Here is a 234,128-nt window from a genome sequence, read left to right on the forward strand (position 1 = left end):
ACTCAGCAAAGATACTATAGATGATGTGCTGGAGAAAGGAACAGCTAGTTCTGGGCACAGTGTTACACAGAAGAGACGTAATCTGTACTTGAAAAGGCTGCATAAAACATTGACCTGTCACATTTATGCAGCTACTTAATTTTCCAATCTAGGGCAGCATGACTGCAAATTACATTTGCCTGCTGGTTAGTTTGGGCAGCTGCGACTGTTCTGCTTCCTTGTGCAGAGAAGAGGGTTGTACTTTACAAGGAGAACTTGGAAGCTCTCAAGCTGAGACAAACCTGGCAGTTTGACTAGGAGCAAACAGAACACTTTATGTATCTTGGCATAAACAAATACTGCCCTCAGATGTTCCCTTTCAAAACCAGACATGGAGAAGTATGGAGGGGGTTGTTGCAGTCTCTTTGAAACTCTCTAAAGCTCAGTACATGGCACTGTGGCTCTTAAAAAATTTACTTTGGGTTTCATAGTGGCAGTATTATAAAATAAATATATAATCTGCGTATTTTAAAAAATAGCCATAAATTTTAAGAACTCACGAAAATGTTTTCTGTGTTTGTACTGTGGACCATGTTTTGGCTCTGGTTTTCTTCACTGAAGACTCAAGTTAGCAGCTGCTTCTGCTGTTCAGAGGTAATTTACCAGTGACTGTGCAGCCAGCCACAAAACCTGGGGTGGGTGCACTGTGCTGCAGCCCTGCTGCGCAGGAGATGTGCCAGATCTTCCTCTGACACACCTGAGGGATCACCACCCCGGGATGGCTGCTGAGAGACAATCCCTGCTGCCCTTCCACCAGCACTTGTCTGGGAAGGACAGCTCGAACTTCATGTTGGCGATTCATGGAAGTGGCCTGTAAAAGCTGCCTTGGAGTGCAGAGAAGTGTAAGTTTCTTGAGAAGGCAGCAGGCAGCCAGGTTTATTTGCACCTCCCTCTCTAAATTAAACCAAACTCTGAGGAATAGATAAGTGCATTTGGAAAAAGTAACGTCTTAGTTAAGGGTATCTGCTTGGGAAATTTTGCATCTCCAGAGGAAAGATTTAGTAAAGCTTTCAATATAGACTTTTTAGAGGGCTATGCTGATAGAAGCTGTAATACAAGTTTTTTATAAATACTGTGGCACATATTTAATTATTTTCTTGGTTTATAGCTATAGGAGTTCAGATAATGTAAATATTTAGAAATAATTAATTCTGATTTCAACACAACCTTATTAATGGATTTCCCTTACTTTAATAATTGATATAACACATCTAATTTTTAGTTAAGAACAATTTGTGAGACAATCCTGGTCATATTAATCAAATGCTGTCTCCAAGATAATGAAATTCTTACAGCCTCCAGTAGGTTATCATGGACTATAAAATGTGCTAAATTGGATACACGGAAAGCTTGAATTAGCTTTTATGAGGTAGCTTAAGGAAAAACTTAAAATCGTTTGTATGAAATAGCTTGTATCTACCATTTGACATTCTTTTTTTGCTAAAGCTGTAGATTACATTTCCCTTTGTTAAGAGTAGAGAAATAAACACAGATTAATTTATGCAGCTAAGAGATTAATGTGAGCATAAATCTTTCCTTTGAATAGAAATTTCTCCCATTTTCATTATTGGTAACAGCTCAACTTGCTCAAAAGGGGAAAAATTTAGCATTTTTAATTTATTCTGCTTCTTTTACTCTGCACGTTTTCATGGCTAAGGAAAAAGGGGTAAGGAAAAAGGGCTACTCCTGTTTTTCTCTATACCCTTTCCAATTCTCCTGCCCAAAGGCATAGACGGCATTGTTTTCTGAGGGAAAACATACCACGAGAAGGAGGCTAAAACATTGCATCTGCTGATTTCTGTTCCCTGCTAACAGTCCGGACTGAATCGCCCACCAGGTTCCCATCTCCACCGACCCGAGGGCGCGGCCGGCGCGGGCAGCAGCTCCCGCAGGAGCGATGCTCTGTCCCTGCCCACTGACACCCAACACTCCGGGCCCACCGGAGCTCAGCCCGGCTCTCCCAAGGGGCGCGGAGCCCGGTGCGGCGGGAATTCCCCCCGGGACAGCCCGGACAGGCGAGGCTGAGGCGGGACAGGTATGTCGGGGCAGCGCGGGGCTGCCGACCCCGTCCGGGCTGAGCCGTGAGGGGTCCGTGCCGCGGACACACACACGGTACTTTCATTTCGGGCGCGCACATGACGCAGCGACGCCCCGAAAATAACTTGGCGTCACCACTTCGCAGCGTTTTATCGCCTCTGCTAGAAACAGCCGCGGCCTGCGCGGCCCTCCGCTCTCTGGCGGGCTCAGAGCTCCCCCTCCCGAGGCACCGCGGCCTCGCCGCTCCCCCGCACCGCTACCGCTGCCCTCGCCGGGTCCCTCTCGGGGGGACACCGGGAAGGAAGCGGCGGGGCGCTGCCTCCTGTCCCGGCAGGGGCGCTGGGCTGCCGCCGGGCTCGCAGGCAGGTACCGGCCGCGGGAGGGACGGGCCGCCCGGCTGGCTCCAGGCGGGGCCTGGCGGGGGTGAGGGAACCGAGACCCGGTGCAGCCCCCCCGCCCCGCGGGTGCTCGGCGCTGCGGGCGGGCGGAGGGAGGGCGGCGGGCGGCGCTGGGCGGCCGCACCGCATGCGCAGGAGGGCAGGTGTCGCCGGCAGCCCAGGAGGCGCCGGGAGCATCGCGGCAGCCCCGCGTCCTCATGGTGCTGGGTCAGGGTGGAGAGGCTGCTGCGGCAGCGGGCGGCACGGAGCCGGAGGTGCCGCCGGGCCGGGAGGACGGGGCGGGTGCGGTGCAGCCGTGCCTGTGTCCGGCGCCCGGCGTCGAGGCTGCGGGCGCCGAGGAGCGCCGCGCTTGTGGCTGCTGCTCGGGCATGTCCTGGCCGTGCTGCTGCGAGGCACCTGGTGAGGAGGGGGAGTCTGGCAGGCGGGGCACGGGGGCGGTGTCCTCCCGGCTGGGCTGCCCGCTCTCGGGGTGACATTGCCGGGCCGGGGGGGAAGAACGAGCGGCCCGAGGGCACCGGGCTGTCCGCACGTGGCCGAGCGGGCTCGGGCGGCCGCAGAGGGCGCCCGGCACCGGCGCCCGCCCCGCCGCCGGCAGCAGCCGCCCCGCCGCTTCCGAGCCGTGCCCGGCGGCGGCTGCTCGCACCTGGAGCCCGCGGGTCACCTGCGAGCGGCTCGGCCTCGCCCTGTTCCTCCTGTTGCTGTTGCCGTGGGGAGGCAGCGGGCGGCAGGCAGGCTGCTCGGTGCCCCTGCACCCGCTCGGGCCGGTGCCCGCTGCCCCTCACGGCCCGGGAGCGGCACAGCGCCGGGCCGCTCATCCCCAGCGCCGGGCGGCTCTGGCGCCTCTGGGAAAGCGATTATTCCTCGGGGAAACAGTACTTCCTGTTACTAAAGTTTTAAAGTAAGACTTGACAGGTTTGGGGAAATAAAGGTGCCTTCTGCCTGTGTGAACTGCTGGCACTATGAATGCGTTTCAGAGTGCAGTTCAGTAAGTCCACGTACTTGGGACTGTGACTTCCTGGGCAATTCTAATATTGCATTAATCTGAATGTAATCGTTGTTCTGTCCTAACTCGAGTCCGTGCTTCACTTCTTGATCCTTTTCGATTGATAAAGCCACAAACCTATTGTGAAATATGTAACACAGATTTAAACCACAGTAGGTTTAAAGTGGAGCGCTCTTAAAACATAAATGCCATCTTAAAATAACTTCTGAAGTTTTCTGGAGTACTTTTTTTTTAAAACAACTTCACTGAAAATGTGTTTGACTGTAATTGACTTTCCAGCAGAAAATACATTTGTTGGTGAGCTGTGGAGAGGCCAGACTCCTTCACCAGTGAAATTTACATTAGTGTCACTTCTGAGGCAAAGCTTGCGGGGGAAAAAAACCTAGTGTTTGAAATCCTGAGAAACTTGGATTAATTAACCAGAAAGAGTACTTTGGTTTTGAGTTGTCTGTGTCAAAAAGTTGTTGACTGAGTCTATGACAGAAGACTGAATCATGCCTAGTTTTGTCTGCATGACCATGATTAGTTCCAATGCAGGCTGTTGTGCTCCCAGCACTTTACAGAAGTCAAAGAGAGCTGTTCTGCTTTTTATAATGTGGAAACTCTTTTGTCTTTCCTGAAGGTCTGGGAGAATCTTCTTCTTGCTGACCACCTTTCCCATAGCCAGTACTCCTCTGCCTCTGCTACTATTCTTGAGATACTCATATGTGAGAAGTGTGATTTTCTTCATTGCATGCATTTTGCAAGTATAAAAACTGTTTGGAACAAAGCACAGCATTGCACAATCAGAATTTACACCTTAAACAGTGTGCAGTGGGAGGCATTTACCTATGACTTAAAACAGGAGTGGAAAATTCTTTGAAAGCATTACATGTGGAGATGTCCAAGGAGTAAAATTGGGAAACCAGACCTGTAGCCACTCAAAAAAGAGGACTTGGGTACTGCTTGAAACCTTTTGATTTTCAGGCCGCTACATTCTTTCAAAAAAGCATGAGTGCTTGGCTGTTTTGATGGTGTTAGGCTAGTCTTCTGAGGCTTAATATTTTGTGGGGTGGGAATGTTATCTTAACCTAACTTCTCCCTAAAACTTACTTTGAAATAAGTACTGTTCAGAACTGCAGTTCTTGTTTTTGGTGGAAGAACTCGTACCATTTTATTTTTAAAAGGAAATAAAATACTTTTTCCTTGCACTGAGTACATGCTTTGGCAATGCAAGATGTTGATGGTTTAAATTCTAGTATTACAAGATTCTGAAGATTCTGTTTCTCATAGGCTTGATACATGGGGTAGCTTACAGAAATCAGTTCATTCTGGTTTTATTTTGTTCCTTAAAGTCCAAAGCTTAATTCTGGGTATAAGATCATTTCAGTGTATTTTGCTTTAATTTGATTGGTTTTCCATTTCAACACTTCCTTTATTTAGGTTGGCTTCATTCTGTCATAACTAGACAAGCTATCATGCCTGAAATAAAAGTTAATAGTTCTGTTTGTGCTGTGTTCATCCATAAACCAGCCTGGGTTTAGATTTCCCATTTCGGTTACAGGCCAGTCTGATTGCTCTTGCTTTAATATTAGAGACTTTGTTGATTTTGTAGTTCTGTTATGTGACTGTGGATTAGGGCGTTACATAATTCTTGAACGTTTTTTAAATCCACTTTGTTTCATAGTTGGTAGATGTCCTGGTCCAGTGTTGGTTGGTGGTAGTTTTTGTAGTCGCTTTTATGTAAGTGGCTGTTGCTAAACAGAAATATTTCAAGTAGAAGCTGTAACTGGCTTTCAGCTGCAGTGTGGCAAGATTCCTTGAGAAGCAAACCTTTTGCCTACTTCAGGTTCTGGTTGCTGTTGTAAAGCCTGGGTGCCTAAGACTGTCTGCCTTCAGTCTCCCCTCCTAGGCAGTAAGATGCAGTTTCTCAGCCTTGAGTGCTGATCTCAAGGAGGATCAAAATGGTTTGTGACAAGTTTTGTTAATTTAAAAAAAAAAAACCTCTCAAAACCATACTTAGTTGCTAAGCAACTTGCAGCAGTACCCTGCTGATTATGTTTTAGAGGATCCATAAGGCTCACAGGCTGCCACGCTAATGTGAGATGAGGCACCCTTTTATCAAAACACTGCCTCTGGGACATGGAGTTCTTGCTCCTATCTTTAGAGGGTGTCACAGGAGAAAAGGTGACTCCCAGCATTTTATGTAGACAGAGAAAAGATAGCGAGGTAACGTCCCACTCAGATTTTTAGATGGGCTTTATTTTCCCTGGTGTTCACTTCTAGGTTCAGTGGAAAGACTGTTCCTTTTATGCAACAAAGCAATAACAAAAAAGGCTGATTTCCTTTGAGATTGCTGCTGCTGACCTCAACACAGTTCTCCCTCTCTTTGCATTTTTTTTTTTTTTAATAGTTCAGGGTGGAGAAAATGAGTGGAACGAGGAAGAGTATGTTGCTGAAAAGAGCCTGAGGCAAGGAGGAAACTTGGAATAAAAACATTAGACTTGAGAAACTTTCAGGAAGGGGAAGTCTGATAAATAAGCAAAAACTAAGGTCTTCATGGAATTATGATAGATGTTAGGCCTTTGATGTTTTAACATTAGTCGCTTAAATTTATTCTGCTTAGAAGTGTGTATTTGATGCCTATTTGAAGAAAATATTTAGATTCTTACAGCAGGATAAAAATGTTATATGAAACGTCGGTAGGTCTACATCAAATTTAGGGTGATTTAGCTGCAAAATAAACAGGAAGTATAACAAAAATTATGTTCTGCACACAGATTTTACATGTATGTATTTGTGAGAAAGGAAATTAATTTTTTGCTTAGGAGCCTTAGTTAACTAAGCAGCTGATAATAGTTTCCAAGATAATAGTTTCAGAATCTGACCATGGCCTATTTTGTAGTCAGTTGTAGTTATTTGTCCATGGGCAGAATTGTGACTAGTCCCTATAGTAAATCACCCATACTAGTCTGATACCTACAAGAAGTAAAGCCTACTAACGTGTAGAAGTGTGATGTTTTGTATCCCAGGTATTACAGTTCATCTCTTATATGCTGTTTAAAAAAAAAAGAAAAAAAAAAAAGAGACCCATGGCGGTCAGTGAAAAGTATTTTCAAGGTAGGTCTGGAAAATACATACAGTATTTGCATTTGTTTCTTTGGTTCCCCTGTTCTCCACCACAAAAATCGCTACAGATGAGTGGAGCACTGCAGTGTGCAGAGCTGCCTGATCAGAGAAGTCTTCTAATTGGTCCTTATTAACTGTAGTTTATCTGTTGCAGGAACAAAGAAGAAAGCTGCTTGCCCAGGACTTGGTCTGTTTTATACCATACTGTCTGCCTTCCTTTTCTCAGTGGCCTCTTTATTTCTTAAAAAAATAGAAGATGTACATTCAGTGGAAGTGAGTGCATTTCGATGTGTTTTCCAAATGGCATTTATTCTTCCTGGTTTAATATACTACAAGTAAGTGTATAAAATGTTTACATTAGAAGTTATTTCTTAAAAGTAAATCTAGAATTATCACTCAAATAAGATTGCAGTGTTATTTTAGTTTGGACTTCGTTTGCGTAACTGCATTATTTTAGATTAGTTGATATTTTCTTAATACAATTCAGAAAACTGAAAATCTTTGACTCCCTGAATGGTAGAGGTTTCTGCTAGGATTATTGTATCAAATGCTTTCATTTCTATGAAGGGGAGATCTTTAAAAAATAGAAGGTAATTTGTAGGTACTCTTGGGTTATTTTGCGAGCAGAAAATTAATCACTAGAAGAACAGGTTCTGGACTCTGAATGTGATTGGGGGTCATGATGGAAATAAATTGGTCTGGGATCAGACAGTTAAAAATATCTGGGTATTAAAGTCCCTCATCTAGAAAGGTGTGTACATATTTAGATGTGTTTGGATGTTAGTCATGAAATAAGCAAGACAGTGACATTAATGTGACATTTCTGTTTTTCAGAACAGGGTTTTTGGGACCAAAAGGTAAAAGAATTTTTCTTTTCTTCCGAGGATTCCTTGGCTCTACTGCAATGGTTCTTCTCTACTATGCTTACCAAGTCATGCCACTAGCTGATGCCACTGTTATAACTTTTACCAGTCCTGTTTTTACATCGTTGCTGGCATGGATCTTTCTCAAAGAGAAATACAGCCTTTGGGATCTTCTGTTTACTCTCTTTGCAGTCACTGGAGTGATTCTTATTGCTAGACCACCATTTCTGTTTGGGTCACATGTTGCAGGGATTGAAGGAAGTTACACAAATCACCTTAAAGGAACTATCGCAGCTATTATAAGCACGTTATCTGCAGCTTCGACTTTTGTTATACTAAGGAAGGTGGGAAAATCTGTGCATTATCTTTTGTCAATTTGGTATTATGCAGTCATTGGTTTAATTGGATGTGTTATAGCGTTGTTTGTTTTGAATGAATGGCGTTTGCCACATTGTGGTAGAGATAGGGTTTTTCTAATATTAATAGGCTTGTTGGGGTTGGGGGGTCAGATATTTCTCACAAAAGCATTACAGATAGAGAAAGCTGGACCTGTATCAATAATGAAAACAATGGATGTGGTGTTTGCTTTTGTTTTACAAGTTCTTTTTCTCAATCATCTACCAACTTGGTGGACTGTGGGTGGTGCCCTTTGTGTAGTAGCCAGCAGTTCCGGAACTGCCATTCGTAAATGGCGACACAGTGTGAAAAAAGCTAAGCAGAGGGAAATCTAACAATATGGACGCTAACTCATTACAGAAACAAGCAATCTTGAAATATATATAAACACAATATTTATTTTTATTTATTTTAAGTATCCCATTTACCAAATTGTAGTACCAAATTATATCCCATAAAGTAAGTTGACTTGTTTTTTTAACCAAAATTGAAGATGTTTTAGCAATTGATGAGATATATACTTTCCTTTCTTACATTTAGGCATGCTAATATGAGGAGTAGAAAGATACTTAAAAGTTATTGCTTCCTTTCAAAAGTGGACAGTATTTATTTTCCTAAAGTTCCTGACTCTCCACTTGTTTGACTTTCTTTATTTTCCAGAGCAGTGGAATTAAGTCTCCAAGACGTAATACTATTCTGTGCTTGATTACCACAGGGATTGCAGTACAAAAGTTGGAAAGGAATGAAGAGTTAATAATCCTTAAACAACCAGCTTTTATAGAACAGATAAAACTTGTACTTCTACAAGCTTTCTAATTAGTATTTTGCACAAAAGAGATGCCAAATGTAGATTTAATTTTAATTTGGATTCTAAAAGAACAAAAGCAATTTCATTTTTCCAAGTAATATCAAGAGAAAATTAACTTGTGAAAATTCTCTATCAGCTTTGCTTTTTTTAAAAAAAGAATTTTAAGTATTTGCACTTACTTTACAGACATAGTGAAACAACCTAATCACCTTTTTTGTTTTTCAAATGTGATTTTCCCAATAAACATGTCTTTAGTTGCTGCAGTCTCAGTGATGAGAGACAACAGTTAATTCTATACCACTCATAAATCAGCCCTTTCTCATGGTATGGAATGCTGCGCTGTAGCTGCACTTTTCTTTATTCTATGCAAAAGGTTATATATTTTAGGTATTTAATATAGGTTATATTTAATGCTGCTTATGACCTTTTTTAGATTCTTCTATACAAGAGTTCTTTATGAGACCAAGTTTATGAGGCCTTCATAAAGTTAGGAGGATTTGCAGTAAATCATTTGCCTGTTTCCTAGGAATGTGCAAGAGTTCAATGTCATAGCAATTTCACAGAAAATGCAGCTTGGCCAAGGTCATACAGAGATTCTATAGAATAGGTTTGAGGAGAGCTTGGTGGAAGGATGAAGCTATGCATACACATCACATTCAGGCATCCACACTACATCAGACAGTGCTAGCGGGCAACTTCAATCCCACTTCTCCAGCTGGAGGCTCTTTTAAGTATGCATTTATCACTTCTCTTACACATCTTCTCACTTTTGTAGGCTTTATCTTGAATGTAACAAATACTAAGAAAAAATATTTGTGTTACTGATCTTGGCATCCTTCACATTTCAGGAGGACTAAATGTTTAGCATCAGGAAGCGGGATTTTCCCAAGTTCAGCCTTGCATACTTTTGGGTCTTGTCTCATTAGGGTTTAAAGAAGATTTTGACTTGAATCTTTATTTGGTCCTTTGTATCATGAGGGGGTTCTTCAGTTATTTACTCTACTGTTTTTCCAAAAGAGTATGCTGTGTTCTCAAAATCACTAAAGATAGTGGATGTTTTCTTATTTTGATTTATAGATGTGTGGTCACATGTCTTTTGTTTTGCCAAGTAGCATTGCATCCTGTCAGGGCAGATCTAGGAACTTCAGTCCCAAAGGACTAGAATGCATATAGTAATTTAGGGTCAGAGTATCATATATTGAGTTGGAAAAAATAAGGTCCTGTCAGGATCATGGAGTCCAACTCCTGGCCCTGCACAGGACACCCCAAGAGTCACACCATGTGCCTGAGAGCATTGTCCAAACACTTCTTGGACTCAGACAGGCTTGGTGCTGTGACCTGTTCCCTGGGGAGCCTGTTCCTGTCCCCAGGCATCCTTGGTGAGGAACCTTTTCCTGATATCCAGGCTAAGCCTCCCCTGATGCAGCTTCATGCCATTTACTCGAGTCCTGTCACTAAGCATGGGGAGATCAGCACCTGCCCCTCCACGTCTGCTATGAGGATGTTGAAGACCTCAGTGAGGACTCCTCTCAGTCTCTTCTTCTCCAGGGTGAACAAGCCAAGTGACCTCAGCAACTCCTCATAAGTCTTCCCCTGCAGACCTTTCACCATGTTCGTGGCTTTTCATAAAGCTCTCTAACAGCTTAATGCCTTTCTTACATTATGGCACCCAAAGCTGCCCCCAGCACTTGAGGTGTGACTGCCCCAGAGCAGAGCAGAGCAGGACAATCCCCTCTCTTGCCTGGCTGGTGATGTTGTGCCTGATGCACAACCCCCAGGACAGGGTTGGCCCTCCTGGCAGCCAGGGCACTGCTGACTCATGTTTAACTTGCCATGGACCAGGACCTGCAGGTCCCTTTCCGTGGTGCTGCTCTCCAGCATCTCATTCCCCAGTCTGTCTGTTGCCCTGCTCCAGGTGCAGAATCTGTCACTTGTCCTTGTTAAACTGTTTAGTGATTGCCCAACCTGCTGATTTATTGTGGTATCTGCAGGGCCTTCCTGCCTTTGAGGGAGTCAGCAGCTCCTCCCAATTTAGTGTCATCAGCAAACTGGGTATTCCTTTGCATATGCTTCAAATTAATGATGTTGAAGAGAACTGGGCTGAGGATAGAGCCCATTAATGACTGGATGCCAGCCTGATTCACCCCATTCACTGGAACTCTTTGTGCTTGACCCATGAGCCAGTTGCTCACCCATCATGTAACACAGTTATCCAGCTGTGTGCTGGACATTTTGTCCAGAAGGATGCTGTGACAGTATCAAAAGCTTTGTGGAAGTCCAAAACAATTACGTGTGCTGACTTTCCTAGATTGACTAGGTGGGCTACCCTGTAATAGAAGGAAATCATGTTTGACAGTCAAGACTTGCCATTTGTGAAGCCGTGTTGGCTGGGACCAATGACTGAGTTGTCCTCCAGGTGTTTTTCAGTACCTCCCAGAAAAATCTTTTCCATGTATCTGGATGCAAGGAGCTGTCTTAGCGCAAGTTTCTGTAGGTAAAAGCAGCACCCTGAATCTGAACATGTTTACGGATATGAGCAGATTCCACTTGAGTGATAGAATCAGTTCCTGCTTACAGCTGTCTGTTCTCTGCTTTTCCTGAAGGCTGAAGCTCAGCTACTGCTGACAAGGTCAGGAGTAGTATGAAATTGCTTTACTATCTGTTTAAAACCTCACGTAATAATAAAATTCCAGTTTGCCACCCTTTTTGCTTAATACTTGAAACTGTGAACTGGGATTGTTTTTCTGCTGCTTAACCGTCACTGCCATTGAGCAACAGCTCTCAGGGGAGGGAAGGAAAACAGACTGCATTTTTTACTGCTTCACTTCATGTTTAATATGCACGGGTTTGAATTGCCACTTACAAAGGTGTGGTTCCAAAGCAGTTCAGATTGATGTAAACTTGGATTGTCAGCTAGCCCCACTCTCTCCTCTTGGCTCAGTGATTATGTGGTTATATGATGAACTACCCCTGGGAGCTGATCCAGTGCTTTTTAGTAAGGTTGTTGGAGAGGGCAAAACCAGTAGCCTAAACCTGATGACAGTGTAAAAACATTAAGAACTAGAATTAGAGAATAGTTTAAATTACAGTGTATGACTGCTGTTTTTTCAGTACAGAATAAAAATGTGGAAGCTTACATTAAAAAAACTCCTTAGCCCATATTATTTCAATGAATCTTGTTTACACTTGCTAGAGAAGAACAGGCTACTGAAGAAAGGATTGTTTTCTTGCCCTTAACACATAAGTAAATGTAGAAAATACACTACATGACCAGAAATCAACATCTAGATATAGTGATTTGTAATTTTTGTCTCAAGTTCTTGCAGAAACTCTTTCAATGTATTTCCATACCTCTAGTGCCAAAACCCCCAGATGACTGGGTTTTTTTCTTTGTTCAAGCATACAGGATTTCCTTATGGCTTCTTCTGCTTATTTCCTCTTGCTGTTCTTAAACCTTCCTAAATATTTAAGTTGTTAAAATAATAATCTAAGCCAGATCCTATGTTGGAAGATGTATGTTTTGGAACATTGTTTTGATTTTGGTCCATCTTTTAGAGAACTGTTTAACTGGAATGAGAATGAAGGACTTGACTAGGGATTCTCTATCCATAAAGCATGACAAGCTAGTTTCTGTAATTGGCTTTACTAGATGATGTGGGTAATGAAAGACACTTAAGCTTTAATTCTTCAACCACCTCAATTTAAAAACTTTTCTTCCTCTCAAATGTAGTTTGAAAACCTAAATATTAATTGCAAGCCATAAAGATAATGAAACTAGGAAAGTGGGTACCATGATGGGTTTTCTTTTTTGAAAATATTTCTTAAAATTTCTGTTAAGATGGTAAAACTTTTCATCAAAGCTTAACAGGTTTAGAATCTAAAATGAAACTGGCTGAGCCTTGATTCTTTTAGATTCTGATCTTTTTTAGCGTTCTAATACAGCAAGTTTCTCAGGGTCAAAAGTTATTTTTCTGAGCTTTGAGTGAGAAATATATTGGTATTCATTGTCTGTAGTGTCCTGTTATGTCTTTGCTTTAAAGTTTGATAAATATACTTTTCTAATAGAAACTCCTTCCTTTGTAATATGATGGAATATTGTTGCTTTGCAATTGCTTTGTTATAAAGTTAAGTTTCTCTTGAATTTCAACATATTCATTCAATGTACTGATTTCAGTGGATTCTGAATAGAAAGAGTAATAATTAGTTATTGGTTATTTTGCACAGAAACATAACGTAAAAAGATTTAGTTATTACTGATGCATCATAAGTTTGGTTCATGTGTTCTTTACTATGCAAGACACTGTAATTCCCTGTGGTCTTCAGTGGGACTTAGTAGCCTTAAAGCCTTATGTACCCAACTCTTCTGTAGAAAGCTGATGGCTTTGTACTGTCACTGTTCAGCAGCCAATTTCTTTCAGGTTAAGTTGGTTGTTCAATGTATGCTCTAAAAGCCCTTTAAATAAATCTACACCAAGAATTTGACTAGCTCATTGTGTAGGCAAGGGTGGTCTACATAATCAAAATGGATTTCTAGCATTTGCCTAACACCAGGCATGAAGTAACCTCACCATAACAGCGCTGGTGATGTCACTAGTTAAATGTGTCATTTTTAGTCTGAAACCAGACTCCTAATTCCAAAATGTGTTCCATGATGGTCCTTCCAGAATTGGTAATGACAAAATGGATCGTACTTGCCTTGATCATAGTTTAAAATAAACAACTACCACCATGGTATTTTTTCTTCCTTGAGCTTTTGTTTAAGAGCTGTCTGTTGGAAGAAGGTATATTTCCAGGGAGGCAGCCTTTTTAGAGGTATTTCCTTGCTAACTAGTAGTAGTTACCCAGGAAGAGTCTGTTTTTTAGTTCCCTAACCATGCTAGGCTCATCTGTGGCATCAGCCCGACAGGTAGTAAAAACATGATCTCCATCCCTGCATGGATTCAGCGTTGGCTGTGCTGACAGCAGATGCATGACACTGACTTCAGCAGGACTTTGCAGCTACCAGCAGAATGTTTTTGGGGTCATAACTGCCTACCCATCCAAAGAAAAATTGTGGCTTTATGTTCCTGCAGATGCAGGTGACTTCAGGGTGGAACATACATAGAGTTCTATGGTGATAACACTTCTGTATATCAGAATGAGTAATTTCCTATGTTATGTGAATTGTTGTATGACAAAAAGGGGGTAAAAATACCCTCAGCAGTAATTAAAGGATTTTTACTATGTCCTATATCTTGTTAAATATATGTTGAATTATATGTTTTGTAGAAGTTACTGGCTTTGTTATGTAGTAGTATATTTTTATAGACGATTCTTATATATTGAATGTTAAAAATATTTTCATAAGAGATTTATATTGCTTGTTGCTAATAAAATGATCCTGATGAATTAATCTCTGGTTTTGCATTGATCGGTGGAATATAACTGAATGTAGTGATTGTAAAACTTTATGAAAGGACTGTTAATCAAACAGTCCCTGGTAAACATTGACCATATGCCTCAAATTCTGCTAATATTAGCATGCCGCATTACTCTTTATGCATTGCGACCAGCTAGCGATAAAAGGAAGCCTCATCAGCTTCCATACATTAATTTCTTAACTGGAGACACTGTAGCATTGAAAGATCAGTAAAGTTAAATTTGCCACTGTATCCAAGTGGCAGTTTATTTCTGTGGATTTTTTTGTTCTATTACTGTACATCCCAATTAGAATTCAGCTCCTGTCCCACTTGTCACAAGGTGATACTTAAATCATCCTTGTGCTTCCCATTATCTAGTGTGTCAATAATTAATTTTTCACCAAAGAGGAAAAAAAATTCATTTTTGGTAAGTATTACAAAAAGATGGCTAATTTTTATTATCCTTACAACAGTGCTACTTCCTACAGTGTTGTCAGTTTTTTTAAGGGGAGAAGATAACAGAAGTGGATTTCTCAAGATTGCGCTTGACAGCTTCGAGAGGAGGTGACAAATCTATTTTTCTGGGTGTAACTTAGGGAAAAATAGATGAGGGGCTATGAGTTACATCATGGGGAATTACTTGCAGCCTATCCAGCATCCTCTTCACTTTGTATGCTCAAAAATTAATTAATTGTAGGACAACTCAATGCTTTGAAATAAAAGGAAAAGCAAGGAATTTCCAAGAGATCTTACTGAGCCAGGCATAGGCAAGGGAAGACTATTTGTGATAGAAACTTTGCCACTTTGTCTTGGCAGTTCTGTGTGTTCTTTGTAACAGCTAAAAATATATAGTAGATAGTAATTAAGCTTCAAGGGAAGGGGGGAAGAGAGCTTTTTTGGATAGACAGTATTAAAATTTAAGTTATTAGTGACATAGCATAAGAGACAAGGGCTATTACTCTATAATGAAACTCGAAACAAAATTATAGAATTATGCTATTCACTCAAAAAAATAAAGGAAAAGAGATCAAAGGATTTCAAATTAAAAAACATTCCCATTATTACTTGGAAAACAAACTTCACTGAAGTTACAAAATACTTATGAGCACTGCAAGTTATCCTCTAATCTGATGAAGAATTCTTATAGTCCTGATCTCAGGAAGTAGTACATAAGATAAAATATGCAGATGAACTCTTCAAATAGGTTCAGTCCATTATTCTTCAATTAGCTTTTATTGAACTGTATTTTCTGACACTACTGAATGGATTTCATACATTACCCTGTCAAGGAGCAGTGAATTCTAGAAAGGATAACAAGAAACTAATTTGTCATCTGAGTTTACATACTGAACAAAGGGAAGAAGAGATTTGAGTTCTTTCTCTGCTGGAATGAAGTGGTTTTGGGGTCTTTGTCAAAGAGGTGGAAAGAAAACCTGTGTTTTTTGGCCAGAGAGTAGGAAGTTCATTTTCCTTCTGTACTGTGACTGTTCTGTCGGCAGGTGGGGCTGTCTTTCTTAATTCATTCCTTAGGGTGTAAGATTAAATCCTCTTAAAAATCCAAATCCACAGATCTAGACATTAAAAGCTTCAGTACAATGTGATGTACGCTGTATAGATATTAAATTTAACTAGGATTCCAAATGCTATTGAAGCCTTTTATTGGCCACACAAAATGCTGCTCAGCAGACCCTTGAATAATCTCTTAAATTCTTTTTTCTGATGTTTTAAACTGCATCCTGCACCCCCCGCAGAGTAAAAGATTCTAGATGGTGCTGAAGGACTTTGGGAATGCTCTCTAAGATTCTAGGGAGCAAGGAGAGAGGGTCTGCCCCCTTCACGTGAACATCCGTGAGTTGGCAGGGATCTTGTGCTGAAATTGGACATCTTATCAGTAATGATCGTACTGGGTATGGTGCAGTCTGGGCAAGTAGCATATATCCTAAACATTATTTTAAAAAAAATTAGGGAGGAATACTAAGTACAGTCTAGCTGTTTAAATTCGTTGTGGAAATTTGTGGTGAGCTAGGATGAATTTAGGCTACTGGTTCTAATGTTGCACTGAAACAGATCACATATGCTGTCTGAGCAGTTGACCAGCAGGTTGTTATTGTTGCCTGCTGTTTTTTTCCTGTTCAGCTGGGGCATTTAAAAAATGTTCCACTCATAATTTTTATTTTGGGGGGGGTGAGACCCCTACATAGTTTCTGAGCAGGTTCTTGGTGCAGGTGCTGAGGCAGGGAGGCCTTATACATCATCTAGTACCTCATCCCCAGGCCCTACTGACAAATATTTCCAGTGCCAGGGTTTCCCAGTCAGCACAGGGCTATGGACAGGAGCAGGTGTGCTGGTAGAGCCTCTTCAGGCAGAGCAGCTGATTAAATGAGGAAGTTGTGCGAGCTTTCGAGCATAGATGTGCCATACTGTGCCTAAATTTTGGTAGAGTTGGGAAAGGTTGTACCAGCTTAAGGGAGAGAAATATTAGAAAGGGAGGAGGTGACATGGCTAAGGACTACACTGAGCTAGAAAAGATACTTGTCAACATGTTTTCCATTGGAAGGTTGGCTGGAGTATTTTTTGCTGGTGTTAACTGGCACTGTTAGATGTTGTTCTACTTCCTAAGAAGTACTGGACAGTTTTTGGGAAGCTGAGTAATGTCAGAGGAGAGAAAAACCTTTTTAATATTATTTGGAAAGGCTACGTGGCAAATCCATTTTATTTTATAAAAATACACACAGTGCACTGTGAGTCAGATATCAATGTTTACTTTCTTGTTTTCCCTTTAATACTTTATTTCTTAAAGCAAATATTCCTTTATATTATCATAAAAACTGTTCAGTCTCTACTGAGTTTCGATCAGGAAGTGAAGGAAAAAGCTGTTTGCTTTTAAAAAGTAAGCCTGATTGAGTTGGGGTTTTTTTAACTTTGCCAGAAATATGTCAATCAATGCCTTGTAATAGATATTTGTTGAATTTCTTCATTAAACATCATCTTTATGTAATATGAATAAGACCCTATGTTCTGCTATTTGCAGCAACATATGTAGGGAGCCCATATGAAAACACTCAGCTGATGTTCTTTATTCTTGCCATGTGACAAAACATTTTTTCGTTATTAAAAAGGCAGAGTAGTAACAAAATACTGTGGTCTGAAATCTCCCATGGGAGGACTGCAAGTAGTGATAGCCCTGTCTTTCCCAGAAGCCTCGTTTGCTTGTGTGATTCATCTCCCTTTTCTGCTTTACCTGCCAGAACTATGTAGCTGTATAACCTTTGCAGTTTGTTAGTTCTTAATTTGCAAAAAAGGTGGCTATTTTCAATTTATGATGTTATCAGCACAGTTAAGTTGTTTTTTCAAGGAAGGAAGGAAGGTGTGAAACATGCATATATAATTAAGACAAGCTATAAACTTTACAGACTAGCCATATTTTCTGCATCAACAGGACTTGTAAATTTTAATGTCAGTGTCTTATCATAAATCATCTTGACACAGCTTTACAGAACAGCCTCTTGTATCTCCTCTTCTCTTAGGAGGGGGAGGGAATAGGGAGAAAAGGGAAAGGAAAAGTCTTGGGGAAAATCTTTGTTCTCTCACTGGCAAGTACTCTGTAGCAAAGCTGTCCCAGTGAAGTCTGTCTGTGTGATTGGGTACAGATTTAAGGAAGAGAAGGAACAGTTTGTTCTCTGCTGATTATATAAGAATACCCTTAACAGCATGCTGCTTGCTTCAGATTACAGCCTGTATCCCATGATTAACATGGAAAAAAATGGGAAAACTAGAGTTATACCCACATTTCTATTTCTTTATGATGCCTTTTTTTAAACCTGGAAACCTTCGGCTTAAGGTAGTGGATGCTACTTTATTTTAGCCTGTAGCTCTCTGGAGGTCAGTTTTGATCCAGAAACTTAAATACTGCTTTCTTCAAGAGAAATATATTTGCCAGTTTGATTCTGCTCTTTAAAATTTTCTAGAGGATTCCAGTTTTTCCAAGTTCTCTGATGCCCACAGATGTTTTTGTAGCATGTTTTTCTAATTTGCCTTTTGTCTCCTTGGATATTTAGAAATTAATTTCAGTATTAAAAACACTTTTGCAGTCTTTACTGATCTTTTTTGTGACAAGACAGATTTCCTCTTTCATATGCACACTTAGAAATATGATCCAGGTAGGTGATTAATGAACAAGCATTATTCACGTTTCATTTGTCCCATTTCAATGTTTTTAGTGCATTAGGTACTTCTAGACAGAAGCGTGAAGGGTTACACTGCACTTTCTAAAACTGCAGTCTAGATCTCTTTCTCTGAAGCTTAATGGATATGTTTAGGCCCCCAAATTCTTACATAGCTCATCCCATGCTTACAGACTATTTGCTGTAAAGAGCAACAGCTGCTTTCAGTACGCCAGTAGTGCTTAGACTCATCTCTCAGAGGTGAAATCAATGGGGGGTACTATGGTTGTGCTCTCAAGGGGACAGGAATAGTGGGTGTGTAGTGAGGGTGCACAGAAAAGGGAATACAGCACCACAGATCAGTCAAGACTCTGCAAAACTCCTAATCCTTCATGTAGTGAAGATTAATGTGGTTCGAGTTCATCTTATGCTCTCTGTCCCCTCAACTGCTGCCACCGATGGACAGTTCACTGGAAAGCCAATCACATTTACAATACACTGGCAAGTGAGAAACTTGGCCACAGGAGATATCAACACTGTACTGTCTTCAGAAATGTTTGATATTAGGTTTGGACAAACATTTTATGAAGTTCTTTCCATACCAGCCCCATTCACAAACCATTTGGTTCTTGAGCAGCAGTTTTGCAGTTACAATCTGGAAGGTAACTTTTCTGCACATGATCTTATGTCATTAGTTTAGAACCTGGTGGTGCTTATGTACTTTATGGTGCTTTATTATTCACTTTTTTACATTAACTCTCAATTTTGTTTTTATGACTTTTGTGATCATTTCAGGTGTACTTTTATTGGTATGTTATCACACTTTGAAGAACTTTTGACTAGGTTGTCCAGGATTTTCAGTATTAAATGCTTCATAACCACATGTATTTATTTTGTTAGCCTTAGCATATATATGACTCCAAGTTGTAATTAGTGACTCAGTGTTAAACTGTACCAACATGTCTATAAAACACAGCATATGGATATCTTGATGAAAGGAAATTAGGAGATGCTGCTTTTATAAATCTGAAAGCTGCAGAGCAGATGTGGAAGGAATTACTGCAAAGAATCTCAACTGGCATATAAAACAGAAGCTGAACTTTATTTTGGATTTATTATAAAAGAAAAAACATTTTGCTAAAGTTCTGTTGTATTTAAAGTTACATACAATTGTGTTGTTCAGGACTAGCTGTGAAAGTATGTGCACTGATGTGACAATGGAACAAGGCAATTTTTTTTTGCTTTAAATATTTAGTACTAGAACTTTACAAGTGGATTGTAAAATATGTATTTTTAGAATTTTCAGTAAACTTAATAATGTTCCATTTTGGGGGAGAAGGCTGTAATAGAGTTAATATCCTTTTTTTAATTTAATGAGCAAAGAGCAAAGTAGTGATTACCCATTTTGCAGTCTGATTGTCTGGCTTCTTCCATGGAAAGTCCTGGTCATAAATGCTCCTTTTTGAAGAACTATTAACCACAAGCATTCCTGTGCTCTCATTTTCAACACCTAATCAGTCAGCCTGACTTTGTAGAAAACACTAGATTATTATTTACTTACCTCTTATAGATTTCAGCAAAGCACTGAAGAGCTTACCAGGCTAAAACATGGTGCTGTTACAGTGCTGTAAGATTTTACTAATTTTATTTTCCTTTTAAATTAATCTCTTAGTGTAATGCCGCATTAAAATTTCAGAGACTTACAATACACAGTGAAAACACTACAAGATTTTGAGTTACACTTTTTACATAGAGGGTACTTGGAATCACCCAAAATGAAATACATTAAGAAGAGGGAAATTAAGAAGAGGGAATTAAGAAGAGGGAAACACTAACATTAAGAAGAGGGAAATACTAACATACTGGGTAATTACATGTTTCCTAATATGATTGCCCGTTGTGTTGACACCCAAATTTTTCAACTATTAAAAGAAAAACAAGCAGTTAAAATATGTTATGGGTTTAAATGTTCTGGTTGGTTACCTAAACAAATTCTTGTGTTGGTTCTTGAATTTGGTCAAATGGCAGGTTGCCAGTAAAGGAACTGAATGGCATTAAATTCATGAGCATTAAAGACAATAGAGATTTTATAATTTACTACATGAATAACTCATTGTCTTGGCTGCTCTTTTAAATGGATAACAGAGCACAGGCAAGCCAGACAATTTGTTGCTTTGCAGATGAATGCAACCCATGAGTACAATAATGGGTATTCAAACTAAAGACACAATCATGAGGCACTAGAAGAACTACCTTTTGGTGAAGCTCCCTTGAAAATGTCAGTCAGGATAAACAAAACTAGAAATACTCTTCAACAGGATTAATCAGGTGAACTTGAACAGTTAATGACATTAAACAAATACATGTAATAGTTTAGATCAATCAGGCTTCATTGTTTTAGATGCTCAGGACAATACTCCATTCTGGTTGGACCATGTAATTTTATGCAAGAAACCACACGTTTTATCATTATAAATGTATTAAGGATTTTACTGTGTATTTGAGGAACTTGAAATCTAAGACTATACGAGGAAAGTAATAAAGCAGGCTTCTCAATACATTTTCATAATGACTGTATAATTTGACCTTAAATGAAAGTGCTAGTTACTTACCACTTTAATATTGCTAATATTTATGTACTCTTATTGACCCCCAAGTTCTCATAGATGAATCAATTAATAGCTATGTATCTTTCAGCTTCTGGGGTTTTTTTAGGGAGACTCAACCAAAAATTATGGTATAGTATTCAATTTTATTAAATTTATTAACTTTATTCAATTACTAGTATTAGTACTTTGATTTTCATTGTCCCTGAAGTGTAATATGAAATAAACAAGAGTTATTGCTCCAATGTTTTGAGGACCTGCATTCTAATATATTCTCTAACTTAAAAGGTGTCGTAAAATAATGGCATACTAAAAACATAGCTAAGTTATAAAATGGGAATACAGTTAAGGCATAAAAGGCTTTCTTTAATTTGATCTATATCAGGAGCTACTTCATTGAAATGTAAAATTCCTCAAACTAAAGCTTGTGTAGGCAAAAAAAGATAATGCAATTATTCCATATTTATAATTAATTATCCCTATCAGAAATGTTCTGTCCTAGAGGTATTTTTTAAAAGTGTGTTACCTGTTTTCAAGTTTACTACAAAACCTTTTGTATCTCTTCCAAAGACTAATTGGGGGATGACTTTGTTAATGATTTGAAAGTCAAACAGCTGATGTAAATCCAAAGCTCATTGTTTCAGCTTATTTGTAACTTTTTTTAAATCTAGTAATATTTTTTTTCCTGATTGAAATGTCAGAATTGTCTTTGAGCAAGTACATTAGACTTTCAGAATTGCCTCCATGACTGCTGATAGTTATAATAGTCAGATGAGCAAAACTGACCTCACATCACATAAAGTTAACATTAAGTTTGAATATACTTGTAAAGCTCCTGGAACATTCGTAGAATGGCAAACTTCATAAGAAACCTCCAGTCCAGAGTTAATAATTTTTAAAAAACATTCTGAAATTCAAGTGGTTTGTCCTATGTATGTATTTAATTTTTTATTTATATATGATTTTGAGTCAGTATAGAAGTTATTAGGATTATTTATCTAGCAACCAGAAGCAGCCTCAAAATCTGGCTCCTAGTAAAATAATAGTCTTAACTGAAAGTGCCTTTCTGTTAGAACTGTTTTCATGGGGCAGAATCCCTTTATGACTAAAGGAGGGTTGTGCTTTATAGAGAGAGCTGAGGTGCCCTGACAGAGCAGTTGCCACACTGCCTCCATGGGCTGTACTTCTGTAGAATGATAATTGGTTTATTGAATGCGAGAATTAATTGCAGACAAGGCCTGCGTGTTCCTTCACAAGAAAATTGTCTATCCATTAGTAAATCAATGAAATTTTTGCTGTACTGAAACCAGAGTGCAGTTAAGAAAACATTCTCAGTCCTTACTTTCATGTGTTTCTAATTTTCTTTTAGAATTTCTGTTTGCATTTGTGCAAGCGTGTGTGCTTTTCTTTAGTCCTAGCTGAAGGGTGAATTTTGGAGCAAAGCCCAAGGAAAAATCTTCTGGCTATTTTTTTTTAAATTAAAATAATATTTTAAGTGTTTTATGTAATTTGTTAAATAAATTGTTTGAAAATATTGCTATATAATATCATGATTTAAAACAAAATATTCATTTTTACATTACACTGCAGGTTTTAGGCAAGTGATACATAATTCAGACTGAGTGCAGAAAAAAAAGCCAGATATTCTTGAGTACTGATGCTACCACTGTAGTTACTTTTTTCCTGATGGGAAAATTGCCCAAGCAAACTCACATTGCTTTAGTTTCCCCATCTGTATAATGTGAATAATACCATCTCACAGGAATGTGTGGAATTTAATATTTATGCATCACTTTGAAGTTCATCTCTAACTCAATTCTGTAACCCAAACTCCAAAATGCATGGTTGGTAGAAGACCGTGAGACACATCAATATTTTCTGGAAGTCCTGCATTTTTCTCTACCTATAAATGCTGTATTTGAGCTGGATGTGTTGTCTTTCTGTATCGCCAAGCCTGATGGAGCAGTAGGGTACAATGTGATGACTAACAGGGAGTTCTCATGAGAACAGGGTAGACACTGATGTACAATTAGAGAGAAAACTGAAGCATTCTCAAGGCATTCTCTGCTTGGCTGAGAATGTTAAAAAGAAACCATGACCCATGAGTTAAGTCCAGCAAAAAAAGATGTTCTTCATCTGTATAACACTGAGGTTGCCAGGCAGCTCAAAATTCACTTCTGCAAAGCTCAGGTGTGGCAGTCCTCCAGAGAAGGTGGAGTTCTGGCTCCCTGCACTGTTTTCCCACCTTGGGAACAAATTTGAAGAAAGGTCAGTGACTTTTGTTGAGGGGAGTCACTTCCATTGCATGTACAATCAGGGAGAGATGTCCTGGGTAGCAATCCTAACTGCAGCTTTCCAACTTGTCACCAAGGAAATGAGCTTCCTCCCAAGCAGGTCTGCTTGCAGCAACTTTATGAGATATATCTAACCACTATAATTTCTTCATATTCAAATTTTTCTCATCCTGCAATGCTTGGTAGCAGGGATGCAATTTCTGAAGTGTTAATTGTATAAATATATTTTAGGAAAAGAGCAGTCCTGCAGCTTTGTGATATTCGTAATTTCTTCTTTCCTACAGTATTCAGAGAAGTAAATGTCATCCCAGAGAAAATGAGCATCTAATTATTTTGTAGAGAGCACCTCTCACTTTTGTATCTGATGTGTAACTTTCACACTGTTCAAAAATCTTACTAAATAATCCTCTAGTATCCTGGTGAAACAAGAAGTCTTCAATTTACAGGTGAGGAGTTGGATCTCAAGAATAAGATCCTTAATGCAACAAATTGCTTGAGCTTGTTACTGTTCCCTGGTAGGCTAAGATGGCACTTCAATGTGTGCCTGAAGACAGATGACTTTTTGGTGAGTCAAGGATATGGTGATTTCTCCAAATTTTCCATTCAGTAAAATAAAACATTTTCTTTTCAGTATAGGATGTCTTTTATTGTTGGAGTTTTGGAAGTTGAAAAAAAGTGCAAACACATTGTAAAGGAAAAATTATATATATTTTTCCCTGGAATAATGTGATAACAACTTTCCTGCACTCTTTAAAACAAATGGAAAAGCAGAGAGAAACTGGAAAAAGCTGCCATGGAAAGGTGGGTGTTGCCTGTGTGTTTGGAGGATAATTCATTGTCACTATTGTAGAGCTGAAAAGCCATTTTATCACTTCTTACGAAGCAACTAACATGAGTTGTAGGGTACACTAGAATATTATTAATTGAATGTGTTTTGAGCCAATATTCAGTATCTAAATATATGAAAATACTAAAAAATACATGGATCACACAAAACTTGACTTGGAAAAGATTCACTACTCAAATTTCAATTTTTGCAAAATATTGTATTATGGCATTTTTGGGATACTATATGCAGTGAATGAAATCCAGACCACGCTGGAGGCAAAGGGAATATTGAATGTTCTGCAGGACCTGGATTTTATCCAATATGTACTGTATTTCAGTATACAATGATCAATATTGTGGGTTGATTACCTAAATTAGTTCAGACTAACAATGTCTCATCTCCTAAACAGTAAACTACCTAGATAGTATTGTGCTAAAAAGATCAAGATGCTTTGCTATAGTAGATGTATCTTCTTCTCTGTTCTAATAATCAGAATCTGTAAGCCACGGGAAGACTCAGAATAGATAATAAATGTAAAGCCAGGAAGTACAAAGTGAATAAATATATAACACCCTATACCTGACATAATTTATTTTAAAAATCCAAATAACAACATAAAACCTGTTTGAAAATACGTAACTTACCAGTGGGTAACTTCACTGGCTTTTTTGATGTATTTGTTGAATAGACTATTTGCTATCAGACTTTCTCCACTATGATAACTATCTACAGGACATTGATACTCTTGTATGATGCTCATAATAAGATAATTATTGCACTGAGGTGATGAGTGTTTGCTCAGGTAACAAAGTAGAACACGTAGGACTAGATGTGATTTTCAAGTGGTAGTATAATGTAAAGAGTACAATTTAAATGGCAGTGTGAGTTCCCTGCTTTGAAAGAGAATGAAATCAATGAACGGTGAGTTTCACAGCCGCGCACCGGGACGCGATCCCCGCGTACCTTTGTCATGAGAATCGATGCCCTTCACACCAAACCGTCCTAAACAAACCCGCCTTAGCTATAGCCAACTTTCGCCAGTTTAAAAAATGAGCGTGATTCCTTTAAACTGGAAATTTACGAGACTCCTTTCCTTCTTGTACTTCTCGTGGAAAAAAATCGCAGGCAGAGATGCACTGCTGCCTTCCCCAGAGCGCGTTGTCCCTCAGCGCCGCTGGAAACCGCGCCGCGCTCCCTGCCCTGCGCCAGGCTGCTGTGCCCGGGGATGCTGCCGGGGCGCGGCACGGGCCGGGGCTGCGCTCCCCTCCCCGCTCTGCTCCGCTCCGGAGCCCGGCCGCTCTTCCCGCGCTGCGGCGCCGGGCGCTGCGGGGCCGAGCCGTGGCGGGGCGGGGGGCGCGGGCCCACATTCCGATGCGCTGAGGCAGCCCGGCCCGGCCCGCCCCCGCCCCGGCCCCCGCTCGCAGGGCGGGCACGGCGATGGCGCTGGACCGAGTCCAGCCGCGCGGGACGGCGGTGCGGAGGCGCGGGGCTGGGGCGCTCGGCCGAAGGCGCTCGTGTGCGGGAGGTAGGAGGGAGCTCTTCCGCGGGCGGCTGCAGCCGGCGGCGGGACGGGACCCGGGGCGCGCTCTGTGGCTCCGGGGCGCTGCCCGGTGCTTCGCTAGCAGCCGCGCGCACGCGGAGCCGGGACAGCGGATCGCGCTGCCGCACTTGTGGGACGTGGAGCGCTCCACGCGCCGCCCGCAGCGCGCCGTGCCTGTGGGAGCGCGGGGCTGCCCGGGGCACGGCGCGGAGGAGCTGCCGCATCCCGTCTGCCCGCAGCGCGGGGGATGTTCCCGGCGACCCGTGCCGAGGGCAGCCATCCGGCGGGAGAAACCCGCTCTCCACCACCGGGGAGGGGCGGTCCCGGGACAACCGTCCCGGGCGGCCCCGCGCCCTCTGCCCGCGGCTGACTCAGCCGGCGGCGCTGCCCCGCGGCCCCTCCCCAGCTCTCCCGTCCCTCCCGGGCCCGGCGGGGCGGTGCGGCCCGCAGCCCCCGCCCCCGGCCCGCCGGGCTAGGCGCCTCGCTCGCTCCGCCGCCCCGGGCAGCGGCGGCCGTGGAGCCCTGGCGAGGCGGGGGCGGCCCCGTCCCGCAGAGCCTCCGCCGCCGCGGCCCCGCCGCAGGACTCACCGCCGAGCCGAGGAGGAGGAGGACAAGATGCCGGGGGGACGCTGAAAGGTGCGTCCCCTGCTCACCCCCGCCCGCTTTCCCGGGCTCTTTCCCTGCCTCCCGAGCGTGGCTGGCTCTCCTCCGGGGCTCTCTGGGTTGGGTCCCTGCCGGCCCGGCTCCCCTGGCCCGGGGGTTCGGAGGGCTGCTCGCTGCGGCCGTGCCCGGGCCGGGCGGGGGCTTTGCTCTCGGCCATGTTCCGCAGCCCCGCTGCCCTCCCGCCTGACCTTCGGCTGCTCAGGGGCTCTCCCCTTCCTCCGGGAGAGTTCGAGAAAATCCCAAATGCAAAACAAACCTGGGGTGGGCTGCCCTTACCCCACATGCTAGAAATTGTTATAAATTCGTCCCTCACTTTCTCTCTTCCACTGCGATTGTACAAACAGTTGAATTTTTTACGTTAAAGTCTGGCAAACTTTAGTCCAGGAGTGGTGCAGCTCATGGGAGATGTGGCGCTGGAAGGAGCCTGCGGCTGTGAGAGTCAGTGTGCTGTCTCTCTCCCCTCTCTGCGGGTGCTGCAGCCCTGACACCCAGGTGAAGGGGCAGTGCATTCCTTACAGCTCCAGACTTCTCTCTGCCCCACTCGGTGAAGTGCTGTTGAGTTACAAAGACTCAAAGTCTGCAAGCACTCACAGAAGTAGTTCCGCTGAAGTGTTTGTAGGATCAGGACCAAAGTGTCTAGGTGTGATGCTTATCTGTTCTGCTGCACCCTCTTGGGATGCCACCAGCACAGGTGATAAAGGGAAGAGCCTATGCAGGTGACTGTGAACTGGGCTTCTGATAAAGGAAATGAAAGAGCTGCACTAAGAGTGGTGGAGAAATGCCTGAAGGATCAGCTGTACGTCAAGGGACAGTAAAATGTTTCCTTCCGTAGTGAGACGTTTGTGTAAGGAGGAGAATTTGCATTCTTGTTGTATTTATTATGTTAAAAGTTTGATAAAAAGTTTTCCAAATGTTTCAGTCCTCTACATTTGTATGACAAAAGTTTGCTAAATATTTCCATCCTTTATGTTTGTATATTTGAAAGAGGATCAGAGAACCGGCCAATTATGAAGCAGCCACTTAGTAATCATTGCAGAGCAGTGACCATTATGTAGTTGAGGTCATGTCTTTCCAGCTACAAATAATCATCTTTGATCTGTGGTATCCCATCCCTTGAAAAGTCAATGGCAAGCAACCAATGTTTATGATTATTACAAAAACACCTAAACAAATCTGTGAGCAGTGAAACATACAAGGTGAAACTAGAAACAAACACAATGTTTTGTTTATTAGGAAGTGCTTGAGAGAAATTCCCAAGACATAAAAGACCATGTCCGGTCTGCATAAATTTGCAGAGGATTACTAAAATCTTGTTTTCTTAGTCATCTAAATAGAATTCATTCTTTTTCTGCCATACTGAGGTAGTAATCTCAGATTCTGTAATGAGTTCATTCGTATTTTCGTACATGGTAAAAGGTTTGTTTGTTAAGACTTTGTGACTGTGGACCAGGCAGTGCAGTTCCTGTCCTGCCATTAACATTGATTTCATGTGATACGTCTTTTCGGATAAAAGTGTGGTGTTCAAACTAGAGTTCCAAAACGTTAAGAAGGAAAAAAAATCCTACAAGGTAAAACTTTTAGATCAAGAAACGTGAAAGCCCTACTGCAGAATAAAAAAATTCTCAAAACTGTGTTTACTGGACATCACAGAGCAAGTTCATGAAAGAGATGATAAGATAATTTGAGGTTTGGGAGGTTTGTAATGTGTGAAAAAGAAATTCTCTGTATTTAGGTTATCCAAAAGAATGTCATGAAACAGTTTGAACACTTTTTGTAAGTACCCATAGAAGCGAGTATTTCTTTTATCAAAGGGCTGTTTTTTTAAGAAAAATATGGATGTTAAGATCCACCAGTGGCTAAACCTGCACTGAAATCCAATATAGAAGCAAGACACGTATTGAAAAGTGACAGTTGTGACTGTTCATGAAGGATTGTAGATTTATAACCACTGGAAACATTTTGCTTAAGTTAACAGCTCTTCTTTATTTTTTTGAGATGAGCAGCTATAGTTATCAATAGTTTGTGGATTTGAAATGAGAATTACTTAAAGGAAAACTTCAATTATAAAGGAGGCAAAAAGTAATTAATCTATTATTTCATTAGAGGTCCATAATTTGCATAGGAATTTTTTAAATTAAGCATTAAAACGAAGGGGATTTTTAGTGATCATCTTAATTTATCTGCATGTTTACGAAAGCATTTCTTTAAGAGTGTTTTCATTTAAAACACTGATGACCACACTTCAGAACACGGGTTGTCATTTTGTTTCCTGTTTCTACAGCACTTACTGCAAAATGAATTTTGGGTCATGACTGTGACTCTTAAATTTTATGCATGACCATGCTAAGTGTTCCTAGCAATAATTCACATTTTTTTTAATCTTACGTATTTCTTGAAAATACCAGTAACTGAAACATTGGAACAAATCATGCAGCTCCAGCGTGGACAGGCTTATTCTCATGCCTGTTCACAATGCAGCCATTGATGGTTTCATTGAGCAGTGGCTATCATTTGATTGTGCAGACAGCAGGTTAACAGCTGTCTGTACCTATAATATGCTGTCTGATTCATTTGTAAATAACACTTTTCATCACGTCTCTCTTTTAGAAGGCTGTTAGCATGGTAACATGATATCCATGTGTTTCCTTAGATTAATTTTGTCCCTTCTTGAGCCTTCCTAATCATTTAGAAGAGAGGTATTGCACATGTACTTGAGGACCTACATGACTGAGTACATATTATGTGAGAGCAGTCCAGCTTACTCTGCATACTGCTTTATTTGTCTTGGCAAACCTATACATATATCAGCTTTTGGGTGGAGTTTGCCATAGTCATGATTCTGCCAGATATTGGTCATATTTCACTCTGATTTTTTTTGAGCAAAACATCTATCTGCTGGAACAAGACTTGTGTTTTAGAGCTGAGGATAAAGTGCTGACAGTCTTTCTATTAATTTCTTGTATTGGGAGGTCTCTAATCTTTTTCTTCTGTTTCAATGCACAGAATTTTGGTTTTATTTGAAACAAAGAAGTTAATTTGTAAATATGTCGATGCGGGATCAAAATCTGGTCCTCTGGTTTTGCATACTCTGTCATATTGATATCTTTGTGCAAGACATAATTAATGTCACTGGTTTTAAACTAGGCCATCCACAATACTTCTTAACTGCCCAGTCATTCATAAATAACCCAACAGGTTCCAGCAAGAGCTTGGTGTGGCAGCACTTAATGAAAACTGGTAAACTACAAGAGCTAAGGACAAGCTCAACTCCCCACCAGAATTACCCTTCTTCCAGAGCCTGCTACATTGCTCCAATTTATCAAGTGTCAGTGATGGTGCCACAGGTAATAGCAGCTCTTTCAGTAATGATTTAAAGCAGCAGGGACACAAACCTTGTGGAGTGTGTGATGTGCCCCACAGAATTGCCTCCTGCATTCTTTACATCCCAAACTCGTGTGTACTTGGCTTAGCATTTGGGTATAGAGACAGTAAAGGATTGGATCTTGTACAAGGACGTGTATTCTGTGGGCCAGTACTTATTCTGTGACATTTTACTCACATAGTCCAAGCCATATCATAACAGTTTAAATAGGTTGTCAAGTGTGGGATACTTTTTATTCTACATTGCTATCAGTTAGTAATATTTAATAACTTGTTACATTTTCAGTGGTGCCTCCTCATGAAAAGAAAATTTAATATACTATTGTATTTCTCAGTCGTAAGATTTCATAAGTAATTAAAAATTAAATTCCCAGATATTTTCAGTATTTTTATGTTACTAACTTCAATACTTTAAATGACACACAAAAAGCAGAAACACTGAGAGCAAAGTTGAAGCTACCATTTGAAAACATTTATTTTTGGGGTAATGGTTTTATTCTATTAGTATGCACAAGTGCTGCATAACTTGCATCTAATAATAGTGTGTTTTCTTAAACAGATGACTCTCCAGTTGCATTGACCTTGCCTTGTGCAGTAGGACCTTGCTGTCTGCTCTTGCAGACAATGCTCTGATGTGAGACCTCTCCTCCCACAGTATTTTTCTGTCTGTGCTACAGCATACAGCAAGAATGCTGCTGCAGTGATCTTTGGTATTTGAGGTTTTTGTTATACTGCATCTTCTTTCAAACATTTTCTTAATGCATTCCTTTACTCCAAGTACAAAACTCTGTTGCTTGGATTAGGTTAATTTCTTTCTGTAGTGGTACAAATACCTTTCAGCAGTGTTTTGGGGAAAACCAACTTGGTTTCTCTTTGGAATTTACCAAGATAAAAATGGGTCATACCAGACCAGCTACTGCTTTGTTCACTACCAACAGTTCACATCAAAGAACAACCTGTAGATTTCTTCTTGAGGAACATTCTTGATGTGAATGCCTCCTTTTTAATTCCTTTAGGGTTTTAGATTTTTAGCTATGTGCCAAATTACAAAGGAAAAATAAAACCCACTGGTTTAATATCCAGGCTGATTTGCATTTTGAAGATGGTATTCTGCTTCTGTTCTAATTTTAGGTAATTTTCATACTCTGACATTTTTCAAAGATGTGTTTTCAACCAGTTAGTTATTGTTCAGATTGGACAAGTATGTTAAAATGCATGTATAATCAGATTGTTGCATTGAGGGGCAGAGATTTCTAATAATTGGTTAGTATTTTTCTAAATTTTTCTAGAAAAAGTCACACTTTTGGTGACTTTCAAGTTCTGTGAATACGTGCATTGTTTCTACTGAAAGCTGTGGGAAAATAACCTCATTGCAAGTATTTCTTGTGAAAGCTTTAAATTTCTGATCGCTCAGTGTACCCATTGTAGTTCAGCAGACTTATGGGAAGCAGTAAATGTAGAGGAGTATGTCTGCAAGGCAGGAACCCTCTGGATTTCTGGCTGCAGGAGGGGCTGGCAAACAGCCTGAGTCCCTGCTTGGTTCTGCAGATCATGCTCACTCCTTAGCTGTGCCACGGTTTGGTGACATACTGAGTGGCAAAGGTGTCAGAGAGGACCAGGCAGAGAATGCTTCTTGAAGCCTTTGGTGTTAGGGTACTTCTGTATTTTTTTAGGTGAAGAATGTTTCTTAATATGGTTTCTTTAGAGTCCTTGAATATTTTCGGTGTAGCATGAATAGTCTGTTGTTTGCATTTTTACCCCCAAACAACATACAAAAAGGGGAGAATCTTGCTTAATTACCTTTGTTTTGTTATGGTTGCATCTTTTTTTGTTTGTTTTTCTTAATAATCAATTTATGGAATAGACAACCCAAAAATAGAAACAATAAAATCTGAAACTGAAATAGTTGCTGTCATTATTGATTTGAATATACATCTGTTCTCATTCTGTGCTTTAATTCAGAAAAGTAGAAGCAAGAGCTTCCACTTCAGTGGTGGTGTTCATTCAGTAGACTTAGAAATGAAAGAGGTAGAAACAACATAGAAATGGTTGGTTTCATATGTGTGTCATTTACTAAAACCTCCATGACAATCCCATTTAGAGGCATTCCTAATATTATTAGCCTGGATAATTTAAATATTTAAGCACAATTATAGGTTTTAATTTTTTTGTTGTTGGATGGATTCAGAAAGTAGCTATCAGTATTTCATCATCTCATGAAATTGTATTAGTTTAGGCCAAGTCCATGGAGCATTGGGTACTGTTGTTTTCATGGTAATATTTGTTATGCCTTTGGCCCCCTAATTGAAACAGGTTTCAGAGATTGTATGACAAAATTCCAACACATGGTTAAACTAACTTTCAGTATGAAACAGAATTGTTTATTTATTCTTTATGTTTTTTTAAAGATGTGTCAAGTTGAAGAAGAAAGTGGCTTTTTTTCACCTAAGCCAAACTAGCCTTCTTGGTGCTTAAGCAGAAAACACCTGTAGGTAAAGTCTAAAATTGAAACTTGTTTGGAAATACAGTTGAACCCCAAAATGCACTGTTCAGTTGTTTCCATTCTCTTCTAGCTTTTCTGAAAGAAAATAAAATATACGTAGTACCTTGGAATAGGAATGTTGTGGTCATTAAAAATCTAGCTTTAGCAGATCGTCTCCCAGTTTCACTGTGGAGAAAGAGTATAAAATTAATACTGTTTGTTCTTGTTTATGTTAAGCAGTTATTGTCAACTCCCAATCTATTTGTACAATTAGATCTGTTTCTATATAGAGTTATGGAAACATTTTGTATTTGCTATAAAGAAAGAATATTCTTGTAAAATGTTAATTTAGACCCATGACTAAGAAGGCATTTATGAGTCTCTTAAATTATTCAATGCCTTTTTTTTTGTTCTTTGTGGTCAGCTGAATTTTTTTCTTGTTCCAACAAATTCTGAGCTATGGCAAATGTTCTTAGCTTGATCCCTGTGTCACTCAATTATGAACACTTTTTGGAAGAAAGTTTTGCTTGCTGTGATTATGTTCATGCAGCAAATTCTGGAACTTTGTCTTAAAACTTCTTATTTCTGTGTAATAGGAGATATAAGGACTTGAGGGATCAAAGAAAATAGTCTTGTTTAAAATTCTGTCGTTTCATTTGTATAAAGGAATACGAATACCTTGGAAGTCAGCAACATTTTGGGTTGTAAATGGTCCATCTGTTTTACCAAGATGAGGAAATACTAACATTTTAGATTAATGTTGGGATAATTAGAAAAATAATTGGGTAATTCGTGATTTTAATAAATGGATAATACCTAGAATTGAGATGTTTTCTTGCTGTTTTGTTTAGTCATTCCAGTCCATTCTGGGGACATGCCAAAAAACTGATTTTATTATGAGAAATGTGTTGTCAGCACCAACTGTTTAGAGCATCAAATTCCAAATCCTCATTATCCTTCCCCTTCTATGATTGGTATGGCTTAAACTTAATAAGCATGGCAGCTTCCTTTTTGTCCTAAAATTCTTAAACCATTATTGTTCCCATTTTCATCTTGTTTTTATAAATAAAGGTTCTGTTTTTAAGGTTGAGATTATGAATAATTAAATTACTAGTATAACTAATAATTATATAATAGTACATGTAGGGCTTCTAGAAAAACAGTGCCTTTCTGAGTGCTGTAAGAATTGGCAATACTGGAAGCTTCTTTACAAATTAATTCTTTATACTTTGTGAGCTGTGATTCTGGATTTGCAAGCCAGGTTCAGTAGTGGTGTGTAGAAATAAACAGTTCCCTAGACATCAGGCTATAAAACAGGTCAGTGTTAAAATATGCAGTAACATCTTTCAAATGTCTGTATAGTATTAGGCTACTCTGCCTGCCTGAATTCTCTTTCAGGATTCAGTTCATAACATCTGTTTGGAGTTTTGTTACCTGATAGACGTAGGAATGGTAGAGATACACAGACAGTAATGGGTTTTCAGGAGGTCTTTACTTCCACCCTTCCAGAAGAAGCAATTTTGTGTATTCTCTTAACATTTGCAAATGCCATTCTACTTTGCCCAGAGATTATCTCTGTGTTTGTGTCATACCCTCCTTTGGTTCCACATACTCTTTACTCTGTTGTGCAAGTTGATAATGAAAATGTTTATCCTTAACAGTCAGTTGTCCTGTTCACTAGGGACAGAAAGCTCGTTTTGAGGCTAAAATTTCTGAGGACAAAAGATACTGTACCACAGTTACAACAGTGCAGCACAGCATTATCCTGTGTAACAGCTTCAGTGCACCCCTGAACTTCATTTCACCTGTGGGGCTTTATAGAAAGCTGCATGGAATTGACTTATGAGTTAGTGGGAGAGCTGTAAAAATATTTGAGGAAGGTGTGTGCACAGATTGAAAGCAAGGAAAATTGTTTGGTATGACAGCATTGGAGTTCTGAGGTTGAGAAGAGTGGAAAGCCCTGAACAAAAGAAAAGAACCAACCTTTACTTCCTTGTTCTTGCTTGAATTTACACTTAGCAAAACTCTCCCATACATTTTCTGCGCATTTGAGTTAAAGATGTCCATGGAAAATTTGAAAAGAAAAAATAGCCTTTGTGTCCTGGTTTTCCCGCGTTACCCATTTTGCTTACAATAAAGCTCTATTCTGTGAGCAATCATATGCATCCCAATAAAGGTTTTCAAGTTTGAATTGAGACAGAGACTGTCTCAGCTTTTGGCCAGCAAATGCAAAGAAAGTTGGCCATGTTCCCTCTACTTGCCAGAAAAGCATGAAAGCTGGGGCCCCTCCTCTGTCAGAGAAAAAGGGAAGCTCTGGTCTTTCTGCATACAGATTTTTGCAAGTATTGAGTCCCTGACATATTCTTGCTATGACTTGTCTGTCTCCTGCTTGCTAGATGTGGCCCAAAGCCCCCAGGAAAAGACCTCTCATTGACAGTGAACTTGTGTAGATTAACCTGGGCTTTTTCCTCTGATTATCAGTTTGGTGGTACTTTTTTCACCTCTAGTTGCAGTCCTAAATATCAACAATTAATAATATCAAGAATCCTAATATATAACAATTAAATCTATATCTACAGAGTTGCAGTTTTTATGCATGTGGCTTGCCTTTCATTCCACTAAATCTAAAGACCTACTTGCCTTTTTTTTAATATTTGATGTGAGTGTGTTATTAAAAAAGCATAGATATCGTTATAGTACTGTTCATTGTATGTTTGTGTATAGGCACTTCTAGTACTTGGTTTTTTCCTATACAGGGTTTTAAAACTTCCGGTGTTCAGATAATCTGACAATCCATTGAATGGTGTGTGACTATATAAAATAAGAATATAAAGCTATGAAGGAGATTATCCATAAAGTTTAGGCTTATTTTGAATGTGTTCTGGTGTGGTTCAAAAATCTTTAATTAATTATTGTCAAATATATAAGATTGAAGTATTAAAAGTCAGAACATGGAGTTTAGAATTAGCACATAATAATATCTCTTGCACATTCTTTTTACCATAACTGTACCCAAGATTATGTAGAGGTTTCTGTGCAACTTTTTGCTGGTGAGTGTATAATGAAAGCTAAGCAAGTGCTTTGGTTATTAAGGTTATTATAGGCAATAACTATGCACACCCGGATTATGTACAACTATTATAAAGTACTTAAACAATGTACACCCGACTGCTGGCTTTTTGTCTATAGTTACGACGTATTTTTATTTTTCAGAGAGGTCACATGTAAAATCAGAAGTGCTGAAATGCACACACTGTATTCAAAAATATGTTGAAATGTTGAAATGTTGAAAAGCACTACTAGTCTTATTACTTCCATAGCTGTTTCTGCTTTTATAAAAGCATTTAAGTGCTTAAATAAAACCCACCAGCATTAATGAACAAGTAATAAGCCAGAAAACTATACATAATCCATTAATACTTCAGTGTGAGGAGCATGGTGTCTGTTTCTAATTTAATTTGTTCTCAGATTACTCTCATGAGCTGTTCTAAGTTCATCAAATACTTTGTGAGGTCTAAGGTAGATTTTGGTTTTGAAGGTGGAGCTTGCCTTTCCTAAACTAAATTTCATTCTACTGATTTTAGTTTTCCTAAAGGTAGGCAAAAAGGGAGAGCAGATAGTTTTGGAAATCAATAAAAAGATGTCTTGAATACAGTGGGTCTTGAATGTGACATAGTGCCTGCTAAATTAACAGGAACAGGTCTAAGGGGGAACTTATAAGATTGCAAGATAAGCTCATAATAAAGTAAGACTACTGATAAAAAAAATTTTGCAAAAGCCCTTAGAACTCTAGAATTTAAAGGAAAAGATTGAAATTAGAACAATCTACAGGAGCAGCTAACTGTTTTGAGGTGGGGCAATAGCATGCCTAAGTAGACAGATGAACAATATTTAATTTGAAATCTCAAAGGACAGGTTTGTCTGCATTCATTTACGTACGCTGGTTTTATATGTTCTTTCTTCAGAGGTCAGCTACTGTTATCCATGAACTTTATTCTAGATGTACAGGTACTATATCATTATATCTCATCACCACATTTCTCATACAACCTCGTGAGAAATTGGTTTTCCCTTGTGGGCTTTCTATCAACCAGAAAGTACCAGAGAGGAAAGCAATACAATCCACATGAGAAACTGTTCCTGTTTATGCAAAGATCTCCGTGTGGTATGCAAGATATTGACTGGGAAAAGGGAGGGCTTCAGTCTGCCTGTTGCACCTAGTGAGTGCTGGTAGAGATGGTAGCCTCGCTGAGCTATCATTTGTAAACACTTTATATCATCAACAAACTTCACCAGTTGTGGCAAGTCACTGACTAGTTTTGGCAAGTCACTTGTAGGCATCACCTTGCAAGCCGTCCTGAAGCAGTTTTTTGGTTTTTCACTGTTTTGAAACATTACACAGATTTTTGTTGCAAGCTGAGCACTGCCGCCAGCATCAGTCGTTGTTTTGTTCAGAGCTGTGTAGACTGCACAGACCATTAGTTTTCATTCTGCTTTGCCTCCCTTCAGGGATCTTTTCTCGTGCCAGTTATTACTTCATAATGCACTCAGCCGCCTGCTGGGGTCATCACTGGTTTGAACGGTCTGTCCTGCAGGTGAGCCTCCTCCTGCACTGGTCTGCAGGGTTTTCCCCTCAGCGGGATGAAGTCATTGTTGTCATCTTGCCCAAGAGAAGTCCGATTATGAGGCCTTGGGCTGCTCCTTATCTTTCCATTTGCTGCCTCAGTACTGGCCTGATAGTGTTTGATTCAGCATTTCGGAGTAACCTCCTCGTCCCTGCTCTTGGTGATACAGAAAAGCCCATATTCATTGTGCTGTTCGAGTGTTACTTGATAATTAATTTCCCTCAACTTCTTTTTGTCATTTGCGGTGAGCACATGGTTGTGCCTGATGGTGAGACCAATGACCTCTCGTGCTGGGGAGTTGCAGGAGGGTCAGTGGGAGGATGAGCCAAGGGCTGAGACTGCTGCAGTCCACCTGGACCAAGAAAGGCACCAGTGGGTGAGTTGGGTCCTGGTTCTGATCTGACAAGTCTGATCAAATGGTCAGGAGCAGCAGAGAGCAGGGCCTGAACCCACAGATGTCAACAAGGTAGCTCAGCCCAGAACTGGGCGCAGTCCTGCACTGAAGTGTCTCCTGGACCAGCTGTGGGGTTTGCAGGTGGGGCTGGCTATGGCATTTAAGGACTTGGTGTTCTCACAGCCTTGACAGTGCCTCTGATAAATACCCACATTGATCCCTGCAGTGCTGTGCTGGCTGGCTGCAGCATTGGTTTATCGTTATCATGCCCAAGTACGTTACAGAAAACAGAGTGGTTTGATCTTCTTAAGCTGTTACAGCAGAAGTAGCCTTGAGCATTTCAACATGCATTTGCTGGCTCGTTATCTTTTACAGTCCTTTTGTGGTTGTGTTCTTTGGCTTGTTTAATTGGGGCACCAACTGCTTCCTCTGTGGTGCTTTCCCTTCTCTGGTCAAGTTTAGAGCCTGCATCAGGCATATGTGCACACTTCCTCCCTTCTAGGACCTTTTTGACCTAAATACAAGGAGTTGAGTTGTATTGAGTTAATGTTTTAGCAGCAGGGGATTCACAGTCAAATGGATGCAAACCAATCTTTCTGCTTGACTGAGAAAGTATATATGTAACACCTATTTTTACGTAATATGTGATTACAGAGGTATATGAATATAAGAATGTATGCTAGGATAAAAGAACCAAGAAGGTTTCCTAGCAGCATTTTCAGATTTTAATGAAACAATTTTGTTTGGATACTAGCAGACTCTGTGGCACGAACTGCCAGTTAAGTCAAAATAAAAAAAAAGGTGTTCTGGAGAAGGAAGTGTCATTTTCCAAATTATGACTGCAGTTTTTAGCCTAGTTTCTTGTGAAAATGACTTTGCAAAGGCACTGTGTCTGTGTCTGTACGTATTTTCTTCCAACTTTTAACTTGGCCTGTAGCAATTGGGTTTATTACAAAGTGCAGATCTTGAAAATGCTGAAGACTCAATAAATTTCATGCAGATGTTACTCAGGTGTAGAAGAGAAGTTCTGTAAAAAATTTTGGCTGTGAAGAAATTGCACATTAGTTGAGGGTGCATATAGGAGAAAGTCCTTAGTAGTACTCCAGCTCTAAGAAAAGCTTTAGTTGCAAGTGGTGTCTCCTTATTAATCACAATTATTTCAAATTCATTACTTCTAGAAGCAACTAGCGTATATAATGCTTGGTTATCATGCATTCTCTTGTTTTAGATTGTACCTTTAGCTACTCTACATGAGCATTAAATATCCTCTGAAATACTTGTTTGTTAATTTTACCAACAACTTCATTGGGTTAAAATTCCATCTGTTCAGCCGAAAGTACAAAAACTTTTCAGAAATGTAAGAAACTTTGAACAAGTGATTGTGTTAGATAACATAGAATTAGCTTTTGCTGCATATTCTTATCCCAATTAACAATATTGTGAAGACTGAAGTAGACTAAAAATCTGGCATAAAGTCCCATCTCGTCAAGGGAGCAGATTTTCATGTTTGGAATTCCATATTCTTACTATTCTTCAAGCAAGGAGCTCGACTGTACCACCCAAGAGTGAGCTGTTTTATGATGACTGAACTTGAATACTTGGTGAAGGCTATCTTTTTATGCTGAAATAATGGGTGAAGTACAAATGCATATTTATAAGCCACAGATTGTAAATATAAGTAGACAGAAATACTTAATGGACTACTTTTGTAGATTGTCTGAAAGATAACCAGGAAAAGCAAATAAATCTCTCCTCAGCAAGGATGTAGGTGTTCATTACAATGATTTTAAAGGTTCTCAAATGAAGGATCATCTAAATATGTCACAATCGTGAATGAAGACACGCTATGTTAATCTTCAGGCATGTTTCTCCTTCAATAAGTTGTTGAAGAAATGCAACTGGAGCTTAAGGAGCATGGAATTTGCTGTGGATTTTCTCTGTGTTTGGCTCCATTTATCTTGGAAGACATGACAGTATATTGTAAAAGAAACCTCCTAATTCTGATCATGGGCATATTTCTGTCCTATTTATTTATTGAGTAGGATTGAATAAATAGTATTTATAATTTGAATTACAATGAGGCCTACAGGGGTTTTAAAATATTAAAACATTTAATTTAAAATGATCACTTGGTCATTCCCAATGTAATCAATTTTATTTTAACATAATAAACATCTTGCAACGTCCTGAAAAAATAATTTGCAGTTGTGTGGTGGCTTGCTGCTTGCACATTTAATTTTGGCAAGAGCCAACATCTTAGAGATTGCTTCATGGCTTGAATTAGATGTCAAGGTGGGCTTTCTCCTAGAGAATGATGTGATTGATAAAGCCATCATAGGAAAAAAAGTGAAAGTAGTGTTGATTTGCTGAGCAAGTATTGTTTTCTATATTTGAGTAGTGCTGTTTTCAGTGTCACAGTGCTTAATATCTAGAAATGTTCGAACAGTAATAGTAGTGTAGAAATTGTTTCATGTATTTTCAGGAGTGCTGAATCAATAGTCTTCTGAAAATTCCATATTTTTAAAGCAGATAATTAATTACAATCTAAGCAAACAGGTTGTTTGCTCTTGCCTTGTTTTGTTCTTACCTTGTTTTGCTCTTACCCTGTTTTTTACTCTTATATTCTCTCTTAGGTATAATAATATGCACATGACATAGCAGATGTTCAAGAGAGAAAGAACAAGAGGTTAAATATTAAGATTCCTGAATGAATGGCAGGAATAGGTCAGGAATTGTATACAAAGAAAATGTATTTTGAGAAAGGGGAATAGTAGTGGAGTAATTTAATAATGTCAATTTTCAGCATTTGAAATATTTTTCTTTGCTTTTCTAGAACTAAAGTGTAAATGCAAAAATTGACAAATGACTGAACTTTTGTCCTCATACAGATTAGCATTTAATTTTTATTTGAAACATACACTGGGGTTTCAAACTCACTTTTGTTGCAGTTATGACAGCTGAACAATAACGTAAGTTATTCCTCAAGTGATGTTTTAAATAGGACTACTGTGGCTTAGCATGCTGTGAGTAAAAGTGTTAACTTGGGTTTACAGTAGATAAACTGTAGTGATATATGCGCCTTTAACATACCCTCAGACATTTTAGTACTCAGGAATATTTTTATTACAGGTTTGTTTTGTTCTCACCAGTGTGGCTTGAATTACAGCTAATATGGGACAGCAAAAGAGAGGGAAATGAGAGAAGACTTGGGTGTTCACGTGAGGAAAATGCTGTAAAGAAGAACAAAGGAGAAAAGGAGACTGAAGTGTTCTTGTTACTTCTTGTGTCACACCTGGATTGGAGTAATTCTAAAACTTCCGCGGGGTGACAGTTTCTTAACAAAAAGTGCAATTGCTATTTATTGAAATATATGTCAATGTGCCCCATTAAGTCCCTTGAAGGCGTGTTTTCCCATTGGGTAGAAATGCCAGGGAGCTTAGATGGGAAGACTACTATTGGTAGCATTTTGCTGTGAATCAGAACTGGATAAGAAAGAGGATTGCCAGGGCTGGAGATTCCTGCTGGACATGGGGTTTTGCTTTGTGACATGAACCTCCCTGGTATCGCTTTAGGAAAAAGAAGAATGGGAGATAATGGTGTTTGGATATTTGGTAAACGGTTCTTTACCTCAAGGCTGACCTGTCACTGTGTTACCAGTGTACAGGCAAATAAACCTGCTGCTGTAGAAACTGATGTGCTGGTTTCTATCACGGCTGAAATGTGATAGATCCCACTTCAGGGGCAAAACTTTGCTGGGAGGCATAGGTGGTGCTCCAGGCAGGGTGTGGAGTGTGGTTGGCATGCTATGATATCTAAACCCTGTCCACTGCTCCTAAAGGGTCAGCCTGCTGGAGAGCTTGGCCAATGGCTGGCTGACCAAGGCATTAACCTCTGAAGCCTCAGAGCAGCTGACTCAGACAAATGCTGTTCTCTGGTCAAGGCAGCATCTCCGAAATCACCTTTCAGAGGTCTAGTAGGAAGAGAATGAGATTAGAGCATGAAATGCCCAATTCTGTCAGTGGTGTGCCATTGTGAATCTGTGGTTGAATATTTTTTACAAGTGAAGGCCTGCAAACAGTTTCCTGCTTACTTTCCCTTTGCATTTAAGAAGTCATCTGGCTTTCAAATAATGTAATTTTTGCTTCTCATGTACTTTGAGTGTGCTAATGGCTTTTTGAAGAGAGAGTTTGATAAAAACTAAGATGGATGGGGTGTTTACAAATTACTACTACATTAGTATGTTGTCCCAGGTTACTGCTGACTTTGGAGTCATGAGCAGTTCCATGTTTCCAAGTAGCAGATTTTGAATGTGATAACCAAGTTCTCAGAACAACAGTGTTTATCTGTAGGCCTTCCATTTTGTATTAATGTTTTAAGGCCACAGAAATGATTGGCAGATAAGTACATACAAATATTTCCCCCATATTTATTAATTGTTTTCTGATGACAACAATTAGTTTCATTCATATTTTAACAGAAACACAATTTGCAATATTTTAAAGTAATTTGGTATCAAGATGCGTTGTGCACACTTTCAATTCTTCTTCGCTTCTGTTTGATGGACTTAGAGCCTTGATCAGTAGAAAATTCTCCTGTTATTTTCCAACATATTTAGTACTGGGTGGCCTTAATGAAGGGACTTACTGTGCTATATCAACTGAGGAGAAACGGCATAATTTGACTAAAGAGAAACCACGCTAATGAAGGGGGATGTGCGTGTAGAACTTGGGAATTTTTTAAAGGGTAAAATGAAGATATGGATGATGGCATTGAGTTCAGGGGAACCATAAAGTTTTCAAAGGTGGACAAATCCTTGAAATGGGATGATGGCTGAATTATTTTCAAGTCTGAAGCTCTAGGTGTTTCGAAGAATCTAAATGACTGAATATTGGTACTCAAATACACACTCAATGTGTGGGCAGTGCTGTGAATGTGTTTCTTGCTGTTCACTACAGATTATGTGATGAATTCCAGTGAAGCAGAGGATAACATCTGAATTCCAGAAAACAGTTGATCATTTCAGCTAATACTAATCTTGCTGTTTCTTACTACATTTAAATAGTGGAACTTGGCTTAAGGTCTTTGATTTGATTTGGTTTTTCTTGTTTGTTAGCTGTAGCTTGTGTTGCTTGAACCTCTCAGATTTTTATACTTACGTGTCTGTATTCCTATAGAATAATTTTTAGAATGTGTTTAGATGACTTATTTAAGCTGTCTCATTGTGAGATGCTGCAGATGCATTTCTCCTCTGGCCTTGGATTCTCACTTAGTCTCCACCGTGTTTTATTATTATGCTGTCTCTGTCAATTTACATGACTGAATGGCCAGTAACATCAGGTAATTCTGCCTGAAGACTCTTTTCCCTTCTTTCTGGGTTAGTTTTCCTCTGGATTAGTTGATTCTTCTCCATGCAGGAGTTCCTATTCAGGAGATACCTCAGTGACAGTGACAGGGAATGGGGGATCAGCTGTTTTGGCTGGACCCTGCCAGTAGGTTGGCTTAAACCTCAAACTTAATTTTTAATCATGTTTATTTTTTTTGCATGGTTTGTGTGATTACTTTTAAAATGTTCAGATCTTAAAATAAATCTTGATGGTCCATTTGTCTTTTATGTGCTTTTTAATGTTAATTTTTATTTTACTTCTCATTGTATTTCCTATTTTTCTTCTGTATAAGCATTATTTATCCTTGTCTTTCATAGAATATGTTTTATTAATTGTCAGTTATTTTGTTTTGCTTTATCTTTTGTTTAATCTTTCTAAGAGATCTACTAACCAGTGACAAGCCTGTTGAATTCTGTGCTTTGAAGATTTTTGTTTTAAATTCTGCTGCACTTCGTTTTTCCAATGAGTGTGACTCAGTGCTTGAAAGTCTCTTTTATTCATTTAAGACTCTTTTCACATACCTCAAAAAATTAAGAAAAGTTATTCCAGAAGTGCTTGTTCAAAGATGGAGAAAAATTATCGTGCCTTTAACAGCTAGAGTTGTCATGCATCTCAGGTAGAAGGAGTTGTTCATCCAAGTGTCGATGATGGAATTACAGCTTTCAGATAAGGTCACTTAGCATGAAATTCAAGTAACCACTAAACAGAAAGTTTATTTAAACAGCTTGTTGCAGAGCAGATCTAGAAAGAAATAGAGAACTGACCCTGACAGTAAGATAAATTAAGTTCTGGCTTCTCTCAGTGCATCTCCTGTGCAGAAAAGGCATTTCTGTGAAGGAATGAAGAGTGGAGCTGGTATCTGGCAGAAGTTTCACATTCTGCCTGATGCAGTGATGAATGATGAGGCAATTGAGAGGTTTCACCATCTGGCAGACATTTGCATAGTTTGAGACATCTAATACACAATCGTGTTTAGATAACTATTCTAGAAATTAGAAAAAAGACCCTAACTTGACAGGACATATAAATACTGTAATTCTTTGAGATTTTTTTTGTTGTTGAAACACAGATGCTGGTGGTAAATCTGAGATTCTGCGTGATGCTCTATGCCAAATCAAATGTTGTTATAACTTGCTTCCAACTGTTCAAATAGGATTTGTGCACATCTTGAGTGGCTCTTAAGAGTCTAGCTATTTCCTCCTTACTGTTTGCCCATGGTTCCCTAGGGAGAGGTGAGGTTTAGAAAATGGTGATGACATGTTGGTGCCCTGTTCTTGTACAAGTATCTCCTGCTTGTTTCTGACATAGAGCACTGTAATGAAAAACAAATAGTGTGCATGATACAGCATAAATTAGAGAGGAGTTAATAAATCTGGTTTCTTATTCTGTTCAAGGAATTGGTCTGGAGCAAATAATAGCTTATCTACTAAAAAATAAAGACCTTTATTCTTTTTTAATTGTAAATGGATAGGTGTAATATACAAACAATTTTCCTCATGAATCAGTTTCTTCCTTAAGAGCTTGAACTGCGATTATAGCTGTCAAGCATAGTTGTTGGAGTGATGTGATGGAGGTAATCAATAGTTTAGTATTCACTATGCCAAGTTATTTCTGGAGTTTGCTGTTTCCCAAGAATCTCTCACTGATTGCTTGTGCCTTAGATACTATGTAAACACTTAGTAATTTGAAATAATTAATAAAATTATTTGATTGTTGGGTTTTTTTTTGTGTGCTGAAATGTCTTTTGCCGAAGATAGCTAGTTAATGTGTATATGTAGCATGTGGGATGAAGGTTGAAGAAATAGCTATAAATGTCCCAGTGTGGCCAGGGTAGAGGGAGGATTGTCAGGTTGCCTGCATTTGCCCTTTGGCTGTCCTAAATTACTGTCTGTCCCAGTCCAATAGCAGTCAGCCCATGGAAACCACAGTATGTGTTTAGTAATGTCATGTGTATGTTTGTCAGTCCCCCTTACTCTCTGCACCCACAATCCTGGCCCCTACCAGGCATTCGCTGAGTTTCCTGTGCAGCTCCCACAGCATCCTATGTCCAGAATTGCTTTTGGCATCACTGACAGCACACAGCTTCACTAAACAGTCCCCATCTTCACCTTGGCACCCATCCCTTACTTGCCCTTCATGCAGTTGCTACTTGTTCCCACTGTCCAACCAGCACCCTTAAATATTTACATGATCATCTTTTCCTTTGACAGTCTAGAATTGAAAGGCCTCCTAACCTACCACGTTTTGTGATGGTTCTGATCTGTCATATGCCTTTCCTAAGACTAAATAATACTGGAAGTTCAACATACTCTGTTTTGTTTTTGTTGAAGCAGAATTTCTGCTGACTTCAGAAGGAAATTAGGTTGAGTAATGAATTATAGGTTAAACTGATAGTAAGTTAATACAGTTTTGTAGTCTTTGATTATGTTGGACTTTTGATATGGACTGTTGTAGACTTTAATTCCAGATATCTGGGGAATAAAATCATTAAAAGTTAATAGTTGTTATTAATACTAACTAGAACCAGCTTGTACTGGAATTCTTAGAGTGTAGGCAGTCAGTGTAAATAAAAAAACAGAAGACAAATTAGTTTTGTGTCACATGTTTTCAGACTTAATACATTCTGTGAATGCATGTGCTGAATGGTTGCCAGATTGTTTATTTTCATTACTCATCTGTCTTTGTTGGCTGACCTCTGCATCCACAGTGATTCACTAACGCTGGATCTAGTTTCTTATATTTTTACTTTCCTTTACTGATAGAAGGAGCACATTACATTTCTGACATAACTTAGGCCTTGTAAAACGAACCAGTGAAGTTATTAATGGATTTCATCAGCTAATCCAATGGCTTTAGAAAATGCCAGCATGTGTTGAATACAGTGCAGGCTTTGCTGTCTACTTCATGTGCTTTTATATTCAGATTTAACTGAAGTCTAAATCAGTGTGAATGTACAATGAGAAGAATATGTTTTTAAATAATTTCAGCATTTTATATGCTAGTGCATGTTATGTTTGCATGAGGATTTTATATGAAGATCTAGGCTTTGGCCACCCATGTGCAGGCAGGCAAGTAAAGGAAGCCACAGGGAGTGATAATTCTGCTATTCTACAGTAAGATACAAAATACCATTTTATTGGTTGAGCTTGTGAGTTTCACATTTGATAGCATTTTTAACACTGTGTTAACACACGTTATAGCGTGTGTAATGAATTCCATCAGTTTCAGGAATTTGCTGGGCACGGTGAATTGAAATCTGTTGATCGTGGTGGAAAGCAGACACTGAGGAGAATGTAACGTGGGACACATGAAACCCGTGTCATCTGTTCAGCAGAGCCACAGCTCCAGATATTTTTGCAGTTGTCCATAGATCAGAGGCTCTGCCATGGTTTTTACTTGCTATCTCATGAGGTTTTGCATATTCATACACTAGACATTCCAGACTAAGAGAAATTTCAGGATGCATTTATACATCCTAGCAAACATGGTCTAAGCTGAAGCTTCTACTGAGGTGTGTGGTCCCTACCATGCATTCCTAATGTTTACTTTTCATGGAATAAAGTAATCATGTGGCCACAAGGTGAGTCAGTTTGTTTGGATGAAAAGAATAGTTTTGTGACCTATCAGCCAGGTGAATCAATTTAACTCTGTGGCCTCATGATCTCCAGATGAGTGAGGTGCAGAGACCAGGGACAAAAAGAGGAGAGTGAGGGCAGGAGTAAGTCTACCAGCTTTGGTGGCAGCTATATGCTAGATTGACATCTGAAACATCAAATTGTGTTTGCAAATTGCAGAAAGGTGTCAATCACCTTAGGAAGCATATTTTTCCCCTTCCCTATACTACTAATTTTGTCCCTTGTGCTGTTGTAGCACGTTAACACAACCATCCTATGAACTGGATTGGGAAAATGTTTTAGCTGTAAAGTAACTTGAGTAAAAGATTCTTGAGATGGACCACATTTGCATTGCAGTCACATTGCAGTGGTCACAAGAGGATAGGAACAGCTGGACATGCAGTGGGAGCTTCTTAAGCAGACATTATCCTTGATGAGTTGGGTTTCAAACAGGCACAGATAGAGAAGAGTGATCCTGGTAGAGGGAAATGGGCAGCTGAATGGGCTCAGCAGCTGAGGAGAGAGGTGACCAACAGAACCAGTGTTGGGGGAGATTTGAGATAATTTCTAGAGAAAAGACAAAGGTTTGAGAGGCAGTTTGGGGAGGATGTGTGGAAACACTTTAGTATAAGAGAGAGAAGGGAAAATTAGGTTGTAGGAAGGAGGACTGTGAAAGACCAGTCCTAGTCTCTGAATGAGCTTTGGGGATAGTCTGGGATATAAATGGGCTTCTGTTTTTAGCAAATTCCTGCTTACAGAAGGAAATCAATTATGTGATTATTTTTATTTTTTAAAGTTTCTTCATAAAAAAGCAATGTAAGTTAAAGTACATGGTCAATTTTGTCGTCTTAAAATCATTGTGTGAGGTTAAAGTTGCATAATAATGCTGTGGTTTTGCTTATTAAAGTGATGCTTTGTAAGAGTTTCATTTGGCAACAGGTGTAGTAAGAGGTGTAATATTTGCAGTGACAATCCAATCCATTAATTTTTATTCTTAGCAATATTACAGGGAGTTCATTTATGAATATATATTGTATTTTAATTGTCTGGAAATTTTTGTTCCAATGCAAACAGGAAAGATAAATCAGTAAATTAAGACATTTTGATAGATCACAGAATTCCTTGAAAAATCTGTGCTGAAGACAATACATACATGTTTTATACCTTTTGCAAAGAATTTTTGTTACTTGATAGAGCAAGAAAGAAACTTAGGAGATCAAGAAAAAATCAGCTGCTTCTCCTTCCTAAATATTTCTCATTTGATCAGCATCATTATATGTAGCTTTGGAATGAAAAGCATGGAATGGTTGCCAGGAGAAATAAGATAGGATCTGTCAAGTATATAGTGGCAAAAAGCTATGTAAGCTGTCATCTGTGGATTTGAAGAGAAAGGACAGGGAAGAGGGATAGGAAATGGTAGAATAAGAAAATTGCTTAGCTGTTTTCCTTTTTGTGTGTGTTGGGTTGTTGGTGGTATGGGATTTTTGTTCTTTTATAATGAAATAGGTGAGGTTGGAGAAAGTGGATTAAGATTAATTTCAGGGTACAGTTTAAAGGTGTAGGGACTATCAGGGAATGTAGACTTAAAAAATTGCTTGAGTGTTGCCTTTTCATTTTAAGTGCTCTACAGCTGTGCTGTTGCAGTATTCCATAGGGTGCTCTGTGGACTGTGTTGGTAACATAACTCTGTTTTAAGACCTGAGCTCTCCACTCCATTGAACTATTAGCTCTTTCTACACAACTTTTCTATGAACTGGAGCTGTTATTTTCCTTTCTGGTGCTAAATCTCTCTAATACAGGATCTGAGTTTACCACCTGGACTCTGCTCCAGTTGATCTGGCATAAACATGCATTTTGTAATGGGTGGAGAATGTAAAACTTGTGGCTCTTTGTTCTCTCTGTCACTTTCCTTTGTGACCCTCCCTGTTGTTAAACCATGAAAATTGAAATCTTTATTGAAGTATTAAATTCCATTTTTTTCCATGCACCTGTGGTAGCTATTGTAGGAAGAAAGATAGCTGTTCGTGGCCTAGCAAGCTTTTAAGCCACAGATTTGTAACAAAATGTAACTGCTTGTAAATTTATTTCCTTTATTTGTGACACTCCCCAACCCTCGAAAAATGATACATTTAGTTACACTTATGAATTTAATTGTGTGCAAAAATAGCATCTCAAATGTCCTGTGAACTGGGGAGTGCGTTTTACCTCTTGATTTGTGCCAGACTGCTTTTGAAAATTAGTAATCAATAAAAATGAAAGCTGACACTCTAAAATGGATTAAAATAAAATTGTTAATCATAGTTACTTGAGAAGAGTATCAAAATAGATTTTACACTTCAAATTAATTATTGAACTTTCCTGCTTTTCATCCCTCCCAGCATTCTTAATTCTATCAACTATAGACTATTTAACTGTTGTGTTTAGCTGAACCATCATTTCCCTAAGTTTTCTGCTGTTTTTTGCTGTTGAAGCTTCAAAGCTATATTTTTTGCTTGTTTCTATTGAATTTAGACTGCCCTAGTAAATGTAGGCCTTAATATAACTGTCTACATTTTCCATATTTTTAATAATACACTTTATGTTTTTCAGTGGTAAATATGATAAATTGAAGTATAAGTGCACATTTGTTTGAGTCACTATGATTTATCTCATTATTTATCTAGGTGTGTCTCTTTTGGTCTTTGGTTTCCTTTGTTGAGCTGTCTGTAACCTCATATTTTCTGATTCCAAGATTTACTTCTACCATGCTGCTTGCAGGAAAGAAGCTGAGAATTAATGACAGTGTTGAAAGGCAGGTTAACTTTTTAGCTTAAGGCATACAAGTAAAGGAGTCAAAAGGTTATTTATAATATTTCAGTCTTTTAACCTGTCTTTATGCTTTTTCAGTTGTAAATTTGTGGCAAAAATACTGTGTTCATGATTTCATGGTAACAGCATGCAGTTTAATGGAAGCAACAACCATGTAACACTGAAACAATTGTAGTTGTAGTTTTGAATAGGAAAAGAATTATTTAAAAAGACAGTGTAGGTTTAAAATTGATTGTGCTCTCAAAATGTTTTAATTTATCCTGGCTATGAGTCAGAAAAAATATGGAAAATATGTTTTCTTTCTTCTCTTTGGATTTATATGTTCAATTTCAGTGTTACAGCTTCAGGCTAATTAGTTTTCAGCAGTCATGTGGCTTTCCACAGTGAGGTGAAGAAAGCTACTTAAATGTGTAAAACATGACTGTGATTTTCAAAAATTCCTATGTGAAATGTTAAGGCAGATTTAAATGTGTATTTTGAAATTCTCTAGGTCTCAGTACAGTTCACTTTGCTGTGTTTGTGATGGTGGATTTTGTGCCATGGATGCTGTTCAATAAGTCTACATGTGTCTTTTCTTTACAGAAAACCAACTTTTTGGATGCCCTGTGGGGAGATGCATCTGTGACATGGAGTACGTGCTTGGTCATCTACAGTTTGAGGCAACAGTATATATGCTATACATGACAGAAGAACTAATTGTGGGGAGAGTCCAGCTGAATGGCTACATCACAATAAGAAACTGGTTTTAAAATGTTAGTGTGTCATGCCCGTAATCCAAGGTTGGGAAAGCCTAGCAGCCCAGCAGTAAAATAAATTACTTTTTTGTGAAAGCTGGTTCAAAAATAACAAGCAATCAATACCTATTTTACCATGTGTTCCCTAATTCTTTAGCACTGAATCTTTTATTACACTGAAATCATGGTGTGAGGATTGGTGGAGAAGGTCCTCCCCCCATCCCCAGCACACATCTAGCAACTGAAGACTGTGTCAAAATGACCTCTGAGGAGATGACAGCATCTGTTCTTCTCTCCGTGGTACAGGGTAAAGTGATACCTGCCCAGTCAGCTGGAGATGAAAATACTGAGAATGCTTTGGACACCAGTGTTATAAAAAGACATACTGCCAGCTCGGGAAGGCAAACCACACACACTGTGTCTTACTTACACAGACTCGAAGAAGAAAGTCTTCAGGGCTCAGTGCCCAAATTATTCCCTCTGGCCAAAGAACAACTGACTAATGACAAGAGTAATGAAAACTTCTGGGAGAGGAAAAGCTCCATCTCTGATTCAGTGGAATTTCTTAACATTAACTGTAACATTGTACAGAAAAACTACAAGAGCAATATCCCGTGCAGCCAGTTGTATCAATCTTGTGATCCTTTAGCAGGGGAAGAGGCTTGCCTGGAAACTGGAATTCCTGTTTCTCTGGAAAGAGCCATGCTTGCTGAAATTCAGTTGAAAATGAATGGACCTTCATTAAGAAGCCAGACAGCAGTAAATAAGAATGACAGCAGTGATCCTGATAAAGTGGCCTTTTTTCACTTACGTTGTACTAGTGAAAGGAATATATCAAAGGCTTTGTGCAGTTTACACAACAGCTTCATTTTGGATGACTGCTTGCGGCCCGTGAGCGACAGTGATGGTAACACCACTGCTTCCCCAGCCTGCACTTGCAGCATAATGGAGTTGACAAATAATTGTGAGAATGGGAATGGGCAGCAGTTGTATGAAGATGCTTTAAGGGATAAGTATTTATGTCTGGAAAGAGCACCACGAAAGGTTAAAGTGGCATGCTCAGGTCACAACTTCTGTGGAAATAACTTTACTGGAAGAATGCCCTCAAAGCCCTTTCTGAGCCATTTTGAGGACTGTAATGATAACTGTGAAGAAGAGTTGGAAGAGGATTTTTTTAGAAACAAAAAGGAACGTTCTACTCTATTAATAAGACGCTTCTGTAAAAATGATAAAGAGGTTAAAAAATCAGTTTATACTGGAACAAGAGCAATTTTTAGGACTTTACCTTCAGGGCACATAGGAACTGTTGCTTGGAATTATGTTGAGCAAAGGAGAAACAGCAGTGGTGTGAAGTTTTCTAGGATTACAACAGAACAGCTAACTATAATTCAGTCTCTAATAAAATGGAAATTTAATTCCTGTCTTGAGAAGTCTTTATGGTGTGAGGTAAGCTTTTCATAGTGTTTTTTGGGGTTTTTTTTGTTTCCTTGTGTGTTTTGATACCCTGATGACCTTTCCATTAAAAAAGTGCCTTCAACTAGTAAACAGTAACACTGAATGAGATATTTCACTTACCCGCATTGAACAACCGTATGCTGAGCACTGCTTTTTAGAAAAATGTATTGTCATCCTTTAAAATTCTTTTGGTTTAAAATGGATATGCCATAAATTTGTCTATATGTGTAAAAATTTATACAAATATATATATATATATATATATATATAAACGTATATGTATAAAATGTGTATAGGTAAATATTTATACTTAGATTTATGTATAAATTTGTTTATTGATAAATATTCTTTTCTCAAAAAATATAACACACCTATATAGAAATTAAAAATATATATGCATTTTATAGATATTTCTGTTTTAAATGAAAAGGTGTATAATATGCATGTATATTTTTCATATATATAAGATAGGTGTATAAATATATATTGTAGCTCTACACATTTTAGTATATATATAGCATGTATTTGTGTATAAATATTTGATGGATATATTAATGATATAATTGCTCCATAAGTATAGTAGTATTATATGTGAGAGTATTAGATTACAGTGAAAAATTTTTTGCTCAAGAAAAGAAAGCATAGTATTTTCCCAAGCTGCAGGTATTTCTATTTCTTTTAAACTTGCAAATAATAAAATAAGTAATACTTGAATAATATACATTAATGTGCTGATACTGCTCTGATTTGTGTTCTCTTTAGTTACATAATGCCAGGAATTCTAAGTTTAAAATGAAATGATGAATGCATGTATTACTATTATTATTATTATTATTATTATTATTGTAGAAATTACATAGCACATTCTTAATACATTATTTTAAGTAGTAAAAGATTTTCTGTGCTGGTAGAAATTAAATGGTTTTCTATGTAATCTGTAAAAGATTTTGACCACTGATTACTGATCTTACCAAAAAAAGGAGCTGTGGTTTTTCTCTGTTAAAATGTATGAATAAGCTCTAGGGGGGAGAAAATAATCAAGGCAAAGGAGTGCATTGTCGTATAAGCTATGCTTATAAATTGGTCATGAATAGATGTGGATCTCTTCTGCTCAGAGAAATTTCTAGCACTTAGTGCTCAGAGTCTTCAACAACTTTCAGTAGGACTGAAATGGAGGAAAACTTACTTGTGTGGAATCAGAGAATCATCTATAATTTACATTCATTTAAGATCACGGAGTCCTACGGTAAAATTGATCAAGCTAAAATGAAGTTTTGTCAGTGACAAGGGAAGAGAGGACTCTGTGACTCCAGGACAGTTGTGCCTTCATGTAATATCCTCATGTCTTTCTAGAAACTAGTATTTTTCCATTTAAAGAGTTGATCAAAGAGTTCTATAAACATGTGTATGTCAGGCTTTTTACCAGGTTGAAGAGCTTTGTGGTACTGTTCATTATTGTGAAATTCACTGCATTGGTCAGTGGAAGGACAGACTTGCTGGGACAGCAGATGCACTGCAGGGAGCTTGGTCATGCTCCCACAGAGGGGGGAATGTAATGCTGTGGATTTACTTAACATGGTGAATGCTCAGTATATTTATATCATTATAAATTGTATATGGTTGTATCATTGTCATTATAATTGTATCATTATAATTATCATTTGCAGTTTTATGGGGAAGAGATGGGAAAATGTTTTTTAGCTGAGGTAGCTGAAGGATGTGTTTATGTTTCTTCATTGGACATTTCCAATTTGACATGAGTTCCTTACTTTTCCATGAGTTGCTCACTTTTATCGTGCTTGCCTGTTTAACCACTTTCTAACACTGTTGTATAATACTGAACCTACAGCATTTTGGGAAGGGAGAGCTTTAATTTGAAGATTTTTTTGTAGTCTGTAAATGAACTCACAAACAAAAGTAATGAATACTCACTGAATAATTATTTAAATAGAAGAAATTCTGTCTACCAGTGAGCAAAAGATAAACATGCACTGTAAAGCACTTTGCATAACTACAGTGCATAGGATGTTGTCTCATGGTCAGAAAAAGGTTAAAAGCATGTTTGTAAGCCTGTCCTCATCCAAATGGACACTAAGACTGTTTTTCTTCTTATCAACCTCTGTATATAATCTCTTTATGTATAACATGCATCAAGTTCTTTTAGCATTGTTTTCCTATTATTTTATTGTCAAATATTTTTCTGCAATAATATTTCTATGCATTTGTGGCTTATATTATTAGCATTATAGATGGATTTACACAAACATAGAAATTAACATAATGGATGTGACAAATATATGGACCTGTTGAACATATGCACTGGGTTAAAATAATTCAACAAATTATGGGCATTTGTAGGAATCTTTCATGCTAATAATCAAAGGAAGAAGGAAAAAGTAGTAAATGAATGTGGTAATTTGTTCTTCCTTTCCCCTTATCTCACCCTTTGAGCATGCATTCTGTTTGGAACAGCTAAGGGAACAGTAGTTCTGTTCTTCAAGAGGAAAAAAAAGTTGGAGAAATTAAGTTTTCATGGCAGTACTAGTGTAACACAGAACAATAGAGACCTTTATGTTTTAAGTAGGAAAATGTGGGTCTCATTTGTGCATATCCCTTACATAAAAATTCTAGCGCTAATAAAGGAAAGGCGCTGAACTGTCGTCTTGTTGAGTGATTTTTTCTTTTTCTTCCTCTACATAGGGAGGTGGGACTGAGGATTTTCACTATATAGAAAATAGATTAAGTTATATTTTTCTTCATGTAGCATATTATTACTGTTTATAGGTATTTTTATATGCAGATTTAGACCTCTCTGGATTAAATGTATGTGTTGTATGAAGAGAGAAATTTTTATGTTGAATATTTTTTCCTAATTTTGCACTTAATTTTGGTAGCTAAATACAGTGCAGCATTTGCCCTTATCAGATGGGTGTGTGTAACATGTATCTGTTCAGGAGACATTTGCTTGTCCATGTTGGAACAGTGCAAGCCCCTCGCATTAGTACATACTAAAGAAGTCAAAAGTGCAAAAAATTTGCCGTAGAAACAAATCATGAGTGCAGGCTCTGGTGTTGGCTTTGTTTGGGCAGGTATGCACTGCTTGGGTTCAGCTCAGCTGCACCTTGTTAGCAATCTGACTAATTACCAAAGCCAGAGTTTCTGGGATGTGTGAGATGTTAGGTTCATAGAGCTGAAATACACTTTGGTTTTGCCGTGGTGGCAAAAGTAACCATATCCACCATTGACTAAGATTAAATCTGGGCAGCTCACTAGACTTTCACAGAGTGATTCTCTCAAGCCATGTAAGTGACCTCAAGATCTGCAGATGGCAGCTGCAACAACATAGTTGCAGTGCATAATAACTGAATTCCTTAGTTAAGCTTATTTTGTAGGCGTCAGTACTATCTTTGCTGTGTCATTACATTCCTGGTGCCAGTAGTTTGAGCTTTAAGAAGCAAGAACTCTGCTGGCTTGCTCAACTCTGCTCAGATAGAAGTTAGCACTCTAATGTATCTGACATTCTTCATAGTTGCTAAGGCACTACAGAAATGCTAAATACTAATTAAGCAACAATTAAAAAAATTAATTGCCACATCTGTTTCCAGGTAGAACAAAGATTCTATTATAGATTTGTCCTGTAGGAGTGTTTCATAGTTAATGTAATGATTTGGTATAGTAGTTCAGCATTTGTTAGCATCAGATTTTTGAGATTTTTCCCCTGTATCCATGGTGTTTTTATGACTCCTGTGTAAAATGAATGTAATGCAAGGATTTGTGATATGCATGGCTTATGTAAGGAGTCCTGTATTAAGATTTCTTTATTTCCATAAAGCTGAGCTATAGTCAGTTGATGGTATCTGTTAACAAAAAGTTAAGGAGAGAAAAAGATTTGGAGGTAAAAAATTTTTGTATTCTCTTTTGTTAATGTGATACCTAAAATAGTCATCTTGGATAATATTTTTTTAAAAATAGAGCTAGGTACAACTTGCTTTCTGTTTAATAGACAATATTTGAATTTTTTTGTTGTTTATGCTTGATTATTAATTCTGAGTATATTCATAATTAAAATAAATATTTTGTAATTAGAAACAATATTTATATTAATTTTGAACCTGTAGAGAGCTCAGTTCCCTCCCTCTGCTGTCCCACTCCCTTCCAGAGCTGTATCAGCAATTCCAGTCAGTGCATGCTTTTCTGGCGTTTCTGAAAATATGGATAGATTATTTCACTATCAGTCATGGAAATAATGTCTGCTTTGCAACAACAGTAGGCTATTGCAACAACAGTTGCCTTGCAATCAAGGCCCATGTAGACACAAAGCTTGTGGAGTGTCCAAATGAAATCACCTGGACATAAGAGTCTTGTTACTAAAGTTATTCTGCCAAATTCTGTGAGATTCACAACCCAGAAAGTAGCCTGAAGAATTAAATTATTTCTGGCTTTTAGTCTGGGTTGTTTTTAGCTGTTTCTGTAGAAATATCAGGTCTGGGTTTGCTGTCATACCATCTTTCTGTTAGAATTATGTTCTTTTCCCACTGCTTTTTACTTCTTGCTACATATTTAAATTCTTTAAATGGACTTTTACTCTCTTTCTGCACAGTTTTGTATTCACACCTCAACTGTAACACTGCTCTTTATGCTAAAGGTTATGCTGTACTTGTACTTCTGCTTAACAAAAAAAAAGGCTACTTTGTGATTCTATGGTGTGGACTACAGGCAGATTTGAGATTTTTCAGCCTCCCATTTTGAAATAAAATTTCTAGTTCAGTGTGCTGTAAGGAATTTAAAGGAAATAATGACATATAAAGCAAATAATCTGCAAGTGGTTGGAGTGTTCCTCCACTCTAACAATATTTTTTTTATCTGACTGTGCATGAGTATTTTGCCTGTTAATAAAACCATTGTGGTTTTTAGACACAAAGTTTTATTTACTTATGTAAAAGTAGTTGGGAGGTAATGACAAGCTGGTTTTTATTCTACCTGGACCCTGTATGTCTTGTTTCTTTGTTTGAAGAAAAAAGTTAATGAGTAGAATTGACTATTTGGAAAAAAATCAGGGAAGCAGGAGAGAAGCCAAATAGGCATGAAATTATGTTTTCCCTTCAGTAAGTGCTGTAAAAATAAATTGAACTTTTTAAAATGAAGCTCTATACTTATATTTGCTTTGGGTTGAGTTACTCCAGTTTCAAAGGCTAGCTTTAAAATAGAAAATTTATTCCCTGTCTGTAGAAGAAGTCATTTTACTACCATAATGTGTGATAGATTTTAAATGAAATCACTTAATACTTTGTATTATATTATAGTTGCCTTATACCTTTAACAACATTGGGCCAAATTATGAACAATAAGCTTTAGCTGTGAGCACACTTAGGTATTTAGAGCCAATAGTGTGGGAGTCTTGGCAAGAGCATTATATTATGCCTTCAGTTTTTCCACATTTTCTGACTTTCCTTCTAGTGACTGTTCATTAACTGTAAAGAAGCATGAAGGTCTGGTTTAGAAAATCTCCCTGCAGCACATTAAAGGGTTCATTTTAGGGTGTTAGAGTTGGACACTTTTCTAAATTCTTTCTCAGTTGAAACTAAGTTATCTCCATTACCTGTATGAACTGTTGAAAAGTTGGGTTGTTTACTCTGGTGTAAGTGAATAAAAATGGTGCCATATAAAGATCACTCTGTTGGTGGGTGAATAACTAAAATCTGAATTTATGAGATTTCATATGCATTTAAATTTATCTTGCTTTTCTACAATCTTTCAGAACCTTTTAAAAAGAAATTTTTCTAAAATGAAATAAGCTTGAGTTGACAGTAATTGCTAGGCATATACCTTACCAGTATGAAATTTCAAGAACAACTTAGGGGAAAAATCTCTACTGGAAAATTTTACTTGCCACGATATCTAAGCATCCCCCATGAGATACAAGGCTATTTGGTTCCTCTGTGTGTGAAAAGTGATTGGATAATGTATGGTTATGAGCCCTCTGGTTGTGAAATTTTCTTGAAAATACAGACTGGTAGCAGCCTAAAAATCAGAATAACAGTTGAACATAATAGAGCCATTAATTATGGTCCAAGTATGTATGAGATGGAGTATCAAGTGACGTGGGGCTCCAAGGGTGCTCCCACAGCAAACAAAGCTAATAACACCAGTGCAGCACTGGAACCAGAGTGACTCAGGGTGGTGTGACAGCACACAGCTTTCATCAGCAATGTCGGAAGTGGGGCAGTGCTGGAGACAAACATTTAGCCCTGGCATTTGTAGCCACTTTTTTTCTTTTTTTAATTTTTGTTCTAATAATTTCACTAGAAAATTATATAGTTAGATGCTATTATTTACCTGCAAAACATGTGTCCGACAGTGCTTCTATTGTCCTGCAAATTGTGTGAAAGTAACAGTTTGTTTAATATTTTCAACTGTAACCAGATACCTTAATTTTTGAACTGAGATTGAAGACTTGCTTTTAGTATGGAAAATACTCAAAGATGGACACCTACAGAGGAGGTTGCTGTGATATCGTGGAAGCATGCAACAGTAGTGAAAAAGTTTGTATTTGTCGTGAAATCAGCACCTGCACTTGTTGCAGTAATCTGAATACTCTTAATGAGCTCCTGTGAAAGTAGTTTTTTTTTTCCCCTTAGCTTTTCACATAACTGTAATGCCTGTTGAATGTTGCTACCAATTGGACTTTGAATCCACAGTAAAATAATGTGAGCTTCTTTTAAGGTGATTAAAAGTGATTGTTATGTACTGGTTATTTTCATGCTAGTCTCCCGACACTGTAAAAATTGTTTTCAAGCAATCGCAACAGATACCGACCTTCATTAGTAAATTGTGGGCAAAACAAAGGATGTATTATTAGCTGCTCTAGTTTCAGGTTACAGCAGTCTTAGTTCTTAGAGTGTTTAGGAATTCCCTTCAAGTATTAGAGAATGGGTGAAATCCTGGTCATACTGTAATCTGTTTAAAATCTCCTATTGGGATAATGTTACTTACTTGGAGGGAGAAAAAGAAGCATGTGCAGAATGAAGCTGTTGGGTTCATAGGAACCATGGTTTTATGTCAAACATTTTAAGAGACAGACATGTACCAGACTTAGATTAAGCAGTTTTAAAACTATAGTTTTAAACTAAAAATATTCTCTATATAAGTATGTGTAATGCATTGTAATATAACTCAGGTGGGATCATTAACTTAATAAATAAAACTTCCCTCAGTACTTTGACTTGCATATGCTGCTTTTGACTGTTCATGTTATCATACTGCTTGGAAGCCCTGCTTCTAGGCTTGAATCTGTTCCCTAGCTGTTTTACAAACAAGTGATGATCTCATCTGTTCTCTAGACTTAGAGGCAGTTAGTTGTTAGTGAGCTCACTCAGAGTTTGGAGAAGATAAACTTCTCCCAAACACCTCCCATGTGCTGTGGCTATATTTCCTTTTATCTCAGCGAGCTCAGTAGCTGTGTGCTGCACTGTAGTCTGCAGAAGAAACCTATCCATTGAGTTTCCAGTGCAGGGGAGGGGGTGGCAACCCACCTTCAAATTTGCATACCAGTTCCAGATATTAATATTAGGGAATTTTAGAGTTATGAGTGTAAGAGCAAAGGAAAAACAAATTTTTAAGAAAAATGTATATAGCCAATCAACATTGAAATATTTCTAAACTGAATAATGGTCTGAATGATAATTCTGAATGGACTGTCTTTCAGCAAAAACATAAGAATATATCTGAGGCCTGGAGAGTTGTTCTAAATGTGATTTTGTGTTGGATCAAGAAAAAGACTCCTGAGAGCAAACTGTCCTCAGTCTTCTGTTTTAAATTAGGAATTAATCTTGAGTAACTTTGCAGACTTAGAGCATCCTGCAGCATGCTTGAGGCCATTATAGTTCTGACCCTGTGCATATGTGAGATTTTTTACTTTATATAAGCACATTACTGTTGTCATGGGAGCTGTAACATTGGACTTCCTGTCTGTTGTTGGCAATCTTGGGGTTGCACTGGTGGCTTGTCTATGTCAATGTATATATTTTCAAGGGAAAAAATGTTATTTCACGAGCATTCAGAATATTTCCCTTTTAGGAAATAAACTTGTATTCTGGTTTACCTATGTGTACTTTTGAAACTTACCTTACTTAAAATACAGTCAGGGAGAACTAAGAGTGTGAAACCTTTTGTTATGTGAACATTTCATTGAGATGTAGTGATTTGCTATCACCATAAAGGAGGCTTCGGTCTATTCACACCAAATCACTCAACGAGGTTGGGGCTGGAGAAAAGATAGAAGTTATCTATAAGCATGAGGTATAACATGAATCATATTTAACAGCAGTGTATTCCTTTTCTTTTTTTCTGTTAGTCCAGAAATAGAGGGGGTTTGTTTCCTTTTTTAATTTTTTTCCTTTACCAGCAGATTGTGGATGGACTTTTATTGTAATTTGAATGCTTTTGAGCAACAAAGTTCTTTCATCTTCAGCAGGCGTTTGTGGATCACTGCATATATAATTTAGCTTGCACAGTGTTTCTTTGCCATTGGTTTGTAAAAACTACAAATCCAGCCTTTGTAAATGATGGTCACTTTTGAGTCATATTTTTTTTAGTTTTGAATAAGTTTCTCATCACACTTTAGTTTTGACCAGCTGTTTCCTGTTTTTCCTCCCAGTGGTTTAGCTGCTGAGGAGATAAATGTATCAGTGGTTTGTTTCAGAATTAAATTACCTTTATAAAATGATGGAAGAGTAAAACAAATATGTTGGACATCATTACAAGTATAAAGTTATGCTGAAATCCAAAAGATGAAGTACTGTTTGTTGTACCTAGATATTTGATATGCTACAGAGCTTTTGCTACACCAGGAACTTACTCCATGTAGAAGAATTAATCCAGCATCGGAAACACCAGGGTGAAGCTTTGTGTGGTGAATTTGGGTGTGTGTGATGGAATTTTTCAAGCAGGTCCAAGTTTTTGTGTTTGCATGAGAATATTTTAATTTATCAGATATATGATCTACATAATTACCTGACCCTTACATGATATTTGTCCTGTTCTGCCACCCCCAGGTTTTGGACTGCTTTGGGTAGATGATATGTTCACTTTTGTAATCATACAAATCACTTTGGAACTTTGGAACTGAGTTTGAGTGTGTATATTTTCAAAATAAAGCAGGGCAGGCGTATCAGGGAAGACAGGAAATAGCTGGTATATTACCTGTCTATTAGGACTGGCTTGTACAGTACACTTTATTTCTGTCTTGTTTATGGTGAACTTACTCCATATCCACATAGAGAGCAGCTGTGTTTTATCCTTGCTTCAGACATCTTTCTTCAGGACCTTTAAATGACTTAGTTACTAACCCAAGAGGTGTTTGTATAGATAGTAATGAAAATATTGTCCCCTATCTTCAGATTTGAGGTCATTACTGTGTAGGGTTGTGGAAGGATCACCTGTTGCTCCTTCTCTTTTTTGTTCCAGTGTAGCAGGCTGTTCTGTGGCATCCAGCCACACCTGTCCCTTGCATTTTTCATCCTCTCTGGGGCCTGAGTGGTCAGATTTTATTTAATCTGCACTCCCTGGCATGATAGAAAAGCATACAATCAGAGACAGTTGATAGTATGTCTACTCCCATGGCCAATCCCCTGGACTGAGGCTTTAAGTATTCCAGTGACCTGTTAGGTCACTGAGTTTCTTATCAGTGCGTAGCAGAGGAAGAGCTGGCTCTGTAGGGAAGGTCTCAGCTCCAGAAGCTCAGAGCATGCATGCATTTGCTTCCCTGAACAAGGTACCTCAACTATTTTTTACAATAACCCATTTGTAGGCCTTATCACATACCATTTTAAGGGCTCCGCAGTCTTCTACACTTGCTTACCTCAGGATATGGTCCAGCTATTACCATTTGGAAAAGATTCGCCCCTGCAGCTTGCACTCCCTTAATTTCCCTATGGCTTTTCCAGACTCCTCCTCACCAGGTTCCTTTTGGTGGATACCTCCAAGATCTGCTCTCTCTTCCAGGGCTTGCTGACCTTGGAAGTCTCCATGGGAATTCTCATTAAATTCAGTGATGGGAAGGGGGAAGCGTTTTCCTCTCTCCCTTGAAAATTCTAGTTATTTATAACTCCTAACTAGCTTTGCTGTTTTTACTTCAAGCCTGTGAAGCAGCTGTCTGATCTTGTCTCCTAGCGCCATTCTTGAATTTACACTCAATGCGCTTACTGTTCCCTGCACTGGTGGTCTTTATGGAGTCTCCTTTTACCTTCAATCTTTTATAAAGAGAAAAAACTTTCCAATATATTTCCCTTCAGTTCTCTACTATTAGATAGTATTTTTTTCATAGTATTCACAATCTACATTCAGCCGAGTCTAATAGTTAAGGCTGGAATTCCTTCTTCATGCAATTGTGTGGTACTAATGGCCATTCCTACTTCTGTTAGCTTTGTGGAGTTCCTATAACTTCCCATGTGGCATCTGTCCCATTTGTAGCTATTATATTTCAGTTTAGACTTTTCTTTTGTCCTCTTTCTTTCTGTGTTCTTTTTGGAGACTTTTTTTTTCATGTGAAGGTTAGTAAACAGCATTCAAACTTTACATTGGGTGATTGATATGGAAATGGTTGTGCTATTACACTTTTAGACTGCAGTTGGCTTTCCAAAAGAGCTGGTATTTTTGGCAAAAGTGCAATCTAACTGTCATAGAGCATAGTACATTTGTAAGGGTTTTTGTTTCTACTGTACTCATCTGGAGTAAAGAAGTATTTGCTAATTAGTATTTATATTAGGCATTAATGACCAGATTCATCTGATCCTTGCTGAATTTAAATTTCTCCGGTCTGCAAAAAACCACAAGGAAAACAACAGCCAAGATGAAAGCAGATTCACAGGACATACCCATGTGGTTGTGACTCAGTGGATCTGAGAGAACAAAAACTTTAAAGCCCCTTTTTTTCATGAAGTAAAAGATGTGGAAATTGATTTAACAGTAGTGGGCGAATTTGCTAATGAGATATGAAAGGTAGTTAAATGAAAGAACTAAAGAAAAGGAACCAGTGTTCTATGAAAATCTTGGAAGGAAAATAAAAGACATAGTTGACAAAGCATCCTTTGAGTTTTGGGAGTTGAAAAATGTAGAGAGCAAAAGCCGACAAAATCTTGTTTTCAAACCTAACCAGAACTAAGAGTTTTGCTGGTTTTCTGTGGAACTAAGGCATATGTAAACCAGTGCTAATGCTATCATGATAGTTATGTACAGAGTTTGCACTTTCAAGTAGAAATAGAAAGAAAATTAATAGAATTTGGAGAGATTTCTAGTCATTGTCCAATTTTTAAATCACTGTGAATTGAGACACTTTGGCAAGGCTTGATGTGACAAGGCCAAGCATGTGTGTCAGGGCACAGTAGTTGGGCAATTTTGCTACCTTCTTGGGTTTTTAATTAGATAATATTTTACGGGGGCTTTTTTTTCTCAACAATATTTCTGCTATGGAAAGTATTTGATAAAAATAACATGCATTTTTAAAAATGGGTGTTAGTTGAAAAAGAACCAGATCTGCAAGAAGAGTTACTGAGTCTCAAATTTGATAAAAATTGCTTTCAAATTCTTACTTGGTCAACAAATGAAGTTTAATAATGGGATAGAATGAAACTTAATTTTGGCAAGCTTAGAATAACAAAGTTTCTTAGAAGACTAGGCATATCAGAAAATTTAACACTGCTGCTGATACTTTGAATCTCTGTGCTTCCCAGAGAGTTGCAGACTTTCACCTTTCTCCCAGTGACAGGGAGCAGAGCAACTTTACCTTGATCATATATTACTATTAGCACAGTAGCAGCAGTGCTTGTGCACATTCAGGAAGAGGTTTTTGATTGCTTAGGTGACGTTTGTGTATCATTTATAGTATGTGCACCACAGCTTGGAAACCCATGACTGAGTCCATGATTTGGTTGGATCAAACTTTGTAGTTTTTGACTGAGATGAGATTACATGCTTCATGTGCTGTTGATACTTGCTTTTTGCTAATTGTTGCAAGTTGCTCCTGTCCAGCTAGGTGTTGTCACGTTGTCCAACATAGTGCCTTTAACTTAGCCTAATACCATGGACAGATGCAATTGGTCTGACTGACATCAGCCAAAGAAAGCATGAAGGTTTGAACTATTTTTTGTCAGAGTTGATCCCCCAAAACAGGAGGGAGATGATATGAGAAAGCTTTGTTTATACAGTAATTCTCATTGTACTTTTCTGAAGGCAGAATTCACACTTTAGTACTATTCAGAAAAATTGCAGCCAAAATTGTGTGTTTAAATTAGGCACAAAAATTCTACTGGATTAGTCTACTGGATAAAACTATGATGATTTTCAAGATGCTGAATGCCCTGTATTCCGCATAATCAGACCAGCAACAGTTAGAAGTCTTAGGGATTTACAAGTTTGATTTTTAGGAGTCCAATTTGAAAATCTGGGTTTAAGTTCCACTGAAATGCCCTCTGAAAGTATTGATAGGGCTGCTGCATAGCTGTCATCACTGATTTCCACTTAGACCTGGTTTGGATGCATATATTCATGCACATACATATATAATCAAGAGTAACAGTGAATATGTGATATGATACCCATGGTGATAAAAGCTTTGTCTTTCTGCAGTCCTTTTGACAATTAGACTTCATTAGAGAAGAATCCTTACACTATATTTATGCTGACCCAGATCTCTGCAAGGATAGTTTTACGGGTATAACTTTCCTAACAGAACTGTATTAGCATCTCCTTGCTAGGGGAGCAAGGGCTAAGGTTTCAAAACAGCTCGTAGACGTGCTGTGTGCATTTTAACTGTGGCAATTAACTCATTCTTCCATACCCTTGCTACAGCACAAATGTTTTCATTTGTTGAAACAGTATAAATATTAAAATATTATTGAAATTTTTACATTAGAAGACAAAGAAACAGGAAAAATCTGATCTTTGCACCTGCCATTGAAGTTTTACTATATTTGAAGTAAAATGTGAGGCATATGCCATCTGGTGGATAGAATAATTCATACAGTTTTATTGCTAATCTTTATATGTTTGCTGCATTGTCACTTTTAATTGGCACTGGTGAATATTTCTTTCGTCAGACATAAAGGGAAAAAAATCTGAAAGCTGAATTTGAGGCAAAATGGAATTCTAAACTTGGCACTGGTGTTTGATTAGACAGCTGGATGCTTGGCAGAAAAACCCCAAAACCCAAATGGTAATGAAACTATTTCCCCCCACTTCACATATTAATTTTAAGGATCTTAAATTGTGTACCAGCTAGTCAAAGATCTTATCTGATAGACCTTTCTCCAGCCTCTGGCTCACTGCAGATTATAAGGTGTTTGCCATGAGCTTTGCAGACATATTGGATATTGCTTTGTGTCTGCACTGACATGACGGTGAGACTGGGGCAGCCTTTCAGAGCCCCTAGACCCACATCCTGCAGCAGCAGTCAGGTGCCTGTGCCTGCAGGTCAGAATCCCATTTTGCCACCCATTTGGAGCACAGTTTCATTAAACACTATTTTGTACAGAAAGCTGTGCTTCTAAAAATGTTGTATTGCTAGTAGAGGTGAATGCAGATGTCACTTGACTATTTTAAAAGCCTAGATTAGGCAGATGCAGTAAAGAGCATGGGCACTGTTAAATATTTCTCTTTTCACACAGTGGTAAGTGGGGACATGACTTCATGATACACATTTCAGGACAGTTTATGGAGTAGGCATAGTCTGGGGTAAGTGAAGCAGTCAATATATATTGATAGAATATTTCTATTATGATGATGAATAGTTTTTATTCTCTGCTCTTGTATGGACATGAAGGAATCTAACATCCTCTTATCTGCTGGAAGACTGATAGTACAGATGCCTCATTTTTTCTCCAGACTGATCAAACCAAATATCTAAAATTAATTTTTTCTAAACTTACTCTTGACATATTAGAAAATAATGGAAGAAGTACTTCATAGTGTCTTTCATACTGTGATTTACTACAGATTGGATATAATAAAAGTGAGTTTGAGCTTATAGTCTGAAAAGGAACAAATTATACAAATACACTGTGATCAATGCATGTGTGAAATGGAATTGTCATCACCATGTTATGTCATTGTTCCACTAGTTAATGAAAAGGCAAGGAAAGAGCTGAAATACAATACAGTGGAAAAAACAGGTAATGCTATTGCTTCCACATGCTCCTGATTTCACTGTGCTGGTTCAGGTGTCTGCACTGTGCTGCACCACATTCCCAGTTCTAGAGATTTATTAGTTCAGTCATGGTGCACGAACAAGAGGGAGATTTAATTGCACATGGAAGCATTCATGGTTTGTTTTATTACTGGAAGTAACCAACTGCTTTAGAAATATTTTAAAATATTTTTCTTGACAGTAAATTTGCTTACAGTAGATTCCACAGACTTACTATATGTGACTCCAAACTGCATGTCTCTGTTATTCTTCTCGTAACTAATTTCTTTCTCAACATTCAAAGATAAATAATGTTTAAAAATACAAGAGAACAAGTGTTCACATTATTTGCAAAAATTGGAATTGAAATGTTATTTGCACTGTGGCATGACAGCTTCTCTCTGAACTAAGCTGCTTTGGGACTTTTTTATGTTGAATATTTCATGAAGAAAGAGTATTTACAAGCTCACCTCCCTTTTAACTGTTTCACTGGTTGGGAAACAAATTCAGTAGAACACTGCTAAAATGTTTACAGGTTTCTACTTCACATGGTCTGCAGAAAACATGCATAAAACATTCTTGCAGAAACATATGTATGCTATATTGGGAGTAAATTCTCTGGTTTGTGCTATGAATCTTACTGTGTCTAAAATGTTTTGTATGATTATTTACCCCCTTCAAAGGCACTTCAAAAGATTCAACAAACACTGGTGTCTAAAGTTGCTTTGAAAAGATCCTTTCTCATAAATTTTTAAGCACTTTCCACATGCTGCTGTTTTCTCCACATGAAATTCTGAATGACTTCTATCATACTATATTTAAAAAAATGTATTCTTCCCAATCTGGTTGAATGATTCTCAGCCAAAGGAGAAGCCCAAAAGGGGTAATTAAAAAAAAAAAAAAAAGGGCTGTATGTATGTTTTCCTACTGATTGTTAGGTAGAGCGTTTTTATGATATTTGTAGGATATTCAAGGGTTCCTTCAGGCAATTTGTGGTGAAGCCCTCCTCCACTCTAATAGTAGAACTTTTCCAACTTAAGAGCACATTTAGAGAGGCAGGTCTTTTTCCATCCTGTGGGACAAAGTAAAAGAGTTAGGTCTTTCCACAAGCTTTGTGATGTCATGTAGGTCAATTGGCCTAGATCCCACATTTTATTTAGGAGAATATGTATATGTCAAACCTTAGTTTTCTGAGATCCATCCCTTTACCAGCTTGGGAATCCTCACAAAATGGTTTAAAGTTGAGTTTTGGTGTTTTGCTGACTTTCTTCTACAAACCAGACAAAATAATCTTCCTGAGGTGAATTAGCCAATCATGGAGCCAACCTTCATGGCTTTTTGTGCTTATATGGCTTGAACAGAGATGATATTGTCTCTTGGATAGTCTTATGTCATGACGCTTATGTTTATATGAATATAAACAAAAAGACGTTTTATTTTGAGAAAATTATCTTAATATAAAAGATTTATTCAGATTGCTTTGTGTTGTTGATTAAAATGTCCTTTGTGTTCACATATATATTTGAAAACATTTAAAAATCTGTATCTAGTAGAATGTTGCTCTTGGCAAAATAGTGAAAAGAAAGCTTTTGTTCATCTGAAAAACAACACAAACACTAAATAGAGTAGATTGCACAAAAGAACAATTTAAAATGAAATAAATTTTTTCAATCTTCACTGCTATGTATTTTAAGCAAGTTTAGGCTTTAAAGTTAGTCAAGCCTCAATACAGCTGGTGGATTTTAAAAAAATAGAATGTCACTCCTTTAGCTCTTTACTAGCACCATTAAAAGTCAGATTCCTTGTTGAAAAAACCAGTTGTCCATTTTACTCTCTACCACTTGAATAAAATTGTGGGCAAAGCTTTTTTGCTTGCTTATACCACTGTCAAGGCTATAGAAAACAATTTTCCTACCAGTAGGTGGAATCAGATGAAAATCTTAATTATTAAACACAGTATGTAGCTGTGTTTTCTGATCCAGCCTAAAGAAATCATCTGAGTAGCCCCAGTTTCAAAGTCCACAAATAACAGCAGCTTTCTAAAAAATATTCTGGTCATAAGAATATAAATTAGATTGATAGAAAGTTATTATTTATATTTAAGAATAGTATGACTTTGACATTGCTTCCTTACATGCACTTTTGGAAAGTACTCCTGGGTAGGTTAAAAATCTTGCATGAGAGAAAAGTATGTTATTTGTTAATATCTGTAGCTGTTCAGTAGGCAGTTACTCTTCTGAGTAACTTTTTCATAAAAATTTAGAATTAAAATCTTCAAATTACAAATAATGATCTATATGATACAAAGAGAATATAGTGCCAGAAATGTATGGATATCTGAGTTTTGTAGACACTATTTTAGTATATAATTCTGATCATTTTTCTAATTTTTCAGTATTAGATTTATTCTCAGTACTCTTATAAGGAAAGATGGCAGTATAATTTCTTTTATATATGTTAGAAACATTCATAAGAAAAAAAGTAATAAAGATTTCCTGGTTGTATAGCATGTTTTAAGTTTTGGCAGTGTTAACTCTGTGTTAATTTTTTATATAATTAAGGTAACAGGGTTGTCACATATTCATATCTCCTCTGAAAAATCTGAGTTTGTGCACAAAATTCAGTTTAAGAGTGACTGATTCATACAGCAGTTTATCTTTACCCAGCTGATTGAAAAAGGTATGGAATCCTTTGTAAAGCTTAAGCAGTAGAAGAAGGTTTGCCCAGCCTTGTTGTAATTGTGGCAGTTGAAGGATGGTTGTTCAGCAAAGAGCAAGACACTGAAGTTAGGAGTTTCAGATTTTCCTTCAGATTCTTCCTCTGAGTAGTTTCCATTTTGGAAATGTTATTTACATGCTTATTTTTTCCATGTCTTCTGTACTTGTAAAGCTATAGTAGTATTATGTACTGATTTTGGAGTATAGTTTGTTCTCCTCTGGGTATTTTAGAAAGTGAAAATATTCACCCACCCAGTACTTGTAAAACTTTTCAATAAACTTTAGAAATTAGGGATTATACAGGAAAGAAAATTTTAAGGTCTTTAGTGATGGACAATGCAGACTTTCCAGTCGGTCTTTGGCGGCTATAAAAAGTGTAAGTTAGTCTTTGGTCTGTTTTTTTTTTAAATTCTGCTAAAATGGTCTCCTGAATTCTTGCCTTCTGTCCTTCTTTACTGGTGTAATTTTATGTGCTGGAGAGTTCCCATGTATGTTCTTGGAGGAAATAATTTTTCATGGGAATGTTTTTCCCCTTTCACCGAGGAGAAGCTTTCCAGGGATGGTTTGGATCAAATCATACAGAATATTTGTGATGAAAAGCATAATTTACTGGAGCTCAAAACGCAGCTCCCAGTTTCTCAGTGAAAGGAGTGTTTAATGTATTGCAAATGCATGTCTTGGTATGGACACAGGTTCCAAAATGTCTAAGAAACTGAAGCCCTTCAGGACAAACCTGCACAGGCAAATTCATGAAAGGTATGTGGGAGAACTTGTAACACCAGAGCTCTGCATCTGGATTTTCTGCTTTGGGACAGAGTTGGCAAGCAGACCAAAGGGAATATGTTGGCTGTTGTAGTCTTTTTTTTTTTTCCCAGGCCGTATACTGTGATACAATTCCTTGCAGATATGTGCTCTTTGCAGTTCTATTCAGACAGAGAAGTAGAAAGTTAATGAGATATGTATTTAAAGATTGGTAGGAAATACAGTGTTTGTTTCTGTTGTGTACAAAGTTTCTGCTCTTTCCAATATCAAAGAAGGTCACTGGGACATTAAAGCTATTTTAGAATTGACAGTCTCTTAATTGAGAGGTCATACAGTCAGTCTTCTGCAGAGATGGATTGTTCTCCTTGGAAGGGAAACAAAGCTGAGTAATAGTGCACCTTCACCTTTTTGTCCAGAAAATCCTGCAGCTGGGGACAATGTCACCTTCTCTAAAAGCAGGTCGCACCATTTATGACTTGTACTGGCACAATAAACTCTCAACTCTCATCCCTAAGGCATTTTGTAGTGGTTTGTTTACCTAAAATTCCTTGACATTATTGAGAAAACATTGCTTTTCTTCCTTGGCCTGAAAGAGCAACAAACACCAAAAAAGCTGTTGATGTGGGTTGGAGGGGAACAGTGTTGTTCATCTGTTGGATTCCACAGATGAATGGAATCTCTTGTGAATGCTATTAGGTCCATATGTTATGACCCTGAAAAAGACATGAGAAGTGTATTTGACAGGGAATGCATTTGGTTTTCTTGCTGATGCTGTGCTACAGTGAAGGGAGCAAGGATGTCTTACTGGTGCCTGACTCCTGACTGTTGTAGTCATGTCAATACTTACCTCATATCCTGCATGTGATGCTGGAGTTCCTGATGACATCTTAGGAACGACTCGGAACTGACAACTTAGATGAACACAGACCTACAGACCTCAGCTGCCTGCTCTCAGTCTGCTTTTTTTTTTTTTTTTTTTGGTGTGTGTCTTTGTGTATGTGTAGGGAGACACTTCAGAGTGGTGTCTGTTTAGTTAGTTTGACAAGCCTGCTTGTGTAGAAAAGAATGTGTTCAGGACCATAGGGACATGATGATCTTGAATTTAACTGATAGAGAGCATTACCAAACTACACATGGAATTTAGATAGTGTTACATTCTTCTACACAAACCCTAAGTCCCCAAAGAGGAAAGAAAATTTCGTTGTTTATCTGCCAGAAGTGCACTTAAGTTGTATTTGAATAAATCTGTTAGATTGTTGTTTTGCTGGGACTGCCAAGGACAGATTGGCTGTCCTGAAGTATTTCTTTGCATAGTGGATCATGCTGCACATTAGAGAAGCTTAAAAGAGGAAAGCAGTTTTTGTACTAGATGGTATCAGGGTTCACACTGTTTGGAGAATGATGTGGTAATAGGCACTTAGAATGAAGATTTTATTAAGGACACCAGGAGTTAATAATTTTCAGTTCAAATTATATCTTTTGTTCAGGTGATTTGTTCTAAATTCTCAAAGAACATTTCTGCAGAATTTGTGGAGTAGTAGCTATAAAGACTGTGAACCTTAGCAGCACACAGTGTATATATAGGTAAAGCTACAGATTCTAGAGCTGCTTGGCTAAATCCATTGCCTACTTTTAAAGTTTTTTTTTTCAGTTACCTTGTTTCAAAACCATTTTGCTGAGAAAGCATTAATGCCTCCTTTAGAATGTCCATACAATTGAAAATATCAATACATTATGAATGAACTGCCCATAGACGCTTTCCAGGAGATTTCAGGTTTATCTTGGAATAAATGTCTTTGTAATTAAGAAAAACAATTACAACTATTTGCCTGAACTTTATTGAATTCGTTCATTATATTAAGTTTTCTTAATTCAGAAAAATAATTGTTCCCCTACTTTATAGTTGAAGTAGAAGCTGCCACTGAGACTGGAATGAATATAGTAAAGATGAGCATCTTTCATGATAATCTCCCAGTAAAAGTAGGGCCACCTGTTATGCAGAAAATGGTTTTGCTGAAATGAAGGAACAGGCTTGTCATCTAATATGTCCATTTAAAAAAATATTAGCAGGTAGAAGATCTCTTGATGTTTCTCTCTGTTTCCAGTAAAACATTTGGCAGGCCAGCTAAGGGAGAGTAGCTGGGTTTTGTAACTCATAGTTTCAAAACATGTGTAATAGTGGTAGGGGATTTCCTTGAGGAGCTCATCTGTGTGGCAAACCTCAGCGTGGTTAGACGTGAATCTAACATGTTTTCTGTAGGAGAGGTAGCTTTAAATATTTATGTGATATGTCTCTGTCAAAGAGTCTAGATTTTGACAGATGCATTTCAACAAGAGTTAATCAGTGGCAAGAAAGCAGAAAGCTGAGTGTGTGTACCTACTATGTTGTCATTCTGTGCAGAAACACACTCATTATTGGGCTTAAAATAGGCAAGAAGAGACTGCACCTGTTCCTCTCCCTCATTTACCCATGTGGACTCTCCTTCTAGTTTTACTGTTGCCCTTCTGCTCAAAAGTAATTGATTCATCTTTATCTCCAAAAGATGTAATGAAATTGGTGTATATGGAAGAGGTGTTTACCCTGTTCTTTTCATGCTTGGGAATTCCAAGGAGTTGTATTCTAGACACAAATCTGTATGGGAAAAATGAACCAAAGTCATCATGCCTTGTCAATCAAAAGTATATTTTCCCTGAATATAACTACTAAAATATTTCTTCTGGCTTCCAGCACTTGAGAAAACAAACCACAAATTGGTATTAGGGAATCTGGGTACTAAAACACATGTTAAAATATCAAGGCAATACCAGAAAATCAGTTATTAAACAAATTATTTTTTCTAAAGAGAAGTTCTTCACATGTAATTGTTGTATATTTCATTATTTTTAGTGAAAGGAAAGATTCTGTAGAAAAGTATGTTATATGTATTCCAGGAAGTCTTACTCAATGAAAGCATGCATGTGAAATTGTTCTTGCTTCAGTTTTGGAAGAGTGAGGAAACTATTGTAATGCCAGAGCTTATAATAGTTAAAATGGTTCCAATGTACAGATCTTTGGGGTGTTTAATGACAAGGTGTTGTCAAGTTTTGTAAAATTCTTTGTATAGGCCTTAGCTACTTCCTACTATTTTTGCATTACTGGTCTAGATGATGTTACATTTAATATTGATAGTCCTGATAAATACAATAATATTAAAATGCTTGTTATAGTTTTTTTTTCAGAAATCATTAAATCTGTTTTCTTTGAATGTAATGCTCTCTGCCATGTGCCCTTTTTATGTACTTGTGGCTGTCTGTTAATTATTGTAAGAGAATACTGAATGAAGCGATCATGTTTTACTAATAGTTGGATGTTTTGTATCCTTTTTACTTTCCCAACACCTTAGTATGCAACTGTAGCATGTCTTTTAAGAATTTTTCCTCTGTATTTCCATAATTGTAAAGTAAGGTACCTTAAATACAGTAAGTGGTGTGTCATGTTATTTAAAAAAATTCAGAAGATGTGCAACTCTCGTATTTACTTCACACCTTCTGCTAGTCACTGTCTTTCCTGCTTTTACCTTTGTCGTCATTACCTTTATCATATTCTTATTTTTTCTTCCCTTCCATCACTTGTTATTCTCACCTATAGTCTTTTTTCAATCAGTATTTGTCCACAGATCAAGTTACTGAGGAGAGGTATTTGAGGGTTAGCTAAATAGAACAAGGCCCACTTCTGAGATAAAGTTACCCAGGTTACCAGATACGGAATTATTCATGTTTATTTGAAGTGTGACCCATTTTAAGGACCTTTTCTGAGGAAAGCCACAAAATGCCCAGTACACTGCAGTACTTTCATGTTGGGTCCTTCATATATCTTTAATCACCAAGAAAATAGATTTGTAAAGCTGCTTATTTCAGTTCCTGCCCTTAGCAAAAACTCTTTCATCCACTTTGTGTTCCTGTGTGACATTATTAAAGTACCGTACAGTGGTCCTGGGAACTTCTTAGGCTTGGAAAAATGACTTGTGAACCAGGTCTTTCCTTTCTAAATTGTGCCCCCTTGTGAAGAAATACGGTGGGTCAGTAGGAAGGGACACTGCAGCATGAGAGCAGAGCAGTGTGTGGCAGCCTCAGCAGTGTGCTTGGGAACTGGTTCAAGATGACTGTAATTAGAAATAATCCTCTTCTGTTTATATAGTTTGTCTCAAAGTTTCTTTCCTATTAATCTGTATATTTTCTGCAGTAATATCATTGTATTAGTAGCTTAGAAACAAGAAATCTAATGTGGGAAGAATTATTTTACTTTTACTTACAGTGAGTTTACACCAAGCCCATGACCTTCTTTTCTGTATTTATATACATTTTCAGGATTGCTTAATTGCTGGCATTGTAAATTAATTCTTTTCTATAAATTCACACAATACCAAGAGTCTAAGGCAGTGCTTTCAGATAAATTTAGCATTGCATCATTTCATTTGCAGTAATGTAAACAAAAACTCCAGTAGGTCTACAAAATTAAATATGAAATGTTTCAGATTTTATTATCTGTGTGTCTGTGATCACACTGAAATGCTTATGGAGTTTTTACAAGGAACAGATATCCACTGACTGTTGGGATGTAGACTGTATGAGCTGCAGAGGTGAAGGCAGCACCATGTGAAATGCAGCAATGGGATTAAGATTTGGCAATGCACTTCTTTTCTCCTCAGACTCTTAGGCAGTCTCTGTAGACGGGAACAGACTGTGATCTTGTGTTGCTGAAAGCCAACCTGCAGTTTCTGTTTGTGTTGGCTTGTTTCAATTTCTATACAGTTTTGTCATTTTTCCTGCCAGTTGATATTATATGGATATGGTGAAACACAAGGGAAAAAGGTATGGTTCATGTAATATAAAATGTAAAAATCTTTTCTTACTGCAGCAATAATAGGAAAGCTTTCCTTCGTCAGAAAGAAGAACGTGGTGCTGGAGAAAAATATATTCTTGCTTTTTTAAGCAAGATATTTCTTTCTGGACAAAGTTTCTTTTCAGTCTGTACTTAACCTGTAGATGTTAACAATCAGTAATTTTGAAAAGCCTGTGTTGTTTCCTTTTTATTTAAAATAGGCATACTGCATGTGAATGTTTACTAGCTTATTGTGTTTAATTGCTTGCAAAGCCACTTCCAGGATTTTACTACATAAAGTTATAAAAATCTATTTGTTTGCTTAGTATAGAGTTCTAACTATAAAGTAGAGTCAGAACCCAATAATTACTCTATAATTACTAATTACAGGCTTTTCTTTTTCTTACTTTATTGTTTTGATAAAATACTTAGATGCAGTTAATGAAGTTGACATTAACCCCCCCCAATGAATATCTGACTCTTACTGTGACTTGATGAAGAAATATTGCATGTACAGCAAGGATTTATAGAAAACACTTGATATTTTTAGTAAAATATGTTGAAATCATAAATGAAATATGTAAACCTTGATTTTTTGACTATGCAATAGAATATAAATGAAAAAAAATTCTGAACCTATCACTTCATCCAGTGCAATCAATAGGAAAATGTTCAACAGAAATGCAGTCAGGATGAAATTTGATTGTTATGTATATTTTTATAAATGCTAAAAATACTGTTTTGTCTTATTTTCCCATCATGTGCATGTGAAGCTAAAATTACACTACACACTAGTGATGATAGAGAATTGTTTCCTTTTCTCAAACATATGTTGTACTTTCAAATAGTCTAAAAAACTTGGAAATTGTCTAATGTTTAAATGTACTGGACTAGTCTTCCAGTAAAGCAATATGGTTCAGGAATTTAAACTATGAACAGTGCTTTTGACTTGGCGCAAGCAATTTACTGTGTAGGTTGGTTAATGAGGGATCCAAGTACCTACTTGTAAAAATGACACAATAATGTTCTTTTTTGTACATGAGCTCTGTTGATTATTAAGAATAAGTTGTGATGGTTACACTTAATGAACACAAACCCTATATCTCTGTGACAACTTGTCTTATTTTCACTTAAATAGCAGGAGGAGTTTTCCTCTCTGATTCCTTTGTTGTTTGGTTAGCTTTATTATGTTAAAAGCAAATGACCTGGGAACATTATGAAAAAGCTTTGAGGCCTTCAGTAAAGAGTCCAAATATCAATTTTTCCTTTGTGCTGCTGTGAAATCATAACATGAAGGGGAACCAAAGGTCAATAAGTTACAAATAATGTTAAGTCATATTTACCTCAATAAAGTCTGGCAGCATTTGGTTGTGGGACTTATTCTCCAAGAAGGAGAACAAATGCATAGGAAGATAAAAGTTCCTGTTTTAAAGTGTGTACACAATGATAAAAAAGGGTGAGCTGTGGTATATACAGACGTGATGTTTTACTAAATGACTGTATTGTTAAGTAGCATGTGGATATGGACTTTTGTTGATATATTAGTAAGTCCAGGGGATTAATGTACCGTAAATGAATAAAATATATAGTTAGCCAGTCAGAAGATTAAAAAAAAAAAAAAGACTAGACAAAATGCTGAATTACAGTCACACATTTGTCAAACACATATTGAGGGTGCAGTTAGCAAATCCATTCTTAGTTAATGGAATTGTATTTGTTGCCATTTTTGCTTGTTACCTCTCTATTAATTTAGAAAGGGGTCATGACTCTCAGCCAGTGTCTTTTTTTTATCAGTCATTTTAATAAAACTAAATTAGTGCCCAGGCTTTATATCTTACAATTTCATAAGCAGCTAGACCTCCATCATTGCTTCATTGTTTTCATGTGGTCTTTGATACATACATGTTCATAAGCAGATTGCATTGTAGAAGAATGTATTAGTACAGTTAGTAGAGCAACTTTTGGAATATAAAGATTCAGTTTTAAAATAGGTTTTAGAAGTACATGTCTCAGGTGGAAACTGCTTTTTTTCACCGCAGGATTTCCCTTTTCTGTACCAGCATTAAAATAGGTTTATATATTTAATGTAAATTTTGCAGTTGATGAGATTTCTGTTATAAAAAACATATGTAAACTTTACCCTCAACAGAGTAGATTGTCCTTGATGTGACTCTGAGAAAAAGGGGCCTGGGAATTATCTCTGCTTGTTTATTCTGTACAACAGTAAAGATCCATTAGACCTATATAATCTGTATAAAGTTCTGTTTTTCTGGATTTTCTTGTCCCTGATGTCGCCTCAAGTTCTTATCGTAGCACTGTTTGAACAAGTCTTCCTGCTTATTCTCAGAATGATTATGCTGTGACAAAACCACCCTTTAAAGATCTTAATGTACTTGACAAATTGAAAGTATTTGGGACTTCAGGAAAATGTTAAGCTACTTACTAGAGTTTCATGGAAACGTGCAATGCTTTCAACATTTTTTCGTCTTTCTGTGATAATCATTAAAAACAAGAACAAACAACCATTTTTGCTTAATAGTTAACTGAAACACCCATTACAAATTTTCCTGCCTCAAGTACGTGAATAGTTTATTATGTACATGAAAACTTGCTGCAGTTAATTCAAAACAAATCTGTACTCATCTCTCCCAAAGCTGTTGAAGAGCACTATTTCTCACTAAGGTGAAGCTTTTGAAGTTTAAAGAATCCTAAATTTGGCACATTTACTTATAGATAAATGAGTCAAAGTTTTTTCAGAACTGGTGTGATAGTATGAAAGAGAAGCTGGTAATAGGAATCTTAAGTTTTATGCTTCATTTTGAGAGGCTAAGCATACACACAGGTCACTTACGCATGTAATTCAGTGTAATATAATTGCAATTTATAAAAATGATTACACTGAGCAGAATGGCTATGAATTTTGGTAAGGAAGCTGTTGTATATACAGAGTTTACTTGAAGCTAATGCTAAAGCAAAATAAATCTCATGGATGACTAAACTCTAGTCCCTGGGTCTGTAAAAATCCCCAGAGAATTAGGAAAGTTAATTTAAAATGTTTTTGTTCTTCTGGTCTTAAGCCAGATGCCTTAAATTCTGAAAATCAAGCCTCCAGTGACATTCCACTGCAGTGGGAAAAGAAAGAACATATACTCTGGTTCTGCAGAAACTTGTTTCGTGAACAATTAAAAAGTGTAATTTAAATACTGAACTAATATGCTCTCATTCCTTCTCCCTTGTACAGTCACTCTCCTTTCTCACTCATACTCCTTCTCTTAAAACAAGCATATTTGCTTTAAAAAGCATGTTTTAAATGTGGTGAAGGAATTAGAACTTTTGAAAATTGCTAAACATTAGATCATCTATTTTGTGATTTTGAGTTAAACTGAACTGGAAATACAATTAATGAATCAATGCCCCATGTTTAGATCTTGGAATTGGCTTCCAAAGCTTCTTTTGGAGACAGCATCAATTTTAACTTAATCGAAGTGTTACCATCCTTTCATCATTTTAGCAGATTTGGATGATAATCAAAAACTCTTTCAGTGACAATTACTTCGGTAGGTTCAATTTTATTCCCATATACAGTTGTCTCAATGTAAGTATAGGTATTAGTGTATGTCTGGAATCGTCATCAAAGTTGTGTCATAAAATGAAAATATGATGTGAAAATTGAATGTACAGAGTTCTGCAGGACAGTTATTTAAAGGCGGCAGCTGAACACACCAGCTGGAAACAAGGAAAACAACAAAGTTATTTATTTAGGTTACTGCATTGTGTATTAGTTGTTCACACTGTCTTCATATAAAAATATGCTTTTCTACACTTTAGATACTTCTATAGATACAGAGCAGTCTTCCTTAGCAGCTCATGACCAAGCAAGATGAATAGTGTTGAAGGTACTGTGTTCTTGATTCAAGAAACCAACATAAGCAAAATTGCTTCTTTGCACCATGATGGATTATTGTGATTGATTAGTTTTAGCCAAAATTTTTATTCTAAAACTTTACAAGAGAGCCCGTTTTTATTTTTATCTTTTTTTTAGGATTGTCTTTAAATGTTCATTATGATCAGTGATGAATGAAGACTCACTTTTAATCAGTAAATTAAGATTAAATATGTAATTTAAAAGTTAAGTTCAAAGTATCAATATTCTGTTGTGACTTTGGGCAAGGAATTGTGCCTTTTCTATTTCTGGGTAATTTAAAAAAAAAAACCTTAAAGTGGAAAATGCCTCTTTATAGAACAAAGTTATTTTGTTTCATGAAATCATGTTCTGTATCCTGACCTAAAAGTCTATCAAACAATTCAGTCATGAAAACTCTGAGAATTTCCTGGCCCCTAAGTACTATCCAAAATAATCTTATAATTATTCATGTGACCCTATGAACCCAACAGCTGAAGTACAAGCAAACAAATAGGCATGGATTCAGTGTCTATAAAATTAGAAAATGAGAACTTGATTTCCTGTGCTAAGGGAAACTAGCTCTTTTATTAGCTGTATGCCATGGGTAGGATGCATAAATTTTACAGCTGTAGTAATCTGCCTACCAATCTTTTGCAGTAATATCAGTTACAATTGGTTATAAATGAAAATAGGGATACATCAAGGTTCTTTTGCACTTTACATTTCTTTAATCCTTAGGTTTCTGACTACAGAGCTGAACTACAGACTGTTTCTGATAGATTTGAAAAGATCTGAAAATTCCACCTTTCTATATAAGTCCAGAATGTATAGTACAATAAAATCCCATTATGAGCCTTTTTTTATACAAATAATAATAGTGATTGCATAATTACAAAGACAGTTTTATTACATGTACTTTGTGGTTGAGGTTAGGCACATTTACTCTGAGCTTGAGACCTTCATAAGCAATTCTGAGCAGTTTCTCTGCTCTCAGGGATGCTGCATCACACTGTGTAAAAACTGAATTAGCCAGTGCTATGACCTGTAACCCTCCATTGGCTATCTTATGAATTTTAACATGAGAGATGGGGGAATGGAACAGACTGTGTGCTTTCTGAATCAGTTATGTATGTATACATATAAAAATAACGTTTTTAGAGAACACCTAAGGCCAGAGTTTTGTAAAAGTGGCTATAGTGAATTTTGACAAATCAATGAGATTGTAGAAAGAGGATGAGAGACCAAACATGTAAGGGCTGGTGAGATAAGGTCTTCAACAGCCATAATTTTTAGGATTTCTATTTGGTTCTAAAACACTCATGTTGACAGGAGATCTCTTAAGTGGTTTTTTTCTGTACTGTATGTTACCCCTCAACCTTATTGTCAGTTTGTAGTTCAGGAATATGCAACTCAGCTCATCTTTCAAAGTTGTTTAAATAATCACTTCACATGAGTGGAAATGCAGCTATTTTTAAACATGTGAGTTCTGTGGAAGCCTTTCCTCAAATGGGAAGAATACAGTTGTTACTAAGGTACAAACCCATACAGATTTCTGCCTGTATCTGATGCATGTGTGGGATTTTTGTTTATTTCTTGGAGAAAATCTAGACTTGCTATTCCTCCACGTGTAGAATAATAGATAAAAAAAAGGCATGGGAAGGGGGCTGTTGGGTTCCTCTGCTCTGAGTGCTCAGTCTTCACCTGTTACGAATGCACCCATCACGTGTCAGTATTTTGGAAATGAAAAATATGAACGTGATACCTATTTGAAACCTTCAATTAACTAATTGAATTAAATTTTTTTCTACCTTTGAAGAAAGGAAGCTTTCAAGGATGTATTAAACAGTGTTTTCAGTGGATTCTGTTAGAATTTCTTACCATTTCTGACTTGCATTTGGAAGGCTCAGCAATCCATTGTAACAGTAGCATCCCATTACAGTTCCGTGTAACAAAGATATTTCTCCTAGGATGAAAGGCAGACTTGAAAATGTTCATCTCTCTTGAATTGAAATTACTGAATCATGACACGTTTAGTATTTTAACATCTAAAAATTTTGAGTGAATAATTTCAGTCTTTCTGACATAGTTTTAAGCCTAATTAGCTGATTTTAGATGACGTATTGAGCTATATTAAACTTCTATGCTAAATCAAAAATGCGACCTGCTAGCTGTCTTCTTAACTGCTTTTCATAACCCACCTGTGAAGTTCTATATTAATGATTTTTTGCATCAGTAAGTTGTATCAGAAGTCATTATTAAAATATATTTTGGAAAAGTGGTTATGTGGGGTGTATATACTTTTATGTTAAAAACACAGTAGGTAATTTTGAAAGCTGATAACCCACGAAATTCCAGTCCATGTGATCAGATGTTCAAAGACGTGACCCACTTCAGAGTAGTAAAACTAGCAGCTTTTCAGTAAGAAAACCCCCAAGGTGTACATTAGTTAGGTGGAAATAGCACAGATGTTTGAAAAGAGTAGTTTAATTTATTTAGTTACTAAGCATATTGTTTATAAAAGTTTGGAGGAAGTAAATAAGCACTCAGGAAATATAAAGAATACTGGCAGCATTCAGAATTGACCAGGGTAGAACAGTAAATGGAACTAAAAGTTATAAGTTGCAGAGTACTAGAAAAAGATAATGTTGTTTAAAATGAAGAAGTTAGCAAGTGAACTTAGTAATAAAATAATTAATAATGATATATTTTTTCGCATACACTTTTGTTTCAACAGAAGTGTAAATAACTGACCCAGCTGACCAGAAAGTGATATTTTTTGCCTTTTTTGACTGAGATTACAGAGGTGTCTCTCACTGGCAAGGGCATTGTTTCACATTGCTGAAAAGTGATGTGAAGAACGCTTATGTTGTGTTTGGCATCATCCTTTCATTTTCTCCTTAATCAACTTGAAATTTCAGATATTTATGAAAAAACTTTCAAATGACAATTAATACCTTTTATCGGCCTCTCTTTTATATCTTTAGTTGATTCTTCTTAGTAGTTATTTGAATCTAAGGTATATTACATGCCATGAAAAATAGGACTTTTCTAGGGGTGGAGAGGCTGTGTTAAATCTGTATCCCAATTACATCACTCTGTGTTCTCTTTCTTCTAAATCTGTGAAGTCAATCTTTCCTTTGGTAAGGGATATTAAAATCAGTACTGTTACCTTACAGAAATCGAAAAGTAGTAAAACCAACCACGTTTTATCAAAAGTGAAAATGATGACTTGTTGGAAGTTTGGACCTGCTGTTACAATTTCTGGTCATAAATCCAAGTCTCAAATTATTATTTTTTTTTTAAACTGCATCATCATTTGCTGATGATAACAAGTGAAAAAAATCCTTTGCTAAAGACACTTGTCAGATACCAGAACTAAATAGGGGTGGCTCTTAATATTTCTGAAGAATGTTGAGCTGTATTTAAGGCTTGCCTGTGCAATATGGTTTGATCCTCATTAAATTCAGTTTCTGTTCCTTGAAATTATCTCATCCTTAACAGGATGCAATTCATAAGAAATATTGTCTGGTGAGGTAATGCACATTCTGTAATTGCAGTCGAAGCTGTAGAAAGTTCACAGAACATCACTTAATGAATACTAGTGTTTGGGCACATCTGTGCTTGATCGCTCTTTTGGCAGCCTTCCAGCTGCCATTGACACTGCTCTCCATGTTCCCAGGGTCAACTCATCTGTTAGCTCTGTGTCCTCTGCTGCTCTGTGCCACGTTGCCCAGTTACAACTCACTGTGTAGAACTGAATACTCAACAAAACTTGCTGCTGAATAAGTGAGCATTATTGCTCTGTAGCATGGGACTGTTGTGTTGTGCTCTGTTCTGACATTGTAAATACCTACATCTTCGACATCCTTGAAGAGAGCACAAAAGTTGGAAAGGTTTTTGAGAGCAGACATTGCAAAAAGGGTATTGGCAAGACAGCTGCTGGAAGGGTATCCACAATGGACAGATGACTACAGTGTTTCTTGTAAATTGCTAGAACATGAAGATCATTTGTAGAAAAGGAGAATATCTGGGTCTTCTCACAGTGGCTGTATCACTAGATGTTAGAAAAGCTGGAACAATCATTGACTCCTGTGATGAAGAGGTGCCTGAAGACCTTTATTTCTTTCCTGTGGTCTGTTCTTTCCTTCAGATGTGTAAGGGGACTGGACAGACTCCAATGCATTCACCTGCTCTGCCAGTCGTGTGCACCCTGCTCCAGAGAGGGCAATTCTGTTGGAATTGGGGGATTTATTCCTCCTGTAAGGAGAAAGCAATAGTATATGCTAGGCTGTCTCTTGGTATCAAGTCCATTCCTCCCACCTCTCACCCATTCCTGGGCAGTGAGGGTATAAAATATGGTGTTTCCTTTTACTCACTGCCCACAATTGCAAATGATGTAGTGTGCTGCTGTAGCAAACAAACCTTTCTGGGTTTGCATTCTCAAAGCAGTTCCTGGTTTCCTTCTTCATAGTGTCCCAGACAAAAATGAACAGCACCTGTGAACAACAGCACTCTGAACATACCTTGTAGTAAATAGCACATTTGTCAAGTACTGGGCGAAATTGTAGTGGTACTGATTGCTGTATGTGTGTATTTTGAGGAAGGCTTTCTGCCTGTTTCTGCCCCCCACTCCCCAAGACAACACAGTATTCCTCATATCTTATTAAGTGCACTTTGGATTATACCATGGCACTGTATCTTATTTTCTAGGCAGTTTTTAAAAATACAGAGCAGTGTTTCAGCACTCTAGGGATATTTTAAGGATTTTTTCCATTACAAAAAGTAGCATCTCAGCAAGCAAGTTATTATGTTTAAGCACCATGTGAAAATACATGAGAGCAAGATATGAGCAAGTTAAGATATAGAGAACACTGGTAAGCCCTGACATTCTTCCAGTTTTTGCTAAATTGCATATATTTAATGGTAAATGTGTGTTTATAGCTCCAGCTTCCTTGCTGAGAAGTTGTCAAAGCAGCCCCTTACTGCTATTTCTTGAGCACAAATGCAAACCTGCACCAAATGGCTGTGTTTCAGCAAAATCTTCAGGTGGTGGTAGTTCTTTTTCTGCTGTTGGTAAAGCTGCAGGCAGGCCAGATTGCAAGTGCCACTGCTGAATCTGCTGTCAGTTCTGCTGGGTGGGGCAGTTGTTGGCTTGCAAAGCCACAGGGGGACATTTAAATACATCTCCAAAAGCTGTTGAGTATGAAGAAAGGCATCACGATATGTAACCCTTTATTTGGTTGTGTTTTATTTTGTGTTAATCTGAGATGACTGTTCATACTTTGAGAATGTTGCCCGTTAGACAAAAATGTTGGATCACGAGGTGTTGGGAGAGGATCTGTGGGAATTTGTGAGTTTGATGCCAGCTTGCAAACTGCCAGGTAGTTGTTCTCATGTTTGCCACAGGGAGAAACTGCAACAGAGTGTCATGACAAAAAACAGGTCACAGAAGCTTGGGAGAGGTAGTTGTCCTGGTTTCAGGGGGAGTAGAGTTTTCTTCTCAGGAGCTATTACAGTGCTCTGTTTTGGATTTGGAATGAGAATGGTGTTTCATCTCCTGCTGGGCTGGACAGTTGTCAATCTCTCACAAATTTCAGTGGTGCTACAATTTGGTAAAGCTTGAAGTTGACTGTTTGTATTCGTCCACTTCATCTGGAATAATAAGTTGGGAATGGAATTTAATTGACCTCAGGTTTTATCATAAACTTTGCCCTCCTTGTTCTTGTAAAATACCGGAACTCAGTAAGACATATAGCCAAAAATTTCATCAGCTCTCCTGGTGTGTGCTTATTTGCTTACAGGCTGCTGAGTACCACCAAGAAGATAATGTTCTAACAATCTAAATGTCTGGCTTTTGTACTGCAAACACTGAAAAACACGTACCAAAATGTCCAGTTTCTTGAAAGGATTTCTGAAGACCTCACGTCTTCAGTTGCTAAAGTGAACAAGACTTTCCAGTGAACAGAGCTAAGAAATAGTGCTGACAGAGCAGACCTTTCAGCTGTTTACAGCATCTTCTTTGTCAAACACAGTAATGTCCTTTGGCTTTGAAGAGCCTGCACAACTGTTTGATATATGGGCTCTGGCATGTTCTCTTGAAAGTGTCACATACAGAACAGGAAGAAAGACAAACATATACACTATTGTAGGGATAACAAAAAATGCATTCAGTATTTAATGTGTTTCAGTTCTTATAATTGATACATAATCAGAAAATGTAACAGGAGATTAATATTTTAGAAAGACTTTGAATTAAAGATTTGTACTTTTACAATGATCTTGAAATGTCATGAACTAATCAGTGGGGGTATGGTCATAACCTGAATGAGATAAAGTGGAGAAAATCCAGTGTACTTCAGAAAATTAACTGTCAGCATCACATCTTTTTTACATTTTTACTAATAAATGCTCCAAAGTATTATGCTGGAGTACCATTTTGGAAGACATAAAACTGAAGTATTGACCAACTGTCTATTTATGCCTCATTCACCCAAGTTCTCCTTGCATACTACTTTCTTTGTGACAAAAGTAGGGTTTTTTCATAGCAGACTGCTATAAAAAAGGCTTGTATTCCATGCTATAGATATCTGAATTAAATGGTACAATAAATACATGTAAAAGCAATTGGAATGGTCTTTGCTCATGACTTCCAAGAGATCACTCTTAGCTTTGTTTGATCAATATTAGTAAGGGTTTTCGTCTGAAAAACCTGCAGGACCAAAATGAAAAATCACCACCAGAATTTCCTCATTTTAATGTAATTTTTCTTGGAACAGAACAAATTTGAAAACAGCAGCATTTCCTGTGATGTTAATTGTGTTTAGGCTTGTATGTTCTGTAAAACTTCTGTGTTTTCAAAGGAGATATTTAAATTATCTTAACACATACTGTCCTGAGAGTTATTACTTGTTAATATGCCATTCTGGCTTACAGGCATTTAAAATTTCTTTAAAGAGTGCAACAAATGAAGGCAGGCTGCTGTCAGCAGCCCTCCATCATTGAAATAGTATGTAGGTGAACAGCCAGGAAATCAGACTGAAATGTGTTGTACTAACTGAGCACACTCACACACCCCCGACAGTTCAGTATTTCATCTTGATCATTCAGGATGTCTTGATAGATGTGTTTAGAGAGAGTTTGGACAGATGCAATGAAGTATTGAAACCCCATTACATCCTATTTTCTCATGTTTTTACAGTGTAGTAGCAATAAGTGTAATTTTTTCATGACTATTCTTTCCAATGAAACTCTTGGCTACACATATTCTTCATTATTTTAATAAAGTTAGAGAAATTAAACCTGCTTCCTAATAATAGGACATCTGTGGTCTGTTCATAATTCCAATTTCTGAGCTTCATAAGTACAGCAGCTGCTAAATGTTTGGCAATATGATAACATCCCTCCAAGTTCTAAGATAAATACCTGAGGCAGAAAAACATATGAAAAGAGAAACAATAAAAAACTACACTAAGAGATAAATGTAAGTTTAAGTAAGAAATCACAATTAGTTTTTATGAACTGCTAAATCTGATATTTCCATGGCGGCATCCATGAACTCCAGCTTTATTCTGGGGCAATATCTGGCATGAATTTGGCAATAAATGACTACAGTGTTTAGGTTTCCACCATTTCTACAAAGTTGTGGAGAAAAGGACATATTGCAATTTGCACTTGTATGATGATTAAACAGAAAAAAAAGATTGTAAGAGAAAAATAAGGAATAGCTTCAAGGCCAGCATAAGTTGCTTTTTCTTACAGTTATTTTTAAGGATATTTTTAATATCTTGGCAAAATATGTCTGTTGTCACTGTAAGAAAGTTTTATTGCCTGAAGGTTATCAATAAGTTAACTTGCAGATACCGTTTTAAGTTACTAGAAGCAAAACTGAGGGAATTTTGAAAGTAAAGTTTTGATGATTTATTGCATACATTATTAAGAGCTGAATAATCTATTTTGTATCCATGTATTTTCCAAATATGGACTTGGTTGTAAAGCTAGAAGGATGGAATTCTGCCTGAATTTAATCTTTATTTTAATGCGAATTTTCGTTTTTGAGTTGGAGGACATTCTTCTGCAGAAATCAGAAATATTGTATGTTGCAAGTATTTTTTTTTTCCTTTTACTTACCATTGAAATATCTTTGAAAGATAGAAGAAAGTAAAAATCTGTTGAAGCCATAGTATACTTTTGTGTGCTCATTACCGAATGTTTAATATCGCAACACTTTTAGATGCAGATACTGTCCTGAGTTTCTTGTGATTTTCTCCTTTATATGTAGTAGGTGAGACATGGCAGCATCAGACTGCAGATGGTTTTGAAATCTTTAATTTGAGATGTAAGGCAAAAGTGTGACCTTGTTTTTTGATAGGCAGCTGACAGTTTAGTGCTGTATTTTAATCTTTTTGGTTCACATTCATTTTTAATTATGTTAATAATTCTTTGATAGTGATATGGATCAATCTAACTCCTGCCAGGATGAACTGTAAACCCCGGCTTGGAATAAACTTCTTTGTCTCCCAGGCAAGATTAAGTTTCCCCAATTGTCTGGTGCCATCTCTCTGAAAGGTGGTTTCCCCTATCAGTTACCTGAGGGATTTGTTGCTATTCTTATTGTTTCAGTTCTTTTCAGTGGCTGATGAGTATACACTTTGTAAGTCTGGATTTTTTCATAACCTCATCTGTGTGCAGAAGAGGTGTAGCGCACTCAGAACTTTAACATATCAAAACAAACAGAATTTGAAAATGTTATGTGATGTGCAGAGTCTTTGGAGACAGCTAGTGCCCTGAAGTCTACTTTACACAGAAGAGATTAACACCATTATTCTATGTATAATCTCTGCAGCAAAACACTGTCGCCTATTTCTGTCAACAAATGGTTTCTTTGCTTTAGCAGCTGAAAGAAATTTTAGTTGTGTAGGCAACAGAACATGCCTTTATGAGTTGCAGAACCCAATTTTAAAAATATTTTGGATGGTAACTGTAGTTTTGAGAAGTTAAATTATATTCATTAACTAAATATTTTTTTAAACAAGCTAAAAAGACTAATTATGTCTGCTGTGCATGACACCCTCATAATCCAAAGGTTTACTATTTCACAGTACACCTTTTGAAAAGGTGCTTGCAGACAGTTAGCTAAATAAACAGTCTACACACATCCCATCCAGGTAAGGCACACTTTAAGAGCATGTTTTCTTTCTGAATTAAGGGGGAGATGTCTGTACTGACAATCTAAAAGTCCATAAAACTGCCAGATAGGGAAGAAGAGAAGATAACGATGCAGGGGTAACATTTCTAGAAACCTGAGACCAAACAAATTTTGGAAAATTTGCAGGGAGAGGGGAAAAAAGATAAGTGCCACAGGATTTCATGGTGTAGTGCTTCACAGAAGCTATATTTTAGTGTAATTGAGTTATATATAGCCATAGTCAATATGTGAAAGTTTCTTTTTTTTGTGTTAATAAATATGTCCGTGTGCTTTCTCAAATCACTGAATTACATTACTGATTAATGAATTATTAAATTTTTAATGTAAAATTTTACTGTTTTCTCCCAAACACGGTTAATACAAAAATTAAAGCTAAAATAACAAATATGTACTTAATATCTCAGATTGTATTTAATTTTCTGCAATTTGTTTACCCAGTTGAAAGAACTACATCATTGTTCACCTCTTCTGTGAGTGGAGAGTCAGATCTCTCATGGGAGCAGGGAGTTTGATCCCTCCTCACTTACATGGCAGGGTAAATGCCAGCCTCAGGGCAGAAGTGGATGCTTGTGAGATCCCTGTACCAGGAGCCAGTTCCCTCCTGGATCCATGGCTAAGCACTTGTGTGTGCTGTGGGGAAGGAAGGTGCTGGTGCCTCTGACATGTGGTGTGCACAGACTGTGCAAACAGCTCCTTATCGCTGCACTGAGCACATGTGTGCTTGCTTTGTAGGGCTGCCTGCAGTTTTCTGCTCCATTGCTGGATAGCTGTATTTTGTTTGTATGTGGGGAAGGATGGCAACAAGAAACAAGGCATTAATTGAAAAACACTGCCATGGAGCCATCAGCGTATTTCTTCTGCACATCTAAGACTGGTGGGGAACAACCTCATGCAAATTGTCTCAGCACCTGTCCTGGTGACAGTTATACTGACCTTTCCCTGTGTTAGTTTTTAGTTTGGTAGTTTACACTTTGTAATTATGAAGCACAGATCATTGAAACAAATTATTAATCAGTAAGTCAGCATGCAAGAATGCAAAGAATCAAGTCTCCCCTTGTATACGAAATGAAGAGATTTCTTCCAGATTCTTGCTTTGATCATTAGACACTTTTAAATAAGCAAACATTACTTAGTTGCTAAGCCACAGGCTGAAGTTCATTAGTGTGTTATCGCAAATATTGGAAAGAGAGTACTAAACCAATATTAGATAGAGAACCTGTGCGTAGGCTGGAAGTAATGCAATAAACGTGACACTGGAACATTTTGAAAGAGGGTTCACAGTGATTAAAACCATTTCTGCTTCAAAACCCCACCCCACTCAGCAAGAAAAAGTGCCAGCCCTGAGTTAGTCTGCTTCTCATGCTGCTGATATGTCTAAGATTTTCTGGAAGCACAGTAGATTTAATAGTAGTATAAACAATTTTGTGCCTATTCTGTATTTTAAATGTTGATGAGGTATCTTGATGTGGCCTTTTTTTAATCTAATGATTATCCTTAAAACTGGTTTTCCTTAGAATGCTTTAACCATAGATTGAAAGCCAGAATGACATCTTACTTAAATATCCTGTTTAGAACCCTAAATCAAAATCCTAACAAACCAGTTTTGGATAAGTAGATATTGCAGGTCGTTGAACTTCACAAGAAGTTGTGGTCATTTGGATATGTTTTATATTCAGTGTGTTATCCTAAGCAAATGAACTAACAGTCCATGCTTTTGCATTCTTCACAGATCTTCAGTACAGTGAGAGAAGAAGAGGAAGGAGCAGAAGATATTTTTGAATATATTCCTCATCTTCTGAGAAAGCTCCCAACATTTGTTACAGACTGCATATACAAAGGAGATGGTTTTTGTGTAAAACCATGTGTAACAGGTGCTTACTGTCAATATCGTGCCACTTCACAGAGGACTGCACTATCTAACTTTATAACTGGTGCTTTACTAGAAGCAACTACATCATTAGGAGCAAGAAGTGGTCTTTTAAATATCTTCGGAGGATCAACTGGAAGAACAATACTTAAAGGTAATGAAGATATATTTTGCTTACCTCTGTCCACTTTTAGTATGGGATAAATTGCAAAATTATTAATACTAAATAATGTTCTGTAGTTTATATGCTCATGTTAACTCAAGTTAGCAGATAAAAAGGGTTTTCTTGTTTTCAAATATTTTCCTTTGCAATCATTATGTGTCATAATGACTGGCTATGTTAGTTTAATAAAGTAAAAATGCAGCTAAACTGAAAAGAATCTTATTACAAAACAAACAGCTTTTCAGTTTTCTTTTTCTTTTTGGAATCTTTTCTGCCTGCATCCAAATTTAATGCCTAAGCCACTGTTTTTAGGGTGCTCCTCTGTGTAGTATTTCTCATGTAGTGCTCCTGCTCATGGGCTGACTTGGTTCAGGACTTGAGAAAGGAGTGTATACTCCACTTAGTTATTACTATTGTAATTTATACTTGTCATTATGCAAGTAGCTCTCAGCATAACACTTTGTTGTTAAATTTGTACAATTCATTGCTGATTTATTGTTGGTCATCTCCTGGCTCCATCATCTTTCTAGTATTGGATCATTTCAAATAATGTGGGTATTGTCTGTATGGAAAATGCACGTTGCGTACTAAACTTCCATGCTGATCATCTTCATATGTAATAAGAATATCCTTTTGTGATTTAGTTTAGTCAGTTTTGGAAGTTAAACAAAGTGTTCTTGGTACAAATTCAGTGCTTTAAAAGATGGTTTTGTACAGAATAGTTCCTACATTATCAAATAGTTTTTAATTATTGCCTGGAATATTTCATAAATTACTCAGGCATTTGGAGATTTATCATTGTCTGATTACCCCTCAAAAGGATGTAGTACCTCAGTCATACCATGGTAGAAGTGATGCATGTGGACATTATACTTGCCCAAAATTTTACAGGAATATGATAAAATCAGTGCAAAATCAGTGTGGTTCCTTAACTAATGCGGATACTGACTTCATTTTTACAGACAAATAAAAGTATAGTTTTTGGTCAGATATGGCTGTCTTATTTCTACCCCAAAGAGGACACTTCCTTGTTTTACTTAGTTTCTCTCTAGGTGAATCAAAGGGCAGATAGAGACACTAAAATATGCTAAGAATAACAGGTACAGGTAGCAAACTTGTAGCCTCTGAATGAATTTCAGTAGTACCTTGAGCTAACATTACTAAGCTTCACATACCCTCATTGTCTGTGAGAGACAGATATGTGCAGTACAGTGTCCTATTTTGGTAGGATTTTCCTTTTTATTTTGATTAGGTTTTATTTGTGCTGGGAAGATGAGTGCTTTAGAAAAATAACCATGGACATTCCTGCAACAGCTCAGAAAGCAGGGTTAAAAGAACCGAGTTGTGAGCTTCAGAAGACAACTTTCAGAGTTCTGAAAGTGGAAGCAGCAGCAGTAGTTAGCTCAGGCTCGCTGAGCTGCTGATATGGCTGCATCTTTTTATGGAGCCTGAGCTAGTGACTGCACATGTGTGCTCTGTGTACTCTATGTACCAGCACATTTTGCACTAGTTTGGGGATATCTGTGGTGACAGTGTTATGTGTGTTGTTGTATTCTGAGCCAAAGGATGTAGTAGTTTAAGAAAAAGACAGGATTTCGAAGTCAGTTTGTGATTCCACTGATAGCCTGTGTAGATAGTAGAGACTGGATTTACTGTACTGGTCTCTGGTGAGGAAGAGATGTGCTGCAGCTTTAGGATATTGAAGTTTGCTGGATGTGGAAGCTTTCTGTTCAGTTATATTGTGGTGATGTATTATATCTGAGAAATGACAAAGTCCTCTCTAAAAACACCTAGTAACGGAGTGTTACCTGGTGATGTGACTGAGTCATTCGCCTTAGCAAGGAACCCAACTGTATTCTGAATTCAGAGCTGTGGTTATCATTCATGGGTGTGTACCTTTTGGGAAATTGTTCTGTCCATACAGATTGATAAGGTTATTTGCATCTGTCCAGATCCTGTCTATGGCTGGATTTAACCTCAATAAGCTAACCTCATCTAAACCTGAGAACTTTTAATTCACATCAATAACAAGTCTGTTATCAAATGCAATGGAGGATTTATCACAGGATCCAGAGTGTCATGGGAGCACTTCATTCAGTAGTTTGGAGGCATTGAAAAGGGAATATATTGATCCTGTTGTGTTTTAATAATGGCTGTGGTTTAACCCTGGTAGGCTGCCACTTACTCCCTTACAGTGGGATGGGAAGAGAATCAGAAGGGTAACAGTACAAAAATTAATTGAAAAATTCAGCTGAAGAGAGATCATTAGATAAAGTAAAAGCTGTGTGTGCAAGCAAAGCAAAATAAAGAATTAATTCACCACCTGCAGTCAGCAGGCAGGTGTTTAGCCCTTTCTGTGAAAGCAGGGCTCTGTCACGTATAATGACTTCTTGGGAAGACTGGCACTATAACTCCAAATCAGTTGTCAAATAAAGAGTAAATATTACTGCACTTCAAAGAATTTTCAAGACAGTTCTTAAAAAGCTTCCAAAGCAGAAATAAATTTGTTTCATAGAACCAGTCTGTATCATCGAGTCTTGAAAAGATCTCAAGGGCTGTTGGATTTGTATTGGGAGGACCTTTTTTGGACTAGACAGCATTCCACTGCTTTTCTTTCAAAATATTTGCAATTTTTGGAGCCAAAGTTCAGCACTCTCTTGTACAGTCTGTTTAAAAAGGAGTCCATTATTTTAATGGAGGGTGCCTTCATGATTCAAAAGGAAGACTTCTCAAAAATTTTATACTCGCCTTAGTTAGGGCTTTTATGCAACATCTGTCCTGGAAATAGGGATCCTGCAAACAGCAAGCCCCTAATATTGGGATAGCCTCCTGGGTTTATGTCTCCCCAGGAGCATGCCCATTGTGAGTTCTTTGTGTTCTGTCCTTCAGGGGTTACTTAGTGCCCTGAGCAATGAACCTTGCAGTCACAAGCAGTCCAACTCCAGGGAATACTGTTCTAAGGTTTTGCTTGGTAGCTAAGGACCTTAAATGCTCTGAGTCCCCAGGGCTAGGATGGTTTAGTGGGCAGATCAGCCAGTGTTGTTAGTTCCACAGAAGGCTTCCAAACATACCAGACCTCCTAAGCCTGAATTCCCAGTCACGTGGATCTGAGACGGAGAGTTTTCCAAACCTCATGTAGGGCCTGCTGTGTAGGAGAGTCTTGTCTTGGGCGTGGAGCAGGGACCCTGCAAGCCCTGCTCTCAGATGGCTCACTGAGCTGCCAGGCTCCCAGCTGAGGGGCTGTGACTCTGCTCCTGCTAGCACAGGGACAGTCTCAGAGTGGACTCCCGGGAACCAGAGATGCCTGGAGTTCCCACAGCTGCTCAGTGACATTCACATCCTTGTCAGCATCTTTGTTGCTACAGAGAACATAATTTTCACATATGAACACTGAAGACATTTAGGCTGCGCTGTTTTAATACCTCTGAATGTAACTCAGAGTTTTTGGTTAGCAAAAAGTTTTGAGAGTTTCTTTCAATGGGATTTGGATTGAAGCCAGTTTTTTTCCTGTAGGAAGGAAATCCTGCTTCTCAGCCTGTTCTGTTTCTTACAAACTGATTGTTACAGAAGTTTGCTCATAGTTGTGAATGGGCCAGAACTTTCACTGGAGTCATATTTGAAGGGCCAGTCATTGTCACAGTTCATATGGTGTTGACATTTTAATGCAGAAAGTGAAAAAAGGTTTTATTTCTTTCTTAAAGAAGGAACTAGAGTATGTGAAAATGTTTGTACTTTACATTTGATAGAGTTACCATTTGAAGGAAACTCTCACTCTTCCCCCCACCCCAACTTGATTCTGTTTCTAATCTAAGACAAAGGGAAGGAAAGTAGAAAGAGGTGTCTGAAGATGGAGCAGACTGCAAACATTTTGTATCAGTATTCTTTTCACTTTAGCATCTTCTAAAACTGATGAGTCTGATGCCACTCTCTGTGATATAAATCAGACTACATCTGCCAGAGAAAGCTTGACAGGACTTGTTAAACAGACAATAGCAGGTTTTCACCAGGAACATAAGGAAACTAACTTGTCATGAATGCAGAGGGAGACTGCACTGATCTTAAGAAAACCTACTTTATTCATCCCCCAGAATTTAGAGATTGCCCTCTTTCCATAATCAGACTTTGCCATCCGCAAGACTGCCCAGCAGACAGTTGCCCAAGTCACTGTGGCTTTTCCCACTGCTGTTTCTTGTACCCTTTACACAAAGTGTATTGTTACCATATTGGGAAAATTCCACGATCCTGAAGTTGGGGCAGTTGTCTGATAGCTATGTGTTGGAATCGTGGGTGATAACAAGCTTGATGTTCATAGATTTAGAAAGGCCAGCATGATTTAGCTGGGTGGGTGGTGTGTCGGTGTGTTTGGGCCCAAAGGTTAACACCATCTAGAATGAGAGATAAAGCCCAATGAGCTGAAATTAAGACCTGAAAAGACAAAATGTCTTAGGCTGAGAATCGATGGTAAGAAGATGAGTCAGGCAATGCACTGTAGGGAAGGAAATCGAATACTAGAGATAGGTCAGACTATATGTGGATTTAATGTGGCCTGAGGCAAGGGTGTGAGTCAGGAAACAAGGATTTCATGCCTGCTGTGTAGGTCAGGAAGAGCAGGAACAAGTGCAGTCATCTGGTTAGGAAGAGAAAGAAGAGTGAGAAGGCAGGAAGCACAGATCGAGGCTGAGGTGTCAGGAAGGAGGAGGAAGATTTTGGAGGACAGCTGTAAATCTGGGGACACATGGGGCTGTCTGGAGCTGGCTATAGTGATTGTCCCTGCAAACTGGCAGAAGGGAAAGATCACTGAGGTCAGTCTCCTGGACCTGTCGCCCTCTGGCCAGGCCTGGTTGCAGCCAGCTTGGTCACACCAAGGGTAGTGGGAGAAAGACTTAAGGAGGATCCTTGACAACATTAATTTAACAAAAACTTCCTTTAATCCAACATATTTATTATATTATAGGCACAAAGATTTAAGTTCTGCCAGCATAGCTTGTCTTGTCCTTACAGTCCTCTTTCTGGGTTCAGTAAGGTGTACTACTGCAAGATAGACACATAATTGAACAGGCAGTAGATTGAAGATAACAAGTGTAAATAATCTAAATAAAAGAATTTAAAATATTTTCATCTGTGAAATTATGCCTTTGGATGTAGTAAGTATCATTCTCAAGGTTCATGTCTGTATGCATCTGGATATCCTAACCTGTGTACAGGGCTAAGATGTTAGTTAACAGAACTGAGTTTCAGATGATTTTACATAGATTTTGGTCCTGGTAATACTGTGTGACAGTTTTGGTACACTGGTGATCCTTTAACCTGTGTATCTGAGTCTCAGCTTACAGCAATATTTTTGTTGAGAGTCTACAACTGTTATTTCCACCATGGGAAAAAAAAAGGGTTCAAATACATAGAACAAGTCTGTGTTGTTAGAGGTTTGTTGTGAGGAAGGTAATAAAGGACATGTTAATGTCTGTGGATGAAGGCTGAGAGAGCAGAATTTTGTGTAAAGTGATGTAAGTTTTAAAATAAAATTTATTATTTTTTTATGACAACTACTCTTCAGAAAAAAATGAAATGTGATTCTGCATGCAGATAGTTAATCCCTGAACTGCTTATTATTGTTTATTATTTCAAAGGTCTGAGCATTTGTTTGAATGGGCCTTGTAAAAGTAGTGTCCATGGGAACTTTTACAGTGTAGAATGGAACTTTTTTGGTATGTTTATGTTAGCATGTCAATCATGAGCAAAAAAACCCCAAGGACTCAAGCATCAAGATGAGTCAAAAGTCATCTCCAAAGTTTCCCTTGAAGTTTTGGTTTTAGGAAACAAACTAGAAGAGAAAATCAAGTTTTGTAGGATAATGCTGTTTCTCTCCAGACACATTGTTTTGTTACATTCTAAGAAAGACTGTACAGTTTACTTTCCAGAATCAAAGACATTCAGATTTTTTTCTTTGGGTTATCAGATATTTGCTTTTATAACTAGTGCAAAATAGTTTAGTATTGACCCTATAATGCTGAGAGATGTTTAATTTGATAGTTTATTTTGTATTTTTGTAGTTATATAGCATCAATATAATTGATATGTATAAATAAAATTAATTGTAAAGTTTTCTATTGTATCTCCATGGGCATCCTTACATTATCATATTTAACATAAATTTAAAAAATGTCTACGTGTCCTAGTCTCCAGCTGGAAGTTGGAAACAGCACTAAATTGTCATTCTTCCAATTAAAAAGAATATTCTTGTGTTGTCAATGAAAAAACTAATGGTGTGTTGGCCAGGTCCCCTAGTAGTTAGTTCAGAAGAGATTTTTCAGACAAGACATATATTCACCGTATAAACAAAGTGTCTCTGAGTGTACTGCTCACATTCCAGTTCTGCACAGACCTCTCTCTCAGACTTCCTGGGGAAATGGAGAAAGCTTTCTTGTGGCAGCATATTGCTTTTCAGTCTTGTGTACTCTAGCAAATTTCATAACTAACTTTTCAGTGATGTAGTCCTGCTGCTTGTAAAAGTGATGTAAACTGTGTAGACAAGGGTAAGGTTAGAATGAAGAAAAGTGATAAAAATGCCAAAGCCAGATAATGACTGTGGGATGAAGGCAGGGATTTGGTACCTACTTATTTTCTGAACAGAGATGCAAGCTGAAGGCTATGCTGTCTTTTTAATTCCCCCAGCTCATAATTTCTTCATGGTTAATCACACTTCTGGAAGGCTCAGGGAGGTTTTTCTCTGCTTTGCCTCTCAAAGAAACTTTTTTGGATGGTTGCCTGAGTCATACCCTTTGTCCTGTTAAAGCTAATGCTATTGCCTTTTACTAGAGTCAGTGCAGAGAGCATAATAGCTGTAAAGGTAGGGCATTTGCTAGTAAAGAAACCCATGTTGTGGTTTTTGTAATGCTTCAGATGAAGTTTCCTAAAACAAAAGTAATTCCGTTTATTACTTTTGGCCCGTTTAAACAACATTGATATAAATATAACTTGTACAAAAGCCTGAGTGTAGGGTAACTTATTTCTTAATATATTTAAAGACAAAAATCCAGCAGAATTAAAATCACTCGTGTTTATAACTCTGCTGTCAAAATCAAATGCTTTTAGTCTTAGCAGGATGTATGCTCATCCTTAATTTCTAAACTTCCTTCCATTTGAATCCTAGTGTTTCAGCTTTTATCAGGGGAGGTGGGAAACCTGACCTTTCAGTGAGCCAGCCAAATGCATGTCTTCTTCATGGCTTACACAAGGCATGTCAGTTATGCATTTTGCCACAGTTTGTAGCTTTAAACTGAGCAGCTGTTGCCTGACTGTTAGTTTGGACAAGTGCAGCGTGCAGACTTTTTGTGGTACTGGAAGTACCTGCTCTGCTGGCATTTTAGGAGGAATCTAAGATTCAATGGAAGGCATATTTGCTGGTAAGATTTGCCCTTCTGTGGCCCATAGTACAGTTCTGATTATATGCAGGGAGCTAAATCTAAGTGATAGTTTTATTTCCAAAGAGGTAAATTGAGTGACAGTTTTCTAATCAAATGTTAAATCTATAATGGCTCCATTTAATAATAGTGCTTTAAGGACACAGAACTGGTTTTAAGTGGAAAATTAAGTAAGGATTTTATGTAAGCAATATGAAATAATGTCGTGACTCTGTATTTTGTATTTCAACTTGTTTGAAATGGAATGCAATGTTTCAAATAATTTAGGCAAAATGCTTTGCTTTTATTCAGTTCACATTGCAACTATTTCAATGTGAAATTATGTTGTGGGGTGTTCCTTTGTTTCTTATCCTACAAAAAACAAGTGTTTGTCACAAAATTGCTGGGCAAAGTATGAATTTCAGTACTTTTAAAAGTACTAGAACTAGGTAAATGTTTTTTCCTAAAATATATCAATTACTCAAATGTTACAAGTTAGTAACGTTTTCAAATGTAAATGCACTGCTGCTTTTTCTTTAGTGAGCTTTTCTTCCTGGATCTTCAGTATACAAGTTTATAACTTGCAACCAATTTTTGTTTTGTGATTGCTTAAGGGAATTTACTTTTTTTCCTTTCTAAATGATGTGAATATATAGCAGCATGTAAAAGCAATGTTTTGCCACTAATTGGTCATAAAGAAACACCTCTATTTGCATGGTTTTTAAAGTGGCAGCTGTAACTTGTATGAAGGTTCATAATATTTTACTCTGTGAAAGGAATGTCTTTTATGTGCTAACTCTGCCGTTTCCCTAATCTGGCTGTTATCTAAAGGCTGTGACAAACATTCACCATTCCCAGTGATAGTACCCCATTGCAATGGGAAGGTTGTCTGGGTTGTCAACACTATTATTTTCACCTGAGTGATTTAAACAGCACAGAAAAGAAACATCCTGGTATCAAGTGTATTTGTATTAATTGCAAAATAATGGTGGTTTTGATGTCTTTATTCAGTCAGTGATAACAAATCTGAGATACCTAGAAGAGTTACAAGGAAGGCAGTGAAAAATATTTGGGTTGATTTCAACTCAGACTCTGCCTTTTAGCTCTTTTGTAATTTCCAAGTTTCTGACTTGGATTTGCTGTAGAATGGTGTAAGCATTTTTCTAAAAATTAAGCTGATACGAGGATTTTTCTTAGGGCATAATTGGTTTAGCTTGTTTTTAAGGGACTTCATATTGACATAGTTTTTGGATGTTTAAGAATGTTCTTTTCAAAAACCAGTTGTGTATATAAAAGCATTGCTACATATTTTAGTAATTCTGAAATAAGTAATTTGCCAGTAAGATCTATCAAGCGCAAATTGAAAATGTTTCAAAGCAACAATAGAAGAACTAGGATACAATTTGATGCTAAAAGTACCTTTAATTTTTTCTTGAGCTTAATTTTGAGAGCTTTGCACAGCTGCACAGTAATTACATATTTTTGTCTACATTTCCCACGGACTTAGTGCAACAGATTTTGTGCACATTTTCAGCTTTCTTTGTAAAGTGTTGAGATCTTTTAGAAAAGGGCTAGATCTGATGCTGTTGCATTAGTTCTCTTTGCCCCCATCCACAGGCAGGAGTGGTTTCTTATTGAGAGCGTTTTTCTTTGAGGGGGGAAAAAGAATTCTCAGTCTGGAAAAGCTATTGCTTCAAATGCCTTTTATTATGTTGCTGTTAGCCTCAGAGAAGGTTTGATCTGGAGTTGTTCACATTTGCTTGTTCAGAATTAAATTGCAAAGCTCTGCAGATAAATAGAGCAGAATGGTCCCATGCAGGGCCAGGAGTTGGACTCGATGATCCTTGTGGTCCTTTCCAACTCAGCATGTTCTGTGATTCTGTGAAAGATTTCTTTAACATGGATATTTCCTTTTAAAAGCAGAGTAGTTATTGAAGTATCATAAATATGCACAGTTTATTCTAAAAATTCTTATACAAAATTTACAAATAAATTGCTCTTACGAGTTTATAGAAGTTTTAAATTGGAATTCAGAAGAATTCTGATTTGAAACATTGTTAATCTTTGGGACTAGGTTCTGAAAATAGCCACACCTAAAAAGAACGCTTTTGCCATATTTGCTGGGAAGAGTTAGTTCTGGTTTTGTGTTGGTGGAGGCACTTGGCTGGTAAAATGTAATTAACATTTTAGGAATTTATTTGTGGTATCATACTTTAAAGCACCATGAAGTAGTTTTGTTATTATTTAAGCTACTGTCTTCAATTTGAAAAAAAAAAAAAAGAACTGTGAAAGTAAAATTTTCTTCTAGGTTTTAGGTCTTCAAAATATGCAGTTCTGTAATTACCATGAAGTAGAAAGAATCAAATTAAATCATACAGTTCATGTCGGCTTTATAGGTACAGGATTTGTGAATGTAAAACCTTCTAACATCTACTAACAAACCATTTAAATATGAACACATACAAAAAAAAAAAAAAAAAGAAGAGGTGTTGCTTCAGGTACTGCTTGTTTTGAAGATGGTGGTAGGATTTGCAAACAAGTTCTGTGTTTAGGAGAAAAACCTTCAAGTATTTTCCATAACCATATATAGAATGAATTGCTCTAAAATAGACATCAAGGAAAAATGAAAATATATTTAGAATTTTTGTTTGCAAAGATAGAACTAGAACTGTGTCAGTAACTAGGATTTCTGTTTGCTTCCAAACCCCCAAAATATTTTACTTTCTTTTGTTCAAAAGAAACAGGCAGATCCTTAAAAAAACCAAAACTTTCTTTGAACATCAAATACTGGAAAATACTTCAGAAACCTTGAGAGGGAAAAAACAGTTTTAATGATTGCATGGATGATGGTACATCAAATTTGAAACCAGGAGGGCAGTAATATCATGTTGTTTGGGAAAGTAAGAAAGCTCACAGAATTACAAAGCCTGATGTTAATGGAGCTTTTTAGCTGGTCTGATATCCCCCTAAGTTGTCTTGACTCTAAGGTCAGTAGTTGAAAGGCAACTGTGCTCCTGTACAGCCTTCAGAAGCCTGAGAACTATTATCCATGTGCACAGCTTTTCCTGGTGGTCACTGACACTCCAAGTCAAAGAAGGGTGGCAATTCTATTTTGAGTTTGTCTGTCATCAAGGACCAACCATTTGTTCTTGTTATGCATTTTTTTCCCTGGATTTAATTATTTAAAGTCTGATGTGTTTCCCCTGTTTGGAGGTGCTTACATATCCACTATAGTCAAGTCTCCTCTCAATTTCATTTCATTGAGCTAAAGTTATGCATTTCTGATCTAAAGGTCTTTCTCCGGGTCTCACTATTCAAGCCTGGAATAATTTTATAGCTCTCTTTGCATACTCTGTGATTTGTCTGTGTCTTTAAAAATACAGAAAAGATAACTGTCTTTTCGCCCATGATCTGTGCAGGAGGACCTGGTTTTGCCACCAGCACCTCCTAAAAGCTCATAGAAAACATTTGGGATCCCATCTTCTTTCTTCAGAACCATTAAGGTTAGGAAAGCAAAACTCCCTTCCATACACAGGATTTGCAATTCTTCTGTCTAGAATACTTCCTTTTTCCAGTAGGTCTATAATGTGTATACTAACTTGACTCCTTCTTGCTTTTCTATTAAAGTCAGATTTTTAAGATAAATGCTAAACTGCCATGTAGCAGTCCTGGAATAATGTTGGTTGGAAGGGACTGGCTGGTCTTAAAAACGAATGTGCTTGATTTTCCCAGCTGTTTCATTTTCTTACTATATAGACAATATTGTTGACAAAGTTGGTCATAACAACATTTGAAACCTTAACTGCAGTACAGGTAGTAGTAGTACCACAATGAAGGAAGAGAAGTGTTGATTTTTGCTCTGTACTTTTAGAGAAGGAATTAATTGCATATGAAGTCTTCAGGTTAAGGGAGATTTCTTAAAATCCGAGGCAGGTACTAGTTTTGAGTTTGTTTTCAGATGGTAAAATCACTAGCTTTGAAAGTTTTCATGTTAGGAAAGGACTGCAAAAACCCTTTCTAGTATAATCTGCTAAAGCTAAATGACAAAGACACAATTCATTAACAAGTCTTGTGACTGTTCAGAACAGCTTTTATGTAGCAAGTATATTAATCCTGTGAAAGCCAAATGGAATAAATACTTTCATTTTTTACAAGATAGCTAGTTCCAGCAGTATAATACATGTAGCTATCCTCTGTTTGCTTGAACATCTTGTATAAACGTATCTTTATTAATTGGTGCCCAAATGGTAGGATGCCCAAATGGTAGGAACTAAACAAAAACAATTATAGAAAATAGTTGCTTATAGGAGAGCTTAGTCTAAGCAGAACTATAACGATTTACTAGTGAAGTTGTAGAAAAGCTTGCAAGGATAAGTAAGTACTTAGAGCATTTATATTTGAAGTAGGAAAGAAGTAACTAATACTGAGGCAAGTCATAGATATTGAGATTGTTTAGATCTCTATTATGAAGTTAAGGTTGATTTAATACTTTGTGTAGTCTATTGTTTTACTTCTTTTGGCTTCCAGACGTGTGCCTGCCCTGTTCTCTGCTGTCTCCTGTATTCCACTAATCCCTCTCTGGCTCAAACTCCTGCGTTGTAGAACAGATTTCAGTTCTAAGGCTAAGTCACACAGGCTTCTCTACTCTGTAATTTAAAAATGTATGAAAGAAAGAATCAAAATGTTTTCAGCTTTGACTCTTTGACAGTTCTTGTTATTGTGCTGAGTTTTTTTCATTCAGCTGCATAATAATTTTGCTGTCTAAGTACTACAGATTCTTTCTTGGACTTCTGGGTTTTATTAAGCATATCAGCATTTCCACTGGTAGCTCACCTGGCCATGTTTGTACTGCATGGCAGTCATGGCTCTTTCTGAAGTGGTAAGGTGGCCCATGGTGTCATTAGTCCTTCAGTCCTTGGTATAGCCACTGAAAGTATGTGACTGTGCATGTGATGTGTTCTGTGTGTCAGTGGAAGGACTGTGATCATATTGACCTGAGTTTTGCTGCGGATTTCTCTTTTCCTCTTTAAAATGCCTCTCAGCATCCTTTGAGTGGTGCTTCTGGCACAGCCTTAGTGATTCCAGAAACTTTGCTAAGAATAGCTGGCTAGTAGCAATACTTTCCTAGAAGTAAAGCTGGTATGATATAATACTTATATAACATCATGAACATGACTTAATATGATGGGAAGTTGTAAATTCATGTTAATCCCTTATAAAAATAGCATATGAATTTCCCTTAGCTTCCCATCAGCTTCCTCATGAGAAAAATCAGCTTGTTAAGGATGCCTGCTCTTATAACCCTTTTGAAAATTTTCTGGTAATTTGCATAATTAGATGTTAGCATTGAAAGATACCTTTCAAAAATTACCTTTTAAAATTTGGAAATTGCATTCTAGAGCAAGGAATAACTTCTTTTGTTTAGTTCTATAAACTCATTATAGAATCTTTTTCTTTAGTCAGTAAATTTAGCAATGGTAATTGGATTTTGCCAAACAGGTATTGTAGTACATTGGAGACTTACATAGAAGTTGCAACCTAGGGAAAAATGCGAGACTGAGGGTAACTAAGAGGGTTGCTGCTATTCTAGGTAGAGACACTGGTTTTACTTTTCCTGAATTAGAACAGGAAGTAGTTTACAGAAGAAAAGATCTGAATTACTTCCCTTCTGAAAAGAAATTAGTATGGCAATAATTTTATTTTATTCCTCTGTAGTTACAGACTATTCTTGTCTCAGACTGGCTTCCTGAGTTGTATTTTAACCCTACAGGAAAAATGCTAATTTGACATTTTGTACATTTATAGTACATATTCACCAATGAGCTTGGAGAAAAGACTGTGTCTGGCGGAAGAGAAAAAGAACATAAACCAATCCACCCTAAAATAAACAGTAAACATGGATTAGGAAAGCCATCTGTGTTTTCCCTGCATGGATCCCTTTGCATGTTGTGCATTGTAGTTTTTATCCATGAAGTGCTCTCCAGGTGAATTTGGCTGCCTGCATTGGCAGACTCTTCTAGAGGTTCCCACAGCTTTCATCTGGTGTGAGTCTCCAACTGCTTGTTTCTTTGATACTGCAGAATCTATGTGGAAGAAACATCTTATGTTACTCTGGGTTTTTTCCTTCTTTTAAAGTATCTGTTAAGTAACATACTTTTTGTCCTGAGAGCATTTTACCCATGATACTTAGCCCATAATACTTTATTTCTCAGAAATGTCTATTAATACTAGCTTTGAAGATAGTCCACTTTTAATTCCAACCACAAAAAAAAAATGTAAATAATATGTAGAATTCAGTAGTCCAAAATACCTCAGTTGGAAGGAACCTGTAGATCATCCAGTCCAACTGCAATAGCGAGCCTTAACTCTTTTAATTTCAACTTAGAAGAGTTTGTGCTTGATTTTGTCTAGGACTACATATAAGATTACATCAAGGGCACCTGCTATGATTTTAGCTCTGTGTTTCTATGCAGTGCAAACAGAACACAGACCAAATGATATTTTGTATGCAGAAACCTAAGGAGGAGTAGCACAGCCCTGTCTGTGTGGGGCAGAGTGGAGGTAGCTGAGCACGGTGACAGTGCTCTGCAGGACACATGAGCAAAGCCATGGATTTGCTGCACAGCATTCCCAGTGGATATTGCAGCTGGAGGTTACTGACTGGGTCATCACCAGTTAATGACATACTCATCTTCACATCTTAAACATTCACCTCTTTTTTGGACCAGTTTCAGTGAATACTTTTTCAGTATGTTTTAAAATACTTTTAAGCCATTTCTTTAGTAATGAACTGCCAGTGCTGAATGGTTGTGAGTTATGAGTATTAGCTTTGCCCTTCATGTGATTACGTAATCCATCAATTTATTTCCAGTTCATAATTTTTCTCCATTTTTGGCATCTTTTTCAATTAGTGTCCTTGGTTCACTCATTTTTTCTTTGTGAGAGAATCTTTTCGTATTTTCCTCTACATTGTGAATTTTGAACTCTGAGGCAGAATTACTGCAGTATTTCTTTGTAGCAGCATAGAATTCACTGTTCTTATTAACTCTTTGCTAAGTATAAATGATAATACTGTCTTTAACAGCACTGTCAAAGGCCATATTGTTCTTAATAGGTTCTTCCTGCTGTACACTGCTGACACAGATAATATAAAAATATCACAATGATTTTGTAGTGTTCTATTACAGGTTTTTGACGGATGCCTTAGTAAATCATGCTGTTTTCTCTGACGTGTTTTAGGGCTTTTCTATGTGTATGTTTTTATTTAATTACAGGTATGTTTCCTGGATTTTGTTTTCATTAGAAATCTAAGAATCTTGGATATCAAATTATAACTGCTACAACAATTCTCCTAGTCACAAAATGTTATCATCATCAGGGAATATTCAGAGCACACATTAGAGTCAGTAATCAAATCCTCACCAAAACTATGTGGCAAAGGTATAGATTCTGTTGTTGCTTCAGTTATGTAGAGGTTGAATTTATATTATTCAAAGTGTAATATAAAATAAGTGAAAAAGGTTCCTTAGCAGATCACACAAAGGTATTTTGAACCCAGGTGCACCATCAACAGAATCTGCTGTTAGTTTTTCTATTCTCTATCCTTTGTTTTGTGTAATAATTATGTAGAGGACAGGTCTCAAACAAACTAGTGCTAGGAACAGATTCTGTTTAGGTAACTGCTGAAAACAGGCCAGAATGATCAAAACTCAGAACTGATCAAACATTTTTCAAGTGTATTATGTTCCTTTAAAATTCTTTCACTGCTAAGCTTCAGGTCTTAAATAGGGAACATCTAATCAAGTGTTGTTGTTTTTACTGGATGTGACTTGGATTAATTTTGTTTCAACAATCAGTAAGAATAATAACCAAAACACCTTATGCAGCAGATTTGCCTGCCCTTTGGTCTATGGGGAAAATCTGGTAGCATGTCTCGTGCACCAGATTGTCTTTTCTATGAAGATTCCAAAGGCAAGAATAATGAGTTGGAAGTGTTGTACACTGTCTTAGATTGATGATATGATAATCCTTTATCCCCTATCGTTGGCTTATATGCCCAAGAAAAAAAAATGTGTGGTCCTGTCTCTTTAACTGCACCCAGCCGCAGAGAGAAACGCGGGTTGTTTTGAAAACATTTTCTCCAAGCCTCGCTCCGGGGGAGGATTCGTCGCCCGGCAGAGACTGCGTGCTAGACGAGGATCAGAGTGAACTCTGTTCCCATTTTTTTCCATTCTTCTTCTTTTTCCTCGTTTGAACCCCTTCTCTTCGATCTGCTTTGCCACCCGGAGACCCAGGAGGGCCAGAGGACAGCAGAGCTCTCCAGGGAGCTCCACCCGGCCCCGGGTGGGGGGCGAAGAAAAAAGGGACTGCGTCTGAGAAAAAAACTTTTTTAATCAAGTTGAATAACTGCCTTTCACCTTGTTTTTTTTCCCTTTCCCTGTGCCTTGTAGGGCACTCTGCGTAGTTTTGTTAAATAAATAGTTTTTTCTTCACTTCCATCTAAAAAGTTCAGTTGTAAGTGAGAAAAAGAGTGTCAAAACCCTTCGCTCTCAGAAAAGAGAGAGTCTTATCATTAACCCGAGACATATTCTTATCAGATCTTACTTAATTCTCATGTTATTCTTTGGCACAATTATGCTTAAAATTAAGTTCTTGGATTGCATCTAGTTTTCATCTTGTACCATTAAAACCAATGGCAATTTAACTGTTTGCCTCACTTGGGTATGACGCTGAAGCCATAGGAAACATTCTGACTGTTTTTGTCTTAAAGGACTATATTTAGTCTTAAAGGACTATGTTTTCCAAATTGAAACAGTTTTCATTTGAATAGTTATTTGACCTTAGGCATTCCTGTGCATTATTTGGGAAACTGGACCAGATGGGAGCACACCATTGCTCTTTCCCACCTACCCTTGAAGGTTCACTGTCACTTGTAATATGGTCTTCAGGATAAGACCAAAGTAAGGAAGACAATCCTTTTTACAAAATGTGTTTCTGAGAATCTTAAACCAAAAGTGCAGTTTGAATTTGTGCTTGTGGTAATTGTCAAAAGTCGTGCAGCTGAGGTGCTAACTTCAACAGATCATTAATTAAATGCAGGGATTGCTGATGTGAATGTTCAGTGCACTCAGGCTAGAAAGGAATGCCTCAAGGCTGGGGCTCTGAAACACTGAAAATACCTGTTGTTGCAGTTTTACAGTTATTTACATTATGAATGCTATATTTTGCTGCAGCTACAGTTTGTACAGTCTTTGAAAATTCAAAAGGTTCCTAAAACAACAACAACAACAACAAAAATCAGTATCATAAGCCCCTGCTTTAATGGGTACCTAACTTTATATACGTTATTTTTAACATCCTTCTTTTCCACAGGTGTGTGTATATATATTCTCAAATTACATTTTTGTTTGCATTTTCTCCCATTCTCACTGATTTATACCTGAGTTCTTTCATTCTTAAAACTGAAAAGCTGCTGCTTAACACAAATGGAAAAAAATAAAAATAAGGATAATTTTTACTGTCTTGATCAAATACTCAGATATTGGAACCTGACCTGAGATTCTTGCACTCTGTTTAACCACTGCATATTTCTCTATTGAAGCATTAACTCAAAGTTTTATGCATTTTAATTTAATTTTGTTCTGTCAGTGAATAGCAGCTCCTGCTTTGATTTTGGACATGCTTCATATTAGTTTTGGGGGGTGAGGTTAAAGCTTGGGTTCTGCTTTAACTCAAGCAGTAACTAGTTCATTTTGCAGTGAGGATTGCACAGTTCTTTTTCTACAACGCTCTTTTCTTCCAAAGTAAACTCATAAATCCTCCCTTTTGACCATTTTGTTCTTATGGGCTGGAATTTATCGGGTAATTTATATGTTCATTTATTTAGCATTTGAACTTAACATTCCATGTTCTATGCTGTGTTTATATCCAGTATCTTAAAAGGTCTTGAATACAGATGCTGCATAGAGAGCTGTCCTGCTGGTGTGTCACTCAGGTCAAAATCCTGTTAGTCTGCCATGTGACAGCCTTTAAGAGAAAGATTTGTGAAACGTATGTGAAAGTGGAATATTTCTGAAATCATTCAAGGGTATTGCAGAGGAGGGAGTTCATTAGATGGGATTTCATTGGAGGAAAATAATGAAAAACCTGAAAACAGTTAAACAGCAAGTGTGGTGGTGTTGTATTAACCTCTTTCTAGCCTTTTCACATATCTCTTACACTGTGATATAAAGGTGTGTATTTAGAAGATCAGTCATTATTGACCAGAATCCCTTCACCCAGCCTCCCTGATGATAGCTGCCTCTGCAGCAATGAACTCTTGGGTCTGGTCTTGCACAGTGCGTGCTGCAGCATGCCGCAGCAAGACAGATGGCATGCTGGTGCCAAACAGCTTTTGAGAGCTAGTTTTCAATCAACCAACCAGACATTCACAGTCTATCTACCCAATTATAACTAAACCTTCTTTTGGCAGGTGTTCTGAAATCAGGATATAGTTTCATGAGTTACAGCAGTAGGTGAAGGTCCCTAAAATAGCAGGTTGCAGGTGGCCCATTGCCATACATGTAGACTGGAAGCAATAAAGCTGCTTTCTGACTAAACATGTAGATGGTGGATCTCTGCAGAATTCTGGCAGTATTCAGTGCTGATTCACCTTTCCATAATATATAAGCATGTCTATGTTCAGCCAAACCCCGCCTAACATGGGGTGCCCTTTGTAGCTGAGGTGTCTGTTTGTGACCTTGTTAGCCTCGGGGTCATTTGTTACAGCCCTGCCTTCAAATCCTAGTATTTCAGGTGCAGAAGAAATGTTTCTTGGCTGAGGTTAACACACAGAACCACACTGATTCTTATGCATATATTATGGAGCCGCTGCTAGTCATACTTTTCTGCATGAGAATGCAGCCTTAGCTCTTTCCTAGCTGCCCTGAAAATGGAAAGTAATTGTAGAATCAGCATCAAATGGGGTAAATTTTGTCCTGAGATCAGCTGCTGATTTTGCAAAGTCAAAATTACTGTTATGCTCCTACTCTTTGCAGCTTTTTTCTTGTGAGTTTACAGCCAGACTAAAACCCAGTGGATCTATTTATTGTGGACAGGTCTGTGGTTGTTTTTATCAGCTGTAGACATTACCAGCCAACCTGCATAGAGGGGAAATGGTTGGTTAAATGTGTTGACAGTATATGGTAATTCAGAGACAAGCAGCCAAGTTCTCTTGTACGCTGCAAAATATTTCCATGAATGACTCAGGCTAGTGGAGTGGTAAAAGCCCTTGGATACACTTCCAGAAATCTGAGCAGCAGTGTGGATGTAATTACACAGGGCAGTGTATGCTCAGGATGATGGGAAGCAGGCATTGCAGTTCAGGTGTGGTGAAATCATGGTGGTGCTTTGAATTCCTTTCACATATTAGTGCTCTTATTTCACTGAGATTTCACAGGATATTGAGTTGGAAGAGACTCACAAGGATCATTGAGTCCAGCTCTCGAGTGAATGGGCCATAGATGGATTGAACACACGACCTTGGTGTTATTAGCACCGTGCTCCAGCCAACTGAGCTAATATCAATATATATAGCTTACAACCAGGATCTTCTAATCCAGCCATAAACAGAGTTTAAATAAGTTTGCAAGCTCTTCTTACGGGTAGGAACTTCTGAAAAATGTAAGGACTGCTGTGTAATTGTTAATTTAAAGTTAATGCATTAGTAAAATACTTCATGCTTATCATCTTTAAGGAGACTTTACAATCTGGATGAACGTTTTGTTGTGCGTACATTTTACCCTGTGAGAATGTTTACCCAACTTCTGTGGTTAAAGAAAAGAAAATTCTATCCCATGCATGTGCATCTCAACTGTCCTAATAATTATGCCACTTTTTTAGACAGCTTAAATTCGCTTCAAGTCAGAAATTATATAGGCAGGTTGTATCTCCAACTATACAGTACTTCCAATTTTTTTTCTAGGATTTCATGTGATTGATCTTATAATTGCAAAAATAAAAAATTTTGTTCAGAATCTGGTTTTCAGAACAAAACCCTTTGCTGATTCCTGAAGCAAGAAGGAGTAGGTGGCTGTTGTTACAATCACTCCATATCTTTCTTTTTGCTGAATTCCACTATGCCAGTCAGTTCGTAAGTCAGGATTATATAGTATAGAATGTAATTTAATTCAGTTATACTTGAACATGCTAGTTGCCTTTAAAAAAAACCCTCTCCAGAGATTTCATGAATCTGTGCAACAATAAAATCTCAGTCTCAGTAGAAATCTCTGTCAGTTACAGTGTCAGGGTTATCTGTTTCCAGCAAAATTCCTTTCTACAGGTGATTTCTACCTTTTTCCTTTTCTCTTTGTACTGTAGGAAGTATTGGGTTTTTCACCTGGCCCATTGTGGTAACTTGCTCCTACTCCCCAAGAGATGATCACCTTCTCTAGTGTCTTGCTATTACTATGATTGAATTAAACTTAAAGCAGGCATTCTGGAACTAGCTGTGAAGTTTGCTGTTTCTATTCCAAACCTGAAAAAGATCCCGTGCATTCAGAATGTATCAGTAATCTTACTTGATCTAATAAAAAAAACATTTTTCCTACAGACCCTAACTGTTCTTCAAGTCTACTCTGTGTCTTCTGCTTACTGATGCTCAGGTCATAATGAACTCCAGCCCTATTTAGTGCAAATACCCTGTAGATCTGAGCTTCCCTGCTAGTAATAATTTCCACTGCATGCTGGTAGGCAGCTTTAAGTGGCATTGTTGCTAGTTTTAGGTATATGGAGAGAGAGCCTGTGTGTCTTGTCATTCTTTGGCTCATAAGAAAATTTAAAGAAGAAATGGATCTATTTATTTCAGTGGTTTCTACAGAAGACTGGAATGAGGAAAGATAAAATATCTAAATCCGAAGAGGTAAATTATGCCAACAACCAAGACTTTAAAAGATGTGAATTATGGAAGAAATGAAACTTGAACTTGATCCTGTTCTGTGCCAAGCTTCCCACTAAGTAAAATATCAGGCCCTTTAATACTGGAGTGAGTTTGCAGTCAAAATTGATAATGGTGGATTCATGTTCATTAAGGGAGAGAGAGATGTTTTTAATTAGATAAAAGAGAAACAGGAAATTAACAAAACCTTGTAGGTTTAGTTATTATGGTACTGAGATATGTTGCATCCAAGGGACAGCAAAACAATGCTATCTCAGTTATGCTGATCTGTATTGGAAGCTGGTGTTCAATTAAACTGCCATCTATTGCATAGGTGTCTTCTGCTTGGGGGAGTTTTTTATTGTATTTTTCCTCTTTTTTGAACAGAACACTTCTGCATTTTATATATTGACAGCTGTTTATCTGTGACTATTTTTAAATTTTTTGTTCCATGATCTGTTTTTATTTTCTCACTGTACATCTAATCCATATGTTCTCTTAAAACATATAAACAGTTTGGAGAACATCTGTAGCATTGCTTGTTAATAAGGCTTCCATTATAATCCATTTATTGCACTTATTGGGTTATTTGCATTTATTGCATTTATTGCTTTTAATACCAGCAGAGAAAAATAATGCTCTCTAAGATTCTTCTGTACTTTCAGTCACATTAGTCTGACTAGACCTAATGTCATGGAAACAAAGTCTATTATCAAAAAAGCTGCTAAATTAAAAGATGTTATAATAGGTTGAATAATTACTTTTATTCTTCCAGCTGTTGAAATCCATCTTTTGTTTTAGAACACAGTTTGTCATAATCAAGATCCTCCCCAGTAGCCTTCTAGAGAGTGAGCATGTTGTTAGTGATTGTAATTTTCTCTTTACTGCTTTCAAACTGCTGTTTTTTGAGTTTAATGAGAAAATACATTTTTTTAATTAACGTTTAGAAGGAAAAGGACTTAGAAATAAAACCAAGACTGAAATCCAGTTATTTAATCTTTCAGTTAATCACATTTTGATGAAAGGAAATTTTCATATTCTAGGCAGGCTTACTCTTTTGAGATTGAACTAATTTTAAAAAATGCAGTGACTTTTCCCTGGATGAGCTGCCATATGCATAGCACATTCCCATAAGTATCAAATGTAAGAGTTGTTGTAATTGAGTTGGGATGAAGTGATTCCATACCACTATCCTTACTTGGTCACTGTTCATGTGGAATTGATGGGATTTCCTCAAAGTACAAATTACATGGTTGACCACAGAAATTTTACGTAGGATTAGCACTTTGTCTGCGGTGTGATTACTGTCAGGACTGTATTTATTTCCCTTCTGTCTTTGTATAGATTCCACATACTGTGTTCAGACCCAATCCTGAAGTTCTGCCTTGAGAGAATTGATGGCAGCAGTCCAACATTTATATCATATTGTGTATTAATAAAATATCTGTGTGCATGATGAAATAATATTTTATAAAGAAACTTATTTTCATTTTTGCTTTGCAAGAAATACAGTAAACATACAGACATTTTTACTTTTTTTTAGGATGTATCACTTGTCACATAACTACTGTGTTTAGTAGAACATACAAATATGGAAAAGTTCTATGATTGTAGATAATTAACATCAGCCTTTCTAGCAGTATTTTACATAGTTTTATTTATAAAAATTTCTTTGCTTTTTTCTTTAAAGTGGCACTCCTGGGTTTTCATATTAATAAAGTACTGAATCAATCTTGCCGATATAACAAACAAACATAATATGGTTCAACAGAGAAAAACATCAGAACAAAACCCAGTTTCTTAAGACTGTCTTGAAACTTCTCTGCATACATGCACAAAAATGCATACACAGTTTTTTACATATTTATGTAATTGAAATTCATTTTTCAGTACAGCTTTTTTAGAGCCTATACTTACACAAGATGTATGGAAATTCTAAGTTTTATAGTAATAAAGGCTGAATTAATTTTAAGTTACTCTGTTGATAGAAGAGCTCCTTTAAACCTTGTAGAAAATTTTAAAAAATAACAAAACCACATTGTTCTTTAGACAGGGTGTTTTATTATTTATGATGAGCCTAGTCTGAGTAATACCCAAAGCAAGCACTCTGTATGTTTCTCCCACTCTTACAAAGATTATTCTGCTGTTAGAGGAGGCCTTTTTGTTCCCATGGGCATCAGCAATGATTAAGTCAATCCATGAGGCCTTTGTAAAAAGAGGCTGGTGCAGGCTGTACTTTCTCTGCCTTGAGTGGGAAGAGCTATCATGCATGGGGAGTAAGTGAGGCATTGTGACTTCCAGGGAGAAAATGGGTGGTGAAGGGTGTTTGTGTCATGCCCTCCATACCATCCACTTACTGAGATAATGCTGGTTGTGACAGGGACAGTTCAGTCCACATATTTAAAGCATGTGTAAATAAATTACCCTTGTAATAGAAAATGAACATTGTATTTTGAGTTGTTTTTATTTTGGCAGAAGTTTGTGTTCTTTTGCAAAGTCAAGAGTAGGGCACATGAGCTTTTAGAACTTTTCATTAAGAAACCTCTTAGAACTGTTCTGTGCAGATTGAAGCAGGAAACAGAATTGAAGTCTCACACAGAATTGAAGCAAACAAGAGGGAGCCCAGAAGCTCAGTGCACTTCACCAGTTGCCCAAACCAATACTAACACATCAGTGGTGTTCTTAACTGGCTTTTTTCCCCCTTGATCTTTCCTGCAAATGTTTCAATGACAGAGATTTCTCTATATCTGCATATACTGTAAAGCACTTCTTCATTATCACTGAAGTTACATATGTTCCCCACTCTATAATCAAGATACTGTTTGTTGCAAATTAAGTCCATTATTTTTTTTGCTTTCTAGTCTAGACACAGAAACAATTTGTCTTTGTTCTGTCAGAAGCCTCTTCTCTTTTGAACATTTTTTAATGGGTTCTGTTAGCCTAAAGACTTTATTTAGGGCTACTGCAATTTATTGTTTGGCTTTTCGTAGAATATATTCAGAAAGGCCAATTTTCTGTCTTTTTAACTTCCCTCTGATTAACAATATTTTGCACAAAATAACTAAGAGTGGAAAACTTGTTTTATGTTTATTATAGGGGACTGAATTTTAGCCAGTCATTCTGAACTTGGCTTTTTCTTTTTTAAAGAAATGATATTTGCTTCATCTATGAAATGAGAGTTTATATATATATATATATAAAAATTAGGTCAAATGTAGGTCTAGGGTGTACCTCCATTATGTGTAGAAAAAATCTCTGAAGGTATTTTGTGAAGCAATGCAAAAACCCTCTCCTTTTTCTGAGAATGAGGAAGAGTATGTAATATACAGCTATAAATGTTTATACATTTAAGTAATTCTTGAAAAATTGTTCAGAGAACCCATTCTAAACTTATCTAGTAAGAAGACACGCTCACTATTTTGGAATCATTGTGTTGATGTTTCATGCTTCCCACACGATCTTAGAAAGCTTGTCTTCTTCCTTCTTAGGAAAAGTTTTATTTTTCAAGAGATATCACTGCTGGGATATTATAAAACTACCATGAATGTTTTGTATTAACGGACAAAACATGCATACTCCCAAATAGATGCATTTTCTGAGAAGAATGAAAAATGTTTTGTAGCCTTGGACATTTGGTTTCACAATTCAGTGAGCTCAGATACAATTTATCGTATAGCAAGAGGATTATGAAGAAAAATGCTGACCTACATGGGCTTTAGGTTATCATTATAGGTTATTTCTTGTGGCAGCAGTGTGTCAGTGCCTCAATGAAGGCCTCAAACTGCTCTGCACCATGGCTGTATGGGGGCAAAGCAGAGGCACACTGCCAGATGACCCTTTTTGAGGCTGTGACAAGGCTGCAGGTGCCAGAAGCAGGTGTTTGGATATTTCAGGAAGCAAGCATGTTTTGGCAGGTGACTTAACCATCTCCCAACTCTAGTTGCCCACTATCTGGCCAACACCAGATATAAAGATGTGCAGAAAAACCCCAAGTAAAACAACCTACTAGGTTGTTTAAATAGAAAGCAAGTAGTTAGAAAGTGTATTGCTGAGTAAATGAATGAGCAGTTTAACCAAATCAAAACGACCAGTTGTCTTGCTTTTGCACAGCGCGGTCCAAGAGTTAAAGGCAAAGCCTAATAAATGTTTCATTTGTTTTGTTTCAGAACGCCAAGCGTGCGCATCTATGGCTGGCTCCAGCGTCCTTCCCTCCAGTGTGACTGGTATCAGCAAGGAGCTGATTGACCTGCAGCACCTCATCCAGTTCCCAGAGGAGGTGGCCAGCATTCTCACTGAGCAGGAGCAGGAGCTCTACAGGAAAGTCTTACCCATCGACTACCTCTGCTTTCTAACCAGGGATTTGGGTAATGCTGAGTGTCAAAGCAAGCTGCCAGCTATTAAGGCTTCCATATCTGCTACTATTCTTTCTTCTCCCAATGGTGAACATAATGCTGTAGAAGATCTTGTGACGAGGTTTAATGAGGTAAAACAAAACTTCTGAATTGCTTTTCATAAGGGCTATTACCTGATGTTTGGGTTAGTTATTTCCTTTATCTCTCAGAGCTGAATCTAGCTGTAACGACTAATTTTTGAAATATAAGTTGACCAGGGATTTAGCTAAATAACTTGCACTGAATTTGATAGGAGCTGTGTGACCAATTTGATCAGTGAGTTTGGGAAACAGCAGCCTAACATTTTCTTGCACATTGTAAAGTAAACATGAAGAAAAAAAAATCCAGACTTCTTTGTATTTATACTGACAGTATGGGGTACAGTTACAGTCAGTTTATTATTTTGTTTAGGTGCTGGAGTTCTATTTATTTGTTTTGGATTTTTGTAGGCTAAGCATGATCTTAGGAGTCAGCACAGAAGTATTATAAACTAGATTTTTTTTTTTAATTTTCTATAATATAACTACACTAATCTGCACTATTTATTTATTTAATCACTGTGTGTCTTGAGTGTTGTTATCCAAAGAAGTGTCGCTTGGCATGACATTTTCACAAGCTAAATCTTGAGTTGTTTTGTAAAATTTTATTTTGTTTTTAGTAAGGTGATCTTCTGATAAGTTTAATAGAAAATTGATTAAGGATTGAGAAAACTGTTTAAAACTCCACCCAAAAACCCAACCCAAACCAAAACCAAACCACCTAAATAAAAACTTAGGTTTTAGCTGCAGAAACATGGAATAATTCTTTCTTTTTTTTTTTGGGGGGGTGGGATGTGACCTATGTGCAATGTTAGCAGTTAGCAGTTGCTAGATTCATAGAAGTGGAATGAAATGAAGATAAAGTTGACTTTTAGTTTGCTATCTACCTTATTCTTATGGTATAATAAGAGATGAAAATTTCGCAGGTAGCGAAAAATCCAGCATAAAATTAAGCAAATGGAGAAGAATGTGCATTAACCCCCAGAGTAACTTCATGCATGCTGGGCAAAGAAGAATCAGTGAGTGAATATTTAGCATTCTTCAAAGTGTTCCTGATTCTTGCATGTTACTGAGATTTAGCAACTAAACCAGGGTAGATATACTGGCTTCTCTCACCTCATTCAGTTACAGGAACATATATAAAAGTTGCAACTACAATATTCAGTCTTTAAACAGAGCCTAAAAGTAGTTCAAATTAGCTCTGGTATCAGTCCTTAAGCAAAGAGTTGTGGCTGGTGTGCAGCTGGACAGGACTCCAGGTGCTGACCTGGCCATGCCCTCCTTCCTGTGGGGCTGCTTCTGTGGTCATCACCGGGGTGTGGCCAGGGGAAACCAGGGGCACTGGCCAAGCTGTAGCACAGCCTGGGGAGGCACAGTGCCAGGGCAGCTTCTTCAAAACGTGTTCCCCTTAGCTGCACAAATTGAACTGACCGTGATTGTGTTCTGGCATTGATGGGTCACAGGATTGAAAAGTGAGGAGGTGCTGGAGAAGTCTTGTCAGAAATGACTGAGTCTGTTCCATACCAGTGACAATTTTAGCGTTAAAGCTGCCTTTTGATATAATAGTCAACATTATCTTTTAGTCTTAGAGGTTTGTGACTTTGCAGGTTTTGTAGTCTAGCATTACTTGTTTGGTAATGCTACAGTATAGTTTTTTATATAATTTGAATTAATTCCTAAATATTGAGTGCATAGATTCTTTGATATTTAATGCACTAGATTATCTGAAATATAATCTGGAATAACTTTTTAAAAACATAGATGTTGTGTGTTTAAATGGAGTTATTGTGCAATATTTACTGCTTAATAAATCACTCTTTTGCTATATGCTTTATCTTATGGTGGAGTATATATTAGTTTCTGTAGCCAGTCAAGAGGGTGAACTCTCAAAATGTCTTTGTTTATAAATGGAAAGAAAATTCTTGTACAAAGAGTCATGATTTTGTTGGCAAAACTCAGTGAGCAATTGCTGATTTTTTTGGCATTGCCTATAGAAATACTGAAGTGTATTTATAATGTGGGAGCCAAAATTACTTTTAGGATGACAGACTTCTGATACATGATGGGGAAAAACAATTCCATGTCATTGTTCTGTTAAATAACAATTATATTATTTAGAGTATTTTTCATAAAGCAATATGCTTTTTAGTATTTTTTCTGACAGTACATATTAAGGAGGAACATTTTATAATACTTGTGTAAAATTATAGATTTGGGGCTACATGGATTCAATATCACCAAATATATAAAGTCTCTAGTCTTTAAAGTTTGATTAAAAATATAATTGCATGATAGTGGAGCCCTAGGCACAATATGTACTCATTGGTGAGACACAGCTGATAACTTCATTTGATGCTAATAATACCCAATTGATCATAGAGTCTTGTCAGAGCAAGACTGTAGACCAAGCTAAAGGCAGATATTCGTTCCTGGTACTAAATGTAATTAAAAGCTGATTCTGACTTAGTGGCTAATGGGGGAGTATTAGAGTGAAATACAGTAACATCTACCTTTACAAAACTATTGGCATTTGGATTCTGTAAGACTGTGCACTTAACAGTACTAGTAATATATTCTTCTGCTCTGATAGAGCTTTGACTATCAGAAGTTTCGTTTTCAAGGATGTAAAACCGTGGGAATACACTGTTGAGATTCTGCAGAGTTAGTAGAGCCCTGGCAGCTGGGAAGAAGTTAGGAAAATGGTACCTAAGTGTGTTTTAGGACCCCCAGAACTGTAACATATTTTTCTTTTGATCTCTCCTTGTTGCCTACTGTGCCTTTCTCTTCTTCATTTAGTTATTTTCTCTGATTCCTGTATGGCATGAGTTCTCCCTGCTTCTTTACCTGGAGTGAAATGTGCTCCTTATCCAGCATCTTATGCCACAGTGTTCCTGGGATTCTGTTTCTTTCTCTGTGTCTTTACCCAGCCCAGGCTCTTGCACCTTTATGAGTGACTCCGTCCACTCCTCTGCCTCTCACCAGCAAAGCAACCACAGAGACACAAGCACAATGTACATGCTGTAAACATTTATGTTTATGTAAACACTTAAAATAGTTTCAATCATTGCTTTATATAAACATGGAAAGAGTCTCTTGTAACTCAATATTTCTGGCTTAAGCTTCAAGTAAAAGAAAACCAATAAAACTTAAAAAGAAACATTTAATTTTTCATGCTGAGATATGCATACAAAGCGATTGTGATGTCTTAGATTGAAAGTTGCACCAGACTGAGAGATCATTCAGACAGCTGACTAGAGGCAGTCCCACTACTGAACTGAAAACGCAAAATAAGAAGTCGAATGCATAAGGTGATTTTCTAGAAAGATATGATTGCCCAAAAATAGGCTAAGAAGGTAAAAAAGTTTGAATGGTGTTAGTGTAGCACTGCTACTGGAGTGAGTTCATCACTCACTGAGTCATTTGTAAAATCAGTAAAGTTAATTAAAATATGGCTACTTAGGACATTTAGTGATGCTAGTTTTATTTCTAATGGTTAAATTTTGTATGGTTTTTTCATTGTTCATTCAAAATACAAATTTAAACCTCACTAGAAAAACAGAGACATATCATTTTACTGAAATAATGGAATGTAAATAAATATTGCACTCTGCCTCTTAGTTCAGCATTTTTTTGTAATGCCTAAATGGGTTTGCATAATGCTTTTAAAAAAGATTGTGCTTGTACAAATATCAAACTGTTTCCAGTCCTTGTTTGGAATAGTGTTTAATCAGATTTAAAATGGTAAATGTTCTCTGTAAGGTTATATAATTTCACTCAAGCATGTAAAGTAAACCATCTGTTCATAAGATATGCAATTTAAAATATTCAGATTTTAAAAATGCATCTGAAAATTATTTTGCATATTATACCAAGAGCCAAAAAACTTAATAATTAAACCTCAGTGAAACCCATGTAAAAAATTCCGGTTGTGTTTTATGCACATAACTATGTGAAAATATATACACAGATATTCATCAATGTGCACTGACAGGTTTGTGCACAGTTAGCAGTGCAGAGGAACACATTACAGCCAGCTCTTAATGCTAATGCTGCATACTGCTAGTGTTTATTAATTATTGTTTTTAAAGGGAGAAATTGGACTATACTGATACATTGAAAATTCTGCTTTCAAACAAAATAATGTTTTTCCCTCTTGCCATAATTACTGCGTGATATCTGATGATTATTTTTTACATGGATTTTTCATGTTCTTCAGATTTTACTCAAATTTCTTGATTTTTATCAAACAAAATTTCTAAAACCAGAATGACTTGGATAAAGGGGTTATAGATTACCATTCTTATCCTTTGGATACCTGAAAAATCATCTTCCTGTTTTGTATTTGGAGACTTTTCGTACAGATACTTTATTTTGTCAGTATTAGTTTCTTACTTTCTTGCTCCAATGTAGGCAGTATTTAAATCAGCTACAGTTTATTGTAGAAAGATATCCATGGCTAATTTTTATGTTAGGTATGTACTGTAAGCTTACTTTGGGGTAAACCAGAAGATTTTGTTTTACTTGCTAGCAATGGTAATTGTTGAACTTCAGGCAGGCAGCTGTGTTTGGTAATTTCACCTCTAAAAGCTTCATCTCTCAAGTATTATGAAATTCCTAAAAATGTAATATAAAAATAGAAGACATCATTTCTTCCATGTAGCATCACCCACTGAAGTATGTAGCTTGGGAATTGCTGTAAAAGTTTTACAAACTTAAGCGCTGTGGAAATGAGTGTAAAACACTACAAATGACAAAACACTGCACATTGCAGGTGGAGATTGTTAATAATTTTCTTAATAGCACCACTGCATTTACATTCTAATAAAATATAAACAGTAAATTAATTCCCATTTTAAAAAAATCATGTAATACATTCTCTAGGAGCTATATAGAGGACAGTAAAGAATTTTTATAGATATATAAATATATATATATTCATGTAAATATGTATGAATTATCATAATGTTGAGCAATAGAAGACTAAAATAAGAGAATGAGTAAAGAAAATCCATGGCAAATTTAGGGATACAGTTAATAATTCAACATGCATTAAATGCTGTTCCTTCCTGTGTACTACAAGGAGTGTGATTCCCTCAGAGTAAATGATAAATGGTCCTGTAGGTTGCACTTGTAAAGAGATTTAAGGTCATGTGCCGTAACTTGAGGATCAAGTTCCATCAGGGGTGTCTCTTTCATATTTTATTAGTAAAAGCAGCTGAGCCTCAGCAATAAGCTATATCCTGCCCCTGACAAATTGGGATATTTTTGCTGGCATATAGATTAGACTTGAAATCAGTGGTAGTTCACTAATTAGGTAATCAAAAACATAGGCTCATTTTACCTTTTTAATGACTAAAATATATTTCCCATGTTCAAAAGTAAAAAAAAAAAAATAGTGCTAAGTAATAATATGTCTATCCCAAATGCATTAGCAATATCTAACATGAAAAACTTTTGAAAAAATGAGTGAGTTATTGATTAGATTTTGGTGCAGTTAAAATAGTAAGAGGTGATATAAAAAAAATTCAGAAAACCTGACAGTGTACAGATCTTTTTGTACTACAAATTGTAGTACATAATGCTCAGTCCAGCTTGCATTGCCAAGACATCTGTTGCAGGTCCTGTGTACTCAGATTCAGATTCAAAGGAGACTCCTATATATCTGAGACTTTGCAAATGAGGCTGCTTTCTATGTGTCTCAACTTAATTTAGCTCAATGTTGTCAGTGCTTCTCTCTTAGGGCACCAGATAATATTTAAATCTTAAGCAAATATCTATTTGATTTGATTTTGCTTGTTTAGTACTTAATACTAGTATCCAGTAATCCTGAAGCACACTCATTTTTATCCGTCTGAATGAAAAGACCGATGTTACTACCAACTTGTTTAAGTGGATTTTGTTTTAATTTATTACTTTTCTTGTGTCTTGCAATCATGTGGGTTATCGTAACGAAGCCAGGATACATTTTCTCATGCTTTTCAGACTCATCAGCAGCGCAGCGGAAATCTAATTATAGGTTTGCTGTGATGATTTCTGCTCTGAAGGGAGCTTAAAATGAGTTACATAAACAGAACTATGTAAGACAAGTGTGAAAAAGAGTAAACTAAGGAAATAATGATCACTATGTTGATACGTAGATTGTGATCTGATGTTGAAGTGCTGTCCAACACGAAAACTTGGTCCAAAAAGATTTACTGCTCATTCTGAGAAATACTTGCAATGTATTTTGGTCTCCTTGGCAAGGAGATGCTGTGCACTCTTTGGCTGGGGCATGCTGTCTGTGCTCAGGCACTGCCCGAGTCGTGAAGCTCTCGTGCTGCTGTAGTGCTGGATAAAGCTGTAGTGCTGCTGTAGCTGGATAAAAAGGCAGCTGATGGTACTCCATCCTCAGCTCAGGTGTTCCTCGGCGTGATGCAGCTGGGCAGGTGGCTCTGCAAGCCAAGCAAGAGGGAGACGCTGCAAGAGGAGGTGCTGTTCTGGAAACACCTGGCTGGAGGGTCCAGAAGTCAGAGCCTGCCAGAGAGCTTCTCTTTGCTCTCTTCCCACTGCTAGAAAACCCTTGGTTTTAGTGACAGAGGAATTGTGCCACATTAAAATACTGTCTGTGCTACTTGCTTGCCAAAGTGGAAAAAACAGGATTCAGAATTGAGCTTCCAAGTGAATTCCATAGACACCATGAAGTAAGAACATGTAGAGAGTTGTTCTCAGCTTTTCTTCTGTGTGTGGTACATCTACCTCAGCTGTGCACAGACAGCATCTGAGGAATCCCACTTCTGAACCTCCATTTCAATGAAGATTTGATAAGTTTATTATTTCTTAAATACCATGTGTTTCTGATCTCTAGGAAAAATTTAAACGCCGTTTTTCAAGCAGGCACGTTCATTATTTTTCAGGAGTGCATTGTGTCTTCTGTTCCCTGATTCTGCCCAATATGTTGTATCTGCCTTTGCCCATTCTATTTTCCAGTTAAAAGATTTGCAAACTTTATTTTTCTTCTTGTTTAGAGAAAGATTTTTTAAAAGTTTTTTACTCCTCTATTGTTGTCCTGCAGGAGGAGTGAGCATAAACGTCATGGTACCCTTTGGACCCTTCTTTGGCTCTTACATGTTATGCAGTATCTTGAAGCTGCAAAGGCTCATCCATGCTGCCCTTTGTGATTTTTTGTTTGCATTTACAGATTGTAAAATTTCATCGTAACTGTTTATAGCAGTCTGAAACTTTCTATTAAATGTAATTTCAGCAAGTGGCTGCCCTAGTTTCAAGGTTTCCTCTTAATGGAGAGTCTGAAGTCAATTGCCTTTCTAGATATTTTTTCTCAATTTTGATACTGTTTTCTCTTGATCGTTACATCTTTACTACCTCAGATTTAAACACATCTGTTTAAAATTATATGATTCTTTAAAATTTCTAAAACCATATTAATGAAAACATTATTACACTTGGTATTTCACAGCAAACAAATACTAATTTTTTGTGAAGTTGCATGTTTAGCAGTTGCATTCCCTAACAGAGGCATTTCTGGAAAATGAGAATAATATCCAAAAATAATATATCACTTTATTCCAGCATACAAAAACAAATCTGTGCCAACTTTGAATCACAGATCTGACTGTTTTGTTTCACAATTTCTGATTTTTTGTGGATTTATTTTATTGCCTTTTATTCTGGTTTTGCCCTCATTTGACCCCTGTGGCATGCAGTGCTACAGTGGTTTGTATTTTCTGTACCTTCATGCTCTTTAAATATGCACTTCTTTGTTGATTGGGTTTTTGTATTTTAGGAATAACCAATTGAACACATCAAATAAAATTTTGTCTAAATTCATATTCTCATTCTGAGCTGCTGCAGTGAATAATGTGCTGTCCCCTGATGCTCACAACCTATTAGAGCATCCCCATAGTCATTGTGAGCACTCCTGAGTATGTCCCCAGTGAATTAATTTCTTCAAGAATTCAGTCCTAAAATGTGATATTAAAAAAAAAATAAATTAATAGACATATACATTGCATATAGGAAGTATGACTTCTCATCTGGACATTTCTCATTTATTGTTCTTGATTGATTTGGCCATCAGAAAGGTCAATAGTAACTTAGATTCTTTGTATTCTTTGACTGTCCTCCCTCAGGAATGGGTGGCTCAGAACACTGAGTCTGTATAGACTTGCATAAATAGAAGCTCTGTATATTTTCCGGTGGGGTACTAATGCAAATAGTAATTTTATTACTAATATAATAAAATTTGCATTTTATTTCACATGCTTGTTTTTGAGAATAATTCTATGGCCCCTGAGGGGTGAACTAGCATTTTCTAATTTTTATAAGCCTCTCCTCACACTGGTATTATCTGTAAACACTTGAGTCCTTCTGGACCAGAGAGTGGAACACAGTGTCAGTAAACAAATCACGTTTATTGCCTCCTAAGTGTTTACACAATGACAAAAATCAAGCCTCCAGGGAGTCATATTGTAAAAAGAAACAGTTGGTTTAAATTAGGTTTCCATGTGAAATATAGCTACTTTTTATGGATGTTGTGGGAACATAAACTAGAAGGAAAATCTGCACACTGATAAAATGAAGGTTTGATTTTTATTTGTTTAAATACAAACAGAGTCATGTACTAAGCTGATTTCTGATTCTGGTTAATTACCAAAGAGAAGCTGGTAATATGGGGACACATAGGAAGGTGGGATTTCTTTTTGTTTACTTCATTTGTGATCTTGCAAACAGATAATGCAAATTATCTGAAATGTTCAATGCATATAGGAATTAGCAAAATTGTGCATTAAATGCATCTAGCTTTATGAAATTACCCAAACCAAAAAAATTCCAAGGTATCAACTTTCACTGTTCATGTTGTTAACAAGGGTAATTTAGTGTGGAGCTGAGATTTGTAAGCCATGTTAATGAGAATTTATACTGCAGATCTCTCCAGCAGCTTTAGGAATCTGCACTAGCTGAAGCTGCCTATTTTCTTCTGTGGCATCAGTGTATATTCAGAATATCATATATTAAGGTGCAGTAGGATTTTGTTAATGAAAGTTTTTCTGGACTAGTTAATGATCTAACTGTTGTAATGTGAATATGTCACTGTGTAAGTTGTGTTTGCAATGCATATGTGATTTGGCCATGAACATGTAAGTGGAATTTTGTCTGATACCCTCCTGATGGAAGAAACCAAAAAAGCCCACTTTATCTGTCAAATATGCATGAATGCTGCAGGTGACATTGCTTTGGCTAACCATACTGTCTGTTTGATTCTGCAAGGTGAGCTCATGGGTTACCTGGCTGATCCTGACTGCAGGTTCTATGGAGGAGAAGCGGGAAGTCTTCTCATACTTAGTACATGTGGCAAAATGCTGCTGGAATATGGGCAACTACAATGCTGTAATGGAATTTCTGGCAGGGCTAAGGTACTGGCAACTCTTTTTTTTATATATGGCTTTTCAGTGATAGATTACACTGCAGCTTCTTTAAGCAGACGTCTCTGGAGAACAATGAACTAAACAAAAAATTAGTGGCTAAGCCACATTATCTCATGCTGTGACTTTCTAGTAATCCCTTTTGGAAAATTGAAGCATGCTAAACCCTTTTTTTTTTTTTCCTCAAAATGCTCTGAAGACTCCATCAGATTTCCTGGTGCATGCTGGATATGTTGCATCAGAAAACTTCCTTTTTTTTTGAACAGAAATTTTAAAAATATAAAAATAAGATGGGAAAACAGTCTTGGTTTATCTAATGAGCTATGATTAATGTAGCTTGGGGGTTGAAGTCTCCAGAACATAAGTGAAACATAAGCATGGTGATGTTCTAAAATCAGTCTTAAGGGTAAAAAGGAAACCCACCCCAACAAAACCAAACAGCCAAATCTGTTTTTTAACCACTCTGATTTACTAATATGGACTAATGCTGGGATTTCATGCTGTCATGGTCTTCTGTAAAAGAACCTGCATTATGTCCAGGAGGAGGGGAAAGTAGGAGCTTAAAGACATCTCATTGTGTGCTTTCCCCTGGAATTACAGGTTCATGTAGGGTCAGGGGAGCAGGAGAGCAATGCCTTAGCCCTGGCAGTTCAGAGGGCAGCAAATGGGACTGAGCAGAGAAAAGTTAAAATTGAATTTCCCATCTCTTGGCTTTGACCCTTGTTGTATAACATTTGTGTAACAAAGCTCTAAAGTGTTTGCATTGCTGTTCTTTGTGGTTTAGTAAGGATTCTCATTGAGCTATTTGTTTATGTTTTTTGATATATAAAGCACATTTGGAATGCTCATAGCCATAGGGAGTATATTTCAACAGAATACATCCACAGTCTCCAAGCCATGTAAGTTATGAGGGAAAATGCAAAGCCAATTAAGGGCTTAATTTTATCTCTATTGCATCTGCACAGCACAAGAGAGGGAGAGGAGAGGAAGGCTAGTGCTGATGAGCAGCATTTCCGGGACAGGCATGGAAAGTGGGTTTAAAGGAAGTCTGCTGTGAGCATAATCTTTGGACCTTTTGGTATGTCTGAGGCCAGGGGTGGGACAAAAGGCCATAAATTACATAGACATACAGTTCAGAAGGTAAGAGAACTCCCAGAGGTACTCACAATCCTTGGAGCTATTTCTGTTTGAAATCAGAATTACTTTTCAGCTACAGCTCTGCACTGGTGCCTGGGAGCTGGAACATGATCCTGACTGCCTTATTTCTGTGAAAAGGAGTAATTTATTTTGTGAACAAATTGGGGGAAAAAAAATCAGTGTAAATTGTTAACAATGAATTTAATTAACCCCCCCCAGCTGTTGCTAGTTTTATGGATTGTTCATAATACAGCTGAAGGGATTTGTAGGAAACATTCTGGTTTATCTTTATGCTATTTCCTTAATCTTTTCTGATTTCTTTTGGTCCCTTAGAAATTTTAGCCAATAAAAATGTTAGTCTGCTGCTATGTTCTATGCAGCTGGACTTTTATTAAAATGTGAAATACTACTCCAGCAGATCAGACTGCTAATTTCTCTATTTTAGTTTTGTTCTTTGGTAATTCAAAGGGGGGAATTTTCATTAAAATAACGACCTTGATTTCATTCATTCATTTATGATCAAAGATAATTTAGTCTGTTGCGTATATGCTGCAGGTGTTGAGCTTGAAGGTAAATTGTTGGAATTTTTTTAATAAATGTTGTGATTTCTTCTTGCAATAGATCAAGAAAAGTTTTAAAAATGTGGCAGTTCATGGACCAGTCTGATATTGAAACCATGCGAAGTCTGAAGGATGCTATGGCACAGCATGAGTCATCATCTGAATACAGGAAAGTGGTCAACAGGGCACTCAATATCCCAGGCTGTAAAGTTGTTCCTTTCTGTGGTGTATTTTTAAAAGAGCTCTGTGAAGTTTTGGATGGAGCATCAAGCCTCATCAGACTCTGTCCGCGATATAACTCCCAGGATGAAACATTAGAGGTAAAGGAGATGAATATTCTAAGATGTTACGTTCTTAGCCAGTGCTTTATTTTATATAATCTTGCACAAAGGCATCATCTAATTAAAGTTTTCTAAACCAGACTGTTGCTAGACTCTTCGATTACACAGACCTCAATTTAATTCCAATAGTTACTTAGCAATTTAGATTTGGTTGTTTATACCTAGTTCAGTATCAGAGCACTGAGAAGTTAGCATTAGTAGCGAAGGATCATGTTTATATTTTGGATTAAGTAAGTATGTAAAGCCTGAAACATGTAATTATTTTCTGCTAAATGCTCTGACCTTCCACTTAATTCACTGGGAATTGGAAGTTTTCAGTTTCGTAAAAACAGAATTTAGAAGCTCAGCAGGTCAAGCTTCTCCTCTATGGGAAGAAACAGTTCCTTTGAGTTTTATTATTTTGGTTTAAAAATAAAAGTGCTCCTGGTAGATGAAAAGTTGAAGACTGAGGCTTTTTTAAAGTTTTCCGAAGTCACTTTAACTTGTGTTACTTGATTTATGAAATTATTTGGTCTGTTTTGGGTTTCAAATAGGCACAAAATTCCAGGGAAGCAAGTAGGAAATATGCCCTAAATATTCTTAATTGTAAAAATTTCTACAATGAGAAGTAGATGACCCAATATTCTATTTATAAGTATACTAATCTTGTAGATATCTCTGCAGTTTGTTTCAGATTACTGTGGACAAGATAATTTCTTACAACGAGTAGGCCAAGATGGTTTAAATAATCCAGAAAAAGAATCAACAACAAACAATATTTTTCAAACTATTCGGAGCTGCAATCGCAGTTTGGAGTCTGAAGAAAGTGAAGATAATGTTAGTGAAGGGAGTGATTCAAGGAAAAACTCTCTGAAGGACAAAAACCGGTACCAGTAGGTCTCATTTTATTTACTATCATCACATGTGTATTTCATGGTTTTACTCTTTGATTTTGTTTTACCAAGGCTTGATTTTAGAAATAAGAGCAACTTTAACATCTTCCCTTGTATTTATCCACTTCCAATTCAGATCTTTTCTTCCCTGATACTCAACTGCTCGGAAACCCTCTGTATAGTTATATTTTCCTTCATGATGTAATTACTTCCTCTCATGATAAGGGCAAATCCTTTTTGTCTTACACAGAGAGCTTTAAAAGTCCAGTTACAATTTTGATCTCTAGTTACAGGAATAGCACCAGGACATATTTGTTATCAGATATCAGAACATTATATTCTGCACGCTCAGGCAGTGTTCTGGCCCCTTCAAAATAAAGGTTATTTATTATCCTTCAAAAGACTTCTTCTTTTAAGGACATGTTAGTTTCAGGGGTTTAAATTTTGTCCAGAAAACATGTGTGAGTACACATTTTGAATTTTCAGGTTGCTGTAGTCCTGCTATTTTGCTAAGAAGTTTGCTTCCTCGTGCCCTGTGTAAAAAAAGCCCAGTGTCCACCAGTCTGATTTCACTTTGAAAATCACTTTTGAAGGCTGTACTAGTCACCAGCAGCAAATATAGTAAATGTAAACTTTAAGACATCACTTGATCTTCTAGAATGTTGCTTTGCAATGAAGTCTCATTGCAAAGCCTATGTAGACATAAGTGGGTCAGGTCAGCTTTCAACTAAGTAACTGTGTTAGACTAATTTCAAATTAAGTAACAGAACTGTACTGCTCTGAGGTAAAATTATGTGAGGGCTTGCATAAAAAATTCACTGTAAAATTATGTGAGGGCTTGCATAAAAACCCCATGCTTAAGTCACTGTTCAGTTATTTTATTGATAATGTGTGTCAGAAATATCACTATGTTCAGAACTATCCAACTTATTTCAGCTACTTAAACATTAAATCTAATAAGTGACTGCCTGAGAGGCAACTACTATCTTCCTGTTTAAAATGTATTTATTTCATTAACATGTAATTCTAAATTTCATTTCAAATAAATAATCATTATTTCCTGAAAGAATGGTTTCTAATAGAATTATTCACATCTGGCTTTAGTTGCTTCTGGGAAGTGGAGCAATAGATTAAGTCAAGAAAGACAGACCCACTTCTTTGCCCATTTATGTTATCTCTTGACTTACTTCAGTCAGAATACTTTCTTCCAGGAATTATTTTTTGTTAAGTAGTATGCTTTAAAATCAACTTGCAGATCACAGTTCAAGTGGCAAATAAACTAGCCATATAAACATTTCACTTGGATGAACAAAATGGAGTTTCTTTTTTTTTAATGAAATAATTTCTTGGTAAATTAGTTATTTTTGCATTATATGTAAATATAATCTAGTAAGTTCCACTCTAAACTAAAGTAGGGATTCAATTATTTTTAAAAGCCAGTGTGAATCTGAAATGAAAGTCTAAAATTTAAATGAACAAAACTGTGGATAGGTAATTAAAGTTATGTTTCCTGGTTTAGGCTACCAGCTACTCAGTTATGAATATCCGTACTGATGCAGTAAATACTGGTTTTAAGTGTAATATTTGTAGGAGAATAGTTCTGAAAATACTGATTTAGCTCAAGTATCTCATAGACTTTGGAAATTCCATATTCACTTGCCATGTCTTTCCTGGGCATGCAGAGAGATGGGTGAGGCACCAGAGCAGATTGCTGCAGAGGCAGAAGGGTCATGTTCTGTTGTGCTCCTATGGAGGCTGTGTTTGGTTTATTTTTCTTGCTAAAGATTTCTAAGGAAGAAATTTAGTCCTCTTCTTGTGTGACCTGTCCTATTTGCATACAGTGTTATAAAATCCAAATTATATCATAATTATGCATTATCTGGTAATTGTAGTGTTGTGGTCATAAAAGCAGAAAAATGCACTGCATAACATGTTTCTCATTACTTCATAAATGCAAGAAAGATTTTCAGTTAGTTTTTCTTTTGATGATTTGGATTATTATTGTGGAACACGAATGCACCAAAGCTGGTAGGTTAATTTGATTTGAAGAAAATGAAAGTCATTTAATAGAATCAGTGGGCAGTGGGTTTAATTACTTTCCTAGCTGCGTTAGCAAATAAGCTCTATCACTCTGTAGTCAGTGACCCATCTAATTGCCCTGGATTTCTGTACATGCCAGATAAATATCAAGCATTAATCTTTCTTAGAACTCTATTCTGACAATTAATAAATTAAAAAGAAATAAAGGTAAGCAGGAAAATGGGAAAAAACCCTCAAGTTTGAAATACAGTTTTTATGGAATTGTTAATTATTGAGTGACCTGTGAAGATACTCCTGACTTTGAGTCCTTGCTTTATTAGCCTGATCTCATCTTCATTTTAAACTTTTCCAATTACAGTAATAACATATAAAATAATAGGAGAAAACCTCAATTTTTTTCTTTTTGTAAGCTTTGCAATTTTGTCCTCTAAAACTGCAATCTGTGTCACTGTTTCCTTTATCTTTTCATTTTCTTGCATCTCAGTGCAGCACGTGTAAAGAAAGCCCTTGGTCCAAGCCAGGCTCTGTAAGTGTACTTCAGTAATGGACAGCAGTGTTGCTTTTGGCAGCTCATGGCTGAGGCTCCATTTCAGTGTGTGGTTATTGTGTGTGCTTGGCTTACCTGCTTCTTGGACATTGTGACCTGCAGCATGCAACAGGCCAGCTTGTGGAACAAGGTGTAAACAAAGCTCTGCCTTTTCTGTCTCTGTGATCATAAACTCCTCCAGTCATACACATCTACCCTCAGAATACATTTTCTAGCATTTTTACAGAGATTTGTTTGATTGTTTTGAGGGCATAGGGGAGAAAGAGCTGCTTCAGTTGTTTCTTTAATTTTAAAATGTCAGTTTTGTAAAATGCAGGTAAATATTTCAATTTACACATGTCTGGTAAGACTCTAGTAAGACAATTTATAGCAGCTCAGTTATCATGCATGACCTTTATTTTTAGGAATATTTCTTCAAGGGATAGAGCTACAGTTAAGACTGCAGTTAATGCAGTTATTCTGTCAGTCCCCCTCACCATAAGCAATAAATCCCCAGCCTATTTGTCCCCTTTTTATAAATTTGGTGAAGAGATAGAGAACTCACCAATTAATAAATCTGTAGAGGAATCATTAGAATTGCTGTATGGAATAAGAGAAAAATTCAGAATAATTTGTTATGCAGGTAGAGAAGAGTTTGGGGAAAAGCTGATGATCATCTGTGCTGTTTAGCACTGAGGGAAGTGGTGTATGTGACTTGGAAACACAACATGAGTCATCTTTGGCTTATTTGGTAGGAAAGGGGCAGGAACTGAGAGTGCTCTGGTTATAGGAAGGGGAAGCACAGAGGGTATTAGGACAAGATGTCTTGAAGGATATGTAGAGGAAGATGGTTTGGATTTTTTTGCCTGGATATCCTTAGGAAAATGTTATTCATTAGTTCTCTTGTACACAGAACAGTTTGTCCCTTTTTATGTTCACTGAAGTATCCAAATATCAAGCATTTGTGCATCCATACATGTTAGAAACTTCTGCAGGGAAGGCATTTTATTTAAACTACTTCTTCTATTAGCTCAGTGTTGTTGCTCTGTATCTGCTGTTTCTAATTTTGGCAAAATATTTCAGAAATTTTGGTTGCTGCATACAAGTTTTATGCTAATATTTTCCTTAAGTAAAATAAAATTTCTGTTGGAAAGTATCTGATATAATTCTTGCTGCATTCTTATAAGGAAGGTATGTATTTTGACCAGTATTTTACTATAGTTAATCAGGGTAATATATAATATGAAAGGCCTGCACATTAAATAAGTAATAGAACAGAGATTAGAAGTCCTGTCTGAAATCCACTACATCCTGGTAACAGTTTCCACTTATGGTACTTGATATTTCAATTGAAGCAATCTTACACAGTGGATTTAAAAACTGGAATCACTTGGCCTTAAGAACCAATCAGACACTTGTTATTATTGATGCAAAGTTTAGAAAGATCTAGGAAAATCTTATTGTTTCAGGAGTTATTATTAATTGTCGCAGCATCTATTAATTAATGCAAAAGTGCAATAACATAAATTGTAATACTTTAAAAATTATACAAGTTCTTGTAAGTCCCAGTTATATAATGATGATAGTAGTCCATTTATGCATAGCATAAATCAGCACATGTGTCACTAAATATAAATCTCTCATCTTTGCTCACATGCAGATTTCTAATTGGAGATCTTTCAGATTCTGAAAGTGACATATTTGAGCAGCTGAAAGAATGGGACACAAATTCAACGGAAGAGCAACAAAAGGCTTTCTGCCATGGGATAGAACTCATTCCCTGGTACGTGTTGTCCATCAGGGCTGATGTCCATCAGTTCATGCAGCAAGGAGCAACCGTCATTCATTATGACCAGGAGACACATCTCTCAGCTCGTTGCTTTCTTCAGCTTCAGCCTGACAATAGTACTTTGACTTGGACAAAACCCACAACAGTTTGCCCTGCAAATGCTAAGGCAAAACTGAGCGTGCTGGGTAATACTGCTGAGCTTGGTAAATACCAGTTTCTTGGTAATACTGGGCTGGTGGAAGGCTTTTTGGACTTGTTTTCAGCCAAGGCTGTATATATGGGACACTCGGGCATTGATATGCACACTGTGTGTGTTCAAAATAAACTTTGCAATATGTCCCTTGAAGAAAATGGTATAACACTACTTTATGGACTTCAGACTACTGATAATAAATTGCTGCACTTTGTTGCTCCAAAATACACTGCCAGAATGCTGTATGATGGATTGCTGGAGTTGACTAAAGCTGTAAGAAAAATGAGGAGATTCCCTGATCAAAGACTACAGTGGCTACGGAAACAGTACGTCAGCCTTTACCAGGTAAAAGATGCTGTGATTCTGTATTAGAAAAGTTCAAAGATATCAACAACTTATTGTAATAAAATTCGTTTCTGTTATAAATAGGATTAGATTAAAGATGAGCAGTAAATCTCCAACTTTGTAACATGGTTTAAGCAGTAAGATCTGATTCTCCCCACAATGTTGTGTCAAACCTTGCAAGTTTTCAGTACACTGAGATTAAATTCCTTTTTCTTATGAAGCTCTTCATATGTTTTGAGTTTTGGAATAAGTATTTAAATTTAAAAAAGCAATTACAGTACTTAAAAAAGGCACTAAAGAACTGAGTGATAAGAGTTAGGGCCAAAAAAATCCCCAAAGGAGCAAACAAAATAGCCCTGGGGAATTCATGGAGTAATTAAAAATTGCCTTTCCTTGATGTTTCTTTCATTGGTTCTTCAGAAATGTTTATATTATTGCTTAAAAAATGTGTCCTTATTCTCCCTGTTTTGGTAACGCTGAGCCTCTTTGTAGGAGGATGGGAGGTTTGAAGGCCCAACCTTGGCTCAGGCTGTTGAACTGTTCGGGGGCAGACGATGGAGTGCAAGAAACACAAGCACAGGATCTCTCACCAAAAGCACCGAGAAGCCCAATGTGCAGAGAAACAACACTCTGGGAATCAGCACAGCTAAGAAAAAGAAGAAAGTACTCATCAGGGTAGAATATTTTGTTGTTCAGTTGTTTTGTTTCCTTCTTGCAGTTACTGCGTTAGCTATGTTCTGAACTAGAGAAAAGAAGTTAGATGAGACTTTTGAAACTGTTTGTTGTAGTTTCAGGTTTGAGGATTATTTTATTGTTTTCCAATAATTCGTGTTTCTTTTCTTATGCTTGCAACGTTGTTAGGACATGTGGGTGCTGGGGCTAGAGAAGGAGAGAGAATCTTTTTGCAACCTTTAGGTTCTACCTCAGTATAAAGTTAAAATACTGGCGGCAATAAAAATCTCAATGCGCAAAGTGGTATTTGGAGGCTGGTGTAATTTTTTTTAATCCTTTTTGTTTTCATGTTTTGAGAAACACTACTGTAGTTATTCCACCTCAGATTAGCACATAGTTTTGTCTCATGTGGGTGAGAGAAACATGACCTGGTCTGGCAGTCTCCTCTCTTTTTGTGAACAAAACTGCTTTCAGCAATCGGCAGGAGAGAGAAAAATGCAGAGCTAGCAGCTCTATGTTACCCATATTTCTACCCACGTGGGCAGGTAGATTCTCAAATTACAAGGTTCATCCTTTTTAGGGCTCCAGTGCACCAGTGAACTAGTGTAAAACCAGCTGCAACATTTGAAAAAGGCACAATCATTGTCATCTGTGTGATGTCAAACTGAGGTAGCACCTGATAGCCCCACACTTGGCCATGCCTCTATTTAAGTTCTCTCTTTTCTAATGGTATGGGCCTTACAGGAGTCTGTTTCATAAGGAATAGCTAATTTATCTCATGGTTTTGTTACAGATTGCACTGATAGGAACTGGAAATAGTGATTTTGGGATGTTTATTGCAGTGTTCATTATTTCTAGGGTGAAAGTGGAGAAGCCACTGATGATGAAATGGCAACTCGGAAGGCAAAAAGCTGTAAGGAATATCGTAATAGAAGTGGTTCAGATCCTCAAGATATTGATGAACAAGAAGAACCAGGTAGATATATATTGCTTCAGTACTTAAAATCCATGTGGATTTTGCCCAAAGTCTTTTTATACATTTTTTTGTGGTGTTAAACTTATAAACCTACCTTTGCAGTTGAAACTCCAAAAGCTGTAAACTTTGAAATTTATTTCTGTAGTTGTTCATGATTGTTCTTTCATGTAGTTTCAGGAGCATTCGCGTTCCATTCAGATAAAATGCATATGTGTTGTTCAGTATGTACTTTTTGGACTGTTTTGAGACAAATCTAGAATCCAGTTATTGTCTTACTATATATAGGTCTCCTGGACAAAAGCATTTTTATTGGGCCAGATGTTGTGATTGTGATGAAAACTTTTGTTTTCTCCTTAGATCAAAATATGATTATTAATGCTTCTCCATCTCATAACCTGCCATCAAGAAGAGCTCACTCTCTGACAGCATCTGGATCTCCCAACTTAGGAGCTACATCGTCTTCACCAGCAAGACCAGTCTCCTCTCCTGTAATATCATCGAGCAAAAGTCAGTCTAGGTAAGGACAAAATCAATGCTTTGGTTTAAAAAGAAAAGAAGGTACTATTACTTGTTTATCATCAAATGTAGGGTTTTTGCCAAACTGACAAAATCTGACAAAAACACCTGAAATTTCATTAGTCTTTTTGTAGACATCTAAAACACACGATAGAACAGCACAGGACATTTAAGCTGAAATGCCATGAATCTGAGGATGGCTCTGTAGCAAGTCCCTGAGCAGCATGCTTCAGTTTATGTCTGTTACAGAAGCAGATTGGAATGCTGTTCCAAAGCTACACAAATATGGAGTTTAACTCTTTCTCCAGATCTTCTCCATAAGATAGTTATAGGCATCTTCTGTACAGTGAAAATCTACAGAAGTGTTATAGATGTGTGAACTGAAGTTCTGAGGTTTCTCAGCACAAATAATTTCTACCTGGAGGAGTAATAACTTTTGCTGACATTCCTATTGATGACTGCAGTACTGTCTTGGGAATTAGAGGAACAGATCTGGAATCTTTCTCTTACAGACCTCTTTTTCTTGAACATTCATCTTTTTTGTGTCACTTAGGAAGTGTGAAAGGTTATACTGTTGCAATATGTGCAGTAACATAGTGCACTATTATATTAATTCTATAAATAGTAATGGTGATGGTAGTAGTAATTAGAGTATTAATAATATAGTGTAACAATAACAATATGTCAGGGATGTGGACAGTACTTTATGACACACAAGAGGACAGTATCAACATAGGCTTTCCAGTGCCTTTTCAGAGAAGGAATGCTGAAATATCGTTATGAGTATGAATCGTGGGGGTTCCAGGAGAACAATAGTAAGCAATAGAAGAGATTACTGCTGCTGGTAAAGCATTATTTTTGAAGAGACATGTCTTGTTTCTGTTGTGTATTCCTTGGGGATTTTATTTATACTTAAAATAGTTGGATTTGGCAACAGGTGTGAGTAGTAGAGTCACCTGTAAAAATATGTGGTTCGCTTAACTCTGCTTTGTGAGACTCCGTGTTCTTTACTTTTTGTTTTTCACTGTCATTCACAAACTTGGATTTGTCTTGGTAAGCAAACTTTTTTTTAAGGATAAGAACAACTGTCTTTTGTATTGAACTGAAGAAATACTGCTTTACTACCTCTGAAAAATGTGTCTGTGTTTTGCAAATCTGCTTTTGGCTTTTATGCCAAAATAGTTGTTGTGTCTAAATGAGATTAAAAGGCTCAATGGAGAACTGACATTCCCTGGGAAAGGACAGCTAATGTTCCTTTAAATCCTCTCATTATTGGGTTTCTGCACCAATCTGTGTGCAGCTAAACACTATGGAGCTCCCCCAGTTATTGCAGGTTTTCCCTAGCAAAGTTGTCTGGCACCTCCACAGCATCACTTGGCAGAGTAGTCCCAAATTTGCTATGACCCTTCATGCTAGAACTTGCTCAGCATGTAGCTTATGGCTGTTTCATCTGTCCTGAAGAAGTCTTCCTCAACACAGACTTACAAGTTTTACCCATTATCTTGACCCAGTGTTCATGAGCCATGAAGAGATTTGGAGCACTGGGTAGTTTTATTCTGAACACAGGTATCTTGCAGCTGCTTTTGTCATGCCCTCAAAGCAGATGGGCATCTGACAAATTTCCAAATTTTTCCAAAAAAATTTTTCCAAAAAAAATTTCCAAAATTTTCCACATCTTTCCTTGGGAATCTAGTGCTGCTTGTAAGGTGGAGGAAGCAGGAGAATGATTGATGAGACCACTGGGACACAGCCTAGGATATGGAAAAGTAGAGATGGGGGCCTTTTGGGAAGAGAGAGTAAACTGTCTCTCTCATTAGCTGTATACAGGTGTAATCCAGACTGCTCGTAATTGCAGTTTTGGTTGTTGGTGAGGGTGAGGTTTTCTTGGGAGTGTGGCTTTTTAAAACAACCTGTATTTATTTCCCATGGAACAATTATGGAAGGTAGTCTTCAGTGATCCAATCTGGCAAAACGCTGAGCATTTTCTCCTGCAGTTGGTCTCCCATTTGGTACTCTACAGTTCCAGTCTGTTTTCTGGAGTCTAGAGACTTTCCTCATCATGGTTTATTTTTCTTGTCTGATAAAAATGTTAGGAATTATTTTAGCTAAAAAAAGTTACATGTGGTATGTCAGGGCTTGCCATGGTGATGTCAAACAAATCGAACATTATCAACTGAAGTAGATGGCATCTTTTTAATACTTTTAAATCACGTTGTGTTTCAATTGCATGCATCCATCCCAGGCCAGGAGCAAACTGAGGAATCTGGTCCAGCATGTTTTTGTAAGAAGTCACCTGCTTGCAGGCATGTCTTCAGCAACACTGGACAACAAGCTGGTCCTGTTTTTCTATCACAGCTGTTGGAACAGTTTGTACTGAACTTGATGGCAAAATTTACAGATGAATGGATTTATATATTTGAACTTTACAAAGCAATAATGTCTGACACATGGTCTGTTATTTTGAAGCAAATACTGTAACTTGTATAGTTAGTTATGGTTTAAACTAGATAGTTCTTGATATTTGTGTTGTTTGCTTAGATCCCTCCCTTTTCAGGATGCTGCTGCTGGCAGATCCCATTCCTGCAACGTGTGTTCATTGGTGTTCAGGCCCAGGAAGGGCTCAAGAGCTCAGCCCCTCATTGCAAATTACTGTGTGTAATTCACTAGGGACTTGTTCATCCTGCTCAAGTCAGGGCCTAGCTGTATTTACCAGTGTAAATCCTCAAGGTAGCCTAAAGATTTTGGGATGTGACTTTTGCAGGTGTGCTGGTTCTACTTCAAAACCTTGTTCAGGTGCACGATTTAGATTAATGATTGCAGTTACAGAACAATCCATTTCATTTTTTCATCTTCAGTGAACCTTACACACAGCCTGAGGTACAAGAAAATTGGCATTGTTTTCTTTAAAGGGAAAATAAGTCCTTTCATTTGTGCCATGTGCATCAAGCCTTTTCCCACATGAAAATTTTAAATAGCATAATATACCTTATAATTCTGATAAAGTTTGCAATTGTCTTGAAGGAAAAAATATAGCTGCTATAAAGCAAGAAGGAAAAAACTGTCATTATGCATCTTATAAGATAGTGCTTTGTTTGCTTCTTCCAGATATTGTTAATAAACGTGTTAAGGAGAGTAAAAATAAGCTGTTAATACAACAGTGCATAGTATTTCAATAAGTAGAAGTTTAATGTAACCAAACTACAGCAGTCTTTATTTTGATTTAGCGCATGGAGCAGCAGTAGCTGGCATGGCCGTGTAAAAGGAGGCATGAAGGGCTTTCAGAACTTCATGGTGTCTGATAGTAACATGACTTTTGTGGAATTTGTAGAGCTCTTCAAATCTTTCAGGTAAGAGGGTTTTTTTCTGTACTACTTTCATTCATCCAAATTTATAAAAGAGCAAAAACTCAACTTTTCCCACTTCCTTTGCAGTGTCCGTAGCCGCAAGGATCTGAAAGACCTTTTTGATGTTTATGCTGTGCCTTGCAATCGATCCGGCTTAGAGCCTGCTCCACTTTATACTAATTTGAAGATTGATGAAAATAGCAGTGGATTCCAGCCTGATTTAGGTTTGTTAAAGAGTAAAACGTAGCTGTTAGACTGCTGAGCAACTTCAGTTATTTGCCTTAATAAAATGTGTCTCAGTCTCATTATCAGTTATAAATTTAAGTAGAGGACTGCTGCCATGCCTCCACTAATACCTAGTTAGCAGGATATGAGACAAATGAAAGGAAGGAAAATATTCCAGCCTTCCATTAGCCAGATATGTTTGTAACTGGTAATAGCAGAGGAATAAAACTTGTTGCCTAATGGCTGAGCCCAAGGATCTGTACAGGTTGCAGGAGCCGTGGAAGGACTAAAACACTGAGCAAATATAGGGAGGAGAAATGAGGAGGCTGTGCCCTGTGTCCCCTTTGGCTGTTTTTTCCTTATCTGGTTTCCTAGTGGATCTGCTTGATGTGGGATAAAGGGGAAGGAAGCCTCTGTCCCCCTTTACATTCCTCAGTTACCATAATCTAAGTCTGGGACTTTGGCCACATGTAAAGAAAACAGTCTTTCTGGCAAGCAGCTTGTGGGGATGGTGCAGAACAATTGGCATAGGAGACTGGAAGAAGATAAAGGGTGATTGAACAGGAAGGTATGGGGTTGCACACAGTGAAGGAAAGGCTTTGAGGCTTTATGTGGTGGTGAGAGGGAGCAGGAGAGTCCTGGGTGACTGTGTGAGAGGCTGTGGATCCGTGTTAAGGGTTGCAGGATTTTGTTCAGAGTAATTGGACACCTGTAGTCCACTCACATGCATGTTTAATGCTCTCTCTTGTATTAGTGGAGAGAAACAAGATGGCTTTGTTATAATTTCCTATGTCAGTTCTAAAATACTCAGTGAGATACTTGTGCGTATTGTATACTGCATTCTATTCTGTAATTATACACGTAATTACTTAGCTTATATTTATATTTCCTCATTTTTCTTTTAAGATTTGTTGACTAGAAATGTTTCAGACCTTGGTTTGTTCATTAAGAGCAGGCAGCAGCTCTCAGACAACCAGAGGCAAATATCTGATGCTATTGCTGCTGCCAGCATCGTAACCAATGGTACTGGAGTTGAAAGCACATCACTGGGAGTATTTGGAGTAGGAATCCAGCAGCTGAACGATTTCCTAGTGAATTGCCAAGGAGAACACTGCACCTATGATGAAATCCTCAGTATTATCCAGGTCTGTAATACAGATACCTTGCATTTAGTTTTCACTAGAACTCCTGTTACTTCCATTTTCCCCATTAAGGTATGCTATGCAGAATGGCATCTGTGTGGATATCTCCTTTCACATTGATATTGTCTCTACAGTTTACTTTCATTTGAAATTTAGTACTATCTTTATTTTGGACTAGAAAATTGTATGGGTGTCCATAAATATATCCACTTAAAAAAATGCAAATTAATAGTTTTTTTAGCTATGTGTTCTTTAGCAGGGGAGGGGTATTGTGACAGTTCATTTTTTCTCCTTGTCTGTGATTTGATTGAGCATAACCTTAATTTGGAACTTTAAAAAGCACCATTTCCACATATTTTTATTTTATTGCAAAAAAAAAAGTCCAGTGCAAACATGGACTGTTTCATTCCCTTATGTACAATGGCTGAAGATTTTAGAAAGTGTATAGAAAAATCTTTATTTGTCCAAATATGCATAATTAATGTACTCCAAAATGAAGCCCCCATTTATCTGTTGACAAAGGCTAAAAACTGCATGAAACTATCAACATGTAAGATAGAATTGCAAAGTTTAAAAGACAGAAATTCTAAAGAAACTTCAAGTTGGGATACTACAAATCTCTTTAATTTGAGATGGTGGTAAGTTGTATTTAGGCATAATATTTAGGAGTAGAGCACCTGATCATAAATCATCACTAATTTCACCTTAAATGCTGTCTTAGTTTTGAACTGGAGGTTGGTTTAAAGGATCTCACAACATCCCCTTCAACCTGATTTGATTCACAATAATGACTTTAGTATGCTTATTTAGTGATGTGTAAAACACAATTTGCAGGCACCTGATTACTTTATCCACAAAAAGACTGAGTTTACACACTAACTGTTCAGTGCTATGAGCAGACTATATATAAAAACATGAAAAAGATATATTTCTAAGGATTGTTATTATATATCTCTCTAATTTCTTCCTCCATGTAGAAATTTGAACCTAGTGTGAACATGTGCCAGCAGGGGCTGCTATCTTTTGAAGGATTTGCCAGGTAATTACTTATGTGCTAATTTTATGTGTGTGTATATATATATATATATATATAAAAATATACATACATACATACATATATATATATGAAAAGATGATACTGGTGTATGGATGTTTCTAGGAGAGTCACAAAATGCTCAGCACAGCATAAAATTTCCTCACATCTTCTCATTTCTAGATTTTTGATGGACAAAGACAACTTTGCCTCCAAAAATGATGAGTCACAGGAGAATGCTGAGGACTTGCACTTTCCTCTCTCATATTACTACATAGAATCCTCACACAATACATACCTTACTGGCCATCAGCTTAAAGGGGAGTCCTCAGTAGAGCTCTACAGCCAGGTATGCAGGCTTGGATTGCTGGGTAGCTTTCAACATGAACTTGTTTGTTTTACTGGCAAGTTTCAGGAACATGACCTTTTTGCTTTGAAAATCTAAATGTCCTAAACCCCTGCTTGCAAAATGTTGGAAAACATGATGTGTGGGAAAGCTGCCTGTAAGCACAGTTGTGCTCAAATGCCTTTTCTAAGGCAAAAAAAAGGGTTTAGTTTGAGATTCATAGCATTTAGACACCAGTCGGTCTGACCCAACCTACTAAAATTAGACTTTCCCACAGGAAAGACTGATCTAGTATTTTAGTTCATTCAGATGTCAGAAACACTACTGAAATACTGTACATTACACTGCAAAGACAAATTTCAAATAGAACTATAACTTCTATAAACATTACTTCAAGGAATATTGTACAGTTTTTAGACTTTATGCCTGATTGGTGGTGATCAGGGAAGGAATGATTTCTCCTTTGGGCTTTCAGTTCTCTGTTTGTTTGTAAATATATATTTGTATGTCTGTGTGTTTACAAAATGCTGGAGAAAGCATCAAACTTCCTGTCAGTAGTGTTTTCATTACTCTAGATGTTAGTAACTCACCACTGAGAAAGGGCTCATCTGGTGTCCCCTGTGCTCCCTCACCTGGGGCTGTAGGCAGAGAGGTGAGGCTGTGTTAGGAAATCCTGAATCACACGAATGCACTGAGGAATGCAATTGCAGAGCTTCCTGTAGTGGCACTGCACAGTGATCTTGGTATTGTCTTGGTAATAGATGGGAAGTGAGATAGAGATCAACAGCCTTCAGAGTTTGCATGATTGAGAAAAGCTTCTTCCTGTCCCTCAAGTAGTTGTTGCCAGCTGAAGGGGCACTTCATTCTGGCTCAGCGTGTTTGGCTCTCACAGAAGTGGTGGAGTGCCAGCTATGGACACAACTGTCTGAAATCAAATTACTCACATTTTGAGTAGAAGTAATTTTTTCTCTGTTCATGAATGGTTTTGCTGCGAATGGGTTTGTTTGTTGAGATCTTTCTATTCATTAAAATATTAAATTGTAGTACAGATGACAGGCATGCTAAATACTGATAGCAATAATAAGCTGGGCTGCCAATAGATGGGTTAACTTCTCTCTCCCTTCATACTTCCTCTTTGCTTCCTTCATTGGTTTTCTAGCAAGTAGAGCTTTCTAAAATAAATAAATGAATAATTTAAAAAATTGATAAATTAATTGATGGCTGTAGATTAGTTTAATATAATTGATTAAGATGGCCTGGCACATTTTCATTCTAACTGTCCTCATAGACATTGTTTATTAAGACATCATTTTCAGACTATCTTTTGTTTATAAACTAACAATAACAAAAAAGCCTAGCAAACAAACTGCAGGTACTTTCCCCATAAGCTGTCATGGGAGCAACCTGGAATAAATTGTCATGTTGCTTTATAGCTGCTTTTGCAAGTAGAAATATGGAAATATTTCTCTTTCTCAGAAAATTAAGCTATACAATGAGAACCACCTTCTGCAAACAGATTCCATGTGTCCTGTAAGACACCATGAATTTGAAATCTTTTTGGTAATTCTCCAAGAACATACATGCTTTCTTAATTTTCCCATTCTTTTTCAATGGGAAATAAGGAATTCAGTTAGGGAATGCAGTTGACTGGGGACTATACCTTCTTGTGTGCTGTTTACTTCACAGAGATTGCTCTTTCCAGCAATTTTGCTGAGTCACTGGGCTTTCATTCAGCTCTGCAATGTCTGTCTTCTGCTTTGATGGCATGAGACTGTGGCTTAGATGTGCTTACACTGTTCAATTGCATTGTAGGTTCTTTTACAAGGCTGCAGAAGTGTAGAATTAGACTGCTGGGATGGTGATGACGGGATGCCTATAATTTATCATGGGCACACTCTTACTACGAAGATCTCTTTTAAGGTAGGCTGGTAACTGCACATAGAAATGAAAAAAAAAGAGAAGGTTTTTTTTTTGTAATGATGGAAAAAGTAACTGTCTACTAGAAAAATACAGATCCCAGTGGGCTAAATACTAATAGAATAAGAACTACAGATTATGTCAGACACAAAATTCGCAGTGGTAAATATTATGCTTTTCAAATTAGTTTTTGTAGCATGTGTAGTATGCATTTTGTAGCATAATTTTCTGTCTTTTTGTTGTTACATAAATAACAGAAGTAGATATCACCACTTGTGTTGTACCAAGATGCCAGCTTGCTTTGAAAGCACACTGTGGCCTCTTCCTTCTTACAGAGGAAAGCAGATATCTCCCCATCTCCCCCTCCCAGCTAACAGTAGGCAAGCTGAATGCTGCAAAATGATCCCCTGTTCTCTCAATGGCCTTTCTCTCTCTCCCCCAGGAGGTGGTTGAAGCCATTGATCGCAATGCATTCATCACTTCCGACATGCCCATCATCATCTCCATCGAGAACCACTGCTCTCTGCCGCAGCAGCGCAAGATGGCTGAGATTTTCAAGGTGGGTCATTACTGAATAATGGTGGTAAATTATTCCAAGCACGTGCCTTGGGATTTTCCATAATACATCACGTGTGCTTGATGTTTCAGAATGTATTTGGAGATAAGCTGGTGACAAAGTTTTTATTTGAGAGTGACTTTTCTGACGATCCCATGCTTCCTTCCCCTGGCCAACTGAGAAGGAAAATCCTGCTTAAAAACAAGAAGCTGAAAGCCCACCAAACACCAGTGGATATATTGAAACAAAAGGTAAAATCCTTCCTTAACAGCAAGCAGTGAGACCTAACTCTTGTTAGAAATAATTAATTTATGTTTGAAGTTTTTGCTATTCCCATATGTACAGCAAAATAATCTAAAGCACATTCAAGCTTGGAAGACTCACAGTGGATTGCAGTGCTTTCAAATAAGTAGACAACACATACAGTAAATTATAGCTACAGCTTAACTAAATTTTAGTGCATATTAATTTGATAAAACTTCATAATATTATGATTAACACCACATACCAAATGTGACAAACATAAATGAATCTTTTTCTCTAAGGCTATAACATTTCCTATTCATATTTATTGAGAAGTAGTAATATTCATTGAGTATGTGTGTATATTTACAGTATGTAGTAATTTTTGGTAGAGTTCTGCTTTGGTTCTTCTTTCATATTCAAGCCAGGCAAATACTTGATTTTTTACTGAGTTTTTGTGGGGGACTTTGCTACTCAAATAGTGTTTATTCCCCTGTGGGAATTTTTTTATTTCTCGAAATTAAGACTGCATCTCTCATAGCCTCAATCTAATAAATGCCTATGGTTAGTCAGCAGTTAGACTCAATCCTTGAAAACTAATTGCCGTTACCCAAGATGTAAACACAATTGCATTAGACTTAAATTCTTGTTATCAGATGAGTAAATCACACAGATTGTACCAGGATATGGATATTCTCCATCTTCTGAAAAAGTATTTAACTGTTTCTGAAACAGCATACCTCAGACTGGAAAAAGGCAGTCTTGAATGATGTGCAACGTGGACATTTTCCCATAATTAATTAGGTTTCATATCTTATGAAAAGTTTTTCTTGCAATACAAGTTCTCTTTACATTCAAACCCTTAAAGTGGTATTTAGCTTGATCTTAACAATCCTAATTATTTCTCCATATATTCAGTGCTTTCATGTAAAAAAAGTAAGATGCAAACAGTGATGAAAACTCTTTTTCTTTTTAAAAGTACCTAGCAATAATGTAGTAAGTAATTCTGTTGTAGGCTCACCAGCTGGCACATATGCAAGCACAGGCTAGCAATGGTGCTAGCAACCCCACACCTACCAATGAAGAGGAAGAAGATGAAGAGGATGAATATGACTATGACTATGAATCTCTCTCTGATGGTAACTATATTTGATTGTTTGTTTGTTTGTTTATTTATTTATTACAGTGCTTTTATTAGAACTGTAGTACTAAGACATGAATATTCTAGTTCAGGAATGAGCTAGGTAAGTGATGTCCTCGCACAAGTATGAAAAGGCTGGAATTCTTCAGCTGGTAAAGAAGAGGACTGAGGGGTGAATTGGGAGCAGGTTTACTGAGTCATGAAGTGGTGGATTAAGGGAAGCACAGATTGTTACTCGTTAGATCTAGAGGTGCTCAGTAAAACAAGTGGAAGATAGTCTAAAACAGGTAAGATTTGTTTCTGCAGCTGGTAATAAACTTCTTCAATTTGCTGCCATGGGAAATTGCAGAGCCAAATGGCATCAGTATATTAAAAAAAAAAGATTGGACTAATTAATGGATAGATTTATAAGCAAATGTTATAGGTAGCAGTATTTGGTCCAACATCCCTATTCTTCAGCAGCTATGGTTGTTGGGATGGTACTAGGGAAGTGCACCATGAGGAGTGGCTGGTTGGTCTGTTGCCACTGTCAGGAAGAGAATACTGGGCTAGATGGACAACTTCTTTGACACAGCTGGGGATGTTCTCCTGAGTGAACAGGGAAGTACTTCACTCTCTGAGCCATTAAGTCTAGGGGGGACCTGTTCAAGTTCTAGGTGCCATGTTCAGAGAAGATAGAAGGCTCAAGCTTGTCCTGCAGCACAGGACTTCTTTCCAGGTGGACTCTTATTTACATTACTTGCTTCTGTGTGTAGTGATTTTAAAAAATAGTCACAAAATGGATAAGTGTAGTTCAGGACTTGACACTGCTTGGGAAATAGCAGTGTTGTGTATGAGTTTGATGTCAGTGCTGCCTTCAGCTGCATTTTGCCTGAAAGTTGGCCTAACTGGCTACTTGAGCATACTCTTTATGAGGAACAGGGTGGAGATGGTGTAGGTGTAAATTGCTTGAAAACTTAGATCTTTGCTAACAGACTTGCTAAGAAAATATTGCAAGCTAATTGCAGTAAGTGATTTTTGAGCACTGTTCTAATTAAGAGAGGGATTGAGAAATCTGAAGCTAGCAAGAAACATTGACACCTTCCAGTATATGAAGGAATCTACAGCATGGTTTACTACTTTATTACAATGATTCTTTGGAGTCTTAAATTATGTTATTATTTTTTTAAAACTAATCTAAATAATTGTCTGTAAACTTTCTAAAAGAGATTCAGTTTATTTTTCTTACCAATACATTTTTTTATGTAAGGCTAATAGTTTTACAACTGACACTTATTTTTCATTTCTCTGGCTCTAAATCTTAATTCCCTTTACTCTTATTCCCTCTCTGACTCGTTTCCCTGTAGCTGATGTCCTTAATGCTTCTCCTGCTCCTAACAACCAGGAAGGTAAAAGCCCCTTGGTTGAGCATTTTAACTGCATGAAATTAGCACTGCATCTTCAGCCTGTTCAATGTGATGGTGTGAATATATAGTTTCTACTTCATATTATAAATGCAAGCAGATATTCTTATATGGCATTGTTAACTGGTCAGGGGCTGTTAGAAACCTGCATGTGTTACACTTATTATGCATAAAAAGTATATGGTCAAAGCATCAGGAATATCAGGAATTAAATGAAACCATTCCTTTTGTGACAACTGCAATATTTTGGTCCAGAAAGAACACATCATTATTAGGCATACTATTCTCTGAAAAATGTATAGCTTTGAAGAGGTATTTCTATGGATGTAAAAAGTAGTTGTGCAGGGTGAAAGTAAGGTGAAGAAAGCCAAAACTTGCTGTACAAAAGCATGTACATGTCTGATAGGGTCAATTGTGCTTGGACTTTGACATTTTTTGTCATTCAGGAATATCAGTTGTTTTCAGATGGCAAACTTAATTCATTAGATGGTTTGGTTTTAAAGGTCTTCTGAGCACAAAAGGATGGGTTTTAAAGGAAGTGCAGTGTCTTAACCAAACCCAAGCATTAAATTTTTAAATAGAAGGTTACTACTAGAGGATGATGCTTTGACCAGTAAATGCATTATTTCAGCATCTGGTTATTCGTGTAAGATTCACAGCACTATCCACAAATATTGTTAAGTTAACTTAAATTTCCAGTTGAAATTGTTTGGCTTTATATTTATTAAAATGCCATTAATTTTTAGATAATATTCTTGAAGACCGACCAGAGAATAAATTATCAAGTGATAAACTGCAGTTTGAATATAATGAAGAGACTGCCAAACGACTAAAGAAGGCTGATTGTGCTACTTACAATAATAAAGGAAAGGTAGTTCTGCTTTTTCCCCCTTTCTTCTCAGCTGCACTTTGATATATAACCAGGTTCAAAAGGATTTGGACAGTTTAGGTAACTAAGACATCAGATGGCAGATGCACTTAATGAAGAGAAATAATAGAAAGCATGGATAGACACCAGAGAAAATAGCTTAAATAGAGCAAATGCTCAACATACTGTGCAAGAAAAGTCCTCAGAGGTTATTGTATATATAGGCTGCTTGGCTGAAAATGAGATCCTCAAGCTTATTTAGATATTTCTTTTCCATTAATATTGATGGAACTGAAGATTTCATCTGAATCTTCAGCATTTTTGTGTTTCAAAATAAGTTTAAAATACCACACTATGGTATCAGATAACCACAGCACCTCTTATTAAACCATCTGAAAAAGGAACTAGTGTATTGCTGTTTAGTATATTGTAGATTCTTCTCAACATGGATGTGTTTTGTCTAAATGTTTGTAGAACTGACTCTGAATAAGGCCTTTACACACTACTACAGAATCAGTGACAGGCTTTGATGCAGAAATGTGCACGTGGGAGGGAGGTTTGTTAGGTGAGGACGTGAACCGTATAGGAAGAAAGAGATAAAATATTTTAAAGACATAAGATATGCAAGAGTTCTTCCACATTCAGCAATACTATTATGAAATGTTCTTGGTATTGTCACTCAGGTTTACGACATGGAGCTGGGTGAAGAATTCTATCTTCCACAAAATAAGAAGGAAAGCAGACAAATAGCCCCAGAGCTATCAGATCTTGTCATTTACTGTCAAGCTGTGAAGTTCCCGGGTAAGTACATTGCCCTGTTTTATTGCTCTGAGCTTTCTCATTCTTGGAGACATTATGTTTATGTTTTGAATTAGTTTGAAGTAGTCGAGGAGGTCCGTTCTTCATGATTTGGTAGTCTTCATAATAACAGCTCCTGGCTGAGAAGTAGTGTTCATAAATCATGTGAATACATACTGTTTGTCATACCAAAATGTTTACAAAAGTGAAATTTGCCAGTCTTTACAACTTAGACAACTGCTTCACTGCCAAATGCCAGATGACAGAAAGCTTTATCTTAAGAGCTCTGAGTTTCCATGTAAGGACCTACTGAATGGAGAAGGAAAATATTCCTAAGACCTTGAAGGAAGAGTATGTCACATTTCTTTAAGTGACCTCTGTTTAGTGTGTTTCACCTTTGCCTTCAGCTGCATCTTCTACTCTTTCCCAAGTGGAGAGGAGAGGAGCCATTTGCAGGGGTAAAGCACCTTTTCATGGGGTGGGTGAGGGCAGCTGCTTGCACACTCTCACACAATCCCAGGAGAATCTTCTTCTGTACAGTAGGAAGAATAATGTTTGCAGAGAAAAGGAGAGGGAGTAACTGAAGAGATCACTGATGGTTACTTGTTCAGTACTGAAATATGAAGTTGAGTATATTTTGGCTCATACTGTGTACATAAATAATTTTAAATTGAGAATTTATTGTTTATTGATGTGTTTAATGTTTTGAATGAAAAATCTGCTTTTTAGTGGAATGGTTCTCTGTGGAAAAGTTAACAATTCTGCCAAATCATGATCTTATGCAAATAGAACTGTAATCAGATTAGAGAAGCTAACCAAACATAAAATCGTGTCAAATAGGCAAGATAAACATGCTGAAAAATGGACAGGCATTCTTTTATAATCTTTTATAACTTTAAGAATTGTAGGTGTCACTTGTAAAAATAATGACTTCAAAAAATTCAAATCTGATATGCTTTTTAATGAAATCTGCAATGAGATATCTTTCAAATAAAATATTTTCTTTTAAAGAAAGATAGTCAAGATTAAACAGGGATAGTGTGGGCTGTTCCAAGCATTTTGACACACAAAAAAAATCTGATGTTGTAAGAAGACTTTGAAATATTTGATTTTTAATGTAATACTGTTTATAAAGAACCTACCTGCTTTCCTTCTCAGATTTCTTCCTCTTGCTTTAAAAGGATCATGAACTGAAAAGTTCAGAAAATTATGCCCTTTCACATATGAACATATAAAGCTGTAGAAATTACTTTTCCAACAAACTTAGTCTCCTTTGAGACAAATACTACCTCCTCTGAGGTAATGTAGACTTCCATGGCCACCATGCCACTGGCTGGATTCCTGTGCTCAGCTGGAGGGCACAGGCATGGTGCAGTGCCATACCTCAGTATTGTCCATTAATGATGGAAACAAGGCTGGGAGATCCATGACTCTGTGGCTCTGTTGCCTGTGTTCCTAACCAACTCAGAAAATGCAAGAGTTCTGGAAATAAGGAGGGCAGAATTCATGTCAGTGTCTGATCAATGGTGTAAATACTTTATTTCTCCTGTCTTCATACATTTTTGTTCCATGTTTACACTTGCTTACATCCCTGAATTTTAATCCCTGATTTGTGACTATAAAAAAGGGCAAGGACCATTATGTTCACTTATACTAACCTACTGGGTAACACAGACTTCCCTAAGTGTTCCCTGGTCAAAACAGAATTTATCATGTGGAGAAAATAACATTTCTTTTTATAAAACCTCTGGTAACAAGGAACCCATCACAGTTGTTGTTTCTGTGCTTTTTGACCTTACAGTCCTTGCTTAACTTCAATTTCAGTGTGTTGGATATCATTGCACTGTTATCTGAGAGGCTGAAGGTGTGTTCTCTGGGTCACCCGAGCTGAGGGCAGAGGAGCACCCCTGAGCACTGCTATTGGCACATGGCTGGTCACCTTGGTGCTGAGATCCTTACACAATGACTGGAGAAACTGAGTGCATAAAAACAGGAACTGCACAATCAAGTGGAGAGAGCAGAGAGTCACCTGAGCTCACCAGCATGAAATTCAGTCACCATCTCCATCATATCAGATTATCTGCCCCTATGGTATCACTTTGCAAGAAATTAAAGTGAACATAAAAAGCGGCACCCTACATTTAAAAATTCTGTAACCTCTCCTTCAGGGTCTGCAATCCTGCAGACGTTTTGTTGGTCTGAAACACGTGGTGAGAAGGTGGCAATTAGCATGTTAACCTGTTATGTTAGTATGGTGAGAATGAGAAGGGCAGGGAAACTTGCAATCCTCTGGATTAAGAATCTAGAAGTAGTAAAGCAGTGTGCACATATCTAACACGTGAGACAGGCACTAAACTCTGTAACTCAAAGCACATGGCATAGGAGTTGTAGGGAAATACAAAACATTTACTCTGTCACCATGGTAGTACCATAGGATTTATGTGTACAGTATGGTGGGATCTGAGATGGTCCTGCTTTGACCAGAGAGTTGGACCAGATGACTTCCATATCCTTGTCAACCTCTGTGATTTTGTGAATTTATGATTCTATGAATTGGTGAAGCTATATTTTGGAGTCAAATTTAAATTGGAGTGAAGAATGGAGGTTGTCTCTGGGAAGAGATGTGTAACATGCAAAGCATGGGAAAGACTGAAAGGAAACTCCCAGCTGCAGTGTACCCTGTGGCCATTGTGGGGTTCAGCCACCCCTGGGGCTCTGCACTGCACTCTCTGGTGATTTATGAGGTTAGTTTGTTCCCTCAGTGACTGTCTCCACAACAGGATTTTGGAACCTGGATCTTATTTGCCAAATCCATTTGATCCATTGAAAACTGGGTTTAAATAGTGCTGGAAGAACACAATGCATAACTCCACATTCTTCTAGTCAATTCATATTCCTTGATCCCAGTTTCTACCTTCTTCTGTGGCTTATGTGTATGCTTTGGCCCGAGGAGAAAATATATCTCCAACACTGAAAACATTTATGTATAATCTAAATTTTACTAACCCAAGCAGTTCCATTGAAACTGTATGCATAATTTTAGTAAGTACATGTACACATGCCATAAAGATTGAGAGCTGAAAATTTGCAGCTGTGGGCAAACTTCAGTCAGAAACAGGCCAATATATCCTCTTTGTGGTTTACATTTGTATTTGAAATATTAATATTAAATCCAGAACTGTCTTTAGGCAGGTGTGAATTGATGTGAATTAATAAGGAACATTTTAGGAGTCACAGTTAGGCATATAACAGTGTATTTGCTTTGTTATATTCTATATCACAAATACATCTTGGGTCTCTGAGAGCATCCTACACCTCACTGCTGGGGATGTCAGAATAACTACTGTGCACTTCAATTTTGATCTGCTCTGTGCTTTCTCCAAGCCAACAGAAAGAAATTGACCTTAAGTGGGATTAAGTCTCTTTCCTTTACCAGGATTCAGGTCATGATATTAATGATTATGTTTCTAGAATGCACAAGTCTGAATAATAGCTGTACTAGAGCTTTCCAGCTCCACTCCTAGTACATATTGGCCATTAAATATGTAATGGATTTTGCACACGTAACTGTATTTCCCAACACTGAAATAGAAATAAACAGAAGAAGCTGACTCTGAAAACATTTTGAAATTAAACTGTTTAACCAACAGTATTTGGACTATATTATATTATATTATATTATATTATATTATATTATATTATAGCTTCATATGGGTTTCTAGATGCATTGTATAAATGCATACATGTATACATTATATATAAAACCATACATAATATATACATATCTAAAAGTGTGTAGATATGTAAAGATGTTAAAATTAAATTATGGAGAAAAATACCCTGCTTGTCCTGTGTACTATACAACAAGAGTATTCATGCCTTCAAAAATAATGTAAAATATGATGGAAAATGTCATGCCCTCTTGGTCATGTTTTTTGGCTCATTTATTTTACATTTATGGGAACAGGCTTGTCAACTCTAAACCCATCTGGCTCTAGCAGAGGAAAAGAAAGAAAAAGCAGGAAGTCCATTTTTGGCAACAATCCTGGCAGGCTGAGCCCTGGGGAGTCAGCTGCTCTTGCCAAAGCATCTGGAAAAGGTAAAGTTAGCATCTTCTTTCACCAGTCACATGGAATGACTCTGTAATCCAACACATGTGCCAGACCAAGTTGTTAAAGATCAAATACTTTGCAATGTGTAAGATGTTAGACTTTGGAATGGTTTTTTGTTAGCACAGCAGCTATTACAGTACCATTATTATAACTGAAGTGTTGAGTGTGGAATATTAGGATTACTTGGTCAGAAATATGATGACCCTAATTTATAAACAATTCAAAACTAACATACATTTTAAATGATGTGTCTTAAAGTCGATATTTTAGAAGATGAAAGTGAGTATTTTCAAAGTACAGATGAAAGCCAGGACTTTTGGGCTGGTCCAGAAAAGAATTTTTATTGTCTGAAGCAGAGCTTAGCACGCCAAAATTCAGCCAAGTCCAAAAGTATAATTATGCAAATTAGACTCTGCAGGTGATCAGTTTGTGAACCTGGAAATTGTGCTTCTGCCTATTAACAGATGTAAAGGACTATATCTAGAAATACATCATATGGAAAGTACAGAAGAGGTTCTGGAGCAGGAAAAAGACACAGATCCCCTACCTTTCAAGTAATTGCCATAAGCAGATACTTTGAACTCATTTTCTGGCTCAGGGAGGATTGCATTTCTTGCAGCCCAAGGGCACGACTGCAGCAGACAGGAGAGATTTCCTTCTAGAGGCCAGTGTCCTAAAAATGAAGATGTCTGGTGCCTAATTCTAAAGCATACAAGTCTTTTGCTGCCTTTGTCCCCTAACTCTTGCACTTTCTGTTGATTGCCTGTTTGGAGACTTGGCAGGTGGCTTTCAGTCTTGCCTGTCTTCTTCATGTAAAATGTATAAATGAGAAAAAGGGAATTTTATTCCTTTATTGTACTCAGGCAAATGCCTATTAGGTATTTATTTATGAAAGTGGTAGTTAGCACATCTAATCATGGTATTATTTCAATACTTAAACATTGTGTTTCTTCTCATGGGGTACTGTGTAAGAAGGACTGTGACACTTGTCCTGAGTAGTGTCATTTTCCAGGATCATCTTTTTCTACCACAGCCAAAGCACAGACACATACTCCACCAGAAACCATTGAATTTTTGGAGTCTCTGGAGCTGCAGCTGTAACTTGATGCACTGTTTATTTTCCAGGTCCTTTCGATGTGATGAGGCAGACCTGGGAAGATCCCTGCTCTCCTTACAACTCTCCAGCTTCCCTCAGTGCCATCATCAGGACGCCCAAGTGCTACCACATCTCATCCCTGAACGAGAACGCTGCCAAGCGGCTGTGCCGGCGCTACTCGCAGAAGCTGATCCAGCACACCACCTGCCAGCTCCTCAGGACCTACCCTGCTGCCACCCGCATCGACTCCTCCAACCCCCACCCGCTCATCTTCTGGCTCCACGGCGTGCAGCTCGTGGCTCTGAACTACCAAACGGACGGTGAGGCGACACAAACTCAGGTTTTAATGCGTTTTAAATGTGATGGAAAGCCTGAAGTTGAGAATTTGTATTTTCCCTGTTTGCTTTTCCCCGCTCTCCTGAGGGGATCAACTAGCATCTGTGCATCCCAGCACAAGCAGGTTCATACCATGACAATCTGGTCCTTGAGAGCAGTGACTCCAGAGTCCAGGAGCTTTATGCCAATGCACCCGATCCCCTGATAACCCAGAAATGCCTGGACAGCAGCACCTTCCATTTACATTTTTATTTTATTGCTGAAGGTTGTTTTTTTTCCCCAGTTCAAGTAACTATTATCCCTTTCTGAGAATTTCAAGCACAAAAAGGTACTGAACTATTTTTAACTTGGAAGTGCTTGGATGCTGGTTTAACGTTGATCAAAATTTTTTGAACTATTTGCTATCCTGTCTTGTGTTCCTTCACGTTTTTGATGGGAGATCCGTTAGGTCATCTTCAGTGCTCTTTCATTCTGCAGTTCAGGGCACATTGCTAGAAACTTCTCAGAGAACTGGTGTAGGCAAGCCCTACAGTTCAATAAAGACAATGGAAAGAATTGGATACATAAATCACAGCTAGTTCTGAAAACCAGGAATGAAATGATAGTATGCAACTAAAATAATTTTTAAAAAGATACTTCAGACATGACTTTGTCTTCTCAGTTATAGTTTTTCCAGTGTACCGTTACTCTCTGTAAGTTTTGGCTGGCTTACTTTCACAGATCTTCCTCTGCAACTCAATGCAGCAATGTTTGAGGCTAATGGTGGCTGTGGATATGTTTTGAAACCTCCAGTTCTGTGGGATAAAAATTGTTCAATGTACCAGCAGTTTTGTCCATTGGAAAGAGACCTTGATAATAAGGAGCCAGCTATATATTCTTTAACAGTAAGTACATGAGAAGGGAGTTTCAAACAGGCAGACAGAAGTAGACAATGAGCAACTGCAGTCTTCAGCCAGCATTACAGTCATGGTTCTAAATGAAAAGATTAAATCTTAAATTGTTGCTTGTATTTGCTGAGGGTCAGCCTAACTAACAGAAATTGGAGGGAGAAAGAGCAAAGATTTGTCTTAATTTTATTTTATTTTATTGTCTGGTTTGTATCCATAGTTACTGTTTCCTTCACGATATTTCTCAAAACTCAGTCCTGAAAGCATTTTCCCTGGGACTACACAACTGTGTAAAATTACACATATGCCTTGATGTTTTACACATTTGTGAACACTTGAAAAGCTACACAAAAAGCCATTATGGAAAGCTGTACGGAATCTTGAAAAAATATTTTTTGTAAGTTATATAATAAGATATATAATTCATGGATTTTTGGCCAAAAAAAGTATTCTCAGAAATAGTCCTTTCCAGGAAATAAGTCAGAAAAATGAGATTCATAAGAATCAGAATTCTCACAGCAGTGGTAATTGCACACCTAATTCTTGTGCTGTGCATGCCAAAGCAAGCCAGAGCTCAGTGCCATCACTCGAGTAATGGAGAAGAAAATGTGATCCTTTTTGACTTTCATTCTTTCTGGATTAATGTTCAGATGCCTTGAACAGTTACACTCACAATGTATAGTGTATTTTTCAGAGGAAAGATACCATAGCAGTGGTGTTGGGGGTGGGAGGGCTGAGGCAGCACTGCTTCTGAAGTTACTGCCCTGGCAACCACAAAAGTAGGTGAGTGTTGCAATTAAATCAGCATGTTAACAAACTGTGCTTAGGGGTGAGTAGTATTTTGCTCAGGATCACAACAGCACAGGGATTACTCCCCTAACTGTTCTCTGTACTCCTCGGCTTCAGATCGTGTCTGGGCAGAACGTTTGCCCCAGCAACAGCACGGGCAGCCCCTGCATCGAGATCGACGTGCTGGGGATGCCCCTGGACAGCTGCCACTTCCGCACCAAACCCATCCACCGCAACACCCTCAACCCCATGTGGAATGAGCAGTTCCTTTTCCGGGTTCACTTTGAGGATTTGGTCTTCCTCCGTTTTGCGGTCGTTGAAAATAACAGCTCAGCTGTAACAGCTCAGAGAATCATTCCCCTGAAAGCACTGAAGAGAGGTACTGTGCAGTTTGTGGTGGCACCCCGTGCCAAAATGGTCCAGCAGATTCCTGGGCTGGGTCCTTCCAGAGGGACAATTTTAATCAGGTGGTTGCATTTTTCTAGAGGAGACAGGGAGCAAGTATCAGACAACACACCATGTCCTGGCAGTACAATGCTGATCTGAGGCTCCCTGGGAGCTGGGCAGCTACCCCAGCGACTTGTGAAAAGTCTGATCCTGTGCTGTTGTGGAGGCAGGAGCATGTTGTACTCACCTGCTCTGATCCAGAGGGTACTCCTGAGGTTATGGTCACCTGGACTCAGGCTGCTCCCTGAGGAAGCTTGGAGTGGTTTCACTCCCTGCCTTGTCCTTTGCCCAAGAAACTGCTGTGCCCAGGTCCCACTTGGCAGAGGGGAATTGCATTTCTCACAGCTGTGGCTGGAGGGGACTTGAAGGAAGGGTGAAAAAAAGTGAGAGAGGGATGAGGAAACATCAGTAATTGTGTGATCCCTGGGGGAGGGAGTTTCCATGTAGCTCTTCTATGTTTGCTTTGTGCCAATGTAATACCACACAACTGTCTGGGTTGGCATATGAGGAGATCTGGCCACAGACACACATTTTCCAGTGAGAATTTGACCATGCTTTATTCATATTCTGATATTTAGATATTTTATGCATATTGAATATATACATAATATATATATATTGAATATTATGGCAAAACAAAGGTAGGTTGCTCTCTGAGCCACTCAGCAGCAGGATTTGTGTTACACTGTTGTACAGAGTGTTAATGCAGTGTTATTACAGTGCTTTAAACCCTACCTGTGTAGCTGTAAATACAGCAAATTTGAGTTTTCCATTTATGAGACTTGTGTCCTAGGATCTAGCAAAGTATTTACAGGAGAATTTTTTGTCTTTAGGCTACAGGCATGTCCAGCTCCATAACCTGCACAATGAAACATTAGAGATTTCCAGTTTGTTCATAAACAGTCGGAGAATGGAAGAAAGTCCCTCTGGAAACACTCTGCCTGCATCTATGGTAATTTAATTTTTGTTTGTGTGTGTGAATTACCTGTATTCTTGGTTTAATAACTTCTATGATGTGAAGATTTCTGTAGCCAGAGTGTCCAAAGATGTTAGCCCTCAAACCTGCACATTCTTCAGACATATCTTGATGCCTGCTTTTTTTTTTGGCTTTGGTGGAAGTAAGGGTACCCCACCTGGCTAAAACTGTGGGAAGGTAAATCTTTTCAAGTCTGGCTTCTCTGCTGTATTTAGGTATAGAACAAGAAATGTGCTCCTCGACTGGGGGAGTGTGGATGAGCAGTGAGGTGCAGTGCTGCCTCATGCATTCCTTTGTGTATGAATTGTGAGCAAAACATTTGAGACCAAAAAAACAAAGATGCAAATTACCAGCAACTTTGAAATAAAGAGAGTAAAATTGATTCCTATAGCAAGAAAAGATTAATTTTTTCATACAGATTTATATATGTGTGTGCACATCCACGTTTGTATGTGCAAATAAATATACATATATATAGATATTTGTGTATCTAAAAATATGTATGTATACATGCATAGATTAATGTGATTTTTTTTAAAAGCCCTTACTGTTAGGTTACCTGGGTTACTTGTGTTTTAGCAATTTTAAACATGTATTTTATCATTTTTCTGACTCCTAAAATGTTAGATAAAACTTCCTGAGCTCCTGTGCGTGCAGCAGATGTGTTGCAGACATTATCTGCTGTGAATACATGCCAAACTTATATCTTGGTGAATTACTAGGACAGAAAGGAAGAACAAATAGTTTGGAGGTTAAAACAAAGCTATAGGTTTTCTTCCAGTAATCTGTATGTTGATTCCAAATATCTGAGCTCAGCCTGAATGGGGAATGAGTTTGGCCCTTTGTCCAGTGGCAGTTTATGTATTCCCACTGGAAGACTTCCTTTTTCTCCTTTCACTTCAGCTTCAAGGTAGGATGGAGGCTTTTGGAGGGTTTGTTGGGAGTATTTTAGATGCCTCATTCCACAGTGTAAGACAGAGCCATGTATTAACTGAACAGCTTTACTTTGTCAAGGCCTTCACAACCTGTGTGTACAGTTTCTTTTAAGCAACCTAGAAATAACATGCCTGTGTAAAAACATCCAGTCACCTGTTAAATGTTGTCTGAACAGTTATTTAGCCCGGGAGAAAGAAAAGCTGCTGTGACTTACAAAGTGACAGTTCATGGAATTCCAGGCCCAGAGCCTTTCACTGTTTTCAATATAACTGCAGGGACCACGGCTGCACAGCTGCTCCATCAGGTGAGCTTCCTGCTGAATTGCAGACTCTTCCTTGCAAGAATCCACACTAACATCCTGCTGGACTTCTGTCTCCCTGCATTTCTCACACACAAAGTCGTTGTAGTTCATTCATCACAGCAAGGGGTGCTGTTTGAAATGCATTGCTGTGGAATTAATTACATTGCAAACACAGAATGTAATCAGTGGAATTTTCCCAAACTTGGCTTCAGAGAATGGGTTTATAATGTTAGAACATATTCCCTATTAGTATTTTAATATTTGGGCATATGCAGATGAGAAGAACAATTTCTCTAGTCAACAGGGGCAGTGGGTTCTGCTTACAACAAGGGCAACCTTTTCTCAATTCTTTGAACTGAAGCACCGTAGGAATAGAGAGTAAAAGTTAGAGGGCTAAGTTCATGAGTAGAAAAACCAGTTAACTCAGCAGGGATTGTTATTCTAGCAGTGGGAAAAGACTGTACTGTCCTGGGATTATGAATAAATTTTCTGGCCAGCCAAAAAGGACCGAAATAAGCTTAAATAGTACTGCCTTGTCTGGAACAGTTGAACTGCTTGGCTGGGCTAAAGAGAACAGGACATTACCCTGGAGTAAAATATCTGAATAATAAATAGCACATCAGAAATCCTGCTTGTGCTGACAGAATGGTTACTGATTCTTGAAGCTTCCTTATTCATTCTCATTTATAAGTACTAATTATGCAAAGTTTATATCTGGCATTCTAATTGTTGTGTGTTGTCTGTCTTAGCTTTTGGCTACCATAAAAGGCACCGAGTCATGTGCTGCAGACTATTTTCTGATGGAAGAGAAAAGTTTTATATCTAAAGAAAAGAGTGAATGCAGAAAACCACCATTCCAGAGAGTGATTGGTCCTGAAGAAGGTCTAGTGCAGCTTTTGAACAGTTGGTTCCCAGAAGAAGGATATGTTGGAAGAATTATCTTTAAAACCCGAGAGGAAGTAAGTCTGTTTTAGATAAATTATTATTTACAAAGGTAGCTAAAAATAGCTCTTAGGACCAGGAAACAAAAGGGTGTGCAGTATTTGTTTCACTACTTGGTGAGTAATGTCAATGCTGTTGTACACTGTTTAAAAACAAACTTAACTCTTGAGTGAGCAAGCACAGCTAGACTTTATATACCTGTGGGACACCAGCGGGACCTCTGTCAGCTCCAGTATGAGCTGTGTGCTGTTCATTCATTATGGCTCAGTCACCAGTTCAGTGCCTCTGTTTGGAGTGTTGGTTCTAATTTAATGCAAATCTAGATTGTGCCATGATAGCAAATTAATAAAAAGATAAGTTAATACCAAAGACCACAGATAACAGAACTCCAGACAACCACCAACAATTCAGATGGCCAGCAGCTTCTCATCTGTCTAGAAAAATTAGAAATAATTTTAATGATAAAGAATAAGTCTAAAAGCCTCAAAGAATGATTAAATTATCAATGATAGCCTAAAATAATGAAATAAGAGATTTCTTTTAATTTAAAGGAGGAAGATGACTTCAGTTTAAACTATGAGCAAAGCATCTCACGCTTGTGAGACAGAGACAAAAAAAGCAGGGGAAAGACACTTATTGATCCCATTTCCAGAAGCACATTCTGTGGTCAGTTCAACAAATAAAAATGCTTGCTTAGTACACAGATTTTACATACACAAATTACAGAGGTCCTCTGGGATACTTTAAAGTGAAAAAAATATATGTTTGCTTATTCTGATAGAATTTTTGATAAAGTTTCAATTTGACAAATTGCTATTATGTTGCACAAGTCCACATTTTGGTTTCCTTTATAGCTAGTATTTGGAGCAAAAATTACAAGGTAGGAATTGGTTTGTGGAAATAGTAGCCTACTGAATTCCACTGACTGTAGCACTGCCTTTGTCAGTGTGTGCTGCCATACATGTTCTGCCAAGCCCATTCCTTCAGAAAACAGGTTAAAATCTGTCTTAGCACATGTGAAAATTGTGCTGTAGTTCTTATGCTGCAGTTGCTGTAGTTCTGTCCTGTGATGCGAATACCTCAATGCTTTATCCAGAATTTTGAGCCTTTCTGCAGACAGCAGCACCTCAGAGCTTGGAGCTAGAAATGAAGCTGCAAATCTGACTGGAAAAACAAGGAGCAGATCCAGTGACAGGGTGCAATACACAGCCCATATTTACAGCTTATGATTCCAAGCTGTGTTCCAAGGTGTTGGACAGAAATGCATTCTCTGAGAGAAGGTTCAGGGGGGAATTCTGTCTAAAATCTGCAGTAGTCATTGAAAAGGGAGAGAGAGACAAGCAGCCTTCCTCTTGCTCCACACCACAGGAAAACGTTTGCTCAGATTCTGGCTCTCTAAATTCTTTTGGCTTTAGTGCAGGGACAGGAAAGAAAAGAACCCTTTCCACCATGTCTCATCTTACTGCCACCATTACATGACAAAACACCATTTTGTATACATAAGGAGAGGATTTAAGGGACCGTTTTTGTGAAATATGGTGCTATATAAACATCTCCATTCCTCACCTACTGTGAGAGGTATTTCAGATACTGATTTTAGAAAACATGGGTATTTGCTAGCATTATTATTATTTATCATTAGCAATAGTGGCTTCTCAAAACTCTCAAGTGAAATGGAGCTCAGGCAACTGCAGTCTCCAATTTCCACATGATAAAAACCTTTTGTGACCACCACCTCTTAGTTACCTCTCTGAAGTAAATGGATTTGTCTCTCATTTTCTCTGTAGAATTTAAATGAGAGAAATGTCTTTCAAGAAGCAAAGGAAGAAGCAGCCATCAGCTCTGAGGATGACAGTTTCTTTGTTCAGGTACATGATGTCTCCCCAGAGCAACCACGCACAGTGATCAAAGCTCCACGGCTCAGCACAGCTCAGGATGTCATACAGCAGGTAAGTGCTCGAGCCACCTTAACAGGGAGGGTGAAGTTGGTTTCAAACAAGCTAAGGTGGGATTTGTTCTCAGCACTGGCTGAGCAATTGGTTTAGTAACCCGAATCTGAGGGAATGCCTTCTTTTTTGGTCTTTTTTTTTTCTGCCTTTAAATAGACTCTCTGCAAAGCCAAATACTCCTACAGCATTTTGAGCAATCCAAACCCAAGTGATTATGTGCTCTTGGAAGAGGTGACAAAAGAGCCAGCAAACAAAAAGTCTTCAACATCTAAACCATCTCAGAGGATTCTCTCCGATCAAGAGTGTGTGTTTCAGGCCCAAAGCAAGTGGAAAGGAGCAGGAAAATTTATCCTTAAGCTCAAAGAACAGGTTCAGGTAAAAGATGCAGTATTTGCAGAAGGTGTTGTAGATGGTGTGTCATCAGCTTAATGGGAACATGCTTGCCATGGGAGGGAGACACGACTGGCATGAGGTCAGGTGGGGAGGACACACCACAGGAGAAAGGAGATTCCTCTTTTTTGTGAACCTCCCTTCCTTTTTCCTTTGCAATACTGCATCAGTTACATCCAGCAACATGATTCCTTCACACACTGCACTTTTGGGACAACCTTTATTTGCTACCAGCTTTCTATTTCTCAAAATCCTCTGGCTGTGCAAACCGTGTTCCCTGTCATAATAAAGGACCATTCAAATGGGCAGAACTTAAAAGCTACTGGAATAAAGTCCCCTTTATTCCTGCCCAGTGAAAAAGCTGTTCTGTTGCTTTATCTCAGGCTTAAAAAAATGGCAGGAATGAAGTACATGCCTGCTGGGAGAAGGAGCTGCATTCTCCTTTCCAGCAGACACCACCAATACACAGCAGCTGTTGCTTTAAAGTAACTGTATTATAAACACAGATTATTAAATTTAATAAACATATCTTTCACACTGCATAATTTTTAATTAATTTATGCAGAACAATCAGAAGGATGTGCCTGGATGAAAGCACAGCCGTGCTGCATTCCTAAAAGGAGGCCTACTTAGCAATGTTAGGTGTTTTCACATTAATTCCGTATTTCACAGGGAACAAGCAGTTGTTAAAGCACTTCTATGATCTTTTTTAATTTTCACAGGCAGCACGAGATGACAAGAGAAAAGGCATCTCCTTCACCAGTGAACTGAAGAAGTTAACCAAGTCGAGTAAGCAGTACCGGGGCTTCGTGTCACCCCCGCTGCAGGTCCTGGCCGACAGTCCCCAGGGCAGGGACGAGAGAGCTGCGTGTGCCTTGGCCTTCAGTGACATCATGGAATGACCCAGCTGCTACCACAGCATGGCCTGCTCAGGTATGAGACACCCACTCGAGTGCTGGACAGGCATTTAGTGCAGGATTCACTGGGGATTCCTTTTTCCAAGCTGTAGCTGATTAAAACCAGTGAGGTACGAGGGACTGACAGAACGATCCATAAAAGCCTCATACACTGGTGTGCACAGGCACAATGACATCAGGAAGGTCTCCAATTCTTTATTATGGCATTTACTCCAGTGGATCAGAATGGTGAAGTTTCACCCACTTTCTCTGTCCATTTAATCCATAATGTTGCATCCTGGTTGATTTTGCAGTATGCATTTTTATAAACAATTCTGCTTAATTATTGATGTTCTGTTACTCTTTTGCTCTGGCCCATGGCAAATAGAAATGAGCTTTTATTTTTTTTTTTTTTGTTACCATCCAGATAATAAAATAATCAGGACTGGTGATCTTTTTTTCAGCTAGAACAAGTTTATAGTGTTAATTTCTGTCTGCGGAAATTTTGCCAGAAATGTTTAAACATTTACACTATCCTTTCTGTATCTCTTCAATTTCTTCCATCTCGCTTGACTTCAAACAACTGAAATACACAACAAAGACTGTCCCGTTTATATGGAGATAGTAAGTGCCACTTGGCCAGCAATGTACACTAACCAGACACTTGCACAGTGCTACTACAGCACTGAGACAGCAGCTGGGAAGTTACAGCTCATTGCAAGTCAAGAAGAAATCTTTTTTAGTGTTGATAATCCCACCTCACATATGGCAAATTTAGGATTACAATTTTTTTCTGTATACATCTAATTATTAAAGCATTATTTGACATGCACTGTGATGCTGCTGCTAAGTCATTAAATTAACATAATTCAAGCACTATCTTCATTTGCAAGGTGTTTCAAATAGGAAGGGATGAATTTAATACCTTACTTCGAGGCTGCTGTAAAACTCCTAATGCTCTAAAGCAATTTGAATTCAAGGATAGCAAAGTAAATTATGGGAAGATTGCAGTCACTTTCCCTCTTCTGCATTTGGTTGGCTTTTAGTTTTGTTTTGGGGGTGGGGTTTTTTGTTTGGTTTTTTTTTTCTCGAAACCCAAACCTGGAATTTACATCACTGAATCCTTCTGCAGTGCCTTTGAAGGATCCTGCTGCAGACTGAACTGGTCAGCACCTGTGTGCCCTGTGCTACAGATGCTTAATCCAGGCAATGGTGCTGGATTAACATCCACAGTGTGGGCATCCTACATAGGATACTGTAGATTGGAAAGATGCCTGTCAGCTCTCGGAAGATTCTTCTCTTCCTGTATCTTCGCGGATTCTCCGTAGGCAGATGGAGAAGTTTTCTTGGACTGTAAGTTGTAAACAAACAGGTGTCATCACCCTCCCCTTTTTAAACAAAAGGTAATTTTAGCTCGTTGCCTCTAAGGAATCTGAAGGCAGAGAACCAGAGTGTTCTTTTATGTGTATTATATTAAAATAACGCACTTTTACCTGAAGATAACTGTTAAAACACTGTGTTAAGTGATTGTAAAGAGATTTAAATATACTGTAACTTCCTTTGCATATCTGTTTAACTTTGGTTAATATACATGAAACACTCAAAATTATTTATGGTTTATCTACATTAACAAAATAATGTACAATAGCTGAATTCCCCTTACTGGTAGTGAGACTTTGACAAGGAACAACATTTTCTTATAAATTTTAGATTTCCAGGCTTGTGTTTAAAGACTGAATATTTATTATCATGTTCCAAAGTACATGCCATTGTATAGTATATTTATCATATACTACTTTTTAGAAAATGCAGGTTTTTTAATCTCTCTTTGGATTTAGAGGAAAAAGAGTTTGAGCTTTTCTGGTTGTTTCTTTTCAGCACAAGATGTTTAATACCCAATACTGACCAAATTGAAAATAATGCATTGATAAGTGCAATTAACATTTCAAAGTTTTGAATTCAAACCACATTTTTCCATATAGTCAGGAACTCTCTTTTTACTTGTCTGTTAAACACAGAGGGTATAAAGAACTTTATAACTCTTGACAATTCTGTTTACATAGAAACACTGTTGTGACGTTTTACATGTGCTGAATTCATCTTTTGTTATCTAAGTTAGTTGTGGTAGTCTCTTTTTTTTCCTCCATGGGACTTACTGATGTGTTTTGATATTTAAAACAATCCATTACAGGGGCAAAAATTAAACAACTGCTGGAATCAGCCATCCCTTTGATCTCCCACAAGAAATGTGTCTGTGGGAAACAAATTGCTCTGCACACGTTTTTATTTTACTAAAGCAAACCCTGAACAGAGGAGAGAAGTTATAGGCAGTAGTCTCATGACAGCTAATGTCCCCTATTAATCAGAAAATGAATGAAAGAAAACAAAGTAATTAACTGGCATATAAACCAGCAGACAGAAGCAGCAAAAAGATGAAGTTTTTCATTATATACTACAGAAAATGCCTATAAAGTAGCCATTACCAAAGTAAAAAAGTGCCCTCTTGAGGTCACTTCCAGCTTTCAGGAAAAACAACCACAGACATACAAAAAAGTCAAATTTCTCAGTGGCATATCCTCACAGAGGCCATGCACTTCCCACTGCTCATCCTTCACAAAAATGAAGTTTTGAACTGATGTACCAAACCAGCATTTTGCAATTCAGCAATGACCCAACTCGAGCCCCCAACCACCTCCTAACTCAGCCTCTCATTACCAATTCCAACAGCAGCAGCCCCTGTGAGGGACATGTGCTCTCTCCCCACCCTGCCCAAGGAAAGACTGACCCCGAGTAAAATGTTAAGAAGTGACAACTTACACATAGTTTTATATGCATGGTTTGCTTTGGAATACTTTGGAATTACTGGGAAATACATCAACCTGCTGTACAATTCAACTAATGCAACCATTTTTTTAAATGTTAGCTTCATTGTCTCTGTTATTTTAACACAGTAGCAGTTTGACATCACTGAGAATTTTTTCCTTTTGGTGTTTTTATGGCATTTTAGAAACAATACTTAATTTCCTGTAGCTTGTCCTTACCTGTTTAGCTTTTTTTGTTGTTGTTGTTGTTGGTGTGGTTTTTTGGGTTTGGGGTTTTTTTATCTTTAGCAGCTCTGAAATTTCTTTACATCACACCTGTAGTATCACAGTAGGCTGGAAGACACCTTTGCTAATTAATTGGATTCATCACAGAAAGTTCATATACCCATGTTGTCATCCTTTAGTGCTTTTCTGTCACATAGATTTAAAAAGAAAAAAAGCAATCATGGGGAATCCAAGGGGACATCAGTAGTCATGTCACATTGTGTACCACAGGCCTAAGACTAGCCTGAAGTCTGGTGGCCATTTAAAATTAGTAGTTTTGTACTATTTCTGCTAACACAATCTTTCTAGCTGTGGGCATAGCTTATTAATATGAGCATCTTCATCTTCAATTGCAGTCAGAACCTGCTTTTGCTGCTGTTTATCATAGTGAAAGAGAACAGCAAAATATTTGGTTTTTTAATTTAAAAAACCTAACTTTGTAGGCATACAGCTATCTAGAACTATGTCCAGATGAAAGGCTAATTAACCTGGTCCAGTATTTTCGTTACAGTACCGATATCACTTAATTTAAAGTTTAGGTATTGGTAGATATCCAGGTAAACTTTTGTTGGTGAAAACATGATACACTGTGGGGTGAATATGGAAAAGAATTACAGTGCCCTTCCTTTTGCTGGTTCCAAGTAGTGAAAATACAATACCACGTGAAGCATTAAACAGCAAGGAGGGGTTGTTAACTTTTGTGAAAGCCTAGTTAAAGAGCTTTCATGTGGTAAGTTATTATGCTCATAGGAAAGTTTATTCTGTTTAGCCACAGATGCTGTTTCTGCAGGAATCTGTCCACACATTCCTATGACAAAACAACTCTGTCTTTTTCCATGCTTTTGGTTGAGCATGGACATCAATTATGAGAATACATTCATTTTTACATTACAAACTATTTACAGGAAGCAGCTTCCAGGATAAAGTTTGAAAGAAAGGAATGTAAACAATCAACACCTTCCAGAAACATGCAGTCTCTGAGCAGTCGCAGGCCTTGTGCTGCACCGCTTACAGGTGGAAATCTCTTGCTTCTCATGCTCCGTTGCCTATTGGCAAAAACACAAAAGTATTTCATTCTATACTGTTGAAAAACTGCTACTTTTCTACCCATTTCTTACCCTTTCCCTGTGCAGCATGTGCTGCTTGCAGTGGTGTGACTGTATGGGCCAAAAGCTGGGCAGTCCCAGCTCCTGTGTGCGTGCAGAGCTGGTAGGAACTGGAGCACTCCAGGAGCTACTTCCTCCACCGCCCAAAGAGTTTCCTGTTTCTATCTTACTGACCCCAAATTAGAGCAGTTACAACACTAAAAAATACTGTCTCCGTTTTAAGTTTTTTAAGCCTAGTGACATTTTTTTTCTTGCTACTAATATTACTAGGTGAGGTGTCTGAATAGCCACTTTTAGAAATGTGTCTGCTTCTAGAATTCACAGGCTTTCAAGAATTAAAATACCCAAATAGTTCGAGAGCACTTTCTCTTACATTCATAGTTTATTTTCAAAAAGAGAAGACCTTGCTGGTAGCTTTACAGGCTAAGTCTGCAGCTTCTGAAACTCAACTGTCTGTTCTGCTCTAGCTCTTCAAATGCTTCAGTTAACATCTGGTTTTTAATCACTGTTACTATTCCACTATAAAACTCAATTTACTTTTAGGGTAGCCCACTAAATGTACCAATGGTGGAAATTTTTCCTGTCTGTGATAAATATTTTGTAACTTAAATAGAGATAGACATTTGGCAGAGTTAGCAAAAAACCACAGAAATAAATAGCAGTAAATAGATTTTGTTGAATAGATGTATAGGCTCTTTCAGAATGACTTGTACAGTTGTCTTCCTCTGCCTCTTCAAGCATGTCAAAGTCTTCTGACAATGCAACATCACTATGTGCCAGTCTTTATATGTTTGGAAACTATGTAAAATGAACAATTTTAAAAGTGACTTTTCCACCTGGACTATTTTCTCTCTGCTGACTTGAAGAATAAACTTGTATTTGTATATGTTGTAAAAAAATAAATGGTTTAAGATGTTGACTCTTTGCTTTTGCCTTCCTGAACTGACAAGGTATTGACAAATGTCCCTCTTGGAATTTTGCAGAATGTAAATCACATCTGTATTTGCAAACCCTTAACAACTAAACTGAAGAGAACTACTCAAAAGCTATCGGAATGACAACCTAAGCAGACAGAAATACACAGATAACCACCAGTACTGTGTATGCAGTTTTTTAGTCTACATAGTAATATAGGTATTTTCTAATCCATTAATACATATATGTCTGTTCTAAAAATGTTTGTAAATATCTGTTTAATTATTTGGAAGTCAGTGAACTAGGTGTGATTAATACTAAAAACATGTATTAAAAGAGAAATAAATTAATTGTAAAACCATCTAAGAAGCATAAATCAGGGTAAAGGACTAAATACTCTAGAGAAAAAAAGATGTTTTCTGACTTAAAGCTTTTAAAAACTTACACACATACCACTATCACATCATAGATTAAGCACTACAGAAATACATTAGCTGTCAGGGGACAGCCCACTACAATGGAATCCCCTTTACAACAGAATTCACACGAAGACAATACTCACCTTTGCATTATTTCATATATTTCACCTGCTCTTTGCAAAGCCAACATGCAACTGACAATGGATTCCAAAAAAATCAGACAATAAATAATATTTGGGGAATGTGGAGAGAATTTCCTACAAAATTAAAAAAAACATTCTTACCTTGTATTTGTCTAGTATTCTTAAGAGCACTGCTTTATTGAAGACACTGCAGTAGAGCATTCAATGATGATGATAGTTCAGAACTGAAATTCAATATTAATTTGCCAATATCAAGGTTGATCAGAGGGAAAAAAACCACCATATGCAAAATCACTTCAAGATGAGATAAACAGTTAGAATACATCAGAAGAAAAACAGGAAAAAATGCAATGTATATTCCAAGTGTCTAGGTAACTTAGGCATCAAAGAAGTCAATATTAACATTTTCAAAATATTTATTAAGTTATGAACATAACCCAGTGAGTTTGCAGAAACACATACGTCTATATTCTGTTATAAAAATTAGAAAAATACATAAAGAAAAATACAATTTTGCATGGTTGCAAACAATTCTTAAATTACCTGGGTTTGTATCTTTTTAAAATACTGACATGACAGTTCATTGTGATTCTCCAGCCCCAGGAACATAGCTTAAGGGGATAGTCTTGTAACTGTGTAGAAAACTGCTGTTACATTTTTGTGTGTTTCTATATTCACACAAAAGCCTACTTGTATTCCATTTACGATGAGTGGTGACTTCTTTCAGCCAATCTTTCTCCGTAATTTAGAAGCCAACTGAACTTGATTGATAGGTACATTTATGCCAAAGATGATTCCTTCAAGTGCTTAGCAAAATCCAAGGGTTTGTGAGCAAAAGTCTCATTGTTATGTTCTTGAAGCTGTTTCTTTAGTTCTTCATCTACAAATGAATCCATCTGTGAGAAGGTGTCCTGAAAATTACAAAATATTAGTTGCTTTACTAAGCAAGGCTATGTTTTCCATGCATAGCTTAGATCAGCAGTCTTGTTTCTCTCCCATGGTCTCAGCCCTCTAGACCAGACTGTAGAACTGGCAGCTCTCTCCTGCCTGGCCTGCAGTGAATTTCCCTTGGCTGCTAGCAAGAACAGTGTCAGGCAGTCCTTCACAGCTCGTGGGTTTGGGGAGGGTTTTCTGGTTTGTGGTAAACTGGGCTTTAGAAGATTATCTACTACACATAGCCATGGATTCCAGCTGTGGGGTGGTTCACACACTGCTTCCTGTTCAACAGACCTTATAAATACAAATCAAGCACAGTTTGGTGACAGCACACATATATAAATCAAGCATTTCTGATCAAAAGGCCAGTGAAAGCAACAATGCTCACAGCACAGGCTGTGAGTCAGAAAGGAATGCCCTGAACCTTCTGCCTCCAGCTACACCTGGAGCCCTGCATTTTCCTGGTGCTCAGATGAGGAATGATGATCATGGACATGATTTAAACTTCCCTGTGAAAGTCTTAAAATTCACAGAGTCGAGTATTTGGTGCACTCACAAGGAAATGAGATCTTCTCTTTAGTGGTGCACAGAGCTCCAATTCGGAGCTTCTGCCAAGAGCTGACAGACAGGCAGCCTGGCACACAGGGCATGCAGGACAGAGAGGGTAAAACTTAGGTACTGCCAAAAGTTGTTACACGAGCTAACCAACCACAGAGAAGGCAAGACCCCAAGGTAATTTTCCCAGTTAGGTAACATTATAGCCATGTGTAGACAGTTTGTTATCTTCCTGTTCCTTTGTTTCTGCTTCCTTAAAGAGCCTGTGCATTTCCTTATTCAACCCAAATTTCTCTCCTATCTGCTGTTCTCAGCCTTGCTCTTCAGAGCTGCTCATGTAACTCCCTAGCAGGACACACATATCAAGAAGTCATTATAAACCAACGAAATAAGTACAAATACATTTTCAGAAGTTGCTTCTCTAAAATGGAAAAAAAATTGTGCTCTCAATGCTTCAGCTAACATTACAGGGTTACAAAGTGGAGCATTGGCAAGGTTAATAGGTTAGAATGTTTGCATTAGAAAGAAGGAAAATGATCACTTTTTAAAGGACACACCACACACTGGACATTTAATGGAGGGTGGCATCTGGAACAAATCCAGTGCTGAGGATATAAAAACACTTTTCCCCACTTCTCCTCTTTTTACCTTAACTCTTTGTTCCACACAAATTTACACTTTAAAGCTATAGTGACACTAATAGGGATCACTCTCCCTCAACACACTGAATCAAATGCTCTGGAAATCCAGCTGTCTTGGCAACTACCCACCCTGGGGAAAGAGCTGGCTTTTTATTATTGCTTTTTGAACAAACATTAGTTCATTACAGGAAAGAGCCAAGAAATCTGCACTGAACCACTGCAAAGTGCAAAACAACAGCTACCGTAATAATCTTGCTATGTTAACTGATGCTGTGGGAGGTAGGACTATTTGTACAGCTATTTTTTCCTCCCTTATACTCAGTCCTATCTTATGGCAGTTAAAAAAATACACTTGACACACAAAATACAGAAACCAGAAAGCCAAACCAAGTGTGCCAGTGTCTGGGCACTGCACAGTGAGCCAGCAGATACAGGTTATACTGGTGTGTCATGTGGTTAAAAAAGGACACAGAGAGACAAGACAGTACCTTTCTTCTGGGTGTTACTGAGGCAACAGGAGGATTAAAGGTCATTCCTTTCGTACAGTAAGTCTCAAAAAGTTCTGTAGCAGACCTACAGTAAATAAACAGAATGAAAAATGGCATTAGATAGATACAACTTCAGCTGATCTCTGTCACCAATCCAAGAGCAGTTTCTCACACATCCCTCCACCACACCTTAGGTGAACCATTGAGAGCAGTGAGTGTCACCTGGAAAAGATCAGAAGCCAATAGCTGGGAAACAATGCAAGCCAAAGTAAAATATGTCTAAATATTGAGCTGGGGAAGACAAGAAAGCTGTTCTCCTCCCAGAGCTCTGATCTGTACATACTTGAAAAAGATGGGGGGTGGAGGGGTGGGGAGAAGGCAGGTAAAGATGATCTAGTTGACATAATCTGCTAGAATTTCCAACAGTTCCTTACCCAAAGGGTTTTATGAAAAAGCATCCATGGGAGAACAGGGAAAACCATCAGAGAAAAGAACTGGTTAAAAGACTGGGAACTGAGGACAGGAGTCTATGGTCAGTTTTTGCAATGGCAGGAAGAAACAGGATTTCCACAAGGTCTTTTCCAGGACCTGTACTTTCCAACATGCTCAAAAAAGAGCTGGAGAATACCAAGTTATCTGTGGTAGTAAGAACGAGCTACCTGTAGAGAACTGCAGACAGACTGTATGAGATGATCAGTAAAATGGCAAATGAAATTTAGTGTTGGAAGAAGCAACTCTACATAAAAATAATAGGCTCTGAGCTGACCATTATCACATAAGGACAAAAATCTTGTTAAGATAACAAGATATGTTATGTTATCTTGTTATGGCAGGTACTTTCATGGAATTGTGACTTCAGTGGTGTTTGGAGTTGAAAAGAATCAGAGAACACAATAGAAATTAGTTACATCAATGTATAAATCCACAGATCATCCACATCTCAAATATTGCAACTGAATCTCCAATTTCATCTTGAAATTATTATATTGGTAAATATTCAGGAATGTGCAATAAAGTTGATGGAAAGTATGGAACAGTTCCTGTGTGAGGTGGATCCCTCCATCCAGGAGAGACAGTAGATGAAGGTATGATGATATGATATGATATGATATGATGATATGATATGATGATATGATATGATATGATATGATTGATATGATATGATATGATATGATATGATATGATATGATTGAGCTCTGTCAAGTCCTATAAGGCACAGAAAGTGTGTGTTTGAGCAGACTGTTCAGTTGAGCTCCCAGAGCAAGAACCAGGGATGAATGAATGAAGCAAACGGGCACCAGGTTCAAGATAAAAGCACATCTTACCACAAGGAGCTGTGGACTCAAAGAACCCTTACCAAACCATGCTGCATTTGGAAAATGTGTGCTCTGATTCCAGGGACATGGAACAGTTTAGAAAAGAACTCCATGAAGAGAGAGATTCTAACAGAAAATGGTATCAAGAGGTTCAAGAAATCCACCAGGCTGAAACCTGTCAGAGGCCAGGACTGCTCAGAGCATGTCTTACATGCCTGCCCTAGCTTTGCTTTCCACAAGGCACCTGCTGCCAGCCACTGCCAAAGACAGGATGCTAAATTAGACCTTAGTCAGAACCAGGAGGGCTGTTGTCATGTATAACCCACTACAGACCCTACACTGCAGCTTGGGTTCTAGTTTCCATTGGGCAGCCCCAGTTCAGTGATCCTGATCCATATTCAGATCAAGCCTGCTGCTGAAGATATTTTGCTCCCAGGGGAAGAAAACACACTGCACTTTGAGATGTTTACCCTTGTCACAGCCTGGCAACAAGTCTCAAAAGACCAAAAAAGAAAAAAGAAAAGAAAAGAAAAAGGCAGCCAACATGCTGTACTGGCAGAAGAACAAACAGTTTGAGGATCAGAGTCTTTTAATTTTATAAATAATTATTTTTAGGAATTCCTTAAATAAAGTATAATCAACAGCTTCCTTTCAGGGCACTATTTAGAAGGAAAAAAAAAAGAACTCTTTGATAACTTACCTTTGGCTCAAATCAAGTGGAAGAGCTCCTGAGCCTTCAGTTGGAGCTCCAGCAATAAGGTGAGATGCAAATTTCTGCACTGTTGGATGATAATGTCTCTGAAAGAAAGGAAGAATGAAGGCAGTAGACAGAGAGTAAGGGATAATGTATTTATCTATAGATTCTCCTATTTATTTCCGTAAGATGGAAAGTCTGCTTTTATTTGAGAAACTGAGCACCTCAAAATCATTCAGTGGGATTATGTGAATAAGAACACCTAGTTATGCATTTATTCACTCGTATCATGCTGTGAGCATGACTCTCCACATTTAGATAACTCCCACTCCCAGAAAATAAGGAGGAAGGGCAGAGGAAGCCCTCTTCAAACCATGACTGGAATGACAGATCAAGGTGTCATTTCCTCCTGGAACAAGGGCTGGACTGCAAGGGAACTTAAAAGATCTAAGAAGTCTAGGATTCAAAGGAATCTAATAGGGCAACCTGCAGTAAGATCTAGAGTGGTATTATCAAAGGGGATGTGTAACATCCTTCCATACCACTGTGTTGGTCTTTCTCTTCCAATCTGTTGGAACAGGCTCATGTGGGCCAAGATTTGACTAATAAGCCTGAAGACCTCTGTTCTTCATTTGTGTAAAGCACCTAAACATTGAGCAGCTATTGACTGCTGTTACTTGCCAAACCCCTGAGTTACTCACTAACCTGCAGCAGATGTAGTTCCCACAGTGCTGTGTTCTGAGCATTGCAATGCTCTGGTTCATCTAATTCTGGGAGATAAACTCCACTGCCTTGAGATTCATTGTCCAGTAAGAGGTCCATCTTTGGGAATGTCTACGGCACAAAAAAAGCAGAAACTGAGTTGCTTATATTACATACCCAATTACAACATGGTTAAGTCAGTTTCAGGATTCATTCCATGCTATTCAGTCTCAGCAGCATTTAAGCATACTCTGTTTTCCTCACTCTTGTTAAAGATGCCTTAAAAATTTTGCATATAATCAATTTATTAAAAAATTCAATAATCTTTAGCCAGTAAGCTAAAAATTTGAACAAGTAAAACTTACTTGCATAAATACCCTGTTTGTTGCCAAGATCCCAACACTGGAATTTGGAAGCACATGAAGAGCAAGGATGGAAAGTCGCCTGAGGAAAGCAAGAGCTCGTTGCTGGGAGACCTGCTTTCTCCTCTTGGCAAACATGACATCCAGGCACTGCAGCACAATCCCTATGTCCTCATTGGTGCCACCTCAAAAGCAGAATTCCATACAGAGTAAATAACCACTTCATGGACAAACAACTATACATACAGCTATACATACAACTGTACATACAGCACATACTGTGCTATGTGCTGGACACTGGAACTGAGAACAGTATGAAGTTGGGAGGCTCAGCACCTTTCATGTGACATTAAGCATCCACTCTTTGTTGGTCAAAGTAGTTCAGCTTTGAACAGAAAAAAATGTATCATTGTTTCTGTGTTCCTTTCTAAGAAAATACTTGTTCCATCCAAATTGTCTAAATATTAGACAGAGCTACTGTTTTAATCTTAAATGCATTCATTGTATCATTTTCTATAAATTATTAAACAGTGCAAAGTCTTTTACCCATCCAGAACTGCAGAACATTTTTTCCTTAGCTTTTATCCTTAGTGAATCCACATTTCTGAAGTTAATTAATATAATGTTCATTTCAAATTTTATAAATCTCTTTTTCAGAATTACTGAAAAATTTAGATTAGAAAATTAGAATGTCATAATTATAAAAATCAGAAATATATACTAGAAAAATTTAGAAAACAGAATTTAAATTTAAATTATTTTTAGAATTATATTGGAAAAAATCAAATATTTTTTCTTTATTGGAGAAAGAATTAGAGAAAAAAGACCAGAATTTTTTAATTGCCACTGAAAGAAATAATTATAAGGAAGTAAAAATTTTATCCAAGATCACATACTTCGCACTTCCTAATGAAATTACTTGATTAGAACCTGTTAGCATATATTGCAATAATACTGCAAGTATTTGTATTGCAGTAATGCAAAGTGCAACTAGAGAAAAAAAGTAGGATAAACCAGACAATAATCTTTTCAGAAATCAGATATCTTTAAAAAGTGTAGTTTATTAATGCTACATCAAGGCTTTGATAGCAAAGAAACAGAACAAACATTATCTAGGTGAGCAGTGAAAATAAGAATCTGGAATTACCTGCATGGAGGCTGAACAGTGTCTTGTAAAGATGTGTGTAAAATTTCATCGGATCAATGTTAAGAACATCACCTATTAACACAATCCCAAATAAATACATTTACTCCATCTATTTATCAGGCAATATTAAACAAACCTCTATTTTTAAAAATCTCTTACCTTGACCAGAGAGTATATGAAAAGCACTGAGAATGCAGTGAAGGCTTTCACGGTAGCTTAAATCCTAAGAATACAAAACTGATTTAAGTACCCAAAAGAAAGTAATTTTAAGAAAACTGTAGTAAAACTCAACTTACCCCAGATGCAATAAGAGAATGGAGGACAATCAATAGGTCATCAAAAAATTCCACATTTATGAGATGAGCAAACCTTGAATCAAAGAGATTTTAATTTTTAAACTATAGACATCTGTCAGCTCAGTTCAAAGTATTCTCAATTGCCAAAATCCACACCTTAAAAGCAGGCTAAATCAAATCCTTAACATTTACTATCTTCATAGGAAAGAATGATTCAGCCCCCAACTGCTAATCATGGCTTTTCTGGAGCATTAATGACATGCTTGTGTCCTTCAGCAATTAATCAGACAAAATAATGGGATCACATCACACCCTGCAGGGTTTGCTGCACGTCAAGTCTATCAGGGGAAATTTCAAACCATATTGAAATGGTTTTGGATAAAATAATTTCAACTAATTTGTCAGGGACTTTCTTCTCTCACTGCTTAAATCCCTTTCAGAGACAAACATTTCTTTAGTGCTTCATGTCTTTTCCAACACACAAAAGAAGGCAGTCAGTTCTTACTTTGCAAGACCTTCTAGCACAGCTGGCAAAAGTGGTGACTTCTGAGCTTTTTTCAAGATCCTGAAGTAAGTTACAAATACGATATTCAAGGTCTCTGTGTGCTAAAGAAAGAAAACAACAATTACATATATTATCATGTAAAACAGACATTTCTACTTCACTTACACTCAACTGAAAATGCTTCTCTCTAATCAAGCCTGCACTCAGGCCTTCCAAATCAGTTCTGGCACTGCCATCTCTGTTCTTCTTATGTTGAAAAGCTCAATTCCTCAAGTGCTCTCCTGCCCCTGACTCTGTTCCCTCACACTCTCCTGACCACAGCCACACCCCTCCTTTGCCTAAAGGCCACTCTGAGAGGTTGGTAACACCCATTACACAGTGTCCTATGGAACAGGGCACCTGGAGGGCATTTGTAAATGGATTCAATACCTTTTAGAGCAGAGAGCAGAAGGGAATAGGAATGGCTACATTGGCTTTCCTGGGTAAACTGAGAGCTTGGTTTACTAAAACCTAGATCAGTCACAGGCAAAATGTTTGTTAGCTGACAGCATTATCTAGAGATGTAGAATGCTGACAGGCTGGGATGGAGGGAAGACAGTTGCAAAAGGGTTAGGAGCTGCCACTCTGCAAAAATAGGGAAATCATCTCTAAATTACTTACCAACTTCAGTTTTTTTTCTTTACTTTCTGATGCCTCTGCTTCCAGGAGTTCTCGTTCCAGTTTCTCTTCTGCTTTCTTCCACTGAAAATATACAGTTGATTGTAAGACAACAGATTAAATGCTTCCAACCAGTCTAGATATCCAGGTTGCAAAGATACACAGATAAGTTTTCCATGCTTGGTGAGTTGCTTAAGTCATCCTGTGATTCTACAGGGTAACCCCCCTATCAAAAACAACCAATCAAAAGCATTATCAACACAGGAAAGAGGAAAAAAATAGGAAGATAAGTAAATTCCCTGTAGAACCTCATAAATTTTCAAGTACAGTGAAAAAAATGATCACTGATACAGAGAGTTAGCAATGGCAACAGCAGATGTGCTACATAAAGTAGCACACATACATTGCTGCATAAAGTAACAGAAGAAGAGTATGAGAAAGCACATGTTGTACCTTCCTTTGCATTCTGGAAAGATTTTTTCTTTTCTCCTTGTATGTCATGAACTTCTTCTTTGGAGCAATGTCTTCAGAATCTTTTTGTAATTCTACTTCTTTAATTCTTAAGTGAAGAAATACTTTTAACACCTATTGTAAAATAAAATAAGTACAATGAAAGTGATCTACAACCTTTAAAAAGGCTAAGAAAGGAACAAAGAGTAAGAAATCCTGAATTCCATTCCAGCTAGTGGTCCTTGCTGGTCCAAAGGTTCTTCCATTTACTTCCCTCCTGTTCGTGCATACCTGTATCTCTTATTTCCTGCTCCCAGTTCCTTCCCCAGCACTGTCCATTTCTATGTATTCCTCCATTTGCCTGTTTCACTTCAAAGTCTCCATGCCTGACTTAATCCATGTCTCTGGCAGGATCTGATCACCTCCTCCCAATCTCCCTCCCTTGCCCCACACCTCTCTTTCTAACTCTCTGCCTCAGCCTAATCCTGAACTGTCTGACAGAGTGAGGAAATTCTTTTTTGTCTGTAGCCAGCAGCTCGAGTAACTTTAACGTCTGGATTTTTTTTAAACTTTTGACAGAAGAATATTGAGGTCCAACAGAAAGACTCTTACCTCAGGTCTGACATCGTAATTTCTACCCCTCACAAGGCCAGAAATGACCTTAACTACACCAAGTGAAGCATAGCCCAACTTGTCCTGTTTAAAGAGCTTCTTAACTGCCTCGACACACAGTTCAGAGATCTGCAAAGCAAATCACACAAATTGTTCTGTAAAGCCAAGCCCACAACAACAGCTAGTAACAGATGACACTCATAGTATTTACCAATAACAAAGTGCACACAGCCTGTAAAGTAGTGAAAATATATGACCACAAGATCTGGATATTGTGGAATAAAGCTCAGCAATAGTTATTTTTCACAAAAAAAAAAAAAAAAAAAACCTCTTTCTCTAACCAGAAAATTACTTACCATTTTTGATGGATCATTCATGAGTGGAACAATGAGAACAATAATGTTATTGTGGAAGTTGAAGTGGGGTAGGGCCACAAGCAGCTCGCACAGACACTTCACTGCCACCTCTGCTAGACCTTTATATGCCTTTAATGAGATGACATTGCTTTTCTTCAATTTCCTTTGCTTCCAATCTGCACAAAATATTATTTTTAATGATTACTGTTCAGAATGATGGTGAGCTTATAAATATTTAACTTTTTAGTGATTGCAGGCATTCTCCTGCATACTTCATGCATGTACTGTCTCGAAGACAGATGGTAGCACTCATTCAGAGGGAAACTACTGCAAACAATTTTGCCTTTACTACAAAAAATGGAAAGTGTTGACTGTACCTTTAATTGTTTGTTCCAGATTTTCCAAGTAAAATTTATACTGGCTTACAAGGCCTTCTTCAAATTCTCTCAGTTTCTGAGTTTCTTTTTTAACCTGTAAACATAATAGAAATGAGATTTTATTTGGAGAGCTAAATAGTGAAATTAGCCAATGGTGGAAAAAATGTTTCTAAACAAGTATCAGATATATAAGTAGTTTTTTCTTCTAGATAGATTCCTAGAAATGTATTAAAAAATAAGGTCTTTCTGCATTTTTCTACAGATGTGTTCAGAGGGCCTTTCCCAACTAGGCCTATTTAATTTATAGAGACTGAAGTAACATTATCAATTAGACGTTATTTTAAAACCATGATTCTCAACTGCACTAAACCTATACCCAAAAAACCTTCTAAAAATTGGTTAAAAACAAGCTCCAGGAAACAAGTTACTCTGCATTTGTTCACCAAATTGTTGAACACATTTCCAAGAAATCTATGCCAGTTAGGTGACAATACTGCATAATTTGCTTTCTTTCTAATTCTCTTCAGTGTGGGACCTTATTCCATAGGTTTATGAGGAAAGTCACCCAGTACTTTCAGGCACTACTTTTCCCCACCATTACCACCTGCACGTTACCTACTTATTGAAGGAAGTATGTAAGAATTAAAGGTTTAAAACAAAAAACCTCTGCTCCTGAAAGTGTCACGGCTTCAGAGCTTCCGCAAGTATTAGTGTATTTGTCATCCTTTGCTCAAAACTATAAATTCATATTAAACTAATCAGTAATAGTATTTGGCATAGCTGAAAAAATTCTTAACTACTCACATACACTATAAATAGATTTCATATTTCACCTTGGTGGCCTTTTCTGCTTCAGTCAGAGGCCGAATTTTGTACGAAGGTGCAATATCTTTGAATATCTCCATCAAAGACACCATGACCAGCTTCCGGACAATCACAGCCACATTGGGATCCTGTTCCATCAGCATGGCACGCAGCTCCTTCAACTTCTTCATCTGAGTGGAGGAAACAGGCAGACAACATGAGCTGAAGATCAACTACAAACCAAAGGATGAGAACAATGTACCTTAACTCAGCAGTTACTCAGACTCTACTTAGCACTGCACAAAGAGCCATGAAATGATAGATATTCCAACAAAATTTTAATCTCAGGAATGTTCAAAATATGCTGCTATTGCAAACTTGCAGAGAATTATAGAAAATTATTAGTATATCCTGAAGCATTGAGAAGTTTCAGATATAACCCAAAATCAGAGCTTCTGTAAGGGTCATGCTTAAGGAACAAGGTAGCTTGTAAAGAAAATAACAGAAGTGATACAACACTGACCTTTTCCTTGTTCTACCCATTTATTTTTGTGCTTTTGCTACTGTTTGCTCACTTCAGATCTTTATTTCTTGACTTGGTGCACAACACAGACACAAATATGTGCAGGTTAAGTAACTGTACCTACATTGCTGTCTGGCTCAGAGAGAATGGCAGATGCTAAGGCAGCTATGTGCATCTTCCTCTCCTGCAGCTTTTGTCTCCTTTGAGCAGCCATTTCCTCTGGAGTGAGAATAGGCATGGGTTCCTCATTAAAGTCTGGCACAGATGGGAGAGTCAGGAAAGAGAAGAAGTCACTTAATGAATACCATGTTGCAAATACTGCATTTCAAAGAAGTATCCTGGTAAGACCACAGAAGAGTAACACAAGAAGTTCCACAGTCAAAGGAGCTTTAAAAATTACTTTGCTAGAGCTTATGCTAACCCACATATTAACTTTTGCTCCACTTCAAAATCTTTTACTTGAAAAAGGAAGTGGACTAAATGTTTTTTAATATGCCCATGCCCAATCTCTGAGAACAGTGGGAACATATAAACTCAACATATTACCTCAACCATGCCAAGAAACTGCAGTGCTCTGCAATTTGTATCAAATTATTCATCATTCACTTTTTCTTTTAAAAATACAATTGGTTTTTTTGTGTTTTCTGAATATTATTTTGCTACAAGTATCTCCTTCCTCAACTTCAGATTATATTTAGACAATAAGGACCCAGAAGTAACAACATTCCTTGAAACTATTAGCTCAATAGCCAATTGCAAATCAAAATCTCAGTTTCCTGCTATTGATGTTTTAAGTAAAAAATTTTAAAGACAAAGACAGACACTTATAAGCCTACAAAAGCCTGTGTCCTGAGCTGCATTTCAAAATGATCTCAGAGTACAAAATAGAACCACACAGACATTTTTTATGTAAGACCAATATTTTCCTTCTTACTAGCAAAGATGACACAAAGGATAAAAGGAACTTCATGCAAGCATCAGTTCCAGGTGAAAAATCAAAATAATCTTGAAGAAAGAGAATCTGAAGCCAGCCATTCCTGAAATTCTAAGGTAAGAATGCAAGCTTTGAATAACTGTTACACTTTGCTGGCAACATGGCAATGAACATGTTTAAAAACATCCTGAACAAACACACTTCAATTACAAACTTCCTCGGGGAACAGCAAAATACTTTTCAGGTATGTCAGTGATTTGGAAAAAGAACATAACAAAAAGCAAACATAATGTTTTATTACCCTCTTCTTCCTCCATTTCTTCTGCGTCCTCTTCTTCATCATGTGCAACATCAAGAACTGCAAAAATACAGTGTCTAGTGTCAAGCACGTAACAAACACTGTGAAATTTTCAAATAATAAATTATATACTTGGCTACTATACCAATTCCAGAATCTGTGTCTTACCTGGCTTCTCTACAGCTTGAGGAATAATGCCACTCTTGTCTTTGATTGGGAGCAGATGGATGAGTTCTTTTTCTGGCTCTGTTTGCAAACGTCTTGGCACTTTCTCATATTTCTCAATCACGCTTTCACGTTTTCGTTTTTTGATGTGAACAGGTTCACTGAAAAATACAAGGCAAGCTAAATGAAACAGCCACATTAATTAGACAAGAATCATGTATGACCAGCTGGATTAAGTGTTCACCTCTCACCCAAGCCAGGCTGCTGTTTTACTTGTCCTTCCTACCCTTCTGTGCTCCCCCACAGCAGAGTAGCTGCCTGGCAGGGTTGAGGTCCATTAAACCCCCCCAAGCAGTCCTGCCATAAAGGACTCCACCAGCAAGCCAGCAGAACTAGAATCCTTTCACTGGGAAAACAGTCCAGAGTCATCCTTAAAATTTTCAAACCACCATGTAATCAGACAGCTCTGTAGTGGTGTATTTGTAAAGGCTATTCTACAGCTAGGAGCACTGTCCTTCTACATACGTCACTGTGAACTCTACCCTAAGCCTTGGTCCACAAAACTAGTAGCAAATTTTTTGTATGAATGTTTTGGTCTTGCATGTGTTTACAGACTTGGCTTACAGAATCCTTTTAATTTTTTTCCAGCAATTTGCAGTGCAATATGTATAGTGGTCCATGGTCCAGGGAATGTCCCAAATACTCTATATAGAAAAAAATACTCTGTTTACAGATTGAAGCATTTCTTTCAGTTTGAGGAATACTTCTCATCTCACAGCCAGGGACCCCTCAGGAAGTAACACTGCAGAAGCAGCATCCTGAAGGTCAGGCAGAGCACCTGAATGTACTGATACACATCAATACATTAATACTGAAGTACTGACCGGCTGAGGAAACACTAAACCGGAGCTGCAAAGAAACACCAGACTGAAATAAACCTCCTGATAAATGCATTACTTTACATATTGATTACATATTAACCACACAGAGCTGAGTTAATACGAAAAGGAAACATCACAACTTACTTAGAAGAAAGATCTCTGGTTAAAAAGGATGCTTTTTGGGCCAAATCCTCCATTAATTTTAAGTCATCTTCATCCATCATGTCCAGTGGAAGAGCATCTTCCTCTTTTTCTTCCCATTTTCCAGCTATTTTAGAAGATGATGTTGACAGATTATGATCCCGTAAGTATGTTCACCCTTGAAAACCGAATCCTGCCTACACTTTTGAGACCATTTTACACCTTACTGCTACCTGGAACTCACTGACCTTTATGCATGCGGTTTTTGTTACCCCAGAAAACTGCTCCTTTACTGTGACATCCAAAAATGATCAGTGCAGACATATTTCTACCATCTCTGTCAGTTCTAGGTGCCAGAATGGCTACATTTTATATTTTTCACAAGTCTCACTTTCTTTCAACATGAACAGCAACTATTTGTACACAGAAAATGAAGTGTTGTTTTCTTGAATTTTACAACAGGAAGCAGCACGCTATTCAGTAACCTTCATACCTGAGCAAACACTTACCAACTTGTTTCTTCTTGCGTTCTTCCAATGGAAAAGGCTTTCTAGAAATAGCATCTCTGACAGCCTCCCTTAGCTTCTTCTGCTCTTTACGATACTTCTTAGCAGCACTCTTCTGCTTGTACTGTTTATTCTTTAATTTATTGTCAAGCTTTATTTGACTAGTTCTCAGTAACTTGCGAAAACTTGGAACTCGCTTTGTGTTTTTTCTCTAGAAAACAAACAGAAAACTACAAGTCAGTGACATGCTAACAGCCTTTGTGAAATTTATTTCACTGTTTAAGATCTCTAAGTTGCTATTTCTAACAGGGATGAATAATATGTTTCTTGCTAAGAGTATCATCAGTTAACTTCAAGTAACACAACTGTGTTGCATTTGTGAGAAGAGGCCCTATGACAAATGTTTTACAGAATCATTCTCTGACAGCCTTTTTCATTAAACCCTATGTCCATCACTTTTGGACACATGAACGCTCAAGGTATGATACACAGATTGTTAGGGCACAGTTCTCTGTGTGCTCCCAAGCACTTTGCTCTCTTTTCAGGGTGCTGCTGTTCCCCAGCACATGATAAGGTACCTCGGGGGACTTTAAGCCCCGAGGCCACAGCCTCGGGCAAATGTCCTCCTGCAGCACCCTTCCCCATTCTGCCTCAAACTCTCCCTGGCCAGCAGCTGCAGGGACCTGGCGACGCCGCCTGCTGCAAGGCTCACAGCAGCAGCAGCAGTACCAGGGCAGGGTCACGGCTGCCGGAGGTCCGGGAGGCACCGTGGGCAGAGCTGGGGCAAAGCCCGGCGGAGCCCTGCGCCAAAGCTGCGCAACACTCCCAAGGGGGCTCGGAGCGGGAACGGACACAGCAGGGATCGCCTAATGAAGGGGTGGGAAGGCAAGGGCTGTACAGAAACTGAGCACCGAAGCCCTGGCACGGGTGATGTGTCCCCTTCCAAAGGGGACAAGGGGCTGATCAGTGTGGGGTTCCTTGAATCCTTAGCTCAGCTGGCTGGAGTATGCTGCTAACAACAAGACTGTGGGATCAATCCCCGTACGAGCCATTCACTTAACAGCTGAGCTCCATGATCCTTGTGGACCCCTTCCAACTCAGAATATTCTGTGAATCCCGAATTTCTGTCAGTTCAACTTTAACTTCCCTTTCCATGTTCGACCGTGGGGAGAGCGCCGAGAGGTCAGTGTTGGCCTCGGGCTGCGAGACAAGCCTGCGCTTTGCGGGGTCGCCGCCGGTGTCCCCCCAAGGCACCCGCACTGCTCTGCCGCTCCCGGAGCCCCGGCTGCCCGGCCCTCCCGGCCCCCTGTGAGCCCCGCGCTCCGCTCCCCATCCCGCCCGTTCCCGTGTGAGCGCCGAGCTCCGTTCCCAGCCCCGCTCCCGTCCCGCCCGTTCCCGTGCGAGCGCCGGGCTCCGTTCCCAGCCCCGCTCCCGTCCCGCCCGTTCCCGTGCGAGCGCCGGGCTCCGCTCCCAGCCCCGCTCCCGTCCCGCCCGTTCCCGTGCGAGCGCCGGGCTCCGCTCCCAGCCCCGCTCCCGTCCCGCCCGTCCCGCTCCCCTCACAGCCCTACCGGCTTCATGGCGGCGGCGCGTGCAGCCCGGGGCCGGAAGTGCTCCCCGCGCGGCGCGGCGGGCCCGGCAGCAGCCACAGCGCCCCCTGGCGGCGGAGGCCGAACCGCGCTCCCAATTAACGAGCGCTAATTAACGCAGCGTTCCTCCAAGCGGCCAGAGGAACGGCAAAGAAGCACAGCCCGGCTCTGCTGTAAGTTTTATTTACACAGGAATTGTAACTAGTGGTCTTAAAGGAAGGCTCGATCCTTCTATTTACAGTTATATACAGATTTATAGTTGAAAAGTAAGAAAACTGTACAAGATAACACAAAAATATAAGACAAATTGGATCCAATTAAAGTAGTGAATACATAAGTTAAGAAAAATCTGACATTTACATTTCAAATTGTAATGTTATGAGTAGCATATATGTAGTTTTTAAACCAGATAGCAATGCAAGTTACACCACACTAAGTCTTTACCCCGATTATGCAGACTCTGCTGTTAAACACCAGACAACTGGAAGCCTCCTGCACTTCAAAATACATCATGGTCAGTTGTACTTGATTTCCAGAGGGACCAGTTACAAAAACCCACATGTAAGGAATTTATTTACATTAAATATTAGCAAAAAAATGGATCGAGAGAGTGCAAGTGTACTTCACCTGCAGTGCTATCCATTTTAAATTTCTGTCCCCTACAACCACAGGTTGTTGTACAGCATCTGCCAGAACAGGAAATGTTTGAAAATATTTGCCGTGACACATACAATATGACCTCATGTCTCACAGTTACAAGATGTTGAAGAATTATGTATCACTAAACCAGATGCTTTTTGGATTTCAGTATTGCACACTAATAAAAAGACAGTTTCAAAAACAATTTTGTGTCTGCATTATTTCCAAGTGTTAAAAGTGGCTGCTTCGTTGAGAACACAAAGTCCATAGATAGCCTTGTCATTTTCTAGCGTTCACCATTACATACAAGTATTTTTTAGTTGGAAATGGCTCGACAAAATAAAACTTCTGGTGGCAAAACCCTTTCACAGAATACCCACTCCATTTACTCCACAACCAATACACCAAAACAGATGCCTAACACCATTTGCTTTGAAAGCTGTACAGTATAAATAGCAGCCCTGTTCTTACCACTGTTTAAAATTCAGATTATTTTTGCTCTACATTTGGGCACGATACGTCTACAGTTCCTGAGTTAATTACATTTGCCCAGACTGAAGAATGAAGCTGCAACTTAAAAAACACCAAACAAGTAAATAAGACAATACCCCTTCCCAAATTTTAACCACCTTGCACATAAACATACCAAACCACCTTATTTGGTCCTCAATACTTGCAAATCCTTAATTTTGGAGGTAATGTTTGTACCAAAGCATTTGGTTTGGATAGCAGTTTTGGGGCCTTAAGATTTAGCATTTCCCTCATCCCCTCCAAAAAGTGCCTTTGTGGAATTTGTAAAAACAGTTATGCCTCAAAAATTTTTTAAAGTACCAACAGAAGTTATTACAAATGTTTATTGCATTGAGCTGATTCTTTTAAAGTATTAAATATGAACTCCCCGCTTCTCAGTTTCACAGGTTTTAGTATTCTGTGTGAAATCAGATCTTCCCATGGCAAAAACTAATACTGGCAAAAGGGCGAAGATTTCATCAGTTCATTACTCCACTGAGAGCTGTGTCTTTTTTCCATCTCCTTTTCACATTTTCTATAGCGCTTTTTCCACATAGAACTGATGTGAAGACTTCTTTGTCATCAAGTGGTTTTCCATGTTTCCAATTTACCTCAACATTAGCTTTTCGGTGCTGGGCTATGGTTTTTGTCCCCTTCTTTGTTGTCCTTCATCAGTGAGGCAAACACCTGGAAAAGTAAATTATTTAATGAATGTAAAGACTGACAGTGTTATAACAATATCAATATCAACCACAACAATATTAGCAGAGATTAAGTTCTAGAATGAGACACTAGAAAGAAAGTGCCCATTGCTCAGGAGTCAGACAAACAGCATAAAATAGTCATGAAGAGAAGTGACCCATATATTAATGTGCTGACATGTCTGATTTATATAATTAATATATAATTAATATATATAAAAAATGTAAAAATCTCCAAGAAACTCACCTGTACCCATTTTTTGTTACTCACCTGTACCCATTTTTTGTTACTCACCTGTGCCCATTTTTTGTTACTATTCTGCATCTGAATAGCTGCAATACAACTAAAAAGCTTTTCTGATGTAATATCTTCTGGAAGTTTTGTTAGAAACTGTGCTATATGAATAAAGTCCATCTGTAGGAGAATATCTTCATATAACCGAAGGATTCCTAATCCTGTCCTAAACAGAAATTCCTCTCCATCTCTACAGAAAACATCCCAGACACGACAGGCCAGATCAAGTGGTAATGACTTGCTATAGAGTGTAAAAATCCTACAAATGAATAGAAAACAAACAAAAAGGAACAGTTACAGCTTATTTCAGACAAATGAAAGGACAACCACCTTTAAATCTCAGACAAGTATGACAAGTTATTTGATACATTCTTATTTTCTTCCCCATTTCAGTGATTCGCAAATCTCCAGTTTTTGAAGTCTGAACATGTACTTGGAAACCCATCTCTTTTTAGGCCACAGGAAATCCTCCATTTGAATGCCATCTCTTTTACAAAGCTCTGGCTAAAGGAGTTTCAAATATCTTCATACTCAAACAGCATATAATAAACACATAAGAACTTAAATAACAAAGATTATAATGGTGTACCTTTAGCTTTCCCATTGAAACAATTCAGTTTAACAGCTCTATTTATCATTTGTTTCCTAAACTAAATCTAAAGCCACAAATCATCTCAATAGAGAGCTACATCCCACTAACATACTAATGGAAATTCAATAGCTACATTTCTGTGATACATTTTTGAATTTATATTCACACTAAAATCACAAAAATCTAATAATAATTGTATATGAAGCTCATCTTTATACACAGAAACAGATACTGTGTCCTTGACAGCACTACCACACTTCAAGAGTGCCTGTATTACTACCTTCCATTACAGAAAACATACATTGCTACTCTCTGCTTGAGAACATTTGCTGCTTCAAATTTTTCACTGTTTTTTCAAGTTTATCCCTTCCCAAACCAGGTCCTAAATTTCATCCCCATCAGTCATAACACTACTTTGGTGTAGTAGCCTCCTCTCCCCTACTTATGTCACACAACTGCAGCAACAAGAAAATGAACACACAGAACTCCTGTTTGTCTCATTTTCTAACTGAATACATCCCTTTTAATAAAGCTTGAAGCCTGACAGAGGAACTGCAGTTACACAAAACAGTTCATCATGATTCCACAAAACCTATTGAATGGCTTTTTTAATGCTTTATTTCTAGTGCTGAAAAACCTATAGCAAAATAGAAAGTGTTCCAACGGTTCTAAGGTTAGGATTTCTATGTTCTGTAAACTCACCAGTCTATCAAATATATGTCTGGAGTAAGACTGTATGATTTGAAATGAAGAAACAGTTTAGGAAGATTTTCTTCAAAAAATACTTCAAAGGCTGCAAAGTATTTCAGCATCTGTAGAGATAGTAAAGCACATCATAAGCAGTCATCAGAAGAATGTTTAGTTGTAAACCAACACAAACCCCAACAAGAACTGAGGATGTCAACACAGCACAGTGTGATTCCTTAGGATAAGTAAAATGATTAAATGTTTCTGGAGGAGAAATCAAAACATGAGAATGAGTTTTATGGATTAGTATCTGGTATTCTCAGTTTTGTAATCACAGGTTAAGGTTCTCCATTATTCAATAGGACCAAAGGAAGTCATCAATAAAACAACTATGCTTCAAATCAAAAGAACATTACGGTTCAAAACCAGAAAACTCTGTGCATACCATGCTGTGATCCACACGGAAAAAGGCCAGCTGGCATGGCTTGTTTAGAAGGTTAGCAAAGGCAATGAAAGCATCTGCCTCTTCCAGATTGAGAATGAGCACAGCAGCAATGAAGGACATCCCTTGTACCTTCAAGTGGGAAAAGCATCGGGCAAATATAGGTGAGTAGGTTCAGTACATCTTACATCTTTGGAAGTGGAAATATTTACAGTTTGCAATTTATCAACTACCATTGCACAACATTTCCAGATGAATAGAAACAACATGGATAAATTATTTCTCTGCATGCAATCAATTTGATTTCAGCAGTTCAGAAGTTCTGGGAGGTCTCATGATCACAAGTCCTCAGGACTTGAAATGTAAGAAAGTTAAAACCACACAGGGTGAATGCAGAGCTCATGAGAGACAAAACCTGGCCTCAAGTTCATTGTTAAACTATGGGAAAAGCAGTCATGGAGAAAAACTTCACATATGGGACAGTTTAGACCCAGACAGATATGTTGGAATTGAGACAAAATTCTGTTTCAGAACAGTCAATACACGTCTCTTCACTTGCCAAACCATATTTTTTCACATATATAAAATTACTTCTAATTGGTTAGCTACAATGCAACTTTACATTTTTCCACCATTACTCTCCCCAAAACACTTTAGCCTGCAATGAAAGTGAAGAGCATGATTTTTGTAGTTAAGTGATGAGTTGAATATCCATTATGCTGACAATAATTTTACCAATTTCAACTGCAGTCATCATTATTCCACTGTCTCTAAACATTCATGCTGCCTGCTTCTCATTAAAAAAAAATGCACTCACCATTTTAACTGACTTGGGAAAAGAGTATTGATATGCATCAGAAATAGTCTACTAGCTTTTCATTTCTGGGGGATAAGTAGGTGTGGAAATAAGTTAACATTAAATTTATGGCCATATTAACATTAAAAAAAAATGTGATAAGAAATACCCAGATTAGCTGTATTTCTAATGAAAAAAAGACTAATCCATGAAGAATTACTTATTTGCCTTTTGAAACTTCACCCTGGGAACAAGTAGTCTCAAAACCTGCAGAGTTTGTAATCTCACTTAAAGAATATGGGAGAGTCTCCAAAAATGAGGTCACAGATGACACAATTCAGGCCTAAAAACATTTGAACATGAAAAACCAACTAGTTATTTATGCAGAGTCCCAAGCATATCTGATTTAGAGAGGAAGACACACCCTGTGCTAAATAATGCTTTGTTGCATGGATGAGACTTAAAACTTTTCAAGTGTTTTTGAGCCCTGAAGCATTAGTGCTTGTGAAAGAAGTTCCTAGATACCCCCAGGAACAAAGAAGAAAAAAATCCCCTTCTCTTATTGTTTATTATTTAAATGCTCTTAAGCTGACACCATTCAGAGAGCTGTTGGGTTTAGTTGGTTTGTTCAGGGATTTTTGAGGTTTTTAGGGGTTTTTTTTGCTTGTTTTTAACACAGTAATGTTTGCTGGAAACTGTCTTATCTTCACTGAACTCAGAGGGAGTGATTACTCTGTGTCAGCAAGACACCAAGAAGAAGTTTCTGGATTTTAGGATGTGCAATAGTGAAGGAAAAAGAATCACTATGAAAATAGCAACAGTAAGACAGTAAAGTGCTAACTCGAAGTCCTCCTCTAATATCTTTTGGGTTTTTTCCTGTGAATACTCTATCAGAACTATAATGCCTTGTGAACACATTCATTTAAAATTTTCCATGCAATCCAGATAATATACTGATGTTCAGTACATTTTCAGCTGTTTGATTATCTCCAAGAACTACCATAATTGGGACTGCTATGAAGTAACTGCCAAAGTTTAATTTTAAGTGCTAGTAGCATGAAGTCTAGAAAACCTGTTTATTTAATATACTTTAATACATGACATCTTAAGCTTATTTTCCATGTTATAAACATTTTACAAAAATACTTACATATCCCACGTCTGGTCTGTAACACGTATATGCTCCTAAAACACTATGCAGGAGATCATGATAAGGACCACCCTAATAAGAAGAGAGGGTGGAAGGAGAAAAGAAGTATTCATTTTCAAAATCATATAAAAAATATAGGGAAGTAACAAGCTGATATTTTAAGATGCAAGTGAGCCAGTGAATTGTTGCTTTATTCACATCTAGAATAATACCACTTTTTACTCCAAGCATTACCTCAAATGCTTTTGAGAAGTTAAAAGAAATGTAACAATAATCTTATGACATAACTCAGTGGAAATCAGTACATAATGGAAAATGAGGGTATCTGGTGCAGATCCAAGGTTGGTCCTTCCTTTTCAGAGAGTGGATATTTTAATTCTTAGTAGGACAAGTTACCGTATTACAATATTGCATGTTATTTTATACACATGCATGTGCACATATTATAGCTATATAAAAATCATAAAGCCTGGAAAGGCATACTAGAATGCATCAAGACTTCTGCAACAGTGAGAATATTCTCATTTCTGCCTGTAGTTTCATAGCCATTAACAGAAATCTCATGCATTTTTTCAAGGAGAAAAAAACCTTTTATAGTCCATCATTAGATGTCTCTACTTTATTCTCATTTTAAAACATTTTAAAAGTCCAAACAGCTTCTAAAAACTATTCCATATTTGGCTAGTTATTTTTCCTTTCTTGTTTAACAATTCAGAATTTTATAGGTGTCACAACTAAAGTTAAAGGAATCTCACCTTCTGGAAAATATACAGGGATGGAAATGTGCGTGATATATCCAACTTAATTAGCTCCAGACTGGCCTCACGATCAGCAACAGATGCACCTGCATCTGCAAGCAAAACCAACACTTATCAAAGCTGATAAATTCTGCAAACTTCAGAATAAAACTCCTGTTGGCACACAAGGACAAAGAAGACAGCATTCACTCAAGAACCTCCAGAAGAGGTTCTTCTGGAGAATTTCTTCTGCTGGCCCTTGAATTATCTCTGTCCAATCCTTTACATAGGGACATGATACAAACACTAGTGATAACATGGGGAAAAAGACAGGTAGCACTTTGGGAACAAGGTTTTTCAGAGGGCTGAAATCAGGCAAGAGCCAACTGGAAAGCAGAAGATGACAATTTGATGAACAGGCTAAACAGGACCTGCTCTGCTGATGACTGGAAAGCAGCATTTCATTTGAATCTTTGTAAAGACTATGGTAGTTGGTCTTCCACACTTTACTGCCAAAGATTAGTAATAAGCACTCTCAGCTTGCTTGCTTTTCAACCAGAGATGAAAATTCTATTACTCTTGTGTTTTCCCCTATTACTATATTTCCCAGGACATCTGGCACAATTAAAACAGCCCCTTCTCGCTTTGTTCCCATCCAGAACTATTACCTTTCCCAAAAAAACAGATTACCTAAGCTTTCCCCCAGGACAGCCCACATCCCCAAAACAAAAGAGCAAGCAAACCACCACCACACAGACCAAGGTGCATTGCAAACATGTTTTCCAAGTATAAACATATTTACAGTCATGTACACACAGAATTTTTTATCAGTTGTTTGTCTCAAGAAAACCCTCAGATGAGTCACAGAGGTATCCCTATGGAAGACCCAAATAATTTTCAAAGTAGGCAGCTAGGACTGGCTATGGCAAGTGCAAACAACTAAAGTAATGGAAAGGACACTATCACAGGGCAGCATTTTAAAAAATATCTATCAACAGCACAAGGAGTTAACCTGTATAACAAGGATACATCCAACATTAAAAACATCACTGCTGCTATTTTTAACAGAAAGAACATCCACAGGAGACAGCAATATGCCAGTGAAAATGACTGCATTCTACACACAAGAGTGCTAACATCACCACTTAATAGATTTAGGAGGAAAGGCCATCTGGGCAGGCAAGAAAATACAAGTGGGATCTGAAATATGTGATGTTTTACATTTTTCACCTCTTAATTTCAGGAAAAAAAAATAGAGGATATTTTTTACTTTCCCAAAATTGTGGAATGGATACCAACTAAGGAGAACCCATCTAAGGAGAGCAAAGCAAGAGCATGTGTTGTACTCTAGTTTCCTATTTCTTCCTTTTATATTTCATCTAACATTTTCATGAGAGCTGAGTCTTGATACTTCAGAGGAAAACATTCATTTGAGAGTGGCACATGCAATATTTTAATGTGTCCTTTAGTGATACAGTAAGTACTGCCAAGCCCCTCGCTCACTGATTTGTTACAAGATAGCAAACATTTAATGACTTAGAGAACTTTTAACAAGTGTTCTTAATGCTGCAATTGCAGAGGAACTTTAGAGACTTCCTAGGTTTGTAAAAGTGAATAGGAGGTTATTGAGTACGCAGGAGATCTCACCTTCTATGTCATTCTCAGAACCTGTCTCACTGAAGCTTTTCCATCGTTCCTTAGCTCTTGACAAGAAGATTTCATAAAGTTCTGCAAGAAAGCAAAACAAAACCAATAACCAAAAATGAGCGAGTAAGAAAAGTACCCATCCAAGACAAAAGCATGCTAAGTATTCTTTCTTTGGTTACTTAGTTTCATCACTGGGAGCAGAAGGAGAATCCATTAGATGGTTACCACTATACACAGTTTTATAGTGCACTGTACCGTGCTTTCTGCTATAGTGAACGTGTAAAATATGACAGGGAAATCATGCCTTACATAATTCAGATTTTTACTTTTGTGAACAGAATGCTTACAATTCATCAATCATTAGTTACGAAATAAAGCAATTCCCCTTTTCACCCCCTTAAGAAGGCAAAGCTACAGATTCTCAATTTTAAACATAAAGATGATTTTCTGGGGGGAAGCACTACCTTAATTCTTAAGAAATTAAATATTTTTCTAAGCAGGTTTTGAACTTTGTTTCCATAATTTATGAGGCTATGATGTCTAATTGTGAAACACAATTGTTCCTAACCTTGCAGAATACATTTCTTCAAAAAGAAATGTACCCTGATTTATTTATTTTATAAACAAAAGTTTGTATTTTTCTTTGAAAATAACCAACTTAATTTAGCATTAACACGTGATCTGTTAGGAACATACCAGGAGTGATGTTTAACTCATTTCCTACAGCCAGACTCCAAACCTTCCCACGTACACTTGGGGGCAATCCCTGCCACCACAGCTCTCGAACTCTTCGGGTAGCACGCCTAACATATGGAAACAGGGAGAAAAAGGAGAAAAGGGAGAAAAGAAAAAAAAGGTACATATTGCACATCTTGCTTTCTAAAATGACTGAGCAATTTACAAGCAAAATAACATAATATTTACCAAATCAATTTTCAAGGATCTCTGTTTATGCTAAAGCCCCGTTAAAAACCCCAAAACATTCAGCTCCCAGAAAGCACATTTCAGGTTGCTCTGTAATGACCTCACGCTATATCATGGCAACAAAAACTGACTTCTTGACAACACAGAAAAGGAAAATAAGGTATGTGGGTCCTCAGTTTCCAGAGGAGAAACAAGCCACGCTTGCCTCATTTACACAGTAGAGCTTTACTTACATGCCTTCCCAGTTAGGTAGTATTTCATTGACCCAAATCACCATAGCACTAGCGATATTCTCTTCTTGCTTGAAACGCTCTCTCATTATTTTTTTCCTTTTATGTGCTTCTTTAATTTCTGTTAGGCATAACATGTTAATAATTCTGTATTAGTGTATACAAATTATTAGGTAAATTGTTCAGCTATTACCCAAGTATTTAGATGTCTAAAAGATCAAGGGTAAATTACAGTTGCATGTACTACTTCTGTTGATTGTAGGTGTACCTCTCTGGACATTTTTTAATATAAGCTAAGTTGTTCAAATACAGTGATTTAGACAAGCAAAAATCAGGCTAGAAAACTCAGAGAATTCATTTCTGCAGTACACAGGATGACTAAAAAGCAAGCACATCATTAGTGGTGTTTCTCCTGTCGTGATTTTTGTACCATATTCTATCTGAGCCTTATTTATTATTAGACTAATCAACAATATTTATAGATAATTTTATTATTTAAAAGTGCAATTCTACATCCATTTTAAAATGATTCAAATTTTACTGAAGCTTTCACCTAAAAGGATTCTGTATTTTCTTTTCTGGAAACAGGACCTAAAGACCTAAGACAAAGTCACAATGCAGAACAAGAGAACCATGTCCTGCCTTCTGTTAGAAAAGGATCATTTGTAGATTCCTCTTATGGAAAAAGCTAAAAGAAGGACAGAGCAGTGCTCTCTTGACATTACTAAGAACCACCGTGAAATTGCAAGACATTTTCTATTTAAGCATGCATTACATACATCAAGAGAGTAAACATGCCCTCCCTTGTAAACAGATATGGCTGAAAAGCTTCATCAAGTTTTTATTGAAGCTTTGGGTGTAGCAACAGCCAATAAACCAGGGCACACACATGAAAACACACACATGGCTGAACCTCCAAAGATGCTGTTACTAAAGAACACGGAGCACAGATCACAACTTACAAGATACACACTACAAGAACAGAGTAAAATGAATTGTCAAATGCCTTCAACTTCTTATTGCATCTTTCAAAGTAAGCCGCCACAGATCCAGAGAGGATCAATCAGTTCAGAAGCTTGTATCTCTGACAACAGCCCAAGTAAAACATGCAGCACAGATTCTTAAAATAGCTTATTCCCTGAATACTAGGCACAAGACTACAAAAGTCCTTTCAACAACTATTCATAGATTGACACGGTACCAGATGCTACAGATCGGTTTTTTAAATTAATCGTGTCTAGTGGGAGTAAGAAGGTTCACACAAGTACAGCTGATAGGAAAAAACCCCAAAGTTTTCATCTCTCTTCACATTGCAATTCATCTGAAATTCTTAAGAAATCATATCTTTAAGCAGTCAGTTTTATTACACTTTGGCTCTTAGGGGTAACTTCAGCAACACAGCTTTAAAAAAAGAGTCCAAGTACCTAGAAAGTTTCTAGGTGACCACATTACACAAGCATCTTAAAAAAAACCAAAGTTTTTCCTTAAGAAGTAAATAAAACATTAAATTGCATTTTGAATCTACCTACATTCATTGTAGCAGAATAACAATTTGATAACTGAGTTCTGTTTTAAACTGCATGCCCTTAGGCACCAGAGAATAACCCAGACATTAAACAAGAGGTTCTTTATCCACTTGCCTACAAACCAGGATTTACTTTCTTTTTGCTGCAGAGTTGAGAGGAATTACAGAGATTATTGGCAGTTAACATACCTCGTTTTTTTGCTTCTGCCACCATCTCATCGTATTCTTGTCGGTGACGTAAAGCCTCCTCCACTGATTTGGCAGGAAGATTTCTGAAAACAAGTTGTTCCTGAATTCAATACACAAATGGTATTCTGGACCATTTCAGAACAGGTTTCAATTTGGTTTCTCTCTGAGGTGAGTTCTGGGGTTGTCACACTGCCAGTGTGCCAGTAGCAGCTGCAGAGAACTACTAGATGTTTGCTGGTCCTGTTTTTTAGTTCTAGAGCTTCCCCCAAAATAAGGTTATTAAATTTGTTGAACACTTGGAATGATGCTCAAATGAAGTGACAAAAGGGAAATGCTGATATACCATATAGTTATTTATTCCAATGCACTTCTGCCTATGGGTATTTTAATCATTAAATATACTTGCCTATTGATACTCCAGTTGTTCATATGAAATCTATGATGACATTTTCAATAAAAGGTAAAGGTTTTTATTTATTATAGTTAACCCTTTAAAATTCTGATAAAATATAGGTTTCCCAAAGGAAAAAAAGATAGATCAGCACTGATGTCAGAGCTAAAGCTAAGGAAGATTTGTGCAGTCTAGACCAGATAAAAATGTGTTTGTTTTTTGGCTGCATAATGATCCCCTAACTGCCAAACACACTTCCTCTTGACCATGGAAACTCACTTCAAAGCAAATTATAACAGTGCTTGGTCTCAGCCTCTTACCCAATCTCTAGTCTACTTTGGTTCAAAATAAACAGAAAACAGTTTTGTTATTTTAATATAAAAAAGTCTGCCTCCTCTCATACAAGCAGACAAGATCACTTATTAATATTTTTCAATGAAAGTGAGAGCAGAATGTATTTTCAATGAAAGTGAGAGCAGAAGGTTAAGCTGTGACCTAACACACTTGAGAAATGCACTCCAATTTGAAACAAGTGTCACTTGTAAAAGCATATTTATCCTAGTCTGTGAATTGTAATACTGCGAAAGTAAAGAAACACATCAGCAATCCAGTTATTGCATATCTTACTCTCTACCATACAGTAAAAGAAAAAGTGCATTTATGAAAAAAAATACTCATAGCAATCCATAATTCTGTTCAGGATATTTCTGTCTTAACACTGAATGAGCTTATACACCTCAAGAGAGAATATCAAAAGAAACACTAATATGTTCTATTTTCCATTTCCTAATTGGAAGTGATTAGAGCATACATTTAACAGTGCCACCACAAGCTTTTTCATGGTTTCAATTTGAAAGCATTGCTTTGTTTGTTTTCCTCAAGCTTGTGTTCCTCATCAGCAGGTCCTTTCTTTTTCCTTCAAATTGCTGAAGACTGTACAGCTGAAAATACTAAAGAGTTTATTACCCATTTTTCATTACTATTCTTATTTGCACTTAATGTGATTTTGTTACATCTTCATCTGCTTTTTTCTTGCCTTCAGCTGCACTTTTAGGTATTACCTACCTAATATGACTTTTTAAAGTTTCCAGAATGAGGGAAGGGAAGATAGGGGAGAAGGAAGTGCACACTGAGAAAGCAGTAAAGACATCAATCCAGAAAATTCCTGAAGACTTTGAGACATCTGTGACACACAGTAGATAACAGGCCGGTGGCTCCATTACAGTGAGAAAGAATTGCTCATATAGACTGTGATACACTTAAAGGTTCTTCTGAAGTATTTGTTAGGCTATTTTCTGGGACACAATAATCCAATGATTCTTTCACATAAAACTTGTGAATTTCAGCTCATCAGAAACCTATCTAAAATTCAGTCATTCAGCTGCACAGCAGAACCACACTTACGCTGGCCGATCCTCCAGAATCAAAGCAGTAGTAGAAAGGGGTTCAAATTCAATATTTTTACGTCTTGCTGATGGGGCTGGTGGTTTATACATTCTTCCTGTCCGTGCTTCATATTCCTAAACAACATTATTGATAAAAATTAAATTTCGACTTTAAGCCTCACTCCAAATTAGTAACCATGATATTACTTAATGCATAAATAATTTAATATTAAATATTTTAACATTACTTAATAAGACAGCAAGCAGCAAACACTACAAATTCAAATTGCTGATAGTAACAGTGCAGCTTTCCAGGACTGCTATGTCAAGATGAATGAAAAAGCAGTTTCTTTTATCAGCTTAATCGTTAATCTATTCTAGTTCAATATTACAACTGAGCATCCCAGGATCAGGTAGTTAAGAAATCTGCATAATCTTCCCAGCCTAGCTAGTGCACAAGTATATTTATATGTGAAGTTGACAATAAAAAAACCCCACCATTAATAACAAAGACGACTAATAAAGAATATGTCTCTTCCCATTTCTTCCTCTTGATTCTAGCCCCTTTAAATCCAGTACATCTCACATTCCTGAGGCCTTTAGTAACTAGAACCACCTACACTATACTCAGTGACAATATACCAGTGTTTATCATTACAAGTCTGTTTAATAGAATTTCCTTTCTCTGAGGTTAAAACATGCAATCTACTTAGAAAGAAATATTGAACTGCCTTAAATACACACCAGATTCTGAGGAAGAAAGAATTCTATTCCTTTTAGCACAACAGCAACTCAACAAAACAGAAACATGACACAATCTTTAGAAAAAAGCTAAACAGAACCAGATGAAAACCTCAAATTTCACATCCCCTTCTTTTTGCCTCTATAAATAAAAATTTATAGCCAAGTTAATGAAATAATATGCATCAACACCATTCAGGACATTCAAACAAGTACCTTGAACAACTGGACACAGGATTGGTAGAGTTCTCTTGTAATTCACACAAGCACAAGAAAAATCAAAAAATCAATATTCACTATACGAATGAATACACGTATTCTCAAGCCTAAAATTATTTCATTCCATTTAAAAACAGAAACACCATCAGTACTCCTGTCATGCTGTATACCTCAGGATACTCCAGCACATTTGTAAATTAGGAATGTATCCTGTGATAACACCCAAAAATCAGCATCCAGCCTGCAGTACAGTAGCAATGCCATCCCTCCAACTCTTAGTAGAAGTTCTGATTTACTTTCATATTCTCCTTTGTAATGAGTCACAAAATCAAGTTCATTTAGTGGTCAGAGATGAGGAAGCTCAAACATTCGCAACCTTTTCAACTTCCCTACATATCTAACTTGTATGCAAGTTAAAATAAATAAATAAATAAATAAGCACTGCAAGACGCACATCAGAAACAAAGCCACTCTTACCTTTTTCAATACAAGCAATATATGTGAACAATGCTAGTGCTTCCAGCTAGCACCTGTGCTAAGAACTGATACACTATTTCCAAAGCAACAGAGAAAGAAAAGAAACCAAAAATTAAAAATTCTTCAACACAGATATCCACAAAAGGCAGAACTCATCATCCAACTGTGCTTCTGACAGTAAGTATACATTATGAACAGTTGGGGTTTGTAAGAAGAGATCACATGAACAGAGAAGGAAAACTGCTAAGTGTTACTAGAAAGAATCAAAACAGAGACTAAAATAGCCTCAGGCTCAAACTGTCATGGCTGCACATTCCCCAAATTGAAATACATTCCAAAGTATCAGAACTTCCCAAAGGAAGATGCTTTTTCCTCAAGAAGCCTGTGCTCTAGCAAAAATATTTGAAGATTAGACCCCATAACCATCAGATGGGTAGAGAACTTATACAAATAAATAATCCACTTTTTTTTTTCTGGAATACTTTGTAAGACCAGATGTAAAGAATTCAGTATACTTAACAGTGCATTTGATGTAGAATCTAAAAAGCTTGAGCTGACATAAAATTTCACTTTGAAAGATACGAGCTAATACTCTCCCACAACAAGGTAAAAATACAATTTAAAGTCAAATGTCCTGTCAAATGCTTAACATGTAGAGCATGTTCCAGAAGATAGAACAGTTGACAGCTAAGATTCAAGACTATGTAAAACCTGTATACGTAAAAATTATTTTGGAAGTGTCACATGTATGGTTTCAGAAGCTTAGAGAAGGTTACTTTTAAAAAAAATCTTTATTGTAACACATCAGGCATTTATTGAAAATTCCAGAACACTTCACAATTCCAAAATAAAGAAAAACAAATTTCAGCTTCAAAAAAAAGGAAAAAAAAGTTATCTTCTTACTCAGTCTGGAATTGCATCATCTTATCCACTGACAATGATTAACCTGGTAACAAGCTAAAAGCATGTTTTTGCTGAAAAACACCCTGACAATATACTTAGGAGCACTTCAATATGTGGAGTGACTTGCATTTCTGGTATTTATTCCTGCAGAGATACAGATAAGCCTATTAACCTACAGACAGGTAACAGGTAACTGGGGCTGAGAAAACATGTCTTTTGCTTATAAAAAGTGTTTGTTTAGGAAAATAAAGATATCTCAAATAGTATCTTCTTAAAATAAAACAACAAAAAACCCACCCAAAACAAACAAAAAAACCCCAAAAATCAAACCAAACCCAAACAAAAAACCCTACCCACCATCACCACAGCAAAAAACACCAAAAAAATGCCCTGGTGTTCTAAATAAAAAGAAAATAATAAACCCACAGAGGTCTTTATTGCTTGCCCCTTTTTGATATCTACATGGAAAACATGCAAATCTGAAGTTTCATTCATCCTTCTGCTGAAGTACCATAAAGGACAGCCAGACCATTGAGAGTAATTTTAGATACCTCTAAACGGTACTGGATTGCTCTGTGTAACATGGAAGTAATGCTCATCGGCCTTTTTTCCAACATTCAAACCAACAGCCTTACAGAAAGGAAAACCAGCTGCATTGCAGCATTCCAAAAGCATTAGTAGACCTGAAGTAGGGTATGCTTGTGGGGATAAAGTATTTAGCTAAGTGTGAACACAGCAATTCAGTGTTAGAAGACAAACTTGCATCTACAGGGCCCAAACTATACAGCTGTAAAGGAATAAATACCAACCACAAAATTTAACATTAATATGGAATTCTGTTTGATATATTTATAATCCAACACAAAAGCTGAACTCCTGGGAATGAGTGATAAAAGCCTTTGGTTACAAGGACTGGGGAAGTTCTCACAGTACCAATTATATAGACAAAACACCACACATCCAAATATGTTTTAAGTATGCTGTAGGAGAAAGGCATCTGATGCATACAGAATTTATGCAACTAAAGAATGCAACACTGAATTAAGTTCCCCTATCTTAAGGACTGCCTCTCTTTAAAGTAGATGTCAAGGCATACTAATACTCAATTAAACATCCAAGGTATGACAGTTTCTTCTAACACGTTTTCTTGTCTCTAATGTTAAGTCTGATACTTGAACAGATTTTATTCAATCAACTGTGACTTCTGCTGAGGAAACCAAATGGGGATTGCTATATAATGTGCAAATGGTTTTTCAACCTCTCTCCCCTCTACACACATGTGACTGGAGCAGATGGGTCTATGAAATATCTATATGATTATTTTCATGATGTTGTACAGCTAACTAGATATATCATCAGAAAGATTACGTGCTTTCATTTGAATGAGGGTTGATCATCCAAGAATAGAAGCATTAATAGAATCACCTAGGAGTGCATCCATGTAAGAAGACTTTCTGCTAATGCATAATCCTATATCAGTATGCACATTGCCTCCAGGTTAAATGTTAAAATCGCTGAGCTAGCACTGGCTACAAGGGTGATTATAAACAAAGAACTGTTTACAGCAAGAGTAGATGTCACTGAAAAATTCTGTGAGTCATAAACTAGACATTTTCCCAGAAATAAGAATTCCAGATGCTGTCAGGACAGGCAGAACAATACATTCTTGCCTAATTTGCAGGTGAAATAGAAAGAACATATATTGATGGAGAAAAAAATACTAATCTTCACACAGTACAAAAGGACAACCAAACAGACACTTAAGAGTTTCTAGACCAATCTTCCAAAGTTAAAGCCATCCATCTTAACTTCTTTGTTTGCTGTATTTTTTCCTCAGTTGGATATTTAATAAGGTGCATTAAGTTTCATCTTCTTTTGTTTACAAGAAACCACTGGCTCTTGGCCCAATGAAGACATACTAAGAGTGGCTGGGCCATGTAATGTGAACCACAGGCAGCAGAATCAACCAGCAATTACATGACTGCTCTGTTTCACAGTTCCACAGAACTAAAAAGACAGTCTGTACTGTTCATGTTTAACATAGAGTGCAGAATTCAATAAAAAGTTTACATAGTAATGGGCATGTGCAATTTCAGAAGGATCCCAGTCACAGCAAATAGATAGCATCACATATAACAAAAGTTTCAATAGCTATGTTTTTCTAGGTTTCCAATTTCATATTGGAAATAGCGATTAAAAGCATCTGGAGTTCTGAAGTACCACTGTTAACAGTTTGTGTGGCTTAGTAACAGAAAAAAGATTATAGTATATCAATTTTCAAATTTAATGAGGTGTTCAAAAATATTACAAATGAAGCCTTTCAACAACTTTTACCAGTAAGCAATGAGGCACAGCAAACATAGAAAGTAAATTACTGTCAAGCTCTATGATTACCTATTTCTTGCTATTCAAGAACATGCAATATCAACAATAAACAACAACAGTCTATCACTTTAAGCTGTTAGTGAGATTCACGTGTGAAATTTGTTTATTTTATTAATGGTTTTTAATGAGTTGATGGTTAGTGCCATAAAATATTCATGCTACTGTGAAAATGTGATGTTTGTTACACTTTAATGAGTGCTACACAGTCCCATGCATGGCATAGAATACAACTAAAAAAAGTATATATTAAATTTCATACCCCTGTGTTTAATAGACTGAGAGCAGATATTGACGCAAGACTGCCAGAACTGTCATCCTAATAAGAAAAACAGAAGCAGAACCTTAGTGAACAAATGAAGGAAAAGATTATTACAATATAGCAACATGCAAGCCAAAATTTAAATTCACATGTAGAGTATTTATCTTGTATGTTTGAATAAACATAGATGTGTCTATTCCTTCTCCTTTCCCAGCCCTCAAAATAGACACATATTCAAAGACTTCCCACTTGTGCAAGGTCTGTACAGACATCGACTGATTTGTTTTTCTGGTTTAATGGATGTTTTATATTTTCAGTAATCAGCACCTTTGCCCAAAGAGAGACTTTTCCATGGTGCCTCTTGGGCACATGACAAAAGGCAGTCCCTGATACACCCTGTGTCTCCCTAGCACACACCACTCATAGACTTTAGACCTACTTAATCACTAGCCTTGGAAAGTACATGCTGTTAGAGAGGAAAAACAAAACATTGTCCCCTGCTTCCCCCACCATGTTATCATTAGTATTTCTAAACTGAAAGCTCAAAAGTGGGCTACTCCTCAGCCTTACTGGTGAGCTGGTGAGAACTGAGATGTATTCGTAAGGCTTTGAGAAACAGCCACTTCTATTAAAAGTAAGATTCTAAGCACCACTCAAACCCCTCAATACACACTGCAGCAAGGCAATCAGGTAAAAACAAGCCCAGCTACAGCAGGCCCTGTACAACAATGGCTCTGCACATTTCAAATCAAAAGTCAAAGCTGATTTTATAACGGCAAGATAAGCCAAGCTAAAAGATGGGGTGCAGGGGAGGTGACAAGCACAGCCCATTGCTTTTAAGCATTGAATTACAGCACCTGGGAGAAGGAAAATAAGGTTTTTATAATGAATTCAACAGAACATATCTGCAGTGTTCTGTACCATGCATACCCCAGAATAATAGAAACCATTTTAAAGGCTTTCTTCTCCCTTGCCATACTATTTTTCCTTTTCAGTACTGAAGTACCATGCCTGCCTTGGAAGGATACAGTTTATATTGAAACAAACCAACAAAAAAACCCACAATCCCACACTTCAAAAAAATATCCATGAAAGACAGCAGATTTACCACCTGAACCTATTCTTTTGGAATTTGATACAGCCTGCCTAGATGATGATTTTGCTATCTCAGCACCTCAAGCTCAGCAATATGTCTACTTAACCTGCAAAAGCTCAGTTCTTTAAGAGAAGAAAAAATCCAGTGTATCATGCTTTGCTAAAGAAATTCAAAGGCCCAATAGAGGGGGGAATTCCATCAGAGAGAATCCAGAAGACCAAAAAATAAAATATCGTATCCCACCAAATCCAAGTAAAATAAGTTCTATAATTTTTATTACCTCAATTTCTATTTTCTTTCTTGCAAATCCAGCAACTTTCAGGAACAGAAAAATTACATACAATGCCTATGCTTTATTTTTTAAGCTTTAGGAAGAGAAAAATGGCATCAATACTCTTCATAGTTGCCCTCAAAGACTTTGCTTTTAAAAAAACAGCAATCAGAAGAATACACATCAGTAGATTCAACACCTCTGCGTTATTTTCAAAACACTGATCCCATCCCCCCTGTAAGGTACTCCACTGAAGATGCATTTGTGCCAACAATATAGCACTGACATCATAAGAAGTTCTTAACAAGTTTCCCTTGTGAAAACAACTGGGTACATCCTGGCAGTAGGAGCTGAACTGTATTTTATGGCCTTTATGCAAAACAAAAGAAAGCATTTGTCACGCTGAGGTCCTACCAGTTTTATTACCATTTTACTGAAAAGATAATCACTGAAGAAATCTAAAACACTGGGGAATGTCTTTGGTTTACCTCTAGAATAGATATTTTATTGACTATACATGTGATTCTTGAATAATGTCGGACATTTATTGAGAATCTGAACTGCTACAGCATCTAGAAAGAAAACCATTCCAGCCTTCTCATTGCTTCTGGTAGGAAAAATTGTTACTCAGGTGTTACAGGCTCCTTGCAAGACCCAATGCCCCAGTTTATTATCTGCTCTTTGTTTCAAGGCTGTTTGTTACCAATGTATTTCTACCCTGTATCTGGAAAACAGACAGCAGTCCTGCCTTTCTCTTTTCTCCAGCAGTAGTGCAAGGTGAGCCAATGTACCCTCTAAATAACAACCTGCTTAAGAACAACTCCTGGGAAAAGGCATTGTACAAACTTCTCTGAGACAGTCAGTCCTTGGGTTTGTTTGCAAACACACATACACATTTTTATAAGCCTTAAGAGCTTTGTGCACTTTTAAAGTGTAACAACCAAGACTGGAGGGAAGAGTTAATATTGCAAGTTAGAAGGTTTGAGTCTATGAAAACTGATTCCAAACACATCTGTTCCTCTGAAGAGAAGCCTCTGAAAACCCTTGTCCCTGGGAGACCATGGGAATTCTGCCGAATCAGTGACTGCAATCTCTCCATTAGATCTCAGTCGGGAGATAACAACATCGGAAAAATATGCAACTGAAGACGCTAAAATTTGCTTAGCCTTCAAGTATTTCTTTTTTATAGAGATTTCAGAGCCACCCCAACATATTTTCAGAGGTCAGATGTACAACAGTGACACAGTCAAAGCTAGTATTTAATGGACTGTCTAAGAAAAAACCTTCCATTTTGTACACAGCATGACAGCTTTTGGAAAAGATGGCTTCACTTCTGAATAAGCAGTCATTTCTAAAATCACTGCAAGCTTTTAATGGAGTGGCAAATTTAAATAGAAAAGAAGCCTTTTTTTTCCACCTCATTTAAAGTTGCCACTGAGAGCACCATTATTAAAACTGCTGATAAAGCGAGTTTGATGTATGTTTTACTTTTTTCTTTTGCAATGTGTAATTGCATATTTTGAGTTTACTTTAATTCAGGTATATTAGAAAAATCCCACCATACTGCTTTAAACAAATTAATAAAATGTATGCAAGCCTGCTTTAATAAAATAAGCTAAACTTAATGACTTGATATTCAGAATTTTTTTTATCAGAGATTAAAAGCTCTTTTCTTTAACCATAAGCACAAAAACTGAAATTGAGCTTGCATTTTTTAAACAGAACTTGGACTTCAGTCAATACATTCCAAAATGTTATATATCAGCCCACAAGTCTGTTTCTGCTTTAAATGCTTCTGCATTAAAGTATTTCAGCAGTTAATTTAAAGCAGATTTTTGTACAGACTGAAAAGAATTTACCAAACTGATCATTAATGACAACATATTTCTTATAATAGCTAGTTTTATTAGCTGCAGTTCATGAAAGAAGGCACACTTCCTAAAACCATCAAATGCATTTGACATTTGCAGTCCTGGGGAGTTGTTTTCCCTTTTCAAAAAACACAGCGAAGGAAAGAAGCCCAGAGGAAGGAGATGTCCAGCAAAAGAATTGGCCTCAATCACATCCTGCTTGGGCAGCTCTAAATCCAAGGAGAGATGAGCGTGCCAGCAGCTGCGAGCTGGGAGATGCAGCTGCCAAGAACTTCCAACCTCTGACCCAGTTAGAGGAGCGCATCTCGCCCGAGGCGGCGCAGCTGCAGGGACGGTGCAGGCAGAGCCCGCAGGCTGCTGCGCCACACAGACATCCAGCAGCTCCCACGGGCTGAGCAGCTCGAAAAGAAATTGACAATAATACTCATCAGGCGGTCTCTGAAGGCACAGCTGGCTAGCATCGTCATCTGAAAAATGTCTGAAACAGTATCCTCAATTAAGTTTCCAGATTTTCTTGGAGGTTGTTCAAGATATTACAATCACTACCTGACTTCTCTGGAGAGGCACATATAGCAGTGTCTCGTTGATGGACAGTGACTGGGAGCCAGCAGCATTCATTTACATGTAATTATCAATTTACTACAGCATCCTTACCATAACAAAGAAAACAAAGGGGTTTCCTTAAGCCAGGATAGAAAAGGGGCACATAAACCCTACCAATCCTTTGGCTCTAAATCTATAATGATGCAATTTTTCTCAGTTTTACTAACAGGAAAATACTTCATGCTTCATGGTATTGCCATAAAACTTTGATGTAAGTTTTATCCTTATCCAAAAGACTTCCTCCTCCTATTTATTGAAAAGTTTTTCCTGTTGTGAGTTAATTTTTCTTGCAACAGGACTTCTTAAGATCTCATCTTTCACCCAAAGGATGCTGACTCATTACCGAGTTTCCTTAATCGAGGGTTTATTTGCACCCTCCCAAAGCTGGCCACTGACATCAGTAAAATGAAAGGACCATGTCCAGCCATGAAAAATAATGTCAAGGAACGACAAGATTTATGGCTAATAATAAACTCCTTCACAGGCAGCTTTTCTACGGTTTAAACCCATTTTTATTGTAGTCTTACACCCAAGGCTCATTTTACAAAAGGTAGCTAACAACAAATAGCCATGATTCTCACCACAAAGAGCTACAAAAATTGGGGGGAAATGCAGAATTTCTGTTTCAGAACACATTTGATCCCTCCACTCCAATTTAGAAAGTCGAAGTGCAGGTTTAGAGAGACACTCCATGTAGGTTATGAAGGAAACCTGACAGGTTCACAGAATTGCATGTCACATGCATGTGAACAAAACACATTAAGCTTTAATCACATCAACTTCTTGAAGGTCTTATATTCTTTTCACTCACATCTCCTGCCTAGTGAGAAATTAAGTCTAGAGACTACAGTCAGCCATTTGAGAGTGAAGATGCTATTCCCCACTGATCTTCAATAACCAAGTGTGCCAATATTCATTCTAACCCATCACCAGTTTAGCAAATTAGAAATTTTTCTAGAAAAGAAACCATCAGCTTTTCTTCAAAGGCATATGCAAAAGGCATATGCAAAAGGAGCTATACAGTAAATTTTAGACACATGTGCAAGACATTTAACATACACTAATTATGGAGACATTAGGGTCATTTCTCAATTTAAGATTAAATTTCCTTAGGTATGTAGCTCTGTGTGCAGAGCATATGGTCAAGCTGGTTCTCCCTTTGGTAACTGTATCTCTTAGCTCATGAAGCTTTATCTGAAGACCATGCATGCTTTAGCTAAAGTTAAAAATATTAGCTACTGCTGATACTTTACTCAAGATTATGTAAATCCAACAGTGACTCTAATCTAGCAAACCACATGACTAGGAGCAACTCAATCATGGTTAAAGATAATACATTGTTGTAATACGTTTGCTTTTCTGACATTATGTTAATGAAGTTAACAAAGAATTAAGTTAAAGAACGGAAAAAAAAAATGGGAACACTACAGTTTAAAACAAACACAATCACTGAGGGACAATGGAATAAGAAAGTAGGACTATTTTTTCAGATCATCATCTTCTACAGGGTGCCCAGGAAAGTTGTGGATGTCCCGTCCCTAGAAGTGTTCAAAGTCAGGCTGGACAGGGCTTTGAGCAATGTGGTCTTTTTAAGGTGTCTGCCATAGCAGGGAGAGCAGACCTCCCTTCCAACCCAAACCATTCTAATATAACATGGTCTCCAGAACAAATATCTTCATTACTAGAAAATAGTACGCAGATGACAGGTAACATTGTCCAGATTCTCCACTTCTCAGAATGGAAGAGACATCTGCATTTTACCACAGTATTTTGACAGCACAAGGCCAACAGCATCCACTTGCAAGCAAGCCAAGAATGCTTGCCCTCTCCCACCCAAAGAGGAAAATCACTTAAATAAGAAAACTGTATTTGAAAATGTAGAAGCAGCACGCAGTTTACTACACAGTATAAACCATGGAATGATTTGGGTTGGAAGGGACCTTTAAAGGTCACATAGTTTTGACCCACAAGACTACGCTTCCTGTAACCTCATCATTTTCCGGCAACATTTTATTGTGTCACAAGTCCTACTGCATTGTCCTACTGCATTGAAGTCCTTCAAAAACATCCTCTTGTCTTTCACTTTAGTTGCTCCCAAAATGCCCCCTTTGCCACAAAGCTCTTATTAGGAGATAACTGAACACTGCTTCATTCACAACCATTTGCACCTGCCAAACACATTAGCTTATTTGGAATTTAATAAAGAAGACAGAGAAAGCAGCTCTCAAGAGATTCAAGTTACTGTTTTAACCAACACAGTGGACATTCATATTTCTTATATCAACAAATCTTTCAACTTCAGGTTTGCATGCTAACATTACACTAATGATACATTACCAATTGCTCACCTTTGAAGATTGACATTTTAGTATCATTTTATCAAAGACAGACTCCACAGGAACAATTATATGGAAGTGCAACTTGGTGACAGAGGAAGGAAATCAGAGGTATCTTTCTGAAGAATTCCAGTAGCTCCAAAGCAAGTTCAATTTACAGTATTATTTTGCAACAAATAATTCCCTTGAGTGAGATTAAAACTTTAAATTTAAGATTACATGTTTCAGAATTCTAAGCCATTTTTTACAAGTTACCTACATAGAAGTCTTTCAGGCAAGGACAACTGTGGAAAAATGATTCAGATTGTAGCATACCATGTTAAATAAGACAGAGTTTTATGGGAAATTAATACAAGTTCTAACGTCTTGAGAAAAGCAGCTTAAATGCTTTTTGAACACGTACCATCTTTTTGTAAGTACTTTTTATAAGTACTGAGATATACTGAAGAATGTACAAGACAATCAGAAAACTCAAATTCCTTAATAACTGCTATTATTTAAACAAACCCCAAAAATAGTGTTCTCAGAGCACCCTGTGGTCATATAACAACAATGTGGATAAAACAGTGGAGAAATGCAGTACCTGTGTGTTTGTCTTACAACTTTCATATCTACAGGTGTGTGATATTTACTCACCTGCTGAATAATTTTGGAATCTTTTGGAAGGTTTTCCCTGGGTGGGACTTTTCCAAACAACTTCCAACCAGGAGCGCTTTGGGCAGCAGGTTTGAGTTCTTTTGTCCTTTTACTGAAAAAGTTTCTGAAAAGAGAGGAAGGTTTTCATTTTGTTTATTATAAGCATACTGTGCCCACTTACATTTCTTCAAATTCTCCATCAGTTTACCACTTGGGTGAATTGTAGAGATTTACTGCTCAGCAATCACCTAATGCATTCTACTTTCAAATAATTTGAAGTGGAGCACCTTTTATTACAGGTGCTTTGATGCTAATATTTGTACTTAACATTCAGCTTTACCTCTAAAATACTTTATGCAATATCAGAGCTTTCTTTCATAATACCAGGCACTTTCTTAAATATAAGCAGTGTGCAACAGACTCTCAAACTTTTGTTTGGGGTTTGCTTTAAGTGTCTTCCTGACTTATTTGGAGACTGAAACAAAAACTGACATGAAAAACACCCTGTAACTTAAGAGATATAAAAAAAAAATAGTGAATCATTACTTCTACCAATCTTCACACCTTCAACTTTCTTAACATGGACTAGAAAACCAAGGGATAATCACACAGCTTCATCTTAGCAGATAAGATTTACCAGTGCCTAAAGCAAGTACACTCACAGAGGCAGATGACTGTGCTGCTCTTACTTCTTAGAAAGCCAACCATCACAAGACCCTGTGAGTGACCACTTGTCAGATACTCAGCTGTACTATTTGACTCCAATCACAAGCTCCCACAGAGCATGCTATGTACAAGTGCTTTAAAAATGAAAGAAGTGTATTTATTCTGAATATTGGAAAGTTACTTTCCAGAAACTCATAACACAAAGGGATTAAAAGCTCAGTAGTCTGTAAGGTTATTTCTCAGGAAGCTTAGCAGTTGACCTCAGAGAACAGAATATGGAGCATTTTAGTGGAAGGTGGTTTTGTACAGTGCTAGCTAGCAAGCTTCACACTCCTCTTCTGAAAAGAGATCCCCAGATTTATTCTTCACTTAAAGTATTTGCTGTATTTTAAAATACAATTCCATTTCAAATAGGATGCAGTCACGTTTGTGCACAGCAAACAGTCTCTTGGCTTTGCCCAGATAAAAGAAGCATGCTTCAACAACTACAATCTGTCTGAAAAGTACTCAGGGCTCTTAAATTCCAGTGCTGTCAGGGTTTCTGGCCAGGGAGCATAGTTTTACAATTAGAAACTGTTCATGTTTGTAAGACATTGTATGGTCTTCAAATACAGGCTATGTTTTTAATTCCCAGAATGTTTTTTGTTATTTGGGAAACAAGCAAATGCCTGTCAAAAATGCCTTCTGTGCAAGTTGGCATGAATGAACTCTATAGACTCTAAATTTGTGTGTAGTTGAGGATGTAGCCACCACCAAACAGCAAGATGGAGAGATGGAGAAGCAGGGACTGATAGAGCATGGAAGCTTCCCAAAAACTGGTAAGTCCTGTGGAATTCAGGAAAAAAATCAAGAAACCCAGAACACCAAGACTCTCTTCACTCCATCTGAGGCTACTGCCACACACTACCATCATCAACAGCTTGTCAAAAAACAAAAAAAAAAAAAAACCAAACAAAAAAAAAAATACTGCATTCGAAAAAACAGCAGTTACTACAGCAAGGCAGGGAGTACAGGATTATATACACACACCTGATGAAAGACAACATCATGAGAGACTTTTTTTGAATGCCCAGGGAGATGCTGTTGGTGTCCCAGTACACCATGCCACTTCTGTGGAGGTCTCCCAGATGTTGTTCCAACCCAATTACTGAGAAAGCACATTTGGGAATAATTGGTTGTATGGTTTGAATAGTTGTCTGCCATTAATGGACCAAGTTGTTGCTATTAATAATAACTTAATTAATACAAGTTGTTCTTGCAAGCACTGGTTGTGATCCACATGTCCCACAACTCTGTCCCCAGCAGAGAAACTTGCAATATCTTAGCCCATCCCTGTGGAAGCAAAGTAAAAACAGAAACTCCAACACAGTGGTTTCTGATATAGCCTAGAAAGGAGGAACAGTGAAATAAACTAGCTGTGGTACCCATGTCTTCAAAAAATACCATCCTCACTGCACACCATTAGTGAAATGAACAGATCCACTCAGCAAGAAAAAAAAAGTGTGCTTACATAAATAACACAAAGGCTCATTTCACAAGTACAAGACGCCTTTCACAGTGCTTTACATTGTCCTCAGGAGGGAAGGAAGAGCATTCAAAGAATCATCAACAGAACAAGATAGAAGTTTTCTAAAGACAGCATGTCACTGTGTACACTACCCCACAGCTTTGCCCTTAAATCTGCAACTTCTGCAGCAGCTGTCTTTGAACTTAATTAGAGATTTTTTTCCCTCCAAAAGCAGGTATTCAGGAAGGTACATTCTGGAGTACCATTCTTGACTTCATGAATAGCAATAACCATTCAGTCTCTGTACATACTATGGAATACCACCAGGTTTACTTGGCAGTTGAACTCCACTGCTTCAAGCACTTGTAGAAGCTGAAAGATGCATGGCTTTAACACTGACTGCAATCTGTCACTGTATCAAAGTTGGTTTATTATTAACCAGGAAGCTGGTAGATTTTTAAAAGGAAAAAAATGTGTAAACATACAAAAGGTTTTAATTAATATTTCTATACAAAACATTGAGGCATGCTCATGGCTTTTATGAGATTTTATTTTTAATTTTTTAAGCAAATAAAATATTAAAACAAACCTTCCAGAATGTAGTCTGGAAGAAAAGACATTTTACTTTTACTGAGCACATATTCAATGAAGTCTGTTTCTTGTGAAGGCAAAAAGCTGGTAAAACTTTATATCATGTCAGAATAAACTTCACATAGGAATTCGAATCCAAATGAAATTAATGAGAGATTTACAAATAAGCTTTGCTGGAGATGGAAGGACACTTTTTAATACACTGTTTTGGCAGCTAACAGTATCACATCTGATGTGTTCTTGACAGCAGTAAAGCCTTACAAAAGCCTTGTTAAGGAACAGCATCTGTGAATGCTTACAAGTTGCATTCACTGAACTGCAGGAAGTGTACTAGATTTGATGTATTGGTTGCTGCTTAGAATATTCATGAGTTTCACTGGTCCCAGGAAGAGTCAATCTTTGAGATGGCTGAAAAGTCAATAGCATTTAGGTACAGAATGGCAAAATCCATTTGAAAACCTCAAAATTCCTTTAAAAAGAGCCTACACTTTAGATCCGAACAATGCTTTCTGTTGCAAGGACCCTTGGGATAGAAGTATTAAATTAGTTCATTGATTTAAGCTCTAGTTTACAAAAGCCCAGGGGGAAAGCTGCAAGTTTCTTTTTCCCTGCTTCTTTTATATAACACATATTAACAGTCTCAAATGACACTCCAAAATGTTTCAGTAGGTGCCTTGAAGAGCTTGAAAACTAAATGAAGTGCCACAGAATGAGAAGTTATTGGTACAGATCAAGACATCTATTGCTAACATGGTTTGGATTACACTAAACAAATCCTATGGGCTCTGATCACACAACTACAACAGCTGTAATGACAGCTATGACTAGTGGTTTTCCTCCTTATTTTTAACAGTGTTGCTTCAACTATTCCTGCCTGTGCCCCTGGCAGCGTCTTCAAGTTTCACCATACTGGTGATACAGTAATTGAAAAACCTTAACCTTTTCTACAGGTGGCATTAACACTATGTTCCACTAATGAAATTGCTTGTTTCCACTCTTCTTTTGCTTTTAAAATCACGTTTTTGTTGCTATTTAGGATAAGTTAGTGTAATCTAAACACAGATAGAATTAGGTCTCAGAAGGGGATAGGTGGAACCTGATATTTTAATGCTTTTTTTTTGTTGTTTTTTTACTTTGGGGTTTTGGCTTCCCCTCCTCCCCAAAAAAATATCAACACAAAAAACTTTTTTTCCAATTTCCAAGCTAGCTATAGGTCAGCCCAAGGGGACAACAGATTTCCAAGATTTAGAGGAACTTACTGGAAAATATGAGACAATTACTTCAAGCTTGATCTTAAATTTTATCTAAAACCAGACTGTGCCATATTTGCGCAACAGCCACTCAAAGAAAGCTGAAATGCTTTGAACAGCAGCAACCACAAACACCAGCAGGCAGGAGAGGCTCCAGGCTAGATGCATCTCTAGCACTCTGCCTCTAGATATAATTGAGTCACCTCTTCACAAGACCAAGTAGTCTTATAAGAATCTTTTGTTTGACCAAAAGCATCAAACTAATCTAGTTTCAAGCTAGACATCATTTTGCTGCAGTTCTTTCACAACAGATCACATATACAGCTCTTCCTTTTTTAAAGCTCCACTGTGTGCCACAAACAGCAGTATTCCACTGCTTTGTGCATCCCAGCAAAACTTGAAGCAGCTTGCCTTCCCAATCATTCAACCATTAGAACTCCACATTCAGGCTCAAGCTTCACTACTCTGATGCTTTTGGCAATCTATAGGCAGATGTCAGGTGCAGAGGAAGGCTGGATCTTACATCTGAGTCTTTTAGGATGAATATCAGTATAAAGCATACTAAAAATGAGCCTACCTTTCTCTAATTTATTCATCCTGCACTACAGAAAAATGGCAACATTCAAGTGGTCTCAGTAGAAAGCATAACACATGTGATCCTCATTACTGTTATCCATGAAGAAAGTATGCTTCCTTACAGCTCACTCTAATATACAAATAAATTTAATTTGAAATGCATGTTAGAAAAAAAACCCAAACCACTAAAATATACTTGCATTCACCTTCCAAGAGCTTTGATAACAGGGAAGTTGTTCTGCTGAGAAAACAAGATTTGAAAGCCACGAGAACTGACAGAGGAAGTGAGGGCTGATTAGATTTTCCTTTTGATTAAGCATACAGTACCTGTTAGTAAACACTGCTTAAGACAACTGTCTCATTTTCAATCCAGGGAGGCAACACACAACAGGAAGGAATCAGCATGCCATCAAGAATATCCTCACTCTATAATATGTAACTTTTCCTCATAGAATCACAAAGGCTTAGAAGAGAAATCCAGCACAAAAGTAATGATACAAATGAGCACCAAGTTGGACAAGAAAACCCAGTATGTTTTCTCTGGGTTTTTAATATAGTTGCAAAAATGCAGTTAAAAACCCTGAAGTTAAATTTCTCTGCAATAACATTAAAAATCTACTGATTCCAATAAAACCTCAGAACTTGCAAAAGGAATGCAGTAACAAAATTCATTAAAAACTGCATTTGTGTTACAAAACAACTGATTTTGCATCTCCACAAAGAACAGAGTTCTGCTTCTGCATGCAATCTGCTCTTGCTCCATCCCATGCTGATTTTTAATAAGCTTCATAGGCATACAAAATAGGTCTATGTTTGAAACTTGTTGAAATTTGAATTAGCTCAAATTTGAGGGGATAATGAAATTACTTATTTACCCAATAATCTTTATCCAGAGAGCTGTATCAGGGAGGAGTTGAAGAGGCATGTCCTAGGAATTGCTATAGATACATTTTTACTGATAGGACACACTAAAATGAGTAGTTTTTACCTAAACCCATGCTTTTAGAAGAAATTCTGAAGACTCCTACAAGCCTGCAATTTTATATTCCATCATGACTACAGCCAAGTACATAACAAGAGCTATTACATTTATATTGGCATCTCTTTACCATGTGTGAAACACAAAAGCTGTTTATGAACACAACAGAATTTTTCACCATACTCCAGTCTTGGCCATACAGTTATGGTCTTGTGTGCAATAATTTGGAAATAACAGCAGACAAAAAAACATTGCTTTATTAAGAAGAATTAGCCCCTCTGCTTTAAACAAGACTTTTCAATAATTAACATGCAGAAACAAATGTAACTCAACTCTAAGCATAAATAATGAATCATTGAAAGGAAATAAAACCTTTTTGATTAGCCACTTACAAAGCCTGCAGAGCAACAGGCATTCTACATTTTTAATTTCAATAGCTTCAAGTGTCAGCCCATTGTGATCCAACACATTTGTGACTGCTCTCAGCACAAGTTTCAAAGTTCTGCCCTATATTGGAAGTAACATGACCCAACCAATTTTACAGTTTACATTTTCCACCCCCTTGCCACAAGCAGCAGCTAGATACAAGCTTCTCTTTTAATTTTGTTACCCTAAACACAGATTTGTTACAGGAGGTTTCTAGGTTTAGCACCTCCTAGAAGTACAAAGATCTCCTCTCTCTCTGCACCAAGACAACCCAAACAATATCCCAAACCACCCTCTCCAAAGCAGATTCTATGTTTGTAATACTCTAAACCTCCAGTCTTAAGTGCTGCACAAGGAAGCTTTTGGCTCCTCCCTTCTCCACCACCCCCCCCAAAAAAAAAAGGAAACAAAAAATCCTACCCAGAACAACAACCATCTTCAGTGAGCCCAAGCTTGTAGGATTTTTTTTTAAATTAAATATAATGCTTCCATTTATATTAGTGGTCAGCTAAAGCCTTGGATACAAGTAGGTATACCTGAAATATAATGAATTGTCAAGGACTAGCTGCTAAGGATTGAGAGGCAGGAAAGAAGATGGCTTCTGGCTCCTTGGAGAGGACAGAAAGATTAACAGAACTATCATGGAACTTCACTGAAGAGACTATATTACATCAACTCTCTTATCAAGCTTGTAGCAGATACCAGTCTCAAAGTGGCTTTACAAACTCTGCCTGCAAAACAGTTTTACTATAGGTACACAAACACTTGGGAAGTTTTAAGAGTTGAAAGTGTTTAGCAGTATTACAGAACACTTTGTACAGAACACTTACTGATAAACAGTATTTTGCCAGACTACACTATACTCCTAACAAAGAGCTGTTGCACAGGTCAGCTTTACAAACAGCTCAAGCATTAAAAAATATACATAAACAAGCAGACACATAAGCAAGATAACTGACAGGGTTAGATTTCAGAATGCTTTAATACAAATAGCGTAAAGGAGGATAATCACCCTTTACTTTTCAGAGTGCAGCAGCAAAATAGTTTTATACCAGACTGTTCTATCATCTTCATACTTGATCAGGAAGTTAAGAAGCTATTTTGACACTACACCAAACACTATGGTCAATCTTCTCTAATAATGAGCAAAAGTCACTTGCCCACAGTACCTAAAACAAAATCCTAGATCACAGCTGTAACAAGTGAAGAATTTTTACCAGCTGATTACAGATATTCTGTGTATCAGTATATTCTGGTTATTTTTTGTATGGCCAGGAATATCTACTCCAGCAAAGTCACAGCTAGTTAATGAGCAACATACTCCAAGCAAAACAGTCCTAAAGGAACAAGACCCCTTCCTCCCATAAACCCACATAATGGCCACTGAGAGGAAGCCCATTTCTTCTCCTTGCCCAAGTAATGTCCTACACTCCCTTCTGCTGCATCAATTCCAAGACTCTCTATACCTTGCAAATTAATCCAACTCACTAATCCCACAGAAAACCATCAACATTTTTTCACTCTCCAGCTTAATGAGCTAGAGCAGCTCACAGAGGACCATATAAATACCAGAAACAGGGACAAAACATTTTCTTTGTTTCCTGACAATAGCAAATTCTTCAATCACCTCACCAAGATATCTCACTAAGTACAACTTCACTAAACAAACTACCTGAAAATGTTCCAGTAGTGACTCACTTGCAGTTACAGCAAAACTCACCACCTTTATCAGGGCAGTCACTATGCCTATAGTTCAAATGTTTCCATACAATGTATGCTTTCAAGACAAAAGTGATAAATATTTCCAGCCTTTGACATGGCCTACAAGTCTGTGAACTGTAAGTTCAAACACAGGGCAGAGTTTTATTTTGAAGGCTGTCCCAGGGGTGACTGCTACTCTGACCAGCCTGGTTAAGCCTCAGTTAATAGTTTTCCCTTCTGGTGCCTGAATGAGTGCCTGTCAACTACTCGATTGCACAATCTAACACTACAAGCCATTACTGTAGTACTTCTGCAGCCACTCAATGCATCGGGTTTCTGCTGCAGCTAGCAATTCACAATATATTTTGTGTCACTGCTTCAGTGATCAACTGCAGAAATACTAGAAAACACAAGAATTCTTTTTTGATGTATTAGCTGATATGAGAATGCAGGGGTCTGATTTCATTCAGTTTTGCCTGATAGCTTTTTAAAACATGAGGAAGAAATTTTCCAATCTACCACTCAGCTTATTGTAGATTTTGAGGAACAGCAAGCAATTTGCAAAACACCTACAGTTTACAACAAAAAGCTAGAATAATAGAATAATTTAGGTTGGGAAAGACTTCTAAGATAATTGAGCCCAAGCATTAACACAGCACTGCCAGGATCACCACTAAATCATGTCCCTGAGTGTCACACCTACATGACTTTTAAACATCTCCAGGGATGGTGGCTCAACTACCTCCCTGGGTAGCCTGTTCCAGTGCTTGACTAGCCTTTCAGTGCTGATGTTTTTCCTAATATCCAACCTAAACCTCCCTCGCCACAGCTTGAGGCTGTTTCCTCTCACTCTATCACTTGATACCTGGAAAAAGAAATTGACACCCACCTCACTACAACCTCCTCTCAGGTATTTGTAGAGTGACAAGGTCTTCCTTCAGCCTCCTGCTCTCCAGACTAAACCACCCCAGTTCCCTCAGCTACCTAAAGCAGATACTTGTGCTTTGGAATCTCCACTGCTTCCCATCTCACAGATGCCAACCACACAAATACCTTTGATAGCAAGTGGATTGTTTGAGTTTTGATGCATTCTGGCATCCAGCACACAAACTGCTTCATTACTGCCCAGCAGCAAGACAGGCAAGATCTCACATTAATGAATGTATTAGGTAACTGAGGCAATACAGACAGGACAGAGCTTTGCAAGGTCTGAGGCCTGACCAGAGCCAAGCTTAGCCTATCTATTCCTACAGCTGACGTTCAAGAAGTTTAGACCAACAGAATATCAAGGGCAAGGGGAGCCAACAAGGAAGCTTTTATTATGCTACATGATCAAAAGACACTCTTTCACTTACCCAAGAGCACATTAAATAGAACTTCCCAATATAACAATGGAAACCGAACATAGCTTCTTCCTAATAGATGAGCACCTTGGAGAAGGGAGAAAAATTGTATGAAAGTACTCCTCTAGGCTACAGCTGCTCTTTTCAGTCAGGAAAGCAGGAAAGGAATTTAGAAGAACACCAGTCTGAGTGTTTGGCTCTCAGAAGTTCTGAAAGAATAAACTCATCTGTGACCATGAAAACTAGTTTTTTGCTAATTGAAGTCATAAGTTCACCCACACAACATCCATGCTTTTCTTCAGACTGTTACCCCAACACTGAGCCAGAAACAAAATGCTCTGCAGGTGGCTTGCACAGCTGACTGGTTTCTGAAAATACAGAGCCAAATTTTCAGTCCCCTTTGCAGGCTCTCCTTGTGCTCATATTTCATTCAAAAATCTGCAGGATTTTTATGCTGGAGCTCTCTCAAACTCTGGGAGGTTTGACTGAACCTGGGTAACAGGCTGCAGTACTAGAGAGATGAGGCACAAACCACTCTTCACTTCCTTAGAAAGCAATAATAAAAATATAGATGCACACACAGAAGCTGAAAAGTTTAATGCAATGCCAACCATCCAGTTCAACAAACTTAGTCCCTTCCCAGCTGAACAACAAACAAGACCAGTGATGACAAAAAAGGACTGACTTTATTTTATAAACATCTCAGTAGTTCCAAGAAATTGAAGAGAGGAGTAACTATTTTTGCATCTGTGTGAATAAAATGTGACCAAAAACCCTTAAAAACCTTTTTTGTTCTTAAGCAATCAGGACAAAATAACCTAATGAATAATTGAACAGCTAAAAGAGCAAAAGCATAAAACTATCATTTTCTTAGAGGCCAGCTGTGATTTAAGTGACCTCCTTTGGTTGTTATTTCCCATGTAAAACATTCTCCTTTTAGTCATAGCCTATTCAGAAGGGAGATCCCATTCACTTTGTCACACTGCTCTCAATACATTGAGTCTGTAAGAAATCCTGTGACCCAAAATAAGCAGAAGAGACCAAGGAATGAAAAGGCCTTCTGCAAAACGAAGGGGTGGGGGAGAAGAGAAGATGCTTTCAGATAAGTTTAAATGCCTCTGTAGAACACTCCTTAGCAAAACAAGCTATGATTCCAACAATTTGCTGCAGACTAAAAATCAGTTTAAGCTGTGTGGCTTGAAAAATCTCACACACAGCCCCCCACAAAAAAAGCTAGAGCATTACTTTAATGAGAACTTACTCCACAAAAACTCCTGTTAGGATTACAAAACTCCTAGTGCAAATACCTGTACCGTGTATCAGGGATATAACACTGTCCATTACACAAGGAGAGCCGAAAAATTGCTAATAATACTTTAGGCATTACAGGTTGATGAAGACTATACATATGGCTCTAATGTTTTAGAATTGACATCTACTCAATCAGCTCTTTTTTCTTGAGGGGTAGCTGGGGAAAGACTTGCTGCAGACAAAAGTTGGAGCAACATGGCCATGCAAAACCTATCCAGAGTAAATGAGCATAACATTCTTCTGTTTGCACACCTGAAATTTAACCTTGATTTGCTAGTCAACAGACATCCTAACCAAAATGATTCTGTGGGTACATAGCATCTCACCTATGTTGAAACACCCACTGAAAGCCGAAACTGGCAAACATGTCAACACAACTTCACAAAATAAATCATTCTTAGCAAACAGTGAAGGAAGAATCTACAGAGGAGATTTTCCACCTGATAATATGAATGACACTTCCTATTTATATCAAGTTACTTATGTCTCTAACTCAGGAAAAAAAGGATACTTTTTAAAGCTACCCACAGATTTGGGTCCAGGTACTCTTGCTTACTCTCTCCAGTCAGCTGTAATTCAAATCAATTATATGTATCCATTTGTTCACTTAGGTTACAAGATTACTTAGAGAAAGCAAAACCAACTGCGCCCAAAGACAGAAGGGTGAAGGGTACCCTCATTATATCTGGGGGGAGGAAGCTTTGTTGTATTCCCTTAGCTCTTCTAATTATCTTTCCAGTATATTGACAGTATATCTGCACTTTTTTTTGTTTGGTTTGCTTTAATCTGGACAACGTAAAAACAACACCAAAATCAAAACACGCAAGTTCTTTCAGTAAGATCTGACCAAGATATAGGCACAGGCAACACCTGAATAGAAATTAAGCACTTTGAAGTGACCCCATCAATCTGTTATCTTTACATAAACTGAAGGTTTAGAAGATATGTCATAACTGAGACAGCTCATTCCCACTTGACTCTCATTTTTGATCAAAAGTCCACTAAATGTATTTTTGCTCCACATATGCACAGCACATCCCCCGAAGTTTCACGGTGATTTATGTATGGCAAGCTTTTCTCTAAGCAAAACACTGATTTTGGTACTAAACCTTCACAAGATGCATCTAGACAGATGCCTATGTAGTGCAAAAAGCTGCAAGTGCTTCTTAGTAATAAATTGAGGTATAAACTACAGAGCTAGAGGCACTGCTGTGTACTGAGTAGCAATACTCAGTGAACCTCTCTGCAGCCCTCCACAGTCTCTACCAGGGACTTCTGTAAAGAAGATTAGTGGCTTTTGAAGAACTACCTACTCATGGAGCTACAGGGCTGTGTTGACAATGAGGGAGACAAAGATGTGAGCTTCAGTGATTTCTTAGCGCTTTGTGCCTACAAATATTGACTCCCTTTTACTTCTCATCATCTCCCCAAGTGAATATTTTTCAAAACTTCTGGACAATAAACACACTCACTCTGGGCAATGAAGAAAGGATGAGACTAAAGGCAGTTTCCATAAGAATATGTGTGCCAACTAGCCATATGTGCTTATAACCCCTTACACCTACTTCTCACAGCACACCCCAAAGACCTACAAGAAGACCTACAAGTGATGAACTAAGCTTTTTGTGAATCTTGTTAGGGGAATACTGGAAAACAAGTATTTGGGAAAATGGTGCTCTACTAAAAAAAAAAGCAAATATCACTGTTGTCAACAGTAAGCTTTGAAACCAGAAATAAGAAACTTTGCCAACTACCAGATACCTAAATTTGTCTAGCAAATACACAATTCAGAAAGGTACAATATCTTTACAAGCTGAAAAGATGCCTGGTACCTACTTGTAGAACTATGAAATAGAACTCATCTTTAGAAGAGGTTCAGAATCACCACATCTTTATCCCAGCCCTGCATTACTTGCTTCTGCTTGACCTTTTTGGCTTACTGTTCTGCTCTGTCCCCCAAAGCAGCACATACAGAGCATGCTGCAGTCAAGGTAATCACCATGGCTTTAATTCAACTATCAATGCAATATTCCTGCTCACTGAACCATTCTGCACCCAACAACAACCCACTGAGGCTACCCAAAAGCAATCCAATAAACCAAGAACAGGGCACTGCCCTAGTAAGCTTCTATGTAAGACCACAAACCATAAGAACAATGCCTGTCTATGACTTTATTATGAATCATACACAGGACTACAAAGCAGTGACAGGTGACTTTCAAGGAGCCATTTATTGCTCTGCCCAAAACAGTAGCACAGTGGAGAGAAGTGACCATAGTCATGTAATTTTCCTTGCCATGGCACTCTGCTTCACACACCTCTGATGTACTTGTGGCATCCCACTTCACATGTGGAGAGAAACAAGAAGTAGAGCAAAACCAATTATTTTGCAGTTAAAAGTTGTTAGTATTGATTTGACAGGCATAATGATTTGGCACAAATATATCTTAAGAGTCCAGGGCCAAATATCATACCTAATACTTATCTGAAAATAAAAGGTTTTAGTCACCAATGCAAGTTTTCCCAGGATCCTAAAGTAATTATTAATGATAATCTCAAGGGCATAGCCTCTCTCCATGTAATAGAGCTTGGATAAGATGCATCTGATGACAGCTGCTTGCTTTTTCCCCCACCTCACCTCATCAGTTTCATCTCTGGTTCCATGAAATGAAGACAGACAATTAACATGGATTATTTCAAAGAACTATGAAGCAGGTCAGTCTGACAACTGAAGAGCTGGGAACAAGCTGGAACAGCTGAAAACAGCAGCCTCCTAACCCAGATCTGTCTGATCAAACTGTTCGGTCACGGCAATTACAACAATAAAGCTGAAGGCAGTAGGACTTCCCCCTTGCCTTCTCTTTTTTTTTTTTTTTTTAAGTAACTGCAAGAAAATTCCAGCTCTTAGAATTTCCAAATAATTATGGCTATTAGGAAAAAAGTAATGGGAGATACCAAATTTTAGAGAGTTTGCAAACTTGACAATGAGCATTACAAGCACAAAGCATCCTACAATAGACACTCCAGGCTGCTGAGCTACCTGTGTAGTGCATCCTGTACCTTGCTTTGTTTTTTTAAGTACTGTGGGAGCAGCTACACATTGACAAAACACAAATGAGTTGTTCTCTCTCAGGTACACAGCCACTTGGTGCAACTTAAACTTTGGGGAGCAACATCATTTATGGTTCTGTACTCATTCAAAAATACAAGCACCCTTCTCCTGAGAAGCTTCACAAGGAAGCAAAGTTGATACCAACATTCAAACACAGGACAACTTTTTATACCATTTCAGTCCTCATTACTGAGATCCTCTTTTTAAGAGCTACAAGATAACCCACTTACATTGACAACTGTCAGCTTTGAATGAATCTGGGCAGTTTAAAATAAAAGTAAGAAGTCTCAGCTTTTGCAATATTGGTTCAGAAGACAAGAACTAACTACTGAAAAGTCATAAAAGTTTTATTACCACTTTCCATAACAATGGATATTACCCATTCTAGTATTTATGTATCTAGAGACAAATCTATCAAGACAGACAAGTTTGAATTTGTTGTTAAAGAAAATTACTGGAAGTTCTCATTAGCCAATCTCATTTTGGCTGATGAGATTAAATCAGCTGTAACTAAGGCTCTGCTATGGATGTATAGGCAGAGCTGAAGGTAAAGTCTCTGAAGCCAGTATTTCTCACCAGGCCAAATGCACCAGAGGCACAGCCAGCTGGGCCAGTCAGGGGCTGTGAAATAGGATTTGCTGAGAGCTGCTCCTTCACTGAGGTGTCTGTACTATAGCTTTTGTCAGGATAGAAGCTATTAATTTCTTTCATGTATTAGCCAAGCCTTTACTAAAAATAGCAAATATCAGTGTATATTGGCAACAATGTCTACTCCACACCAACTTCAGACTTTTCTATTGTCCTGGTTTTATGTGGGATAGAGTTAATTTCTTCTCAGTAGCTGGTACAGTGTTCTGTTTTGGATTCAGTACCAGAACAATGTTGATAACACATTGATGTTTTGTTTGTTGCTAAGTTGTGCTTATCCTAAGTCAAGGACTTTGTGTCTCATGCTCTGCCAGTGAGGAAGTGCACAAAGAAGCTGGGAGGGAGCAGAGCTGAGACAGGTGATCTGAACTGGCCAAAAGGATTCCACACTACAAAACCTAATGCCCAGCATATAAACTGGGGGAGTTATAAAAGGGGCTCATCAGTGTGTGGGGACAGGGTCTGCCACCAGTCAATGGCTGGTGAGCAACTGTATTGTGCATCACTTGGGTTTTTCTTCATATTATCATTCTTATTTTTTACTATTGTATTTTATTTTGTTTAAATTATTAAATTGTTCTTACCTCAACCTACAAGTTTTATTTTTGATTCTCCTCCCCATTCTACTGGGGCCAGGGGTGAAGGAGGTGGAAGAGGTGGTAAGCAAGAAGCTGTATGGTGCTTAGCTGCCACCTGGGGTTAAACCACAGCATCTATGAGGAAAACGCTCCAACATTTCAATCAGTTATTGCTTTGGGGCAAAAAGCAACAATATAAATGTTACTGGTCGATGTGCTCAAGTAGTGAGGCAAAAGAAAGGTAGTATCACGTAATATTCTGACTTGGAAGGGACCCACAAAGATCATTGAGTCCAACTCTTAAGTGAATGGCCCAGACAGGGATTGAATGCACAACCTTGGAATTATTAGCACCATGCTCCAACCAGCTGAGCAAATCCCATACAATACACTGCAGTCCACATAACACAGGGAAAAAGAAGAAAAGCACTGGAGGGAAGATCACTAATAGCAGGGAATAGTAGGAAGAGCAGGACATCTCTCAGTCCATCATCGAAACAAAGCAGATGCACCAAACTTTCTCTTCAACTGCCATTATTCTTATCCTGAGGAATCCATCTCCCCCTTTCCTGAGAGTTGGCAGAGGGAGCCCGTTTCTCAATTTGGGATCCCCCTCTGAGATAAAACCTCCCCTATCTCAATTCTTCAGTTAATAGAATAATTTTATTCTGTCATCTTAAAATACTCAGAGACCTAGTGTCCTACCAGAATGACTTGAACATAACTACAACCCCTCAGTCTGGGAGAATAAAAACTGTTGGAAATTGAACTCCCCACTTCAAACATAATAAAAGTAATAGAGTGTGCTATAAACTATTACAGTCCAGCTGCACCTCCTATGTAGTATGCTAAAGAGTGAGACAGAGATCATAGGCGACAAAGCAGGATGTCCCACAGCTTTTGGTTTAGCGCTAGAAACTTAACAGAAGTCAACTCAAGCACAGAGAGAGTCCTTGAAGCTTTCCACAACACACTTTGAAACATGTAACTAAACTGTATCTACACCGTCAACAAGCTGCAAAGGCTTTGCAAGACTGCAATTTACACGAAGATTTGAAAAGAGCTTCCAATACCCACAACTTCCACCTTATTCTCCAAGCGGTTTAATCAGTACCACTGTGATCATTCAGACAGTGGAATGCCCTGGTACAGGAAGCAAATACCAGTTTGAAGTCCATGTAGTTTGTAGCAGCAAAGGGGCCTTTATCTTACTACTGTCATGTCCAAAGCCACTGTCCTGCACTGAAAGTATCTGCTTGCTGGCGAAAGAGCCCGTCGGGGCTGGAATCGCGCTAAGCCCTGCTGACCCGAGACACGCTCCTGCAGCCACCCCTGACCCGGGCCGGCACACCCACACCCCGCTCGCCCCGGGCTCTGCCGGAGCCGCCCTCCCCGGCCCCGCTACCGGCTCCTTTACCTGGTGAAGAACTCGGCGAAGCTGCTGCCGGCGCCGGCGATGCCCACCCGGTGCCGGGCCCTCTCCGCGGGCTCCTGCGGCGGCGGTGCCGGCTCGGCGGGCGCGGTCCCTCCGTGGGGCAGGTGCTCCGGGGCGCTGCGGCGGCGGCTCACCTCGTACGTGTTGCGGGAGTTCAGGTTCACGTCCGAGAAGCCGAGGGGCGCCGGGGGCGCGGCGGCGAGCTCCGCCCGGTCCCGGCAGGTCCGCGCACCGGGGGCGGCCAGCGCCCGGCTGCCGGCGTCTCCCCCCGGGCTGCGGGGCGGCGAGGGGCTCTCGGCAGCCGCCCCCCCGCGCCGCTCCGCCTCGCTCTGCAGCCGGCAGCTCCTCAGCGGCTCTTCCAAGGCGGTTCCCGAGGGGACGCCTCCCGCCGGGCAGGGCGGGCAGGGGAGGAAGCCCCCGTTCTGCAGTTTCGCTTCCTCCTCCTCCGGCCCCGGCTCATCCCGTCCTGCCCGAGGGGGTGGCGGCGGCGGCGGCTCCTGCGGCGGCGGCGGCGGCAGCAGGAAGCCGACGTCCCCGTTGTTCATCCTCCCGCAGGGGCCCACGGCGCAGGCGGCCCCGTTCGCGGGCTTCTCCGGGCAGCGCTTCCCACCCGCCGCCGCGGCGGGGCCGAGCGCCGCCAGGTACCGCTGCAGCAGCCGCTCCTGCCCCGGCCCGCCGCCCCGCCGGCTCGAGCCCCGGCTCCCATCCCGCTCCCCGTCTTCCTCCTCCTCCGCCGCCTCCTCCTCCGCCGCCGCCTCCTGCCGGCCCGCGGGAAGCACGGCTGCGCCGCCCGGAGCTCCGGCATCGTCCGGCCCCACCATTTGCCGCCGCGGAGCCCCGGGGGCGCGGCGGGGGCCGGGGCGCGCGCCTTCCTCCGCACCGGCGGCGCCGCGAGCGCTGGCAGCCGGCGCCGCTCTGCGCGTCGGGCAGCGGCCTCGGCGGGGGGCGGGCGGGCCCGGCACACGCAGGCGCGCGGCGCCGGCGGCCCTTCCCCCTGGAAAGTCACCATAGAGAGGCCGGGCAGGAAGCGCCCGCCCGCTCGCCCTCCCGGCAGGGCCGCGCCCGGAACCATAGAGATGCCGCCGCGGCAGGCCGTTCCCCGCCAGGGGCGCTGCGGAGCTCCCCGTACCGTATTGCACCTAAAGGCTCGCGGCGCGCAGCACGTACCGCATTCCACCGATGTGCCGCGGCTGCCGCAAAGCCAGGCCCGGCGGCCTCATCCCTCCGTCCCTCTATCCCTGTCCCTGAGCAGCTCCTGCTGGCATTGAGCGACCTGCCCGGCACGCCGCCGGCCGAGAGCCGGACACACTCCCTTCGGCACGGCCCAGGAGCCCGGCAAGGGCTGTCCCAGCCCGGGGAGCGCCGGCAGCGGTGTCCCCGCGGGGTGGAGTTGTGGCCGCGGGGCGGGCAGGGCAGCAAAGCTTTTTGGAGGAGATAGGACCTACTAGAGCTTTGGGGGAAACGGGACAGGGAGAAAAGAGAAATGAGATCGGCACGTCGAAATCTGGGGTGAATCCTTTCCTGAGCAAGTGATGGGATGTCCTAACTCCTCAGGTTAGCGCTGGGGAGTGGATGGAGGGCATTTACAGAGGCAGATCCCGTCAGCTCTGCTTCCCACATCTCTCAGGGAAAAGCCAAGTTATTACAGTCCCCTCTGCCCAGCAGGTGAGCAAGGGCACAAGTCACCCAAAAGAAAAGGCAAAGGGGCTTCAGTTCCCTGGAGAAGCAGCAACAAGGTCCTGTGCTTACTCTAGTAGCTACTGCTCATCCTAGGCTAACACCAAAAGCAACATCCCAACCCAACAGATTGCTTTTGTATTCCAACAGTAAATACTCACAGCTCGTAGCAAGGGAAGTGCCATTCTCCTGGAAATCCTTGGTCAAAGTTCTCCATTTGATGACCCCACCTTCTAAGGTCTTGCAGCATAGTGGCGTGCCTTGCTTTCAAAGGCAGGCAGGTGGGGCATGCCCAGAGAGAGGCCTCAGCCACCACAGCTGTCCTCTCTAGTTTGCTATTTTTTTTTTCCTTAAAAACTGTGTGCATTTTGGAAAGAAATATTTGAACTGGGAATCTTCATCTAAATAAAAAGTTGATGCATTTCATTGTGTTATGATTTCTTGTTAGCACTTTGCAATTTAAAGTCTTCTGGGCTTTGCTTAAGTTAAAAAAAAAGCGTGATTTTTTTCCTTGTCATCTTGTAACCATACTTCTGAGGTCAGATGTGCAACACTGCTGTTATACACACAACAAGCAAGTCTGATCTCACCCCTTTTGACTTGAGTAACTGGCAAACACTTGGGATCTCAAATCTGGTTTGACTATGTTGATAGCAGGCATGCAGCCTCATCCAGCTACAGCTGTGCCAGAGAAGGGAGCACTGACCTCAGCTGCTTGCAAAAATGCCCAGTAAATATTCCCAGGATTGCCTATCCTTTGAATATGACAACAGAACTGCTTGTGGGAATACTTTGTAGGCTACTTTGGTCAAAAGAAACCATTAACAATGATGAACTAATTAAACTTTCTGGTTAGCTAAAGCATTCTAATTAAGATTTTAGCTGTAACTAAGATGGTAGGCTTTTTGTTCTCCACTGTGATCCAGGTCATCTCAGAGAGGTGGAGGCTGATCACTCTGCCTGCTGACTGAACATACACCCTGGGTGCTACGGAGGCTCTCTGCCCTCACCACTGAGGATTTCAGGTTGAAGGAAGCACTCAGATCCAGAGAGTGTCTGCGCTCATTTTCAACAGTGTTCATTGCTTGCCTGGGATGCTCTGTGGTAATGTCACCTTTGAGTAGACTTCAGTGATTTCATTAATGCAGCAGCAGCAAAACAGTACCAGGTATTAAACAAGCTAAGCAAAATGAAGACTGACACTGAGGGTGTAATGTAGGACTGGCTTATGGAGAACTGATTTTGGTCAGTGCAGCAGGGGTAGTTGGTAATTATACCAGGGATTTCAAAAGATAGCACATTGTGTTGCACAAAATAAGACCATTTGGTTTGTTGCATTTGCATTGATTTCCACAGCTAGGACTGCTGTGGTTGAACTCCAGACAGCAGCTAAGGCCCACAGAGCCACTCGCTCACTCTCCCAGTGGGATGGGAGAGTGTAAAAATGAGGAAATTCGTAGGTTGAGACAAAGACAGTTACAAAGGCAGGTAAAGCAAAAGTTGTGCATGCAAGCAAAGCAAAACAAGGAGTTCATTCAGCACTTTCCATCATCAGGTAAGTGTTCAGCCAGCTCAGCTCAGTCTGATTTGAATGAGCAAGGATGAGCAGGTAGTTTGCAGAGTGTTGTCAGCAATCCACAGGGAAGAAGTGGGACTAAATAGCATGTGATGAATGAGGAAACTGCAATTTATAATTTGTTCCCAAAGACTGAGAAACAACACTAGTCTGTAAAAAAACCCAAACAATAGACTATAACTAGTAAGCCAGTGCCCATCACTAGCTTCTCGTTATCAAAAGAACAACACAGCAAGGACTAAGATATTAGTTAAACTCTTGTGCCAATCAATGCTGGTAACTGAAATACCCACTTAACAGGTACACCCATAACTAACATGTAGCTGATGGTTTCTCAGAGCTGTTTCATTACGTCTGTAATTACGTATGGAATGACTTCCTCAAATCAATATACAGGAAGAACTATACCCTAGGGCTCCCAAACCCTCAGATGTTTTTCTGTTTGCAATATAGTCGTGATCTCTGGCAGTTTGCTCCTGAGGCTTTCACTTCTTTGGAAATGCTACTTTGGTAAGAACACCTTGCACCCAACTAATAGCAGTTTGCAGTTTCAATGCAAAGCCCTCTGGACAAGATCTCATTGCAGAGTGTAACTAACAATTAATTAAGTTGTTTGGCAGGCTCCTGCACACTGAAAGCTTCTCCTTGGCACACTCCCAGTCCTAGATTCAAATTACACTGCTTGTGGATCAAACATGCTGTATACCTGTATTAAGGCAATTCACTCTGTATTGCTTTGCCTCGTGTATGTTTATGCTTGTGGTGGTTCAAATAGTGCAAAAACCACCCTGAGCACTGCTGTGGGCTAAGCTGTACTTGGCATTTGTCTGCTGGGGGCCAGGAGCCTTTCCAGGTTATTGACAGTCACTGGATGACTCTCCTTCCACGTAATCTCCATGTTGCCCACTGCCAGACTGGCTAATTAGATGACATACCTATGTATAGACTTCTGTTTCCTTCTGGATATCACCATCAAAACACAGAAAAGCCAAAAACCCAATGTATCCAAATGCTCCTTGATAAACGTTACTAAACTCATATGGACAGAGAGTTATCTAGGAACCAGGTTAAAATAGAAACAAACAGAAGTATTTATTAACACACCCTAAACAGAATTGTAATCACACAGGTTGTTAAGAGTGTAGAACAGAAGAGATGAAAGAAAAAAATTTAAAATCCTCTTCTGTTATGATCCAAAATGTTTTTGCTTTCCTCTTTCAATCCAGTTAACTCATTAGACACTTACTTACCTGATCCACAGTCTCTGTCCACATCTGCCAGAAACCTCATGGTTTGTTCGCAGAGGCTTTGAGTTTTCTCTTTCTTTTCTGTACAAATTCACACTTTGAGACTAACCAAAATGGGCAGAGGACAGACACAGATGAAGCAGAAGAAAAGGAACAAATAAGGGTAAACAGGCAACACAGAACCTCATATTTCTCAGCCTGAGATCCTCACTTGCTCAGGCAGTAACCCTGTGTTGTTAGCAGAGGCATATTTTTGGGATGAAGTGAAAGGGGGGGCGGTGTCACTGTTATGAGGAGATCTGAATCCTTTTCTCCTTTCCCTGAGAGCATTTTGGCCAGTTGTTCTCCACCTACCTCTCTTGGGTTTGTATAGGGGCTTTAGAGGACCAAGAATATATTATTCCCTTACATATTTAATCCACTAATTAGATGCATTTTGAATCACATATTCAGTGTCAACTGGTTTTGAAGGTGTTAAAAACTTCCTGGTGTTTAGGCAGGATAGCAGCATGGTTCTTAGCCTACAGCAGTACATATTTTTGTGGGGGCTCATTTAACTGCAGGGATTTTACTTTGCACTTTTCCTACCAGCATATATTTTCATGTGCAATGAGAATGTTTACTTTTCTAAAGTTAATATGTTGTTGATAAAGATTTGTTAGTCCTCCCTTATGGTGATTACTACAAATTCCTGTCTCAGTCTTGTGCTCTGTTTGCTTACTGTGTCATTAATACTAATAAAATCACTTCTATGGCTGATAAAGCAAAAGCAGGAAAAGAAAAGTAATTCTTGGGAATTTTCCTTTTTTTTTTTTTTTTCCAAGTCGTATTGGATTTCTATTCTGAAACTAAAATTTAAAAATAACATTGTAATACATTGGGGGCTATGAGAACAAGAGTTTGTCTTTGCATTCTCCAAACATGCCCTCTTTATCAAATATTAGATACTTAGGAATTAAATATTTAGGAATAATCTAGCTGGTCTGATTTTAATCTGCCCTGAACCTTCAGATGCTATGTATGAATATACAGCATGACTCTAAAATATTGCCAACACTGAGTATCAGGTCCTGGGTGCTCTCAAATTCTGTATCATAAGTTTAGTGACAGAGAAGTCCACTAAGAAAACAGTCCAGTAAGACAAAACTTGAAAGAATCTTTCCTCCTAAACTCAGTGAGAACTGAACAGGGTTGAGGACTATTTCAGACAAAAACTTTCAGTTGTATTTTATTATAAATTATTTTCTTGAGATATGACCAACCTAGACGCTTTCAAACCTTTCACAGAAAGTTGAAGAAATTGTCACAGAATGTACAAGAGGAAATGACTGATCTGCTTTCAGTGACAATATTGGTGTGAATGGACCAAAAATAACTTCTTTTTTTATTACCATGTTACATTACTGTCCTAGCAGTTCTGTTGGTTTCACAGCACATGAAGCTGGGAGATGCAGATACAGAAATAAATAGCTGGAAGCAAGAGCTGCCTACCTCCGTTTACAAAGCACTGCTTGTGAATGTTGAACCAGGTCCTAAATAATAGTAAAAAAGGGTTTATCCATAAAAGAACAAGTCTCCCTTATCTTGAACAAACAGAATAAGAGGGAGTGGTTGGAAAGGGTAAAGTTCAATTTACTGCTGTATGTTTAAGCTGCACTGAACCAGCAGACAGACTCTCAAGAAATGCTGCAGCTAGGCACAGCCAGTAGGAGTGGGACTAATCACAGGCAGTGAAAAAGGGGACACACTTTAAAAGTGTATAATTTATTAGGGACATTTGCTAAGTATATTTGATAAGAGATGTTCCTCTATTTGTACAAAACATGCAACATTTGGCACCATGGATGGACAGGAATGAGAGAAAAAAACAAGAGGCGTATATTTACTATGCAGAAATATCACCTTCTAATTATTCAGTGTTGCATCCTACACATATCCTGAGCTATTTTCCAGACAGCACTGAGAGCTTGGGTTGCTGAGTTATTCCATAAAGTTTTTTATGTTATCCTCATCACTGCAGTGTCCCAATCCAGCACTGTATGGTGTAAGGGTTGTAAATGCAGCTATAAGATGATGGGTATGGCTGAATTGTGGGACAGTGGAACACTTCTCATTTTTCAGTTCCATGAGTATAACTTATTTTATCCTGACTCAGTCTTAAGAACCAATCATACATCATAGCTCCACTTCTCTGTGTAATTGTTTCCATAGATGGAGCATCAAGGAAGAACTGAAAGAGACCTGTTGTCCCCAGTCTAAGCAGGGGTGTCTCATGGAAAGTACCTATCATGCAATCAATCTATAGCCAGTGCAACTGATATTTGTCACATTCCATCACAGGAAAAGAAGGACATACTATGGACAAGGGCTTTTACTTACTTGGTTTTTATTCAAACACAAATTTTCTCAGCTCTTACTAGAGAAGGAACATGGAGCACTAGGTGGCAAGGTGTGTGATCTGTTGGAACTTCTGGGGCAAAGATTGTAAACAAGGGACTCCTGCAGGATTTGTTTCTGATCAGGGATATTTCCCAAGAAGTTATTACTACCATGATCTTTACTGTGAGCATTTTCTGTGCCTTTACCAGTCTGGGAAAACCCGGATTAACTTGCAGATTAAGAACAAGAATTTGAATTTGAATCAAACTCCAAAGTAGTAAGTGTAGGCTGTGGAACCTTATCTGTTGTGCCTACATGTCTGTAAGTATCCTTGAGCATCAATGCCCAGCTACTTTAGTGGCTTTGGTCCAGCCATGAGCTTGCAGGAAGTGGGTAAATTAGACTCATACCCTAATTCAGGTAATAGAAAATTTGTGCTGTCAAATGAGTGAGAGGAATCCACAGATTGCTCTAAAATATATGTTGGATAGATTATAGGGATGTGGAGTTTTCAGAGAAAGAAGAGTGAATATAGGGCTGTGAAGCCTTCAAAAGGCTTTTATCTGCCTCCTGGCATCACTTCTACCTTGCTTATTTTCTGTATACTGAGCCACTCTTAATCCTCAAGCACAGGTTTTCCATGCAGTAAGCCTTACTAGTGGCAGGATCTTCTCTTCAGGACAGAAACAGTTGTGCATCATGTCCATGTAGTGTGAGTGTGCAGTCCAGCTCTGATAGGAGCTGTGTGCAGACTTGTAACAAGAAGAGAGACTGAAATGCTCCTTATGAAACACTGAAATTCACTGGCTATCAAGTATCACACATCCCAGGTGCCAGAAAGCTTTTCAACTTGCTTACAGGCTCTGTTTCATGAAATCCCTGAAATAAATGAACACAAAACAAAACAAAAAGCAATGTTGTGGCTGTCTGAAATTCTTTAAAGTCATATCATGTTGATTAGAGATTAAATTTGACTTCTTAATTCCGAGTGCTGAGCACTGCCCCATGTAGACAGAAAATCACTTGCAGTCTGTCCTCTCCCAACAACATCTCCCAGAAAACTATTTACACACTATAGGGACATAGGCAAAAAAATAAGGAGAACACACATTGATTTTCTAATTAATTAAATTCACATATTCTGAAGCAAACCAAAGACATCATTTACCTGCTATGTGGGAAATGTACTTTCATGAGTGGAGACAAATCAATTTCTACAGGAATCTGAGTATGATTTGGAAATAGTTCTGCCACACCCCTTGGTAAGAGTGAATTTCAAAATCATTCTTCAAGATCTTTGTGTGCCCTCTGTTGGAAACATGAGGTGGATTGCATCTTTTAATTTTAAAGCTAGTTTTATAAATGCAATAACAGTCAATGAGGCATTTGTATCTTAAAGTATACAGAGATAGCATTTTCAAATGGTCAACACCAGGAATAGTAGAATTGTATTGGTTTGAAAAACAAACCAGTGGGAGATCACAAGTCAAGATTGAAATTAAAAATAAGTGAAATAATACAAGGAAAAAGCACTGACAAAATCAGATACAACCTAACACCCTGTTAGGGTGGTAGTAGCAGTCCAACTGAAGTAATCCAGTTGAAGCGGTGATCCTGTGAAGGTCTAGTCTCCAGCTGAAGATCCAGTAGTAGCTCTGGTCCTCTGGGAACCCAGTAGACAGGGCTAGCTCAGGCAGTTCCAAGGTCAGGTTATATCCAGGTGGGAACACCTGGCTCCCCCCTCCTGGGCAGAGCATCCCACAATGGGATAAGTCCATGAGTCACACGGTGGGTCCCTGATGGCCCATTGTCTGTCATGCGGGGTGGGTCGTTAGCAGCTGATAATAGCTAACGGATGGCCCATTGCCTGTCATCCGGAGTGGGTCATTAGTAGGTGATAACAGCTAATGGCCCACAGCTGGTGGTAATAGAATACTTAACTACATCTATATTGCAACCTAGGACAAGGAGTCATCATGTCTAGGTGGCATACCCAAGAACTCCAAAAGCACTTACACATTAAGTAGTTAGGTGCTAGAAAAAATAAGCAGCTTTTGTGTGAGACCAGAAGGGTCAAAATAGTGCAACTTCCCTTTATCTCTCTAGAAATCAGTTCAGCTGCTTAGTGGTCCAGCCAGAAAAAGGTGGCATCATCACTGCTGAATACCCCTTGTGCTGTGATGCCAGCAGTGTTGTGGAAAACCTATTTACCTATATTTTTTATTCTCCTAATGCCCTTGCACAGGAATCCCAATTGCAAATAGGGTCTTTCCAAATTAGGTCATAGGAAGCATCACAGCACCCTACAGACTAGTATTCATAAGCTGTCATGCAGTGATGCTTGGCAGGGCTTTCCAAAAAGTGAATTTGATATCTCTGGCCTTTCTATCTGGGAGAGAAGCCAGGCACTTTTCCCAGAAAAGTAATTTGGTTGGATATTACATATTTTTATTCATCCTTACTTAACTTTAAAGGTATTCCAACCTCAAGAGCTGATTTGCTAAACAACTCATAGTGAAATCACTGACAGAATTATATTAACTTCAAAATATGTGAAGAGCTCCAGAGTGGACTTTGTATCGGATGACACAAATTCAAATTATTTCTGTGAAGTCTGAGCAGACTAAACATGCTTTTGATACTTAGCTGTCAATTTAGTTGTTCTTCCTTTAACTTCTCTAGGCAGTTTCTGAAACAGTGAATTATTCATCAACTTCCAGTTCACTCATACAGCATAAAACACTATTTTCAGCAGTAAATGCTGGATCCACTATACAAATAGATTGGCAGTCTCAGTATATGATCAAGTTCACAAAACTCACATGGCATTGAAAGCATGAATATAATACATAAAGCCAAGATATATGTGTGTCTGTACACTTATATGTATAAAAATATTCTTTAGCAATGCAGAGATGAATAGATGGATAGACAGATCATTATATTGGTTTCAGATGTAATGTTATTGCCTTCAATGATATTTGTTTCCAAGACATTTAATTTCAGTCCCCAAAGGGACTGTAAAGTCACCACAAAGCCAATCACAATCCCCAGTTTAGTCTGATTCACATGCTATCAATGGCTTTTCAAACTGCAAGGAAGACAACTTAGCCACAGCACCATTTTACCAGTACCTTGATACATTCTGCACAGTGAGACCACATACTACACATTGACAACACTTCATTGACTTGGTTATAATAATCCTGCCCCTTTTGGAGAAGATCTCAAAACTGAATTAAGTATTTAATTAACCACTGTTGGTGTTGCATTCATTTGACAAAGCAGTAGTGATGGCACTGGACAAAAGTGGCTGCAGCCTACAGTGGCTGTATGAGAGCACACAACATCTGGGAGCCTTGGCACCACCTTGCACGCAGCTCTGCTATAAAACATGTTAACACTTAGTCTGGGATGAGATAATTTTACAAGGAAGAAGGAAGACAAGGAGAAAGAAAGGAGAAGGAAACTGATTTTGGTTTCTTATCTAAATCTCTTATTGGAGGGAGAAGGATTTTAAATGCAGTGATTGCATTTAAAAACATACAATATCAAGGCATTATATACATTGCAATATGTCTTATATATATTCTCTGGGTAAGTTTATCTTTTTCACAGATGGAACTAGCTTACAAATTTTCTGGAGCCATAGAGGCTGATTTATCCATTCCATCAGTATTTTTTCCATTATTTTGCCCAGAACTTTCCTGTTCTATCCCAAGTAAGATAAATTTAAGAAATAGTTAAAATTGAAGTTTACAGCATTTGCAACTCACTTCACACACTAATTTTCACACAATGTTGTGTTTTCCCCTGTGTTTTTCTGTCTTCCTTCTCTCATACGCTTACACTTCACTCCTTCCTGCCCAATATAGGAATAAAAGCCGGGCAATGCTGCTATTTCTGTCTTTGCCACTGACTCACTGTATAGTTTCTTAAGCATTTACATCTTCCACTTGGATCCTCTGATATCTACAAAGATGAATGTGTCGATGATTGACGAGCAGCGAGAGGGAACTCACGGCAGTCTCAATGTGAGATATAAGTAAGCTCCATTTTATTTCACCAAAGGAGAAACTTATATACTGTTACAGATGTTACTAATTATAGTTACACAGGTATCTGCAGTTTGTTCTCACATAATCAGGGTTTTTCCTCCTCATTCTTTGTTAATCACAAGTTCACTCCCCGTACATTCCTTACACAGCTGCATCTTCTTGATATTTTCTCACGAAGCATTCTCAGGGAAGCAAGCTATTGCAGCTTGTTAGGATTTTTACTGAGGCCTGCATATGCTGAGGTTTTGTTCAGGCCTGCTCAACTAACACAATTTTTGCTGGAAAACTGTGTTTTCCAACAAATTCCCCCGTTTCGTTTGTGAGAACAGACGTTGTCTGTTGTCAGATTAATTTGCTTTGTTATAAGTACTTTTTATTACTACAATTATTATAAATTTACTTAAGGAAATATCACTAGTTATTTAGTTATGTTGCCACGGTTCAGAAACTGTCATTGTTGAAAACATTCACTTCTCAGGCAAAGCTTGGAGAACTTTTCCCGGGTAAGGACTCCAAGTTTACCTGGAAGAAGATTTAGCTTTTATAAACTCAATTTGGCAAGTCAAAATTATTTGATCACATTTTGGTGCAGAACACTTGGGACTCATGGCATGTTTCCCAGCTAGTTAGGACTGAGGCTTGGCCAGAGCCTAGGCCCTAAGTAGGAGGTTTTTTTTTTAGAACATCTTATAAACAAGCTTTGATTAATATCAATAAGGAGAGTGTCTTAACATGTTACTACTTTTTGGAGATAACTAGATAAGGTGAGGCGAAATATTTGAAAACAGTGGATATTATTATTTTGACTTTAACTAAGGAAGATAAAATTGCAAAGGCTTTTTGTGAATAATAATATAAACTAACAAATTTAAAACTTAAAATCAATAGCACTGAAAATGAATAGAGCTTGATCTTAATAAATTTGATCTAAAACTAACAAATAGTAAA

General features: G+C 38.1%; 4 protein-coding genes across 10 annotated transcripts; 2 read left to right on the forward strand and 2 right to left on the reverse strand.

Annotated features, from left to right (window-relative positions):
• Positions 1-2,289: 2,289 nt before the first annotated feature.
• On the forward strand, positions 2,290-14,044 carry SLC35G1 (solute carrier family 35 member G1). Of its 3 annotated transcripts, none has more exons than XM_085065237.1 (4): positions 2,290-2,873; positions 6,740-6,920; positions 7,420-7,792; positions 8,505-14,044. In XM_085065237.1, the coding sequence occupies exons 1-4, from the start codon at positions 2,672-2,674 to the stop codon at positions 8,658-8,660; spliced, it is 912 nt and encodes a 303-aa protein (XP_084921363.1). In that variant the 5' UTR covers positions 2,290-2,671; the 3' UTR covers positions 8,661-14,044. The 3 variants fall into 3 exon arrangements, with proteins under 3 accessions (XP_084921363.1, XP_084921361.1, XP_084921360.1); XM_085065235.1 differs by having other exon boundaries at positions 2,291-2,873; positions 7,420-7,442; positions 7,641-14,044; XM_085065234.1 differs by having other exon boundaries at positions 2,575-2,873; positions 7,420-14,044.
• An 11,900-nt stretch (positions 14,045-25,944) lies between these two features.
• On the forward strand, positions 25,945-164,993 carry PLCE1 (phospholipase C epsilon 1). Of its 3 annotated transcripts, XM_085065238.1 has the most exons (35): positions 25,945-26,119; positions 49,417-51,014; positions 88,381-88,672; positions 113,161-113,477; positions 122,688-122,833; positions 124,601-124,859; positions 125,544-125,752; positions 128,277-128,318; positions 129,979-130,645; positions 131,138-131,320; positions 132,176-132,293; positions 132,651-132,810; positions 136,034-136,156; positions 136,241-136,377; positions 137,285-137,523; positions 138,498-138,559; positions 138,737-138,902; positions 140,712-140,819; positions 141,259-141,375; positions 141,465-141,623; positions 142,631-142,754; positions 144,103-144,144; positions 144,906-145,030; positions 145,711-145,828; positions 149,793-149,924; positions 151,063-151,353; positions 152,090-152,253; positions 153,163-153,424; positions 154,326-154,444; positions 155,580-155,708; positions 156,455-156,664; positions 158,435-158,596; positions 158,753-158,971; positions 159,709-159,919; positions 161,015-164,993. In XM_085065238.1, the coding sequence occupies exons 2-34, from the start codon at positions 49,827-49,829 to the stop codon at positions 159,886-159,888; spliced, it is 6,969 nt and encodes a 2,322-aa protein (XP_084921364.1). In that variant the 5' UTR covers positions 25,945-26,119; positions 49,417-49,826; the 3' UTR covers positions 159,889-159,919; positions 161,015-164,993. The 3 variants fall into 3 exon arrangements, with proteins under 3 accessions (XP_084921364.1, XP_084921365.1, XP_084921366.1); XM_085065239.1 differs by lacking the exon at positions 144,103-144,144; XM_085065240.1 differs by lacking the exons at positions 128,277-128,318; positions 144,103-144,144.
• A 964-nt stretch (positions 164,994-165,957) lies between these two features.
• On the reverse strand, positions 165,958-181,504 carry NOC3L (NOC3 like DNA replication regulator). Its single transcript, XM_085065241.1, has 21 exons — positions 181,466-181,504; positions 179,901-180,108; positions 179,395-179,518; positions 178,373-178,530; positions 178,208-178,264; positions 177,097-177,227; positions 176,479-176,640; positions 175,646-175,739; positions 175,269-175,444; positions 174,913-175,041; positions 174,304-174,435; positions 173,854-173,934; positions 173,194-173,294; positions 172,689-172,761; positions 172,552-172,615; positions 172,393-172,464; positions 171,249-171,430; positions 170,887-171,015; positions 170,188-170,285; positions 168,172-168,256; positions 165,958-166,462 (listed from the first exon to the last, which is right to left on the reverse strand). The coding sequence occupies exons 1-21, from the start codon at positions 181,472-181,474 to the stop codon at positions 166,331-166,333; spliced, it is 2,397 nt and encodes a 798-aa protein (XP_084921367.1). The 5' UTR covers positions 181,475-181,504; the 3' UTR covers positions 165,958-166,330.
• A 146-nt stretch (positions 181,505-181,650) lies between these two features.
• On the reverse strand, positions 181,651-223,187 carry TBC1D12 (TBC1 domain family member 12). 3 transcript variants are annotated; one of them, XM_085065242.1, is made up of 14 exons: positions 222,226-223,185; positions 206,121-206,244; positions 199,308-199,364; positions 194,343-194,458; positions 192,548-192,630; positions 190,837-190,954; positions 190,376-190,482; positions 189,680-189,760; positions 188,051-188,145; positions 187,296-187,367; positions 185,353-185,481; positions 184,923-185,032; positions 183,629-183,887; positions 181,651-183,319 (listed from the first exon to the last, which is right to left on the reverse strand). In XM_085065242.1, the coding sequence occupies exons 1-14, from the start codon at positions 223,062-223,064 to the stop codon at positions 183,251-183,253; spliced, it is 2,259 nt and encodes a 752-aa protein (XP_084921368.1). In that variant the 5' UTR covers positions 223,065-223,185; the 3' UTR covers positions 181,651-183,250. The 3 variants fall into 3 exon arrangements, with proteins under 3 accessions (XP_084921368.1, XP_084921370.1, XP_084921369.1); XM_085065244.1 differs by lacking the exon at positions 185,353-185,481 and having other exon boundaries at positions 222,226-223,187; XM_085065243.1 differs by lacking the exon at positions 199,308-199,364 and having other exon boundaries at positions 222,226-223,183.
• Positions 223,188-234,128: the final 10,941 nt, after the last annotated feature.

The sequence above is a fragment of the Lichenostomus cassidix genome, chromosome 6 (assembly GCF_008360975.1).
Source record: "Lichenostomus cassidix isolate B80296 chromosome 6, HeHo_3.0, whole genome shotgun sequence".
Classification (NCBI taxonomy): Eukaryota; Metazoa; Chordata; class Aves; order Passeriformes; family Meliphagidae; genus Lichenostomus; species Lichenostomus cassidix.

Excerpts from the sequence above, each read along its gene's own strand:
- SLC35G1 (XM_085065234.1), top strand. The coding sequence starts at position 2,672 with ATGGTGCTGGGTCAGGGTGGAGAGGCTGCTGCGGCAGCGGGCGGCACG. Across the intron at positions 2,874-6,739 it reads GTGCTGCTGCGAGGCACCTG|GAACAAAGAAGAAAGCTGCT; the intron begins GTGAGGAGGGGG and ends TATCTGTTGCAG. Across the intron at positions 6,921-7,419 it reads CCTGGTTTAATATACTACAA|AACAGGGTTTTTGGGACCAA; the intron begins GTAAGTGTATAA and ends TCTGTTTTTCAG.
- PLCE1 (XM_085065238.1), top strand. The coding sequence starts at position 49,827 with ATGACCTCTGAGGAGATGACAGCATCTGTTCTTCTCTCCGTGGTACAG. Across the intron at positions 132,294-132,650 it reads TGATGAACAAGAAGAACCAG|ATCAAAATATGATTATTAAT; the intron begins GTAGATATATAT and ends TTTTCTCCTTAG. Across the intron at positions 151,354-152,089 it reads TCTGAACTACCAAACGGACG|ATCTTCCTCTGCAACTCAAT; the intron begins GTGAGGCGACAC and ends TTACTTTCACAG.
- NOC3L (XM_085065241.1), bottom strand. Across the intron at positions 176,641-177,096 it reads TCTCTGAGCCAGACAGCAAT|ATGAAGAAGTTGAAGGAGCT; the intron begins GTAGGTACAGTT and ends TCCTCCACTCAG. Across the intron at positions 172,762-173,193 it reads GTGCTAGAAGGTCTTGCAAA|GTTTGCTCATCTCATAAATG; the intron begins GTAAGAACTGAC and ends CTTTGATTCAAG.
- TBC1D12 (XM_085065242.1), bottom strand. The coding sequence starts at position 223,064 with ATGGTGGGGCCGGACGATGCCGGAGCTCCGGGCGGCGCAGCCGTGCTT. Across the intron at positions 199,365-206,120 it reads ATTCCAAAATTATTCAGCAG|GATGACAGTTCTGGCAGTCT; the intron begins GTGAGTAAATAT and ends TTTTCTTATTAG. Across the intron at positions 185,033-185,352 it reads TCCGTGTGGATCACAGCATG|ATGCTGAAATACTTTGCAGC; the intron begins GTATGCACAGAG and ends CTATCTCTACAG.